The sequence below is a fragment of the Schistocerca americana genome, chromosome 5 (genome assembly GCF_021461395.2).
Source record: "Schistocerca americana isolate TAMUIC-IGC-003095 chromosome 5, iqSchAmer2.1, whole genome shotgun sequence".
Taxonomy (NCBI): domain Eukaryota; kingdom Metazoa; phylum Arthropoda; class Insecta; order Orthoptera; family Acrididae; genus Schistocerca; species Schistocerca americana.
In genome coordinates, this window is record NC_060123.1 from 671,258,643 (window position 1) to 671,547,000 (window position 288,358).

The 288,358-nt window shown below is 44.2% G+C and overlaps 2 protein-coding genes across 2 annotated transcripts; both read right to left on the reverse strand.

Moving 5' to 3' along the window:
* Nucleotides 1–2,858: 2,858 nt before the first annotated feature.
* LOC124616624 (growth arrest-specific protein 1-like) lies at nt 2,859–61,105 on the reverse strand. Its single transcript, XM_047144948.1, has 4 exons — nt 60,797–61,105; nt 25,556–25,795; nt 22,570–22,826; nt 2,859–3,985 (listed from the first exon to the last, which is right to left on the reverse strand). The coding sequence occupies exons 1-3, from the start codon at nt 61,103–61,105 to the stop codon at nt 22,575–22,577; spliced, it is 801 nt and encodes a 266-aa protein (XP_047000904.1). The 3' UTR covers nt 2,859–3,985; nt 22,570–22,574.
* Nucleotides 61,013–242,878, reverse strand: LOC124616625. The gene is made up of 3 exons (XM_047144950.1): nt 242,485–242,878; nt 114,609–114,742; nt 61,013–61,116 (listed from the first exon to the last, which is right to left on the reverse strand). The coding sequence occupies exons 1-3, from the start codon at nt 242,876–242,878 to the stop codon at nt 61,105–61,107; spliced, it is 540 nt and encodes a 179-aa protein (XP_047000906.1). The 3' UTR covers nt 61,013–61,104.
* Nucleotides 242,879–288,358: the final 45,480 nt, after the last annotated feature.

The following is a 288,358-nucleotide window of genomic DNA, read 5'->3' on the forward strand; positions in this document are numbered from 1 at the left end:
TGACGCTGCATCATAGACAGGAGCGCCTGTGATGGTGTACTCGACGACGAACCTGAGTGCACGAATGACAAAACATTTTTTCGGATGATGGTCGCATCCGTGTTTGGCGACATCGCGGTGAACGCACATTGGAAGCGTGTATTCGTCATCGCCATACTGGCGTATCACCAAGCGTGATGGTATGGGGTGCCATTGGTTACACGTCTCGGAACTTTGAACAATGGACGTTACATTTCAGATGTGTGACGACCCGTGGCTCTACCGTTCATTCGATCCCTGCAAAACCCTACATTTCAGCAGGATAAAGCACGACCGCATGTTGCAGGTCCTATATGGGCCTCTCTGGATACAGAAAATGTTCGATGCAGCCCTGGCCAGCACATTCTCCAGACCTCTCATCAATTGAAAACGTCTGGTCAATGGTGGCCGGGCAACTGGGTCGTCACAATACGCCAGTCACTACTCTTGATGAACTGTGGTATCGTGTTGAAGCTGCATGGGCAGCTGCACTTGTACACGCCATCCAAGCTCTATTTGATTGAATGCCCAGGCGTATCAAGGCCGTTATTACGGCCAGAGGTGGTTGTTCTGGGTACTGATTTCTCAGGATCTATGCACCCAAATTGCGTGAAATTGTAATCACATGTCAGTTCTAGTGTAATATTAGTGTAATATATTTGTCCAATGAATACCCGTTTATGATCTGCATTTCTACTTGGTGTTGCAATTTTAATGGCCAGTGGTGTATAAGATTATTTATGTATACAGAGAGCAAGAGTGATAACACGCTTCCCTGGGGCCCTCTGATGACCACTTGCCGGTCAAGACTTTGCATCTGATTCTATTACTTAAGAATTCTTCGAGCCACTCACACATCTGTAAATAATTCGTCTGAGTATTTGTAACTATGAATTATTAAACTACGTGTGAGTACCTGCCTCTCCTAGCGACAAACAAATAGCTACGTGGACAGCGTAATTGGCTAGAGGTAAAAATATTGAACGAACTCGCTTCAAGGCAGAGCATGCACAGCTGTGTGAGCAAATACATTAGTTTGAAGTGTCAAGTGGCATCGGATTTCTCAGGCTTCTTTATGAAGCCGCCCTTAACTCGTACATCTCGTCTAAGGCCTATACCCCACTTGCCACACTGTCCCAGCGACGGGTCGTCGTGTGACGGTCAGTTCCTGCCTATGGGGCCATCTACGCAACGCTGGAGAGAACGCTCGCGTCGTACATGAAACAGTGTATCTCTGACCAGTTTGAAGGTAAAATGTTACCTAGTTTTAAATGTAAATAAAAACCATGTTAAGAAAATTATTACAAGAAAGCTTACCTGCCTGTTTTCGGTATCTCTGCACGAAATCGGACGGCGTTTGAAGTACTGTGCGCTGCCTCCAGAGTTGCATATCTCGACAGAGTCGTTGTTCTTGGCTAGATGACCGAGTGTCTGTCTATCTACATTCAGTACGGAGGTGGGATTGTTTTATTGTGGAGTCGGCAACATTGAAATCGGGCGCTGAATGAGCAGAAGAATGTGTCCTTCTTCTTTTACTTTGCCGGTAAAATCACGCGAATACCTGAGGAAGAACCAGATGTGACACTCTCTGCTGGAAGGCATCAGACTGGATCGGCATACGCAGCACCACATCTTCGTTAGTGGTCACGGGATTATTATTAAGGCTCAGTAGTGTAGGCATGAGGTACTGTAACCACATATATGAATTTTTTTTAGTGGTTCAATTGGTACAGATATTTTCACAGACGATTATTCTCAGCCCCTTCAGTGAGCTGTGGTGAATGAATATTTCGATTGGAAAATTGTTTGCCATATGGAGAGGCCACCAAATACTGTAGACTATGGAGCATGTTTGGTCTACACGGGGGAGGAAATCTGCTGCCCATCAGTCATCAGCGAGTACTGCTACGCGCCTCTTTTTCAGGTACGAGCTGACTGCCAATGAAGATCTAGAACCGCCAAACAGACGCTTTTGCGTCATTGTGTAGCGGCTAGTGGCAATTATGTCTCCTGTTTTCTGTTTCGTTGCTGAAAACATTTTCGAGTTCGTTACGTGTTTTCATTGTATATCTTTCGTTTTTATAATTACAAATTTTGGTCATTTTATGTTAAATGCACTGCGATAAAGTTTCACGTTGTTCCGATATTCTGTTATGACGAAACACAGTGTAACGGGTAAGCTACTAAAAAATGTCGTGATACTGTGGATCGACTAGGTTACTAGAAGGTGTCGACGTTCTTATGATCAACGTAGGCGGTTCGTAGACAGTGGAAGTGTGATCTATACACGTGAACTGATATCCATACTGCAATTAGCTGTTGTTTAGTTATATGTATTCCATTAGAAGTGTGTAATGAATAAAAATTTCTAATTTAAATAAAGAAATCTCTGTAAAACGAGTTAGTCAGAAACATTAATGTTAACGTTATTTGTTAACGGGAAGGAATGGTATAAATCTGCTTTGTGTAGCCAAACCATTAAATTATAATTTTTTTTAATTAGTGTATTGAAATTTAAAATGTGAAAGAGTGATGTGAGCTATTACAGTTACGTAGTTAATCAAAACATGACAGTAAGAATGTACTTAAGAAGTTATTGTAAAATAAAGGAAAACAATAGCTCGAAAATTATTTTTTTGGAAAAATTATAGTGGAATTGTATTGAAAATAAGTTTCTAAATTCTTCGAATGTGTTATTTACATTTCCTTTACAGATAATTTTCGTAATGTATCGTATTTAATAGTGTTACTATGCGAATAATACTTTACCATAAAAGTTCTTGTTTGCTATAGGAAAAGGAATTACCAGTTTCAATGAACAGCACAAAAGACAGAGGAGCTGACGTTTTTAAAATTATCAAACATTTATTTATTTTTTCTAGGTGTATGGTCAAACGTTAATGTACAAGAGGCAATTCGATTCGAAGTGTCACATCGTTTAATCTATAATAAATACATACATACATATGTTACACTTCCGTGACGTGTCCAATCGTAGCCAAGTTTGTGGAGATCAGAGACAATGAATAACTCATTGAATATTTGTGAGACAGTTGGCACCCCTAATCTATTTTTATCACCATCGATGTCACATATAACGGCATTTAAATGTAGACAACAGTATTCCATAGGTATTACCTTTTACATAGCAGTACATTTTGTGGACGACATAGATGACACTATCATGATACAAAATGGTAGTTCCCGACGTGGAAATGTTGTAATACTGCAACACAACTACTGCATGTAAATTATAGTAAGTATCAGTCCAATTTCAATACTTTTGAACTGAGATTTATCCTTTGGTGTACGTACTGAAAATAAGACTACTTTATTTATGTAAACCGAGTACCGTAGAGCCTGCACCTTGTACTCAAAACATTGTTTGGTGATGGCAAGCTGCGAGATACTGAAATGAACCCAGGCCGGTTTGACAGTTTCTTTGGCGTCTGTGTACTATGAGTATTTCACAGATTTAGGAATACAATTTTTGCAAAGTTTCTTCTTACCATGTAATAGTTTAAGCCGTGCTGAGGCTTTCACAGAGATATCAACAGCTGGGAGTTCTGAAAACCACTCGGCAATCAGATTGTTATATAAAATTCATTTGTGGCACCCGTGCTTTGAACACGGGAAAGCTTAAAGCTTGTGTATATATCTGTATATAAAATATAATTTTGTACATTATTCTCTCACGATCTCATTTCAGCAGTTTTCCAAACCACGCCCGCCAGCAACCTCTTGTTTCTCACTTGTACTTGGTATACGCCTGCCGCTTCTTCAGGCCACAACAAAGCAAATGTCCCGCAGCACTTTGTCGCAGTGTTCCGCAACGGAACAAACCTGAGGAATCGAGGAAGGAAGAAGACGCTGGATGAATACTGCTCGGCGTTCATGAGGTAGGTGTGTGTCCAGGCCACCGGTGTCCGCAACGCCCGACCGGACTGTAGTCTGTTTCTTTTGTGACCTGTGAACATTAAAGTTACAGGTTGATGAGAGATTTCGTTGGAAAATATCAAACAGAAAACGATTTCCCGAAATTCCGCAAAAAAAAAAAAAATATTTATTTGATGGCTTTAGGCTTCTTAAGCCGCCAGGCGACAATGGAAGGTCGCAACCACAGATAAATGAAGTGCGACTTACAAAGATATTATTGATATACTTCCAGAGACATATAAAATGATGACACAGAGGTTTATAAAGGAAAGTATTGGTTCCAGAAATTACTGTAACCAGTCGCCTTTTGTAATGCTTCAGTTTATATCTACTATGAGCTGTTTCGAACAACCAAGCGACTCATCATCAGACGGTAAACACTTTTAATGACCGTTCGGAGCATTGTGGGGGTGTGTGTAGTTGCGGGAAAGTAGAAAAACGAAACAAGCAAGCACTGAATATAGCCGTAAGGTCGACTTAAAGGCATTACTTACAGTTATTAGCAACCATGAGTTTATTCCTGGTGCACACAATACTCTGGAGAACATAATTTACGTTATCCAGTTTCGTTAAATATGTAGCATTACACAAACTCCATGTCTTTCACAGGATTCATTACATGTTTGTACTACCTGATGATGAGTCCCTAGGTGATTCGAAATCGTCATGGTAAATAAAAGCTGAAGATCATAAAAGACGACTAGCTCCAACTGTTTCTGGAAACCGTTATTTCACAGTCGCAGCGTTCGACACCCATAATCGATTAAAGTCTTAAAGAAAGTATTACTCTTTTGTGCCATGCGAGAATCTTTACCATCTAACGAAATGGTAATTTTTTTACGTTATGTGGAAATCGTTATATTTAAAGAAAGACGATAAAGTTGAATATGCTATTGCAACCTGACATCTGCATAGCTAACACTTCATTTAACATGGGAAAAAAGTCCTCGTGCATTTCATTTTCGTAAGAGTACCGCACAAAAACATCAAGCTGGGGAAGATTCCCGATACCAATAGCGTCAAGTTGCAGGGCGAATTTTGGGCTTCCATGAAGACGGGGAAGCAACTTATTTTTCATGTCAGCGGTTACTGCATCACTACCACGAGCCACAGTATCGAGTGGTACCGACTTCATACTCTCGCCAAACCTTTCCCCATGCATGATTTCGCACATTTTGACGGAAGACGTAATTTCTCAGTAATAATGTCTGGTGGTTAGGATTTTGCAATTTAAGCAAGATACCTCTAGGGATGCTCTTAGGGCTGTCCTAGAAACTAACACCTGTTTTATTTATTTTTTTATTTTTCGAGCAATCTGACAATTCCTTTCTCGGTCTGGATGTTTTGTCTGCAGGTGTCTCTTTAGTCTTATAGACTCCAAGCTTTCGTTGGCAAAATCTCGAAACAAAGAACAAAGGGTGGTCATTCCTTATTATTCGAAGGAATGCAGGCAAGGTCTGATGTCATATAATCAACTCGATATTTACGCACTTCTGTTTTGCGTTTAGAGAAAGATGCGAAAGAGGCATGTACTTTGATTGATTAAGTTTTTCCCTTCTTAGAACTCCATACTGTCGAAGGAGAAGAGACACTCAGCAAATCACTTCCATGGGATCTGTTGCTATCACTGTTGATCAGTCAGTTACCCACCGGAATGGAGGAACTTGTACCATTTTATTTTAAATCCGGTTAACTACTTCCACTGAAAATGCGCTGGAATTCAACTTTTGACTAACTCACTACCTTCGATCTGGCTCTGGAAGCCTGGATGTAATCGAGTAGACAGTCAGGATGGATGTGATTAACAATATATTTTAGTAGTCAGCGTAACAAGGAAGTGGTGGTCGCACTGTCAAGCGGCTTATTGTCATTAGTGGTTGTTTAGTGTGCGGAAAGTAGACAACCCAGCCGGTGATCGGAGGCAGAAGCTATGTGGTAAAATGTTATTCGCGACTTCCTCAGCATACAGAATGGGAGGGGGTGGGGTTTGAGGACGGCTGGGATAGTGCAATAATTTTTTTTCTTTTTTTTACTTACTGCTGACCAATGTCTGTAGGCCAAAGTGCAGAAGTGGTGTAATTTTACCGATTTATCTTTTTCGTAGAATATTATCAGTCACGTCAGGGCTGTGACTATTATTGAAAATGATTTGTTTGATAGTTTGAAAGGCATCCTCGGAATAGATAACATATGCTACATATGATGATGTTATGGTGGAAACCGTTCTGATTTGTGCTTAAATTTTCGACAGGCTGGGGAATACTTAACACTGTGTCGTGAGCTGCCACTCTCTCTCCAGAGAATCACTGAGTGACGTGGCTCTGTGGTTAAGAGTTGTTGAGTTCAAATGCTTGTTCGGCCATTCTCACAACTTCGATGGTTTCAGTACATTATGGGGAATGTATTCTAAAAACAGATTCACGGCTGATTCCTTTCTTCATGTTTGTTCAAATGAATTAGTGAGCCGTTTCTGGTTAACATCATATTGAAGAGAAGTTTACCTACGAGATTGTAAACGACGAGTGGATAAAGAAAATTTGGGGTTTAACGCCCTGTAGCCGACGAGGTCATCAGAGATGTAGCACAAGCTCTGATTGGAAAAGAGTGGCGAAAGAAATCGGCTGTGTTCTTTTAGAACTTTTAACATTGCAGTGCATCAGCAGTCGTAGATAATTTAATGATTATAAGGAATCCGCCTCGATTGCAAATTGAAACCGGATGTTCTTTTAAAAGGAACCATCGCGGCATTTGCCTTAGGAGGCTTCGGGAAATAAGGGAAAACTACAAACTGGATAGCCGGACGAGGATTTGGACCATTGCCCTCCTGAATGCGGGTGTGTGTAAACTACTTCGTCATGTTAAAAGAATATAGGGCTCCTTGTGCAAGCGGGAACTCAACCATGAATGATATTCACGGTGGCGCACGAAAAACTGGCCCCGAGTACAGACTGCTCACCAATTACGCACGAACTGTTGCCCGCTTCGAGTAGATACAATAACAAACAAATAAACATGTAGTAATTGGATAATAAAGAAATGACAAAGAAACTGATGCAAAGATCTCTATTTACTGAATCTATTCTGTCAGATTAGGTACTGAAAATGACCTCCTTTTGCTTCAATACGCTCTTGCCTAACCTGCCGCATCGATTCTTAAAATTTTATTAAGAATATAGTACTTCAAGTCTTCTTACATTCTAGGCGCTACAGTCCGGAACCGCGCAACCGCTACGGTCGCGGGTTCGAATCCTGCCTCGGGCATGGATGTGTGTGATGTCCTTAGGTTAGTTAGGTTTGAGTCGTTCTAAGTTCTAGGGGACTGATGACCTCAGAAGTTAAGTCCCATAGTGCTCAGAGCCATTTGAACCATTTTTTTCTTCTTACGTTATTTCATTATGTGCGCACACTTTTCGCTTTAGATTGCCTCACAGATAAAAGTCATAAGTGATTAGGTCTGAAGAACTCGGCGGCCACAATTCTTTGCTGACAGTCCTTTCTTACTGTGAATACTTGATTAATTCGTGAAACGGACTCGCGAGAAGTGTGATAGGTCGCCCCGTCCTGTTGAAAGACAGCATGCGTACGCTCAGAGGGTGAACTGTCCGCAAAATCCCTCAAGATTCGTATACACGCACCAGGGTTTACAGCTTTTTTCAGAAAATATGAAATTGTCTGACGGTCCCACGTACAGTAATTCAGACGTTTTGCCTTATTATCCTGCATCATTTCTTGGATATATGTCTTTTTTTAGGACTTCATCTCTATATGTTGTAAAACATGTTCACAGGACCTACATAAAACGTTCACTTTTTGCTACAATTTACGGGTCGACTTCCTTGGGCTCTGGATCATTCGTGCTCGAATATCGGCGATCGCAGCAAGTATACGAACGGACAGGGCTCGATTTTTTATTACGTTTGCAACTAAATCTATAGTACGCCACTTCGGCACCAATTACTGCATACTGCTCTTTGCTGGTATGGAGACGCCAGGAAACTTCTTTGCAAAAATGTCGCACTTTTCCGTAAATGAACCGGTAGACACGTACGCCAACACTACTGTACTTGTATCATGAATAGGATACATCTCGCTGAGATATTTACTTCACATGTCTTAACAAAGTCGCAACGGCTTTCGTACTGAGACTATAAAACGTATTCGGAACAACAGATGACAACTGGCGGGCGACAGTGACTGTTGAACAGATCGCCTCCAGAGTTGGCATTTCTGTGGGTTCTGTGCACACAATCCTGCATGACGACCTGAAAATGCGAAAAGTGTCATCCAGGTGGGTGCCACGAATGCTGACGGACGACCACATGGCTGCCCGTGTGGCATGTTGCCAAGCAATGTTGACGCGCAACGACAGCATGAATGGGACTTTCTTTTCGTCGGTTGTGACAATGGATGAGACGTGGATGCCATTTTTCAATCCAGCAACAAAGCGCCAGTCAGCTCAATGGAAGCACAGAGATTCACCGCCACCAAAAAAATTTCGGGTAACCGCCAGTGCTGAAAAAATGGTGGTGTCCATGTTCTGGGACAGCGAGGGCGTAATCCTTACCCATTGCTTTCCAATGGGCACTACGGTAACAGGTGCATCCTACGAAAATGTTTTGAAGAACAAATTCCTTCCTGCACTGCAACAAAAACATCCGGGAAGGGCTGCGCGTGTGCTGTTTCATCGAGACAACACACCCGCACATCGAGCTAACGTTACGCAACAGTTTCTTCGTGATAACAACTTTGAAGTGATTCCTCATGCTCCCTACTCACCTGACCTGGCTCCTAGTGACTTTTGGCTTTTTCCAACAATGAAAGACACTCTCCGAGGCCGCACATTCACCAGCCGTGCTGCTATTGCCTCAGCGATTTTCCGGTGGTCAAAACAGACTCCTAAAGAAGCCTTCGCCGCTGCCATGGAATCATGGCGTCAGCTTTGTGAAAAATGTGTACGTCTGTAGGGCGATTACGTCGAGACGTAACGCCAGTTTCATCGATTTCGGGTGAGTAGTTAATTAGAAAAAAAATCGGAGGCCTTAGAACTTGAATGCACCTCGTACTGCCGTTTACGATATTAATTTTCTCTTAGCAACTGTTTTTGAGTCATTCTTCTTGGTAATTGTAGTGAATGGTTAAGTGACTGAGATGGTAATATCAATGCAGGAAGAATATAGCATGGCATGAATTCGACAATGCCTTGGCTGTGCACAGGTCACGCAGCTCTCCTAAATTACAGGCTTGTGTTTAGTGGGTGTAGAGCTGGCACCCGATAGCGTCCCAGATGTGTTCGGTCGGTTACGCATTAGACAAATTTGGTAGCCAAGGTATCAATATGAGTTCGCTATCATGCTTCTCAAAACATTCCGGCCTGTGAAACGGACACTTATCGCGCTGGAAGAGATATCGCCGTCGTGAAATACATCTAGAATGAAGGGGTGTAAAGAGTCAGCAATATATTGCGGTGACAAAAGTCATGTGTGTGTGTGGTGGTCTTCAGTCCTGAGACTGGTTTGATGCAGCTCTCCGTGCTACTCTATCCTGTGCAAGCTTCTTCATCTCCCAGTACCTACTGCAACCTACATCCTTCTGAATCTGCTTAGTGTACTGATCTCTTGGTCTCCCTCTACGATTTTTACCCTCCACACTGCCCTCCAATGCTAAATTTGTGATCCCTTGATGCCTCAAAACATGTCCTACCAACCGATCCCTTCTTCTAGTCAAGTTGTGCCACAAACTTCTCTTCTCCCCAATCCTATTCAATACCTCCTCATTAGTTACGTGATCTACCCACCTTATCTTCAGCATTCTTCTGTAGCACCACATTTCGAAAGCTTCTATTCTCTTCTTGTCCAAACTGGTTATCGTCCATGTTTCACTTCCATACATGGCTACACTCCATACAAATACTTTCAGAAACGACTTCCTGACACTTAAATCTATACTCGATGTTAACAAATTTCTCTTCTTCAGAAACGATTTCCTTGCCATTGCCAGTCTACATTTTATATCCTCTCTACTTCGACCATCATCAGTTATTTTACTCCCTAAATCGCAAAACTCCTTTACTACTTTAAGTGTCTCATTTCCTAATCTAATCCCCTCAGCATCACCCGATTTAATTTGACTACATTCCATTATCCTCGTTTTGCTTTTGTTGATGTTCATCTTATATCCTCCTTTCAAGACACTGTCCATTCCATTCAACTGCTCTTCCAAGTCCTTTGCTGTCTCTGACAGAATTACAATGTCATCGGCGAACCTCAAAGTTTTTATTTCTTCTCCATGGATTTTAATACCTACTCCGAATTTTTCTTTTGTTTCCTTTACTGCTTGCTCAATATACAGATTGAATAACATCGGGGAGAGGCTACAACCCTGTCTCACTCCTTTCCCAACCACTGCTTCCCTTTCATGCCCCTCGACTCTTATAACTGCCATCTGGTTTCTGTACAAATTGTAAATAGCCTTTCGCTCCCTGTATTTTACCCCTGCCATCTTCAGAATTTGAAAGAGAGTATTCCAGTTAACGTTGTCAAAAGCTTTCTCTAAGTCTACAAATGCTAGAAACGTAGGTTTGCCTTTTCTTAATCTTTCTTCTAAGATAAGTCGTAAGGTTAGTATTGCCTCACGTGTTCCAACATTACTACGGAATCCAAACTGATCTTCCCCGAGGTCCGCTTCTACCAGTTTTTCCATTCGTCTGTAAAGAGTTCGCGTTAGTATTTTGCAGCTGTGACTTATTAAACTGATACTTCGACAAAAGTTTATGCGGTAGCGATATGCAAGTTTACACAATGGCGGTCATATCGCGTACGCAACGTATAAAATGGCTGTACATCGGTGGAGCTGTCATTTGTTATCAGGTGATTCCTGCGAAGAGATTTCCAACGTAGTTTTGGGCACTCGACGGGAATTCACAGACTGTCAACCCAGAATGGCAGTTGGAGCTAGACGCATGGGACATTACATTTCGGAAATTGTTAGGGGATTCAATATTCCGAGATCCACAGTGTCAAGAATACCAAATTTCAGGCATTACCTCTCACCACGGACAACGCAGTGGCCGATGGCCTTCACTTAACGACCGAGAGCACGGGCGTTTGCATGGAGTTGTCAGTGCTAACACACAAGTAACACTGTGCGAAATAACAGCAGAACTCAATGGGGACCGTACGACGAACGTATACGTTGGCACAGTGCGGAGAAATTTGGCGTTAATGAGCTACGTCAGCAGGTGACCGACGGAAGTGGCTCTCCCAACAGCACAACATCGCCTCCAGTCCTGGGCTTGTGGACGTTTCGGTTGGACCAAAGACGACTGGAAATCCGTGGCCTGGTCAGATGAGCTGTGGTTGCAGTCGATAGGAGCTGATGGTAGGGTTCGAGTCTGGTGCAGATCCCACGAAGGCATGGGCCCAAGTTGTCAATAAGGCACTGTGCAAACTGGTGGTGGTTCCATAATGATGTGGACTGTGCTTACATGGAACGAACTGGGTCTCCTGGATGTTCGGCTACTCCGTCCGAACAGGCCTCGAAAGGCCCAGCGGTACTGACCGACCGCCGTGTCATCCTCAGCGGACAAGCGTCACTGGATACTGATATTGAGGGGCATGTGGTCAGCACACCGCTTTCGTGGTCGTTGTCATTTTTCGAGACCGGAGTCGCTACTTCTGAAACAAGTACCTCCCCACTTGGCTTCACGAAGGCCGAGTGCACCCTGCTTGCCAACAGCTCATTGGCTTCACAGGGGCTGCGTGGACCCAACTTGTCAAACCGGACGGGCACCCATCCAAATTCCAGCCAAGCCCGACAGCGCTCAACTTCGATGATCTGACGGTAAGTGGCGTTACCACTGCGGCAAGGCCGTCGGCTCAAAGCGATAAGTGTGTTGAAATTCATGATGGAAGCCTTCAGCCGTCTTTTACTTTGCACAGTGCTCTCCTAGGAGAGTGACCAGCATTTTGTCTGGTGAACGTCTTTCTGACTTGCACGGGGAGGAGTTCCGAGTGCGCGGTGAGCTCAGGCGAGGGCTGCGAAAGGCGGAAACTGGAGGAGTCGTTCCCGGCGTCCTTGAGGCTCGGGCCACGCCTCTCCAGAAGTCTGCCGGCGCCACGCAGCTCGTGAGTTACAGCCACTCCAGCCGTCCCACCGGGTCCACAAAAGAGCCGCCGCAGACCTCAGACACAATACAAGGCGCTGCGGGCGACGAAGAGACTGGCCGGCACCCCGCGTACCGCCATGTATCAGCTCTGCTGCCAGCAGCAACACTTGTCAAACTATGTAGTACAGTGCATTACACTTTGCTAAATGTTGATGTCGACTTTAAAGAACCTCCTCTGTTCGGTTGGTAATATTTCCTGCTAGGTAGAAAGTTTTAATTGAACTGACGGTTCAGTGCAATAACTTAATACCCAACTATACAACTAGTAATACTATTATCGGTATTACCTACAATTATCTTTTCTAAATTCTTTGTTTTTAGCTAACTCTTTTTCTATTTTTTTTCAGGGAGCAGAAACAAGTAGGGTCACATACAACCACGTGAAAACTGTAAAACAGGAAGACAAGGGGAGGAGTTGAAAACGATTACACGTCAATTCCAATCGACGGAAGAGAAGACAGCTAAAAACAGGGACGTGGAGATAGGTCTATAAAATACGCCCTAGAGAAACTGAGGTCCAGAACTAAAATTTAAATGGCCTTCGCCATACTGCTACGACGGATCAGAAATAAAACGACGGTCTAAGGCGCTACAGTCATGTACTGTGCGGATGATACCGGCGGAGGTTCGAGTCCTCCTTCGGGCATGGGTGTGTGTGTTTGTCCTTATGATATAATTTAGGTTAAGTAGTGTGTAAGCTTAGGGACTGATGACCTTAGCAGTTAAGTCCCACAAGATTTCACACACATCTGAACATTTTGAAGTAGAACGCTGTCGGCAGCTCGCGCGTCGTTCGCTAAAACGGCCGATAACTCAGGCGGCAAACAGAATCGGGAACGTAAACCGGTTGAGAAAGGGCATTCCGTCAGGAAATGGCGGGCAGTTAAAAGTTGGGCACAATGTGGTGGGGGAGCACCACTTAACAAATGGCGGGGGCTAAAAATACAAGGCCCAATACGCAACCTCGTTAAAATGATCTCCTCGCGACGAGAGGGTCCAGAGGAAGTTGTCCAAGCCGCTGGGAGAAGCTTCATTTTCGATATTTGTGGTACGGTCTTATCGGACGAAACTGCTGAGGTCATCGGTCCCTAAGCCTACACACTACTTTAATCTAACTTACTCTATGGACAACATATCCAAGCCCGAGGGAGGGACTCGAACCTCCGACGGGGGTAGCCGCACGGACCGTGATAATGCGCTTCAGATCACGCGGCCACCACGCCCGGCAGAAGTTTAATAACCCGAAGCTTGTTCCCACGAAGGGAGGACCAGTGGTGATGCCGAAGTGACACCACCTGCCGACAGACGGCAACACGGAGATCGTCCGAGGGAGTGTGAGAAGTAGCGGGCTGAGGTACGAGGACTGCAGCCTTGGCAGCAGCGTCGGCAGCCTCGTTTCCTGTCAGACCATCGTGACCAGGAACCCACATAAACATCACAGTGACTCCCTCACTAACGAGCAAGTGGGACATTTCTTGGACCCGTTGCACTAAGGGATGGACGGTGTACAGCACACAGAGGCTTTAAAGGGCACTGACAGAGTCTGAGCAGATGACGCAATTGAAAAGCCTGTGTCACCGGATGTATTGCGTGGCCTGATACAGGACGAAGAGCTCTGCTGTAAATACCGAGCGGTGTTCCGGAAGCCGATACCGAAAAACTTCGGCGCTAATGACGAAGGCGCACCCCACATCACTGTCGGTCCGACAGCCATCAGTTTACAGAAAGGTACTATCGCGAAATTTCATGCGAAGGCCGTGAAACGGAAGGTGGTAGAGCGAGACTGGTGTCCTCAGGAAGCCAATGAAGGCCAAGGTGAACGCGAAGCTCTTTGATCTAACATCTGTGTTAACGTTTTGCTCGAACAATAGAAAATCCAGGAGGGAATGTAACAATATTAGAGAAGGGAAGTTGCTACTCATCACGTAGCGGAGATGCTAAGTCGCGATAGGCACAACGAAAAGATTCACACAGCTATAGCTTTCGGCCATGAAGGCCTTTGTCAACAATAGACACACATACACACACCCACACACACTCACGCAGACGCAACTTACACACACTTCTGCAGTCTCAGACAACTGAAAGCACACTGAAACCACGTCTGAGACTGCAGACGTGTGTGCAAGTTGCGTCTGCGTGAGTGTGTGTGTGCGTGTGTGTGTCTATTGCTGACAAAGGCCTTCATGGCCGAAAATTATAATTGTGTGAATCTTTTTGTTGTGCCTATCGTGACTCAGCATCTCTGCTGTATGGTGAGTAGCAACTTTCCTTCTCTAATATTGTTAAAGTATTATTCATTATTTATGACCATTTATGCAATTGTAATTAATCTATGGCTATAACTTCAAAACTAATATGCCGTAAAAAATGGAATTGTTAAAATTTCACTTGTAGTACTGGTTCATGCGTACGGTATGTAGATTTGTAAATGGGTAATACTTGGAGGGAATCCCCTCTGCAGTGAAACTGGCTTGGTGGGAATAAGAAAGGTGGAGTTGGCGGTCGAACTGCAAGACTCCTTTGTGGCAAGTCCGTTAGTGACTAGCAGTCAACGTGTTCACATCTTGTGAACTGATCGAGGCAAGAAGCCTTAGTTGTGGAAGTAGTTGTGGAAGTATTATTGATGGCATACTTTGGTTAGCTCTGCACTATGAAAATCCGACGCTAAGAAGAAAATTTCTAGAGCTAGTTACATAGCAAGAGCCATGGATACAAATACCAATCAGTATAAATGATGCAATTACTTTAATACTATTTCAGTGCTAGTAATTTCCATTAATTACATTGGTAAAAGGACTACTTGTCCAGGTTAATAGCACTCCACCATTAGTAATCATTTATCTATAATGATTATTAGCTTAGTACTGTAATTTACGGATAGTGTTATGGAGAGCCAGTTGTTGCAAAAAAGGTTTGTATTCTTTCTGTGTTGTTCATGCCAAACTACTGTTAGCTTGCTTGACGAATTGCACTAGTGCTTAGTATCTTATCTGCAAAACATAATTTCTGTATCATGTAAAGTCAATTCCAATAGGTAACTTCCTTTAATGAACCATGCTAGTACTTGTTACAACTTTGCCTAATTAGGCTGGCTACCGTTTCCTTTAATGTAATTACAGTAACTTGATTACTAATAGAACCTTAGTTCGATTCCCATTTGTTCTGCTACCGCTTCCTTTCAATATAGATCTTTAGACAAACAAAAACAGTCATACATTTCCATTGCGCACGGACACGGTCAAATTAATATCCTTTCACAGGAGTAATATTATCGGTGTATTGCTAATTTAGTAGTAGCCGGTAGGGTGATATACACAGAGTGAAACTTAGGCTGAGAATTGAGACGACCTATGAGAATGCAATAGATACTATAGTATTGTTTAGTGTAATACTAAACATTTTTAAATAAAGGCGGGAAAAAGGTATTGTACTGGGCAGGGACGTGGAATCTACGCTGGAAGTTTGCCGTGTAGCGTACTCCTTTCTGTAATATTTTCTTATTCATCTTCATATTTTCCGAAAGAGTCTAGAGATTCTTTATTAATGTAATAGAAGTAAATATTCGATATTACGTATAAATAAGAGAGCTCAAGTGCTTGATTGAGTGTTACCTTGCTTGATGAATGGCGCCAGTGCTTGCTATCTTATTTGCCAATCATATTTCCTGCATAGAGTAAAGCAAATCCCAAAGTGAAGCCAATTCAGAGGCGGGTTACCAGATTTGTTACCAGCAGGTTCGAACACCACGTAAGTTTTACAGAGATGATTTGTGAACTCGAATGGGAACCATTGGGGGGAGGACGACGTTCTTCGTAAGGAACACTATTGAGAAAATTTAAAGAAGGAAGCTGACTGTCAAATGATTCTACTACTGCCAACATACATTGGGTGTAAGGACCACGAAGATAAGGCACGCGAAATCAGGGCTCATACGGAGGTGTACAGTTGTGTTCCCCTCGTTCTGTTTCCGGCTGGAACAGGAAAGGAGATGGCTAGTAGTGATACAAGGTACCCTCCGCCACGCATGTTGCAGTGGCTTACGGAGTGTCTGTGTAGATGTAGAGGTAGACCTTGTAAATGTGCCAATGAACGTGGACCAATGAACTGTAATATTTCTATTTACGTCACTGCCTGATTCTCTCGCATTTTAAGCGCGTCGATTTTGCTAAATTGCATGATTAGCGCGCCAGATATAGCCGACATTTGCCGGTGGAGAGGGCTGCGATCGTAAACCACATTGAGGAATACGTTTCGTGTGATGTACCAGTTCGCTTCTAAACGTCCACCAGTCACGTTCGACGTGCCGCACTTTGAGAAACACGTTCCGTGTGAAGACGGAATAAAATCACCTTCATACGGAACGTGGCACTCAACGTTTAACGCGATGACGTGGTACCCACCATGGTGCTGAACACTGAAAAACGTTCCGGCTTGTCCATATGGTACGTACGGGGAAAGTAACATATACGACCACGGCACGGTGCAACGGGAATTGGCGGTCGCAGGCGCCGCGTGCTAACTGTACATTACACACGAGTTGTCGAAAAGCATAAGCGTAAACTAGCTTCCACACGAGACTGGTCCCCCGTGCTACAACGATTACGATAATAACCTGTACTGTTGACGCTAGTCGAAACACGTAACTGTTCTCTGTGTCGAGGCAACCGTGATGCTGTGTCCGTAATGAAACGAGAAGCGACCTGCACGTGACGTAGGTGGCGTTTTCACCATTTCATTGGTTTACTTCGGAAAGTGCGTTCATAGTACACTATCATCCGTACACCTGCTGGTGGGCTGTAATACTGAGTATATTCACCCTTCGCCTTTATGACGCCTTGAACTTTCGAAGACGCTTCTGAATGTCTGTGGAGGAATGGCACCCCATTCTTCCTCAAGAGCCGGAATCGGAGAAGGTACATCTACACCTACATACATACTCCGCAAATCCACCATACGGTGCGTCGCGGAGGGTACCTCGTACCACAACTAGCATCTTCTCTCCCTGTTCCACTCGCAAACAGAACGAGTGAAAAATGACTGCCTATATGCCTCTGTACGAGCCCTAATCTCTCTTATCTTATCTTTGTGGTCTTTCCGCGAAATGTAAGTTGGCGGCAGTAAAATTGTACTGCAGTCAGCCTCAAATGCTGGTTATCCAAATTTCCTCAGTAGCGATTCACGAAAAGAACGCCTCCTTTCCTCCAGGGACTCCCACCCGAGGTCGTGAAGCATTTCCGTAACACTCGCGTGATGATCAAACCTACTAGTAACAAATCTAGCAGCCCGCCTCTGAATTGCTTCTATGTCCTCCCTCAATCTGTCCTGATAGGGATCCCAAACGCTAGAGCAGTACTCAAGAATAGGTCGTATTAGCATTTTATATGCGGTCTCCTTTACAGATGAACCACATCTTCCCAAAATTCTACCAATGAACCGAAAACGACTATCCGCCTTCCCCACAACTGCCATTACATGCTTGTCCCACTTCATGTTGCTGTGCAATGTTACGCACATATATTTAATCGTCGTGACTGTGTCAAGCGCTACACTACTAATGGAGTATTCAAACATTACGGGATTCCTTTACCTATTCATCTGCATTAATTTACATTTATCTATATTTAGAGTTAGCTGCCATTCATTACACCAATCACAAATACTGTCCAAATCATCTTGTATCTTCCTACAGTCACTCAACGACGATACCTTCCCGTACACCGCAGCATCATCAGCAAACAGCCGCACATTGCTATCCACCCTATCCAAAAGATCATTTATGTAGATAGAAAACCACAGCTGACCTATCACACTTCCCTGGGGCACTCCAGATGATACCCTCACCTCCGATGAACACTCACCATCGAGGACAACCTACTGGGTCCTATTACTTAAGAAGTCTTCGAGCCACTCACATATTGGGGAACCAATCCCATATGCTGTACCTTAGTTAGGAGTCTGCAGTGGGGCACAGAGTCAAACGCTTTCCGGAAGTCAAGGAATATGGCATCCGTCTGATACCCTTCATCCATGGTTCGCAAGATATCATGTGAAAAAGGGCGAGTTGCCTTTCGCAGGAGCGATGCTTTCTAAAGACGTGCTGATGCGTGGACAGCAACTTCTCTGTCTCAAGGAAATTCATTATATTCGAAGTGAGAATATGTTCGAGAATCCTGCAACAAACCGATGTTAAGGATATTGGTCTGTAATTTTGAGGATCCGTCCTTCTACCCTTCTTATATACAGGCGTCACCTGCGCTTTTTTCCAGTCACTCGGGACTTTACGTTGGGTAGGGATGCTTGACGCTGGGGTCTGGGACGAGGTCATCTTAATGGTGTTCCACGGGGTTCAGGCGAGTACTTTTCAAGAATGTTATTGTCCACAAATAATTTTTTTACAACCAGTCTCCGGAATACTCGATGATCGCTGTCCGTCAGTACGTAAGGTCCGGCTGGTCTTGGTTTATCTCCGGTTGTTCCTTCGCGTTTCAACTCGACACTCACATCATCAACAGTCGGCTCCTCAGGTTCAGAAGAGTTGAAATGTCCCTAATGAATTTGTTAGTCAGGTAACATTGAAAGACTAGTCACTTGGGCCCTCGAGAAAGACCTGTTCTGCTGTTACTGCATCCCTACTGACAGAGACTGCTTTCATAGTGGCGAGAGCGCCTCTGGTGACATCTATCGGTCAATTCCGCATTACATGGAGATGTCCAGATACACTTCATCAGATACGGTATCTGACATACATGAGATTCCTCTGCTGGTTAGGAAATACCCCACAAGGTGCATTTCACAAGCTCTGACGTCAGAAGCTCTCCACGTAGCCACAGAGCATAGAAGTAAGTAGAGGGGCTTTACTGAGGCGTAGGACCGTAGGGCGTACGCTCCGACCCCCAGCCTTTGGGGTGCGCAGCGCAGCACCAGTCTCGCGGTTTTTTTTTTTTTGTCTGTGTCTACCTGTTTACTCACTGCCTCACCTCACCTTTTTGTCAGGTCTGCTTTAAATTTCTTAGTTTTCATTTTAGTTAGTTTTCAAGTTAGTTGGATAAATGATCGAATAAATTCAACAATAAACATAACGTTATGAACAAAATAATGCAGGTAACATTCCTTCCTGAGACCAGGTAGCACAGACTGAAGAAAATCTGGATTAATGCTAGTAAGATTCGCGCGTTGAAGGTTCAGCAGAAACATAATTATGTGTACAGATAATTCACCCATCTGGGCATTCGAGAACTTCAACGATTTTTGCCTGTTACCCACATCGATACTGGAAAGATATCAAAATATGTGACGTAAATGGCTGTGTCGTTTGCCTGCGTCGACGTAGAAGCTTACATTTTTTTCGGACGTGAGGTGACCGTAGACTCCGGTACGTGACACACTTTCAACTTGATACGTCTGCCCTTTTCTGAGAAAAAGGAGTGTTAATATTTAGAGAGATAGACTGATGGCCGACAAAATGATCGTATTACGTTTCTATTTTTTACCGACTGAGGTACGGAATGCTAAAACCATACAGTCAGCGTCATGAGCTGATTATTGCCAGTGTCTTTTCATTTCATTTCGTTTTTGTTTCTTTTCAGCTTCGATTTCTATCGGCAGCATTCGAAGAAGAGAAATACGAGGCAGCTCCACACTGCACACAGCAGGCGGCAATAGCCGCACGTATGGCGCGTAAGTGGCAGACCCGTCACGGACAATCTGCAATACGCCTCACGTATTTCTCAGCAACTGAAAAGATATGGCTCTGCTTCCAAAGTTAAAAACAACTTCGGTACGTTTGCTATATTTCATACGCTGTAACATGCGGCATAAAACACACCAAACGTAAACTGTACAGCGACTACATTTCAAAATACTTGAACAATGATAACAAAACCTCCGGCTGTATTTGAATCTACCTCGTTTATTCTTCTTAACACATGCTACCATCTTCAGGGCCCAAGCGTAACCTGCCATCCACAACATTAGAATCGTATCAGCTGGACAAAATTACCTGGACTCCGTACCTTCTGTGGCAATAACAAGACCAGCGTGGAAGGAACGGAATGCAGTTAATATTGCCCCGCTGCATACGATTCTTTTAATTGCACATGAGAACGAATGTGGATGGCGACTTACGCCTGCGGCCTGAAGATGACACCATTTGGTATCGAACCTTATCGCATGTGTTAAAAAGAATAAATGATGCAGATTCAAATACAGCCGCTGGTTTCGTTATCGTTATTCAAATACTTCGTGTTCGGCTGCAGTCCCCACCTTCCTTGATGGATTACTAAACATATTTCAAAACATCATACTTTACATTGAAGTATCACAGTAGCTATGGGCAATGAAGAAAAGAAAACAAGTTCATTTTGAAGCTCCGATGTGTCGCTACAAGATGTGGAAAAATGATTTTTTTACCGTATAGTTTCCTCAGAATCGAATGAGAAAAGCTACATAGCGGAGAGCACGTGCAAAGTTTGTATATATATGTATTTTATACGCTGTATATATATATATATATATATATATATATATATATACTCCTGGAAATTGAAATAAGAACACCGTGAATTCATTGTCCCAGGAAGGGGAAACTTTATTGACACATTCCTGGGGTCAGACACATCACATGATCACACTGACAGAACCACAGGCACATAGACACAGGCAACAGAGCATGCACAATGTCGGCACTAGTACAGTGTATATCCACCTTTCGCAGCAATGCAGGCTGCTATTCTCCCATGGAGACGATCGTAGAGATGCTGGATGTAGTCCTGTGGAACGGCTTGCCATGCCATTTCCACCTGGCGCCTCAGTTGGACCAGCGTTCGTGCTGGACGTGCAGACCGCGTGAGACGACGCTTCATCCAGTCCCAAACATGCTCAATGGGGGACAGATCCGGAGATCTTGCTGGCCAGGGTAGTTGACTTACACCTTCTAGAGCACGTTGGGTGGCACGGGATACATGCGGACGTGCATTGTCCTGTTGGAACAGCAAGTTCCCTTGCCGGTCTAGGAATGGTAGAACGATGGGTTCGATGGCGGTTTGGATGTACCGTGCACTATTCAGTGTCCCCTCTACGATCACCAGTGGTGTATGGCCAGTGTAGGAAATCGCTCCCCACACCATGATGCCGGGTGTTGGCCCTGTGTGCCTCGGTCGTATGCAGTCCTGATTGTGGCGCTCACCTGCACGGCGCCAAACACGCATACGACCATCATTGGCACCAAGGCAGAAGCGACTCTCATCGCTGAAGACGACACGTCTCCATTCGTCCCTCCATTCACGCCTGTCGCGACACCACTGGAGGCGGGCTGCACGATGTTGGGGCGTGAGCGGAAGACGGCCTAACGGTGTGCGGGACCGTAGCCCAGCTTCATGGAGACGGTTGCGAATGGTCCTCGCCGATACCCCAGGAGCAACAGTGTCCCTAATTTGCTGGGAAGTGGCGGTGCGGTCCCCTACGGCACTGCGTAGGATCCTACGGTCTTGGCGTGCATCCGTGCGTCGCTGCGGTCCGGTCCCAGGTCGACGGGCACGTGCACCTTCCGCCGACCACTGGCGACAACATCGATGTACTGAGGAGACCTCACGCCCCACGTGTTGAGCAATTCGGCGGTACGTCCACCCGGCCTCCCGCATGCCCACTATACGCCCACGCTCAAAGTCCGTCAACTGCACATACGGTTCACGTCCACGCTGTCGCGGCATGCTACCAGTGTTAAAGACTGCGATGGAGCTCCGTATGCCACGGCAAACTGGCTGACACTGACGGCGGCGGTGCACAAATGCTGCGCAGCTAGCGCCATTCGACGGCCAACACCGCGGTTCCTGGTGTGTCCGCTGTGCCGTGCGTGTGATCATTGCTTGTACAGCCCTCTCGCAGTGTCCGGAGCAAGTATGGTGGGTCTGACACACCGGTGTCAATGTGCTCTTTTTTCCATTTCCAGGAGTATATATATATATATATATATATATATATATATATATATATATATATATATAGAGAGAGAGAGAGAGAGAGAGAGAGAGAGAGAGAGAGAGATAAATTCTTCCAATCCATATGTGGCATACAGGAAACGAATGCGTAACAGTATTGGTTAAAAACAGTCTTGGTTGCAATTTTGGTTTTTTTACTTTTCAACGACGCGTTTCGCCTTATTTAGGCATCTTCAGGTTATCTTTTCTAGATGGACGCGAGAGCAACCAAGTTCTGCATAACGCGTTCCCGTTGACAGGAGCGAGTAACAGTAAGATGGGGGCTCAGGTAGTAAGCATAAAGATAACCTGAAGATGCCTAAATAAGGCGAAGCGCGTCGTTGAAAAGTGGGGAGCTTGCACCTCTCGTGCGCCCGAAGGTCACTCTATTTAGTTCTATGCTCTGTGCACGTAGCACGTCGATGTTTGGGCTCGCGACCCAAGGAGAGCGGCAGTGTGTGTGGCAGTGGGTACCTGTGTCAGGTGGCGAGGGGCAGCAGCCTCCAGCACAGCAGGGCTGCGAGCCAGGCGGCAGCGGACAGCGGGGCGGCGCCGGGGGCGGCAGCGGCGGCGGCGGTGGGCGGGAGCAGCGGGGGCGGCTCGGCCGGCTCCCGCGGGGGCGGCTCCGCGCTGGCGGGGAAGCACAGGCGGTTCATGTTGACCCGCACGCGCTCGCAGTCGTAGCCCTCGCTACCGTCGCACCGGCAGTCCGACAGCTTGGCCGCCTTCTCCTGCAACGGCGCAAAAAAATTGGAAATTTGTGGTTAGTTCCTCTGGGACCAAACTGCTGAGGTCATCGCTCCCTAAGCTTACGCACTACGTAATCTAACTTAACCTAAGGACAACACACACACACCCAAGCCCGAGAGAGGACTCGAACCTCCGACGGGGGGAGCCGCGCGAACCGTGGCAAGGCGCCCCTAGACCTCGCGGCTACCCCACGCGGCAACAGCACAGCAGTGCTCGCCGTTCGCTCGTTCGGTCATACATCACGATCCCTAAATCCCAATATGTGGAACAGTGCGATCCCTGCAATTTGCTACATCTGAAGGATTTAATTATGAACGGGTTGCCTTAGTCCCGGATATGGTACACGTGATGAAACTTGTCGTCTCTCTTGTCCCCTGTACTGATGTCATTATCGAGTATACAGGCTGTGTTTTGCGGTATTACAGTGATTTCTCTTGGGAGGGGGGGGGGGGGCGGCGAAATATTAATTTTTTATGTTGTGTGCTCTAATTACAGGAACAGACAAAATTTAGGTTATGTGAAACAGATTATAGTGGATACTAGCAACACCTCAACCGCCTCGAGTCTTCAAAGATCCGATCTCTCATATATATAACAGATTCAGTAGACTAATTACTTTACAAATTAGCTGATGTGTTAAATACTTGACGTTGAGCATGTGAAACATTTACGGTTCACGTCGCGAAGTTGTAATTATGTTAGCTTTATTAGTTTCTGGAATATTGAACCACAGACTTACAAAAAAGTCAAAACTTTATTTCCCACATCTCAATGTTTATGACTTCATATGTCCTGAAGTATGTATCACAAAACGATATAACCCTGCAAGTACATACAGTGGTTTATGTACAGTCTGTAAAATGTTTTATGAATAGAGTCAGTAATAAGCATGCAATAATATAAAACGTCATGCCTGATGCTGAACTTTTAATATATGAAGAGCGATATTCTTTCCGTTTCATAATTTTGTGGTGGATGTCACGGGCAGAAACTTTTGAAAAGGTTTGACATTTTCTGTAAAGTTCGTTAGAAGTCGCTAAGTGCTCTCAGTCTGAAATAGTGGAAAAACGTAGTGTGGGTAATATGTGTACCGTGAGTTACACTGCCTGGAGATATACTGGGAATAATAGGTATGACTGCAGATATTTTTATTCGTGACCGTAGCGGCCGCGCGATTCCAGACTGTAGCGCCTAGAACCGCTCGGCCACCCCGGCCGACCATCAGGTAGTAAATTATATGATGTGTCTGTTGGAAGGCTACTTCACACAGAGAAAAAAAAACAACCAATACAATGATGTGCGTACATATCAAGGTACCACATATAAAAATATCTGCACTTATGGCCATTACAGCCCACATACACTGTTTATTGGTCAAATAACACATGAAATACTGAAAATATAATTTTTGTGGCCCCTGGAAGCTTCTAGACAGCCAATCCGCAGCTTGATCTTGTGATTGTTTTCGCCGTTTAGTAATATAGATAGAGACCGTTGGAGATGTAAAGGTGAGAGCAGGTGGACAGATAGAGGGTACTGGAGATGTAAGGATGGAAGCAGGTTGATAGATAGGGAGTACTTCACATGTAGAGGTGGAAGGAGTTGGATGGATAGAGGGTACTGGACATGTAGAGGTGGAAGCAGGTGTATAGGCAAGGGTTACTGGAGATGTAGATGGTATGTATATTGAAGATGGAGGTGGGTGGGAAGAAAAAGAAAGGGAAGAAACCATTAATGTCAGCTGTGTCAGGACTTTATGTGGGGTCAACAACAATGAGAGAAAATGTGTGACGAAACAGGTTTCGAAAGTGGAATCTCCTCCTCACTAGTCAATTGCGTTAGCCACTTCGCCACCTGGGCACAGTGTTTATCGCAATTGCGAAGACCACATTGCTGACGCACATTCCCACCTAGTGCTACTTATCCACAGTCCCCATCGATGTTCTCCTTACTCGCTACTTACAGATTCCCACAGAAGGGCGAACACAGTTGTGCATGTGCACTGAAGATGGTGCAGTCATTGCTCATACGGCAAGTCAATTATATGAAAGTGTAGAGCTGTTCTTTGGGATATGTGTCTGGCTACCTAGTACGCAGGAAATCCAAGGTTCGAATCCTGGTCTGGCACACATTTTCACTCGTCGCCGCTGATTCCCTATGAAGTCCCAAAGGAGCTGATTTCAGTGGTTCCTTCCCCTTGCTTTCCTTTCTCCCACCTGAACAACAGCTGTGGATTCTACATGGTGTGTGTTCTTATGGACATGTCTGAAAGAACAGACTCCCCACATTCGTATAGGTGTTGAGGTGGAAGTAGGTGTACAGAGAGGGGGCACTGAAGATGCAGAGGTGGAAGCACGTGGAAAGATAGGGAGTATTGGAGATGTAGATATGGAAGCAGGTGTATGCTTAGGAGGTATTAGAGACGGAAAGAGGTGGACAGCTAGGATGTATTGGAGATGTAGAGATGCAAGTAGGTGGATAGATAGGGGTACCAGAGATATGGAGATGGAAGCACGTGGATAGACAAGCAGCTGTAGAGACTGAGACAGAGTGATAGGTAGGCTATTCTGGAGGTGCAGAGCTGCAAGCAGTTGGATAGAGGTAGATGCTATCGAAGGTGTAGAGATGGAAGCAGGAAGATAGGGGGTATTTAAGAGATGGAAGCAGGTGGAAGAGGAGCATGGGGCAGGTACGAGCGGCGCTGTCTCACCTGCCGGCGCAGGATGGAGATGGAGTTGTTGCAGCGGTGCGAGCAGCGGCGGCCGGCGAACATGGCGCGGCAGTTGCGGTGGTAGAAGTCGAGCGCCGTGTAGCACAGCTGGTCGGCGTCGCAGACGGCCTGCGCGGCGCGGCAGCTGAGGCGCGAGGTGCGCGTCATGTTCTCCACCCACGGCCGGCACACCTCCACGCGCCGCTTCGTCTCCGAACACTCCTCGTCGCTGCACCGGCACTGCCCACACACACAACACAACACAACCGTTCACTCTGGCGTCCCAGAACGGACCACAGGGGTTAAGGCGTCGTCTGTCTAGGCTCAGGGACGGCAGCAGTACACCTGTATGCCGGAAACATCGGTTTGTGTACAATTAACATCTGGCTCTGTGCAGTTATCTTAAAAGGACTATTGTATAATTCAATAGTCTTCGAATGAAATAACAAGTTTACGGTTACCAGCTACCGTATACTCACTATCAAGACCAGTTTCGCAAGTTTAAACCTCCATCACTAGATCGATTGTCCGCACCCAGTAGCTGAGTGGTCAGCGCAGCAGAATGTCAATAACAAGGTCCCGGGTTCGATTCCCGGCTGGGTCGGAGACTTTCTCCGCTCAGGGACTGGGTGTGGTGTTGTCCTAAAAATCATCACCTCATCCCCATCGACGCGCAAGTCGCCGAACTAGCGACAGATCGAAAGACTTGCACCCGGCGGGAAGCCCAAGTCACACGGCAATATAATATTAGATGAATTAATGTGCATTAGAATGATGTATATGTGTCCTGTTACAACTTCGGTGTACCTGTGTCCCTCTCTAGTATAAGAGCAAGATACTACTTCTGCACATGTTTCAGAATATTGTGGAGGCCCAATAATCACAGGCTCTAAAATGTAAATGGGCTGGGCATATGTCACGAAGAAATGACGAAAGATCAACAGTGGCAGTATTGGAGTGGACTCTCAGAGAAAGTCGTAGACCACAAGAGAGGCCACCCAAATATTGGGATAAGGAACTAAAAGAAAGTCGCAGGTTTATACTAGCAGAGGACAGCAGGAGCCAGAGTGAAATGGAAAAAAGCGAATGAAATTCTGTTTTTTAGCTTAAGAATAAACAGGCTGTGCTTTGCATAGGTTGAATTAGCTGAAACATAAATAAATAAATAAAGACATTCAAAATCTGACAGGGAGAAGAAACTGTCGATGTGTGGGTCCATGCGCTGGGTTTTGTGAGGTAGGCAAGTCAATCGGTCATTCAGAAAATATCCTGCAAACATGAAAATAACTAACAGCTGCTTGGGCAGCTGTACCTGTACACGCCATCCAAGCTCTGTTTGACTCAATGCCCAGGCGTATCAAGGCCGTTATTAAGGCCAGAGGTGGTTCTTACGGGTACTGATTTCTCACGATCTATGCACCCAAATTGCGTGAAAATGTAATCACATGTCAGTTGTAGTATAATATATTTGTCCAATGAATACCCGTTTATCACCTGCATTTCTTCTTGGTGTAGCAATTTTAATGGCCAGTAGTGTAAATAAATTCGCCTGAAATAGTGACGGTTGTTGGCTCTCGTAAGACATGCAGTGTCACGTGCTGTCTTTCTCGTCGGCCTCGGGGGCTTGATTCATTACCCCATACTACTATCCATAGTAGTACCCCTTACTAAATTTTGCGGTGGAGTTCTTAGCAACTTGAGCAAGTTCAAACCAGCGCTGAAGAGCGCGATTCGATCTAACTGCCGTGCGAAGAGTGCGGCAACAGCGCCATCTCACAAGGGAACCTCCCCATCACACCCCCCTCAGACTTAGTTATAACTTGGCATAGTCGATAGTCCTTGAAAAACTGAACACAGATGAATCGAGAAAAGAGGAAGAAGTTGTGTGGAACTATGAAAAATAAGCAAAATATACAAACTGAGTAGTGCATGCGCAATATAGGCAACATCTAGGAGAGGACGTACTCAGGAGCTCCGTGGTCCCGTGGTTAGCGTGAGCGGCTGCGGGTCGAGAGGTCATTGGTTCAAGTATTCCCTCGAGTGAAAAGTTTACTTTCTTTATTTTCGCGAAGTTATGATCTGTCCGTTCTTTTATTGACGTCTCTGTTCACTGTAATGAGTTTAGTGTCTGTGTTTTGCGACCGCACCGCAAAACCGTGCGATTAGTAGACGAAAGGACGCGCCTCTCCAATGGGAACCGAAAACATTTGATCGCAAGGTCATGGGTCAACCGATTCCTCCACAGGAAAACACGTCTGATATATTCTATACGACACTGGTGACGGCATGTGCGTCACATGACAGGAATATGTTGTCGACCCACGTAACTTGTACACTTGGCGAATGGGTAAAAAGATTCTTCTACCTTGCCCGATTTAGGATTTCTTGTGGATGTGATAATCACTCCCAAAAACGTGATTAAAACATAAGGGTTTGTCACATAAACTGCAACAAGTGAATGCAACAGTTTCACAGTCGCACAGTTTTGCCTGTGCTCTGCCAAAACATATGTTTTTAACGTTTTCAAATTTTTCCGTGTGTAGACCGTCAAATCCTGCATATTTCCAAGCAAATCTCAACATGTCCTGGAATTTTGGAGAGCGAAGTTAATTATGTAAAAAATTAAACTTTTCACTCCAGGGAAGACTTGAACCAAGGATTTCTCGTTCCACAACTGCTCACGCTAACCACGGGACCATGGCTCCCATCAGCTCAGGCAGTCCTAGCTGTTGTATATCTTGCACATGGACTACTCAGTTTGTATATTTTGCTTCTTTCTTTTCATAGTTCCACACAACTTCTTCCTGTTTTCTCGATTGATCTGTGTTCAGTTTTTCAAGGCCTATCCACTGTGCCAACTTATAACTAAATCTGAGGGGGGTGCGATGGGGAGGTTCCCTTGTCAGTAAGTTTATAGCATACCTAAGTGCGTGGCGCTTCAGTCTGGAACCGCGTGGCCGCTACGGTCGCAGGTTCGAATCTTGCCTCGGGCATGGATGTGTGTGATGTCCTTAGGTTAGTTAGGTTTAAGTAGTTCTAAGTTCTAGGGGACTGATGACCACAGATGTTAAGTTCCATAGTGCTCAGAGCCATTTCAACCATTTGAATCTAGTGCGTGATTAAATTGTAAAGCTGGTTTTTGCATTCGTACAGAACAATCTAATAACCTTTGTAACGGATTCTGTGTAGCTACTGTTGGTTTCTACAGGAAATAGTAAGTTTTCAGGCAACTGGCAATTACCTCTTAATATTATGTACGAAGATATCAAGTAAGTAGCAAGATAGTCGTGTAATTTCTTAAAGTATTAGCTGTCCTACCTGGCTCGAAATTAGCAGATGACATCTCTTTCTACAAAGGAATATCTACATTTCGCTGCCGGTAGACACACCTGAAGTAATTAGCACGATTACATCGTCTCTGCATACGAGAGGAAACGACAGCCATTGCTAGCCCACAGTACCCATCCCTTTCCGTTAAACGCTGCTGAGCAGCTGGCTCTAATAATATTAACTCTCCTGCGACGACCGTGAGCGAAACGGTTTCCGGTTACCGACAGGCTTCCTCTTGTCCTCACGAGCCGATCCTCCGCTCGTAGAAACCAGTCCCGAGCGGTCTTCTCATAACCTCTGCTTAATTAGCTGTCATCATTTGCGCACAAAATAAACCGCCGCTGATGGGAGTTTAATTTAACAGCCGTGTTCTCATCGAATACTAACTTCGGCCTAACATTCGTTATAAAGATTACCTGTTGCGGCGGCTGCGAGATGCAGGCAGAGGTCAACACATCCTCCAGCGTACAAGACGCGCTAGCCGCCTCCACAGCCGTGCTGCGGGCGCGCGTGTCGCTGCCACACAGGGGACCGAACCTCGATCCCTGGTATCAGCGACGGTGTTGCAGGTACTGTGACGACTGGTATGGGGGGCACCCAGCCTCTTGCGAACAACTGGGGTCCTACATAGGGAGGCAGGAGCAGCTCCTGTGTCGCAAGACTGCGTTAACGACCGGAAAAGTTATGTGCTGAATGTAAACCTAAACAGTGCTGTGGCGCAACTATATCTAATGCAGAAGAGGAGGCGGTGCACGGCCAGCATGCCAAGGTCCTACGTGGACTGTATCGCCAACAGAATTGGCCTCGTGAGGCGAGTTGTTACAATGTGCATGCCACACACCGGCTGCTTAGCTGTTCAAAGAAACAGAAAACCATGAAACGCCCATGTACAAGCATACATAATGGAATAACGACAACGAAAATTTGTGCCGGACAAGGATTTCCCACTTATCGCAAGCGGTCGCCTTAACATTAGGCTAACTGAGCACAACTTAGGGCTAGACCTAAACTCCATACGTCATCAACCGAGTGTCTACAGCCTGGTTTCTACATCCATTATGTATTTTCCCGTACAGGGCGGACATGCATGCATGTCCGAAGGAACAGTGCTTCGTATTTCTGAACAACTCAGGCACTTCAGTATCGTATGTATCCGCTGACACCGAGCAAGCGTCCTTCAGTTAATATTTCCCTGTCCGACACAACTTGTCATTTTCGTCTTTCGATAATACAGCTGACGGCTGTCCGTGTTCACAACTGAGAATATATTTAATGTATTTCATAACGGCCGTAGCCACCGAATGCACTTCTAAACAACACAGGCACTGCAATACCGTAAACAGAAAAGTTTCTAGAAACGAGACACACTCAACCAGCACCTATGCGATCAATACTAAAGAATGATAAATAGACTTCATTTCTCATGTTGAGAAACCAGAAGGAGCGATCTGTTTTACTCGATAAAAACTTTCTAAAGCTAATATTGCAACACAATTTCTTTGTTGATAGACAGCTGGTATCGACGGACTTGGCTGTCATCTTAGTCTTATAAGGCACCTTATACGCCGTCTAAGATAGATCTCCTGATTACAAGTCCAGCTAAAGTAAACAGATGAACTACTGTGCATTTAACTGTGTACTGAGTTTTTGTGATGTAACAACCATCTGCTAAACGTTGTATACGAGGGTTGGAACTTAATTACTAGCAGCTTATTTATTCACAACCGATACAAAAGAGTTACATGTTTGCATCCCTTGCTGTCCTTCAAAGCTGTCACCAGCGTTGTGTAGAACTCGTTGCCAGCGGTGTGGAAGGCGTAGTATACCGTTAGCAGAGCCTGTTCTGTTTATGGTGCGAATGGAGCCGTCTTAAGTTATGGTGATTCTCCTGTACCACTGTGATGGTGTTATCCTAACGCATTACGTTCCTCCACGGCAGATCATCAATGCACAGTATTACTGTTCGTTTTTGGAGTATCACCTGCGACCAGCTTTGCGAAAGAAGCTGCGACACTTTCTGCGCAATCATTTTGCATTACAATGCGCGGGCGTATACAGCGCAAGCTGTGGCTGCTCTGTTCGCTCGATGGGACTGGGAAGTACTGTAGCATCCACCATACTCCCCGGACTCAAGTCCTTGTGAACTGACTTGATTCCGCCGGCCGTTGTGGCCGAACGGTTCTACGCGCTTCAGTCTGGAACCGCGACTGCTACGGTTGCAGGTTCGAATCCTGTCTCGGGCATGGATGTGTGTGGTGTCCTTAGGTTAGTTAGGTTTAAGTAGTTTTCAGTTCTAGGGGACTGATGATCTCAGATGTTAAGTCCCATAGTGCTCAGAGCCATCTGAACCATTTGATTTGATTCCGAAGTTGAAGGAACCACTTCGTGGCCATCGGTTCAGAACTGTTCCAGAGATTAGACAGGCAGTCCTTGGACCGTTATCGGAATAATAAGCGTAATGATTTCTTTTTGGTGCACTCTCATTTCTAAAAAAATTTGGTCAGTTTATTTCAAATGGTAAGAGAATAAGATAGGGAGCTCTATTCGAGAAACTACATGTTTACTAATCTCTTTTTTTTTATTTCAGGCAGTGGGTGAAAGTAGTACTTGCAGTTCTGTGGGCTATGTTTAGTGCCAAACGGAATGGCTGAGAAGCGTTCGTTAGTTGTAGCGCAACTGTTGAAGAATATAATTTCTTGCACTGATCAGTCTTTAAATCACCTCATACGTGATTCTAGGCATGTGCTTCACCAACTAATACTGCGACGTTTGTAAGCAAGAAGGGAAGAGATTGCAAAGATTAAAATATATTCATTAGTCGTCTACTTTCGTCGCAAATTATTCATGATGAGACTTCGCCGGTATCTCTTCCGTTGCGACTTGCTCGAGTCGCCTCCCTCATGAGCGCCAGTACCGGAGTTTCTATCCAGCGCACTTTCCGAGAAGGGGCCAAGTTCTCTAGGAACGAGCGATCCTGATGTACGTGCTGACCACCTCTACATACAGTCGTGGCTGTGAGGAGCAGATGCTCGGAACTGCGCTGCAAGCAGTAGCCGCCTCCGACGCTTTTACCAGAGCGGTGGTTTAAGACCCGTCCTCTGGCAGGGACAAGCCGCAGGCACCGTCCAGGCGCCGAGCGGTCGGGCGTATCACCGGGAGCAGGCGGTCGCCAGCCGACTGCCGCCTCACCGTAAATCAGGGCGTGCCGGCCACAGTGGCCGCTGTTCTTCACCACATACAGCGCTACACAGCCAGCCTCTGGCACAACACGCGTCTGCACGAGGACACACAACACACCGCGTATCGTTTTAGGTGGTCGGGCAGACGTACGCGGGTTGTTATTATTAAGCTGACGGTGCTGCGAGTGCTGTAGCGCGGGCCGTATACATCGCAGGGTGCTGAAACATCGTACGTATGTCCATTAATCGGTGTCCTAGCGGAGCGTGCAGAAAAAAATATAAACCCAGTTTCCGCCATCAGATAAAAATTTGGCGCTATTAGCTGTCGAAATGCGGTGTGAGGGGAGCGAACGGGGAAGAACTATGAAACACTTGATAGACCCTAACGGTGGTTTTGCCACGTTTATTACGATATGCTCACAATATAAAATATGTTCAATATGAAACTTCCTGGCAGATTAAAACTTTGTGCCGGACCGAGATTCGAATTCGAGACCTTTGTCTTTCGCGGGCAAGTGCTCTGCCAACTGAGCTACCCAAGCACGACTCACGACCACCCCCCACAGCTTTAAAAAAAATGGTTCAAATGGCTCTGAGCACTATGGGACTTAACATCTGAGGTCATCAGTCCCCTAGAACTTAGAACTGCTTAAACCTAACTAACCTAAGGACATCACACACATCCGTGCCCGAGGCAGGATTCGAACCTGCGACCGTAGCGATCGCGCGGTTCCACACTGCAGCGCCTAGAACCGCTCGGCCACTCCGCCCGGCCTCGCAGCTTTAATTCCATCAGTACCTCGTCTCCTACCTTTCGAACTTCATTCTGGAAACATCCCCCAGGCTGTGGGTAAGTCACGTCTCCGTAATATCCTTTCATCCACGAGTGCTAGTTCTGCAAGATCTGCAGTAGAGCTTCTGTAAAGTTTTGAGGGTAGGAGATGAGGTACTGGAGGAATTAAAGCTATGAGAATGGGTCGTGAGTCGTGCTTGGGTGGCTCAGTTGGTAGAGCACTTGTCCACGAAAGGCAAATGATCCGAATTCGAGTCTCGGTCTGTCACACGGTTTTAATCTGCCAGGAAGTTTCATATCAGCGCACACTCCGCTGCAGAGTGAAAATTTCATTCTGAATGTTCAATATGGTCTCCAGACTCAGTAATATGCTGCATCCGCATCACGGCACGGTCGACAGTTCCTCGCAGCTTATTTCTTTGTACAGTATCCTTCGGATCAGGAAGAGTCCAGACATATCTCCGGCAGAGATATCCCCACAGCCAGAAGTCACATGGATTGGGGTCGGGGTATCTTTAAGGCTGCGCACCTTGCAACAGCCCAGAGCTGAAAGCTTCTCGAAGCAAATATTGTAACTGGCAAGTGACATGTGGTGTCGCCCCATCTTGCACGAAAATAGTGGTGTGGAGACAGTTGTGTTGTTACAAAGCTGCAATCACGTGTTGGACAGGGAGGTCCTCACGACCTGCAACATGGCACTGTACACCACGCCCGTGAGATGCCGTCTCCTCGAAGAAAAACAGAACGAGAACGATAAAGCTTGACAAACCACATCGCACTGTCAAATAACCTGAGTGCAGTGGATGTTACTGCACAACGTGTGGCAGAGTAGAACCATATATGCGGCAGTTCTGTGTATTCACGGCATCGTGCAGAGTAAAATGTGCCTCGTCTGTCCAAAGAATATTCCCTGGCCATATGTCACCCGTTTCAATGCGTGCCAAAAAACAAAGGACAAAACCACGGCTTTGTAGCCTATCTTCATTTGGTGCACATGAATCTTCTAGGGATGCCAGAGTGAAACGCGGCGCAAAATTTTTTGAACTGTTGCCCAGGGGAGAGATAACTCCCGCGACACAGCTCCAGCACTGGGTGCGGAATTGGACGCACTTCATTCCCGACGTCCATGGCGAGGTCCATCTTTGCAATCACGACACCATGCAGCGCAGGACAGACGGGCCCAACAACATGCCGAATGGACCGCTCAGGATTCGCATCACGTTCTCTTCACCGATGCATATGCCTTCAAACAGACAGCTGTCGGAGACGTGTTTGGAGGCTACCCGGTCAGGCTGAGCGCCTTAGACACACTGTCCAGCGAGTGCAGCAAGATGGAGGGTCCCTGCTGTTTTGGAGTGGCATTATGTGGGGCCGACGTACGCCGCTGGTGGTCATGGAAGGTGTGATAATGGCTGTACGACACGTGAATGCCATCCTCCGACCGATAGTGCAACCATATCGGCAGCATGTTGGCGAGGCATTCTCCTTCATGGACGACAATTCGCGCCCTCATCATGCACATCTCGTGAATGACTTTCTTCAGGATAACGACATTTCTTGACTGGAGTGGCCAGCATGTTCTCCAAACATGAAACCTATCGAACATGCCTGGAATAGATTGAAAATGGCTGTTTATGGACGACGTGACCCACCAACCACTCTGAAGGCTCTACGCCGAATCGCCGTTGAGAAGTGGGATAATCTGAACCAACAGCGCCTTGATGAACTTTTGGATAGTATGCCACGACGAATACGGGCATGCATCAATGCAAGCGGACGTGCTACTGGATGTTAGAGGTACCGGTGTCTAAAGGAATCTGGACCACCACCTCCGAAGCTCTCGCTGTATGATGGTACAACATGCAATGCGTGGTTTTCATGAGCAATAGGAAGGGCGGAAATGGTCTTTATGTTGATCTCTATTCCAATTGTCTGTACAGGTTCCGGAACTATCAGAACCGAGGTGATGCAAAACTTTTTTTGATGTGTGTATGTCGTACTTCTTTTCTTGATGAAACAGATGGAACTAACTGGCATCAATTAAACCTCACCAAGTCCTTCACTTTAACTGAACACCACCTGCAGCTAGCTATTGGCTTCACGCATTGTTATCAGGCGAGTTTGCACACGCTGACCATAACTGCAACACTGCGCAGAATTTCTACCCCCATGCATGGCAGATTCTTTTAAAAACTTTCTTTATCCCAAGAACAACTTTTCTGATCATACGCACGTTTCGATACACTCAACACTCTTCAAATACGACCGCCGCCTCACGTATCCCACTACTTTCTTCCTGCACCTGGGAGGTCTTCCGACTCACAGCTGAGTTTAGTGAGGTCAAATTCGCACCACATAAGTGTTCCAACATTCAGGTCTCCAGAGAATTAGTTTAAGGAGCAGAAATGCAGCCATGTTCACGGGCTTCTTTCCTACTCACGCTAATAACAGTCCACTGCAAAACGCTGCTTCTTGCCAGAATTTTATGTCCAACTAAAGACCATAGAAACGCTTGCTGTAATGGATAAGTCTTATACCTTCAGCCAGCATGCAGTAGTAGGTCCCGACTACAACCCATCTAGAAACATTACGCAGAGGCCAATCGTCTCCAGGCTGGACAAAGCTCCCTTATCCCAGGGAAGGTGCGTCAACAATGGTGAAGAGGACGAGTTTACCGCTGGGGCCATGAACATTTTACAAACTATTCGAGTAATACCCAATAATTTTACTTAATCTTCCGGTTTCCTTAATAAGTCATGGTTGCAAGACATTGACACGAATTATGTACAGAAGAATGGAAAGCCTGGTAGGAGTCAATCTTGGGGAGAACAGATACCGGTGAAATGTAGGAATAGGCAAAGCCATAGTGATCCTATTGCTTATCTTACGCGATAGACTGAAGAAAAAGAACATTCGCAGAGTTGGGGAAACCTTTCGACTGTGTCGACTGCAATACTCTCTGAAATTCTATACGAACCACGTAGTACTGATAGAGGAGGTAGAGAAGATCCAAAGAAGAGCAACACGTTTCGTTACAGATTCATTTAGTAAGCGCGAAAACGTCGCGGTAATGTTGAAGGAACTCCAGTGGCAGAGCCTGCAAAATAGGCGTTCTGCATCATGGTATGATCTACTCTTAAATTGAAAAGAACGTACGTTCCTAGAAGAGGCAACTAATATATTGTTTCCGCCTTCGTATCGTGAAAAGACTATCAACATAAACTTAGAGAGATACGCGGTCACAGGGAGCTTAACAGCAGTCACTCTTCCCGCGAACCGTTAGCTACTGGAACAGGAAAATGGGGAACTGTAACTGGAATACAAAGTTCCCTCCACCACACAACGTAATGAGGTTTGCGTTTTATAGATGTAGGTGAATGCAGCTAGGGATAAAAAACAGGGTGCAAAAGTTACCTCACAATTTCTACAGAAACCAGACTGATTTTAAAAGAGTCGAAGGTCGCGAAAGGGAAGCAGTGGTTGAGAGGGGAGTTCTTATTCAATCTGCATATTGGGCAAGCGTTAAAGGAGCCAAGAAGAAATCTGGAAAGTTCACGGGCAATAAACAAAAACTTGAGAGATGGCAGAGTGCAATTGAACGTAATGGGTAGTATCTTAAAACGGGTTATAAGATGAGTGACAACAAAACAAGGGTAATGGAATGAAATCGAATAAAAGAAGGTGACGCTGAGAAAATCAGATTAGGAAATGAGACAGTAAAAATAATCTATCAGTTACGCAATTTGGGCAGCAAAATAACAGACGACGGCCAAAGTACAGCGAACATAAAATGGAGACTGGGAATTTAAAGAAAACCTTTTATGAAGAAGAGGAATTTATTAATGTGGAATACAAATTTCCGTGTTAGGAAGTATTTTCTGAAGATATTTGTCTGGGATGTAATCTTGTGTGGAAGTGGACGACTGGCAGTTCAGACAAGAAGAGAATAGAAGCATTCGAAACTTAGTGCTACAGATGAATGCTAAGGTAGATCACATAACTAATGAGGAGGTACTGAATCATAACGGGAAACAAGAAATTTGTCTAAGACGTTAAGTGTTGAATCCTGCCTAGTCGTCAACTATGGGGAGTCTAGGAAACCTGCTTTCTCGCACAGCTATACAACAATTCAAGCAAATAGTTCAAATGGCTCTAAGCACTATGGAACTTAACATCTCAGGTCATCAGTCCCCTAGACTTAGAACTACTTAAACCTAAATAACCTAAGACCATCACACTTATCCATACCCGAGGCAGGGTTCGAACCTGCGAGCGAAGCAGCATCGCAGTTCCGGACTGAAGCGCCTAGGTCCGGAACCGCGCGACTGCTACGGTCGCAGGTTCGAATCCTGCCTCGGGCATGGATGTGTATGATGTCCTTAGGTTAGTTAGGTTTAAGTAGTTCTAAGTTCTAGGGGACTGATGACCACAGTAGTTAAGTCCCATAGTGCTCAGAGCCATTGAAGCGCCTAGAACCGCTCGGTCACACCGGCCGGCTTTCAAGTAAATCGTATTAGTGAGTTTTATTACGCAAGGAAAATGACAATATGTAACTGACAATAATACGGAAGTGTCGCAAGGAAAGGTCGATCTATGAAATAAACAAGCTTCTTCAGTATAGACAAAGCTACACAGTACAATCGAAATAACTAGTGTCGAAGCTGCTGAAGTATCGGTTCGCGGCAAGTACGGCACGGCGCTTATGTCCTCTTCGCATAAAGCCCGCTGCTGTCGCGTTATCGTCCTGGAGAGGAGTCGGTCGGCGTGCGATTGGCTGACTTCTTCTTCACAGCCCACTCTGCTCTCCCATTCCTGACTGGCTTGCCGGCGCTTGACTTTAGCCCGTAACATTAGGGATCGGCAATTAGGTAATGGAAGAAAGTGTGGGAAAAATTACAGAGAGCGACCATGAGAACACAATATCCAGCTTGAAAGGAATATAGATAGCTGTTAATAAGCAGAGGTGAAGATGCTTGCACAAGACATATGAGAGCTGCATCAGACCAGTCTTTTTACTGAAAGGCACAAGAAACAACATTTCAAGTGAATTTAAGAGACACCCATCTGACGTGTTTCTCCAGCGAGCTTTGCGGGGGAACTTGACGCCTTCAACTGCGTATGCGTCTTTTGACGAGTACCGACAACCAGCGTCAGTCGCCCTTTGGCGTAATACTGCGTCCACATCGGTTAACAGGCTATCGGTCACTATATTTACAAAGTGTCTCTCCCGATAATGTCCATCGATGTTAAGGAAAGCGTGCTGGAATGAATACTTCTTGGTGTTTCCTTACGGCAGTTGCGTTCTTCCAGGAGAGACCGCGTTCAGCAGTGCTCGCTCTTCTTCAGTTTATACAGGGTGGTCCAGTGATCGTGACCGGGCCAAATACCTCACGAAATAAGCATCAAACGAAAAAACTACAAACAACGAAACTTGTCTAGCTTGAAGGGTGAAACCAGATGGCGCTATGGTTGGCCCGCTAGAGGGCGCTGCCATAGGTTCAAATGGTTCAAATGGCTCTGAGCACTATGGGACTTAACATCTGAGGTCATCAGTCCCCCTAGAACTTAGAATTACTTAAACCTAACTAACCTAAGGACATCACACACATCCATGCCTGAGGCAGGATTCGAACCTGCGACCGTAGCAGTCGCGCGGTTCCGAACTGAAGCGCTGCCATAGGTCAAACAGATACCAACTGCGTTTTTTTAAATAGGAACCCCCATTTTTTATCACATATTCGTGTGGTACGTAAAGAAATATGAATGTTTTAGTTGGACCACTTCTTTCGCTTTGTGATAGATGGCGCTGTAATAGTCACAAACATATGGCTCACAATTTTAGACGAACAGTTGGTAACAGGTAGGTTTTTTAAATTAAAATAACAGAACGTAGGTACGTTTGACATTATATTTCGGTTGTTCCAATGTGATACATGTACATTTGTGAACTTATCATTTCTGAGAACCCATGCTGTTACAGCGTGATTACCTGTAAATACCACATTAATCCAATAAATGCTCAAAATGATGTCCGTGAGCCTCAATGCATTTGGCAATACGTGTAACGACATTCCTCTCAACAGCGAGTAGTTCGCCTTCCGTTATGTTCGCACATGCATTCACAATGCGCTGACGTGTGTTGTCAGGCGTTGTCGGTGGATCACGATAGCAAATATCCTTCAACTTTCCCCACAGAAAGAAATCCGGGGATGTCAGATCCGGTGAACGTGCGGGTCATGGTATGGTGCTTCGACGACCAATCCACCTGTCATGAAATATGCTATTCAATACCGCTCCAGCCACACGCGAGCTATGTGCCGCACATCCATCATGTTGGAAGTACATCGCCATTCTGTCATGCAGTGAAACATCTTGTAGTAACATCGGTAGAACATTACGTAGAAAATTAGCATACATTGCAACATTTAGATTGCCATCGATAAAATGGGGACCAATTATCCTTCCTCCCATAATGCCGCACCATATATTAACCTGACAAGGTCGCTGATGTTCCACTTGTCGCAGGCATCGTGCATTTCCGTTGCCCAATAGTGCATATTATGCCGGTTTACGTTACCACTGTTGGTGAATTATGCTTCTTCGCTAAATAGAACGCCTGCAAAAAAATGTGTCATCGTCCCGTAATTTCTCTTGTGCCCAGTGGCAGAACTGTACACGACGTTCAAAGTCGTCGCCATGCAATTCCTGGTGCATAGAAATATGGTACGGGTGCAATCGATGTTGATGTAGCATTCTCAACACCGACGTTTTTGAGATTCCCGATGAAAAAACGTTCTGTATTCTGAAAGTCACAGATGAAAACAAAAGAATCCACACAATCTAACTAACAGAGCAGTTCAGAGTCTAATGCGCTGATGCAACTATAAATGTCCAAATTAAATGTTTAAATGAATGCTCGCCATAATTTGATGATTAGTTTCATCAAACGCCACGCTAAATATCTGGCGCAATTTGTCTGCTACTGATGTGCGGATTAGCCGCGACAGCAGCTAAAACACCTACTTGGGCATCATCATTTGTTGCAGGTCGTGGTTGACGTTTCACATGTGGCTGAAGACTTTCTGTTCGTTAAATAACGTAACTATCCGGCGAACGGTCCGGACACCTGGATGATGTCGTCCAGGATACCGAGCAGCATACATAGCCCACGCCCGTTGGGCATTTTGAGCACAATAGCCATATATCAACACGATATGGACCTTTTCCGCAACTGGTAAATGGTCCATTTTAACACGGGTAATGTATCACGAAGCAAATGCCGTGCGCACTGACGTGATACCACGTCACGTTTGTGACTATTACAGCTCCATCTAACACAAAGCGAAAAAAGTGGTCCAACTAAAACATTCATATTTATTTACGTACTACACGAATATGTAATAAAAAATGGGGGTTCCTATTTTAAAAAACGCAGTTGATATCCGTTTGACCTATGGCAGCGCCATCTAGTGGGCCAGCCATAGCGCCATCTGGTTTCCCCCTTCAAGTTAGACGAGTTTCGTTCTTTGTAGTTTTTTCCTTTGACGCTTATTTCATGAGATATTTGGCCCGGTCACTATCAATGGACCACCCTGTAGACACAGTGTGCAGCAAGACCATTTGTGAGTGGTACTCTTGACGAAGAGCGGATAGCGGCTGCGGTCGTAACGTCGTGTACGCAGCTTTATGCGGCTAAGGTAACGAGAATCGTTTATAGAGGAATACTGCAGACGGGGGGCGACAAAGTGCTGAAGGCCGCGGTGGGAAGCCACGCGGCCTTGGGGGTGCTCCGTGGTCCCGCTGCGCCACTCGTAGATCTGCCATTACGCGACCCACCCCCGGCCCCTCCTATTAATTCGATACAATTTAGCGTAGTTACAAAGTTGCGACTGTGTTGTCCTTGCTGCGGCCGTCATTATCCAATTTCACGTCGGCACGACCGTTCCCCGTCCGGAGAGAATGAGGGACGGCAGACGGAAGAGAAGGAAGGAAGTAGGCAGTAGGCGGACCGCACGCGGAGCCAGCTGCACAGCCCGCAGCAATACAGCTTTCTGGGCGTTTCTGTTCTGTTCACTGCGTTACCTTCCTGACTTTTGCAGCAGACGTTAGCTTAGACCAGGGGTCGTCTCCAAACCACGGCTCGCGGGCCGAAACCGTCCCGCCAAATATTTGAGGTGATGCCTATACTGCCAACAATTGACTTTCCAGGCCTATCGCGACCAACACACCGCGACATTGGCTCTGCTACTCGCTACAAGACTACATAGCAAAACTTATTGTTGCGCCGCTTGAAATAACAACGCGTTGACATACTCTACCTCTGTTACGTCTTGCAGTAATAGTGTTGCTAACAATGATTTTGAGATTTCGTTAACTTTGCAGGACGCTTTCGTGAAGAATGTGCAGTGACATACTTTTTTGTCGGTGAAATTCGCCAGAATAAAATACGCCAGAATTTCGGTCAGGTATGTCCACCAATCAAAATTATGTAATTAAATAAAAATCGTAGTTCGTTTCAATGCTAGCTATTCCCACAACCTTAGATTTTTGGGATTTCATCTTTCCTTTAGCCTTACATTACGTTGATCATGGAGTGCTAGGGTGCTTTAATCCCACTAGGTAGATCTTGGCCCTTATGACTTCGTGGAGGAGTCAATGTGGCCCAAACTAAAAAGTTTGGAGACCCCTGGCTTAGACTACCAATGATAACGCGCTCCTGTGCAATTTGTCCCCACTAAGCACCACTTCACTTTCAAACGATATACGTCAATTTAACGAGCATATTAATAGCTTGCGAATCAAAACAAATGCAACAGTACACACTGGAACTGTTGCAGAAAATAAGTCTTTTGTACAAAACAGAATACTATCTATATATACACTGAAGCGCCAAAGAAACTGGCATAGGCATTCGTATTCAAATACGGTGCTGCGGTCGGCCACGCCTATATATGACAACAAGTGTCTGGCGCTGTTCTTAGATCGGTTACTGGTGTTAAAATAGCAGGTTATCAAGATTTAAGTGAGTTTGAACGTGGTGTTATAGTCGGTGCATAAGCGGTGGGGCACAGTGTCTCCGAGGTAGCGATGAAGTGCGGATTTTCCGTACGACCATTTCACTTGTGCTCCGTGAATATCAAGAATCCGAACAAACATCAAATCTCCGACATCGCTTTGGCAGGGAAAAGATCCTGCAAGAACGGGACCAACAACGACTGAAGAGAATCGTTCAATGAAAGAAGTGCAATCCTTCCGCAAATTGCTGCAGATTTCAGAGCTGGGCCATGAACAAGTGCCAGCGTGCGAATCATTCAATGAAACATCATCGATATGGGCTTTCGGAGCCGTTGGTCCACTTGTGTTCCCTTGTTGACTGCACGACACAGAGCTTTACGCCTCTTCCAGGCCCGTCAACAATGACACTGGACTATTGATGACTGGAAACATGTTGCGTGGTAAGACGAGTCTCGTTTCAAATTGTATCAAGAGGATGGACGTGTGCGGATATCGAGACAACCTCATGAATCCACGGACCCTGCATGTCAGCAGGGGACTCTTCAAGATGGCGGAGGCTCTTTAACGGTGTGAGGCCTGGTCAGTTCAAGTCATAAGGGACTGCTGATGCGTCTAGCTACGACTCTGACAGGTGACACGTACGTAAGCATCCTGTCTGATCACCTGCATCCATTAACGTCCATTGTGCATTCCGTCCATTGTGCATTGGATAATTTCAGCAGGGCACGTCGAGAATTGCTACAGAGTGTCTCCAGCAACACTCTTCTGAGTTCAAACATTTCCGCCGGCTACCAGTCTCACCAGACATGAACAGCATTGAGCATATCTGGGATGCCATGGAACGTGTTGTTCAGAAGAGATCTCCACCCCCTTTTCATCTTACGGATTTGTGGACAGCTCTGCAGGATTCATGGTGTCAATTCCGTCCAGCCTACTTCAGCCATTAGTAGAGTCAATTCCAAGTCGTGTTGCGGCACTTCTGCGTGCTCGCGGGGGCGCTACAGGATGCTAGGCAGGTGTACCAGTTTCTTTGCCTCTTCAATGTATTATAAAAATGTACGTGTGTACGTTCCACATTTCCTCCTAAACCACTGGGCCGATTTCAACCAAACTGGGTGCACATTTCACTTACTGTCGGGAAATTGTCACTGTGGGGATAAGAACCGTCTAACTATCATAGAGGTTGGGGTGGGAGTGAAAAGAAATGTAGCCTACAACGCGCGAATTCCCAGACTTTATTCACCCAGTATTTGAGAACGAGAGCACTTAGTGACTTTCAACAAACTCTACACATAATCTCCAGTTGTAGAGATACAGTTATTTAAAGTCGAGCTAAATGTAGGACGTACAATTCTTTCTTGCATGAACTGGATGTGCGAAAATGTTTTAAGTTAATCAAATAAATAAAAAATGCATTATTACGATATTTTTTTGCCACCACTTCTGTGTTTCAGAGTTGTACGAATGGCTTCAAATGTTGTAATAAGGCAGACAAACGCATGTAGTTCATGGTTGTCCTTTTGTTTTGTTAAAGCTTTATCCGTTACCTCGATGTAAGCAACTTGGTTCGAAAGACAGTATAAGCACCTATACCGCATCAGACGTTGCCCGAGGAAACAAAAATCTACATCGATTCTCAAGCTAAGGCACTCTAATGTCAACATTATGGTACAGTAAAAGTTGGGAACCAGAATGAGAAATGCTCATATAGTACCACAAAAAAGACGAATATGTCCTGAGCAGAGTTGCGGATGTAAATTAATGGAGCTAGCTTTTCGACTTAGCTGCCAGCTTCAGCCATTTAAATCAAAATATCTTGACATATTCGTGCTATTTTACGTGTTAACCACTACTTCCCTAGCGCTGTGAGCTCACTTAGACCCACCCCCTGTTAAATGTATGGTGAGAGGTGTAAGAACAGAAAGACACAAATTTATGTGCTCCTAGAGAGTGGGATGCAGCTACGATAGGAAGTAGCCAACAGTGGAGGTGTATCTATTATAGGAAGTACTACAGAGGGGGGATGAATGCATCCTAAACTTTAATGACACGTTTTGGTACACTGCACGACATAGCAAATGCATTATTACGATATTTTTTTGCCGCCACTTCTGTGTTTCAGAGTTGTACGAATGGAGTTGGATGACATATCATTTTACTTCATTTGATACATTTTATTTATTATACTAGCTTAGCGGCCGTTGCTTCTTTCGCGTACACTTTGGTGTACGCAGATTTTTTTGTTTTATTTAATCGATTTTTTATATTGTTCACAAATTACTGCAGCTGAACTTTCCACGCTAGTTACAGCCGTAGAAGGATGGTCTTTGCCGAATGCACTTCTGATCAAAAAGGATTCTGGTAGCTGGAATTCAAGGTTTTTGTCGATCACGCTTTTTGAGTTCTTCGGGTGATATTTTCATAGAAACTTTCATCTCCTAACACACATTTCTTTTATCTAGACGAGAAGTGAAATTCCAATTTTCATAGATTTAAGTTATCTTTCTTAACTTCCTAAAAATTTACATCCCCTATTTCACCCCCTCAGGAGTGGAATTCGTGACGGGCCGCATCAAACCACTCAAAAGACTGATCAAGCAAAAAGAAAAGGGGCTAAATTGCCAGATACGTAGGAACACGTACTTTTTATTTCTAAGAGAGAAGCCAAATACAAATTTTCATAGATTTAGCTTTGAAAATGCTTTCATAATAAAACAGTTTCATAACATTTTTCATCCTCTGTTTCACTCCCTTAAGGTGTTGAATTTCCAAAAACATTGAGACACGTATTTTTTATTTGTAACCGAGGAGTCAAATAACAATTTTCATAACGTAGCTTTAAAAATACTTGAGCAGTTCTTATAATGATTTATTTAAAAACGGCCTTTCACCCAATATTTCACCCCCCCCCCCCCCCTCCCCCATAGGGTCTAAATTACCAAAAATTCTGAAACATGTATTACTTTATTTGTGCCCAAGTAACCAATACCGATTTTCGTAAAAATGGCTCTGAGCACTATGGGACTTAACTTCTGAGGTCATCTGTCCCCTAGAACTTAGAATTACTTAAACCTAACTAACCTAAGGACATCACACACACCCATGCCCGTGGCAGGATTCGAACCTGCGACAGTAGCAGTCGCGCGGTTCCAGACTGAAGCGCCTAGAACCGCTCGGCCACTCTGGCCGGCCGATTTTCGTAGGTCTAACTTCAAATATGTCTTAGTAGCGACTTATTTTTAAAAACCTCCCATCCCGTATTTCGCTCCCTTAGGGATCGAATATCGAAAAATCTCTTCTTAAACGATGCTTACACTACATCAACGCCCTTTGCAAATTCCAAGTTTTTATTCTTAACGGTTTGCGCTGGGCGATGCTGTCAGTGAGTTGGTCAGTCAGCCGAGACATTCCATTTTGTAAATAGAGACGATATGTGTGCTAATACTAACAAGAAGAAAAGAGCGAACAAGTCAAGATGTTTTGATTTAAATGTCTTCGAAGCCGCCTGATAAGTCAAAAGATAATTCCCTCCTTTTAGATCCGTAAGTCTGCCCAGGAGGTATTCGCCTTTTTTTGTGCTACGATAGGAGAATTTTTCATTCTGGTACAACAGTGTATTCTTGCCTCATACTGATTTAGGTGATCAACATAATTCCGAATGGAATGGGACGCTGCTTACTTCTCTGGAATAGCACCAAGGTGGAGGCCGGGCTCAATATCTCCATCGACAGACGGGCTATCATCAACAGTTCGATGGCTCTGAGCACTATGGGACTCAACTGCTGAGGTCATTAGTCCCCTAGAACTTAGAACTAGTTAAACCTAACTAACCTAAGGACATCACAAACATCCAAGCCCGAGGCAGGATTCGAACCTGCGACCGTAGCGGTCTTGCGGTTCCAGACTGCAGCGCCTTTAACCGCACGGCCACTTCGGCCGGCTATCACCAAGAGTGTTACATGCCCTATCTCCACTCACAGAGTCTGGTCACCAGGAACGTTACGATACCCCTTGCCGGCTGATGGTGAAATTTTGAACTGTTGTTGTTGTTGTGGTCTTCAGTCCAGAGACTGGTTTGATGCAACGCTCCGTGCTACTCTATCCTGTGCAAGCTTCATCATCTCCCAGTACCTACTGCAACCTATATCCATCTGAATCTGCTTAGTGTATTCATCTCTTGGTCTCCCTCTACGACTTTTACCCTCCACGCTGCCCTCCAATACTAAATTGGTGATCCCTTGATGCCTCAGAACATGTCCTACCAACCGATCCCTTCTTCTTGTCAAGTTGTGCCACAAACTCCACTTCTCCCCAATCCTGTTCAATACTTCCTCATTAGTTACGTGATCTACCCATCTAATCTTCAGCATTCTTCTGTAGCACCACATTTCGGAAGCTTCTATCCTCTTCTTGTCTAAACTATTTATCGTCCATGTTTCACTTCCATACATGGCTACACTCCATACCAATACTTTCAGAAACGACTTCCTGACACTTAAATCTATACTCGATGTTAACAAACTTCTCTTCTTCACAAACGCTTTTCCTGCCATTGCCAGTCTACATTTCGTATCCTCTCTACTTCGACCATCATCGGTTATTTTGCTCCCCAAATAGCAAAACTCCTTTACTACTTTAAGTGTCTCATTTCCTAATCTAATTCCCTCAGCATCACCCGACTTAATTTGACTACATTCCATTATCCTCGTTTTGCTTTTGTTGATGTTCATCTTATATCAAGACACTGTCCGTTCCGTTCAACCGCTCTTCCAAGTCCTTTGCTGTCTCTGACAGAATTACAATGTCATCGGCGAACCTTAAAGTTTTTGTTTCTTCTCCATGGATTTATTGCGAGAAATCGAACCACGCACCTCCTAGTCGAGAGCCACCGCACAGGCGAGCGCCAGAGACCCCGGCTGCGGAGGCGGCAGCCCGCGCTGCGCTCCGCAGACGTCGCTGATTAAGACGGCGCTGTGGGCGCCTAATTAAACTTGCAGATTGAGTCGGCAGGGTAGGGGGAGCTTCATTTAGATAGGCATCGGCAGGCGGCGGCCGCTTCCGCGCGGCGCTGCCCTGCCCACTGGAGACGCCTGGTAAGGACTCAATCGCGGTGGCGCTCGCTGGCGACAGCCGCGCAAAAACACGCGGCGCCAGCACCGGCCACGGCAGCTCGTAAGCCGAATTTATACCGGGCCGCGGCGGCGAGCGCCGAATGCGCCATAAATTAAGATATCGCTGACGGATGGCGGCCCGCCGGCAAAAAGCCGGCCGCCGAGCGCGACCGGTCGTGGCCGGGAGCGCCCAGCGCCCGCCTGCCGACCCCCGGGGTCCGTCCCGCAGCGCGCTGGTTCTGGCGAACCACGCCTGCTACCTGATTTGCTGGCTATAGTTGTAAAACTACCGTACACTACCACAAGTAAGCGTATATTACGGTAGTTCTCCTAGTAGTTTTTGTTGTGGACTGACAAGACAGCCAGTGCACAGTGACGGGTAACCGAAAGGCACGCGCTTAAACTCACGCAGGATGGCGTGAGGTCTAAAACAGGTTACGTAATGAATGCTATAAAGAAAAGTACGTAGCTGCTGGAATACTTAACTTTAATCCATCGTTTGTATACATCGTTCTTGATGAGACATGCTTCTTACGATAACTATCAATTGCTATGGCGCCTTGCTAGGTCGTAGCCATTGACTTAGCTGAAGGCTATTCTAACTATCTTCTCTGCAAATAAACGAGGCTTCGTCAGTATTGCATCGCTAGCTAAGTCGTCCGTACAACTGGGGCGAGTGCTAGTAGGTCTCTCGAGACCTGCCGTGTGGTGGCGCTCGGTCTGCGATCACTGACAGTGGCGATACGCGGGTCCGACATGTACTAATGGACCGCGGCCGATTTAAAGCTACCACCTAGCAAGTGTGGTGTCTGTCGGTGACACCACAGTTTTGGTCAGTTAATTTTAACTGCGTTACATGTATGTTAGGCGTGTTGTATACCTATCAGGCGTTACCTCATTTTGACAGCTTTTTTTGTGTAGTTAGTTGGTTGCGTGTTCCATTGATCAATCCCACGGTACGGTAGCCGTTATGATGTGAAACGTGTCAAGTGCACAAGAATTGCACATATGAAACAAAATTTTGTGTTACAAAAAGGTACGGCCAAACTTTCAGGAAACATTCCTCACACACAAATAAAGAAAAGACGTTATGTGGACATGTCTCCGGAAAAGCTTAATTTCCATGTTAGAGCTCATTTTAGTTTCGTCAGTATGTACTGTACTTCCTCGATTCTCCGCCAGTTGCCACAACTGAAGGAATGTAATGTTGACTACGGTGCTTTTGTTAACATGCGACTCATTGCTCTACAGTACTAGCATCAAGCACATCAGTACGTAGCATCAACAGGTTAGTGTTCATCACGAACGTGGTTTTGCAGTCAGTGCAGTGTTTAAAAATGCGGAGTTGGCAGATGCCCATTCGGTGTATGGATTAGCAGAAGGCAATAATCGTGGCGCGGTACGTTTGTATCGAGACAGATTTCCAGAACGAAGGTGTTCCGGCAGGAAGACGTTCGAAGCAATTGATCGGCGTCTTAGGGAGCGCGGAACATTCCAGCCTATGACTCGCGACTGGGGAAGACCTAGAACGACGAGGACACCTGCAATGAACGAGGCAATTCTTCGTGCAGTTGACGATAATCCTAGTGTCAGCGTCAGAGAAGTTGCTGCTGTACAAGGTAACGTTGACCACGTCGCTGTATGGACAGTGCTACGGGAGAACCAGTTGTTTCCGTACCATGTACAGCGTGTGCAGGCACTATCAGCAGCTGATTGCCCTCCACGGGTACACTTCTGCAAATGGTTCATCCAACAATGTGTCAATCCTCATTTCAGTGCAAATGTTCTCTTTATGGATGAGGCTTCATTCAAAAGTGATCAAATTGTAAATTTTCACAATCAACATGTGTGGGCTGACGAGAATCCGCACGCAATTGTGCAATCACGTCATCAACACAGATTTTCTGTGAACGTTTGGGCAGGCATTGTTGGTGATGTCTTGATTGGGCCCCATGTTCTTCCACCTACGCTCAATGGAGCACGGTATCATGATTTCGTACGGGATACTCTACCTGTGCTGCTAGAACATGTGCCTTTACAAGTACGACACAACATGTGGTTCATGCACGATGGAGCTCCTGCACATTTCAATCGAAGTGTTCGTACGCTTCTCAACAACAGATTCGGTGAACGATGGACTGGTAGAGGCGGACCAATTCCATAGCCTCCACGCTCTCCTGACCTCAACCCTCTTGACTTTTATTTATGGGGCCATTTGAAAGCTCTTGTCTACGCAACCCCGGTACCAAATGTAGAGACTCTTCGTGCTCGTATTGTGGACGGCTGTGATACAATACGCCATTCTCCAGGGCTGCATCAGCGCGTCAGGGATTCCATGCGACGGAGGGTGGATGCATGTATCCTCGCTAACGGAGGACATTTTGAACATTTCCTGTAGGAAAGTGTTTGAAGTCACGCTGGTACGTTCTGTTGCTGTGTGTTTCCATTCCATGATTAATGTGACTTGAAGAGAAGTAATAAAACGAGCTCTAACATAGAAAGTAAGCTTTTCCGGACACATGTCCACATAACATATTTTCTTTCTTTGTGTGTGAGGAATGTTTCCTGAAAGTTTGGCCGTACCTTTCTGTAACACCCGGTATATGTATATTACAATACAGACATAAGGATTAATATTTCTATTATTTGCCCATTCCCTTAAATGACACAAAACGCATATACTATATTTATAGATTTATTTATTCCTATTCATGAATTCATCTATGATATAGAGGGAGTTGTCAGGGAGATATGATTTCAATTTATTTTTTAATCTATTATTGCTGTCTGTCAGACACCTTATTTCATCTGGTAATTTGTCGAAAAATTTTATAGCAGCATATTTTACCCCTTTCTGTGCCAAAGATAGGTTGAGTAAAGGATAGTGTAAGTCATTCTCTTTTTCTGGTATCATAATCATGAATGTCACTGTTGTTTTTAAACTGGTCCATGTTGTTGAGAACAAATTTCATTGGTGAGTAGATGTATTGTGATGCTGTTGTAAGAATTCCCAATCTTTCACAAAGATGCCTACAATATGTGCGACTATGAACCCCACACATCACTCTAACCATTTTGTTTTGAGCAGTGAATACTTTTTGTCTAAATGTTGAGTTACCCCAAAATATTACTCCATATGACATGGGAGACTGAAAGTATGCAAAGTATGTTAGCTTACTAATTTCTACATCCTCAATATTAGCAATTATTCTGATCGCAAAAGTTGCTGAACCTAGTCGATTTAGGAGATCCAAAATATGAATTTTCCAATTAAGATTCTCACCTATATGTACACCCAAAAACTTAGTATGCTCTACCCTATTTATTGGCTTCTGTTGATGTGTTATATTTATTGAAGGAACTGTACTTTTCCCAGCAGAAATATGGATGTACTGTGTTTTTTCAAAGTTTAGAGCAAGCCCATTTGCACAAAACCAATTAATGATTTTTCCAAAGACCTTATTTGTATCATTTTCAATTGGACTTTCTTTTACTGGATTAATAATGATGCTTGTATCATCAGCAAACAGTGTCAATTCAGCTTCCTGTTTCAGATGGGAAGGGAGGTCGTTCACATATATCAAGAACAGAAGGGGACCCATGACTGAAACCTGTGGAACACCTACTGTAATTTCACCCCAGTTAGATGAAGTGTCAAACTTATTTAAATCACATGACCCATATAAGGAAACTTTTTGCTTCCTGTACTGCAGGTATGACTTAAACCACTCATATGCTATTCCATTTATACTACAGAATTGTAATTTCTGTAACATAATGTCATGGTTCACACAATCAAATGCTTTGAATAAGTGTATGAGACCGGTATCTATTTTCCCCTAGAAACCGGAATCAGTGAACTGTCTAGAAACTGAGTCAGAATATACAAAGGGCCCAGTAACGTATGGAACATATTCCTTCTACATAGTTATCCTCATCTTCGTTTCTTAAAAATAAACTGTTTGTACAGCATAACTGAAAATGTCAATATTTAATTCAGATTTTATTCGAAAACAGCTGATTTTCTAGCTTGAATTCGACAGATTTTATAACAAAAGTAAAAAAAAAAATTACATAAAATGCAATTATCTCAAAAAAGGGTGATTTGAGACAAATGAAAAACAGGAAAATATCAAACATCACTTCAGTACTTCATTGAGCTTCTAAAAACTATCCTCCTGTTATTCAACAACAGCTTTCGCCTTTGATCATGATGAAGAACGTTCCACTGAGTACAAAAAACAACAATGGTAACACAGACTTTTTATGATTTTGTGAAAAAACTGTCTTTGCATCAAAGTGAATAGCTTCAGTGGCCTAAAAGCACAGACATTATAAGATCTACTAACTTTTGGTCCTTTTAAAAAATAATTACGTGCAAAACTAACATAAAACAAAGTTAAGATGATGCCTCACAGTTTCTCTCTAACGCATTCATTTATGTTTCTTTCCCTATCAAAGCTATCAATACTACTTTGTAATCCTACCGTCACTTTTGTATTGTATCAAAACAACGGAAGGGTAGTTCTGGTACTTTAACTAATACTTTAAAAAATTCGCAGTTAAGAAACCTCGAACAGTTGCTCATGCAACAAACCATTTTTCATTACCAGTCTCAAACAACTGTTCATCATCAGGTAAGAAAATTAACTAGACTACTTCAGCATGAATCATCCTTTACCTACTCTAGCGTACAAAAAAGAAAAAACAATCCTAGGTTACTAAAACTATTCAGTTTTATAAAAGCATGCATTTTCAGCGACGGCGGTGTCATCTTTCAGCAGTACAACTGTCCGTGACTTGGAGCCAGAACCATGCTACAATGGTTTGAGGACCATTATAGTCAACTCATGTTGACGTCTCGGCGACAAAATTCGCCTGATGTAAATCTAATGGAATCCATCTGGGTCCGAATCGGATTCAATCACCACGTATGCAAATCTGTAACCCGTTATTTACGCGAATTACATGGCCTGTGCGTGGACACCTAATGCTACGTACCTCCAAAAACATACCAACGAGCTGTCGGATCCCTGATAGTCAGAATCAGCGATGTATCTCGTTCCAAAGATGGATAAACAAGATACTAAGAAGGTGCTCGCCAACTGACGCGAAGTCCACGCGGCATGCAGTGCGATCTCGAAAGGAAACAGTTCTGTATGACCAACTGTGGTGCGTCCATCTTGACAGAGTCTGGCGAGGATAATAAAATTTCCTTCCCTTCCTTTATTTTTACGAAAACTGTAAGGTTACACATTAAACGCGCCTTATATCGAGCGTTATGCGTACATTTTGCCACGTGATGGCTGTGTTTTGTAGCTGTAAAGCCTACAGCACGTTAAAATATGTGTTTCACCACTCAAAAATATCTTGAGAAAGCATATACGAGCTAGAGTAATATATTTGATTCTGAATAAAATACAGGGTGATTCAAAAAGAATACCACAACTTTAGGAATTTAAAACTCTGCAACGACAAAAGGCAGAGCTAAGCACTATCTGTCGGCGAATTAAGGGAGCTATAAAGTTTCATTTAGTTGTACATTTGTTCGCTTGAGGCGCTGTTGACTAGGCGTCAGCGTCAGTTGATGCTAAGATGGCGACCGCTCAACAGAAAGCTTTTTGTGTTATTGAGTACGGCAGAAGTGAATCGACGACAGTTGTTCAGCGTGCATTTCGAACGAAGTATGGTGTCAAACTTCCTGATAGGTGGTGTATTAAACGTTGGTATAAACAGTTTACAGAGAATGGGTGTTTGTGCAAAGGGAAAAGTTCTGGACGGCCTCCAAGAAGCCCTGATCTTACCCCCTGCGATTTTTTCTTATGGGGGTATGTTAAGGATATGGTGTTTCGGCCACCTCTCCCAGCCACCATTGATGATTTGAAACGAGAAATAACAGCAGCTATCCAAACCGTTACGCCTGATATGCTACAGAGAGTGTGGAACGAGTGGGAGTATCGGGTTGATATTGCTCGAGTGTCTGGAGGGGGCCATATTGAACATCTCTGAACCTGTTTTTGAGTGAAAAAAAACCTTTTTAAATACTCTTTGTAATGATGTATAACAGAAGGCTATATTATGTTTCTTTCATTAAATACACACTTTTAAAGTTGTGGTATTCTTTTTGAATCACCCTGTATATTACAAAACCATAAGAAACCAGTAGATAACTATCAAGACTTATGAGAGAAACTGGCTGGCGATCGAGCCCTTAAGCACCCAGGGGCTGAGGGCAAACGTTCGTAGCGGTGCAGTGCTGACTTTCCCCCTTAAGCGATATGAGCTGATCGGAGCACTCGCTTCCCTCGGAACTCGTCCAGAAACGCTATCGACTGGAACCCGTTCTCCTCGTGATTCATCCGCTGCATAAAATTTACAGCGTAACCTCGTCATTTGCTGCCACTAAGCTTTATGTTTTGACATAATAAACACACTGCGGAACGCTGTCTGGACGTAAAGATACCAGCTGCAGCATCTCAACATGACGTGTGGGGTAAGAAAACCAGACCGAAGCAAGAATGAGAGAATAAGACTTTTGGCTGAATTTACGGCACGAAATATTCATCGGATATTTATCACCACAACTGTAATTCGTAGAGCACCAGTGTTGTTTCTCTGCGACCATTTTTACACCTCCGATTTTTTCTGAGTACCAGTACACCATTGTTGTCACGGCAACAAGTACGAGGTGAATATAAGGTCTCACAGTTCTAGGACCAACATTTCGCGTTAAACAAAATGCGTTTCTATTGGCGTCTTATGCAGGAGTTTATTCCTCCTCAAAACGCTTGGGATATTCTTGACAACCGGAATAAATTAATAATTGATTCCTTTTACCAATCAACCGACTAGCTGATGCAGTTGCTCAACAATTCAAAGAAAACTTGACTATCATTTCTAACACGTACTCCACTCACAAAATTGTAGTTGGTGATGACTTCAATCTAACGTCGATATGTTGGCGAAAATACAGTTTTAAAGACGGTGTTAGGCATAAAACGTCGTCCGAAATCGTACTGAATGGTTTCTCAGAAAACTATTTTGAACAATTAGCCCAGCAGCCCACTTGCAGTGTAAACGGTTGCGAAAACATACTGGACCTCTTAGCAACGAATGATCATGAGCAAATAGGGTGCATCATGACGGATACAGGGATTTGTGACCACCATGTCGTTATAGCGAGACTGAATATCGTAACACGTAAACCCAACAAAAATAAACGCAAAAGTGCATCAGTTTAAAAAATCAGATAAAAGTTCGCTTGACCCCTTCCAATTTATGTAAGCGTAGACTAGATTTGGTGCAAATTCAAAGAAATAGTATCGATAACAACGGAGAGATGTATTGTATAATAAATAAATTAATAAGAAATGGTACTGATTCCTTATCGAACACAAAATGGGTCAGAACATTGTTGCAGAAGAAACGAAAAAAGCGTGCCACATTTAAAAGAACGCAAAATCCCGAAGATTGGCGAAATTTTACGGAAGCTCGAAATTTAGAGTCATCTTGCATGCAAGATGTTTTTAATGGTTTCCACAATAAACTCTGTCTGGAAAAATGACAAAAAACCCAAAGAGATTCTGGTCATAAGTAAAGAACACCAACGGACAGACACATGCTTGCACTGCAGGGTAACATTGGCTATGTTACAGATGACAGAGCCACTAAACCAGAGTTACTAAACGTGGTTTTCCGGAATTTCATTACCAAAGAAGATGAAGTAAATATTCCAGAATGCTAATCAAGAACAACTGCGGACATGAATAACTTAGTAGATATCCTCGGTTTAGCGAAGTAGCTTATACCACTTAATAAAGGCATAGCCTGCAGTTCATACTGTATACCAATTAGATTACTTTCAGAATACGCTGACACAATACCTCCATACTTACTAATGATATACAACCACTCGCTCGTAAAAAGATTCGTACCCAAAGACTGGAAAATTTCAGAAATCACACGAATACCCACAACAGGAATAGGAGTAATCCGCTGAATTACTGACCCATATCGCTAACGTCGATTTGCTGTAGGATTTTGGAGCATATGCTGTATCCGAACATAATGAGTTACCACGACGATTTATTGACAAACAGCCAACACGGATTCAGAAAAGATCGTTCTTGTGAAACATAACTCGCAAGAACACAACTCGCTCTTTATTTTCACGAAGTAATGAGTGCTATTGACAAAGTATGTCTTACGTGTCTATGGACTGCCGTCTCATCTATGCTACTAGATTCGTCATTTCCTGTCAGGAAGGTCACATTTTGTACTAATTGACGAGAAGTCATCGAGTGAAACAGAAGTACTATATGGAGATCACCAATATTATAGGCCACCTGCTGTTCCAGTTCTACACAAACGACTAAAGGGCCAATGCGAGCAGCTCTCTTAGCTTGTTTGCAGATGATGGTGTCGTTTACCGTCTTGTAAAGTTATCAGATGATCAACACTAATTGCAAAATGATTTAGACACGATATCTGTATGCTGAAAAAAGTGGTAATTGACTCTAAATAATTAAAAGTGAAGTCATCCGCATGATTAATAAAAGGAACCCGATAAATTTCGGGTACACGATAAATCACATATTTCTAAAGGCTATTAATGAAAAGCCGGCCGGAGAGGCTGAGCGGTTAAAGGCGCTACAGTCTGGAACCGCACGACCGCTACGGTCGCAGGTTCGAATCCTGCCTCGGGCATGGATGTGTGTGATGTCCTTAGGTTAGTTAGGTTTAAGTAGTTCTAAGTTCTAGGGGACTTATGACCACAGCAGTTGAGTCCCATAGTGCTCAGAGCCATTTGAACCATTTGAACCATTAATGAAAATAATACTCAGGGATTACAATTACGAATAACTTAAATTGGAACGATCACATAGATAATGTTGCGGGAAAGCAAGCCAAAGACTGCGATTTATTGGCAGAATACTTAGAAAAACAGCTCTACTAAAGAGACTCCTTGCATTACGCTTGTCCGCCATCTTCTGCAGTACTGCTGTGCGGAGTGGTATCCGCAACAGATAGGACTGACGGAGGACTTAGAAAAAGTTTAGAGAAGGGCAGTTCGTTTTGTGTTATCGCGAAATAGGGGATAGCGTGCCAGAGAAGTGATACGCGAATTGGCGTTGGCCGTCACTAAAAGAAAGGCGTTTATCGTGGCGGCAGCATCTTCGCAGGAAATTTCAGTACCCTGTCAGGATGTTTTTAATCAGAATTATAGGTTCTTTTGAAATGTAGTTAGACATTTTTTTGGGCAAGTTAGTTCTACATCTTCCACGGACGAAAGCCCATGTCACTGTTTCTCCCGAAATGATGACACATCATGGCGCAAATTTAACAGGACAAAAGTGACAGGAGAATCTTCAGTGTCTAAGCATAGTCTTCCAGCAGATGTACCTGGCGCTATAAATCGAACACTTAGAGTCGTGGCCAGGGCTGAGCTACCGAAGAAGTCGAACACAAATCCAAATGAATGTTTCAACAGCTTTACTTGGAATCGTCTGCCAACAGCTACGTTTATCGGTATCAATACATTAAAAATAGTCCATGACGCTGTTCTCACATACAACTGTGGAAATATTGCCAAGTGTTGGGCATTACAAGACTTAGGAATTATTTCTGAGGAGAATGACAAAAAAATGTTCAAATGTGTGTGAAATCTTATGGGACTTAACTGCTAAGGTCATCAGTCCCTAAGCTTACACACTACTTAACCTAAATTATCCTAAGGACCAACACACACACCCATGCCCGAGGGAGGACTCGAACCTCCGCCGCGAGAACGACAACATTACAATATAAGATGGTGAAAGATCTGCGATGGCAAAAAATGTAAGACAGTTTGCTACATGCAAAACAAAGTGGGAGGACATTCTAGAGATAGAAGAAGACAAAACATATGCATCAGACAGATTTTAATCATCTGTAAGTGTTACAGCTCAGCTAATTTTCTTTACAAGTGATTTCCCTGATATAATATTTTTTACTATAAGATTCTTTTTCGGAAGAATTATTCCAGGCAGTTCATTGAAATTTAGTGTGCAACTAGATAACAAGCATTTTCAACTATGGAACCTCATATAATGTGAAATTTTGTAATATTTTCTTCTAAATAAAATTATAAGTGAGGAAAAAATGTGTCAAACTTTTGGATCCTTTCGTATTTTAAAAGGTTTTGGAGAAAAGCAACTTAAAGGACATTTTTAGTTCAGTATATGCACAGTACGTACTTGATGTCTAGTATAAATTTCATTGTTGTACGTTCATTAGCCTTCCCACACGGGGGACAAATGTTTAGTGTAAAATTAACATGGACCAGATAGGCCAAGTATTGATCACCTTAAAAATGTATAGGCTGTGGGCAAAGGCGGTCCTCATACCTCCCCCCTCCCTGTATTGTTACAGCTGAACTGCCCGCTCGCTCGCGCTCTACGGCTTCGGAACTGGCTCCGATGCGACACGCTATTGACTGGAGCCCACTCTCCACGTGAGTCATCCGCCGTATAAAATTTACAGCGGGACCTCTCCATTTACCACCGCTAAGCTGCACTTTCTGACATTATAAACACGTTACGGAACGCTCTCTGGACGTAAAGATACCAGCTACAGCACCTCAACATGACGCGTGAGGAAACAAAACCAGTAAGAAGCAAAACCGAGAGAGAATTTATGGCGTGAAATGTTGATCGCTTATTTATGACCACATAACGCCAGCCACAGTAAAGTGAAGGCGAAGAGTGCGTGGCGCACTATTGTTGTTCGTCTGTCTCCATCTTTACAGCTCCGATTTTTCTAAGTACCAGTATACCGTTGTTCTCATTGTGCAGTCATACTGAGGGAGGGGGGAGGTTGGAAATATAAATTCCCCAAGTCTTACGAGTAAGTAATCGCATGAAATAAAATGCTTTTGTATTAGCATCTCGTGGAAGAATTTATTGTGTCTCAAATCGCTTACGATACATTTGACTGGTGTGACAGTCTCTTACGCAAACATACAAAATATAATCATTAACAGTTGTTAGTAAAGATCACTACCGCTTCAGCTGTCGATAGATGAGATTTGACTCACATTCGAGTTTTCAATTTTAGGGTGTTGATACGAGAAAAATTTATGAGTCCTTCCTTCAGCTTCGGTTTCAATTTCTATTTGTCTGCTATTTCTCCTTTCTCTCTAATTTTATGATGACTGATGAAACAGGGCACACTGTCATATAACTTGCTAGAAACAAGCTGTGGTAACTAGTAGCGAGCATAGAAAATATGGTCTATTGTAAGAAACATTTAATACTACTATCTGAAAACCGAACTAAAGCCAATAATTATAAAAGAAGATATCTCAAGGAAATACGTGCAAACATTATTATATCACTATCAACAAAAACAATTAACTTTTCTAAAGCTGACGTTACAATTCCCGCACGTACACTTAGGTGTACTAACGGATATTCGAAATCTGAAGTCGATACGAAGTTAACGGAAGTCAACAGTCGTTATTCAGGCAAGATCTTGGTAACACATCAGGTCGTGTTATGTAGAATACTAATTTGTAACACAAGGAGCAATGTTAAGTGCATGGACTTATACGACAGTGTCAGAGCAGGAAACGTCTTTGAACTTATTATGACTGTGGTATCGATAGCAACGATGCCACGGCATAGTTTCATAAGTTGACACTATGAGACACCGACGACAGCGCACTCTAGCTGGTGCTGTGGAGCTCTACGAGCTCCGCTACAGGTTCTCCCCATTTGATCAGGTGCAGACAAACAGGAAACATCGCTTCAGCTTAGTTTGCTATTGAGACTTTGCATCAGTTGGAGCCACAACGTTGCACCTACGTGTCTTCACCCAAAGTTATGTAATATGTTTGCATATTATTATACGCTAGTAAAGGTGCTTTAACTGTATTTGGAGTACCGACGTGTACTAAATTTTGCTGCTCCTACCCACGCGCCGCCTTCCAGGCGGGATACAAAAATGACACTGACCCCAGAAACCATACGTCGTAGTATACATAAGAGAAAAGCCACCACATGAGTTAAAGGTTAATAGACATAAATCTAACAGATGATTGAGGTTAGGTTTAACCCTCCGAAACGGTCACTGGAAATAAAAATAAATTGTGACTATTCAGAGTAATTTGAACAAGGCGTGCAAAACGAAGCTGCCCGGGAAAATATTTTATGCGCCTAAGATAGACAATCCATCATGCAACATCCTTCCCTAAACAGATAAGTTGGGTTGCCTGGCCTAATTTAAGGATCATGTAAGTTGGGTTGCCTACCTTAAGGCAAGGATGATGCACGTTGGGTTGCCTACCTTGAGGCAGAGAAAATACACTACTGGCCATTAAAATTGCTACACCACGAACATGACGTGCTACAGACGCGAAATTTAACCGACAGGAAGAAGATGCTGTGATATGCAAATGATTAGCTTCTGAGAGCATTCACACAAGGTCGGCGCCGGTGGCGACACCTACAACGTGCTGACATGAGGAAAGTTTCCAACAGATTTCTTATACACAAACAGCAGCTGACTGGCGTTGCCCGGTGAAACGTTGTTGTGATGCCTCGTGTAAGGAGGAGAAATGCGTACCATCACGTTTCCGACTTTGATAAAGGTCGCATTGTAGCCTATCGCGATTGCGGTTTATCGTATCGCGACATTGCTGCTCGCGATGGTCGAGATACAATGACTGTTAGCAGAATATGGAATCGGTGGATTCAGGAGGGTAATACGGAACGCCGTGCTGGATCCCAACGGCCTCGTATCACTAGCAGTCGAGATGACAGGCATCTTATCTGCATGGCTGTAACGGATCGTGCAGCCACGTCCAGATGGGGACGTTTGCAAGACAACAGCCATCTACACGAACAGTTCGATGACGTTTGCAGCAGCACGGACTATCAGCTCGGAGACCACGGCTGCGGTTACCCTTGACGCTGCATCAGAGTCAAGAGCGCCTGCGATGGCGTACTCGACGACGAACCTGGGTGCACGAATGGCAAAACGTCATTTTTTCGGACGAATCCAGGTTCAGTTTACAGCATCATGATGGTCGCATCCGTGTTTGGCGACATCGCGGTGAACGCGCATTGGAAGCTTGTATTCGTCATCGTCATACAGGCGTATCACCCAGCTTGATGGTGTGGGGTGCCATTGGTTACACGTCTCGGTCACCTCTTGTTCGCATTGACGGCACTTTGAACAGTAGACGTTAGATGTCAGATGTGTTACGACACGTGGCTCTACCCTTCATTCGATCCCTGCGAAACCCTACATTTCAGCAGGATAATGCACGACCGCATGTTGCAGGTCCTGTACGTGCCTTTCTGGATACAGAAAATGTCCGACTGCTGCCCTGGCCAGCACATTCTCCAGATCTCTCACCAACTGAAAACGTCTGGTCAATGGTGGTCGAGCAACTGCCTCGTCTCAATACGCCAGTCACTGCTCTTGATGAACTGTGGTATCGTGTTGAAGGTGCATGAGCAGCTGTACCTGTACACGCCATCCTAGCTCTGTTTGAGTCAATGCCCAGGCGTATCAAGGCTGTTTTTACGGCCAGAGGTAGTTGTTCTGGGTACTGATTTCTCAGGACCTAAGCACCCAAATTGCGTGAGAATGTAATCACATGTCAGTTCTAGTATAATATATTTGTCCAATGAATACCCGTTTATCACCTGCATTTCTTCTTGGTGTAGCAATTTTCACGACCAGTTTTGTTTTGCCCACCCTGTAGCTTCATTTGCTTGTACGTCTAGCCCCGCCCCCTGTGCGCGGGACGAAGTGGACGCCGGCTCACCGTCATGAGGTGGTGGCCCTCGGGCGTGGAGGTGAGGGCGACGAGCGCCAGCTGGCAGTCGTCGGGGCAGCGCGGCTGCGGCGCGTCCGGGTCCAGCGCGTTGGGCGGGCAGTGCATGAGGTAGAGCTGCAGCGCCGAGCGGCAGCCGCGCCGGTAGCCGCAGCGCAGGCGCGCCTCCTCGCACGCCATCGCGGGGGCGGCGCCGGGGCCGTGGCCGGGGGCGGCGCCGGAGGCGGAGGACGAGGCGGGCGCGACGGAGGCGGCGCCGGACGCGAGGGCGGCGGCCGCCAGCAGCAGCCGGCGCCACATCACTCTGCCGCCTGCCGGAAGAGCCACCAGCCACCGTCACACATAGCCAAACACTGACCGTCATGCTCAGCTAACATGACAAATACACTGAGGTGATAAAAGTCACTGGGTACCTCCTGATATCACGTCGGATCTCCTCTTGCCCACAGTCTTCTGTAGAAATATTGAGCCATACTGCATCTGTAACACCCGTCAGCCGTGGTAAAAATTGCTGTTTTGTATGTTTTGAAGTGCGCGCCGCAGCGCGTTGTGTGAAGCAGTGTCCCTCCGTTTGTGGCTGTGGCAATCGCAGCTTTGGTGTCTCCCTCTGGTGGGAAAGGGGAAAGGTTGCGTGTTGACGTGCATTTAAGGGGCACTATGAGCCCGCTAGGCTCTCCTTTCCTCCGTCCTTTCCCTGGGCTCCCTCATCCTCCCCCCCCCCTACCACCCTCTTTTCTCTCCACCAAACCTCTCCCTACCTCCCTTCTCCCCCTCCCCCCCCCCCCCCGGGTCCTTTTGTATTCCCCTCCTCTGCCTTCCCCACTCCCTGTAGCGTCTGCCCAGCACCCCAAACTCCTCTTATGGGTCCTCATCCTCCATCGCCTCCTTTCCCGCCTCCCCCCTTTCACTTTTCCTCTCCTTGCCCCCTTTTTCATTTTCCCATCATCTGTCCAGTTTCCCCCCACCTGCTCTCGGCTGCGGTATGTCACGTTTGCCAACTTTTTAGTGCACTGTTCCAGTGACTGTTCAGTGTTGTTCGTCTTTCTCGTGTTGCGAACAGAAACTATGCTGTCGCTAGGTGTGAATTTTATGTCTTTTGCGAACAGAAACTAGACTGGCGCCGTGTTTTTTAATTCTCTGTCTATTGTTTTACCTATCTGCTTCGTATGTCTTTTATTAGCATCATCATCCCTCTGTTTGATGTTTTAAGTTCCACGATTTTTTTTTTCGCCATGTTACTCTTTAAGTCTCCGATTTTATCGCCTGTTATATTATTTATTCTCTTGATCTTTTTAACAAACTCTGTAGGCTGAAGAGCGGCATACTAAGCTGCTGCCAGCCCGCCCCCTTCGGGGGGAATCGAAACTCAATAAAGAAAAAAAAAAGCGCTAGGCAGCGAGTCTGGTCAGTTGGTCAGCCGGGTCAGTGTGGGGCAGTCAGTGTCTGTCTGTCGGTCTGCCATACGTTAATAGCTGCCTCTGTCATGTTTGTCGGATTCGGTGTTAACGAATTTATTGCTTGAAGTGTAACGGCCGAATTCCTGAAATATGTTTTTATCTTGCCTATCATCTTGAGAGGCGGCATATGCGTAATGTAGAGCATGTTTGGCCAACCATGTATATTTTGTGTAAGTGCATTTCATGGGTTTTTATTTAAATGGTCACTTTAGTATATAAAGTTGCCACCCTTGCACTGTAAGACTTTTTTTTTTTTTTAAATCAAGTTGTACCTTCGGTGGCAAGTTAATCTTTTAATGTTAGTGTTTTGTAACCTTTCCATCCCTCCTACGGGGTGCATAGTTTATGAGCTAGTGTGAGTTGTTAAAATTTTTAGTTTAAATTAATCTGGTGTGTTGCAGATTTGCACTAGTGTAGTCTTTCAGAGGCTGTTGTCAGCGGTCGTGACTGCGGCAAGGTTCTCAGCCCGAAAGCTCATACTGTCAAAATTTGTTCTTTCTGCCTCTGAATAAGTTGTAACTTGGTATTTAGAGGGTGCTTTCTGATTATAATTTTTAAATCTGTTTTTTAAAAAAGAAAGGGTTTTTAGGAATAAAATTTCCATTTGTTGAAAGAAATTTGCTTTCTTCAGTTACCCACTGGCAACTACTTCCACGCTCACATAGTGTGATTAAATGTGTTTATGTTCCTCATGAACCGTTAGTAAATAAAGTGAATTTTAAGAAAAAATTTTGAAAGTAAATTCACGGTTCAGCCCGTAACTACGAAAACGTTGCCAGTGCAGGATTTTAAACAGAACTGACCTCCAGCCAAATTTCAAACTTCTGCGTCACAAAACGAAAAAGTGACGTGTTTAAAAAGAGTGACCCTTCCATTATTTTGCACAGTGAAGTTTGGGAGGTCGTAGTATAGGGTAATTCAAATAAAATATCCTACGTAACATTAACGAGGTGGAAAATAACATTTATCGACGACAGTCAGTAGCATACGAATTAACGAGACGAACTAACCAAAACAACACTCCATCTTCAGGACACAAGTGGCCCATCGGGACCATCCGACCGCTGTGTCAGGTTAGGTTAGGTTAGGTTAGGTTAGGGGCATGTGGTCAGCACAGCGCTCTCCCGGTCGTTATGATGGCTTTCTTTGACCGGAGCCTCTACTATTCGGTCGAGTAGCTCCTCAATTGTCATCACGAGGCCGAGTGCACCCCGAAAAATGGCAACAGTGCATGGCGGCTGGATGGTCACTCATCCAACTGCCGGCCACGCCCTACAGCGCTTAACTTCGGTGATCCACGGGAACCGGTGTATTCACTGCGGCAAGGCCGTTGCCCCAACTAACCAAAAAGGGGGAGATACATACAATAACGTTAGAACTATAGGAACAGCATTACAAAAAACTATCAGTTGTAGATTTAGCAGTGGAGTAATACTGTGAAAATTGCCCAGTCAACAGACACCGAAATGAATGGACTAGATTCAGCAAAGCAAAAAATGAAGAACAGAAAAGCGAGAGGCACAGGCGAAATAAATGCTGAATTCTTAAAACTGGTCTCTGACTCAATCAACGTATGCTACAAGTCATTAAACTACGTCGCATTGCGCTTAAGGTAACTGAGAAATGGAAGCTGGCTAAAATTTTCTCCGTGATCAAGAAACGCAACGGAAACGACCCAATTAACTTTAGAGGAATTAGCCTCGTTAACGAAGGCTAGATGATCTAAATAATAAACTGCATCCTATCTGTGATGCAATTTTATTAGAAGAACATATACGTTTTAGAAAAGGACTGTCCTGCATTGATGGTATATATAGTCAAAGAGGGAATTAAACTTAGAGACGCATGATAGATCTGTAGACTACGAAAATGCTTTTCACGAAGTCAGTAGAAGCCTATTACTGCAGATTAGGGAAAGAAAGGCTTCCCACAGCCTCTAATCAGCTCTACTAAAACTCATTACAAAGAGACAAAAGCTATAATCGAAGAAGAAGTTGTCTGAATTTTTAATGACACAGTGTCGCAGATGTGATGTCTCCAACTTCATTGAACATCTACATAGGCGACCTGTACAGGGTTCGGAAACAAAATACCAGCTGTGGCTAAAACGTCAATGGAGAAACATTTCATTATTCTGCTACGCGCAGATGATCAAATAGAAATTCAAGTAAATTAAGATAAAATTCAAAGACCCGATTATTACCTTAATTTGTTGGAGTCCAAATATAACATCTCCACTAATAAAACAAAGGTTATGGCATTTTAGGGGAAAATTTGCTATAGATCTGAAATTATAGTAAATAATATAATACTGAAACAGATAGCCCATTTTCTCGATTGTGACAAGGGGCAAAATTTCGACAATGAAACTGATAACAAGATACTAAATATTAACTTAATCTATGGGAAAATTAAAAATACGCTACAAAGTGTACCACGAAAGAGGAACAGACGAAGTTCTACGTGCTATGCTCTATGAATCTGAATCCTGGGTTCCCACACGAAATGAACAGGCTACAGAAATGAGATTTCTCCACAGTATTAAAGGATGCACCAGAGAAGATTGCCTCAGGCATGAAGACATTGTAAATGAATTACAATTTGATCCAGCGTACAAGAAAATAGATCTAACCGGACGCAGATGGAGGGAACAACTTCATAGAATGCATGACAATAGATGCTCAATACAAATTCTTGACTGCAATCCTAGAGAGAACGACAGAGTGATAGGCCACGGGAGAGGTGGATGTACCCTGTTCATAAGAAAGCGTATTCACCTAATCCATGGAGGGAAAAGAAGAAGAAAACTACAACATGTTAGAAAAATATACGAAGGCTATTCGGAAAATAAGGTCTGATCGGGTGCAAAATGGAAATCACACTGAAATTCCGATGAAGATTTGTGAACGTGTCTTGGGCAGTGTCACTAAAATGCCCGTCGGTCGCGCGTCACGTCGCTCTTTTCAGTTGTAAGCGAGCAGTGTGCACTTAGAGATGCCCAGAAAACTGTTTCTCCCGCCAAGTGTGAGGACCTGGTGAGAGATGTCGCCTTACGCCACGCAGCCCACGTAACATACCTGTCATGCGTTTCATTCTCCAAGACAATTCTCTGCCGCATTCTGCAAGGGCAATGAAGATGCTCCTGCAGCGTTTTCGATGGGAATTGTTTGGTCACCCACAACACAGCTCGTAATTGGCTCCACCTGAGTTTCAACTCTGCTCATGTAAACAGCTGGCTATGAAGATAACATTCTGGCGCATACAACGAGTTGTAGACCAGTGTAGAGAATTGGCAGAAAGCACAGTTGGCTGCCTTCTGTGACGAGTGTATGGAAGTTGTTGGTACAACGCTATCATAAATCTCTAAATTGGAACGCTGACTATGTAGAGAATAGCTAGAAGGTGTAGCTAACTGTTGCAAATAAAATACGTTTGATTTTCACAGTGGTTTCCATTTCGCGACCGATCGACCTTACTTTCCGAATAACACTAGTATCTTGTAAGACAACGAACCTAGCCAAAATGGTTATTCGTGAGAAGCCACTAACAGACAAAGAAATCCCAGTTTATGAATAAATAATACGTATCATTTCAGATTCCAGATCCCACTTTTAATAAGTGACTAACTGGTAAACTTACTATTAAGTTATCAGTCTTTTCCAAGGTTCCACGAAACAGTGAATGCAAAATTACCCCATTACTTACGAGATAAAACAGACGCTAATACACATATTCATGACATACTGAGGAACATTATTCCTTAATCTGGTTTCAGAGGCGGTCATTTTGAGTGAATTTAATTATTTGTTCGGGATGGCAGCAAATGCTAAATTTAAATAAAAATTCAAACGACTCACCTTTTCCTTTCTAGAGGAGGTACAGTGATACAAAGGCGACCATGTTCCGACGGTTAGAGTCTAAGACAGGATAATAACCTCTACAGACAGAGGACGTTATGGATTCTCTAAGTACCCTCGGCAGGGTACAGCAACCCTCGGCAACTGCCCCTCCCAGCAGTTGGTACCAGCACTGTCTATTTAAGTCGGAAGCTCACCACACTCGTAAAATCCCAGAGCGCAGCCGCTCCAGCCTAGTTTGCCAGCTACTCTTAAGAACAGCGGTATCAGAATAATCGCTCACTCCAGCATGTTAGGATTCCCACATGGATTGAATTCCCTCTGGCACGTTAATAATCATGGAGTCATCTGAGACCTTTTGTAATTACATATACTGATCCCTGCAGTTACGGATTTCTGTCTCTCTACTTAAGTAGCATGAAAGGCGGTGAAGGCTACTCTCAGATATACATACACTGTAGTAGAATATATCTCGTTTTTATTTAAACATTAACCTGTTTTATTAGTGCTGAATACCCGGCCGACTTTCTTGAGTCTCCTAATTAGTTGGAATACCCTGAAGTACAGATGAAATTAATTACCTTCCACGGTCGAGACTGAGTTAAATCTTAATTAAAGCATTCCAGGGTCATCTTTTGTTAGCAGATATCTCTCCCATAATCTGCGTACTCCATATCCTACTGCATTACATGGCATACTCCGGAAGCTTCGTTGTGCATACAGTTTCTTACGTAAAGTACTCAAACACCTACTGGTGTCCGATAATATATGGCGTGTCCACTATTTGCCATTATGATGGCTTGAACTCTGCTGGGGACGCTTTCAGTGAGGTGTCTCAACGTCTGTGATGGAATGGCAGCTCATTTTTCCTCACAACCCAAATCCAGAGAAGGTAGTGATGTTGCACGTTGCGGCCTGGAGCGAAGTCAGCGTTCTAACTCATCTCATAGGTGTTCCACTGGCTTCAGGACAGGATTCTGGGCCGGCCAGTTCATTTCAGGATCGTTAGTGTCCACAGACCACTGCCACACAGTTGCCACTTCATGACAAGTTGCATGGTCATGCTGGTACAGTCATCATCTTCAATCTATCTCTTTACTGTACGCAGGACCGCTACGGTCGCAGGTTCGAATCCTGCCTCAGCCATGAATGTGTGTGATGTCCTTAGGTTAGTTAGGTTTAAGTAGTTCTAAGTTCTAGGGGACTGATGACCTTAGAAGTTAAGTCCCATAGTGCTCAGAGCCATTTTTGAACCTTCTACATTTAGCGTTTTTCAAACGCAGTAATCGACAGCAATCTAACTACGAAAAACACCCCCATATTTTAATACCACCTCTTCGTCACCATTGGCAGTGAACATGTGGCGGGTTACTTTTTCCATGCACTTGCCCAAGCCCTAACCCTTCAATCGGATAGGCATAGGATATAATGTCAGTCGTCACTCCTCATCTACTGACCTATGGCGTCGCACATTACAGCACCCCAAACGTCGCTTAGAGTTCACTACAGAAATGTGTGTGGCTCGACCGTTGTACCCCATTCTTTTTAACTCCTACGCATATTAATTGTGCAAGGAGGACTGCTCGTAGCATTTTGGAATTGACTAGTGATTCCTTCAGCTGATTTCATATGATTTTTTACATCCAACTTCGCTCTGCTCGACGGTCCCTGTGCGTCGTTACATGAGGCCCGCTTTGTCTTGGTCTAGCTGTGATTGTTTCTCCCGTTTCTACCTCACAGACAAATTACTAACAGTCGACCTGGGGAGCTTTAGACGTATTGACATATCTATAATAGCTCTCCACTCAGGTAACATCCAATGACTAGTGCACATTCGAGGTTATTGAGCTCTCGTGACCAACCCATTCTACTGTTCTTGCTTCTCTGCTGACACCAGAATGCTTCCCGACTCCTATTATAATGGCGGGTCTACCTTTCGTGATATGTACTGAAATCCGTAAAATATAGCGGTATCCGGATATTTTTGATGGGATAGTGAAATTTTTGCTGACCTGCAGACTAATGGAAAAAGCTACAGTGATACAATGGTACTACAGACACTCGCCAGCGACATAATTGGCTTTTCGCGTCTTCAGGCCAGCGCATGTATACACACTGCGATGCCTACGCCAGGAAGTCTTCGCCTATGGCAGTGACTTGCATTGTATACATGCTAAGAGACCATGAAGAATTGAATCACATTTTTGCAGAGCTTATTTACACTCTGCAAGAACAAGCTGCGACCGAAAACAGGAAGATAGGAAGATTACGTATGAACGTCCTGTCGACGACGAGATCATTCGGGACGGGGAGGGGAAGGCAATCGGCCGTGTCGTTTTGAAAGTAATTATACCACAAATCTTAACATATTTAAGAAAATGACGGAAAACGTAAATACGGATATCAAGACGGAGATTTGAACTGCCATCCTCCCGAATGCGAGTCCAGTGCCACCTTACTTGGTCTGTAATTCGAGCTTACCGGTTCAAGATGATACTTAAGTTGTTAGATTTCTAATGTATCTTTCTTTTCCCTAGCGTTTGCCCTGTCTAGTTGGGAAACGTTTTTTCAAGATTTAGCTGATTTAATTTTTATTAGCTTAGCTTTGAGGTCCGTGCCTGTATACAAGATATAGGTTGATTCTTTCAGAGAATAAACCAGCAGTTAGCCTCTATCGATAATGCTATTTATTTACACAAATATCACTGTAACCGGTTTCTAATCGACATATTCATCTCCAGATGGCTGTTCACGTCAAGCTGCACGTCTGTTGAAACTTACCCAAGTTTTGGTTCTTTATTCTTCTTTGAGGTGAAAAAATCTTGGAATGGTGGTACACTACAGTAAAAAGCGATATTAGAAACCACCTATTTAAACTAAAAATCCGTTGTAACGACCCAAAAAATGTAAATAAATCTTTAAGACTGAGTAGTTGTTATATTTTACTTACGTCGAAAAACTGGCACCATTTTGTTGGAATGTTGTTGGCTTGTATTCACGAAATGCTGTGGAATATGGAGGACTTATGTGATTGGTACATAATCGTATTGCGCTACGCCCACTCAAAACCCAAACATTTTTTGCCACATGGGAAAATGTAGACAAAGATGGTGATATCACAAATAAATCAGTAGCAAAGTAATTCTCTCTCACAGATCTTACAATATTTACGTGTATTTGACAATAGAAAATTTATAGGCAATAAACGTTATACACTCCTGGAAATGGAAAAAAGAACACATTGACGCCGGTGTGTCAGACCCACCATACTTGCTCCGGACACTGCGAGAGGGCTGTACAAGCAATGATCACACGCACGGCACAGCGGACACACCAGGAACCGCGGTGTTGGCCGTCGAATGGCGCTAGCAGCGCAGCATTTGTGCACCGCCGCCGTCAGTGTCAGCCAGTTTGCCGTGGCATACGGAGCTCCATCGCAGTCTTTAACACTGGTAGCATGCCGCGACAGCGTGGACGTGAACCGTATGTGCAGTTGACGGACTTTGAGCGAGGGCGTATAGTGGGCATGCGGGAGGCCGGGTGGACGTACCGCCGAATTGCTCAACACGTGGGGCGTGAGGTCTCCACAGTACATCGATGTTGTCGCCAGTGGTCGGCGGAAGGTGCACGTGCCCGTCGACCTGGGACCGGACCGCAGCGACGCACGGATGCACGCCAAGACCGTAGGATCCTACGCAGTGCCGTAGGGGACCGCACCGCCACTTCCCAGCAAATTAGGGACACTGTTGCTCCTGGGGTATCGGCGAGGACCATTCGCAACCGTCTCCATGAAGCTGGGCTACGGTCCCGCACACCGTTAGGCCGTCTTCCGCTCACGCCCCAACATCGTGCAGCCCGCCTGCAGTGGTGTCGCGACAGGCGTGAATGGAGGGACGAATGGAGACGTGTCGTCTTCAGCGATGAGAGTCGCTTCTGCCTTGGTGCCAATGATGGTCGTATGCGTGTTTGGCGCCATGCAGGTGAGCGCCACAGTCAGGACTGCATACGACCGAGGCACACAGGGCCTACACCCGGCATCATGGTGTGGGGAGCGATCTCCTACACAGGCCGTACACCACTGGTGATCGTCGAGGGGACACTGAATAGTGCACGGTACATCCAAACCGTCATCGAACCCATCGTTCTACCATTCCTAGACCGGCAAGGGAACTTGCTGTTCCAACAGGACAATGCACGTCCGCATCTATCCCGTGCCACCCAACGTGCTCTAGAAGGTGTAAGTCAACTACCCTGGCCAGCAAGATCTCCGGATTTGTCCCCTATTGAGCATGTTTGGGACTGGATGAAGCGTCGTCTCACGCGGTCTGCACGTCCAGCACGAACGCTGGTCCAACTGAGGCGCCAGGTGGAAATGGCATGGCAAGCCGTTCCGCAGGACTACATCCAGCATCTCTACGATCGTCTCCATGGGAGAATAGCAGCCTGCATTGCTGCGAAAGGTGGATATACACTGTACTAGTGCCGACATTGTGCATGCTCTGTTGCCTGTGTCTATGTGCCTGTGGTTCTGTCAGTGTGATCATGTGATGTATCTGACCCCAGGAATGTGTCAATAAAGTTTCCCCTTCCTGGGACAATGAATTCACGGTGTTCTTATTTCAATTTCCAGGAGTGTATTTTATGAATTTAACATTAAGAGAGCATTAATGACAAATGAAGTCAACAAATCAAGCTACGAGCTGGTTAGGGAAACTTACTTAAATGGTAGTATTTAAATATACGCAGAGAATAAAATAAATCGTGAGAAATAAATAAATATTACAACAGTAGAAATTATATGAAAAATGAGCGACTGAGTAGGCTGCATATTTTAGTGTAGTGTTTATATTTGATTACTGATTGTATGTTCTAGTCAAAGGGACTAGATTCTTGTGTTCCTTTTACCTATGTAGCAAATACTTTTTGGTGTGTGTGTGTGTGTGTGGTGTTCCACACAATGTGGTTACGTACAAACCAAGTAAGTGCTGCACGTACTCTACCATACTTTCCAACATCTCTCTCTACTGTATGGCACCACCACTCCAAGAATATTTCACCACAAGTGAGAATAAAGAGCCAAAAAAGTATGTAAACTTGAGCAAATTTGCATCTTGACACGAACAGACATCTTAAAATGAACAGCAGTCTGAAGATGAACCTGTCGGTTGGAAACCGGTTACCACGCTATTTTTGTAGATAAATAGCATTGTCAGTTGTGGTTAGCTTGATGTCTTCTTTTTGAAAAAATCAACCTATATTATGTTTCAAGGAAGTTTACAATTTGCTGAGATTCGTATCTGTTTATGCGGAGAAATAACGAACTAAAAACCGGTAACGTGGCTACCATGTAGACTGAAATGGAAAACTGCTTTCTGATAAACCTGTAATCCGAGACAATCTAGGGACAGTGTTTTTGTTGGCCACATTATCTGGCAATTAGTATAAGCTGACCGTAAACGAGACCCGTGGAAACGTGATTTTCGTCACGTGTTAGCGGCTGCCGCTCACAAGAATTGCTTTGGCGCCGGCAGCAGCTCAGATGGCGCCTTGTAACACGAGAGTTTAGCTGCACAAATATTTGCAGAGAATTCCAGACTGTACTACACACGCCCGCCCACCACTCCGTCTTCACAAACACACACACATACACGACCCGGCGCGCGCGTACACACAGCGGCAAGTGCTAACACCACTGGCTATTCAGACGTAACAGATCCTTGACGTGCAATGTGTGTGGCTTGCTGGTTTGCTGAGTGGCCGCCGAAACTTCGTCGAAGGACGACGTGGGCAGGAAACAGTTTAAGGCAACAAAGGAATTTCGAAGCAGACATGGTTTTTCTGGCGTGGACACGCACTTACCCTCGTGAGCTCTTGCTCTGATAAAGGCCTGTGGGACACCGCGTATGTAGGTCAAGTCTCTTAAAAGCCCGACAAGGAGAACTTCGCAATAAAGAATAGCAGCTGTGAAGTACGCACAGGTACGTGAAACGAACGGCACCGCTGTTTGACTGCTAGGTTGCGACGTCTTGACAAAGATTTTGCTAGTCAAGCCGATAAAGTATCTTTCCAAGAGAGAAATGTCGGGCTGCCATCGGATTCTTGTCATAGGTGCAGTTGTGACTATTCGAACAACTTATGAAACAACTCATTACAAAAAAAAAAATATGTAAATACTCTTTGGCATTGAACAGGATGACCAAAATGTAACTGGTTTGGAAAACATTTGAAAGACTGACGCAGAATTAACTCCTCTTAATAAAAATAAGAACAGCCCATCACAGAAAACGCTGGGAAGCTGGATTTAGGTGCACCAGTCTGCTAGTGTCACGTGTCTGCTCATGCGCACCTCTCGCATGCTCTGTCCCGAGTGCTTCGCCCAGTAATTCGTTTCAGTGAGTGAGAGAGGAGCAGATTTAGCTTAGTGACCAGTTGAATGTAACACATGATGGTGATCACGACAAAACGACGCGTGTTCATTGTCGAGTGTTATGCGAAGCCTAATTCGTGGAAAGCGTGTGCACAACTACTTGCGCCAGAGTTTACGACAGGAAGTGATAGGGCGAGCCCTCTAGCAATGCTTCAATGAAAATTTCTGTGTCAAAATGGCGTGGATCGGGCTTTAAAGAGAATAAAATCTGTAACTGCCGAAATGAGCTCGAACACCAGTAAACAAAGTCCGATAAAATCTCCACGCCCTCTTTCTGTACAAGTGGAAATCAAAAATAATCCGCATCTGTATCCCTAAAAATTTGATGCTCTGCATGAGTTAAAGTGTCCAGTCGGACTTTCTTGTGTTGAGTTCTGCTAGTGGTTTGTGAGTGAAGTCGAATCGGGACTTTTCGTGCCTCAGTTTTTGATTCCTTCAGATGAGGCGTGTTTCAGACTCTTAGGTTATGTGAACTCATGGAACATGCGCCATTATGTATCTGAAAATTGTCATCAGTAGTTGAAGAGTAGTTGCATGATCTCAGTATTGGTGTTTGCTGTACCGTGCCTCGTGACTACACCGTAACACCATACTTTCACCAACTGATAATGCCAGCCGGCATATAGAGAAAGTAATCCCTATGTGGATCAACTCGAAGAATATGAACGACTGTAACGATATTTTTAGCAAGACAGAGCAACAGCGCACACCCCTAGAGCCCATGAGGTGTTCGGCGAGCAGACGACGATCTGCAGAGGCAGTGTAATCTGCCATGCACGTCGATCGCCTGGTCTCCTTCCCCCCCCCCCCCCCCCCCCCCATGATCTTTACATGTGGGGTAAACTGAAAGAATCAAATGTACCCAAATGACCCTCACACGCTATTGTTTCTGACCCTCAGGCAGAACTGCTACCTCTGTCACAGGTGATAAATCGAGCACAGCGCACCGTCGACGTCAACGTCAATGGAGGTCAAAAAAAAATGGTTCAAATGGCTCTGAGCACTATGCGACTTAACTTCTGAGGTCATCAGTCGCCTAGAACTTAGAACTAATTAAACCTAACTAACCTAAGGACATCACACACATCCATGCCCGAGGCAGGATTCGAACCTGCGACCGTAGCTCAATGGAGGTCATTTCCAGCATCTTCCGTAATGTTCAGTACCAAGGATCAGCCTCGAGTCAGTCTTATTGTAAATATTATTCAGGCCAGCTTTATTCTGCCCACCCTGTATGTATACAAACCACGCGACAATATCGGAGGTTCTAGATCAGACCGCATTTTGGATTCTAGGATTATTACTTTCTCTTTTGTCACTTCCCATACCTGCCAGCATGTAAGTAGTAAACACCAGCTTGTGTCTTGAATTAGATCCATGCTGATTACGTGTAAAGGAGAGTTGGCAATTGTGTGCAGTGGCCAATCGTGCACATTCGATATTTGAACGTGGCGATTAACATGACAACTTCCGACTACTAACGGCCTCTTCCGATTCCTGTAGGTATAAAACAGCAACGAGAGGTGCCATTTGATCTGTTGAACCCGCGACCGTGAGGCAAATAAAATAGGCCTTTTTTTTTTTTTTTTTTTTTTGCTATTTTCAGCGACAGAAATTAAGAGGATATGCTTACAGTTATTACCGATTTATTTTCATCTGAATACACATTTACGAGCCAATACATTATGACAACCTGATTAATACCTTCATTAAACGGTAAGATCGCAACCACGTTACCTGTACGTTAGGTATGTTGCATACCTACTGGGCGTTTGCAACCGCATTACCAGTACATCAGGTGTGTTGCATATCTATTAGGCGTTACCTCGTTTCGATCACTTTATTTGCGTATGCAGACAGTGTCTTAGCAGATTCTCCTAGAAACTGGAAGCCGTGAACCATCTAGAGCGAGGATACATAAAGGAGCATGAAACATTTTTGTCTTGCATAGTTATCCTCCTGCCTGTTACTTGAAAATAAACAGTATTTATAGCAAAATTGAAACTATGTTTACTTCAGGTTTAATTCGAAAATTGTTGATTTGTAATGTGAGACAGAGAGATGTAATAAAAAGTGTGTTTATCTTATAGATGAAAGGTAGAGTACGCTTGGGGAAATTGGAGTCAGAAGAATTTGTAATAAAGAACGGACTTAAGCAGGGAGATGCCCCATCTCTGCTACTTTTTAATTTGGTCCTAGAATATATTGTACGAATGGCAGCAGATAATTCAGAGGATGCGGAGTTAAATGGAAATATTAAGATATTAGGGTATGCAGACGATCTAAACATCATTAGCGATAGGAACGAATTTGTAACAGCAAATGCGAATGCGTTAATCAAGGCTAGTGAAGATGTAGATCTAAGGATAAGTGAAGACAAAACTAAATACCTGGTTACTACTAGAATGCCAACAGCAGTAAATCATAAAATGTTAAGAGTTGGAGACATGCAGTTTGAAAAAGCGAACACATTTAAGTATCTAGGCGTGGACATCACTTCGAGAAATGAGATTGAATCCGAACTGAAGAAGAGATTACGGGCAGGAAATGCGTGCTAGTTCTCATTGAACAGATTACTTTCACCACGGATATTGTCTAGGAATTTAAAGATTAAAATATAAAAAACTATTATTCTATCAGTTATGCTGTATGGGTGTGAAACTTGGTCTCTCACTGTGCAAAATGAAAAGGAGTTTCGAGTATTTGAAAACAAAATTTTGAGGAAAATTTTCGGAGCAAAAACGGATGACATTAGCGGAGAGTGGCGAAAACTGCATAACGAAGAGGTTCACGAACTCTATTCAAGCCCTGACATAATCAGTATTATTAAATCACGTAGGCTGTGATGGGCGGGTCACGTAGCTCGAATGGATGAGGGCAGGGTAGCGCGCAGAGCACTGGTAGGGCACCTAGAAGGAAAACGTCCTGTGGGGAACCCAAGGCGTAGATGGGAGGACAACGTGAAGGCTGATTTGAGGAGCCTAGGTATTGAAGGTGAATGGAAGGAAATAGCCCAAGACAGAGACAGATGGCGAAATTACGTTGCTGCGCTAATGGACTCTCGAGTCCGGTATGACCAGTGAGTAAGTGAGTAAGTATCTTATAGTGCTAGAAAACACAATTTCCTAAAAGAAGGTAAAAATAAAAAAGTAACTCAAAGCAAAAACATATCAAACGTCACTTCAATACTTCATCAAGCTTATATAAAACATATTTCTGTTATCAGTGAATAACTTTCGCACTTACCAGTAACAAAAGGAAATTCTTGCCTTTGATTATTGTGAAAAATGTTCTACTGAGTGGGGTTCTAATTATGTGGAAAACAAACAAATATACAAAAAACAAGAAGTCGTCGGCTCCCAGGTTCTCTCTCACACATTCATGTTTCTTTCCCTACCAATACTATCGGAAATCCTACATCTACACCTACATGATTACTCTGCAATTCACGTTTAAGTGCTTGGCAGAGGGTTCATCGAACCACAATCATGCTATCTCTCTACCATTCCACTCCCGAACAGCGCGCGGGAATAACAAACACCTAAACCTTTCTGTTCGAGCTCTGATTTCTCTTATTTTATTTTGATGATCATTCCTACCTATGTGGGTTGGGCTCAACAAAATATTTTCGCATTCAGAAGAGAAAGTTGGTGACTGAAATTTCGTAAATAGATCTCGCCGCGACGAAAAACGTCTTTGCTTTAATGACTTCCATCCCAACTCTCGTGTATCATATCTGCCACACTCTCTCCCCTATTACGTGATAATGCAAAACTAGCTGCCCTTTTATCCACCCTTTCGATGTCCTCCGTGAATCCCACCTGGTAAGGATCCCACACCACGCAGCAATATTCTAACGGAGGACAACGAGTGTAGTGTAAGCTCTCTCTTTAGTGGACTTGTTGCATCTTCTAAGTGTCCTGACAATGAAACGCAACCTTTGGCTCGCCTTTCCCACAATATTATCTATGTGGTCTTTCCAACTGAAGTTGTTCGTAATTTTAACACCCAGGTACTTAGTTCAATTGGCAGCCTTGAGAATTGTACTGTTTATCGAGTAATCGAATTCCAACGGATTTCTTTTGGAACTCATGTGGATCACCTCACACTTTTCGTCATTTGGCGTCAACTGCCACCTGCCACACCATACAGAAATCTTTTCTAAATCGCTTTGCAACTGATACTGGTCTTCGGATGACCTTACTAGACGGTAAATTACAGCATCATCTGCGAGCAGCAGAGGTCCAAGGACGCTTCCCTGGGGAACACCTGATATCACTTCAGTTTTACTCGATGATTTGCCGTCTATTACTACGAACTGCGACCTTCCTGACAGGAAATCACGAATCCAGTCGCACAACTGAGACGATACCCCATAGGCCCGCAGCTTGATTAGAAGTCGCCTGTGAGGTACGGTGACAAAAGCTTTCCGGAAATCTAGAAATACGGAACCAACTTGAGATCCCCTGACGATAGCGGCCACTACTTCGTGCGAATCCTACCACTTAATAGGTCATTCACGTACTGTAGCAAAACTACCGAACTGTAGTATTGGCAGAAAGCAACTCTACTGCCGCCTGTTGTTATAGGTGGTTAATGTTATGAAATACTGCGAGACTTACACAAGGAACTGGTTTGCTGTGCCTACCTGTTGCTCACGGGGCCGATCTCGAGAGCAGGACGGAGAACTACTGCAGTCGCCGGTCGCCTCCCGAGCTACTAGCCGGTCTGGCGCACGGGGCTGGGCTAAGAGCGGCCTTCTTGCGGTTGCTCTCCGGACTTATCTGCCGCCTCTCCGGGGATTTATGCCAACAGGCGCCGGGTAGGCTGCTGACGTCACGGCAGCGACCTCAGCCGCCATGTTCTCCGTTAAAGAACGGTACACAGGGCTCTCTGTCGTATGATGGACGCCCGTCAGGCCGTAAAACTGTTTTTAGTCAGTAGACGGAACCCTGTCGCTTACATACGCGACTGCGAACTACAATATTTCACGGAAGCGCGCTGCTGTACAACAAAACAGTACCCGGCTCTTCTCTAGTCTGTAAACTTCCGTGTTTATACTGCGTTCAGAGAGATGGATGCTACACCACTGCCTTCCTAGACAAGAAGAACAGGTCACGGGTTCGAGTTTCAAACGTGCCTCTACTGTACGCCTTCTTGTCACGTCCCAGCCGTCGATCGCATCGCCTGCAGTTGGCGGTGCCATTGGTCCTCGATAGATATCGAGAAAGTCATCGAGTTAACCCTTCTTCTTGCGTGAAGGCCTTCTAACGATCACGCTCCAAGTGTTAATCCTTTGTTATTCTTTGATTTCCTTCCTCTTTCCTTCAAAGTTTCTTTTTCCTGTCTTCAGACTGCTTTGTGACAGTTTTCTTTTCCCTCCTGCCTCGGAATCCTTTCAATTTTAAAACTGTTGTTGTGGTCTTCAGTCCAGAGACTGGTTTGATGTAGCTCTCCATGCTACTCTATCCTGTGCAAGCTTCTTCATCTCCCAGTACGTACTGCAACCTACATCCTTCTGAATCTGTTTATTGTATTCATCTCTTGGTCTCCCTCTACGATTTTTACCCTCCACGCTGCCCTCCAATACTAAATTGGTGATCCCTTGATGCCTCAGAATATATCCTACCAACCGATCCCTTCTTCTAGTCAAGTTGTGCCACAAATTTCTCTTCACTCCAATTCTATTCAATACCTCCTCATTAGTTATGTCATCTACCCATTCTTCTGTAGCACCACATTTCGAAAGCTTCTATTCTCTTCTTTGTAAACTATTTATCGTCCACGTTTCACTTCCATACATGGCTACATTCCATACAAATAGTTTCAGAAACGACTTCCTGACACTCAAATCTATACTCGATGTTAACAAATTTCTCTTGTTCAGAAACGGTTTCCTTGCCAAATTTAAGACTATTTCCGTAAAAATCTCTCTTTCCTAACCTCTTGAATCCAAGTCCTTGTTAATTACTTTTTCCTAAGATATTTGAAGATCTTAAATTGTTGTGGTGTACAGTAACCAGCCTCAAACGGTTCCAGGTTACTTTATTTAAAAAATACCATAACACGTTTCGAATTTTTACAATTCATCACCAGACGGTTTCTTGATGCTTTCATCAACGCAGATTATACACTGGTTTCCTGTGATTTGCCGTGAAATGTCCATCTGATACATTAGCATCAGCAGGTACCTGGCTGCTGTACACCATCAACAATTTACTCTATATAAAAGCCACGATCACCAACCATGTCTACATATGACAAAATTGCATTTGAAGATCTCCTTGGTGAGTATATTGTCGTCTGTCCCTTAAATATGGCCAAAAAAAATAGTAATGTCCTCTTCCTAATTGTTTCTGATATTTTCCTGTGTTCCAACAAATTTCATCGTTACTTCTTAATTTGCAACGTGCTGCATGTTTCTAACAATCTAATCTTTTACGTGAATTTTTTTTCAATATTTCTAATTTATCAAACCTGCAATTCAGTACTAGAGGTTCGCTAGCATACAGACTTTCTGGATTCGCTACTGTGGTGTTGTGCTTGAGTTTTCGTGCTTCTTGCCTCGGTTGTAAGACAAATGCCGGCCTATAAATCCCTTCTCAAAATATTCCCGATTGAGATTTCCTATCACTAGACAATGTGTCAGAACTCAAACTGTCTGCTCTACCTTTGAAGTGAAGGAAAGGAAATAATTTCAAAAAATACTTTCCCTACATTGATAACATTAAATGATGGAAACTGCTACATGTGTGTGCCGACTGTGTACAAACAAAAAAGAATTAACTTCGTGTTAAATAATTGATTTTTTCATTTTTGTAGAGATTTGCTCGCCTGTAGCTGAGACACAGTATGTAGGGTGATTCTAAAAAATGGCAAAAATCAGATGCTTCACTTTGCCAGATGTGACACTTTAAGACGATTTTTTCACGCACTGCCCGACAATAAAAGTGAAACACGTAGCAGACCTGGTCATATGCCTGTATAACTTCCTACACGTACGCACCATTGACAATTACGTAAATGATTAGGGTTGCAATCGTCTGTTACCCGTGCAAAAGCCATTAGTTTAGTGTTGTTACCAGGCCTAGTAGAGTATAGAAGGAGCGTAAATTGTGTCGAATGTTGACTCATCACTAATGAGGATACGGAAATGGAACGTACTCATTTGAGACAGCATTATCAGCACCTGACATAGTTTGACATAATTCCAACTATTACGTAAACGTTTGACTAAAGGTCCGAGCTAGTTATAGGTAAATATAGTTTTATATCACTGTGGGTCTTAATTTGGCCTCCTGGTCGAATCGTGCAAAGTCCAGATTTGTGGTGCGTTCGTATGTGACAGTGGCACATTATTGGACTACATGGGAATGTCAGGGCAGGCACATACTTTGTCAAGATTTCGGTTGACCGCGTTGGCCACCACGAGAGACGATCACCGTACTGTGCACCGAGCACATCGTAACCCCTTAATACCTGCTTCGGCCACCCGAAACTCAGAAATGGACTCCCTGCGACATCTGTGTGCCATCCTGCACCGTTGGTCGTAGACCAGCAGCAGCTGGACTGGGGAATTACCATCTCATGCGTAAGCTTGCCATTAACACAGCAAAACAAAAGGTAAATGACCGAACGTGTGTGTTGACTATCTGCCTACGAAAATGAACGAGCTTTATGGTAACGAACCCATAAAAAGAACCAGCTCAGGCTTTGAAAAAATTTCAGAGGTTTCTTTGTCTGTAGCTGAGTTTTCAACATAATCGAAAAAAAAGGAAGAGAAGTATGAGACAAGCGCGTCACTAGGATGGAAGATAGCAGAGCATTGCAAATACCAGTAAGAGCAGGGTGTCACAAGAGTATTGCAAGAGCTATAAATCAGTGAAGAGCCAAAGAATCTGGTGTACCTGCCTGATACAGTGTAGGTCCTCCGCGAGCAAGTAAAGGTGCCGCAACACGACTATAATGTCTGAAGCAGTGCTGGAGGGAGTTCACACGACGAATCCCGCAGGACAGCCCATAAATCCGTACGACGGGGCGGAGATCTCCTGTGAACACCACTTTGAAGGCGTCCCACATATGCTCAATAATGAAAACTAGAGCTCGCTGATATTCATAGGCGCTTGCAGAATATCTACGGGGAACTGGCAGCGATCAAAAGCACGATGAGTTGTTGGGCGAGGCGTCTGCCACTATCACAACTAGGTCGCGGAAACCCGTCCGATCTCCCGCGTGTCGGCCGACCGCACACAGCTGTGACACCTGCATTGTTGGGACGACTTCAGCGTGTCCGTCGCCACAAAAATGCAAACCAACTTCTCCTTGTCTTTCACAACGCAAGACCACTGGTCTGAGCATCTGGAAGAAACTCAGTAAACTTCCCTGGACTGTTCTTCCTCAGCCGCCCTACAGCCCGGATCTCGCACCTTCCGACCTGCATCTGTTTGGATCCTAAGAATACACTACGCGGGAACCAGTATGAGATGATGGGGAGGTTAATATACGGCAAGACGTTGGCTCGACGCCGACCGATGGAGTGGTATCATGTGGACATACAGATCCTCCTAGTAAGATGGCGCAAGACTGAACGGAGATTATGTAGAACAATAGGGTTTTGTATCCAAACGAGTGGAGAATAATATGGTGCATTGGAATCCTCAATAAAACCAACCTGCTTTCAGAAAAAAATGTGTTGCATTACATATTGAACGCCCCACGTGTATTACAAAACGCCAGAAACGGTCCATAATCCCAGCTACTGCCAGGGACAACAAACATTTCATTTTCAGTACGTCAAATAATTACTGACCGAATTTAAAACTTTAAATACTGTCACAATCTGCACATTGAGACGATTAATCTGACGTTGATGATTTAAAACAGTAAGTCAAGTATTATAGTTAGAAACAGTGTATCCGTATTGAGGCAGAGTAACTCATTGCCCGCAGATTACTCACACTTCATCCGTCCAGTATCTGAGGATGAGAACACTTAACGAGTTCTAACAAGCTTTACAGACAATATCAAGGCTTTTAGAAACCTTTCCACGTTGAAACTCCCCATAAAACAATGAAAGGAAAAAAGTTTGCCGCTCACTACATTTTCGTTTTTCAACCAGTGAATCTTCAGCGTCAGTCATGACGTTTTGATTTATTACTTCTTTACTACTAAATGTATTCGCAACACACTTCGCAGGGTGTATCCACACGCCCCACACACTGTAGCTATCATTCTACGCCACGCAGTTAAGGAGACAGGACGTCGTAAACAATGAGATGCGTGAGAAACTAGCTTGTCCTAAAACAGAGCATTAAAGTGTTACATGCTTTTCGCCAAGTATTTAACACAGTAACTCAATCGTAAAGGAGACGGGAGTAGGAGATTAGTGTTTAACGTGCCGTCGACAACGAGGTCATTAGAGACGGAGCACAAGCTCGGATCAGGGAAGGATGGGGAAAGAAATCGGCCGTGCCCTTTCACAGGATCCATTCCGGCATTTGTCTGAAGTGATTTAGAGAAATCGCGGTGAACCTGAATCAGGATAGCCTGACGCGGATGTGAACCGTCGTCCTCCCGAATGCGAGTCCAGTGTGCTAACCACTGCGCCACCTCGCTCGGTGACCTGTAAAGTAATCAGGCGTTTGTAACTCTCTTATACACGTCAGTTCCCATCTTTAAAGAACTGGGGTGGGATTACTGATGACAGATATCATGAAATAACGTATTTAGTGAAGAGTTTTCAACATAATCGTCAAGAAAAAGGAAGAGAAATACGAGACAAGCTCGTCACTAGGATGGAAGATAGCAGAGCATTGCACATACCAGTAACAGCAGGGTGTCACAAGAGTATTGAAAGAGCTATAATACAATGAAGAGCCAAAGAATCTGGCGTATCTGCCTGATATCGTGTAGGGCACCCGCGAGCAATCAAAGGCGCCGCTACACGACGTGGCATGGACTCGATCATGAAGTAGTGCTGGAGGGAACTGACACCATGAATCCTGCAGGGCTGCCCATAAATCCGCAAGAATACGACGGTGTGATGTTCTGAACAGCACGTTGTAAGGCATCCCAGATGTGCTCAATAATTTTCATGTCTGGGGTGTTTGGTGACCACCAGAAGTGTATAAACTCAGAAGGGTGTTCCTGGAGCCACTCTGTAGAAATTCTGGATGTGTGCCGTGTCGCATGGTCCTGCTGCAATTGCCCAAGTCCGTCGGAACGCGCAATAGACGTGGATGGACGCAGATGATCAGACAGGATGCTTACGTACGAGTCACCTGTCAGAGCTGTGTCTATATGTATCAGGGGTCCCGTATCACTCCAACTACACACGCCCCACACCGTTACAGAGCCTCCACCAGCTTGAACAGTCCCGTCCTGATATACGGGGTCTATAGGTTCATGGGGTTGTGTCTATACCCGTACACGTCCATGTGCTCGACACAATCTGAAACGAGACTCGTCCGACCAGGCAACATGATTCCAGTCATCACGAGTCCAATGTCGGTGCTGACGGGCCCAGGCGATGCGTAAAGCTTTTTGTAGTGCATTCATTAAGAGTACACGAGTCGACCTTCTGCTCCGAAAGCCCAGATCGATGATGTTTCGTTGACTGTTTCGCACCCGGCCGCAGTGGCCAAGCGGTTCTAGGCGCTACAGTCTGAAACCGCGCGACCACTACGCCTTGCCTTGGGAATGGATGTGTGTGATGTCCTTAGGTTAGTTAGGGGGACTGATGACCTCAGAAGTTAAGTCCCATAGTGCTCAGAGCCATTTGAACCATTTTTTGTACAGTATTTAACAATAAGTTTCTGAGCATTGTGTAGTGCATTCATTAAGTTTACACCAGTGGACCTTCGGCTCCGAAAGCCCAGATCGATGATTTCGTTGAATGTTTCGCAGGCTGACACTTGTTGATGGCCCAGCACTGAAATTTGCAGCAACATGCGGACTGGTTGCACTTCCGTCACGTTGAACGATTCTCTTCAGTCATCGTTGGTCCCGTTCTTGCAGCATCTTTTACCGGGAGCATGGATATTTTACCGGATATCTGATACCCACGGTACACTAGTGAAATGGTCGCACAGGAAAGTCCTCACTTCATCGCTACCTCGGAGATGATGTGTCCCATAGCTCGTGCGCCAACTATAACTCCACGGTCAAGCTCACTTAAATCTTGATTACCTGCCATTGTAGCACCAGTAACTGATCTAACAATTGCGCCAGACACTTGTTGTCTTATTCAGGCGTTGCTGACCGCAGCGTCGTATTCTTCCCGTTTACATATCCCTGTATTTGAATGCGCATAGCTATACCACTTTCTTCGGCGCTTCAGTGTAGAATGGATTCGAATTAAAGACAAGCTAGGTCCGAAAATTAGTTAGATGTTTCAGAGGTGCATCTCCTTGGTTTCCTCAGACCAGCTTAGACAAATTTTTGGGGTAGTTTCTCCAGCAGAATATGACCTCATTTTTCCACCACGTTTCTCCGTCTGGAATTATTTGGATGTTGACGAAAATTTGATCTTTGTTTCTTCTTCCGATAGAGGCGTATGTGATGGGAGCCGGAACGGGTCAGAGGGCTTGAAGTTCCTCAAAGGGAAGACGTCAAAGCAGCCTCATTTCTTGGCCAAAAGAACTCTTTTCCTGCGTTTGTCCGAGTAATGACGGTTCTGCGTTACGGTCGCCAGCCTGCTGGCCCCGGGGCAGATACAAAGTGTTTATCTCGGCGGCAGGCCGCTGCAAAAACACTACGGACGACCCGTGGCCCTCGCTGAGGGCCCAAATCGCCGCTAACGGCCAATTAGGATTCATTTGTCTGGCGCCGGTCCCGCGGACCCCAACCGTAGCGGTCGCCAGCCACTGACCGTCCTACACCGTGTCTATACTCTCCGCGGAATATCTCTAGAGTTACACAGACTACATACATTGCCGTTTGCATCACAGGCCCGGTACAGGTTGCAACACTGTCACAGCAAACAGGGGAATGAATGTTCGAAATATCGTCTGCCACAGTATGTACACGGGGACGCATGGTGACGCTACGTGTGATTTACAGATGAAATACAGTGCGTCTGCCCCCCACTTCTCGTAACTGCATTGTAGCCGCATTATTTACCTTACGTAGATATTGCCCCAACTGGTTTCCTTCATAACGCTTACGCAAAAAACAGTGCACAATGTGTCAAGTGGGCAGGTTTAAATGCTAATAACAATGGCAAAGTGGTAGGATGAGAATTTTATTTTATTTCACCATTCGCAAAATCAGTAAAATGATTTCTAGAGCCAGTCTGCCACTAATATTCATAACAAGATTCTCATCATTAATCATTAGATCTCTAGCACCGCAAAGGTCACAAAAATGCTCCACCAAATCTTAAAATCAACATGAGGTCGCACAAAAATGTTTTCCGAGGCAACTTTAGCAAGTAATTCCGTCTTTACGCGGATTTTCATCTAACACACTAGTTCACGTTTTGCCACCGCGAAAAACGATCACAGACTGCATTGGATTTCACACAACATCATCGAAGTACGTCACACGAGCCGCGCGGTGTAGCCGCGTGCTCTTGGGCGCCCTGCCGCGGTTCGCGCGGCTCCCCCCCCCCCCCCCCCCACCACCCGTCGGAGGTTCGAGTCCTCTCTCGCGCATGGGTGTGTGTGTTGTCCTTAGCGTACGTCAGTTTAAGGTACAGTAACTAGTGTGTAAGCCTAGCGACCGATAACCTCAGTAGTCCCATAAAAACTTACCGCCACCACCACGTCACCTGAGGCAATTTTTCAACTAACTGTTCCGTGTTTACATGAGATCAGATTTTATACGCGGATTCATGTATTACACTGCTGGCCATAAAAATTGGTACACCACGAAGATGACGTACTACAGACGCGAAATTTAACCGACAGGAAGAAGATGCTGTGATATGCAAATGATTAGCTTTTCAGAGCATTCACACAAGGTTGGCGCCGGTGGCGATACCTACAACGTGCTGACATGAGGAAAGTTTCCAACCGATTTCTCATACACAAACAGCAATTGACCGGCGTTGCCTGGTGAAATGTTGTTGTGATGCCTCGTGTAAGGAGGAGAAACGCGTACCATCACGTTTCCGACTTTGATAAAGGTCGGATTGTAGCCTATCGCGATTGCGGTTTATCGTGTCGTGACATTGCTGGTCGCGTTGGTCGAGATCCAATGACTGTTAGCAGAATATGGAATCGTTGGTTCAGGAGGGTAATACGGAACGCCGTGCTGGATCCCAACGGCCTCGTATCACTAGCAGTCGAGATGACAGGCATCTTATCCGCATGGCTGTAACGGATCGTGCAGCCACGTCTCGATCCCTGAGTCAACAGATGGGAACGTTTGCAAGACAACAACCATTTGCACGAACAGTGAGACGACGTTTGCAGCAGCATGGACAATCAGCTCGGAGGCCATGGCTGCTGTTACCCTTGACGCTCGTGTATTCGTCATCGCCATACTGGCGTATCACCCGGCATGATGGTATGAGGTGCCATTGGTTACACGTCTCGGTCACCTCTTGTTCGCATTGACGGCACTTTGAACAGTGGACGTTACATTTCAGATGTGTTACGACCCGTGGCTCTAACCTTCATTCGGTCCCTGCGAAACCCTACATTTCAGCAGGATAATGCACGACCGCATGTAGCAGGTCCTCTACGGGCCTTTCTGGATACAGAAAATGTTCGACTGCTGCCCTGGCCCACACGTTCTCCAGATCTCTCACCAATTGAAAACGTTTTGTCAATGGTGGTCGAGCAACTGGCTCGTCACAATACGCCAGTCACTACTCTTGATGAACTGTGGTATCGGGTTGAAGCTGCGTGGGCAGCTGTACCTGTACACGCCATCGAAGCTCTGTTTGACTGAAGGCACAGGCGTATCAAACCGTTATTACGGCCAGAGGTGGTTGTTCTGGGTACTGATTTCTCAGGATCTATGCACCCAAATTGCGTGAGAATGTAATCACATGTCAGTTCTAGTATAATATATTTGTCCAATGAAAACCTGTTTATCATCTGCATTTCTTCTTGGTGTAGCAATTTTAATGGCCAGTAGTGTACTTCTTCAGAAACAACTGGTAGCCTAGTAATGAGCTCTCTTAGTAGTTGGCGCCTACCTTCTCAGACAGCACTTGTGATTGGTCCATACTATCCATCGATAAGCACAGACAATAACTAAACTCTGAATTGAGTGACACTGTAATTATTATTAACAATTTCTCAGAGCAACATCATCGGCACGGCTCGATCTGTCAGTTAATATTTAAGCAGTAAATATAAATAATAAACGACTCGTTTCTTGGTGCCCAAGGTTGTAGGTGAATCCCTATTGTCTCTCCCCGCTCCAGTACTACACTGCTCTTGCCCATCCGGCTGTTCTCACGCTAATATGCGACATCTGGCGCGTCGTTTGATGAGTTGGCTCCGTGATTCTACCCACACACTAGCCTCCCGTAACAAAATCTTTCTGTATTGTGCATTAAACCGCAGAAATAAAAATGTGATAAACGTGGGCAGGGATGTGGCATAAACGCCATTAACGGTGCAATTACGTACCGGTACGTCTTTTTTTTATTCTCTGCTAAAACATTAATTTCAAGTTGAGGTAGTTTATACAGAGTGTATATAACTAAAGTCATTAGCCCATGCAGTTGAAAAAACACAATACTAGAAGCACCAAAGTCTCAGTAAACACAGGTCCACAACCGAACCATTTGCAAGATAAAGACGACTTTGTTGTTACCAGCCACTACTGACGTGATCCCGTGTAAATACCGTATGCCGATCCGTAGTGTGCTCCTTGATTACACTTTCGAGACGAGTTTGTGTAAGCAGAACGGATGCGAGCGTACAGTACACAGTCAGAGTGCCACTCATGTCATTTGTTTGCGCAGCGTCAGTTGTGCTATACGCGTCTTGGTGAAAACAGGGAGCATTACAGCAATGAGTAGTATGCGGATATGCGTTTCATGTATGGTAGGGCTAACGGGAATGCATGGGAGGCAGTACGTACGAAATAAGAACCATACCCTGCCGGCGCACACCCCGAGAATCGAACGCTTACAGGGGTGCGTCAACGCCCCCGAGAACCTGGGAGCTTTGCACATGTTGAGGGAATGGATGGGCCTGCACGAATTAAACCTGTGCCTGAAGATGTGGAGCTGGAAGCAGTCGCACACTCTCCACGAATCTCGACAGGAAACTTCTCTCACAAATCCCTGGAATGAGCCATACTAGCGTTAAGAGAATAATGCATGCACTGCAGTGTAACCGTATCACAATCAACGAATTCAGTTACTTAGTGAGGCGGACTTTGGTCCTGGACCAACGTTCTGTCAGTTAATGCAATAACATTTTATTCACAAGTACAGATTTCGCAAGGCTGAATCGTTATGCTGTGAAACTTCCTGGCAGATTAAAACTGTGTGCCTGACCGAGACTCGAACTCGGGACCTTTGCCTTTCGCGGTCAAGTGCTCTACCGGGCGTGAGTCGTGCTTGGATAGCTCAGTTGGTAGAGCACTTGACCGCGAAAGGCAAAGGTCCCGAGTTCGGACTGATAAGCAGAAATACTGACGTACTAACTTAAAAAAAAAAAAAAAAAAAAAAAAAAAAAAAAAAAAAAAAAAAGTTCAAATGGCTCTGAGCTCTATGGGACTTAACATCTGAGGTCATCAGTCCCCTAGAACTTAGAATTACTTAAACCTAACTAACCTAAGGACATCACACACATCCATGCCCGAGGCAGGATTCGAAACTGCGACCGTAGCGGTCGCGCGGTTCCAGACTGTAGTGCCTAGAACCGCTCGGCCACCAGTACTAACTACAACAAGTTAAAGAAGTTATTGCCGTTATAGTCTGAAAAGACTGCAATGCCTACAACAACGAAAGTACGTGCCAACTGCGGACCAGAATCAAACTGCTGATCCCCACTTTCCTCAGGCTCATTTTCCAGTTGAGAACTGAAGAATTCCTTCTGATCTGCAAAAATTCTGACCTACTTCGCTTTCTCTGATTATTATTCTGCATGCGCAATTATGTCAACCATCTTTCTCACATTCATTATTGTACGAATATTTCGATACATATTCTCGATAAAGTGTTTACAGAAGGCTTTGTTAAATAAAAATATGCACCTTCCTCTAAATGTCGCTGAATCCGCTCCCATTATTTTACTTCCAGTAATAATTTTATCAGGATTAATACACTGAGATGACAGTCATGGGGTAGCTATATGCGCATATACAGATGGCGACAGTATCGCGTCTACAAGGTAAAAGAGCAGTGTATTGGCCGAACTCTCATATGTACTCAGGTGATTGATGTGAAAAGGTTTCCGAAGTGATAACGGCTGCTTGACGGGAATTAACAGATTTCGAACGCTGATTGGTAGCTGGAGCTAGATACATGGAACATTCCATTTAGGAAATAGTTGGGGAATTCAGTATTCCGAGATGCGTAGTGTCAAGAGTGCACCAAGAATACCACATTTCAGGTGTTACGTCTCGCCAGGGGCAACGCAGTAGCCGACCGAGAATAGCAGCGTTAAGATAGAGTTGTCAGTGCTAACAGACAAGCGACAGTGCGTGAAACAACCGCAGAAATCAATGTTGGACGTACGAGGAACGTATCCGTTGGGATAGTATGGTAAAAATCTGGCGTTAATGGGCTATGGCAGCAGAAGAAAGACGCGAGTGCCTGCAGCGCCTTTCCTGGGACCGTAGACGACTGAAAAACTGTGTGGCACAGACCCCACGAAGACATGAAGCTGTCAACAGGACACTGTACAAGCCGATGGCGGCTCCATAATGGCGTGGGCTATGTTTCCATGGAGTAGAATGTGTCCTCTGGTCCAAATGAACCGACCATTGACTGAAATGGCTATGTTAGGCTGCTTGGAGACCATTTGCAGCCTTTCGTGGACTTTTATGTTCCCAAACAATGAAGGAATTTTTATGGGCGACAATGCGTCTTGTCACAATTGTTCGCGGGTAGTTTGAAGAACATTCTGGAGAATTCGAGTGAATGATTTGGTCATCCAGATCGCCCGACAGGAATCCCATCGAAAATTTATGTGACGTATTTGGAAGATCAGTTCATGCAGAAAATCATGCATTGGCAACACTTTCGCAATTATGGACGGCTATAGAGGCAGCATGGTTCAGTACGAGTATTTCTGCAGGGCCTTCCCACGACTTCTTGAGTCCATACCACGTCGCGTTTCTTCACCACGGCGGGAAAAAAGAGGCACGATACAGTTTTAGGAGGTATCCCATGATTTTTGTCATCTCAGTGTATGAAGTTGTCTCATTCACTTCCAGGATAACTGTTTTAGTCTAAGTCTTTGTTTCCAATTTTCAGCCGTATGGGGCTCAAGGCATTAATCCCGTCACCGCGTCCCAAAACGACTTCATTCTTTCGCTTCTTATCTTCTTCTATTTCTTTGTTAAAAATTTTTATGAAAGTGCTTCTAGGTAGTTTCTCCTTAATTCTCGTGAGGTTAACTCGGATTCTTAACTCCATTCCTTTATGCATAATCTCTGATTTCGCACCAACCTATCCTGTATCTTTTTGTTCATTCAGTCTAAACGTACATTTTCATCCTCCGTTTCCATAGTGTGTCCATTATGTTTACAAAATTTTTCGTGTGTCCCCATTTTTACTCTTCTTAAAAGTTTTACTCATAGTTTTCTGTAGTACTAAAATTTTTCTCATAGGCTTTTCCTTTCTTTTTTGTAGCTTCCTAAATTTGTTCTGCATTAGAGACTCTGACGCATGCACTCTTACTAGTGGCTCTGTATCATCATAATGTCTGAATCTATCCTTATAAGATCGTTTGTAATTTTTGTACCTGTTTTCGTTTTAAGTTTCATACTCACAATAAAAACGGATTTCATTAGCGCTGTTGTACTACCTGATTAGACACAACTCGTTGATGAGCGCTTGTGCTCCCGGCAAGGGCGCTAGTAACTCGCTGCATTTCATTGAGTTTAATTATGGCTTAACTGCGGCCTATTCCGTGGCTGCTGAGAAAATTAACGTGCCGTAATAACAAGATCTCATGCCACAACGACGACGTTCGCCTTTGAAAAAATGCAGCATCTCTGTAAAGCCTCGTACTTGCACACCTGTCGGGGAACTTACCCCGCAGCTGCCGTAAAGGTTCTAGGCTGTAATTGTTAAGTAGGCATATCGGTTTACATTTTCTTAGAAAGGAAGAAATATCGTGGATCCTTGACTTACCATTTTGTAATTAAAGATGTAGTTTCCTAAATACGACCAACTCAATATGCCCTCATGAGTTATTTCAAAGATACAGTTTGTCAGATGTTTGCAAGAAACGTTAACGATACAGAAATTAATGTGCAAAAAGATGTGAAAAATTAATGCAGGTTTCCGACAGTTCTGTGCAACATATTTACGGAATGTACCTTTTGTCGGCCGCTGTGACCGAGCGGCTCTAGGCGCTTCAGTGCGGAACCGCGCTGCTGCTACGGTCGCAGGTTCGAATCCTGCATCGAGCATGGCTGTGTGATGTCCTTAGGTTAGTTAGGTTTAAGCAGTTCTAAGTCTAGGTGACTGATGACCTTAGATGTTAAGTCCCATAGCGCTTAGAGCCATTTGAACCATTTGAAGCTACCTTTTTTCCTCTTTTTTGTGTATGTAGGTGAGTCCAGTTGCTTTGTTGAAAACAGCTTCATTTTATGGCGTCAACCACTCTAGTTTCTTCATTCCTGTTTCCCTTCGTCCTGTTTACTAATGTCTAAGTATTTAGATCACTTTTAAAATTTGCTTTGTAATATCTCGTTAGGTATGTATTATTGTTTCTGCAAAAAAGACTTTTTTAATTATTCTATTCGGTGGTTTTGTTCCATTTATACCAATTTTTTAGATGTTGTTTGTTGAACAACTTTATCGTTCCTGGGTATTTTAGGAATTTAATTCACTGCTGGAAAAAATGCACTACCCTCAAGGATTAGGTTACTTTATTGACAAGTGGAATGAGACGTAGTTCATCATTGTAGGAATATATGATAGCAGACCAAATGAAACACACAAGTCTTAGTAATGGTATCCAAACAGTCGCATCAAAACACAGTGTGATATCGCAGAGGTGTACTCTCGCATGTAAACTATCATAAGGGTGACGAATGACATTCTGCGACAGACTGTTCCAAGCATCTGGTGCCTTTTGCTGCGATTTGGCAAAGGTTCTCGCTGGCCTTGGACAACACACAAGGACCCATACGTGTTCAGCTGGTGACAACGCTGGTGCCCTTGCTTGCCTTGGTCACACATAGTACACCTCGAATACTAAGTTGCGTAGCAGCAGCCTATGTGGATGTGCAATGTGCTGCTGAAAAAGTACATCAGATGGCTCTGAGGACTACGGGACTTATCATCTTAGGTCATCAGTCCCCTAGAACTTAGAACTACTTAAACCTAACTAACCGAAGGACATCACACACATCCATGCCCGAGGCAGGATTCGAACCTGCGACCGTAGCAGTCCCGCGGTTCCGGACTGCAGCGCCTAGAACCGCACGGCCACCGCGGCCGGCGCACATCAGATGCTTACCTTAAGAGCTATGAGCAATTGTTCGCCTTCGATACCATGAAACACTCTCTTCTAGTGCAGACTGCTTGGTTATTATATTTTAAAGGTGATTGTTCGCCTTCGATACCATGAAACAGTCTCTTCTAGTGCAGACTGCTTGGTTATTACATTTTAAAGGCGGTAATACGGATGAAACAAGAAAAAAAGTACGATAAATAGGGGCTCTAAAATGCAGATCTTGAGAGCTATGATCACGTTTTCAATAGAAGAGTGGCGAACATGAATAAGTGCTCATTGCTCTTAAGGTATGCAATTTAGTGGCCATGTTTTTTCTTGTTTTGGTTCATACTGCCACGTCTGAAAGTTGCCTAGTCTACAATGGTAGCAAGAACGGTACCGGTACATGCATTCATCTGTATCAGAACGATTTTCGCGTATAACATCCGACTCTGTCGTTTTTAGACCAGGTTTCGTGACCCCAAATTGATAGTTTTAGCCTTCTCCATCGTCCCCGAAAGTTTGTGACATCATCACGGAACCTTCCTGTAAAATAAAGTGCTCAGGGCAGACTGCTTTTGAGCCGGATGACGGAAACTGCGCTCATTTAGATAAAGATCTGGGTGAGTCGACTCCCTGTAGTCAGAATGACGCAGTCGTCCATCGAAATTACTTCGACCATCAAGTCCAAAAACATGAGCGCTACTATGGAGGAAGCAGACTTGAGTCTCAGCAACAGCCATCACCTGACGAAGAAGACGTTGATATTCTTCGAAAACTCGAGTTTTAACTCCGATTTGACGCGACCTGAAAACCGAGAAGATTTTATGCATGGATGCCACCGCGAGAAACCCTCATTCAGTGGTCGCAAAGTTTCGGCTCCTTAGTGAAAGGAGGGTATAAGATGAACTTAAACAAAAGCAAAACGAGGATAATGCAATGTAGTCGAATTGAGTCGGGTGATGCTGAGGGAATTAGATTAGGAAATGAGACACTTAAAGTAGTAAAGGAGTTTTGCTATTTGAGGAGTAAAATAACTGATGATGGTCGAAGTAGAGAGGATATAAAATGTAGACTGGCAATGGCATGGAAAGCGTTTCTGAAGAAGAGAAATTTGTTAACATCGAGTATTGATTTAATTGTCAGAAAGTCGTTTCTGAAAGTATTTGTATGGAGTGTAGCCATGTATGGAAGTGAAGCGTGGACGATAAACAGTTTAGACAAGAAGAGAATAGAAGCTTTCGAAATGTGGTGCTACAGGAGAGTGCTGAAGATTAGATGGGTAGATCACATAACTAATGAGAAGGTATTGAATAGAATTGGGGAGAAGAGTTTATGGCACAACTTGACAAGAAGAAGGGACCAGTTGGTAGGACATGTTCTGAGGCATCAAGGGACCACCAGTTTAGCATTGGAGGGGAGCATGGAGGGTAAAAATCGTAGACGGAGACCAAGAGATGAATACACTAAGCAGATTCAGAAGGACGTAGGTAGCAGTTCGTAGAGGGAGACCAAGAGATGAATACACTAAACAGATTCAGAAGGATGTAGGTTGAAGTAGTTACTGGGAGATGAAGAAGCTTGCACAGGATAGAGTAGCATGGAGAGCTGCATCAACCCTTCTTGCAGCTGTGTACCGTAGGTCTCTAGAAGAGCGTAGCGTTCCAAAGGATTGGAAAAGGGCACAGATCATCTCCGTTTTCAAGAAGGGACGTCGAACAGATGTGCAGAACTATAGACCTATATCTCTAACGTCGATCAGTTGTAGAATTTTGGAACACGTATTATGTTCGAGTATAATGACTTTTCTGGAGACTAGAAATCTACTCTGTAGGAATCAGCATGGGTTTCGAAAAAGACGGTCGTGTGAAACCCAGCTCGCGCTATTCGTCCACGAGACTCAGAGGGCCATAGACACGGGTTCACAGGTAGATGCCGTGTTTCTTGACTTCCGCAAGGCGTTCGATACAGTTCCCCACAGTCGTTTAATGAACAAAGTAAGAGCATATGGACTATCAGACCAATTGTGTGATTGGATTGAAGAGTTCCTCGATAACAGAACGCAGCATGTCATTCTCAATGGAGAGAAGTCTTCCGAAGTAAGAGTGATTTCAGGTGTGCCGCAGGGGAGTGTCATAGGACCGTTGCTATTCACAATATACATAAATGACCTTGTGGATGACATCGTAAGTTCACTGAGGCTTTTTGCGGATGGTGCTGTGGTATATCGAGAGGTTGTAACAACAGAAAATTGTACTGAAATGCAGGAGGATCTGCAGCGAATTGACGCATGGTGCAGGGAATGGCAATTGAATCTCAATGTAGACAAGTGTAATGTGCTGCGAATATATAGAAAGATAGATCCCTTATCAATTAGCTACAAAATAGCAGGTCAGCAACTGGAAGCAGTTAACTTTATAAATTATCTGAGAGTACGCATTAGGAGTGATTTAAAATGGAATGATCATATAAAGTTGTTCGTCGGTAAAGCAGATGCCAGACTGAGATTCATTGGAAGAATCCTAAGGAAATGCAATCCGAAGACAAAGGAAGTAGGTTACAGTACGCTTGTTCGCCCACTGCTCGAATGCTGCTCAGCAGTGCGGGATCCGTACCAGATAGGGTTGATAGAAGAGATAGAGAAGATCCAACGGAGAGCAGCGCGCTTCGTTACAGGATCATTTAGAAATCGCGAAAGCGTTACGGAGATGACAGATAAACTCCAGTGGAAGACTCTGCAGGAGAGACGCTCAGTAGCTCGGTACGGGCTTTTGTTGAAGTTTCGAGAACATACCTTCACCGAGGAGTCAAGCAGTATATTGCTCCCTCCTACGTATACCTCGCGAAGAGACCATGAGGATGAAATAAAAGAGATTAGAGCCCACACAGAAGCATACGGACAATCCTTCTTTCCACGAACAATACGTGACTGGAATAGAAGGGAGAACCCATAGAGGTACTCGAGGTACCCTCCGCCACACACCGTCAGGTGGCTTGCGGAGTATGGATGTAGATGTAGATGTAGAAACCAGTTTCTGGACTGAAGACCACAACAACAACAACAGTGTATTTTAGCAAGGTCACTCCCCGTCGAGCGCCCCAAGCGAACACGCACACACGCCGAGTGTTCGCCGCCCGCCAGCACCAGCAGAGCGAGTCCCGGCCGGACAGCAGGACAGCAGGTACGCTGGCCACGTGGGCGCCAAGGCCGGACCCGCCCTCGCCGTGTCACGCCGTGGGACAGCCGCTGTTTACGGCCAGCGACACCTCGCGGATGCTGCTGGCGAGTCCGCGGCGCTCGTGCCTTCCACACGAGGTCGCGGATTCCGACGTGGCTGGTGCGCTCTCAGAAATGACCGCACGGGACGCGCTCAGCAGCGTAATCTGCGACTGCGCCGCATTCCTTGCATCAGTTCTCAGCGGCTGCGCAACAACCACACGTCCCAGACCGTGAAAGATTGTCAGTTGAGCTGACCTTAGACAAGACTCGCGTTGACTTATCGACCTGCCGCGAATCGGGATGGCCTTTTTGCCTTAAGCCTGGTTTACACGACGACATTGGGTTGCGCCACTCGTTGCGTGAAATGAGTCGCACGCGAGTGGTTTCATATATGACTGTAGACTACAGATGGGTAGTTCGCGAACGAACGAGTGCAAAGGAATGGTTCACCAAGATGAACGAAAGGACCGATGAACGAATTCCAAGGAACGATCGGATCATAGTTCACTTCCGTCACGGCGGTCTACTTATAGATCCCGGGAACGAGGAACGATCGGTTCATAGTTCACTAGTTCACTTCGGTCGCGGCGGTCACTTCGGCAGCTTTCGTTCCAGCCTCGGTCACGTGCTCGTCTCAGTCTCGGTCTCCCTCGGCCGCACTCGTCGTTCTTCGCATGACCACCTGTCTCCGTTCCACTGCCGACTGCTCCTAGTTAGTTCAGTATCCAGTTGTTCGTTTCGTTCACTGCGCTCGCCCATTTTACATGTGTTCCAAACTGTTCTTGCACTTGAGTCTGGCTCTTCAGCGTCCACAACCGGTAATCAAAAAGTATTTTATAGTTACGTAAATTACATAAAAATCACGTTGTATGTAATACGTATGTCTTTTCAGGTAACAAAACGGCATATCAGCTCACTTCATTACATCGATGAAGAGCAGAAGACATACTCATAACAGGGCAAGTTTTTTTTTTTTTTTGTTATTCATATATTTTTTGGTTTCATCGACTTGATTCAGCAACTAACTTTCAATTATTTGCTTAATTTTCAGTGTAAGAAAATTCATATAAAACGATTTTTGTGGTGTCACCGCCAGACACCACACTTGCTAGGTGGTAGTTTTAAATCGGCCGCGGTCCATTTAGTACATGTCGGACCCGCGTGTCGCCACTGTGTGATCGCAGACCGAGCGCCACCATAAGGCAGGTCTCGAGATACGGACTAGCACTCGCCCCAGTTGTACGACGACTTTGCTAGCGACTACACTTACGAAGCCTTTCTCTCATTTGCCGAGAGACAGTTAGAATAGCCTTCAGCTAAGTCCATGGCTACGACCTAGCAAGGCGCCATTAGCCTTACATAGTTTGATAGTTATAGTATGAAATGTCTCATCCGGAATGCTGTATTCACAACAAGGATAAATAAAAGTTAAGTATTCGAGGAGCTGCATACTTTTCTTATTAGCATTCAATACTTATCCTGTTCCAGAATTAACGCCCGTCTGCGTTAGATAGCTTCCATTTCGGCCTCCTCTATCTACAAGGTGTTGGCACATTTACCAACACATAAATTTTCGTCTATCTTTCATATACAAAACATAACATTTAGGAAGGCTCTAATTATTTTTAAGTTTGGTTGTTTCCAATTTGCATTACCTGCCAGTTTTGTTTCTTTGAAAAAATAAAAAAAGTGGGTTGTGGGTCATTTTGGCTCAGTAGCAAAAGCGGTGCCTCTCCATTTGAAAAGACATAGATTGCTATAAAATCGTATTTACTTATTATCTCAAAAACATTTGTTCAGAAAGAGCTTTCAAATCAAAAACTTTATTACTGCGAACTTATTATTATTATTGTATTAACTTTAATAATGCAACATAAAAATCTAGTTTTTACTAAGCGTGTGACGCAAGTATGATGAGAAAACCACATTTTATTTTATGCTTCCATAAAGTCTACTTCGCCTACGAACTCAGAGACAACGTGAAGTATATGTAGGGTGTAAACGATATGTAGTGGAAGTCCAAACGAAGAATTTTATACCAGATACTTGTGGTCTATTAAGCTGGGAAACAGCCACCAACAGGTTTACAAGACTACATGTGCTATAGCCCACGCGCGTCGCGTGAGATTTTCATGTTCCCTTCTCCAGCTCTCTACACATCGCCATCGATTGTTTCGCAATTGTTGCTTGCATTAGCTTGTTATTTCTTCACTGCCTAATTATTACATGTTTGTCTGTTTGTTGTATCTGCTCGTTACGGGCAACACATCGTACTTGGGGTCGGTTTTCCGTGCGCCACCCTATATTATTTCCCTGCGATCAGCCACACAACGCTACAGTTGGCTAAACGAGAGTTTCTGCAGAATCACAGAAATTACTTCTAAAAGTGTGTAAGAATTCTGTAATGAATAAAAACTCCATACTCCAGGGGGGAGGCAAGTGCCCCCTCTTGGTGCCCTCCATCCTTCAGTCACTTACACTACTAGTTTTCAGTTTTTCATAAGAACCATGTACCAAGCACAAATGAACGGTGAACGAGTAAAAATGAACGGTTTCCAAAAAAGAACGATCAGCAGTGAACTAGTTCCCAAGGATGAACGAGATTGCCCATCTCTACTGTAGACACGGCGACACCAGTACACACTTCAGTTTCATCGTTTTGTGGGTCCCTGAGTCGTGTCTGAAATGAAAGTTTTGGCAGCTGCACGTCGCACGGGTTGTGATGTAGTTAAAGCTTGTTGCGTGGAATCGCTACATAAGAGAGAAAAAAAGAAAAAAAAAGAAACGTGTGACTGGATGAAGAAAAGATGCCAGCTCGGTTGCTCAGCATCCTTCCTGAAATAATTCATAACGGGAAATCCAAGAAGTTCTTTTATCTTAGAATGCCACCAGAACTGTTCACGTTTCTTCTAAATAGAGTTAATTATGCGATAAGGAAAAAAGGTACTGTAATGCATGAAGCACTGTCGCCAGAACTGAAATCACATATCGGGTGATCAAAAAGTCAGTATAAATTTGAAAATTTAATAAACCACGGAATAATGTAGATAGAGAGGTAAAAATTGACACACATGCTTGGAATGACATGGGGTTTTTTCGAACCAAAAAAATTGCTAGACGCGTGAAAGATCTCTTGCGCGCGTCGTTTGGTGATGATCGTGTGCTCAGCCGGCACTTTCGTCGTGCTTGGCCTCCCAGGTCCCCAGTCTCAGTCCTTGCGATTATTGGCTTTGGGATTACCTGAAGTCGCAAGTGTATCGTGATCGACCGACATCTCTAGGGATGCTGAAAGACAACTTCCGACGCCAATGCCTCACTATAACTCCGGACAAGCTTTACAGTGCTGTTCACAACATTATTCCTCGACTACAGCTATTGTTGAGGAATGATGGTGGACATATTGAGCATTTCCTGTAAAGAACATCATCTTTGCTTTGTCTTACTTTGTTATGCTAATAAATGCTATTCTGATCAGATGAAGCGCCATCTGTCGGACATTTTGTGAAATTTTTTTTTTTTTTTAATTCTAATAAAAGCGCATGTCATTCCAAGCATGTGTGTCAATTTTTACGTCTCTATCTACATTATTCCGTGATTTATTCAGTTTTCAAATTTATACTGACTTTTTGATCACCCTGTATATTGCGTGCATTACAATCGAGAACACTCGGCATACTGTAAGATACGGTTTTAGTTGCTGATGACGCTGCTTCATGAACATCAATAATTATTGACATTAACTGTAATAATTATTAACATTAGCAACAATAATTATTCGAAGCAGGCCGCATTCAGAAGAGAATGGTTTGCAAACTACTCTCTTGAAGATAGATATGTACAGTGACAATATTACTAAATTTTAACACATGTGAATGGGGAGCACTGCAGTGACGTTTTAAATACATGACTATTGAATAAAGCATGCAGCTTCTTAAATTTGTATAGTCTTCTCTGCTGTCAACAATATTCATTAACAAAGAGTTGGTCAACCCGAGCGATGGGGTGTTAGTCTTGTAGACGACAGAATTCCAAAGCTAGAATTACACTTGCTTGTATTTTTCTTAATTCAGTTGTATATCTGCTCCTAACTCAATAAATTTTGCACTGCAGCTCAGATATTGTCAAACCATCTATGTTATGATCGCTCATGAAGGTCTCAGCGGCAGCAATATGTTGCTTATTTTTGTAATCGGCATCACTGAAATTCCACAAACACCTATGCAAAGCATAGATATCCAAAAAGCGAACATTATTCTCCGTTCCCCACTTTATATTTCAGTTTGTCTACACCCTACGAACAAACATAACCGCAAAACTCATGCAACTACTGGCGCCAAAGTTGGAACACGAGGAGAGTGTTTAGTTTCACCAACGATTTGCACAAACGCGCGGCGTGCATGCGGAGTGGCCGGCAGGGCAGTTGCCTGCAACCTAGTGTCGTCGTGTAAACTAGGCTTTTCGCAGGTAGCATTTCTATCAGGAGAGGCCGCATTCTGTGGAAACACGATGTAAAGTGTTTTTCGACCACCATCTAACATTAGGGAACCTTTAGGATCTGCAAAGGACGATATTGGTTTCGGTAAGTTGATGTCTAGATCTCATTTGTAGCATGTCATAAATTGATTGGTCAGTCCATGACGACCGTAGACAATCAGTGTATGGGGCATAAGCGTCACATACGCCTACAACAGCGAGCACATCTGCTATTACAAAACACTGCCTTGGTACATGTCACCCTATGTGTTACAGCAGAACAGAGATTCAGGCGTGCACTGCCTGCTACTGTGATAGTGTTATGAGTGGAGCAGTTGAGATGAAATTATCAAATATCTCACCCCGCTGGGAAAACTGTGCGTGTTAAAGCGCCTCTTCCGTGTTTTAGACGGTTTCCCACACCACACTATGTGGATACGGGCTGTTGTTACCAATGTCCTTCGTCTGTTACACGATTTGCAAATATTTACAAAATTTCTCTCACTTCCACATCAATAGTTGCGCTCGCAGACAGTTGAGGTTTAGATATTCCGTCCTGGACGGTGGGCTCGGGGGAGCGGGGGGAGGGGGGGGGGGGGGGGGGGGGGAGGGGCGGTGGATGATAACCAGGTGGCGAAAGGAAGGGTAGCCGACCACCCTTTAAATTAACCTTGCGAAATCCGTTAACAACCAAGTCGACCCTGCGGCAACGCCGGACAAAGACACAAGGAAAGAAAAAGAAGAAGAGACGGAGAATTCTGCTCATATTCTGCTGGGAATCCTGTCCGCCCCGCCCCCCGTGGTCAGACGCCAGAGGGACGGAGTCAATGCTACTTGTTCCCCCGTTGGTAATTAATATTCACAGTTGATAACTTCCGACGTTTGTCACCTTTGGGCCGGCCGGTGCGGCCGAGCGGTTCTAGGCGCTTCAGTCTGGAACCGCGCGACCGCTACGGTCGCAGGTTCGAATCTTGCCTCGGGCATGGATGTGTGTGATGTCCTTAGGTTAGTTAGGTTTAAGTAGTTCTAAGTTCTAGGCGACTGATGACTTCAGCTGTTAAGGCCCATAGTGCTCAGAGCCATTTGTCACCTTTGGTTGGTGATGGCGTTGGTTGTTTACAGTTTGTGTGTGTGTGTGTGTGTGTGTGTGTGTGTGTGTGTTATGAAATGACGAAACTATAACATAACTGTGAATTCTTTGACTGTTACAGGAGATGGTTGATCTGAACTACAATACACGGAATGTTAGTTCACTTTCTTACAAGAATGATAAAAAGATTGAATTAAAATTTATACAGTCCATTGCCACAGGAGTGTGCAGAATTTTTACCACTGTCTTTGAACATTAAAGCATGTATTCAAGCACACATTTACTCAACTCTTCTCTCGAAGTATGAAGTTCTCAATTTTCAAAAAATACAGTTCTGTCTAAGAGATGAGTAACACTAGTCAATGTTGTTGTCTGCTTGATCGGACGTCCACGCAATGACGATGAGTACTGGGAACGAGAGTGTCTCTCCACCAGAGCCTCCGGTTGCCCAGTCTGGGTTGCTGCGAGACATCTCTGACTGTTGTGGTATCGATGCGAGCTGTCGACTGTGGTGTGGCACCGCGGTCAGAACGTGTGTCTGTGTGTGTGTGTGTGTGTGTGTGTGTGTGTGTGTGTGTGTGTGTGTCTTGGTCAGCACTTCCTTCCGAAGCCTGAAGTTTTACTGCACAGCGCTCTATCACCGCATTTGCACCTTCAAAATATGGGGTGTTCACCTATCGAAATATCGGCGGTTGTCGAAGACGTCTCTCCGCTGCAACCGTTAAGCTGTTTGTGTGGTGTCACCGCCAGACACCACACTTGCTAGGTGGTAGCCTTTAAATCGGCCGCGGTCCGGTAGTATACGTCGGACCCGCGTGTCGCCACTATCAGTGATTGCAGACCGAGCGCCGCCACACGGCAGGTCTACAGAGACTTCCTAGCACTCGCCCCAGTTGTACAGCCGACTTTGCTAGCGATGGTTCACTGACAAATTACGCTCTCATTTGCCGAGACGATAGTTAGCATAGCCTTCAGCTACGTCATTTGCTACGACCTAGCAAGGCGCCATTATCATTTGCTATTTATCTTGTGATGCATGTACCGTCAGACCGATGTTCACCAATTATGGATTAAAGTTAAGTATTCCAGAAGCTACGTACTTTACTTGCTAGTAAAATTACTTTACCTGTTCCAGACCTCACGCCAGCCTGCGTGAGCTTAAACGCGTGCCTTTCGGCTTCCTCTCATAGTGAGTTGGCTGTCTTGCCAAGTCACAACGCTTTGTCCACAGATTTTCCTTCCAGAAAGGATGTGCGAGAAATGGCAAAGTTAACTGTTACTGATTTTCGAAGACTGGTACAAAAAATCCCGGATAACATTGAGGAGGCGTGATTGGATTCGAAGGGGTAAAACATCTGACACCCGCTTTCAAAGGTTCGTTTACGAAGGACAATCTAGGGTTACTTCTCGTTTTTAATTCTTGCAGTGCTACAAAAAAAAGATGATTGATACGGATGTTTGTGTTATTGCTGTCGAGAAACAGCCGAAAACTCTAAACCTAAACAAACTCAGAGTTCGATGGAATCACTATCAAATTGCATAAAGATTTTGCGGAAGTTTAATCTCTCTTTAAGCTCTCGAACAAAAACTGTGCCCGGCAGTCGGATAAAGCACGGGTCACACGTTCTGACGTCAAACGCAAAGCCGTATCTCGAGCGGTAACCGGCGTGGATTCCGGAAACAATGGCCATGTGAAACCCAAGTTGCACTTTTCTCACATAACATCCTGAGGGCCTGGGGTCAAGGTAGTCATATAGACGCACCATTTACAGCCTTTCGAAATGTACATATACTTCCTAGTTTATTTTTGTTCTCAGTGTCTTTCGACATTAAAGAGCGGCGCTGTAGGGATAGAAGATGTACGCTCGTCGTTATTTCCAGTTCAGAATTGTTACTTCGTTCTTGGGTACTAACGACTTTCTTTATCATATCCGTGAAAAAAAAAAGAAAGAAACTACCGCTATACTACAGTATAGAATTTAACAACGCTTTTAGGTTAATACACTTGGCTTAAGTAAGTAAATCAAGCGTACCACACTTATTTATGAAAGGAAACGAAAAGGAAAAGGGAAAGGGAAAGAGAATAGACGTTTGAGGCCGATGCAAACATCACGAGAAATAAAATATCGAGCGAAGTGGTCCATCCATTATAGCTCAAATAAAATAGCTTCGTGATTGACAGATTGTACAAAACAGGTAGCACTGGCGCTCGAGAAAGATCTACGGTTGGTTGTTGGTTGCCGCCTACCTCTGCATTCGCTGAAACGTCAATCTCGATGACAGTAAGTATTCTGCAGCATCTGTGGCCTCTACGCAGCAGCAGGCAGGCAGGCAGGCAGTACATACGGTGTAGCTGCCTGGGCAGCGTAGAGCCGCGCTGCATGCGGAACGAGGGACGGCCGGGATGAGAAATGGAGCGCCCGTCACCGGCTGGACACGTGTCAGCCCGCCCCAGGCGAGTTCAGGCAATCCTCCTCCCTGGCAGACCCCAGCCGCCTTCCCACGGGACGGGATTTCCACCGCGCCGCTCAGTGCTCAGCAACGATGCGGCTTGTTCACACCGAACGTTCACAGCGACGTGATGATGTTGTTGTTGTGGTATTCAGCCCGAAGGCTGGTGTCATGCCTCTTCATCTCTGAATAACTGCTACAGTTTAAATCCAACTGAACCTGCTTACCGCACTCATGCTTTAATTTCTCTCTACAATTTTTACGCCCCAACCATTACCAAACTGACAAATCCTTTATGCCATAGCATGCGTCCTATCAACTGATGCCTTCTTTTAGTAAAATTGTGCCTCAAACTTTCTTTTCCCCAACTCGACTCAGTATCATTAGTTATTCGATCTAACCCTTTAATCTTCAACATTCTTCTGTAACACCAAATTTCAAAATTTTCTTACACGTTTCACATCCATATGCGGCAAAAACCAGACAAATTCTTTCGGAAAAGACTTCCTAAGACTTCAGTTTATATTCGGTGTTTACACATTTCTCAGTTTGAGGAACTCTTTTCTTGGTACATCCTCTCTACTTCGCCCGTCATCAACAAGTCTGCTGCACAAATAGCAAAATTCGTGTGCTATTTTCACTGTCTCATTTGCTAATATAATTTCCTCAGCACTGCCTGATTTAATGCCACTACATTCCATTTCCGTCGTTTACGTCCCTTCATTCCATTCCATTCAATTGATATTCCACGACCTTTACCGCATCTGGTAGAATTACAATGCCCTCAGCGAACTTTAAGGTTTCTTTTATTTCTGCTCTCAGAATTCTAATTTGGTTTCCAAATTTCTCCTTGAATAACACTGGTGAGAGCTAAGAACCCTGTCTCACTCCCATCTCAATTACTGCTTCCCTATCATGTCTTTCGATTCTGAGAACTGCGCTCTGGTTTCGTTGCTACTTGTGCATAACTTTTCGCTCTCTGTATTTTATCCCTGCTACCTTGAGAATCTCAGAGACTGTATTCCAGTCAACACTGTCAAAAGCTATGTGTAAATCTACGCTGGTCGGTGTGGCCGAGCGGTTCTAAGCGCTTCAGTCTGGAACCGCTCGACCGCTACGGTCCTTAGGTTAGTTAGGTTTAAGTAGTTCTAGGTTCTAGGGGACTGATGACCTCTGACGTTAAGTCCCATAGTGTTCAGAGCCCTTTTTTTTAAAAAATCTACAAATTCTATAAACATAGGTTTGTTTGCCTCTCTTTAAGATACATTCTAAGATTAGGCATAGGGTCAGTATGCTTCCTGTGTTCCTGTGTTTCTCTACAACCCAAAATGATCTTCCCCGAGATCGGCTTCTATCACCTTTTTACATCCTTCCGTAAATAATTCATATCATAGTTTTGCAATCATGACTTACTAAACTAATGGCCCAAAACTCTGAAAAATGTCAGAACTTGCTCTCATGCGAAGAGGAGTTATTAAATTTTTCTTTAAGTCTGAGGCTTTATCACCTGTCTGACATATCTCACATACAATGTGAAATAGTTTTGTTAATGTTACTTATAATCCGTCCTGATTGCAAATTCTTTTTATTCATATGACCGGTTTCGGTTCATTCAGAACCATCTTCAGATCTGATATTTCAGTTACAGGAGTAACCCGTCCAAATCCAGCAACTTTTACATGCTGAAGGAACCGAAACCGGTCATGTGAATAAAAAAATTTGCAACCAAGACGGATTATAAGTAACATTATAAAATCACTGATTGCTGTTATCTCATCAGATATTATGTCTGTTTTTGCAAAGTGAAATAGTTTTATCATGGTTAGCTCTCCCAACGATCTCAATAATTCTGAGTGACTGTCGTCTAGTCATCCCAGCCAATAGTAGAAAGTAATCTGGATCGAATGAGAAACCTGTGAGATTCTACAGAGATTATTCGGAAGAACTTGTTTTCCCTGTTAGCAGCAGTTTATCGTAAGCCGTTGAAGCAACGTAGGGTTCCTAGCGATTGCAAAAAGAAAGGCACAAGTCACTACAGATTTCGAGAAGCATCGTTGGATAGGTGGACATAATGACAGTACAATCGAACATTTTCTGTTCTATCACACGATGACGTTTCTGCAGAGCGAAAATCTTGAGTATAAAAATCGGTTTTGATTCACAGAAAGAAGAGTTTGTGAATCCTTGCTAAATTAAATCGAAAGTTACCACAGTGATGCCGTATTCCACGGCATCCTTACAGCACAACAGTACATCGATGATATTCTACGTCCCGTTTCGTTGTCCTTCGTGGCAAGCCATCCATTTCAGCAAGATAATGCCTGGCCACACACGGGAAATTTCTGCTACTTGTCTTCGTTCCCGTCAAACACTACCTTGGCCAGCAAGGTCGCCAGATCTCTCCGCACATGAGAACGTTTGGAGTATTAGGGGCAGGTCCCTTCATCCATTTGACGATCTAACGCGACAACTGGACATAATTTTGCACGATATCTCTGAGGAGCCCATCCAACAATTCTATCAATCAAAGCCAAGCCGAATATCTTGCATTAGGGGCAGATGTGGACCAAAGCATTTTTGATCTGTTCAATTTGTGAAGTTCTTTCTCTTCTTTTTTTAGATTTCAGACGTGTCCCAAGGACGTGTGACAGGTCTATTAATGTATACACTGTATGTAAACGGTCTAGTGGATAACGTCGGAATATTCTTGGCGCTGTTCGCAGATTATGCATTTGCCTGAAGGGGATGTTGCCAACACTGTTTCGAACTGCCGGAAGACATGTAGACCTTCGGCGATGTGTGGAGCTGGCAGGTGACCCTAAACATAATGTAGCGTTTTGCGCATATAAATAAGCGAAGATTTCCACTACTTTCCTATTTAACTATCGGGTACAAATGACTGTAACCAACAACTATCGTAAAATACTTAGGAGTAACTTAAACCGGAAGGATCATATAAAACTAATAGAGGGAAAAACAGTTTCCAGGATGAGATTCACTACAACAGTCTTTAAAAAATGTAATTCATCCATGACAGATATGGTTTACAAAACACCGCTTGTACCGTTTCTTGAGTACTGCTCGTCAGTTTCAAATCCTTACCAGGTTGACTACTCAAAAGAGATAGAGACGATCCAATGAGAAGCGGTGTGCTTTGTCATGCAATAATTTAGTCGGTTCAGTGACAGACGCTACAAGAGAGGCAGTGACTACCAAAATTCCGTGAAAGTACGTTCCTGGTAGAATCGGGAGATATATATTACTTCCTTCGATATCGGTCTCGCGAAATGACCGCAACAAGAAGAAAGCAGAGAAATTAGAGCTGATACGGAGATTTGCTGACCATCGTTCTGCCCACACGCCATGCCGCAGCAGTTAATATACCGCAGTTGTGCCAAACAATGTAAACAAAGTACCGCTGAGCCGGCCAGAGTGGCCGAGGGGTTCGAATCCTGCCTCGGGCATGGATGTGTGTGATGTCCTTAGGTTTAAGTAGTTCTAAGTTCTAGGGGACTGATGACCTCAGATGTTAAGTCCCGTAGTGCTCCCAAACTACCGCTGAGTACAAGTGTTATTATTGCACCTGGGAGTGATGCCAGTCAGCTTACCGTGAGGCTTCTTCGTGATGTTTCACGAGGACATGCTGCAGCACTTGATGGTACATGCACAACTGTCTTGAAACCATTCACAATGCGATGTGCTTTCCTTAGTCGCCACTGTGCTTGTTTACTATAACGTCACCGTGTGTTTCCAATAATGCAATAATATCGTGGTCAGGTAGTTTGTGCAGCGAGCACTTTGCAGTTAGCTTCCGGCGTATTTTGTTGATAGGAAAAGTTCTACCCTTTGGTGACACCAGTTTAGTAACGGTTTAATAGTAGATGTGGCACATGATCTGTGTTGTATCAGCACCTATGGTGGTGTGAATGAACAATAAACGTGAATAAAGAATTACGACTGCGCCTGGTGCTTCCGCAGTTGGATAATGAACGGTATACAAATTCAGTGTCCATCCTCTGAGTTTGTCCACTGTCGGGACGACGGGCAGCTCACGACAAGTACATGGAGGACACGGCTGTGAACGTGAGAAGGCGCACGGCGCGCGCGTGTTCCTAGACATGACAAACGCGGGCGCTGGCGCACGTGTTCAGGGGTGGGCGTGGCGCGCTCCACACGATGCGATCACAGGCGATGCGCTGCGGCCTGCGTGCCTGCCCCCCCCCCCCCCCCCCCCCCTTCCAGACCCGTTTTCCTGTCGGGCACGGCTGTCAGCGGCCGCGGCGCCAGCAGTAAATAGCCGGCGGTAAGAGCCGGCAGGCTGGCACCAGGTGTGGGCAACAGCGATGCACGTGGCCTGCCTTCACCAGCCGCCAGCGGCAACCTACTGGCGCAGCTCACTACGTCGGGTGTACAGTGCACAGTCAGAAGATCCTACCTACATAGATGACTGTCTTAGACAATAATGTCACTGAAACTTGCTGGCAGATTAAAACTGTGTGCCGGACCGAGACTTGAACTCGGGACCTTCGCCTTTCGCGGGCAAGTGCTCGGTCCCGAGTTCGAGTCTCGGTCCGGCACACAGTTTTAATCTGCCAGCAAGTTTCATATCAGCGCACACTCCGCTGCAGAGTCAAAATCTCATTCTGGAATAATGTGACTATCTTCCACAATCAAAGCCTGCAGTCGTATACGGGGTGATTTCGCTAAATGGTGATAAACTGCAGGAGACGATCCCTGAGACGAGTAAAACAAAAGTCATTCGACCGGAAATGCCCTCCAAAGAGAGCAACACTCACTTTTAAGGTGCACATAAAAGATAGCTGACAGCGTAAATTTCAGTGACTGAAAGAACACACAAGATCAGGCCAAGCAAGTATGAATGTACTGCCTGAACTAGTGGTTTTGCTGATCACTCGAGAGACGAGTAATGTTCTACAGCACGGCAAAGTGCTCACACATTGGCACTAGGGCATTCGCTTCATCGCTATTGCCGACTCACTCTGACGTAGACGTGTACTTCTCGTGAGCTTCCCGTCGTCCCGACAGCGGAGAAACTCAAGAGGATAAACTGAATTTTCACACCGTTCATCATGTAACTCCGTCAGCACCAGGCATGCTCGTCATTTTTTATTCACATTTATTGTTCACACACACCATCTCAGGTGTTGATACAACACAGATCATGTGCCACATCTACTATAAAACTACACTCCTGGAAATGGAAAAAAGAACACATTGACACCGGTGTGTCAGACCCACCATACTTGCTCCGGACACTGCGAGAGGGCTGTGCAAGCAATGATCGCACGCACGGCACAGCGGACACACCAGGAACCGCGGTGTTGGCCGTCGAATGGCGCTAGCCGCGCAGCATTTGTGCACCGCCGCCGTCAGTGTCAGCCAGTTTGCCGTGGCATACGGAGCTCCATCGCAGTCTTTAACACAGGTAGCATGCCGCGACAGCGTGGACGTGAACCGTATGTGCAGTTGACGGACTTTGAGCGAGGGCGTATAGTGGGCATGCGGGAGGCCGGGTGGACGTACCGCCGAATTGCTCAACACGTGGGGCGTGAGGTCTCCACAGTACATCGATGTTGTCGCCAGTGGTCGGCGGAAGGTGAACGTGCCCGTCGACCTGGGACCGGACCCGCAGCGACGCACGGATGCACGCCAAGACCGTAGGATCCTACGCTGTGCCGTAGGGGACCGCACCGCCACTTCCCAGCAAATTAGGGACACTGTTGCTCCTGGGGTATCGGCGAGGACCATTCGCAACCGTCTCCATGAAGCTGGGCTACGGTCCCGCACGCCGTTAGGCCGTCTTCCGCTCACGCCCCAACATCGTGCAGCCCGCCTCCAGTGGTGTCGCGACAGGCGTGAATGGAGGGACGAATGGAGACGTGTCGTCTTCGGCGATGAGAGTCGCTTCTGCCTTGGTGCCAATGATGGTCGTATGCGTGTTTGACGCCGTGCAGGTGAGCGCCACAATCAGGACTGCATACGACCGAGCACACAGGGCCAACACCCGGCATCATGGTGTGGGGAGCGATCTCCTACACTGGCCGTACACCACTGGTGATCGTCGAGGGGACACTGAATAGTGCACGGTACATCCACACCGTCATCGAACCCATCGTTCTACCATTCCTAGACCGGCAAGGGAACTTGCTGTTCCAACAGGACAATGCACGTCCGCATGTATCCCGTGCCACCCAACGTGCTCTAGAAGGTGTAAGTCAACTACCCTGTCCATCAAGATCTCCGGATCTGTCCCCCATTGAGCATGTTTGGGACTGGATGAAGCGTCGTCTCACGCGGTCTGCACGTCCAGCACGAACGCTGGTCCAACTGAGGCGCCAGGTGGAAATGGCATGGCAAGCCGTTCCACAGGACTACATCCAGCATCTCTACGATCGTCTCCATGGGATAATAGCAGCCTGCATTGCTGCGAAAGGTGGATATACACTGTACTAGTGCCGACATTGTGCATGCTCTGTTGCCTGTGTCTATGTGCCTGTGGTTCTGTCAGTGTGATCATGTGATGTATCTGACCCCAGGAATGTGTCAATAAAGTTTCCCCTTCCTGGGACAATGAATTCACGGTGTTCTTATTTCAATTTCCAGGAGTGTATTACTGAACTGGTGGCAGCACAGGGCTTGGAGGAAAAGGTGTCGAATAACTCAGAACAAAATTCCATTATCAGCAGCTGACAGGTGGCTCGCCAGCATGGAATAAGCCAGACGACCGTGTGAAGCATTCCCCACGAGAAATGCTACTTTCCGTATCACTTACAAGGCGTGCAGGCCTTATTATCTACGGACTTGTCTCCGTGGCAGTGGTTTTGGCCCTTGTTCGTTGCACAACCCAAAACGATTCAGGGATCTGTCCGTGCTATTCAGAGATGAGACTACCTGTACGAGGGACACACCCACTGCACAGAATCACCCTGATTGGAAGCAGCGAACCGCCAGCAGCGGTCAGCCTCAATGTGTGGGTGGGGATTATTGGCGACCGCCTCATGGGACCAGTCACACTTCCACAACGCCTCAAAGGCGAGGCATGTCTCCTCCACTTCTGCGGGTCACCCTGCCACCCCTACTGACAGACGTGCCTTTGGTGATATGAAGACTAACGTAGCTATCACATGGTGGTGCTCCAGCTAACTTCCGCATTTCCGCGAGGAAGCGTCTCCACTAGTACCCCGACAGATGGAGCGGACGAGGTGGTGCAGTGGCTTGTCCCGGCCGGCTGCCTGTTCCGTTTGATTTCCACCTCTGGGAGCACCTCGAAGAAGTCGTGTATGCGGAGCCCATCCCAGTCATGCAGATACAGTACATTCGTGCTGCCTGTGATGCTATTTCATTGCGTGTCTCATTTGGTAGTGCACCGTCGTCACGCATGCTTCACTTCGAACACCTTGTCTAACGGTGCTATCATCACAGCATGTTGTGCACTGCATTGTACTATACAGGCATTGTGCATTAACAAATACCTATTTTTGTAGACACCATGCATTTCCGGTCATCTGTTAACAAAATTGTTCAAATGTGTGTCAAATCTTATGGGACTTAACTGCTAAGGTCATCAGTCCCTAAGCTTACACACTACTTAACCTAAATTGTCCTAAGGACAAACACACACACTCATGCCCGAGGGAGGACTCGAGCCTCTGACGGGACCAGCCGCACAGTCCATGACTGCAGCTCCTCAGACCGCTCGGCTAATCCCGCGCGGCCCGGTCAGCTGTCCATATGACCTTGTTTGTTTCTTATTGTCTCAGAAATCGTTCTCTGCAGTTGGTCCCCACTTAGCAAAATCATCCTGTAACCGAGGTACTACCCCAAAATTATGAACAAATCTTTGGCGTGGCGATGGGTTGTGAGTTATCGGCTGTCGTGACGAAACCATACAGGGAACACTTAGAAGCAAAGCCGCTACCTTCCGCCATGTTGAGAGCAACGTATTTCTATCGATACGCGAATAAGACTTTTGTGGTATGGCCGCGTGGAGCGGCAAAACTTCGAAGCTTCCTGGAACATTTAAACTGCGTCCATCGTATCATAAAATAATAGAAAAAGAGAGCCAACTACCTTTCCTAGACTTACCGGTTAAGAGAACGGACTGATCCCTGTGAGACAGGTCATATAAAAACCTAGGCACACTAACTCATCTCTGTCTCCAGGCCTCAAGCCACCACTAATCCTCAAGAAGAAATTCGGTCCTACAGAAACTGGTCGATAGAGCTCTAAGATTTTAAGACGACGAGAGCTTCGTCGAAGAATTACGACACCTACGAATAGTGTTAAGGAAGGAACTGGTACTCAGATCGTCAAATTGAATGAACGTTGCGGCTAAAATTGCCAGAGTAGGTGGTTGAGACTGTTACCTAGGAAGAAAAGCAAAAAATCACTTATTCTACCTTATGCTGGCCCAACATCGGTAAAGATCGTTAGATACCTAAGGAAACAAGGCATACAGTGCATTTCGCTCCCTTCAACTAAGATAAAGTCTTTTTTGTAATGTTACAGACGATCTAGGTCTCCGCAAGTTGTGTGTGTATGTACCCCATCCCATATAAATGCGGCATGTCCTACCTGGGTCAGACTGTCAGAACAGTAGAGGAGAGATGCACGACTCGCCCAACCGAAACAACGAAACAAATCATATGCTGTCGAACTGTGCCTCGAACACGATCATCCAATGTAGTACGTCGAGACCAGCATCGTACTGCAAACACCAAGTCTCTTGGACAGCATAACTAATGAGCCTATCGACGTAAACATGCCACCAAACCTAATAAACGGGAACACAGGTTTCGATTTAAACATCGCTTGGGATCCGGCACTCAGTTTACTAACTCGCTGGGCAACACAGCTGGAAAACGCTGAAAGAATTTGCGTTTCACGGGCTCTAAAAAACAAAAGAACACCAACGTGAAATGCGGGACGAGTATCGAACTCATCTCAAATAGCGGCGCGAGACCAACAATTGTTCGCAAGCTGGTTCGAGTCCAGGCCGCGAGTACACATAACAGCAAAATCGCAGCGCCTGAAGAAGTCCGCTAGGTCGGTCGTCGAGCTATTAAAAACTGTATAGAATGGAAACATCAACTTGGCAGAACACACGGAAGCACATCCTCAAACAATCACGCCGATAAAACCTAAGAGATTACATCCCCTTGATTTTCTTAAGTGCCTGTAAGACAGTTTCAGTTCCATATCTGATTCAGATACATTCAGCTTTACATGATGGTGCTCCTCAGGAGTTCAGAACATAAATTAAGCTCCACACCTTTTATGTCTCTAGAGTCTTTCGACGCTCCTTCGCATGCTGGTCGCATGGCGATGTGTGTAAGAAGAATCCTTACTAGCGGAAATTTGCGCTCGTAGCCCAGGTTCCAGTAAACAGTTTGCTGGCAGTCCCAACAGACACTGTGGTTGCAACATTGGTCTTTTGGCGCAGAAGCCTTGCGAACAACAAAGGCTGTTCTCGGTATGAGAAGCTCCAGGCTTGAGCCCGCCGTTGGGAACCAGGATTGGAATGTGCTCCTCCCTTGAACTATCGGGACCAAATTAATACTCGACAGACAGTTTGCGCAGTTCTTCCGTACCACCTTCTAGCTTCCAAATGGCCCAGAATACGACCTCTTGAAACTAAGTAAACTCGACTTATGCCTACAACGTTTGATAACCCCATATAATACTCTGACCAACAGACTACTCTTGCAGCAAATTATGTAGAGTTACTAGGAACTCTTGGCTATCACGCTGAGTAAATGGCTCCTACTACGTTCAGGGCAAGTCGCCTCACTGTGTATTGATTCTGTGGAGGAGACACATAGACATAATGAGTGATGGCCTTGACAGCTTTTGTTTCCCATCTTCCGACAACTGCAAGCTCACTACATTGTCGTGTCATATCATAATCCTGAATGATGGCCTTTCATAGTAGTGTGTAAACCGGTGTCCCAATCGTAAAGTGCCAGGCTATAGATCCACTGGTCTCGGGTTCGATCCCCGCTCACTTCTAGGATTTATATCTGTCACTTATCATTCCTTTCCCCTCTGACAATGTTTGTTGATGTAAAAAACGCTGAGTTCCGCCGTCGTTCGAAATCCACGTTAAAACGTAGATGTCCTGTAACAGGCTGGATGAGTCAGTTCATAGTTCGGAGGAAGACAAGGCCATAGCACCTCCACGGCTAGTAAAGAACAGTCGTGTTCAAAACAGTCTTCGGATTAATGAATACTTTGCTTCAGTTGCGAGAGTAGTCGGAACTAAGACAAGTTCATGCTGATGGTTCTGCACAGGTGGTCGAAGCAATGCTTCAAACCCTGAAATGTGCGTGGAAGGGGCGTTATGCAGGAAACACGGTCGCGGTCGAAATGACCGCAAAATCCGAGGAATATTGTGGCAAGAAAGAACTTACAAAAGTCCTGTCTGAATTAATGTACACTTCTAGTCATTTTGTAACGAGCATACTCTTCTGGCAAATTCCAAGACAGACAATTACGTAGCATGAATGTGTTATGCGAGGGTCGTTCGTCACTAATGTGCCACCAGTGTCTTAAAATTGGACAAATGGTGTCGCAGGAGGCAACTTTGCCATAGACTTCTGTTCATCCAGTAATTATGTAAAAGTGCTTGTCCCTAAATGGCCATCCGACAAGGTTGTCTTCCAATCTTTCCAAGGTAAAAGATGGTCACTGGTGGAGGCAACTTGTTATGAAACAGTAACAGTCTAGTTTGTTTCTACAGAGCTGAGCAATCTGCGCAAACATTCGATCTCAGTTTCAGCATCCTAAACAACACAGTAAGCGAAAAATATGACAAATAATAATCCTACACTTAAACGAAATGCACAATGAACTTATTTCTACATTAACATACAGCAAGATTTTTGTACATTAGTTCTTGACGGCAAGTTGGCAGCTCATTTTAAGGACAGAACACTAACCGAGAACAGAAAAGTGAAGACTTGTGCACGGGAACCACAAAGCTATTAGCATCACACTTAACGATTGGTTATCGAAGTAAAACAAAAAGCAGTCGTTACAGCCTATTTTAATTAGGGATAAACTTCAAAAATAGTACAGTTGCCATCTTCGTTGCATTTTACTAGCAGCCACAAGGACGGTATAATACAGAATATGCAAACAAATACTAGCTTTTGCGTGAAATGTTTTTTAAAATATTCCATCTCTCCTTCAAGCAATAGGTAACTGTGTTCAGAAGGTTACTGACCTCAGCAGGACGTTGCTCGCTAACTTGGGTACAGCGCCCTGACAGACATGGTAGCAGAACGTCCATAGGCGCTAGGTCCCCAGCACAGCTCGATCCCGGCGAACGAAAACCGCGCCACGGAGTATCTTGCGTGCCTGTAATAAACAAGAAAGAGCTTGGTTAGTTGTGGAACTACGCCACGTCAGCGACAGAAGAGACCGTAAAATAATAATAATAACAGAATAACAAACAGCTGTGGTAACGTCGTATACACTGAAGTGCCAAAGAAACTGGTATAGGCATGCGTATTCAAAAAAATGGTTCAAATGGCTCTGAGCACTATGGGACTCAACTGCTGTGGTCATAAGTCCCCTAGAACTTAGAACTACTTAAACCTAACTAACCTAAGGACATCACACACATCCATTCCCGAGGCAGGATTCGAACCTGCGACCGTAGCGGTCGTGCGATTCCAGGCTGTAGCGCCTTTAACCGCTCGGCCACTCCGGCCGGCGCATGCGTATTCAAATACAGAGATATATAAAAAGGCAGAATACGGCCCTGCGGTCCTCATCGCCTATATAAGACAACAAGTGTCTGACGCAGTTATTAGATCGGGTGCTGCTGCTACAATGGCAGACTGGCAAGATTTAAGTAAGTTTGAACGTGGTGTTATAGTCCGCGCACGAGCGATAGGACACAGCATCTCCGAGGCAGCGATGAAGTGGGGATTTGCCCGTACGACGATTTATTTATTTACACGTCAAGTTCCGTAGGACCAAATTGAGGAGTAAATCTCCAAGGCCATGGAACGTGTCAGTACATGAAATTACAACATGAAAGTACACTACTGGCCATTAAAATTGCTACACCAACAAGAAATACAGATGATAAACTGCAAAAAGGTGGGAATTTAAGGAGATGGGACCTGGATAAACTAAAAGAACCAGAGGTTGTACAGAGATTCAGGGAGAGCATAAGGTAGCAATTGACAGGAACGGGGGAAATAAATACAGTAGAAGAAGAATGGGTAGCTTTGAGGGATGAAGTAGTGAAGGCAGCAGAGGATCAAGTAGGTAAAAAGACGAGGGCTAGTAGAAATCCTTGGGTAACAGAAGAAATATTGAATTTAATTGATGAAAGGAGAAAATATAAAAATGCAGTAAGTGAAACAGGCAAAAAGGAATACAAACGTCTCAAAAATGAGATCGACAGGAAGTGCAAAATGGCTAAGCAGGGATGGCTAGAGGACAAATGTAAGGATGTAGAGGCCTATCTCACTAGGGGTAAGACAGAAACCGCCTACAGGAAAATTAAAGAGACCTTTGGAGATAAGAGAACGACTTGTATGAATATCAAGAGCTCAGATGGAAACCCAGTTCTAAGCAAAGAAGGGAAAGCAGAAAGGTGGAAGGAGTATATAGAGTAGAAGCCAACCTCGGAGAGGATCAGTTTGGATTCCGTAGAAACACTGGAACACGTGAGGCAATACTGACCTTACGACTTATCTTAGAAGAAAGATTAAGGAAAGGCAAACCTACGTTTCTAGCATTTGTAGACTTAGAGAAAGCTTTTGACAATGTTGACTGGAATACTCTCTTTCAAATTCTAAAGGTGGCAGGGGTAAAATACAGGGAGCGAAAGGCTATTTACAATTTTTACAGAAACTAGATGGCAGTTATAAGAGTCGAGGGACATGAAAGGGAAGCAGTGGTTGGGAAGGGAGTAAGACAGGGTTGTAGCCTCTCCCCGATGTTGTTCAATCTGTATATTGAGCAAGCAGTAAAGGAAACAAAAGAAAAATTCGGGGTGGGTATTAAAATTCATGGAGAAGAAATAAAAACTTTGAGGTTCGCCGATGACATTGTAATTCTGTCAGAGACAGCAAAGGACTTGGAAGAGCAGTTGAATGGAATGGACAGTGTCTTGAAAGGAGGATATAAGATGAACATCAACAAAAGCAAAACAAGGATAATGGAATGTAGTCTAATTAAGTCCGGTGATGCTGAGGGAATTAGATTAGGAAATGAGGCACTTAAAGTAGTAAAGGAGTTTTGCTATTTGGGGAGCAAAATAACTGATGATGGTCGAAGTAGAGAGGATATAAAACGTAGGCTGGCAATGGCAAGGAAAGCGTTTCTGAAGAAAAGAAATTTGTTAACATCCAGTATTGATTTAAGTGTCAGGAAGTCATTTCTGAAAGTATTCGTATGGAGTGTAGCCATGTATGGAAGTGAAACATGGACGATAAATAGTTTGGACAAGAAGAGAATAGAAGCTTTCGAAATGTGGTGCTACAGAGGTATGCTAAAGATTAGATGGGTAGATCACATAACTAAAGAGGAGGTATTGAATAGAATTGGGGAGAAGAGGAGTTTGTGGCACAACTTGACTAGAAGAAGGGATCGGTTGGGTTGGTAGGACATGTTCTGAGACATCAAGGGATCACCAATCGAGTATTGGAGGGCAGCGTGGAGGGTAAAAATCGTAGAGGGAGACCAAGAGATGAATACACTAAGCAGATTCAGAAGGATGTAGGTTGCAGTAGGTACTGGGAGATGAAAAAGCTTGCACAGGATAGAGTAGCATGGAGAGCTGCATCAAACCAGTCTCAGGACTGAAGACCACAACAACAACAAACGGTTATTCATTCGACAAATAAATTATACTAGAACTGACATGTGATTACATTATCACGCAATTTGGGTGCATAGATCCTGAGAAATCAGTACCCAGAACAACCACCTCTAGCCGTAATAATGGCCTTGATACGCCTGGGCATTGAGTCAAACAGAGCTTGGATGGCTTGTACAGGTACAGCTGACCATGCAACTTCAACACGATACCACAGTTCACCAAGAGTAGTGACCGGCGTATTGTTACGAGCCAGTTGCTCGGCCACCATTGACCAGACGTTTTCAGTTGGTGAGAGATCTAGAGAACGTGCTCGCCAGGGCAGCAGACGAACATTTTCTGTATCCAGGAAGGCCCGTACAGAACCTGCAACATGCAGTCGTGCATTATCCTGCTGAAATGTAGGGTTTCACAGGGATCGAATGAAGGGTAGAGCCACGGTTCGTAGCATATCTGAAGTGTAACGTCCACTGTTCAAAGTGACGTCAATGCGAACAAGAGATGACCAAGACGAGTAACCAATGGCACCCCATACCATCACGCAGGGTGATACGCCAGTGTGGCGATGACGAATACACGCTTCCAATGTGCGTTCACCGCGATGTCGCCAAACACGGATGCGTCCATTATGACGCTGTAAACAGAATCTGGATTCATCTGAAAAAATAGACGTTTTGCCATTCGTGCACCCAGGTTCGTCGTTGACTACACCATCGCAGGCGCTCCTGTCTGTGATGCAGCGTCAAGGGTAACCGCAGCCACGGTCTCCGAGCTGATAGTCCATGCTGCTGCAAACGTCGTTGAACTGTTTGTGCAGATGGTTGTTATCTTGCAAACGTCCCCATCTGTTGACTCGGGGATCGAGACGTGGCTGCACGATCCGTTACAGCCATGCGGATAAAATGCCTGTCATATCGACTGCTAGTGATACGAGGCCGTTGGGATCCGGCACGGCGTTCCGTATTACCCTCCCTAAACCCACCGATTCCATATTGTGCTAACAGTCATTAGATCTCGACCAACGCGAGCAGCAATGTCGCGATACGATAAACCGCAATAGCGATAGGCTACAATCCGACCTTTATCAAAGTCGGAAACGTGATGGTACGCATTTCTCCTCCTTACACGAGGCATCACAACAACGTTTCATCAGGCAACGAGGGTCAACTGCTGTTTGTGTATGAGAAATCGGTTGGAAACTTTCCTCCTGTCAGTACGTTGTAGGTGTCGCCACCAGCGCCAACCTTGTGTGAATGCTCTGAAAAGCTAATCATTTGCGTGTCGCAGCATCTTCTTCCTGTCGGTTAAATTTCGCGTCTGTAGCACGTTATCTTCGTGGTATAGCAATTTTAATGGCCAGTAATGTAATAACAGATAAAAATAAATTGTTTATGAACCCGAAAAAAGTCAATCAAGAGGTTGAAGTAAACGCAGCCAACAATACAACAAGAATAAGCTTACATTTTCAAGGAATTCCTCGACAGAATAGAAGAAGTGACGCACAAGGAAACTCTTCAGTTTCGATTTGAAAGCGCGTGAATTATTGCTAAGATTTTTGAATTTGAGTGGCAGCTTATCTCCCTGTCCCAGCCAGTTTAGGTGGTGGAAGGCCACGGAAACGAAGTAATCGCATACATTCAATAAGAGAATTAAGTTGTCTGCAGGCTGGTACCCTTTCAATTTATATTAGCATTAACTTGGCCGCCATGGAGCTGTTATTCGACTGTCTGTCTGTCCGTCTGTCTGTTAAGATCCCTTTCCCTCAGGAACGGGTAGACATATCAAGTCAAATTTTATACTAAGGTCTATAGTCCCTTGGTGTTGTAATATAAGTATACTTCTAAATCCAGGTAATAAAAAAATACGGCCATTTATGTCACTACAATTCAAGTGCACCAGTGGAATTTTCTGCCTTGTGGCCGTTAGTGTTCCGGTTACCTGCCCTGGCCACTGACGTAATTTCAGGCAGCGTCCTTTAATCACCTGTTGTCGCTGTATATTTTAAAATTTTGAAATTTGATTGTGGCCTTCAGCAGTTTGTAGTGCACCTTGTATATGTTTGTTCTATCCACTTTTGCCTTGAGGCTTTCCGCCTAGCTGAGATATATATTATAATATCTGCAAGTTTAACTTCATGTCTTCAGTCACTTGAAATTTATCTTGTTGATTTTTAAGATTTCTTGTTTGGAGGCCTCCAGTCGTGAAAGAATTGGATTTTGAAACTCGTAGTTGTAAAGGTTTGGCTATGTGCCGTCTTGGTTTAAAGGTGCTATTAAATTGCAATAAAATACAATTTTGAATCAAACTAATCGAAACATTATTTGGCCCTTCCCACAATCCTAATCACCTGTTGTGTCCAGCGGGTTTAGCGCGCGTATCAACCTAGAATCATTAAATTTGGCAAAAAGCGAAGTTTCACAGTACAAATAAAGCAAAAAATACGAAAATTGTTAATTTGTAATTATATCACACGAAAAAAATATTTATCATGTTGTCCGAGAGTCTGTTAACTCCTTTTCCTCAGGAAGGGGTATATGTAACAGCTTGAAATTTATGCTACATACTAAATTCCATGGTTCCTTGGCGGTGTAAAAAATGTAAGCTTCTAAGTCAATGCGTCCATTTATATCACTTATTTTGATATGTTGCCAATACTGATATCGATAACAGGCAAAAATCATCGGAATTTTAGATTCCCGGGATGGATGAACTATCTATATAAATAATTAAGTTTGTACGAAGCCCATATTGCGCGAGTTCTAATCGCGCCTACACTGATTGTTTCCTTATCACACTTTAATTCTCTGTACTAACGAGATCTGAAGCAATTCTTTCACTGTCACATTACCATGTGCTACTCTAGCGCCTCTGGGGACGCACTTCCTGCTGCATTATTCCCTTATGCTCTTTAAATGTATTCGTTCTTCGCACCTAGATACCACATTTTTACCTTTATTGCTTTGCCAATGTCTGCTCCTAAACATATTGGCCCATTTTTTTTAACTTAGTGACAAAATTTTATTTTTACTGTTATTCATTTAATAATTCATTATATGATTTCGTAGAGTTAGGTCTAATTCATTCATCGGAATTCTTTAAAAATATGCTTATGCCGTCTTGCATACTCCAAAGCATAACTGAAGCTCGCTACGAGTGTTGACCGAATTCCTCTATGGAAAACTGAGCCTGTAACATGCCTTTTGATATTCAGTAGCTGACGCAATGGAAATTCGGTAATGCGTATGGCGTCGCGATGAAGGCGATACGCCGGATTGTGTGTGACTGGTGTAGCGTGAGTTGGCCACTCGCCCTTCACGTTAGCTCTGCTCAGAGCTGACGTCAATCTGTCCGATACAAGACGGGAGAGAATGACTAGTGGGGTCAAATCGATCTGTGCAGATGTCTTTCTGTTTCACACGATGACGTCAGGCCGTAGATCGTCGCACTTGTCGCTTCAGTGATGGAAAGAGCGATGTTCAAGCGGTGAAGCGGAGAAGACACGAACGTATCTTCTCTTCGAGCACAACGCCGCGTTCATATGAACGACGCTACAGATGACCAGTCTCATTACACTCTTTGCACTCCGCTTCGTGGCAGTTGAACACCTACGTACGTCCTTTTTTTTAACTTAAGATGGGCATAAGATGCCCATATTATGTCTTTGCCAACACTTCTCTTCTCTCTCTCTCTCTCTCTCTCTCTCGAAAGAGTACACCAGTACACTCTCCTCACTCTGACATTTCCTCTTATACGTTGCGATCCCACTTTCACTTTTCATAATCTCCTTTCTACATATCATGGCTCCTTCCTCTCATACTGAGTGAGGTGACGCAGTGGCTAGCACATTCTGGAGGACGACGGATCAAACACGCGTCCGGTCGTCCCGATTCAAGTTTTTCGTGATTTCCCTAAATCACTTTGGGCAAATGCTAGTATGGTTCCTTTGAAAGGGCACGGTCGTATTCCTTCCCCATCCTTCCATAATTCTATGGGACCTGTTTAATCCCCTCTCCCAGATCAACCAACTACCCAAACCCAACCAACTACGAGGACTCTCAACTCACATTCTCATTCCATAATTGTATTCTAATGTCGCGAAAATCCGTTCTTTCGCTCCTCATTCTCTCCCTCCACTAGAATCTCGTTCACTTGAGGTATGTCCACACGATGCGTCTTTCCTCGTTCGCAATCGCTGATGCATGGGAACAAAAGCGCACGCACAAAAATTAATAGAAAGAACGCACGTATGCATGCGTGTTCTCGCATCCACACGTTGCCTCATTGTTCGAGCCGTCTCCCATCTGTCCATTTCTTTGCTCGTTAGTATGTGCTACCTTTCATGGGCTGAAAGGTAACAGAAACAGAAAACACAAGAGACTCTGGGTAAAACAGAAGTACGAGAAATACACACTGATGGTGACATTGTGTTTCCAAATTTCAGAATTACGACGCAGCGAGATTTCAGATTTTCTGCTTGGGAAACTGCCACGATAAAGCTGGCAATAACATTTCGTCAGCTGGCAGCTGGGGACTTAGATACCACTTTGAGATATTTATTTCGCATTTCGAAACAAATCATTTCACTCATGAATACTGAAACTGAGAAATGCTTAAGGGAGGTTCTTAGTTGTTCTGTGAAGGTTAATTGACTCATATGTATTTTATTTTATAAAAAGTCTTTTACATAACTTCAGCCGAAGGAGATTACGTGTAGGTTAACATCCTCGTGCTCCATACACTGGTAAAGCCACAGACCCCATGAACCACTAGACAGAAGGTTCTGTTGTCAAATTTTGTATTTTTTGCATCATCAGTGTCCTTTATATCAATCTCTAGTAGTTTGATGAGGAACTCCACCTATCCCATCTCTCCTTTGGTTCAGATATTAGTCTCTTCAAATGTTATGCTATTCAGTCACCCTAACGTGAATATTCGTACACAGTTTTCATATGCACCTTTCATAAATTTGTAGTCGTCTTCTTCTCTGTTTTCCTACTTCGTGACTTAACTTATTCTTTGCAGTGATTTGATGAGAGTCTTTTTACCCAATACTTGACGCTCAGAGCATTACGTCTCAAATTATTCAAATAATCTTTAAAAGTGTCATGTCCTGTTGGGGAAGAATCACCCACCCATCAAATGATTTGAAGTGAAAAAGCAGTGTAGTTCACGACTCGAGAAAACTCATACTTTAGTCATCCAGTATGTGAGAATGAGAGCACACAGAGACTTGCAACAAACTTTATACACAATTCTAAACCATTACGAAAGATTTTTTAGCTGACGACTCCCATAAAATAATTAAAGAAGAAAAGTATGTTACTTCTATATTTTCGCTGTTCGTGCAGTAAAATTGTCGTATGAAGCATGACGTTTTAATATATTACTTCTCTACTGCTGACTATATATGTGGCACATTTTGCTCACAGTATTCACATATACCACTGAATGAAAAAGAAAAATTACATCATTTTACGCCTCTCAGTTCAGGAGATATGACGTCACGAACACTGAATGCGTGAAAACAACCGCAAAATGCGAGACGTTTAAATTTATTACTTCGTTGCTACTAACTCTATTAGCAACAACTTTCGCAGACAGTATCCACATTTGGCGATGAATATATGTACATAAATATATAACAGTACGACACATAGATCACGAGATAAACATTAAGCTGTCCGAAAATGAAACTGCTAGACGAAATTCGGTAGACGTGCTGGTGAAATGTGTGTACTAATAAGCGTGAAATATGTTAAATACGTGTGAAATATATTTTACATGCGCAAAGCCATGGGTAAAAAGTTCATCTTAAACCCCTGTAACAATTTCAACCAAATATGGCACACATGTTAGTTACTATCTGGAAATAAATACTGCAAAGGTAAGAAACATCAGCCTCCTATTGAGGCGAGTGTGACAACGTGGAGAGAGAAGGGAGGACGAGGAGATGGACAAACATCGAAGGAGAAGGAGAAGACAGACAGCGAAGGGAAAGGAGGAGATAAGCACAAATAGGAGGAGGAAGACATGGGCAGAGACAGGGGTGGGGGGGGGGGAATGGACAGAGAGAGGGGGTGAGGAGGAGATTCAGAAAGGAAAGAGGAAGATATGGACAGAGAGAGAGGATAAGGAGGCAGGTAGAGAGATGGGGAAGGAAGAGAAAATGGAGAGAGAGGGGGAATGGAGGAGATGGACGGAGAGAGGAAAGAGGATATGGACAGAGAGAGATAAGGGGAGGACAGAGAGAAGGGACACGAGGAGATGGGCATAGAAAAGAAAGGGGGAGGAATGAACAGGAAGAGACGGTTGGGTTGTTTGGGGGAAGAGGCCAAACTGCGAGGTCATCGGTCTCATCGGATTAGGGAAGGACGGGGAAAGAAGTCGGCCGTGCTCTTTCAAAAGAACCGTCCCAGCATTTGCCTGTAGCGATTTAGGGAAATCACGGACGCGGGACTGAACTGTCGTCCTCCTGAATGCGAGTCCAGTGCGCTAGAGAGAGAGGGAGGAAGAGGTGGAAAGAGAGGTGAGAGCAGGAGATGGACAGAGAGACTGAGGAGGACACACACAGAGAGAGGGGAAGAAGGGGATTAACAAAGACGAGGGTGGAGCTGTAATTAGTGGGGGGAGGAGGACATGGATAGAGGGGGGGGGGGGGCAGGAAGAGATGGACAGAGTTGGGAGAGAGGAGGAGACTGGAATAAATAAATACCTGGGCAACTCCAGCTTTCTCAGCGAGAACGTATTGCAAAAGTGGATGTATGCAAGCATGTGTGGTCCGCATTTCCCATAAACGACTAGATCGATTTGAACCAAACTTGGTATACAAATCACTTAGTGTCTGGAAAGAACGACTGTGATGGTAAGAACCTACTACCTCTCTAACGGGTGGGGAAGAGAAGGAAATGTAGGTCATGAAGTGCAAAGAGCCAGACTATTGATCCTTTACTTCAGAATGAGGAAACTTGCAACAAACTTTGCACATAATTTCAAATCTTTTCGAAACTTTTCCTCCCTGACATCTTGCACAAAATGAAGAAACGAAAAAAAATCGCTATTCATGGAGTAAAAATGGCGGATCGAGCACACGTTCCATTTTATTACTTCTTTACTACTATCTGATTCAAAAATTATTTTGAAGACAGCATTCACACATACCACTGAATGTACTTTCAAAAATATATTGTTGTGACTTGGCGAGACAGCCAAGCCACTATGAGGTAGCCGAAAGGCACGCGTTTAAGCTCACGCAGGCTGGCGTGAGGTCTGGAACAGTTAGAGTTGAGTCTAGTAAAAAAAGTACGTAGCTTCTGGAATACTTAACTTTAATCCATAATTGGTGAACATCGGTCTGAAGGTACATGCATCACAAGATAAATAGCAATTGATAATGGCGCCTTGCTAGGTCGTAGCAAATGTCGTAGCTGAAGGCTATGCTAACTATCGTCTCGGCAAATGAGAGCGTAATTTGTCAGTGAACCATCGCTAGCAAAGTCGGCTGTACAACTGGGGCGAGTCCTAGGAAGTCTCTCTAGACCTGCCGTGTGGCGGCGCTCGGTCTGCAATCACTGATAGTGGCGACACGCGGGTCCGACGTATACTACCGGACCGCGGCCGATTTAAAGGCTACCACCTAGCAAGTGTGGTGTCTGGCGGTGACACCACATATATCATTGTACGATAGATAGTTCAGAAGACATAACGTCATAAACAATGAGATGCGTGAGAAACTGCCGAATCATAAATGCCATTTCAATTTATTACTTCCTTACAACTAACTGTAGTCACAACACGTTTCGCAGACATTATTGACATATACACTGAAGAGCCAAAAAAACTGGTACACCTGCCTAATATCGTGTAGGCCCCTGCTAGCACGCAGTAGTGCCGCACCACGACGTGGTGTGGACTCGACTAATGTCTCAAGTAGTGCTGGAGGGAACTGACACCATGATTCCTGCAGGGCTTTCCATAAATATGTAAGAGCACGATAGGGTGGAGATCTCTTCTGAATAACACGTTCCAAGGCATCCCAGATATGTTCATATCCGGGGAGTTTGGTGGCCAGCGAAAGTGTTCAAACTCAGGAGAGTGTGACCGGAGCCACTCTGTAGAAATTCTGGACGTGTGGGGTGTCGCATTGTCCTGCTGGAATTGCCCAAGTCCGTCGGAATGCACAACGCACAATAGACATGAATGGATGCAGGTGATCAGACAGGATGCTTACGTACATATTAGGGGTCCCATATCACTCCAGCTGGATACCCCCCACACAGTTACAGTCTCCACCTGCTTGAACAGTCCCCTGCTAACATGCAGGGTCCATGGATTCATGAGGTTGTCTCCATACCTGTACACGTCCATCCGCTCGATACAATTTGAAACGAGACTCGTCGGACCAGGCAACGTGTTTCCAGTCATCAACAGTCCAATATCGGTGCTGACGGGCCCAGGCGAGGCGTAAAGCTTTGTGTCGTGCAGTCATGAAGGGTACACGAGTGGGCCTTCGACTCCGAAAGCCCATATAGACGAGTTTTCGTTGAATGATTCGCAGGTTGACACTTGTTGATGACCCAGCATTGAAATCTGCAGCAATTTGCGGAAGGGTTGTACTTCTGTCACGTTGAACGATCCTCTTCAGTCGTCGTTGGTCCCGTTCTTGCAGGATGTTTAACCGGCCGCCGCGATGCTGGAGATTTGATGTTTTACCGGATCCCTGATATTCTCGGTACACTCGTGAAGTGGTCGTACGGGAAAATCCCCACTTCATTGCTACCTCGGAGATGCAGTGTCTCACGGCTCGTGCCCCGACTATAACAACACGTTCAAACTCACTTAAACCTTGATAACCCATCATTGTAGAAGCAGCAGCCGATCTAACAACTGCGCCAGACACTTGCTGTCTTATACAGGCGTTGCCGACGCGGCGCCGTGTTCTGCCTGTTTACATGCCTCTGTAATTGAATACGCATACCTATACCAGTCTCTTTGGTGCTTCAGTGTACATGTACCACAATACCTGCATTACTGAATGACCCATAGTTCAGGAGATAAAGCGCCACCTTCAGAGGATGGCTCTGTTTCCCGAACTGCAAAGCTAGTGAACAAGAAGCAGTCAGGCCGGCCTCTGTGGTCGAGCGGTTCTAGGCGCTTCAGTCCGGAGCCGCGCTGCTGCTACGGTCGCAGGTCGAATCCTGCCTGGGGCATGGATGTGTGTGATGTCCTTAGGTTAGTTACGTTTCAGTAGTTCTAAGTGTAGGGGACTGATGACCTCAGAAGTTAAGTCCCATAGTGCTCAGAGCCATTTGAACCATCTTTTTGTTAAGTTCCATAGTGCTTAGAGCCATTTGAACAGTTTTGATTTTTGAAGCAGTCCGCGACAGCACCAGTCGGGACTACACACAGGGTCCGTGCACGGGTTCCTCTTGTTATCTGGAGCCTTGGTCTGAAGATGGACTTAAAATAGTAAATGGAAACCAGAATTAAAAACAAAACAAAAAGTTTTGCGATCTGCACCAGCATTTAATAAAAGATCAAATGGCTCTGAGCACTATGGGACTTAACATCTGAGGTCATCAGTCCCCTACAACTTAGAACTACTTAAACCTAACTAACCTAAGGACATCACACACATCCATGCCCGGGGCAGGATTCGAACCTACGACCGTAGCGGTCGCGCGGTTCCAGACGGAAGCGCCTAGAACCGTTCGGCCACATCGGCCGGCACTAAAAAAATCACCTTATTGATTTAGGAAGACGGCGGGAAACACAAATACTAACAGTCGGAGCGGAACATCAGTTCCGGTCGTCTTGAATGCGTCTCAGATGCCTTGCACTGCGCCACAGTGATGGATACTTGGGTGCAGCCTGGTGCCTTTCGCGTATGTTTCGCCGTGTTTGTTATTTCGCGGCTCCACTCGCTGCTCTGTGAGAGTGCTCAGCCGACCAGCGGCTGTGCCCGTCGTATCTGATGCGGCAGACTAATTTCTCACCAGACAGCAGGCCCCTGTGTTAGGCGGGGTGCGGTCGCGGCCGTTGGCTATCGAGTGGGGCGAATGATGGACGAGCTGCTTACATAATTGTCCCCCCTATCTGTGGGCCGCGCCGCCACGCTACTCCCGTGACAGACAGCCCGTCTCGAGGGCCCGCATTAAGCAGTCCAGTTAAATCGATGAGTCAACAAAGCAGGCGATACACTGGCGCCATCCAAAGGGCTGGGAACGTTGAGCATCCCGCTGCAGAACGGTGTGCAATGAAACTGTGGCTCTGGTACCGACCAAAAAACAAAAGATGTTTGGGAATATCAAGGGGGAAGCAGGCCAGTGCACTGGAAAAGGCCTGCAATGCTAACCATGAAGCATATGTGGTGGTGTTGATGCTGATGATGATGATGCTCATGATGCTGTACTTTTCGGTAAGATACGCGCTGATGGGTTCCGTGGCAAATTTTTGCAGGAGCCTAAACAGTATTGTCTATATACAGTCAAATTTTGCAGGTGTCAGATACTCCAACGTTTCGGCCTCAGCGACTTTTCACTTGGGCAGGAAGTCGTCTAAAAATTAAGTCTGGCAGGTGTCGCATTCTACACTCAGTGTGCCATCTCCATTTCACCGTGTCAAAACTGAGAGCCAAATAAAATGGTTCAAATGGCTCTGAGCACTACGGGACTTAACGTCTGAGATCATCAGTCCCCTAGAACTTAGAACTACTTAAATCTAACTAACCTAAGGACATCACACACATCCATGCCCGAGGCAGGATTGGAACCTGCGACCGTAGCGGTCGCGCGGTTCCAGACGGAAGCGCCTAGAACCGCTCGGCAAAACTGAGAGTAGTTCATCAACTTACAGTTGACGTAATGCACAGACAAGCTAGATCATTCAAACGGAAATGTGTAAACACCTTCGACGCGTACTTAGTGAGGTGCTCGCACTTGCTTTCACTAATTAATACATTCATTTTCATTTCAAAATACAGTCGCCAAAATGAACGTTGCATATTGCCGAAACTTGATTTTTTGGCATCAGACTACCGGTTTCGGTCTATAATGACCATCCTATGACCTGTAGCAAAATATAGGAAAAACACAAATACACTAGCAGATTGTCTACTGCTTAAAACAATAAAATAGACCATTATGAAAAGTATTACTGACATACATGTGCATTTGTGTGCTTTAAGTATGAAGAGGCATACCTAATATGCTGGAGCCATAGTGGAAGCGTCCATTATCAAACACAAAATCAGCGCCAGCATCTTCAAATATTTGTAAATAATACATTTCAGCTATCAGTCGTCCTTTGCAATTTTTGTTGGCAGATCTAGATTTCAGCTAGAAACTAGCCAGTATTCAATGAACTGTGCACAAAGCCAGACCAACAGGCATTGACCAAAAAAGGATAGTGCATTGAGAATGACTAGTTTCTAGCTGAAATCTAGATCTGCCAATAAAAATTCCAAAGGACGACTGATACTGAAATATATTACTTACAAATCAAAATAACGGGCGCTGCGTGCAACAGCCTCTGAATGGAGGGTAACCTCATCGTCAAATATATGTAAATAATAGTATATACAAGACTCATCTATTCAGCAGCACTACTGTTCAAAACAATCCAGAAATACATTATAATATCAATACATCTGTACATTTGAGGGGGCAGTACAAGCAGTCTGTGCCAGCCGTCTCATCGGCACACATCGCAGTACTTGTGCTGCACGCCATTACGAGTTGCATTGCTTCAGGATGGTTCAGACCACAACAATGTACAACCTTAGGCTCCGTATAGTACTGAGTGAGACAGGTGGGCGTCGTAGTGAATGTCGCTGTGAATCAAAGTGATGTCTCTAGAATCTGGAAAAAGCTTCTACTGGCAGGGTCGGCTGAGAAGTGGCCGCGAAAGGAAAACAACAGGTGTGGAGGGCGCATATCTGCATATAACAGCAAGCAGGAACCCTCAGCACGATGCTACACGACCAAGGCGGCAGATACAAGAAGCTACAGGAGTGCATGCGTCAACACAAACGATACGAAAAAGGCTCCATGAGCAGGGATTACATACCAGACTCCTCCTTTAAATCGGGTTCGGAAAGGGACTCGTGTCCAATGGGCACTAAACCACTCTTTGTGGACTTGGCAGCGGTGGAAGACAACGTTCTTTACTGGTAAGTCGCGTATCAGTCTCCACCGTAACAATACTGATGTTCGTGTGTGGAGGCAGCGAGGATAACGTTTACACCCTAACCATGTCGTAGTTCGCGACACTTATCGAGGTGGTTTAGTCATGTTTTGGGGCGGAATCACGTATGGGAGCACGACACGCCTTGTGCCAATGTATGGGAGGATGACAAGTGTGAGGAATCGGGAAGTCACGCTTGCGCACATTGTGGCTCCATTTGGTAAACACACTGCAGCGGGATTCAGCCCGATGGACGACGGGACGTGCCCCCATCGTCAGAATCTTGCGAGCATATTCTTAGTGGAGCGTAGGGTCAGTCCGATGGAAAAGCCTCCATATTCCTCAGATCTCAACTGCAGTGATAATTCACGATCCACGCTAAAGCGAGCTGTTTGCAATGGCCCTGTGCCACCAAAGACCTTGCAGGGCATCGTAAGCGCTGCTGTGGAAGAATTCGATAACACAAGGAGGACCAGCTGATTCATAAACAATGCGTTATGCAATATGACAGTCAGAAGAAACTCTACTATCTGCAGTGGAATCATTTGCAACGTTTTGTTTCTTCTTTTTTTTCTTTTTTTTGATAACACATTTCCATTTGATAATCTTCTACATTTTTGTTTTATGTGATTGCACCTGGCAGAGCAAAATCAGTTTTGTTTTCTATTATGTCCAGTATTGGCAATCAAACAGTATGCAACATTTATTTTGAACACTGTGTACCTGAAGGGCACTCTTCTTAGTAGACATGGCTAAACTGTAAGCGTTACATCTCTATCATTCTTCGATCTGAGAAACGTCTCACGAAGAGACCACATGCCAATCGGATTTTTGTAACTTTTTTTATATTTGAGGTACGTGAAGTTCAGACCTCGACTATCGATCGTTAGGTGCAACTCTCAAAAATTCTTGAGAAAATCTACTCTCAAGTTTTCCGAGTATCTTTAATACATTAGATCAGCCTAACTTCTTCGATGAGTCGCGCCGCGCTGCAGTAGAATGCTGGCCTGTCACTTGGGTGGCGTTAGTTCGATTCCTGGCTGAATAATATTTTCAAACAAAGGTGCGTCTCCCACAAGCGCTCTGCTAGAGTTGGATGAATAACTAAAGCATACGTAATGCCCATTATGTCTATACAGTTCTTTAAAATGGAGTTGCAGCTCCGAAATGCATTGGAAAGTAGTCAGGAAATAAAAATACTGTGACAGAAGACGAGATGTTATGAATAAAATACATCCCTAACTTATCAGCTGCTGCTACGGGTAGTCCACCACTTACTGTCTATAAATAACATTATCAATCAATACGATATTGATGCTAGCTACTTACATGAAAACCAGATGTGCGACACTCAGAAAGGTTCGTGTAAGAAGAAAGCCACGTACTTTGCATGATATAGGAACAACTAATAGACCAGTTTGACCTGTACTGTAGCAGCATCTTAGATAAACACGTTGATGCCACTTATATCATGAAGAAATTTTATTTATGGAAGTAGTTTGTTGACTGTATTTGCTTTATGTCGATTTACTGAGACATAATTTCCCACTGCGCTAGCTTATCAATCATTTGTGTAACAGAGCGATTGGTACATCATTAACTTCCATACATACATTTGTAAAGCTTACACACATGGAAGAATCCATTGCCTTTCAGTATTAAGAAAAGCGCTGTTGAGCAAAATACCGCACAGTAAGCGGAACAGCAGTAGCGGGGAGAGCGAGTTGTAGTTGAGTGTTGGACGAGATGTACCGGTGATCGGTTGGCTTGGCCGAGGAGCTCTGAGTCAGAATATCATTCCCTTTTGAAGATGAGAAATTTTAAAAAGTAGAGAATAGCTAAGAACTGAATATTACTGGAGGAACGTTTTTTGGAATTTGATTTTGACGCAGAAACGCCTTGGAAACCAAAATGTATTTGTCGCACTACATTCCGTGCATTTATTGATTATTGTAATAGGTTAATTTTCGTTGTTCAGTGATTTCGAGTGTTAGGCAAAGGAGATGATTTATCAGTCATACCGGCAAGGTGTTAGCAAGTGGTTCAAATGCCTGTGAGCACTATGGGACGTAACATCTGAGGTCATCAGTCCCCTGGACTACTTAAACCTAACTAACCTAAGGACGTCAAGCACATCCATGCCCGAAGCAGGATTAGAACCTGCGATCGTAGCGGCAGCGCGGTTCCGGACTGAAGCGCCTAGAACCGCTCGGCCACAAGGGCCAGCCTGTTAGCAAGTGCCATTCATTTATTTTAAATAAAATGTAATTCCGATTTAATAATTCAAAAGTATAACTGATAGCAATTTTATACTTAAATAGTACCTGGTGTCTGCGATAGGGTTAAAAAGAATGAGTCATTTTTGTTAAAAGGAGTTTAAATGCGAGATTAGCAATCCAGAGAAAATTAAGTTCTGATCTACTTCCAAATGATTTCCAGAATTAGACTCTGATAATGTTTTACCTGAAACGAATGCTCAGTGCTGCTCCGTATCACCGTTGTTGCCAATTACAGAGCTGTTGCGACTTAATGAGCTGAAGGAGTAAAGCGCTACACTTGCATGCTACAGTTTACAGCTTGTCAAGAAAGACAACACCCCATATACAGTGCTTTTAGTGTCATTGCATTCAAAAGAAGTGTCATTTAAGAAAAAGGAGAGAATGATTATAAACGAAAAGTAAAATTAAATCAGTACTTATATAATTTTACTTTTGGATTATAATCATCCTCTTCCTCTAAGTCGCAACAGCGTTGTAGTCGGCAGCAAAGGTGATACACAGCAGCACTGAGCGTTCATTGCAGGTAAAACATTATCAGGGCCATTAAAAGTGCAACACAAAGAAGAAATGCAGATTATAAACGGGTATTCATTGGACAAATATATTATACTAGAACTGGCATGTGATTACATTTTCCCCCAGTTTGGGTGCATAGGTCCTGAGAAATCAGTACCCAGAACAACCACCTCTAGCCGGCCGAAGTGGCCGAGCGATTCTAGGCGCTACAGTCTGGAACCGCGCGACCGCTACGGTCGCAGGTTCGAATCCTGCCTTGGGCATGGATGTGTGTGATGTCCTTAGGTTAGTTAGGTTTAAGTAGTTCTCAGTTCTAGGGGACTGATGACCTCAGAAGTTAACTCCCATAGTGCTCAGAGCCACAACCACCTCTGGTCGTAATAACGGCCTCGATACGCATGGGCATTGAATCAAACAGTGCTTGGATGGCGTGTACTGGTACAGCTGCCCATGCAACTTCAACACGATATCACAGTTCATCAAGAGTAGTGACTGGCGTATTGTGACGGGCCAGTTGCTCGGCCACCATTGACCAGACGTTTTCAATTGGTGAGAGATCTGGAGAATGTGTTGGCCACTGCAGCAGTCGAACATTTTCTGTATCCAGAAAGGCCCGTGCAGGACCTGCAACATGCGGTCGTGCATTATCCTGCCGAAATGTAGGGTTTCGCAGGGACCGAATGAAGGATAGAGCCACGGGTCGAAACACATCTGAAATATAACGTCCACTGTTCAAAGTGCCGGCAATGCGAACAACAGGTGACCGAGACGTGTAACCAATGGCACCCCATACCATCACGCCGGGTGATGGCAATGACGAATACACGCTTCCAATGTGCGTTCACCACGATGTCGCCAAACACGGATGTGACCATCATGATGCTGTAAACAGAACCTGGATTCATCCGAAAAAATGACGTTTTCCCATTCGTGGACCCAGGTTCGTCGTTGAGTACACCATCGCATGCGCTCCTGTCTGTGACGCAACGTCAAGGTTAATCGCAGCCATGGTCTCCAAGCTGATAGTCCATGCTGCTGCAAACGACGTGCAGATGGTTGTTGTCTTGCAAACGTTCCCATGTGTTGACTCAGGGATCGAGACGTAGCTGCACGATCCGTTACGGCCATGCGGATGAGATGCCTGTCATCTCAACTGCTAGTGATACGTGGCCGTTGGGATCCAGCACGGCGTTCCGTATTACCCTCCTGAACCCACCGCTTCCATATTCTGCTAACAGTCATTGGATATCGACCAACGCGAGCAGCAATGTCGCGGTACTATAAACCGCAATCGCGACAGCCTACAATCCAACCTTTATCAAAGTCGGAAACGTGATGGTATGCATTTCTCCTCCTAACACGAGGCATCACAACAACGTTTCACCAGGCAACGCCAGTCAACTGCTGTTTGTGTATGAGATATCGGTTGGAAACTTTGCTCATGTCAGCACATTGTAGGTGCCGTCACCGGCGCCAACCTTGTGTGAATGCTCCGAAAAGCTAATGATTTGCATATGACAGCATCTTGTTCCTATCGGTTAAATTTCGCGTCTGTAGCACGTCATCTTCGTGGTGTAGCAATTTTAATGGCCAGTAGTGTAGATATCATTTGGAAGTAGATTACCTTGTGACGCGCATTGAAATTAATTCGACGTGAACACATTCTCGACATGTAATGTATAGCCTCGGTGAGTGAGCATTTCCACGACAAGGTTAGTTTCTTTTAATACTGTCGATGTTCAAATTTCTTTTCATTAGGAACTACCGATTTGAATAATAGTCATTTTACGAGGTACTCTCCGCAATATTGTTCATTAGATGCTGTCAGCTCTTTTAGCTCTTGTCAGTCTCATCCTGATACGTCGTGTACCAACATGCGTCCATGCGAATGGCTGCGCCTCTGCCATACCTTGGCACTCAAGTACACTGAGGCAAAAACTCATCGGGGGCGTTATACCTGGCGAGTGCCAGTCCAGGAATAGAACGCACACAGGCGACAGAGAGTGAGGGGGATGGGGGACATTACGTCTGTTTGTCGGAGGCGTGTGTGATGCGTGGCAGGCAGTGAGACGGAACGCAGCAGCCGTGTCAGTCGGCAGTTCGTTAGCTCGGCGGCTGGCCACCTGGCGGGGCTCCAGAGAGACAGACAGACAGAAGGACCGCCCTGCCCTTTGCTGCCTCCAATTTGTGCCAATCCGGGGCCGCCGGCCGCTCGTTACATTCGCCACTGGTCCGCGCATGCGGCCCGCGTCCGCGCCGGCGGAGGGCCGCTGCTCATTCCGGGCAGTGACTTGCCGGCCGCTATTAGCGCGTCCTTGTGCAGCAGACCACCCCGCGAACAGCGTCGCGTGTGGGCTAGGCAGGCGCAGTATGGGAAAAACTAGAGGGGCTCACTTGTGAAAGCCAGGCAAAACCAAATGGAAACAGTTTCCTTCGTGCTGGGTCCGCTCATATTATCACACGAATCTTTTAGAGGACCGCAATAAAGTCATGAGATGTTCAATTGACTCTTTTATTAGAACATGTTACGCGTTTCGGTATTACACCCATCTTCAGAGATCACAAACTTCAATTCCTTCCTAACCAACCAGGCGTACAGCCTTGACAACTCATAGAAGGTGTCGAATAACATATGACTGCGACACAAGCAGTCTTCACGCGGAGGATTTTTTTCCAGAAGTACTGATACGTGAAACCACTAGCCTTTAGCAGCTGAAAGGTCTTTTGCCGTTACCCACCCAGATCTGGATTCACGAAACCGAATAGCTCATAACATATACTTGATAGGAATATGTTGCACTTCCTTTAATCACCTCCCACGTTATTTATCATGGTTCAAATAGCTCTGAGCACTATGGGACTTAACTTCTCAGGTCATCAGTCCCCTAGAACTTAGAACTATTTAAACGTAACTAACCGAAGGACATCACACACATCCATGCCCGAGGCAGGAGTCGAACCTGCGGCCGTAGCGCTCGCGCGGCTCCAGACTGTAGCGCCTAGAACCTCTCGGTCACTTCTTCCGGCTATTTATCCTGGTTCAAATGGTTCAAATGGCTCTGAGCACTATGGGACTTAACATCTGTGGTCATCAGTCCCCTAGAACTTAGAACTACTTAAACCTAACTAGCCTAAGGACATCACACACATCCATGCCCGAGGCAGGATTCGAACCTGCGACCGTACCGGTCACGCGGTTCCAAACTGAAGCGCCTATTTATCATGCAACTACACTCTAAGACAAACGCCGCGGCACGAAGAAATTATCCGAATGGGTCGGAAATCGTTAGGTGTGACGTACATGTGCAGATAAACAAGCGATTAAAGCTTCAATGCATTCATGGACTGTGCGGCTGGTCCCGACGGAGGTTCGAGCCCTCCCTCGGGTATGGGTGTGTGTGTTTGTCCTTAGGTTAATTTAGGTTAAGTAGTGTGTAAGCTTAGGGACTGATGACATTAGCAGTTAAGTCCCATAAGATTTCACACACATCTGAACATTTTTTGAACAGTTTCAAATACTGGATGACTTATTCAAGATAAAGGGTTTCACAGACGGAGCGAGTCAATAGCGCGTTGGTCCGGCCTCTGGCCTTTATGTAAGCAGTTGTTCGGTTTGGCGTTGATTGACAAAGTTGTTGGACGTCCTCCTGACAGGTATATAATTCCGTCCAAATTGCGCGTTAGATCGTCAAAATCGCGGGATGGTTGGAGGGCTTTGCCCATAATGCTCCGAACTTTCTCAATTAGCGAGAGATTCGGCGACCTAGCTGGCCACGGTAGAGTTTGGCAAGCACAAAGGCAAGGGAATAGAGACTGTCGCCCTATGCTGACGACCATTATCTTGCTGGAATCTAAGCCCAGGAAGCCTGGCCGTGAAGGGCAAGTCAGCGACGTGCACAATATCGTCAACGTACCGCGGTGTTAAGAGTGCCGCGGATGACAACCAAAGGAGTCCTAATATGAAAAGAAATGTCATCCCACTCCGTCTCTCCCGTCTGTCATGCCTCAGGGTAGATGCCAGTGAGGTTGGTATTCCACGGCTCTCCCGGGCGTCTGCAGACACGTCTTCGACCTGGAATGTCATTCACTGGAGTAGAATTGTCTTCAGTGCTGTGTCCCGCTTCGAACTGAGCCCCAATGACCAACCATGATGTGTCTGCAGACACCACAGGCGGCGGTGTGGTACCAACCTGACTCGCCTGCCATATAGCCCGACGACCAGCAGCAATGGAGTGTGGGGCCATTTTTTTTTCTTTTTCACAGCAGGACCTCTTTGGTTGTCACCCGCGGCGCCCTAACAGCACAGCGGTACGTCGACGACGGTCTACGCCCCATTGCCTTGCCCTTCATGGCAAGCCATCCTTGGCTTACATTTCAGCAGGATAATGCCGGCCCGCACACGGCGACAGTTTCCCCTGCCTTGTTTTCATGCTTGCCAGACCCTGCCTTGCCCAGCACGATTCCCTTGAACGTTTACAGCATTATGGATGGGGCCTTCCAATCAGCTTGGGATTTTGATAACCTAACGCGCCAGTTGGACCGAATTTGGCACGATATCACTCAGGAGGACATCCAGCGACTCTGTCAGTCAGTCAGTACCTGCTCAATTTTTGGAGCTGTTTATCTTGAATATATCATCCAATATTTCTGAAACTGTAATCATTTGTTTGTCTGAGCATATAAAGGGTGTTACAAAAAGGAACGGCCAAACTTCCAGGAAACATTCCTCACACACAAATAAAGAAAAGATGTTGTGTGGACATGTGTCCGGAAACGCTTAATTTCCATGTTAGAGCTCATTTTAGATTGGTCAGTATGTACTGTACTTCCTCGATTCACCGCCAGTTGGCCCAATTGAAGGAAGGTAATGTTGACTTCGGTGCTTGTGTTGACATGTGACTCATTGCTCTACAGTACTAGCATCAAGCACATCAGTGCGTAGTATCAACAGGTTAATGTTCATCACGAACGTGGTTTTGCAGTCAGTGCAATGTTTACAAATGCGGAGTTGGCAGATGCCCATTTGATGTATGGATTAGCACGGGGCAATAGCCGCGGCGCGGTACGTTTGTATCGAGACAGATTTCTGGAACGAAGGTGTCCCGACAAGAAGACGTTCGAAGCAATTGATCGGCGTCTTAGGGAGCACGGAACATTCCAGCCTATGACTCGCGACTGGGGAAGACCTAGAACGACGAGGACACCTGCAATGGACGAGGCAATTCTTCGTGCAGTTGACGATAACCCTAATGTCAGCGTCAGAGAAGTTGCTGCTGTACAAGGTAACGTTGGCCACGTCACTGTATGGACAGTGCTAAGAGAGAACCAGTTGTTTCTGTGGTGTCACCGCCAGACACCACACTTGCTAGGTGGTAGCCTTTAAATCGGCCGCGGTCCGTTAGTATACGTCGGACCCGCGTGTCGCCACTGTCAGTGATTGCAGACCGAGCGCCGCCACACGGCAGGTCTAGAGAGACTTCCTAGCACTCGCCCCAGTTGTGCAACCGACTTTGCTAGCGATGGCTCACTGATATTACTCTCTCATTTGCCGAGACAATTGTTAGCATAACCTTCAGCTACGTCATTTGCTACGACCTAGCAAGGCGCCATTATCATTTGCTATTCATCTTGTGATGCATGTACCGTCAAGAGCGATGTTCACCAATTATGTATTAAAGTTAAGTATTCCAGAAGCGACGTACCTCGTAGTGGCTTGGCTGTCTCGCCAAGTCACAACAGTTTCCGTACCATGTACAGCGTGTGCAGGCACTATCAGCAGCTGATTGGCCTCCACGGGTACACTTCTGCGAATGGTTCATCCAACAATGTGTCAATCCTCATTTCAATGCAAATGTTCTCTTTACGGATGAGGCTTCATTCCAACGTGATCAAATTGTAAATTTTCACAATCAACATGTGTGGGCTGACGGGAATCCGCACGCAATCACGTCATCAACACAGATTTTCTGTGAACGTTTGGGCAGGTATTGTTGGTGATGTCTTGAGTGGGCCCCATGTTCTTCCACCTACGCTCAATGGAGCACGTTGTTATGATTTCATATGGGATACTCTACCTGTGCTGCTAGAACATGTGCCTTTACAAGTACGACACAACATGTGGTTCATGCACGATGGGGCTCCTGCACATTTGAGTCGAAGTGTTCGTACGCTTCTCAACAACAGATTCGGTGACCGATGGATTGGTAGAGGCGGACAAATTCCATGGCCTCCACTCTCTCCTGACCTCAACCCTCTTGACTTTCATTTATGGGGGCATTTGAAAGCTCTTGTCTACGCAACCACGGTACCAAATGTAGAGAGTCTTCATGCTCGTATTGTGGACGGCTGTGATACAATACGCCATTCTCCAGGGCTGCATCAACGCATCAAGGATTCCATGCGACGGAGGGTGGATGCGTGTATCCTCGCTAACGGAGGACATTTTGAACATTTCCTGTAACAAAGTGTTTGAAGTCACGCTGGTACGTTCTGTTGCTGTGTGTTCCAATCCATGATTAATGTGATTTGAAGAGAAGTAATAAAATGAGCTCTAACATGGAAAGTAAGCGTTTCCGGACACATGTCCACATAACATATTTTCTTTCTTTGTGTGTGAGGAATGTTTCCTGTAAGTTTGGCCGTACCTTTTTGTAACACATCTATCGATTTCCGTCCCATTCAGATAATTCATTGGTGGTGCATCATTTGTTTTTTGTCTTAAGAGTGTAGATTCTTAGCTTCTCCGCTTGGGCTGGGGCAAATCTCCAACTACTTTGAAGGGATATAATTATTTGACCGTCTTTATCTAATGCGCATATTTTCGATGTGTGCTCTCCAAGCACGCAACCAGTGGGACATTCTCTTCTGCTTCCTGATTTCTTGACATTTCTTTGCTGGCCCTACAATCAGTTACTTCTATCATACATATTATAAATTAGTCTGCCGCCGCAAATTCTGTCTGTACGTTCAGGCTAACCTTAGGACTACTACAGTGATGTTGATATGGTTTCCGCCAAAATTTTTCAAGTGTTGATGCCGTCATTCTCCCCAAGCTTCAGCAACAGTATGAGTTACATTCTCCCATTTATTGATTTCACCGTTCCAAACAAGCTGCTGCCTTTCTGTGCCCTCTCTAAATTCGTGCAACGTATTTTCACCAATATCCCTCTTTAAGCACTTAGTGACCTTTTGGTCCTATAGTTGAACTTCAGATAGATGAGATGTCGCATTGCCGGGTATCAATAACGCACGTTTATTCTTTTATTTTTTATTTTTTAAAAGGTGCTTCGTAACGGCAGAGACAAGTTCGCCATAAAACCATTTCTTAAAGTGCCTGGATTCCATGTTAACTTTTCGTTACGACAATACGGAAGTAGTGTTGTCATATTAACTTTCTTGATCGTCCTTGATTATCTTGCCTCTACGACATGTTGCGACACCTGCGAGGAAATGAGAGAAGGAAACGGCCTAAAATGTGGCGAGACAGTTCATGGCTCTTCCATCAGGATAACGCAACCGGACATTCATCCCTTTTGGTGCGTGACTATTGCAAAAAAAAACGATATCACTGTGCTGCCACATTCTCCGTACTCTCCGGACCTGACCCCTGCGGACTCTTTTTATTCCAAAGTTGAAAACCCCGTTTCAAGGACGAAGATTTGCAACGACAGACGAGATAGAAGTAAATTCGCAGACGGCGCTTCGCGCAATCCAGGAAAAGGCGTACGTAAGACTGCTTCCGGAAGTGCAAACGGCGTTGGGAGCGATGTATCAGTTGTGATGGAGAGTATTTCGAAGAGACCATGCACAATAAGTGAAAGGTAAGTGTAGAAATATTTTGTGGACAAAGTTCCAGGATATTTTAAACAGACCTCGCATGCATGCCGACTTGGGTTCGTAGTCATCAGCCACTGGCTCGTATCCCGTTCAGTGTCAACCGTGGGCTTGTGTTGAGTCTCTAATGAGCACGATAGTGACATGAAAAAAAGCCCTACAAAAACAGGGAAAGCACACACACAGTCACAGTTCCCTAGTCTATCTCCTGTGGAGGGAATTTATTTCTCCTCTCTCGTTCGTAACAGCCTGTCAGCCTAGGAAGACCACTTCACATTTATGTCGTGTGCCGGGCATCGTAAACAGCGAGATAGGGGCACACGAGAGGTGTGCTTGCCGCGAGGAACAAGCAGCTGCCTCAGAGAGAGAGAGAGAGAGAGAGGGAGAGAGGCGGTCGCCGTCACCATGCCTCAGTCGCGCGGGGCGTGGGCGTGAGCCGGCACGAGGGCGGATTCGTGTCGACAGCGCGGACGCAGCAGAGGCGTCGCCAGCTGTATAGGTGTGTCCGCCGCGATGTGAGCAGTCGGCCCCAAAGTGATGAGTCTGCCACCTATGTTCTCACTGTTGTCCCCGACGTAGCAGATCGTACAGAGCATCGGAGAGTTGCTACACCCAGAATCTGTTTTTATTCGGCAGTTTTTCATTTTTGAGAAATACTTCGCTGATTTTTATGGAAACAATAGGTACTCAGTATATTAAGAATTACCCCGTAAGTCCAAAGAGTCTCGAGACTCGATTAAGAAACGATAGAGAAACGTCAAGACAGTGTATGAAATGCGTATTTAACAGTCAAATATCGAGAGGTTTCAGTCACAGACCATATTCATGGATTAAGGTTCAAACAGTTTAGGCTACAACATCGCATCTGCCTTTACTTAAATAATGGCCACGTCTCCTATGTAGAGCATGCCACGATTTCCAGTTGTGACGTCTCCTGGCAAGACATTCACAAAATCGTTGTTATATCTGTGAAAAAAAGAAACATTTATCTGTATTATTATTATTATTTCATTTCTGTATGAACGTTTGTCGATTATGAGGACTCTGTAAAAAAAGAAATAATCTTTTTTCATTTTTATGTTTGTGCAATAATTATATATCTATATTTTGTAAATAATATCTCTGGTCAGCGAGTATAGAAATCGAAGCAGACGTTGATAATTAAAAAAGACAACAAAGATGCATATAAATTGCCTATAAATAGTGGAGGTTAAACCATTACTCTCTCTGTCTTCTTGTAGCCGTTAAAGTTGTAATAGCCTGTCACGCTCGATTGAATGCTTGGTTAGCTTTCTTTTGTTCCTTGTTGGAGAAAGACGCCATTGGAGGCTGATCAATGAAAAAGTACTTTAAATTTATGTTGATTTTTGAATATAGAAATTGTTAAAAATACTTGTAATAATTTATTGCTCGCTTGCCCAGTATTTCATTCCACATTTTTTAGCCGTTTTCAGCATATTTAGAATTTTTCATGACGCAGAGCTGTGCAGCGATCGCGGGAGCCGCTGCCGCGGCAAATTCAGATTAAATTGAATGAAAGCAGTTTTGCCGATATTAAGCGGGCAGGTAACGGTACATTAAAATTATTTCTTTCAACTTCCCGGAGACCACAGAGGTGAATGGTGGATTTTATTATATCATTTTCAGGGGGACATGGGCAGGTGCTATTACAATATCACTGACGCAAATAAGAGTAATAAAATTTTTCTTGTGAGATATCAAAGACTGCTGTGATGAAACCTGTTCTGGCTAGTAATACAAAAGCCAAATTTCATTTTTAGTTTCATGCTCTCGTGTTAGTCGTGGCAATCAACAGTGTTCATACATTAAGAAATCCACTACAGCTTTTACGTTTTAGCGAACAAAGCATACTGTAACTTCTGTACGTGTAATCTTAGTAATTTTCAGTGCATTTCAGAATGAAAGTGGTGAAGGACATGTTTAAATTCCTAATTAGCTACAGTAATGATACCGTGTTCCATTTCTAACAAGCCAGATCAGGGTTATATAAAAATAGTTTGCAAATTAAAGCTCATACGTGCATAGCAGGAAATCTTGTAGTGTTGCGCGCATCCCCACGTAATAGATCAAGGTCCACAAAGTTAAAATATTTTCAGCTGCAGAAACTAATAGCGAGAATCGCGTTTTGTCTGTTGTGCTCGCTACAATAAACTATATACAGTTAATTAAAATATTATGCCATGCTAACAGCATATAAAGTCAAAAGCGCGGTGAGGATGACGCGACACGGTGTAACACACAGGACTTTTAAAGACAAACATACTAACAACATACGTAAACAGAGTCCTGCTCTGTGACTGAAACCGGTCGATATTTGGCTTTTAACCAAAAAGCGACTGACGGTCAAACATGCATTTTATGCATTACTTTTACGGCTGTTAGCAGTCACCTTCCAGATATATTAAGATAATGGTTTTAATGCTTTGGGAGTGCTTCGTAGAGGACACGCTCTCGCCCAAACCTCACCTCGCTTGAGTATGGCACACAGAACTTTCAACCCGCCACGTCAAAGTTTCTTCGGCACGATGTTCAACTCGCACGTCGCATTGGCTCGAATGTCGGTTATGTCGTCAGAGCGTCGACACAACATGCGAGTTTCTGTACTCCGTCGTTTTGTGGTAGGTTCGTACAGGTAACACCAAGTCTCGTAGTCAGTGCTGATGTTTTTCCAGAAAAGAAATTTCCGCATTTTGCACTTCATTGATGTAGTGGCAGGCTTCCACGGATCGCTATTTTTGGTCGGGACTCAAGATGTCCGGGACAAACTTTGCTCGCAATTTTCTCTTCTTGCAAACAATTTGCAAAACGTCTTGAACACTTAATGTAGAGATGTTGCTCCACTGTGATTTGAGACACAATGACGTGAGCACACTACGTTCGCTCGTCTCCTACTTAACACTGCCCGCTCACAACTGACTGGTCCAATGCACAGCTGTTGTTTACAGTTTTTAGTACAAGCTGCCGCCATAGCTACTGCGCTGACGAAAACAAATCAGTCTCGGAACTTTTTGGACAGGCGGTGTAGATGGGTGGTTGGTTGATTTCTGGGAGGGGATCAGACAGCGAGGTCATCGGGCCCATCAGCTTAGAGAAGGACGGGGAAAGAAGTCGGCCATGCCCTTTCAGAGGAACTATCCCGGCATTTGCCTGAGGCGGTTTAGGGAACTCACGGGAAACCTAAATGAGGATGGCCGGACGTCGTCCTCCCGAATGCGAGTCCATTATGCTAACCTCGTCACCTCGCTCGGTCGCTGTAGATGTGTTGCCAGGTATCTTCAAAACACCCAACACCCCTACTCGCTTAATGTTTACAGCAAGAGATGAGATAAATGCATAGAGACATAGCTCCTCTTTGTTCGTCCCGTTCCACAAGTTATACTTGAAAGAAGGTACGTGTGGAACCCTCAACTTCATGTTCTCATGTAACCAGTCATCGATTTCTGCAATTTTAGGTGTCTTTATTCCCAACGGAAATGCAGATTTCAAGTTTCTTAAAACTTGCTCGATAATTATTCAGGGCGAACACCAATAAAAGCGACAAACTGTAGGAACTGATTCCTGACTGCAAACAGAGGAAAAAAGCTCCTTTAAATGCGTCCCGAAATGCATCGTTGTCACAGTAAAGGGCGGTGACGAATGAAAGTTCCTCTGACCACGTGCTGTGTGTTCCTTGTGCGTTGCAGGCTGAGTGATTGACGCAGCGAACTGTAAGCGGCAGAATGGTCCGGTTTTCATATCGGGATCAAACCGAGATGGTGGTCGTGTACGGCCGAGCAGATGGGAACGGTCAAGAGACAGCACGGCTGTACCAAAACAAGTACCACCACCGACACCAACCACATCATGCCCTTTTTGGATATTTGTGTGAATATAGGACCTTTCAGACATACAAACGTGTAGGTAGGCAGCGGACTGTGCGTACACCAGTTTTGGAGGACCGGATTCTACAAGATATTGAGACCTGAATGGGAATTTAGACATAGAAGGGAAGCGCAGTAGGCAGGTTATGTGGTTATCCCCGCCGGCCGCGGTGGTCTCGCGGTTCTAGGCGCGCAGTCCGGAACCGTGCGACTGCTACGGTCGCAGGTTCGAATCCTGCCTCGGGCATGGATGTGTGTGATGTCCTTAGGTTAGTTAGGTTTAAGTAGTTCTAAGTTCTAGGGGACTGATGACCACAGCAGTTGGGTCCCATAGTGCTCAGAGCTATTTGAACCATTTGTGGTTATCCAAAGCCACTGCGTCAGGGTGGTGCAGTTAACACATCTGCCTTGTGAGCAGGGGACCCGGATCCGAATCCCACCCTTGTACAAATTTTTATTTGTCTCGTCTATATATAATAAAAATGACTACTTTACTTATGATGCTATTTGTTAAAAATTAACTGTGGGGAAAATTTCTGACAGTTCGAGCTTTTACAGCTGTAACAACGCATTTCCACTGAATAGCCAAAGAAACTAGTACACCTGCCTAATATCGTGTAGGGCCGCCTCGAGCACGCAGAAGTGCCGCAACACGACATGGCATGGATTCGACTAATGTCTCAAGTACTGCTGAAGGGGATTGACGCCATGAATCCAGCCGGGCCGTCCATAAATACGTAACAGGGGGGTGGAGATCTCTTCTAAACAGCACATTGCAGGGCATCCCACATATGCTCAATAATGTTCATGTCTGGAGAGTTTGGTGGCCATCGGAAGTGTTTAAACTAAGAACAGTGTTCCTGGAACCACTATGTAGGAATTCTGGACGTGTGGGGCGTCGCATTGTCCTACTGGAACTGTCCAAGTCCGCCGGAAAGCACAATAGACATGAATGGGTGCAAGTGATCAGACAGGATGCTTACGTACGTGTCACCTGTCAGAGTCGTATCTAGACGTATCAGAGGTCCCATATCACTCCAACTGTACATGCCCCATACCATTACAGAGCCTCCACCAGCTTGAACAGTCCCCTGCTGACATGCAGGGTACATGGGTTCATGAGGTTGTCTCCATACCCGTATACGTCCATCCGATCGATTCAATTTGAAACGAGACCCGTCCGGCCACGCAACATACTTCCAATCATGAACAGCCCAATGTCGGTGATGAAGGGCCCAGGGGAGCCATAAGACTTTGTGTCGCGGAGTCATCAAGGGAGTACACGAGTGGGCCTTCGGCTCCGAAACCCCAGATCGATGATGTTTCGTTGAATGGATCCTACGCTGACACTTGATGATGGCCCAGCATTGAAATCTGCAGCAATTTGCGGAAGGATTGCACGTGTGTCACGCTGAACGATTCTCTGCAGTCGTCGTTGGTCCCGTTCTTGCAGGATCTTTTTCCGGGCGCAGCAATGTCGGAGATTTGATATTTTATCGGATTCCCGATATTCACGGCACACTAGTGAAATGATCGCACTGGAAACTCCCCATTTCATCGCTACCTCAGTGTGTTCCATTGCTCGTGCGCCGACTATAAGACCACTTTCACTCTCACTTAAATCTTGATAACCTTCCGCTGTAGCAGTAGTAACCGATCTCACAACTGCACCGGACACTTGTCATACATAGGCGTTGCCGATCGCAGCGCCGTATTCTGGCTTTTGACTTATCTCTGTATTTGAATATGCATTCCTATACAAGCTTCTTTGGCGCTTCAGGGTATATATTTTTCCGTACCGTTAAGTATAGGCTACAATGTAAACAAGTGCTTCTGATGGTTAAACAGAGTGCGAGCTCTAGGGGCCAAATGATTTTTTTAAAAGAAAGTCCGTAACTGTTTAAAACTAGATTTCTTAAAAATGCTTGTGGACTACACGGTGCTAGAGCAGCGTTTGTTACGTGTAGGAACGTCTAAAATCGACTGAAACGTGAGTGAGGTTGATCATCTGTTGGGTGTACACTTCCCTTGTAAGACTCCGTATTGGTGCGTGTGTTGAATCTTCTACTGTAAGCGCAAAAATAACGTCTTTATTATTCCGTGAATTTCTTGATGTCACAGTGTCGGCGTCCAGTACCACTTTCCACGAAGCTAGGAATCTCCGCCTTTCGCTCTTTTGCGGTCTGCGCTTAACTGCCTCCGCGTGGCTCTAAATATTCACGACGGCGAGGAACGTTCTGTAGCTTCGTGAGCGGCGAGCGAACGCGGCGGGTCGTGCTGCAGACGGTATCACGTGCTGTGTTGAGCGGAGAGTGAAGTGGCTCTCGTTCCAGGAAGGCCGCACGTGCCGCGGCTGGGTATGCGGGTCGCGGGCGTATCCTGGGGCGGGATCTGGCAGGCGCCGCGTCCGCGCTGGCATCCCATCTGATGCGGCGCGGCCTTGCCGTAGCCGCCCAGGGAAGGACGAGCGGACGTCGCTACACGGGCTGTCAGCTTCCGCCTCTGGCCGATGACCGGCAAACACATACCGGGAGTCCGCAACAGCGACCAGGGGTCGTACAAAGATCGCATCTGCAGTCGACTGCAAGGGACACTCCGCGCGGCTAAAAATGTTCAAATGTGTGTGAACTCCTAAGGGACCAAACTGCTGAGGTCATCGGTTCCTGGACTTAAACACTACTTAAACTAACTTACGCTAAGGACAACACACACACCCATGTCCGAGGGAGGACTCAGATCTCCGGCAGGAGGAGCCGCGCAAACCGTGACATGGCGCACTAAACCTCGTGGCCACTCCTCGCGCCTGTACTCTATCAAAGGCTTTTTCCAAATAAATAAAAACAGCAAAACAGCATAAATTTCTCTTTGTTTCTCAATGTACACTACTGACCATGAAAATTGCTACACCAGAAAGATGACGTGCTACAGACGCGAAATTTAACCGAAAGAAAGGAGATGCTGTGATATGCAAATGATTAGCTTTTCAGAGCATTCACACAAGGTTGGCGCCGGTGGCGACACCTACAGCGTGCTGACATGAGGAAAGTTCCCAACCGATTTCTCATACACAAACAGCAGTTTGACCGGCGTTGCCTGGTGAAACGTTGTTGTGATGCCTCGTGTAAGGAGGAGAAATGCGTACCATCAAGTTACCGACTTTGATAAATGTCGGATAGTAGCCTATCGCAATTGCGGTTTATCGTATCGCGACATTGCTGCTCGCGTTGGTCGAGATCCAATGACTGTTAGCACAATATGGAATCGGTGGGTTCCGGAGGGTAATACGGAACGCCGTGCTGGATCCCAACGGCTTCCTATCACTAGCAGTCGAGATGACAGGCATCTTATCCGCGTGGCTGTAACGGATCGTGCAGCCACGTCTCGATCCCTGAGTCAACAGATGGGGACGTTTGCAAGACAACAACCATCTGCACGAACAGTTAGACGACGTTTGCAGCAGCATGGACTATCAGCTCGGAGACCAAGGCTGCGATTACCCTTGACGCTGCATCACAGACAGGAGAACCTGCGATGGTGTACTCAACGACGAACCTGGGTGCACGAATGGCAAAACGTAATTTTTTTCAGATGAATCCAGGTTCTGTTTACAGCATCATAATGGTCGCATCCGTGTTTGGCGACATCGCGGTGAACGCACATTGGAAGCGTGCATTCGTCATCGCCATACTGAGTATCACCTGGCGTTATGGTATGGGATGCCACTGGTTACACGTCTCGGTCAACTCTTATTCGCATTGACGGCACTTTGAACAGTGGACGCTGCATTTCAGATGTGTTACGACCCGTGGTTCTACCCTTCATTCGATCCCTGCGAAACCCTACATTTCAGCAGAATAAAGCACGACCGCATGTAGCAGGTCCTCTACGGGCCTTTCTGGATGCAGAAAATGTTCGGCTGCTGCCCTGGCCAGCACATTCTCCAGATCTCTCACCAGCTGAAAACGTCTGGTCAATGGTGGCCGAGCAACTGGCTCGTCACAATACGCCAGTCACTACTCTTGATGAACTGTGTTGAAGCCGCATGGGCAGCTGTACCTGTACACGCCATCCAAGCTCTGTTTGACTCAATGCCCAGGCGTATCAAGGCCGTTATTACGGCCAGAGGTGGTTGTTCTGGGTACTGATTTCTCAGGATGTATGCACCCAAATTGCGTGAAATTCTTATCACATGTTACTTCTAGTCTAATATATTTGTCCAATGAATACCCGTTTATCATCTGCATTTATTCTTGGTGTAGCAATTTTAATGGTCAGTACTGTATCTTTCCCCTATGTTTCTTAACAGGCTAATAGCATCTCTTGCTCCTTATCCTAAATCCGAACTCTTCATCCCGAATCCATCTGTCTACTCTCCTATACAGCCTTCTCACAACTCCGAGCAGTACTTAAGCTGCATGAGAAATCAGACTCATAGTCCTTTGTTCTCTCAGTTGGTATCATTACTGTTGCCAGATAGCCGTCAGACTATTCCCCTTTGTCGTATATCTCATTATAGCGGTAGAATGTTTATTTCCTTCTGTCCCCTGTTTCTCAAACCCTTCAACACTTCTGCTGGAAAGTTATCGATTCCACCTGCCTCCCGATTCTTCATCTCCTTGAGCGCCTTGTCTACTTCTTCTTCCAAGATGCTATAGGCCTTTCCATCTTCCGGCACACATTCCTCCCTTTCAAGCTTTATTTCACTTGGTGTTTGATCAATTTTATACAGACATTCTGTTTATTCTTTTCATCTGCTCAGCCACAGACCGACCACTCTTTCTATTTCCATGTTAGCCTTCTTTTCCTTTAAAGACTGTCTCCCTAGCCTATCTACACATCATTCCACACTTTCCCTCTCTGTGTTTTCTTGAATTTCTCTTTTATCCACATTTCTCTTGCTTCTTCACTTTCTCTTCGTAACTCATTCTTAGTAGCATTTACTCGAAATTTTCTCATTATTGGTGGAACATTGTAAGGCAAAATGTGTGGGCGCGTTTCTCACCACAAGAAGTTCGCGGCACGTGGTACAAGGCTATAAACAGCACCATACCGACCAATGGAAAACTGGAAGACATGCGCCTAACCGGGTCAGGCGCCCGTGACTCGTGCAGTGAACTATAGGCTTTGAGCCACAGGATTTTGTGCTGAAAAGTCGCAGACGCTTGGCAAACTATTGAAGAAATAATCAGCCTGATCGGCAGAACCGCCCCGTGGCATTTCAGTGCAACAACAATCACACTACCAGACTTTAAGCCGACCCCAACGTGCAAGAGATTAGCCAGCACGTGAATAGTTGCCACACAGCAAACGCTAAGTTTCAACTGCGATGTACCGGAAAATTACTGTTTGTGTGTTACCTTTAGGACTAACATTAAAAAACGAGGAAAACACCAAAATATAGATAAATCTTTCTCCCCTCTTAGTCCGTTTTGCGGCGTTTGTTCGTACTTGCCGATGACTCATTGTCCGCTATATGGGTCAGTAGGCAGTTGACCGATCGATATGTGCTGTAGTTCGAACAGTTTTAGAATGAAATAGTTGTTTTTACCTGTATCAGTATGTTTATTGTGCACGCATTTGTTTTATATGTTAGTGACAGTGTTGCTCTGACATATTAAAGTGTGTAAAACTAAATTATGGCCGGCCGTTGTGGCCGTGCGGTTCTAGGCGCTTCAGTCTGGAACAGCGTGACCGCTACGGTCGCAAGTTCGAATCCTGCCTCGGGCATGGATGTGTGTGATGTCCTTAGGTTAGTTAGTATGTTATTTTGTATGAAAAATAAGATGGAGACATGGAAAATAAAAAGTTTACGGCTAGTGAAGACTGGCGGCATCGCTGGAAGAAATCCACATGGCACTCGAAATGTAATTATTTCAGGCGAGAAGCTGTTCGGGCCGTGGAAGGACGATCAGAACGATGCTTGTCATAAATTGACATTTCACGCCGGCCGAAGTGGCCGCGCGGTTCTGGCGCTGCAGTCTGGAACCGCGAGACCGCTACGGTCGCAGGTTCGAATCCTGCCTCGGGCATGGGTGTGTGTGATGTCCTTAGGTTAGTTAGGTTTAACTAGTTCTAAGTTCTAGGGGACTAATGACCTCAGCAGTTGAGTCCCATAGTGCTCAGAGCCATTTGAACCATTTTTTTGACATTTCACCACTTTGAAACGGGAAAACGTCTCTTCTGTTTTCCCCAACAGGATCGTCCTCCTACGCCGTTTTCAACATTTCAAGAGTTTCTCTCCCACTTTTTCCGAGCAAGAAGCAGCCTCATGCTTTCACGAAAATCAGTCACCGGAAAAACGACAATCACACGAAACACTTGTCGCTACAAACTCTGTCTAAACTATTCCTGATATTCTTCAGCGACGGCATTCGGCTTACTGACTCTGGAATGTTCTCTCTTTGCGTTCTTAGCTGCAAAACGCGGTACTACGAAAGCTCTGTCCAGTAAAAAATTTATTCAGTTTCTATTGGGTACCCCTTGCTGGAAGAGTATTGCCAACAAATTCCTTGTAGACATCATCTGTTAAAGACAGTCGCCTACAATTCCAGCCCACACATTAGTCTTAACTTATTGCTGACGTCTACCAGGAAGTGCACCGTAAAGATTTTCATCCACTCTTAGATGTTGTGGGAAAACATCCGTTCGTAAAAGAAAGCGAAGTACAAAAAATGGTTCAAATGGCTCTGAGCACTGTGGGATTTCTGAGGTCATCAGTCCCCTAGAACTTAGAACGACTTAAACCTAACTAACCTAAGGACACCACACACATCCATGCCCGAGGCAGGATTCGAACCTGCGACCGTAGCGGTCGCGCGGTTCCAGACTGTAGCGTCTAGAACCGCTCGGCCACTCCGGCCGGCAAAGCGAAGGACATTTTAATCACATATTAGGAGAGAGAAATTTGTAAAAAAAAGTTTGTAAAGCTATTTCCGACGCATCCTGCGGAGAACAATAGTGATGCGTATCTGAGAGAAAGAGGAGCACCACGTTCTTCAGTAAATGTTTCCGTATCCGCTTTTAACAATAAAACCATGGTGTACGAGATAACTTTTTGTTGCGCCAGTTTTCTTCTCTTTTGCTCTCAATCTTTTTCCTTCCATAAAATAAGTCCATTATGTTGAAGAAACATATAAAACAGTGTTACAACTTTTTAATATGATCCAGGATGATTTTGTTAAATGGAGACAAACTGAAGGAAACGATTCCGGTTACCTGGGCTCATGGCTGAAAATTCCTTCCAAAGGACGCACACCCACTTGAAGTTGGAGATAAAAGATCGTTGACAGTGACCCCGGGGACAGCAACTACCAGCATGAGCTAGGCCAGACTCTGACCGTGTTGTTCTCCGCTATCCCTGTCACGTTACAAAGCCTGTAGGCCTCATTACCAACGGACGTGTCTGCTTGGCTAGTTCGCAGCACATTCCACCATGGTGCCGGGATTTCCTGTCAGCCACCCTATTCAATACGAGGCTGTGTTTACGAGGGTCGGTATCGTCAATCTTCACAACACCCACCTGTGGGCTACGGGGAAGCCCCATCTCAGGTAGCAGCGAACAGTCAGCACTGGTTCAGCCTCAGCGTGTGGGTGGGGATTATTGGCGACCGCCTCTTCATACCAGCCGCGTTATTCGAGAACTATGGAGAATAATATGTTCCGTAATACTACGGCGGGCGTTCAATAATAATGGAACGCATTTTTTTCTCGATCAATTTCGGTTGAAAAAATGCGGAATTTCTTGTGGGGCATCGTGGAATGTTCCCGAGTAGCCACGTACAGTTTTATAAAGCTTCAAGAGCTGGTGGCGCCATATGTAGCCTTCAAAATGGCGTTCCAAGCAGAGAGCTGTCACTGAGTAGGTATTCGTAGGCCCTTGCAGAATGTCTATGGAGGCCTGGCTGTGAACAAAAGCACGGTAGAACTTTGGGCGAGGCGTCTGTAATAATCGCAACAAGGCCGGGCGAACGTGCCGGCCGGCCGCACAGAGCAGTGACTCCAGCAATGTTGGAACGTGCGGACACTCTCATTCCAGGCGATCGACGAATCACAATCAGCCACATCGCTGCTCGACAGGATGTCTCTGTTGGTAGTGCTGACTCACTGGCCCACTAGTTGGGGTACTCAAAGGTGTGTGCCCGCCTAATAGAAGAACATAAAGAGCAACCAAGGACCATCTGTGCGGAATTGCTTGAGCGTTTCGAGGCCGATCGTGACAATTTTTTGTCGAGCTTCGCAACATGCGATGAAACACGTGTTCATCACTTCGAACCGGAAACAACATGGCGACCCGTGGAATGGTGCCACACCAATTATCCTCTGAAAAAAAATTCAAAGCCACATCCTCGGCTGATAAAGTCATGACGACGGTCTTCTGGGACTATGAAGAGGTTATTCTGTTTGATGTTCTCTCTCCTGGTGCAACTATCAACTGTGAAGTATACTTCGCTACCCTCAGGAAATTGAAGAAATGACTTCAGCGTGTTCGCCGCCTCAGAAATGCAAACGAATTTCTCCATCTCTACGACAACTCAAGGCCTCACACAGGTGTGGACAATTCTTCATCATCCATCCTACACCCCGGATCTCGCACCTTCCGACTTCCACCCGTTTGGCCCGATGAAGGATGCTCTCCACGGGAAGCAGTTCGTGGATCATGGGGAGATTACTGACGCAGAAAACCCAGTGGAGTGGTAACACTTGGGCATACATGTCCTAGCGACAAGGTGGGGTAAGGCCGTCGCACTGAACGGAGATAATGTTGAAAAATAGGGTTTTGTAGGAAAAAGCAGAGAATAATATAATGTATTGGAATCCTGAATAAAACAAACTTGCTTTCGGCAAAAAATATGTAACATTACTTATTAAAAACCCCTCGTAGTATGTGTGCATGAGGTCAAGAGCATCGTAGACAACGGCCCCCTGGTTATGCCATGCTCTTTCACTTCTGGGAGGCATTCGATACAGTTCTACGCTGTTGTCTAGTGAACAAAATACGAGCTTACCAAGAATCAGACCAATATTATGACTGGCTCAGGACTTCATAACGGATGCTCAACAATATGTTAATACGACGAATTCAACAGACGTAAAAGCAATTTCGGATGTACCCCAAGACAATGTTACACTGGTGCTGCAGTTTACAATGTGCATAAATGACCTGCTGGATAAACTCAAAGCTACGTGAGGTTGTTCGCAGACGATACTGTGGTCTATAAGAAGGTCGCAAAACTAGAACACTAGTGACATTCAGGAAGACGTGCAGAGAATCGACTACTGGTGCAGGAATTGGCATTTCACCCTCAATGTAAATAAATGTAACGCATTAAGGCACTGCGCATATACAGTAGAAGAGAGCCATTACTCTTCGATTAAGCTATTGGCGATAACACATCCGCAAACTTCAGCAACTTGAAATGTTACTTTTCAAGTACATTAAAATTTGTATAGTCCAAGAAAGAACCCATATTTTGATGTATCCCTCTTAAAGTTTTCGGACTGAGATTAATTTATTATACCTAACTTATGAAGTCTAAGTTGGTCTTTACTGTGTGCGACTCTTCTAAAGAAATTGTAATTACGTCATATCGCAGGAAAAATAAGAAGAATGTTTCTTCTCCTGTTCTGCCTGTTGCTAGCTTTTCACTCCCGTCAGTTGTTTCTTTACGCATCATGTAATTTCGCTCAGTGCACTAAATTAGTTGAATAATTGCTGTTAATGTTTGATACATTACCGCGTGAATTATTTCAATTCTATCACCTTACCGAATCCTTCTCATGCAAATATTACTCATTGTGTTTTTATAGTTTCATTTCACGCTTCAACTTAAAGAGGTTGGTGACGAAATGTTGGACGACGGACGACCGAACGCTAATCGCGTTCTCTTGTTGCATATTTCTTTAAATGAAGCTAACGCGTCCCTCAGATACTTTGTACTGGTGAGTCTTCATAGTTCACGCAATATTTTTTGCAAGGACTGTAGTAAATTGATCGGTTACTCGCCGTCGAACAAACACAATTTCCTCACTGGTCTGATAAACAACTATAAGAAGAGGAAGCCTTTTCATTTAATGTTATTTGCCACTCGTGCTGCACTGGAAAGTGTACTAAATAATATCTGGTCCCCATCTTCAGCGACGCTATCTTTCACGATACAAAAAAATTAAATAAGAAAAATAACACCTCTAACTCTAAGCTACATAGGAGTAACCATTCAGGAATGGCTCTGAGCACTATGGGACTTAACAGCTCAGGTCATCAGTCCCCTAGAACTTAGAACTACTTAAACCTACCTAACCTAAGGACATCACACACATCCATGCCCGAGGCAGGATTCGAACCTGCGACCGTAGCGGTCGCGCGTATCCAGAATGAAGCGCCTACAACCGCTCGGCCACTCCGGCCGGCGCAGTAACCGTCTGTTGCGACGTAACATGGAGTGATATCATGAAGCTAGAGGGAATCCTGTCGTCAAACATAGGACGGATCCTCAGTAAACACAAAGTGAAAGTGAGTTTTCGCCCTCCACCAAAGACAGCAGCAGTCCTGGGTTCCGTTAAAGATGACTTGGTGTTTCAGAAGCCTGGGGTTTACAAGATCCCTCGTGAGTGTGGCCTTTCATACATCGCAAAGACACGTACAGTCCAGGAGAGATACACAGAGCACCGCAGGTACACCCGGCTCTTACAACCTAATAAATGTACTGTGGCGGAGTACTGTATAGACACTGGGCACTTTATGGTGTGCGATAACATTGAAATTTTAGCCTCGACTTCATCTTTCTGGGACTCAGTAGTGAAAGAAGCAACTGAAATTTGGTTGGCGACGAATTTAATTAATAGAGATAGCGGCTTCAGCTTGGACAAATCATAGAATCCGGCAATTTCTGTAATAAAGTCACAAAGACGTTGCGACGGTGCAGCTCGCAGTGATACATCGATGTCACCTTGTTTATCGAATGCTCAGCCATAGATCTATTTCCATGCATATGTCGTACCTCTTTGCCGCCGATCAACGTCTCTGGTGCGTTATGTATCTGTGGCAGCATGCGCAGTGGTGCGGTCCGTGGATTTAAAAGGACGGAGCAAGTGCTGGAGCGTCAGTCACCTCGGCTCGCTCTGAAGATGGCTGGACGGTATACAGTCGAAATACTAGAGGGAGAAGTCGAATTTATGCAACTGCAGGCCCGAAATTTTATGGAACAATATTTGCGCCGCGAAAATATGAAGATGCACAACATGAAACTAGTTGTCAGAAAATCACGCTGGGGTCCTCTGGAAGAATCTAACACAATTGCAGTTCATCCACGGAAGAAGAGTCTTGCAAATCACTCGTTCTACCGATGTTTGAGTATTGCTCGTCAGTTTGACAGCCTTACACCGCTGAAGTAATTGAAGAAATACAGAATATCCAATGAAGAGCGGCAAGTTTCGTCACAGGATTGTTTAATTAGTTAGAGAGCGTTACATAGATGCTGCACAAACTCCAGTGACAGATGCTATGAAAGAGGCGTTCTGCATCACGGAGATGTTTATTGTTAAAGTTCAAAGAGCGTACGTTCCAATAACAGTCGGGCAGCATATTGTTTCCTCCCACTAAACGGCCACGGCGAGAAAATCAGGGAAATTTGAGCTCATGCGGAGACTTATTGACAGGAGTTCTTCCCTCGCACAATTCGTTAATGGAACAGGGATGGGAGGAAATGATGGTGGTTCCATAGATACCCACCGCCACGCACAGCAGGGTGGCTCGTAGAGTATGGATGCAAATGCAAATAAGACGTTTGTTAAGAGTAAGCATCTGTGTATATGTGTGGGACGTGAGTGGGTAACAGATTTAACGCGCTACTGTCTGGAGGCCAAATAAAGGGACTAAACAGTTACGCGGCGTATACGCAGAGGCGAACACCTCTCAGCGAAACTGTGGTCCAACTGTCAAGCTGCGAGCAAACACTTTGCCAGCAAACACGGCTCCTGTCTCGACGCACACCGCTGTTCACACACTGTCCACAATAGCCACTTGACCTCAGCGGTGCTTGTCGGCTAATAGCATGGAGACAGCGACGCGGCAGCCGAGTCTCTTCCTTTTTGCGTCGCCTTAAGTAGCGGGACTGAAACAAGAAATGTAAACTGTGAGACGCTTTCAAAGGAATAGTGGAACAAACCGAGCAATGCTACAGCCGAAGAGCAGTCTCAAGCTCTTTAATGAAGCTGTGTTGCTAACAACGTTCCGTGTATCATATCCTCTACATAAAAATAAAAAAAATTTCGAAGTACTTTCTTAAATAATTCTTAGGTGTGGACCAAGGTTATCTAACATTTGTCGAATTTTTCCTGTAGCACTCACACTACCGTAATCTGACTCGTGAACCTAACTACAACCAGCGTAACTCATTGGACGCAGAGTTAGTACGTGGAAATGGATTCGATCTATTGGTCGTTGGTGTTTCCATATGTTCGTCCAACCCCTTTAGGTAGTGAATGCACTAAGTACTGACCGTTTTCAAAACTTTTTTTCTGCGATCTGTTAGGGTATCCTCCCAGCAAACATCATCATTTCTGTAAACTGCACACCTTCTTCCAAAATTAGGTGAGGTGCAAACAATGTGCAACATTTAGCACAGGTTTGGCTATATTGGCTCTAAGCACTATGGGACTCAACAGTCCGCCAGACTTTACTTAAACCTAATTAACTTAAGGACGTCACACACATCCATGCCAGAGGCAGGATTCGAACCTGCTACCGTAGCAGCCGCGTGGTTCCGGACTGAGGCACCTAGAACAGCTCGGTCACAACGGCCGGATTAGCACAGGTTTACATCGGCTTCCTCTTGCTGGTACTGTGTTGCACAGTTTGTCGAAAAACCCGTCGCCGTACTATTTCTAAGGTCCACCTTAAACTACATGCTGTACTTAAAATTAAACATGACTGGCACTCACTTCTACAAAGCAGAAATCAGCTTTTAATTCACGCAGACAGTCCCCGTGCGGCAGGTGGTCGGCAGGTGGTCTGGGAGAACTCCAAGACGGCAATTACGGTGTATGTTGCTGGCTGCTCTCCCAGCATCAGAAAGAAGCACTTCACCCGATGCAACACTACGTGTACATTCGACTAGGTTCTTGCACTCCAGATTCTGATTTCTACACCATACCCGCAGAGTTGAAGCTCGTGCGAAAGAAATAGAAACGCACGTATCACAAATCAGTTGCCTCTTACAAATTTTGTTTGTGTGCTTTTTAGTGGTTCCGTGAGAAACTGGAATATGCAGGGACTTCAAATTTACGTTAGGCAAGCCGTCCCACGCTAAGACCATTGCGCAGTAAGTGGGGCGCATGGTCAGAAGAGAGCGGATGTTCCGGAATTCCTGCAGACACAGTTCTACTGCAGTACAAACAACAGGCACAGCACAGTGTGTCAGCAAAATGGAAACGGCCTCCAAAGCTGAATTAGGCGAGGTAGAACGGTCCGTGTTGCAAAGCGTCTAAACTGCACACAAATTCAAATCGAAATTCTAATTTTATATGGGCCAAAAGGAAATTCGCGTCAGCTGTAGAGAAATGGAGCCAACAATTTGACTTAGGCCACACAGACGTGAGTGATGCCGATAAGGGAGACAGGAAGGTCTTGCACAGCGTGATTTCCATCTTTTCGGCAAGCTGGAAGAGCACCTGTGGAGGGAAAGACATTTTCCAACGATGAGATCGCTCACAAAGCGGTTCTGGAATGACCCGGTGACAGAGGAGCGGACTTCTGACGCCGAAGAACCAAACGATGGGTAGAACGTTCCGACCCGACCACTGCTTACAGAGACAATGTTGAAAAATAGTGTTATGTTCAAAAATGGTTCAAATGGCTCTGAGCACTATGGGACTTAACATCTGAGGTCATCGGTCCCGTAGAACTTAGAACTACTTAAACCTAACTAACCTAAGGACATCACACACATCCATGCCCGAAGCAGGATTCGAACCTGCGACCGTAGCGGTCGCGCGGTTCCAGACTTAAGCGCCTGGAACCGCTCGGCAATCACTTTGAAGTACAGTGCAACATTCAATAAAAGTTACTTGGCCTGCCATGTTAATGTGAAACTTAACTTTTGAAGCCCGCTCTTATTATCTTGTACAGAAAAAACGAGGCTGCTCTTATTAACATGTTAATAAAATCTTCTCGGTTTACGAGCCAAGTCACTTCGAATAACATACTCGAGCTTTCAGTTGCCGTCTCCGCCATTATCATCAGGAGTTAAAGCACTGCCTGTCGGTGCTGGCACGGTGCTCTGCTCACGTAAGTGCGATAGCAGCGTCTCGAACCTTTCTAAGAGGACCATGCCAGCCCTAGCACTCAGTGATGTTAAGTTCTGATCACGATGATGATAGCTTGAGTATTTTATTCGAAGTAACGCAGCTTGTAAAACGAGAAGATTTTATAGCAGCATGTCATCGCGAAATACTTAGAGGACACGTAACCTTTATTGTGGCGTATTAGTGCGAACTTTTGTTTTTTTTTCGACCATGAAGAGTCTCCCTATGCCGAGCGGTTCTAGGCTCATCAGTCCGAAACCACGCTGCTGCTACGGTCGCAGGTTCGAATCCTGCCTCTGGCATGGCTGTGTGTGATGTCCTTAGGTTAGTTACGTTTAAGTCGTTCTAAGTCTAGGAGACTGATGACCTCAGATGTTAAGTCCCATAGTGCTTGGAGCCATTTGAATTTGAAGTGAGGATTTAAGACCTCGTCAACGACGACGCCATTAGAGTTAAGAGTGGGCTGGGTAAGGGTGCAGGTGAACATGTGAATTCCGTCTTCTTAGATTTACGAAAAGCGTTCGGCACTGTATCACATCGTCGGTTACTAATCAAGAGTCCGCAGCCCGTGGTCGTGCGGTAGCGTTCTCGCTTCCCGCGCCCGGGTTCCCGGGTTCGATTCCCGGCGGGGTCAGGGATTTTCTCTGCCTCGTGATGACTGGGTGTTGTGTGATGTCCTTAGGTTAGTTAGGTTTAAGTAGTTCTAAGTTCTAGGGGACTGATAATCAAAGATGTTCATTCCCATAGTGCTCAGAGCCATTTGAACCATTTGAACTAATCAAGATAGTGTAATTACAGTGAGCAGTGTACCACTAAGTCGATACGTCACCCTGGATGGTGTACGTTCTGCAGATACGAAAGCAACATCAGGTGTACTAGAGAAAAGCGTAATACGACGTCTAACGTTCTCAGTAAACTGTACGTAAAAGATTTATCACATAGCATCGGTAGCACGATTGGGAGAACGCTACGACCTGTGTTTACAGAATGATGTGTCTTCCGAAACTTAAGGCACACAACCACACATAGTCGTGCACCCAACTGCCTACTACTCAGGTGCTGTCAGTCACCCGAGAGGGCACCACTGGACAAGACGTGCTCTGTGCTTTCGCCATGTATCACTCAAACAGTCCTCAACCGGACATCAATCCTGCGATGAGGTGGATACACCTCTTCGCACGACGGTATCACCGAAAAGCATCAACAATACCTCAAGATAGCGGCAGGACCGTGTGTATAGTCCCCTCCAGGAAGAATCGAACTGGTCATTTTACAAGTGGTCGTAGTTATCTTTCACCGAATCCAGAAAAGGTTTTAAAGGTAGATCAGTGCAAGTGAACCTTGAACTACTGCCACGCACTGTCGCTATACTGAATAAGTAACGTTTCCATTAAAAAAATTATTGTAAAGTGTTCCTGCTCTGTTTCTGCTCATTTTGCGTTATATGTTGCGTAACCCTGTTTGGCCCTCTGACGAAACTGTTTGGCTGCTCCGTACGAGCAAGCCACCTCACAACAGCAGCTACGTTCCGTGGTATCGGGTTCTCTTCCTGCCAACTATTTGCGTTTAACACCAAGTGTATTTGGTCAATAGAACACAGAGACTTGGTGCATATTTTGAAAATAGTGCCATGTACCTGTGTCACATTGAAATGAAGTGCAGCATTCAATAGAAGCTACTTGACCTACCACAATAATGTGTAACTTGCACAATCTACAAGGCGACCTCAAGAATTTGAGCAAACCACACATGTTCAAATGAGAATTACGGGGAAATAAAAGAAAATTGCAGCTACTTCTCAGTTTCTTACAGACTGTGCTTACATCCTAGCTATTTTTTTCCCTCCAGTACTCTGGGACTGTTCTAACTACAGCTCCATTGTTTGGGGTACTTGTAAAGTAGGTCTGACAACAGACTTAAAGGGAATCCACCAGACACATGGAACCGTAAAATGTCTGTAGAACCCATACGATGCGAGCTTGTTAGTGTGAGATATTACTGGGTGCATTTAGAAACCAGTGTTGGAGGAATGCGTCGCCACTGTGTTACAGAGAAGGTTAGGTACTTCCCTTTTCCGTCTCCACAACTTTCACTGTCTGCTTGCTCGATCTATGTCTCTCTTGCCGGCCGGGGTGGCCGAGCGGTTCTAGGCGCTACAGTCCGCAACCGCGCTGCTGTTACGGTCGCAGGTTCGAATCCTGCCTCGGGCATAGATGTGTGTGATGTCCTTAGGTTAGTTAGGTTTAAGTAGCTCTAGGAGACTGATGACCTCAGAAGTTAAGTCCCATAGTGCTCAGAGCCATTTGAACCATTTATGTCTCTCTTCCCATCCAGGTTATAGTTCAGGATTTTCTTGGGTGGTCTTTCCACCAATCTATGATTCAGCCTTTTTCAATTCATTAACAGCGTTTTCATATTCAATTATTTAATTAAGTCCTTAATATTTAATTACGTCCCTAAGGTTCCTAGTTCGAGTCTCGGTCCGGCACACAGTTTTAATCTGCCAGGAAGTTTCATATCAGCGCACACTCCGCTGCAGAGTGAAAATGTCATTCTAGAAACATCTCTGTTCATTCTTTTCGACAATCTCCTGTCTGCTGCTTGTATGTTTTTCTTCCCAAACTCTGGCTTCCATACCTCAATAATGAATCGTCATAGTATTATAAAATTTTATTTTTGGATATCTTAGCGTTTTGTAGTCAAGTGCTCTGTTTATTGTTCCTTGTACCGTTGGATATGTGTGCAGCAAAAAAAAAATGTTCAAATGTGTGTGAAATCTTATGGGACTTAACTGCCAAGGTCACCAGTCCCTAAGCTTACACACTACTTAACCTAAGTTATCCTAAGGACAAACACACACACCCATGCCCGAGGGAGGACTCGAACCTCCGCCGGGACCAGCCGCACAGTCCATGACTGCAGCTCCTGAGACCACTCGGCTAATCCCGCGCGGCTATTTGTGCAGCTTTTCAGCTACATCGTTAATATAATCATGTGACAAACCGGATATTTAAAATGTTATTTCGTTGTTAATTGCCATTTCGGTCTATTTCAGTGAAAAGCCATACCTCTCACCCGATGAAGTCTTCGGAAATCAACTAAATAAGTTTCTGCGCGTAAGGAACATCGGAAGACGTCTTTCGCTATTGAGGACGAGTTATTACGCTTTATTGTAGGTTGGCACCAAGCTAGAAGTTTGTTTTGTGTTCTAAGGCATAACTTCAAAGCTAATATTTGCTGCTGATATCTATTTCAATTTATTTTGTTTGAGAAATGTTGACAGTGCACAATTGCATTAGAAGCCTGATAGCTGCGAAGCACCTCCTGTTCTGTAGCTGGTAAAAATTAAGAACCGCCTTCTACAGCATGGTCTTGCCGTTCCGCCATCAATTTTGTAACGTAGATTCTGTCGTCTACGAAAGAACTTCATCACTATAGGAGAGAAGATGCAGCGGTTGCAACCCTGCTGCGCCCATTTTCGGTCCAACATCCGAACGAGTGGGAAGACTGGCCGCTAGGTCGACCTGAGAGAATAATAAAAAACGAAACACTACAGGACACGTCGGTGACATTCTGAGGACTCTGCCTTTCCGCCTCAGAGCGTGTTGTGAAACGCGCGCCAGATTGGTTGTGGGAAACTCAATTTGGCCTTCGTAAACACGGTCTCCAAGCAGTACCAGCCCACACGGCGACGTGACAGTCGTAAACGATTCGTTCAGCGCTCTCTCTCACTCTCTCTCTCTCTCTCTCTCTCTCTCGCTCTCTGACACACACACACACACACACACACAGAGCGAGAGAGAGAGAGAGAGAGAGAGAGAGAGAGAGGATGGCCTCACCGCATACATTCATCATTATCTCACACCTGGAGGCGGCGAGCAGCTTTATGTATTTATTTACTCATTGTAGACTAATTTCTTGATCACAAGAATGTGCCGTTACAGATAAAACATTATTTATGTGAGTCGTTAACCTGTTTGTTGCCTAGGAGCAAACAGCAGACTAGGTTCTATTTGGATTTTTCCTCTTCCAACCAAGCGGAGAAGACTACAAAGAATCTGTTTCTGTTTGCCAGAATGAAGGCCGGATTTTTAACTGGGATTCACAGGAAATGCATTCCACAGGTTGTATCGTAATTAATGGCAAAACCCCTGCAGTTTAAAGTAGACTATCCTAGAAGCAAGAAAGTCTCAGCATACATGGGCGCTAAAACGCATACCTTAACAGCTATAATCATTTCTTCGTCTTCGCTACTGTGAAACATCTCTCCTGCTGATTAAGCGCTCGTAGCCCTTAAGCCTTAAGGTATGCAGTTGAGAGCCCATGTTTACTGGATATCTTTTTCTTGTTCTGATCCATCCCACCTCCCCCCAAAATAAGGAAAGCAAAGAGCTTGCAGTAGAAGAGATTTGTTTCACAGTGTCGAAGATGAAGGCGTGCTTATAGCTCTTAAGGTATGCGTTCTGAAGCCCATATTTACTGAGACCTTTTTCCTTCTAGTATCGTCTAGTTTCAACTGCATGCGTTTACGCTGTTAATTGTGATACCAGCTGTACCAACACGAGCCAGTTGCCAAATTACACGTCATCACCCTCGTGTGCAGTTTAATGTAATTCATTGAATCGGATATACGAAAGACTGTCCAGGCGTAGGGTATTATAAATGTCGCTAAAGGGTCTCTTTGATCTGATGACATATATGTCATCCATGTAAGTGGAGCTGTAACTTGTGTACAAAAGCAGTGTCCTGTATAAATGTCGCTAAAGGGTGTTTTTGTTCTGATGGTATACACGAGAGACCTGTGTAAGTGGAACTGTTACTTGTGTACAAAAACTATATCCTTAATAGAGTTTAAAAAGTAGTTCAACAAACTTAACTTTTGTGTTTGAAAATCTAAACAAAGCCTTTCTTTATAAACAAAACAATGTTCTGTCAAGAAATGACAGTGGGAAGTCAAACTATTTTCATTCTTTGTTTGTACGAATGGACCAATCTCTCTGGTAACATGAAACATTTAATTACAACATTTGCAATTACTACAGTTAGCTTCGAATTAACAGGTAAGAGAGAACAGTGACCAGGTTAGCCAAATTATTCAATAATAAAGATTGGTTGTAACATCACGATCAGAAAAATCTATGATCTTAAAATCAAAATTCTAATTATAAAAATTAATATTATATTAAGTCACTCATCTGTTTCTATTTCCTTTGTTTCAGAGGCAACATTGACAGGTCTGTACCGTATAGTACAAGGAAACTTCAAAGAAGGAAGAGCAGAATTTGGAGCACAAGCTCGGTTTCAGAGAGGATGGAAGAGGTGTCCTTTCAAAGGAATTATCCCGGAATTTGATTGGAGCTACTTCGGGAGAACAATCTGGAAATCGAGGGAATTTTAGAAAATAGGTTGCACATTATCGTGGCAGGTCAAGTAACTTTAATTGGATGCTGCAATACATTTCGAAGTGACACCGATACAAGACACTATTTTTCAGCGTATTCACTAAGTCTCTATAAATAACGGTCTGAACGTTCTACCAACTACTCACTTCCTCGACGACAGAAATCCGCTCCTTGGCCACCTAGCCATTTGAGGATCGCTTTGCGAACGTCCTCGTCGCCGAAAAATCTCTTTGCTGCCAGATGTAATTTCAGCTTTGCCGAAAAGATGGAAATCACATGGTGCAAGATGTGCATTTAACGATCGGCATCAGGCAGGTGTGCAACCTTTGTCGCCATTGTTGGCACCATTGCACTACGGCTCTACGGGACATTGCATTTGGTTCATACACCTCCAGAATTTCACGGTGAATCCGCAGCAATCTAGACGTCTTTTTTTTCCAACTACTGCATCATTTCAGTCACACGCTGTAATGCGCTTGTGTAACGCAGTGTAACTGTGTCTACAAGAAAAATGTATTTTGTTCTGACAATGAGCAGCTCTTGTTGCAAAATGGACTTCGCGTGGGACGACATATGTGACTCACTGTATTAAGTCACTACGTAGTACATACAATAAGTCTCTTCTAGACCTCAGAGCGAGCAGTTCCAAGGGCGGATGCTTCGTACAAATAGCGGATGACTATAAAAATTGTTTAAACTGAAAATACGAAATCTTTGAAATGCAAGATGATGTAATGAATTTTGTATAAACAGTGGGCGACAAAGAGGAAAATAGAGTAAATAGAAAATGTATGCATTGGAACTTTCATGTTCAATAGTACACTGAAAGCCCAGTTCTTGGAGATTTTAACATAAACTACTCGGCTGGAGCCAAATCATTTAAGTACACCGTTTTCAAAATAGTTTTCTTGTCCCAGTTTTCGATTTAAAAAAGTTAAGCTGCAAAATATGTGTTTAACATGTGCAAGTCTAGGTGGAAAGTATTGGCAAGTAACAGCAGGTATTCTCACTGCAATTAGCTACAGTCGTGATGGTAACTAGCTAACAAAGAGAAAGAGTGACTCTGTAGCGAGCCATTACATACCAAGAGTTCCTCGCGTATCACAGTACTCAGGAAACAGCCTGGCTCGACATCAGACACTTTCTCGGGAAGTCCGCTCTCACCCAGTGTGACACAATGAAGTCTCGTTAGGCTGCAGTGCGTTCTGGCACATCTCTCGCAAGCCTCCGTGCTGCCCGCTGGAATCCCGGGACGAACGCTCCAAGAAGTCCCATTAGAGCTCGTAAACTCCAGCACAAAGGCTTCTGCCCTAATGAACCCGTGGGCGAGACGCTCCAAATTGTATGGGCGCAGGACTCACGCGCTCGTTCCTGAATGCCCCGAGTGTCGCCTCGATCTGTCGTTCTCACAGCCTTACGGGACAGGTGGCGAAACGAGCTCAGAAAACGGCACCATACTGCCGTCTCAACTGTGCTTAGCGCCAGCTTCAAAGTATTCTCGTTACAGAGCCTTACACAGTACACGTCACCCTCAATCCTTTCGTGGGCAAAATTATTGAGCAGTTTCTTTTTAATGAATGGAGAGCAGATAGTAGTTAACAGATAGGTATATTTATCATACAGAATATCAAATTTGCTCCAACTGTGAAAGTGAGGTCACACAAAAAGGTGGGAAGTATTCTTCCCACTGCCCTTCCTTGGAGTTAAATGACAAAAACAACGTTTTCAATGTGTCATATTTATTTGATACACTTACTTCTATTGTTACAATGATTGTTCACAATAACTTGCCATGAAATTTTCTGAAACATGTGTCTATGCAAAGTGGTAGTTGACAATATGTATAAACAAAGCGAGTGCTCTTTTCCGCAGCTTTGGTACTACAATGACGGCACTTCCAGTAGGTTTCTCCTAAAATGGGTTGCTGCTCCCCTACAGCCACATGACGAAAATCTTCAGGTACTTTACCCCTTTTTGCCAGAAAGACATGTTTTTGTCCACTCCTTTTTTGGGATGAGAAGCCAGCGGTCAATTGTCTGGCTAGATCGATCCTGTATGTGAGCTGATCATGCTGCCCATTTTCTTTTTTACTTACTCTCCACAGGATAAAACTGTTCACTGCAGCAACGTCCACCAGGAAATAAAATATTCTGTGCCACCATTTTACAGAACGTCTGCCAATAGCATACCTTTCTCGTAATCGATCAATCTTATCGACACCACCCATTATTTTGTTGTATTCTGCCACAACTTCAGGACAAGAAATCTCTGTACTAGTACCATCCTTGTTTTTCCTTTTCATTGGAAAGTGACTGGACGGTTATCCATCCATTTTACTGCAGAAATAGCTCCTTTTGTTTCAAACTGGAATTCTCCTCGTTCAAATTTTAAGTTTTTCTTCATAAATTTGTGTAAATCAAAAGTATTTACCTTATACCATAGCTTTGAGGAAAAAATCACAAAATGTCACGCAAACAGCAATGAAAGGCTCCTCTACAGAGCAACACTCAGCTATACAATGCCTCTGCACTAGACTTGGCCACTGTTTCTATGTTTCGATACAGTGTATCGATACGTAGAACTGTTTCAGTGTTTCGGAACGGCTGTGGTTCACTGTTTCGAAACAGTGGTGTTTCATTCCCCCCCCCTGGCTCGGATATCCGGACCAGATTCGATCTCGAGGCAGACACAGAAACTGTATCGTTGTTTCAAAATAAAGCTGTTTCAGTCCACCTGTGCTTGGAACGGACTGATTGTATCGAAACAGTGATGTTTCATTCCGCTCTGTGTCGGACGAGATTCGGGCTCGGTACAGGTACTGAAACACAACATACCACTTCGTGAAACACTTTGAAGAGTGTCTAAATCATTTTGACAAGCAATAGCATGAAGCTTAAGATATCCGAAAATAAAGCTTCGTTTCTAGATGACTGTCCTATTCCGAAATGGCGTAATATTTGCTTTATAAACATTAACCACACAATAAAACAACGCATGCTATTCACATTCAAAATAATAAATATGTGAAAATCATTCAGTTACATTACACTTTTTTTTTTTTGTAACATACATTTCACTGTTCAAGTACAGTAATCACATTAAGAAACGCAAGTAAGCTTAGAACATTTTGAATAAAAAAAAGCCGTAGAGTGACAGTTATTATATATATATATATATATATATATATATATATATATACATAAATTTAATGTAGGTATAATTGCAAGCAATCTGTTTGACATATCACTGATAGTGTAATGGTGAACGGGAAGGGCTGGGAAGCATGGTGAATTTATAGTTACGGTTCGAAACACCTTGAAAGACAAAATTTTTCTGTTATATTGTTATTTATTCGAATTATTTGGCATTATTTGTGAGTCTATAGTCAGTGTGCCTATTATCCACAATGATTCCCTTTGTGTCCATGGGAATTAGCAGGATGGGTATATTCCCATACTAGCGGAATGTGGGAATCCCAGTACCATATCCGTTGTTCCTGCAGTTCGCTCCCACCTCCAGTTCCGTTCGTGATGGTTCTTCTGTCTTCAGCTATGGCTGTCCTCAGCCAATTGAAAAGTATGAAAGTCACCCGACACGAAAGCAGCGCATTTGCTGCATGAAATACGAAACTGCCAAGACGCCTAAGTGATAGTTTCATACTTTCTGCGATATGATTAGCGCTCTCGCACCTCACTTGTGTTTATATGGACATACCTATACAGTAGACATTCAAGATGATAAAATGTCTAGGTTTATTAGATTACAAAACGCAAACTGTTTCACTGTTTTGAAACAGGGAATCGAAACATTACATTGTACTGTTTCATTTGTTTCTAAACAGTTACGTGTTTCAGTTTGCCCATCTCTACTCTGCACGAAGGTGCAGCAAAAACGGCGGGAACTTCCGATTGGAAGTAGTACCCTATACTGTTCCCTAGGTGGTAGCACCGTACAGAGGTGGGAACTGTGAATCCCACGGGACTAGGAGCGAGTTCATTGTTGTGGGAAGCATGTTTCCCACGGCTCACTAAAGGGTTAACAAACACATTTCCTACACTGTCAAGCAATTCCGATGCTGCTAACTCTTAACATCATTATCATCATTAACAGCAGAAAAACAATGTTAAGCTCCACACGCATTACTGAGTCAGCTACACTAAAGATAGAAGTGAAACACAACTTGACAAAATGGTACTAACCAAAAAATATTCTACCAGTCCTTGAGCTACACGAATGAATAAATGACTTATTCTCCATCATGCAGATTAGTCAACAATACATCTATCATGACTAAAATTTTCAGGAGAAACTCTTCATTCACTTGATTATTTTTATGCGATCATTGCACATTAATTGTATGGGGTGTTTCCTTACTGCTTGATTTCCCTAAAAAAAAAAAAAAAAAAACTAGGATCCACCATGGCGATCAAGATCGTCACATAAAACTTAATGTGCGCAAATCTGATGGCACGCTCCAATTCATTGGAAGAATGTTACGGAAACGTAATTCGTCCATGAAAGAACTGCTTTACAAAAGACATATTCAGTTGATTCTTGAGTCCCGTTAATCAGTATCGGACTATCGGCAGATTTGGCTAATACAAGAGTGAGAAAAGATCCTATGGCCTGCAGGGGTGGCCGAGCGGTTGTAGGGGCTACAGTCCGGAACCGCGCTGCTGTTACGGTCATCACTCACATCCTGCCTCGGGCATGGATGTGTGTGACGTCCTTAGGTTAGTTAGGTTTAAATAGTTCTAAGTTCTAGGGGACTGATGACCTCAGATGTTAAGTCCCATAGTGCTCAGAGCCATTTGAACCATTTGAACCACAAGGCGACATAGTTCCCTGGCCCGGATACTTCACCACACTGTGGGTGAGTGACTCGTGAGGCAGTTTTCTTGTGGGTATTGATGTCATTGAGACTTAGACAGCGAGTCACCTGGCAGTGTCATGATCAGAGATTAACGCTTGCATCTTCATTATCATAGCTGCCGAGTCACTGCTACACTTTCTGTAGATGCCATCACTCAACAAATGAACCACGTCTTTCGTGGGCAGTGCTATAAGGGCAGGTCTGTACAGCTCGGTAGTTCAGCCTGTTCGATTAGGGGACTGGTCACATTCTCTAACAAAAAAACGAAAGAAAGATTAAAGTGTTCATCGATGGAAGTTGAAACATGTCCACTCAGGACAGCTAAAGAAAAATTAAGAAGAACAAAAGTAAGTTGGAACGAGCTTTGCCAGCGGAAAATAAGGTTCTGGGTTCGAATACTGGTCCGACAGACAGATTTAATCTGACACGAAGTTTCAAAATACAATACACTCCGCTGCAGAAATAATAATTCTTTCTTAAATCAGTCGTTCTCGGTTCACATTGTTTAGTGTCTATTACGACGGTGCCTTTACCTTTCTCCGCCTGGAGCGTCAAAACGTCCACACTACTTTGTCCTACGGAAGCTCTGCTTTTCGTGTGTTATTCTGGCTGCGTCGTTCCGCTCTTTGTAGAATTCTGATTTTTTCCTGTATTATCTTTCCGCCTTAGACTTGTGAGACCTGTCAGAGCGCCTCTTCAACAGACTGAATAATTTCTTCCACAGAAGTCCTAGATTTCACTGTAGAGCTTAGCCTTTTGTGCACCATCTTTACAGAGATTGATCACATACTTCAGATTATGATGAACAGGGGCGCCACAGTACCCCTCCAGAAGCCTCAGTACGTCCAGCAGAGAGCACTGGAATATACGGGGGACTTAAATATACTGGTGGCTTCTGACAGACTCGCGACCAGCCGTGCTGCTAATATGGAATCGTGTCACTAATAGCAATCATTACTAGGTGTAGCAGAGTATAGTCATTATTCGCATATACCACTGAATAAAATTTTATCATTCTACGACATGTACTTCAGGAGATATGACGTAATAAACATTAAAGTGCGTGAAAACTAGGTTTTATTAAAACGGAGCGGAAATGACACACTCTCTACTCGTCCAGTGTTTGATAATGACAGTATTTAGTGGCTTTCAACAAACTTCAGACAAAAGTACAAACGTTTTCAAATTTTTTCTCGCTTACATTTTTAACGTCAACTACCGAAAACACTAACTCGTCTACAAGTGTTTAGAAGTTTGCTGTTTTATAGAGGGAAGTTCGATTCTTTAAAGACTCTAGGACTCACTGGTTACTTCTTATCTGAAAAGAAGCACTATCCGGCTGAGAACCACTTACATCTCATAGGGGTGGAAATGAAAAGGGGTGACACTGAAGCATAACTCAGGAGCAACTAGAAGAATTTCAACCTAATTTGTTAGGCACCCGTGTCATTATTCGTATAAAAAAAATACTGTGGGAATAAGATTCCCTGTTATTGTCAGGGATAAGGGGGTGAATGAGAAGGGGCGGCGTAAAAATGTTTCAAAACGACTTGTTGATATTTATTTCCTGTATTTAGTTGACTTGGAATACTTTCAAAAGTATGACGTGATATTTTTGTCTTATTTGTGCTGGCCAGGTTGTGAACCATGTAGGGAGAATGAGCAGTGCGGGTACTAGGGGTTTAAAATAATACCATATGAGCCGTATAGTGCGAAACAGCAGAGAAACAGACGTATGTGTGTGACATTTACGTCGAATACGCATATTGTCAACATCTATTTCTAAGTCACTGGATCGGTTCTTACAAAACTTTGTAAAGATACATACATCCAAAAAAGTTTTCCATCACTTCGGTTCCGAGAGTTCCGGAACCTATACAGAAAATTGGAATAGAGATCAACATAAACATCATTTGTGCCGATTGTACTGCTCATGAAAACCACACATTGCATGTTGTACCACCATACAGCGAGACCTTCAGAGGTGGTGGTCCAGATTGCTGTACACACTGGTACCTCTAATACCCAGTAGCAGGTCATCTTGCATTGATGCGACCCTGTATTCGTCATGGCATACTATCCACAAGTTCATCAAGGCACTGTTAGTAGCAGGTCATCTTGCATTGATGCGACCCTGTATTCGTCATGGCATACTATCCACAAGTTCATCAAGGCACTGTTGGTACAGATTGTCCTTCTCCTCAACGGAGATTCGGCTTAGATCCCTCAGAGTAGTTGGTGGGTCACGTCGTCCATAACAGCCCTTTTTTAATCTATCCCAGGCATGTTGCGTAGGGTTCATGTCTGGAGAACATGCTGGGCACTCTGGTTGAGCGATATCGTTGTCCTGAAGGAACTCATTCACAAGATGTGCACGTTGGGGGCGCGAATTTTCGTCCATGAAGACGAATGCCTCGCCAATATGCTACCGATATGGTTGCACTATCTGTCGGAGGATGGCATTCACGTATCGTACAGCCGTTATGGCGCCTTCCATGACCACCAGCGGCGTACGTCGGCCCCACATAATGCCACCCCAAAACAGCAGAGAACCTCCACCTTGCTGCACTCGCAGGACAGTGTGTCTAAGGCGTTCAGCCTGACCGGGTTGCCTCCAAACATGTCTCAGACGATTGTCTGGTTGAAGGCATATACGACACTCATCGGTAAAGAGAAGTGATGCCAATCTTGAGCGGTCTCATTTGTACCGCGCTGCATGGTGTCGTGGTTGCGAAGATGGACCTCGCCACAGACGTCGGGAGTGAAGTTGCGTATCAAGCAACCTATTGCTCACAGTTTGAGTCGTAAAGCGACGTCCTGTGGCTGCACGAAAAGCATTATTCAACATGGTAGCATTGGTGTCAGGGTTCCTCCGAACAATAATCCGTAGGTAGCGGTCATCCACTGCAGTGGTAGCCCTTGGGCGGCCTGAGCGAGTCATGTCATCAACAGTTCCTGATTCTCTGTATCTCCTCCATGTCCGAACAACATGGCTTTGGTTCACTCCGAGACGCCTGGACACTTCCCTTGTTGAGAGTCCTTCCTGGCACAAAGTAACAATGCGGACGCGATCGAGCCTCGGTATTGACCGTCTAGGCATGGTTGAACTAGAGACAACACAAGCCGTGTACCCCCTTCCTGGTGGAATGACTGGAACTGAACGGCTGTCGGACACCCTCCGTCTAATAGGCGCTGCCCATGCATGGTTTTTTACATCTTTGGGCGGGTTTAGTGACATCTCTGAACAGTCGAAGGGACAGTGTCTGGGATACAATATCCACATTCACGTCTGTCTTCAGGAGTTCTGGGAACTGGGGTGATGCAAACCCTTTTTTGATGTGTGTATTACTTACTACATGGAAAAAAATAATGTGGATATGAAAACCTCCAGTTTCCCATTGGGAGTGAGAAGGGGTGATGGACAGAGTACGGGGGGATGGGGGTAAGTGGATGGAGAGAGTGCAAAGAGGAGATGGATGGTAAGGGGGAGGAGAAGGTCGCCAGTGAGAGGGGGAGGTGGAGGTGCAGAGTGGGGGTGAGGAAGGTGGAGATTGTCAGAGAGAGGCGAGGAGAAGAGAGATAGAGAGAGTGGGAGGACTGGATGAATAGAGAGGGGAGATGGACAGAGACAGGGGAAGGGGGTGGGTAGGAGACGGGCAGAGAGAAAGGAAGGGTGGACAGAGAGGGGGAAGAGTAAGTGGATGGACAGGCGGGATCAGATGGGCATAGAGATGGACTAAGAGAATATTGGAATAAATAAATACCCGGACAAATCCGGATTTCTCAGCTAGAAAGTAAATGTGAAACGAAGTTTAGCCCTTTCGACACTGGTTCCAACTACGAGTTTGTGGGTGATGGCTCTCGAGACAAACGTGTGCGGTGCAGTGGCAGACAGTGGACGGAGCAGAGCCGGACTCCCACTTGAGTCCGCCGCGGCCTCATGTCCAGCCTCAGAGCGGCGCCTGTTGACAAGAGTGGCCGCCTGAGCTCCGGCAAGAAGCGGCCGAACCCGGAATGGCCTGCGGCGACAGTTTAGCGTGGCGGCCGCCGCTCCGCACGGCTACCACAGAGCACCGCAGCGCACACACGCGAGGCGTGCTTTTTGCGACGGCCGGGCATTCACTGCGCTGCTGCCGCCAGCGAGGAGTGCCTGGAGCTGCCCGCCTCTCGCCTCTGCGGCACATGTACAGAGGACAGGCAAAATAATGCGAACAGTGGTAGTAATGGGATGGTTGTGTTTCATGGTCAAAAACGCAGATAAGACACGCGTCGCGCTGGAGTGTTTAGTGCGGACTAGGCACCAGTGCAGGATGTTTACGAGTAGTGCATACTTCGTATTGAGTTCGACGTGCAATGAAAGGCGTAACGGAATTGGTTAAAACCAGTCTTGGTTGCAATTTTATTTTTTTTATTTTTCAACGACGCGTTTCGCCTTATTTAGGAATCTTCAGGGTATCTTAATGTGGTATTTCTTAGAAGAAGCCACTAGTCAGTGTAGCCAAAGGGCATCGTCGAATATATCAGATCAACATCGCCTTCGTTAAACTCAGTAAAAGCTTTTCTAGCTCGCGTTATGCAGATCTTGGTGTCACTCGCGTCCATCTAGAAAAGTTTTTACTGGGTTTAACGAAGGCGATGTTGGCCTGATATATTCGACGATGCCCTTTGGTTACACTGACTAATGGATTGTTCTAAGAAATAGCAAATTAAGATAAGCTGAAGATGCCTACATAAGGCGAAACGCGTCGTTGAAAAACAAAAAACTAAAATTGCATCAAGACTGTTTTTAACCAATACTGTTAAGCACTGGTTTGCTGTATGCCACATATGGATTGGAAGAAGACCTAACAGAGTTCCAAAGAGGACAGATTGTAGGGGCCCGATTAGTTGGAGCATCAGTAAGATGGATCAGTAAGACAGCCAACTTATTGAACGTTTTAAAAGCAACTGTTTCAACAGTCATGACAGCCTGCACAAAACATGCAAAGACATCGTCGGGTAAACGTAGTAGTGGGCGCAAATCGAAACTAAATCACAGAGATTGCCGTATGCCAACACGAATTGTGTCAAAACAGCGCAAAACTACGGCGACTAAAGTAGACTCCAGAGCTCAATAGCCATCTTCGAGACCCCGTATCTACCGACACTGTCCGCTGAGAACTCCATATAGCGAATATTCATGGAAAGGCCACTATACCGAAACCATTAGTGACGACACACAACGCAAAGAAGTGTAAAACATGGAGTCAGGAGCATAAATCATGGACGGCTGATCAGTGGAAACAGGTCATATGGTCTGAAGAGTCAACGTTTTCGTTGTTTCCGACATCGATCCGGGTTTACATCTGGATAACGCCAAAAGAAGCCTACAAATTTGATTGGTTGATTCCAACGGTTAAGCACGGAGGTGGAAATGTGATGGTGTGGGCAGCCATATAATGGTATTCTGCTGGTCCCATCATTACTCTCAAAGGCCGTGTTACAGCCAACGATTATGTGAACATTTTAGGTGGTCAGGTGCACCCCATGATTCAAATGTTGTTCCCCAACAATGATAGCATATTTCGGGACGATAATGCACCCATTCACACAGCCAGGAACGTACAGTTGTGGTACGAGGAGCATGCTGCTGAACTGCAGCTTCTTCCCTGGCGAGCACAGCCCCCGGACTTGTAACAGTATCGAAGATTTGAGGGCAGCATTGGAGCGCAGACTCCGGAGCAGATGTCCGCCTGCCTCGTCACTACAGCAGTTATATGAGGTTCCGGTCGGAGAGTGGCATAACATTCCACTGGAGACTGTACAATCATTATATGCCAGTATTCCAGGAAGAATCGCAGCTGTGTTACAGGCAAATGGGGGTCGAGCTCGTTATTAATAAACCATTCCCAAGTAGAGGTGTTCACATTGTTTTGTCTATCTCCCGTAGGTCGTCCACAGTAGTGGCTAGCTACTGACGTCTAACCAGAGCATACGCGCGAAACCTCGACTACCGAACGTATCTGTGACGGCCAAGCAATGATGTCTTTATCTACATCTCTGCATCCTCATCACGGTTCTCTCGTCCATCGTAACGGAAATATTCAACAATGTATTTCGTAGGTAAATGTCGGACAACTTGAAAGAGTGAGCACTAATATGTGATACAATGGCAAGTGCTTTGGCAGAATATGACACTAACAGGGGGAGGCCGCCAATTGTGAAATTCAGATTCGATTCATACTGCGCATAATAAAAGCTCATGGTCAGAGATGTAATGTGGCAAGGCACCAAGATGCACTTCTGAGCCGTTGTCGAGAAAAGCGACAGTTAAAAGAAACCGTTGCGGTGAAATACTCTCTACGATTAATAGTCTTCTACGGCGTCGTGGCGCGGCGGTAAGCGGTCGGGTTTGTAATCCGAAGGTCGCCGGATCGAATCTCGCGCCATGCAAACTTTTTATTATTAGTTTTTTGTAATTCAAATATATATATATATATATATATATATATATATATATATAATTAATGAATTGCTTACGCATGTTGGTAAAGGCGGATCGCTCTCCATTGTACCGCCTCCATTTTTCCGTTTTTTTAACAGGGTGTACCAAAGCTCTCCCGACCGCACTGATTTTCGACGATGTTATAAGTTCTTTCGAAGTTAGCAGGCAACTACGCTGTTATGCGGCGGCTCGTTTCGGCCCAATCAACATCTGTGCTTCAAGTGTAACGACCGAGTAACGGAGTTTATATTTCATACCTGCCACAGCGGATTTGTGTTCGTCGGGTCTCTATTCTAATTCGAAAGTTTGACTTACGCTATACGTATTCGTTTCGGAATATCGTTTCTACGTCTTCCGTTAACTATACGTGGTTAACATTATGAAGACAATTAATAACATTTGTGAAATACAACTTTGTTTGCGGAAAACATAATGATGTTCGAAGTCGCCAGTTTTTCCACGACAAACGACTTTCAACAACTTACTGTATGCATAATTGTTGCAACTGATTGCCGGGAATTATATATATATATATATATATATATATATATATATATATGTTTGAATTACAAAAAACAAATACTAAAAAAAAAAGTTGCATGGTGCGAGATTCGATCCGGCGACCTTCGGATTACGAACCCGAGCGCTTACCGCTGCGCTACGACGCTGTAGAAAAATCATTAATCGTAGAGAATATTTCACCGCAACGGTTTCTTTTAACTGTCGATTTTCTCGACAACGGCTGAGAAGTGGACCTTGGTGCTTTGCCACATTACACCTCTGGCCATGAGCTTTTATTATGCGCAGTATGAATCGAATCTGAATTTCACAATTGTAAGGTGAGAAAAGTCAGAGGATACCTCATCGGGTCGCATCTCCTTTAGCCCGACTCAACAAGCCGTTGGAAGGCCCCTGCTGAAATATTGACCCATACTGCCTCTTTAGTCGCCCATAATTGCGAAAGTGTGGCCGGTGCAGGATTTTGTGCACGAACTGATCCCTCGATTGCGTCCCATAAATATTCGATGGGACTCAAGTCGGGTGACCTGGATGGCCATATCATTCGCTCGAATTGTCCAGAATGTTCTTCAAACCAATCGCGAACAACTGTGGCCTGGTGGCATGGCGCACCGCCATCAATAAAAATTCCATCGTTGATGAGGAACATGAAGTTCTTGAATTGCTGCAAATGGTCTCCCAGTAACCGAACATAACCATTTGCAGCCCACCAATGACCATGCAAGCCATCGGAATAAATAACTATTTGCAGTCAATTATCGTTCATTTGGATTAGGGGACCCAGATCATTCCATCTAAAAGCAGCCCACACCATTTTGGAGCCACCGACAGCTTGCACAGTCACTTGGGTCCACTGTCTCTTGTGATCTGCACCACACTCGAACTCTGCCACTAGCTATTATCACCTGAAATCGGGACTCACCTGACCGAGCCACGATTTTCCAGTAGTCTTGAGTGCAACCGATACGGTCACGAGCGCAGGCTCGCTGCAGCCGATGTCGTCGTGTTCGCAAAGGCGCTCGCGTCAATCATCTGCTGCCACATCGGATTAACGCCAGATTTCACCGCATCGTCCTAAAGAATACGTTTATCGTACTTCCCGCATTGGTGTCTACCATTTCTACGGTTAGTGCTAACAACTCTAAGCAAAGGCCGTAGCTCTCGGTCGTTAAGCGGAGGCTGTCGGCCACTGCTTTGTTCGCGGTGAGACGCAATCCTTGAAATGCGGTACTCTCATCACGTTCTTGACACCGTGCACGTCGCGATATTGAATTCCCCAACGGTTTCCGAAATGGAATGTCCCGTGCGTCTGTCTCCAACTACCATTCTGCGTTCAAAGTCAGTTAATTCCCCCGTGTGGCCATAACCACGTCGGAAACCATTTCTGTCCTTTTACTTGTATATCTTGTGTACACGATACTACCGCCATGTGTATATATGCAGGCCGGCCGCGGTGGTCTCGCGGTTCTAGGCGCGCAGTCCGGAACCGTGCGACTGCTACGGTCGCAGGTTCGAATCCTGCCTCGGGCATGGATGTGTGTGATGTCCTTAGGTTAGTTAGGTTTAAGTAGTTCTAAGTTCTAGGGGACTGATGACCACAGATGTTAAGTCCCATAGTGCTCAGAGCCATTTTTTGTATATATGCAATCGGTATCCCATGACTTCTGTCAGCTCAGTGTCCTACTCTCTGACTATTGTATTAAAGAGATCGATGATTAAATTACATATTAACTCCAAGTACTTCTCATGATTTTATCCCGAAGTTTTCACGAAAAATCTGGACTGAAGCGCCTAGAACTGCTCCGCCACAGCGGCCGGCCCACAGACTGGCGACACGTGGCCTTTTCAGGTGGATTCCTATTTATGCTCCATCGGGCAGATGCCTGTTGGCCAGTGCAGCGAGAAACGACTTGAAGCAAATACCCTACAACAATTTTCGGAAAGGTCCAGGACGGAGAACGGAACGTCATGGTCTCGGGAACGTGTGCGTGGAATTCCCTGGGTTACCACGTCATTCTGGAAGGCCCAATGGATCAACATAAGTATGCATCTCTCGTCGGGGACCATGTCCACCCCCACATGCAGTTTGTTTTTCCTCGGTGCGATGGCAGCAGGAAAGTGCAACGTGTCACAGAGTTCGCAGCGTACGTGCGTGGTTCAAAGAGAACAATGATCGGTTTACTGTATTTCCCGGCCACCTAACTGCCCGAATTCTCGCCCAACTGAAAATCTGTGGGATCACTTAAACCGACCTGATCGCCCCATCGATCCTCAACCGAGAAACCTTGCGCAGCTGGCCATGGCACTGGAGTCGGTATGACTCCACATCCCCGTCGGTACTTCCAGAATATCATCAACTCACTTTCTGCATGTCTCGCAACGGTTCGCGCTGGAGAATGTGGTTATTCAGTGTTTGACAGGTGTCACATTAATGAGATTGGCCAGTGTATACACAGGGTGGGGCAAATAAAAGTGGTCCGGACGAGTGGATACGATTGGGCGTGAATATATGCATGTAACCACACCCATTGGCAGGCACACAACGTGATCCACACCGGTTCAGAGTGTAGTCATTGCTGCATCAGTGTGGGTGGACCAGTGCAAAGCGGACGGTGGTATTTACAGTGGAGCAGCAGGTGTTCCTTGTGGATAGCTAAGTGACGAAAGAATCGTGGAAACGGGTCGTCAGTTGTTTGCTGAGAATTTTGATGGTGTCAAAGTGCCGCCAAAGAATGCCATGCAACGCTTAGTCCGAAAATGGCGTCAGGCAGGAACTGTTTTGAACAAGTCAAAAAACATTCCGAAACGTACCGGCACACCAGAAAATAAGGCTGGAGGTCGCCAGAAAATGCTTCAGAGTCCTACCAAATCAAATATGTCGTTTGTCGCAAGAGACCAGCATATCACGTCGATCACGCTGAAGAATGTTCCTCCCGGACCTGAACATGCATACCTGCCGACTCTCTGTCGTTCATGCATTAAAGTCAACAGATACTCCTCACCGCCTCCACTTTATGAGTGACTGTTCACTGAGATAACAATGAATAGCCTGGAGCTGGAACCCTTCTTTATGTCTGATGAAGCCTGGTTTCATCCGAGTGGTTATGTCAGTTCACAGGATCACATGTCCTGGGCAGCGAAGACTCTGCATAACTTCCACGACACACCACTGCGTGATCAGAAGATTGGGGTTTGCAGTGCAGTGTCCGCACTCCGCATTATTCGTGTCATGTTCTTTCACCAGACGCTGACTTCGGCACGTTACATGGGAAACATTTTGAAACCATTTGTGGCAACGTTGGCGGGGGAGGAATAGACCTACAGTTACTTCCAAATGGGATCAGCTGATTTGTGTGTGTGCGATTACTTTGTATGGTTCAAATGGCTCTGAGCACTATGGGACTCAACTGCTGAGGTCATTAGTCCCCTAGAACTTAGAACTAGTTAAACCTAACTAACCTAAGGACATCACAAACATCCATGCCCGAGGCAGGATTCGAACCTGCGACCGTAGCGGTCTTGCGGCTCCAGACTGCAGCGCCTTTAACCGCACGGCCACTTCGGCCGGCTACTTTGTATGGGAAGCCCTCGAGTCTAAGGTGTATCGCAACAACCCTCATAGTCTTCAAGAACATTCCGGATGAGATTGCAACAACTCCAACTCCAACTCGATCCGGCTTCCGCGACTTGATGACCAGGGCCCAAAAGTGCCAAGAGATGAATGGTGATCACTTTCAACATCTGCTACAATCAAGTTAGTACTGTATTTCCTATCCTCTGCTGTGTGTCCTTGTGCCACAGGACTCCATTCTCCGGGCCACTTTTATTGGCCCCACTCTGTATTTGGCATTTCCGCTGTTGGAAGGAGCTTCAGCTCAGGGGATAGGACGGATCCTTAAGCCGTCGGCACACGGACCGTGCAGTCGAACGTCAACGTTTAGCGCGCTATGTTCAACGTGCTGCTGAACGCTCAGGAACGATGCGATTTGCGCATACGGTACGTGGGCCCCAACGTGGTACACACGATGACAACGCACTCCAGCGGCAGTTGCGGGATCTTTTTAGTTCGTAAATCACACTGTTTACTAAACGGGCGCCCATGAAGTTCCCACGTTAGCTCTATTAAAACGCACATTTTCTCCATCACCCACGAAAAGGAAAGTAACATGTCCAATCAATAAAGATACACGTTTATAAAAGTTCCATTACAAATAGTGCGATACAAATTTGCAGTGCTTCTCCACGTAAGATAAACATTATTTCATCATTATCACATTTTAATAAGACCGCAAGGTCAGTCTTACTTGATCACCGTTCGTATCCAGTGGCAGAATCTTTGTAGCATATGAATTACGAAGCGTAAAAGAAAAAGGAGCAAAATGTCTTTAACAAGTAGCACAAGCTGTCCTGTAGATTAAGCTCATCGAACAAACTCACCCCTCGAAAAAAGGTGAACTTATATTTACATAACATCAAATTTTATAGTATATACTTAAACTAATAAGAAAGTATCAGAACCTAATAAAAACTCAAATGTTAGGAAAAAAAATTCGAAAGTTTCGGTACGCGCACCACAGCCCTAGGATACATTTTGTTCGTTGTTGATCGTTGTTTGGTCGTTGCGGACGTCACACGACATCCGTTGAAGTTCGTTTTGTTGATCCTTCCACTCACTCAGTTTTTTTGAATTACAGACGCCAACCGGCTCTCTGACTGAACACGCTGAACTACCGTGCCGGCATGTAACAAAACATAGCATCTTACCGCATGCTAAAAACTTTAATCGTAGATATGTTACTGGTTGACATTTAATTATAACAAATTATACCAAGAAACAATGGGTTTTGGGTGGATATTTAGTGTGTCGCTGCCATCAAATAGCATACTCTCATAACACGCAAGTTACTACAATTCTTTTGCCACGAATATGATGTTTCTCGTTATTTTATTGGAACGAATCACACAGTTAAAAACGGGTTTTCCGGTGATTATCAATTTGCTGGTTCTCAGAAACGGCATATATAGGTATAGGCTTGAAAGGAATGCCAATATGGCGCCTCACAACTCTGTACTGAAGGGAGATGGCGTGCATGTGACGTAGGTGGCGTTGTGCCATCTCATTGGTCAACGCTCAGACGCACGCTCAGAATATCTGACATGCTAGTTACTGCTCTGCACGTTCGGAAAGACTCCCGAGCGTGCTATTCCACGCTATGACGTCATAAACTCGTTACGCTCAACGCTCAACGTTCTAAGGACAGTGCTGTCGAACGTTAACGTTGAGCGTGCCAAGTTCAACGTGCTGCTGAACGCCCAAGAACGATGCGAGTTGTGCATACGGTATGTGGGACCAACGTGGTATACGCGATCGCAGCGCACTCCAGCGGCAGTTGAGGGATGTTTCTAGTTCGTAAATCACACTATTTACTCAATGGGGGCGCGTTAAATTCCCGCGTTACCTCTATTAAAACGCACATTTTCTCTATCGTCCACGAAAAGGAAAGTACCATGTCCAATCAACAAGGACACAGACTTATAAAAGTTCCATTACAAACAGTGCGGTACACATTTGGAATACTTCTCCGCATAAGATAAACATTATTTCATCATTTCCACATTTCAGTAAAACCCCAAGGTCAGTCTTACTTGATCACTGTTCCTACCCAGTAGCAGAATCTTTGCAACATGTGAATTACGAAGCGTAAAAGAAAAAGGAGCAAAATATCTTTATACAAGCAGCGCAAGCTGTCCTGTAGATTAAGCCAATCGAATAGTCATCCCTCAGAAAGAGGTGAACTCATATTTACATAACGTCAACTACTACAGTATATACTTATATTAAACTAATAGTAAAGTACCAGAACCTAATAAAAACGCGAATGTCAGGCAAAAAAAATTTGGGAGTATCAAGAACCGACCCACCGCCCTAATTAACAACTTCATAGAAAACGGAGATGCTACTCATTACGCTTTTTTTTATCGTTGTGTTTGGTCGTTGCGGACGTCGCAAGACATCCTGTTTAAGTTCGGTGGTTGATCTTTCCACTCAGTTTTTTTATTACAGCGGCCAACCGCCTCTCTGACCTACACGCTTTTTTTTTATTATTTAAATTTTCATTTTGTTCGCTTTAGTTCGTTGCATCTGCTCGGGGCGGACGTCGTAAGACATTCATTTAAGTTCGTCGTTGATCTGTTAACTCAGTTTTTTTATTACAGAGGGCACATTACCCTCTGACCGAACACGCTGAGCTACCGTGCCGGCTATGCTAAACCAACACCTCATCTCTTGCACCTAATCATAGCTTCTTAGACCTTTCTGAAAGCCTTACTCGTAGATATGTTACGAATGGAAATTTAATTACAACAAATTGTACCAAGAACAATGCGTTTTGGGTGGATCTTCAGTGTGTCGCTGACTTCAAATAGCCTACTCTCATAATATGCAAGTTACAATAATTTTTTTGCCACGAATATGATGTTTCTCATTATTTCATTGGAACGAATCACACAGTGAACAACGGGTTTTCCAGTGATTCTCAATTTGCTGGTGCTCAGAAACGGCATATATACATATAGACTTGAAATGAATGGCAGTATGGCGCCTCACAACCCTGTTCTGAAGGGAGACGGCGTGCTTGCGACGTAGGCGGCGTTGTGCCATCTAATTGGTCAACGCTCAGACGCACGCTCAGAATATCTGACATGCTAGATATTACTCTGCACGTTCGGAAAGACTTCCTTGATGGGCCAGGCGAGTGGAGTGCGGTTGACAGTGATATATTAAGGGTAACGGAAGAGAAAGAGGACTTCATTGATGAAAGTTAAGAGGTCAGGAGTTTAAATAGTAGACCGGAATGCTTTCGAAAACAAAGATGGCGAGTGGCATTTGCCCCGACACTCGGGAGTGTTACAAAGTTGTTGTTCCAGATGTCGAGTGGCGCGTCCAGACAAAGGCGACAGTGCTGGAGAGCCCGCCGGCTGGAGCGACGCGGCGCTGCGCGGTAAGGCGAGTGTATATATAGCTGGAGCAGCCCTCAGTCCTGCGACGGCGATAAAAACGTCTGAGCGGAGCGCTGGAGCACTCCCCGGAATAGAAGGCGGTGGGCCGGCGCCGGCGGGCACATCACACGCCGGCCACGTGCGCCCACTCCACACTCCGCCGCCCGCGCCCCTGTGTGCCAACCTTACAACAACAAACCCCGGCGGCGATGACAGACGGCGCGCGCCGGCGCGACACGGCACCGTACCCGGCACCCCAGCCGCCGTCCAGGCGAGCCAAATAAACATTCATTACGTTACGTAAAGGCGGGGTACTACCCGACAGAGCTGAGTGCATTAAGGGCAGCTGCAACAAGAGCCCATCAAGCCAGCGGAGGGCGCTCCTAGACTTGCCGCATTTAGTGACTTTCCGATTAGGTGCAACCAATGCCTGTTCTGAAGACGTGCAGGTTTAGATCAGGGGTCTCCAAACTACGGCCCGCGGGCCGAAACCGGCCCGCGAGGGCTGGCAAACCGGCCCGCGTTAGCTGGCCGGACATCCCCGGTATCCGGCCCGCCAAATATTTGAGGTGGTACCTGTACTGGCAACAATTGAGTTTCGAGGCCTATCGCGACCAACACACCGCGACATTGGCTCTGCTACTCGCTACAAGACTACATAACTAAACTTGTTGTTGCGCCGCTTGAAATAACAATGCGTCGACATACTCTACCTCTGTTACGTCTTGCAGTATTAGTGTTGCTAACAATGATTTTGAGATTTCGTTAACTTTGCGAGACGCTTTCGTGAAGAATGTGCAGTGACATACTTTTTTTGTCGGTGAAATTCGCCAGAATAAAATACGCCAGAATTTCGGTCAGGTACGCCCACCAATCAAAATTATGTAATTAAATAAAAATCGTTGTTCGTTTCAGTGCTAGCTATTCCCACAACCTTAGATTTTTGCGATTTCATCTTTCCTTTAGCCTTACATTACGGTGACCATAGAGTGCTGCTGTTGTTGTTGTTGTTGTCTTCAGTCCTGAGACTGGTTTGATGCAGCTCTTCATGCTGCTCTATCCTGTGCAAGCTTCCTCATCTCCCAGTACTTACTGCAACCTACATCCTTCTGAATTTGCTTAGTGTATTCATCTCTTGGTCTCCCTCTACGATTTTTACCCTCCACGCTGCCCTCCGATACTAAATTTGTGATCCCTTGATGCCTCAGAACACGTCCTACCAACCGGTCCCTTCTTCTTGTCAAGTTGTGCCACAAACTCCTCTTCTCCCCAATTCTATTCAATACCTCTTCATTAGTTATGTGCTAGGGTGCTTTAATCTCACTAGGTAGATCTTGGCCCTTATGACTTCGTGGAGGAGTCAATGTGGCCCGCGGAAAGTTTGGAGACCCCTGGTTTAGATGGCTCTGTGAGCAACGAACGCCGGCCGGAGTGGCCGTGCGGTTCTAGGCTCCACAGTCTGGAGCCGCGTGACCGCTACGGTCGCAGCTTCGAATCCTGCTTCGGGCATGGATGTGTGTGATGTCCTTAGGTTAGTTAGGTTTAAGTAGTTCTGATGACCATAGCAGTTAAGTCCCATAGTGCTCAGAGCCATTTGAACCATTTGAGCAACGAACGGCCTTTTGCGAGGCACCCTTCTCCGAATGTGCACTGCATGTAGTCAGCTTCTCATTGTTGGCTCAGGAACCTATTGAAATGAACGAGCGTTCACAAAGCACCAGCAATGCTTGCCGGCTTTATACAGATCGTCACTGACGAGGCATGACTCTCGTTTCTGGCCGCCGTCGGTTAATATTTTGTCGTTACCACTGTTCTTATGCCGTGTTGCACCGTTACGAAAGGTACACAGTTCCTTGTAGAAACGTTGGGAAGTCCGTGTTGATACACCAACAAATCGAGCAATTGGATTCAGGGTGTGGTCTCGAGGACGCACAAACACGATAGATCCATTCCGTCTTTCTCTCAGACCTCCCAAGTCGACCCATCTTACTACGTTGAATCCACGCCATACTACAGTATTCATGCAATCTGTTACCAAAAGAATGCCATTTATGCAATTACTACCAGAATACTACAAGCCATAAATAATAAAATATCACAATTTGGTATTTCTTGTGATGTTTTCTAGGTATTTGACTGTGTAAATCATATTACTCTGTTATAAAACTTAAGCTTTATGGGATTTATGGCTTTACAAACAACATACTTAAACTGTGGAGACTAGGAGAAAATCACGAAGGGAGTTCCACTGGGTTCAGTTTAGGTTCCACACTAATTCCTTACATTTGTGTATCATGTTCCTCTTGACATTCATCTAGCAGAATTAGTACCTTTTGCGGACGATACTAGTGGTCAAAATTCCATTAGAGGGAAAGCAACACAAGAAATTGTTAATGAACTTTTTCTACCAACCATTAAAAGGTTTTTTGGTAACTGACTCCCCATTAATTTTGAGAAAACACACTACATTCACTCAACAAATTGTGTCATAACAAGGGTCGATGTAGCACACGAACACACGTCAGTAATCGGAGTAGAACGTTATAATTTTTTGGGTGTATATACTGATGAAAACACGCACTGGAAAAAACATATTTCTGAGCTGCTCAGGCAATTAAGTTCGAGTACTTTTGCTCTTAAAATAACCGCTGGTCTCGGAAACAAATGGTTCAACCTCTTAACATATATTGCGTATTTCTGCCCAATAATGTCTTATGGAATAATTTTGTTCGGTAACTCGTCACTTAGAAGGAAAGTATTGAGTGCACAAAAGGGAGAAATAACAATAATATCTCATATGGATTAACGGTGTCTGTCCTTTCAGACATGTCCAAAAGGACAGACACCACACGTTCATATAACTGATTCACCTCGATGGGCAATCAATCCACCACCTTCAGTGTGCGTGCACGACCAGGTTGGACATCTTGCGGGAATCTTAATACAGCGAGCATGGAGGACATGGACGAGTACTGTGCATAGGTAGCGCTGTGTGCGAATGTGACTCGTCCGGGAGGCGCGCTATGACAGTCCACGCAGTTACAATAAACAGCGTGTCCGGATGGCGTAGTGCTTAACGCAACTGCCCAGTAAGTACAGGAGATTCCGGTTTTGAATCCTTGTCCGTCAGACATTTTCACTCATCGCAGTCGTCATTAACAGTTCCTTCCCTCTCCTTTCCTTTCTCCCCCCTCCGCCTTCAATTTACATAACAATAATATGTGGTATTGACCTGCAGTCATCTTGTAGGTATGACTTCAAGGAATCAGGTATTTTAATAACACCTTCATAATATCTATACCACTATGTATGCTCGCTAATGAGATTCGTCATCAATAAATCAGCGCAATTTGAGAAAAATTGCGGAGTCATTACAGAATTACAACAAAAATTACCTTTACTAAAGCTGTCAGTGGCTAAAAAAGGAGTTGAATATGCATCAACAAAAAATTTTGATCATTTGCCGAATAACATAAAATGTCTTATAGGTAGCGAAGCAAGTATTCAATCTGACCTAAAATCATTTCTTCTGGACAAGTCCTTCTATTCCACAGACCAATTTTTATTAAAAGCTGGCAGCTGTAGTTACGTGAGTAGGATAGGGTGACCAAACGTCCCGGAAAACCGGGATTGTCCCGGTTTTCATCCCTGTGTTCCGGTGTCCCGAAAATTTGTTTCGGGACGCTCAAAAGTCCCGGAATTTAGTTTTTAAATATATTTCGTGAAACTTTCTCAAATTTTTGGGATTTCGCTATATTAAAGGAAATAAAACACAAGGAATTAATATATTTTAGCTTATTTGTCCAAAACCTCCATTGTCCCATACTAGTAATCACAGTATCAGTATTGATACACTCAGGCAATGATTTACTTTGAGCGGTACTTTGGCCAACAAGTAGTAAGTTGTATTATTGTAACAGAGCTATGAAACCGTCCGGCCACTTACTCACACACTCATTGTCAGAACAGTGCAGTAATTGATGTTTTGTCAGACAAACTGCAATAGTTTTTTCTCATATTTACCCTAATCGCCGGTGTTTGATTGGATGTTACTGAAGAGAGTGCCAAAATGGGAAAGTGTTGAAGAGACTGTTTCTTATTTGAAGAGTAAAGAGATTGAAATCGATGATTCCATTCTCTTTCATCAGTTCGGCATACTGACAAATTTTGTTGAAGAAAGTCTTCACAAGTGGAATGATGAAAAAAAAAACACCATTGGAATGTCATGAGAAGTGGATGAGTTTTTTTTAAAAGCTGTGACTGTCTTCAGCATTACTCTGAGTTGGTAATAATTGCAAGGTATTTATTTGCAATCCCAGCCCATAACGCCAATGTGGAAAGAGTATTTTCGTTCATGAATATCCAGTGGACTGATGGAAGAATGGAGGTGGACTCTCTTGAAGCAATCCTGCAGATCCTGTACAACTACAAAATGGATTGTGCCGAGTTTTATCACTGTGTCTCAAAGAACAAAGACATGATCAAGAAGGCTGGAGGCAGTGAAAAATACGCTTTTCTTCAAGGACAGTCAATTCCATCTACAAGTGCTCAGTAATATTAAAGCTCATGTTAATATTAATTGATTAAAAGTTGAATGGCTGTAAAAATTTGTAAAATCGTAATACATTTCTTTATTACTGTATACGTTTATTAAATGTCATTAATTATACAGATAATCTACATTATATCTATCTTTTGTATCCTCTTATTAGTTATAATAATCGGGTTAACAAAATGTATCAACAAAACATTAATATTTAAAATTAAGAAACCTGGGTACATGTGAAATGAGGTGTCCATTGGCACCCGGGTGAATGTGTCCCGGTTTTTACCGAAAATAATTTGGTAACCCTAGAGTAGGACTTAAAAATAATATGATCATAAATGTTAAAACTAATAATGTATAGATATCGTGTAAAGTGACTTGTTCCACGTAATTTCGATAAGAATATGTAACTAATTAACCAACAAACGAACCAACCAATCATAGAACCTAGTGGCACATACACACTTCACTGCCATGAATTTCGGCAGCAGCGGAGGGTCAGATGACTGGCACCAGTTCTACACAGTCTGGTGTGCTGCAGAGCGACCTGTTTCCTAATTTAGTGGGGTGACCGATATTTGTAATCTGAGCATATGTAGTTTTGGATACAACAATAAAGTGTGTTGCACATAAAGCAGTATGTTCGGCGTTGCGCTGCGGGCCGTTGTTCAGACTTTACCGTGTGGCGTAACCGTTTTAGCCGAAATAGGCCTTATAAAATAGTCCGAGAAATTCGTTGCGCCATTTAGCACTTCAGACAGATGAGTCAGAAGCATCCGGCCACATAATGGTGCACAACCCAATACTGAACCAATCTGTGACAAAGATTTTGGAAACGATGCGGCATGACCCACATTGCTCTTGTGAATGTGTATACTGCTCCCTTCCGATGAGCTTTAATTACGTCAGTGAAACGCCACATCTGCATTTCGATGCCGAATAAAGAAAGCACGTACGACTACACAACAACTTCTATTTTGGGAACAATGACTCTGCAGTACTGCATGTATTAACATACGCTGATGAGCCAAAACATTATACCGCTGTCCACCAGGAGACTGAATGCAGCCACGTGCCACTGTAGGCATCTGATGCGTCAAAGAAAGTAAGCAGTATAAGAGAGCAGACAGAAATGGGAATCATTCTATGCAACGATAGGCGCGGCAAATGAGGAAACCCACAGACATAAGCGACGTTGGAAAATGGCAGCTAGTTATAGTCCGGTGCTTGGAACGATCATCTCGGAAACGGTGAAGCTGTTTAGATGTCCTCGTGCTACCGTCGTGAGCATCTACGGAAAGTGGAAGGCGAAATCACTAATACGCGACAAGATATTGCACGCATTAGCCCGATCACAGGACTTGGAAGTTAGAAGCTCTGTAAAACAGGATAGGTGGCGATTTGTGGCAGGTCTGAGGACTGAGTGCAATGCTGGTGCAGGTACAGATATTTTGGAGCACACATTTCAGCAAGCATTTTTGAACACTGGGCTCCGTAGCAAACAGGACCTACATCATTTGTTACGATCGCAGCGGGCACGGTATCAACGTGGACTGTGGATCAACAGAAATATCTCGCTTGGTTGGTTGAGTCACGTTTTTCGTTACACTGGGTCTACAGTCGTGTCCGGCGACGACGTCATTCAGTTGCTTGAAAATGCACGGAGCCCCGGGTGCAGGCCAGTAGCGCCGGGAGGCGTGAACCATGGACCCTCTGACAGCAAGCGAAGACATCGTGACAGCTGTGGACTGCGTGAAGATCACTGTCGACCACCTGAATCTCTCCGTGCTTCATGTCTTCTCCGACGGCACTGGCATCTTCCAGCATGATAAGTGTCCTTGTCCGAAAGCCTCAACTATGCTGTAGCGATCTGAGGAGCATGACAGCATTGTCTCATTAAAATTAAAAGAAAGGTCAGCGTTGGCCGTAATATTGATGTTTTACTGATGGCAGAATCGATTTTCGATCACATAATGATCATCTTCAGTGCTGATATGTACAAATTAAACTCAGACACTGGTATCAAGTTATCAATAACTCAGACGCTGGTATCAAGTTATCAATAACTCAGACACTGGTATCAAGTTATCAGTAACTCAGACACTGGTATCAAGTTATCAATAACTCAGACACTGGTATCAAGTTATCAATAACTTGATACCAGTGTTTTATTGATAGCAGAATCGATTTTCGATCACATACAGATCATCTTCAGTGCTGATATGTACAAATTAAACTCAGACACTGGTATCAAGTTATCAATAACTCAGACACTGGTATCAAGTTATCAATAACTCAGACACTGGTATCAAGTTATCAATAACTCAGACACTGGTATCAAGTTATCAATAACTCAGACACTGGTATCAAGTTATCAATAACTTGATACCAGTGTTTTATTGATAGCAGAATCGATTTTCGATCACATACAGATCATCTTCAGTGCTGATATGTACAAATTAAACTCAGACACTGGTATCAAGTTATCAATAACTCAGACACTGGTATCAAGTTATCAATAACTCAGACACTGGTATCAAGTTATCAATAACTCAGACACTGGTATCAAGTTATCAATAACTTGATACCAGTGTTTTATTGATAGCAGAATCGATTTTCGATCACATACAGATCATCTTCAGTGCTGATATGTACAAATTAAACTCAGACACTGGTATCAAGTTAACAATAACTCAGACACTGGTATCAAGTTATCAATAACTCAGACACTGGTATCAAGTTATCAATAACTCAGACACTGGTATCAAGTTATCAATAACTTGATACCAGTGTTTTATTGATAGCAGAATCGATTTTCGATCACATAGTGATCATCTTCAGTGCTGATATGTACAAATTAAACTCAGACACTGGTATCAAGTTATCAATAACTCAGACACTCGTATCAAGTTATCAGTAACTCAGACACTCGTATCAAGTTATCAATAACTTGATACCAGTGTCTGAGTTTAATTTGTACATATCAGCACTGAAGATGAGCAGTATGTGATCGAAAATAGATTCTGCCATCAATAAAACATCAATATATCGGCCAACGCTGACTTTTGTTTTAATTTAACATATATGGTCGTTGTGCACACAGAATTCCATGGAGTCGCCAGTCAACAGCATTGTCTCATGCAAATAAATAGCTTCTTGCGAAATAATACCTCATTTACGACTCTTGTGAATTTGCTTGTCATAACTGCCTGTTATACAATACTATTTTCAGCTACGTGTGCTTTGTAGCTTTTAGATTAGTTAACTTTTAATCGTAAGTTGTAAATAAATGCAGCGCTCTACAGATAAATGACCTTGATGGGCGACAAGACACACACATCTCTGTACTTTAAAAAAAATTGTTTAAGCCATTCCAGTAGGGGTACTAACTTTGCTGGATCAATTTTTCGGAAAACATCATACTATACAATGGCGCATAAAATCATCTGTAATACTCCGTATTTAAATGCACTTTCCAAGATTTCATTTAAGTGCAGCCCCGAAGGCTGCACTGCTTGTATTCTAATCCACTAGGATTGCTCACAGAATTTTCCCATTTGCATCCTTGCACCCACTGCACCAAAGATATGACTCCAGAGTAACGCTCCACTAAACCTAACGGAAGGACGACTTCTACGGGATGATCATTCAGCATTACCTTCAGGTTGGTCTCATCCCCGCCTCACTCTCGTTCCTAGTCCGCCATTGCTCGTTCCATTCTCGGTGTCGTACCGTCGGTCTAGTTGCTCGTTCCAGTTCGGCCGTTCCTCTTTCCCACACCTGTGTCGTTCTGTCCGTTTCATTCCTTGTTCCAGTTCTGCCGTTCCTCGCTGCTGCCTCGGACTCATTCCTTTTGTCTCGTTCTTCTTCCCAGTTCCACCATTCCTCATTCCCACCTCAATTTTTTTCGGTTTGTCTCGTTCCTCGTCCCAGTTCAGCCATTCCTCTTTGGCACGTCTTTGTCGTTAAAACTGTTTCATTTCTCGTTCCATTTCTGCCATTCCTCATTCCCGTCTCGCTGTTACTCAGCCAGTCTAGTTCCTCGTTCCAGTTCGGTCATTCCTCCACCCCGCATCTGTGTCCTTCAGCACATTTCATTCCTCGTTCCCGTTCTTCATTCCCACCTCGCTGTCATTCTTTTGTTCTCATTCCTCTTTCCAGTTCCGCCATTCCTCGTTCCCGCCTCGGTGTCATTCGGTCAGTTTCGTTCCTTGTTTCACTTCCGCCGTTTCTCATTCCTGCCTTGATGTCACTCGAATAATGTCGTTCTTTCTCGGATGACCAGTCGTTCCTCGTTCCAGCTGCACCGTTCTTCGTTCAGCTGTAGTTCCTTTCGTTCATTGCTATCGCCTGTTCTTCTTCAATTTCAAACTGTTGTCAAAATACTGACTTTCAGTTGTTTGTGTACACTGTTCATCAGCACCCACAACTGATCATTTGTTAATTTTAATAACTATACACTAAAATTAACAAAAGATGTTCCATTCAGTGGAACTCGTTTTTTGATATGCTGGTTTCGGAATATAGTGTTGTTAACTACAAAAAAAAAAAAAAAAAAAAAAAATGGTTCAAATGGCTCTGAGCACTGTGCGACTTAACTTCTGAGGTCATTAGTCGCCTAGAACTTAAAACTAATTAAACCTAACTAACCTAAGGACATCACACACATCCATGCCCGAGGCAGGATTCGAACCTGCGGCCGTAGCGGTCGCTCGATTCCAGAATGTAGCGCCTAGAACCGCACGGCCACTCCGGCTGGCCCTAACTACAGATTTACGATTTACGTGCAATGTTTATCAACTGCAATATTTAAGTTTATATGTGGACATCTCCTAGTAATTGTTGAAAAAATAAAAATTTAAAATGAATTTAAACTAATTCGTCAAGTTAGCTCCCTGTACCATTTCACTGTTAAGCCTCTCTGGAACAACAGGATAATCCTTTGAAGGGATTAAAGGCCAGTGTGACCACTCGTACTAGGTATCAGTTCAAATACGTTTCGCTCATATAACTTATACCTCTAATTTCGAAACTTCTATAATTCCACTTTAGTTCAACGTATGTGCAATATTTACCTAACATGAGGACCTTACGTACTGGTCCTCTTCAACTTTATTTGCATTTATAGGGTTTGAAAGTCGTTGCATGAACATCAATTTCCTAAAGCAATTCTCAAAAGTCTCCATTATTCGGCTTTGAATCCTGCAAGATTCCTGAGCTCTGTTAAGTAAAAACAATTCGTGAACGTCACCCTAGGCACCAGAAGCTGTGTGCCGGCATAGTAGCTCCATGTGTTCAGTCAGGGGAATGGCCCCCTTGTGTGATAAAAGAAACGGAGTGAAATGTTCATCGATGGAATCTGAGAGATATCACGCGACACACCTGCAGAATTGCTGGAGAAAAAAAAATTGTTCAAATGGCTCTGAGCACTATGGGACTTAACTTCTGAGGTCATCAGTCCCCTAGAACTTAGAACTACTTAAATATAACTAACCTAAGGACGTTACACACATCCATGCCCGAGGCAGGATTCGAACCTGCGACCGTAGCGGTTGCGCGGTTCCAGACTGTAGCGCTGGAGAAACGCAACCAAAATTCAGATGGAAAAAAGTTTCGTAATAGTAAAATCTCTGGTTCTAGTCCCACTTGTAGCAACTGTTTTTTAACTTTATTTAAATTACATATATGTATAAACTAATTGAAATGTTAATCAATAGATATATAATTACAATTTTTAATAAAAATAATGGTTTTATTTTTAATTACTGGTCACATGGTTCTGACATAGAGCACTATATCATTAGATTAAGACATGGAGCTGTAAACGAAAAGGACCAGTGAACCGGTTCCCTAAGATGAACGAGTCTGCCTATCTCTAGCTAGAACATACTTCTCAAGGTCAGATCCTGAAATGGTAACCACGAGAAGGGAACAAAAGAGTACCGATGAAAACAGCGTTTACTCAGAACCAAGGTCGTACAAGCGAATCAAAATTAACAGCCAAAGAAGAAAATGTAAGACGAAGCCCACGTTGGGGGTGTAAATTTCACGGCTCACGAGCACACCTGGCGCGGAAATAAAGAACGATGCATTCCAGCGTAATAAATGAGAGGTTAGCAGCAGCCAGGAAAGCTGTTTACGATCGGCAAGGCAATTAAAAACGGCAGTTACCGGAACACTCAACAGCCGGCATTTAGCTTCCATTACCCACATTAATTTAATTGGGCTAACTACCAATTTTGTAACCGTGTTCCAGGAAATATAAATACTCGTCAGTTTTGTCGGCGGCGCTTCACTGTAATGGCCACAAGTCTTTATTGCGTCCGGCAAGAAACGTCGAGGGCGGCGAGGGTGTTTACTTGACGCTATCGCCTCGCGGACAATAAAAGGCGCTACACGCGAGCAACCCTCACTTCTCCTTTTATTTTTAAACAGGAAGGACTTTACGACGCCGCCAGGATTGCGTCCGACAGGAGATGAGAGGTTCGACATACGGACAGGTGTGTGCGTCCGCGGGCGCGCCACCGCACTGTACTCCGATCGTCACAAACTTCAGCCTAATGTAAGCAAACGCCTGCTCAGCGCGCTCGGCGACTGGCTGTCGCGTGTAGTGAGCACAAGTTGCGACGCCACTGAAAATAGGACCCACTTACGTACCAGTTACGCTGTTGTTACTCTAGCGTTAATGACGTAATGAAGCACGTTAAATCATTGCAAGTTTTCGCTGTACTTTGCCAGCCACCCTGTTAAATGTTCTGTCCTACCAATGGTATTGATATGGTCTGGCGGTTAGTATGCTCTTGTCTCTTTTCACCGATGTCGTAATACAATCACACGCTGGCTACACGAGCGATTCGCTTCTGTGTATACTGTGGATGAAGTTTTTATTCCTGTGTCAGTGCAGTGGACTACTGTTTTCGGGTTCGCCACATGGTTCGTACTCACATGTTGTGAAGCAGCACGGGTCTGCTTACAGTGCCACACGTAATTTTGTTCATACTGTCAGCGTGTCACAGTTTAACATTTTAGAGTGGGCTTTAACAGCCTTCTATGCTTGTGTCCCGTCCCAGGGCAGGTGCTATAATCAACTTCGAACGAAGATATGGCCTGCATGACGCAGTCAGGACGTAGACAATGTGGGATGAGATCTGCTAAGTTACCTTCATTGGAGTCAGAGGGAGAAAATGTCCTTAGGATGCCGGCCGGAGTGGCCGTGCGGTTCTAGGCGCTACAGTCAGGAACAGAGCGACCGCTACGGTCGCAGGTTCGAATCCTGCCTCGGGCATGGATGTGTATGATGTCGTTAGGTTAGTTAGGTTTAATTAGTTCTAAGTTCTAGGCGATTGATGACCTCAGAAGTTAAGTCGCGTAGTACTCAGAGCCATTTGAACCATGTTTTGTCCTTAGGATGCTTAGTACAGATAATTTTGGAATGCACAGGAGAAGTTTCTCGCCTCGTAGGAAGTGAATAAGCGCCGGCCGTTGTGACCGACTGGTTCTAGGCGCTTCAGTCCGGAACCACGCGACTGCTACGGTCGCAGGTTCGAATCCTGTCTCGGGCATGGACGTGTGTGATGTTCTTAGGTGGAAGGCGAAATCACGAATACGCGGCAAGATGTTGCACGTCTACGCCCAATCACAAAACGTGGAAGTTAGATGCTGTGTAAAATAGGATGGGTGGCGATTTGTGGCAGGTCTTACGACTGAGCGCAATGCTGGGGCAGGTACAGGTAGTTTGGAGCACACATTTCAGCAAGCATTTTTGAAGACTGGGATCCGTAGCAAAACAGGGGGAGATATTACGAGTATGTCACCAACCCTGTTCAATTTGGCCCTCAACATAAACCTGAGGGGAGTAACATGTGAAAGTGCAGGAGTCAGCATAGAAATGTCCTGGCTTTAGTGGATGATATTGTGCTGATAGGGCAGAACGTGGAAGACCTGGAGAAAATGGGGAGTGTCCTAATGGAAGACGCTAAGAAAATAGGTCTTTATTTAAACAAAGTCCATGACAGTAGGAAGAAGAGCGAGGCATCCCAGATATGCTCAATAATGTTCGCGTTTGGGGTGTTTGGTGGCCAGAGGAAGAGTTTAACCTCGGAAGACTGATCCTGGAGACACTCTGTAGGAATGCTGGACGTGTGGGGTGTCGCTGGAACTGCCCAAGTCCGTCGGAATGCATAATGGACATGAATGGATCCAGGTGAAAAATCCCCATTTCATCGCTACCTTGTGCGCCGACTATAACACCACGTTCAAACTCACTTAAATATTTATAAATGGCTCTAAGCACTATGGGACTTAACATCTGAGGTCGTCGGTCCCCTAGACTTAGATTTAAATCTAACTAACCTAAGGACATCACACACACACATGCCCGAGGGAGGATTCGAACCTGCGACCGTAGCGGTCTCGCGGTTCCAGACTGCAGCGGTTAGAACCGCTCGGCCACTTCGTCCGGCTTAATATTTATAACATGGCATTGTAGCAGCAGTAACCGATCTAACAACTGCGCCACACACTTGTCTTATATAGGTGTTGCCGACCGCAGCACCGTACTCTGCCTGTTTTCATATCTCTGCATTTGAATATGCATCATGTCTGTACCAGTTTCTTTGGCGGTTCGGTATATCGTGAAAAGGGGATGAAAACCAAACACTATCCTTGTGGTGTCACCGCCAGACACCACACTTGCTAGGTGGTAGCCTTTACATCGGCCGCGGTCCGTTAGTATACGTCGGACCCGCGTGTCGCCACTATCAGTGATTGCAGACCGAGCGCCGCCACACGGCAGGTCTAGTCTAGAGAGACTCGCTAGCACTCGCCCCAGTTGTACAGCCGACTTTGCTAGCGATGGGTCACTGTCAGCTACGTCATTTGCTACGACCTAGCAAGGGGCCATATTTAGTTAGTATGTCTTCTGAACAGATAAAATTGTGACTAATGTACCGTCAAGAGCGACGTTCATCATTAATGGATTAAAGTTAAGTATCAAACTAAGTACGTCCGCTTTCTGAATTCTAATTCCTTGGCGTGTTCCAGACCTCACGTCAGTACAGTCCTTCCCTCCTCACGCCAGCCTGCGTGAGCTAAAACGCGTGCATTTCGGCCTCCTCTAGTAACACGGTGTTGGCTCTTCTGCCAGTACAACGATCCTTATAACGAGTGTGACTGTCTGCTTTCTCGCCGCTTGGAGCGCTAATGTCGCTGCGTCTGACAGACGGTAACAACTTTGGCAGCAGAGAGTGACACGGCTTTAAGTACTAGATTGTGACAGGGCAGGAGAGCACGGGAGAGGAGAGGAGAGGAGAGGAGAAGGCGGGGGCGGGAGCAGCAGGAAGCAGCGGCGCTGGCGATGATTTGCGGTCGCGACGCCGCCGCCCGCTTCCGGCCGTGCGCGGAATGCGTCAGCGCCGCTGCTCCTACCCCACCCGCCTGCCCTGTCGGCGCAAGGACGGCCCGCGGCCATCCATACGCGTCAGCCGGCGGATTGCAGCCGCCGGGCACGTTGGCCGCTCGCGCTTCCGGCTGCCACGTCGCCGCCAGCCAGCCTCGTCAGCCTATTGGCAGTCACTGACAGACACCTGGGTAGTAAACGGGCGAGGCGGCTGACGCCGCTGCCGGAACTGGCAGCCTCAATCCCACGTCATCCTTCATCTCCTCCCACTTTGTCTCGCGCAAGGCGTCCGTGAGGCTTCGGGGTTGCAACAGGATGACGTCGACGTCATTCGACGATATTTCGTGTGGCAACCAGGCAAGGTGCGCGCCCGCTGAGCCACAACTCCAACAGCTCTGTACTTCGAGCGTCCTCTGCTGCCGCTGTATACGAGACCAGCGGCAGCGACCCACAGGGTGTCTACGTGGACAAGAAAAAAAAAATTCCCGAATTTTTCCCGGATTTCCCGGTTAAAAACACGATTTCTCCCGGATGAAATTACGTATAAAGCAGGTGAAAATACATCCGTGTTAAGCAACAGTATAATTTCCCAGGGAGCTGTAAAACCTATCAGTCCTTTGAATCGTAAAGGTCTTATACCGGCGGAGGACGTCCCAGCACTTAAGAAAACGAAATCCAGGAGAAACAATAACGTTTGGAAAGATGTTTGATGCAAGACAATATGCACAGAGTTTATTTTCGTATTGCGAAAGTATACACACAAATTCCACAAATTACAGCACGGTAGCTTCGGAAACTCTAAAATAGAGATTGCGTTGAGCGATGCACTCTTGTCAGCCAGTCATAGCTCATGTCACGTGATCTCGCTAGCGAATGACGGCAGTTAATCAGAGCACGAGGCCTACGAGAAAGACAGGCCGCGGCGCGTACGTTACGAAGGTGGGAAAGTGCGTTTCTACAGCGGTTAACTCGTAAGTAGATGTGTATGTACGAACGAGAATTGCATCGTCTATTGGCATCCACTGTTATTAGTCCTACAATGATAGGAAGTCCGTAGGCCTACTAACAATTAAAATCGTGCCAAAATGATCATCAGTTGCGTAGAAAAGTCGAGGTGTTCTGGCATGAAAAGACTTGTGACATTACTTAGTAACACATTATGCACATTTTTTTTGGAGGTCAATTACACTTTTTGCCATCGATCGCATAATTTTTTATCTATGTAAGAACAACATTAAATATGAAAACTAACTTGAAGCTCGGTCTTTTTTTAGCGTGTGTTACACGCTAAGTCATATCAAATACAAATGTGCCGGTAAAATTTTAAATAGTGGCATAAATGACTTATCTTCTGGGCCCGACATTTTTCAAATGGCTGATCCTCAAAGTGTTACGTTTTGAATGAGAGTTATAACGCCCCGTGATTTAAGAAATTCACTGCACATTCTCACACGTAACATAAATCATCTTGCGTGGAAATTTCCTTTGAAAGTAACGCATCTCAAGCCACTATTCGTAATATTTACTGGTGATCTGTTAGAAATGTAAACAATTGTGACGTCACGCATATTGAATGCACGTTAGTTGTTACGGACGTACTGCAAAATCTTCGGCCTAAAGCCTTTGACACTTTACGGTGTCGGCAAACTGGTCTGTGCATTGTGTAAATTACCCATTTTCTATGCAACTAAACTTTTATTTTGGTGTTATTCCCTGATCTATGTTTCATTGCTGCAGTATTATTCAGCAGTAGTGGACTAAAGTTCTTTGTCAGAGTATCAGATCTTACACGTCAAACCTACAAAACTTTAACTGAAATCTAAAACAATGAAAAATCCCGGAATTCTAAGAAATTCCCGGGTTTTCCCCGGATTTGTCCCGGATGAAAAAATTCCCGGGTTTTTCCCGGATGTCCCGGGCCGTATACACCCTGGACCCAGTCCACTCCCGCTTGGAGCTACCTCACTAAAGTGTTGCTACACGGACGCCGCATAGTCGACAGCATAGTTGTACTCAGGACAGCGAGTCTCATCCTAGTTGCTATTGTACAGCCTGGACTCTATTTCTTGTTGCATCATTTGTAATGAGTCTTCATACGTCTGGAGAAATAAGAGTAAATCTATTCTTTCTTGTGTTAACACGTTTGCTACTCATTTCTGCTTCTGTAGCCCACCACTCCTACTGTTTTGTGCAAAGTCGTACACAAAAAAAAAAATTCTGATTTCTTTTCTTTGAGGTTATCTTCAATCATTAATGAATGTCAATAAACCCTGAAAAATCCACGAATTAAAGGAGGAAATTGGACCTGTTAGTGGCGTAATGCAAGTGGATTAGTCATAGTTGATTTCTCTGACGGTGTTCTTGAATGCCAGCGAAGTTGAGAAGGTCATATCAGCACTCCGTCTTCAGGCCACGAGTGGCCTACCGGGAACATCCGACCGCCGTGTCATCCTCAGGGGAGGACGCGGGTAGGAGCGGCGTGGGGTCAGCACACCGCTCTCCCAGTCGTTATGATGGTACACTTGACCGAAGCCGCTACTATTCGGTCGAGTAGCTCCTCAATTGGCATCACGAGGCTGAGTACACCCCGAAAAACGGCAACAGCGCATGGCGGCTGGATGGTCACCCATCCAAGTGCCGGCCACGCCCGACGGCGCTTATCTTCGGTGATCTCACGGGAAGCGGTGTATCCACTGCGGCAAGGCCGTTGCGGGGCAAGTCATATGCCAGACATAACTTTTTAAGGAGAAAGGTGTGAAGGTGTTTCATGCATTTGTTAATGTGTTTTGAAAAATAAACATTCAGAATGTGATACATCGAAACCGGCGCACTTTTTGCCAGTAAGCGAACGATGTCATTCGCTTCCGCACAACGCTACAGCGAGTGCGCCCACACTTTACGCCTGGGATGTCTTGCAGCTTCAGGAGCCGCAAGTCACCGCCGGCTGTCGGGATAATGACCGGACTAGCTAACCAGCCATCCAGCCATCGAGGCCCAGAGTGTATACGGCTGCGGCCACCCAGGAACTGGGCCGGCCGGCTGTTTGGGCAGCTGGGTGGCGGTTTACGCCCGCCAGCGAGCGCCGTGTTATGACAAGCGCTGTCCGCGCGCACTCGCCGCGTCCCGAGTGGAAACGAGGCCGCCTATCCGACGCAACGAGATGTTCCGTCCCCACTCCGGACACCGGCACAGCTACACAAACGTCTAACGATGTAGCGCCTTCTGTGTGCTACTTGTAGCAATGCGGTATTTTGATTCCTTATCCTACAGCTGCAAGTGTTCTAATGCGCTAATTTTTTTAAAAAAAATCTTATGGGATTTGACTGCTAAAGACATCAGTTCGTAAGCTTACACACTACTTAATCTAAATTATCCTAAGGACAAACACAAACACCCATGCCAGAGGGAGGACTCGAACTTCCGCCGGCACCAGCCGCACAGGCCACATGACTGCAGTGCCCCTGACCGCTCGGCTAATCCCGCGCGGCTCAAATGCGCTATGTATTTATACATTTTAACTACGACTGCTACGGTTAGATACTGTATTTCTCACTCATTATTTCTATAAGATGGCAGTCCTTTAGTACCTGAGATTCCAACTATCATTCTGGCAAATAGAGACCTATCAACTAGCAGGTCCAAACCTGTTTGAAGTAGTTTTGATTTTCACAACTACCGTTGTTCGTACGCCACGGAGTCGAGTATAGTGTTACTGTATTTCTTTCCACAAGAGCTGGTCCCACAGATTCTCGATTGGGTTTAAATCTGGGGATTCTGGTGGCCAGGGCAGTACGGTTAACTCAACCTTGCGCTTCTCGAAACACGCACTGCGAGCCGCGTACATGTTGCGTTGTCCTGCTGGTAGTAGCCATCACGGCGAGAACAAACAAACTGCATGTGCGAGTGGACATGACCCCCAACGATAGATGCATACTTGTGTTCATCCATTGGACCTTCCAGAATGACGAGAACCCCCGAGAATGCCACGAACACATTTCCCACGCCATAACGCTCCTTCCTCTGATCTGTACCCTCCAAAAAACTGTTGCAGGTTGTTTGCTTTCAGACGTTTCCCGCCGTACAAGACATCGGCCATGTGTCCGATGTAGCATAAAACGCAATTCGTCTGAAAGGCGACTCAATGGACATGCAGTTGCGGTACTGGCGTACAGATTCCAGCCTTCGTCACCGACGAACAGCATTAAACATAAATGCATGTTCCAGGCGCCTGTTGAGAAGGCCCAGCGTTCGCTAAACGGTCGAAGAGCCCGCATCTCGTGGTCGTGCGGTAGCGTTCTCGCTTCCCACGCCCCGGTTCCCGGGTTCGATTCCCGGCGGGGTCAGTGATTTTCTCTGCCTCGTGATGGCTGGGTGTTGTGTGATGTCCTTAGGTTAGTTAGGTTTAAGTAGTTCTAAGTTCTAGGGGACTGATGACCATAGAAGTTAAGTCCCATAGTGCTCAGAGCCATTTGAACCATTTTTTGAAACGGTCGAAGACGTACCGTTGGTAGGCGCTATGTTCATCTAGGCACTCAGCTGCTCATGTGCTCAACTTCTATTCGCCCGTAAACATCTACGCAGCTGTCATCCACCCTTGCCATGTACGGCCCATTGTGCACCACAGTTTCCCCAGCGACAATTTTGGATAGCGCCATTTTGCCTTGCACAGACTTTAACCACAAAGGCACGCGACTTAACCGTTTCGTAAATGCTTCGACCTTTGGCCCGAAAGCCAATGATGACGCCCTTTTACACGTCAGAAAAATCGCTCCGTTTGCGCTTTACAACAACGACTGCACTGATTTCCGTGTCCCCTCTCCCGACATCTGAGAGCTTTCTTCTGTCCCTTTTGAGTAGTCCAGTTGTTGCCAGAATGAGATTTTCACTCTGCAGCGGAGTGTGCGCTGATATGAAACTTCCTGGCAGATTAAAACTGTGTGCCGAACCGAGACTCGAACTCGGGACCTTTGCCTTTCGCGGGCAAGTGCTCTACCGGCTGAGCTACCCAAGCACGACTCACGCCCCGTCCCCACAGCTTTACTTCTGCCAGTACCTCGCCTCCTACCTTCCAAACTTTACAGAAGCTCTCCTGCGAACCTTGCAGAACTAGCACTCCTGAAAGAAAGGATATTGCGGAGACATGGCTTAGCCACAGTCTGGGGGATGTTTCCAGAATGAGATTTTCACTCTGCAGCGGAGTGTGCGCTGATATGAAACTTCCTGGCAGATTCAAACTGTGTGCCGGACCGAGACTCGAACTCAGGACCTTTGTCTTTCGCTACTCTCTGCCATACATCCTTATCGTATAAAACTGGTCACTTCTGACTGTTTAAAAAATAGTTTATTGTGACCGAATATCTTCAAAACTACATAGTCACGCAGGAGAGCTTCTGTAAAGTTTGGAAGGTAGGAGTCGAGGTACTGGCAGAAGTAAAGCTGTGGGGACGGGGCCTGAGTCGTGCTTGGTAGAGCACTTGCCCGCGAAAGGCAAAGGTCCCGAGTTCGGGTCTCGGTCCGGCACACAGTTTTAATCTGCCAGGAAGTTTCAGTCCAGTTGTTGATGACTGCCCAAGATCCTCACCACCCACGCCAGCCCTTTCTACCCTGTGCGAACGAGGCAATGTAGTTTGCTTTTTGACTGGGCAGTGTAACCATTTGTTGTGTGTATCGTCGATAGAATGTTTCCCTATTCGTCTTCGCTCCGCTTACATAGTTTACTTATTGCGTCGCCTGTCCGATACTCCACCAGGAGGCATTCACTCTCGCACCGGGCAGGGTCACAGTTTTTTGGCTCAGTAGTGTAATTAATATCAGGCGGAGAACGACGCAGGAGGGGCGTTGGTACTGCCACAAGCTACATGTCACAATGACTAAAGAGGAAGGTCCTCCTGCAAATATTGTAAGCTCAACTTTCAAAAAAAGAAACCACTTTCCTCTGTGGTGTCAAAAATACCAATTTTGCTATAGCTTGTTGTCCAGCTACTACTATGAATGCCACATTCTTCACTATCTATTATTACGCTTATTATTATCGATACTCACTGCCATACATCCTTATCGTTCAAAACTGGTCACTTCTGAGTGTTTAAAAAATAGTTTCTTGTAATCAAATATCTTCAAAACAACTCACTCACACCAGTGTAGATGGATTTCCATAGAATATTAATCCATTACTCACACTAAAAAACTCCTAGTGTACAGTCTAGCAGGCCCCTCCCGCCGGAGGTTCGAGTCCTCCCTCGGGCATGGGTGTATGTGTTGTTCTTAGCATAAGTTAGTTTCAGTTAGTTTAAACAGTGTGTAAGTCTAGGGACCGATGACCTCAGCACGAATCCTGTCTCGGATGTGTGTGATGTCCTTAGGTTAGTTAGTTTTAAGTAGTTCTAAGTTCTAGGGGACTGATGACCTCAGAAGTTAAGTCCCATAGTGCTCAGAGCCATTTAAACCATTGAACCATAGGTGTACCGCGTCTCAATGTTTTGTCTGTACTACGACATTCAACAAGCCATCCACAAAAACCCCTTGGCTTGCACAATCGACATTTGTTACAAGGGACTGCAATATACGTCTATATGTACTAACCCATTTCCTATTATTTAGCCTTAGAATCCGACGGCACCGGAACATCGTACACATTCGGAGACGAAGAGTACAAATCGGACTCCGCTTAACAAAAGTGAATATTTTATATGGTAATCTGCATGCAATTAGTGGCTTGCCGCCGTTTTCGTACTCTTTAATCACAAATGTAACCAAATCTCAATGAGTAACTGCTATATCAGGTTTGTTCGTTATGTTAATTGTAACTAAACATCCACGAACAATATGTTTCAACATAACGAATAAGGACGCCCATTTGCCTTTCAAATTTCTCATACAGTGTAACATGATGCGTACCTAGCTCACATTTGCCACATTGGAACTCTGAAAATTACGGAATATATACCGTCTGTTCCCGAGATAACAATTTCTCAGTCAATGTTGATTTACCGATATTCGTATCACCACATAAGTTTAATATTGCCGGCGCTGAGGTCATCCAGGAAACTGCTTCTGACGTAATCTTTCTTTTTGTATAAGGCTTGCTTTTAAACAAGTGTAAAAAATGTCTTGCAACATGACAGACTTTCTCCAGTGAGCACATAGTCCAAAATTATCTGGTGGTATAAGAGATTCATGGCGACATTACGACAGAGTCTTCAATGAGAAGCGTGCGGTGTTACCACATACGTGAGTTACGAATGAATGTTTACCAGGGTGACATGAGGCAAATTGCAGTCTCAGCAGGGGCAACCAGCACATCTGTGTTACTAAATGGCTGTAACGGTCACCGAGCCACGTTGCAAGTTGCGTGTCTAACGACTTCCAGGGGAAATAGAAATTTCGTTTCCACTATTTCATATAATTATTTAACTTGTTGGAAACGCTGACATAAACAGTTGATTAAAGAAGCATTAATGTTTGATACTGTGTATATGTCTTGAGGCAGCACACGTCACAGCACGCAACTTATCCAGACTTCACTCATCCAGTATTTCTAAATGACAGCACTAAGCGACGTCCAACATAGTTTACACATAATTTCAAAATTTTTAGAATTTTTTTCTCGCTAACACTTCTCACATAATAATGAGGGGAGAAAAGTTGATCGCCTACTACATTTTCGCTGTTCGTGCAGTAAAACTTCAGCATCAGAAATGAAGTTTTAATTTATTACATTTTTACTCTTAACTCCTCTCGCAGCACATTTTGCAAACACTATTCAGATATACCACTGTATGTAGCTACAAATTTCATCAGAATGTGACATTTAGTTCATATTAAGTCACTTCCAAAGGAATCACGCGTGTGAAGCTGCTTTACACATGAGAGTTCCACCTTTTAATAAATTGAGATGCGGAAAATGAGGGGGTACTGGCAAATACTCTTGTAAGCCAGACATAATGACTGCCTGCGTACCGCGGTAGTGAATGCGTTGCGGACGCTAAGGAGAATATACAGAGTGGTCATAAAATGTCGGAAATGATTCTAGGGATGTTCCAGGGTAGGTTGTACTGAGACATAAATGTTCGATTTGCGAGTTATTTAGCAGTCAAATTAGCCGATCGGGGCGTCGAGCGCTCGCATTCAAACGGCCTGCGAGGGGCGGTGTTGCCCAACAAATGGTTTGTTTGATTAACTGAAACTGAATTTGCGCTCGCGACGGCCTGATTGGCTAACTTCATTGCTACATGACTAGAAAACGGCGCAACATGTCGAATTTTTTAACATTTATGTCTCAGCACAATTTGCCTGCAATCCTTACAAGTGTTTCAGAAATTTTCTGCCCCCACTGTATAAGTGAAGAACAGACGAATGTAGTACCATTCTTGTGACGATTCCGACCGCAAATGTGAGAACCCACTGAGATAAGTGACTCTGATGAAGGGCAGATTGTTATGCCTCGGTGCATGGGAAAGGCCATCTCGGAAACAGCGAAGAAGTTCGCGTGCTAATGCCGTGAGCATCTACAGAAAGTGGCCGAAGGACTGGATAGGAGCCTTACCCGCGCTGTAATGGCAATCTGTGGCGCTGAACATGGGCTCTCCGCAGAAGACATCCCCAATGTGTTCCCGCGTTGTCCCAACAATACGATCAGTCATCGAGAGTGGATCAATGGAAATGTTCTGATCCACCTCAGTTGTGGTCGGATGACTCACGTTTCCTGTTACACCGGGTCAATCGTCGTATCCGGATATGTCGTCATCCAGAAGGACGGTTGCTGGAAACATGCACTGCGCAACAGACATACGCCGATGGGGCCGGTACGGAGGACATTCACCTGAGCTTTCACGGGAGCAGTGGTAGTAACTGAAGACAGCATGGCACCTGTGGCAATGCTAAAATTGTTGCGGGGCATACACATCTCTTCATCGCACCTTGCAGCAGGATACCTGTCCGTGTGACAAGGCCAGAATCGTGATACGGCGGTTTGAGGAGCATGATAGTGATGTCATGTTCATGCCTCGGCCACCAAATCCACGTGATCTGAAACCGACACAACTCATTTGGGACGTTATCGATCGCCAGCTCCGCGCCAGCGCTTAGTTCACGAGAATTGCGTGACCCGTGCGTAGACCTCTGGTTTCGTGTATCTCTAGAACCCCACCGAGGAATTGCGGAATCCATGCCAAGTAGAATCTCTGCTGTCTAAGTTGGACAAAACGTTATTAATCATGTGGTCATAACGTTCTGGCTCATCGTCGTGTATCTCTGGCGAACAATATATGAGATGCGAGTTGTACGAAGTAAGAGGACTACAGGAGAAAGAAGTATAGCGAGTTCTTCTCATAGTGATAGCCAATGTTACTCTGCAGATCTCTCCAAAAATTGAATTATGTATCTTGGTAAATGCAGTGGAGGGGATCCACTTCTCCCAAGTAGGTTACGAAGAATCGAGGGCAACATCACTCATGTGAAGCAAGTTTCTAATGTAATGTTTCAGAATTAGTCATATGTGTGGACTGCATCCATACATATGTAGTAATTCTCACAGAAAAATAGCCAGACGCACGTGTATGCAGTTGTGAAATCAGCCTCTTGTCGAAGATGCTGTGGAAGACAGAGCTTAAGCAAAGGCAGGACTATTATGACGCGCAAATGTGTGAGATAATTCGTTTCATGTGTGGCAACCTGGAACATTTGTGCCAAGTAAATTAAGACCGTCAAGAGGCGCTATTACTGTGAAGAAAAATAGCAGTTAAAAAAGAGAGTCGAGGACGCTTACGTTTGAATACAGGCCCTCTGAAGATCGTTCGAACAAAAAATTGCAAGCCGAAAATAGCACGCAACTGGTGCGTGCGGCACCTGGCAAAGGACGAGAGGAACAGACTGCTCTGCACCGGCACGCGGCATTAAGGGCGAAAAAATGAACCGTAGCGCCCATCGCTAAAAAAAAGGCCGCTTAGAATTACTGGAGACACAGGGACGTTTTGGAATATTCGTAGTAAAACGGGCAGCGCGATGCATTGCGTAGCTGATGCGTGCCACGGCTAAAATCACAGAAGCCCTCTCTTTTAGACTTGTAGGGAGTAAACATCAGCGTGTATCAACGTTTCGAAATAGGCTCTACCACTTCCATTTATCGTGGAAAACATCGTGGATGGGAAGGGTTCGTTCAAGATGGTTCATTATTCATAAGATAATTTTTCTGCTTCGGTCACGTTTCACTGACACGTATTTGCAAGACGCATTTCACAGCACGCTGGCCGGGAATGGAAGCGTCGAACTCGAGTTTTCTAACGCAAAACTGCATTAGCTGGCAGCACAGCAACACAACACTGAATGAAGACTTTGTTATAATAGACCTCTTTACAGTGTTATCATATTCTCTTGCTTTGAAGTCAATTTCCTATCGAAAACATACAAGGAACGAAATTTTGGTACAGACATTTTCATTATGTAAGAATACAAGGAATAGCAATGTGGTGTCCGAGTGCGAGAATTTTGTTGCACCACGTATACACTGATCAACCAGAAAATTATGGACACCGACCTACTCTCGACATAAAGCCGTCGACTGGGTGTTGTGTGATGTCCTTAGGTTAGTTAGGTTTAAGTAGTTCTAAGTTCTAGGGGACTGATGACCATAGATGTTAAGTCCCATAGTGCTCAGAGCCATAAAGCCGTCCAGGCGATAACAGCGTCACCTGCTGAGGACTGACTGCTAGTCAGGCACACGCACGGTGTATATAAGTACCAGTGAGCGTGCTGTCCGTGTGTAGAATGGGGAAGGCATGCGAACTATCTGAGTTTAACCGAGGCCAGATTGTGATGGCCCGAAGCTCGGCACTAGCATTTCGATTGTTCGAGGAGTGCGGTGGTGAGTATCTTCAACACGTGAAACCACATCGAGACGTGGTGAGGTAGGGCGCCACCATCCATTACTGACGTTGGACGTCGTAGGCTACGCAAGTTGGTAAAGCAGGACAGGCAGCCGAATGTGGAGGAACTAACATCAGAGCTGAATGCTCGACAGAGCACAAGTGCATCTGAACATACAGTGAACGGAACACTCCTAACGATGGGCCTCCGCAAACGATAACCCATGCATGTGCCCATGTTAACACCACGTCGTCGGCAACTACGACGGAAATGGGCACGTGACCATCGGCACTGGATGTTGGCCCGGTCGCAGAGCGTTGCATGCCAAATGAATCCCGATACATTCTTCATCATGCCGATGGAACGGTGCGAATCCGTCGTCTTCCAGGGGAACGCACCTGTACTGCGGTACTGAGACAAGCTGTTGGCGGCTCCATTATGCTCTGGGGAACATTCACGTGGGCATCCATGGGTCCAGTGGAGCCCGTGCAAGGCACCATGGTGGGCAAGGAGTATCGTACACTGGTTGCAAACCACGTACAGCCCTTCATGACGGTCATGTTTCCCGACAGCAGTGGCATTTTTCGGAAAGATAATGCGCTATTTCAGAAGGCCAGGAGTGAGATGGAGTGGTTCAAGGAACACAGTGGCGAATTCCAATTGATGTGCTGGCCCCCCAACTCAGCAGATCTGAACCCGATAGGAAACATCTGGGATGTGATTGAATGTGGCGTCAGAGCTCATCGCCCTCCTCGCAATTTACGGGAATTACGTGGACTGAGTGAGCAGATGTGGCGCGAGCTCCCTCCAGCGACCTACCAAGGCCTCAAAGCTTCCATCCCACGACGCGTCGCCCCTGTTATCTTTGCCAAAGGTGTTACGTAGGTAGTCATAAAGTTCTGGCTGACCGTTGTACAATGTGATGTTTTAAGAAAGTGTCACGTGTTCCTACAGAAGGTAGTATTGGTAAAAAGTAAAGGAATTTCATGTAATTATATATCTGGAAACTAATACCCATTGAAATACGTCCCAATCTGTCCAGTCACTAAAATATGATACGTTCAAATGTATGCTATAAGTAAATCTGCATCCCTTCTTTTCAGTGAAGCGCGCACTCTTTCAAATACACCTGGCTTCATTCGGTTTTCAACACAAGCATTGATCACGCACTCCTGTAACTTCTGCACTTTGCCGATGGGTTTGGCATACACCTGTCTTTAAATATCCCCATAGCTATAAATCCAACGGATTTAGATCCGAAGAATGGTGAGTGCACGCCACCAAGCTTCCTCGACGAATCCATCGCTCATGAAATGTTGGGGTGAGGTATTGTCGCAGGATGTATAAAAAATGGGTTGGTGCCCCTTTGTGCATAAACCACAATCAAAGGTGACGTTCTCCAACAGCACTCGTAATTTATCACGTGTATTCGGTGATACACAACACCTGTTAATCCATTTAATGAAGCGTATGACCCTGTGAGTCGGTCAGCAACATTTACTGCCATAAATTGATATCGAAGCACCTCGATGATTGCCAAAGAATCTCGTATCTGATTAACTTCTCATGGTTGGGATTCACAGTCATATAACGTTTCTTAAAAGACATCATAGTCGCCGTTGACTGTATAAAATATTTACTGTTACTATCGCAATTTCGGCCTTATGGCCATTTTCAAGTAAACTGCAAAAGTTGCATTCTGACACAATGTAACTTTTGCTATAGTAACAATCAATATTTTATACAGTCAACGGCGACTATGATGCCTCTTAAGAAAAGTCTCGTGTCTGATCTCACCTGCGTAATGTGGTAATTAATTATGCCATCTCTTGTGAATTCCGCCTCAGCTGCAAATAAAATACAGTCTGTGAACTGCAGATCTTCAACGACTCACACTTCAGCAGGTATTGGTTTCCGGACGCATAGGTGTTACAGAAATGAGAGCATTACTGCATCTAAATCGGAGCGACATATTTGAAGTATTCTGAGCTACACGCTGTTCCAGTACAGACCGCCCGTTGACAAGATAACCCTCTGGACGCATAGAAAACGTCATTACTGGCCAAATCAAAATAAAGGTAGTGCGATACTCAGGAAATGATGGTAGGGGAGTAAATGCAGGAATCCTGCTCAGTGGTTCTAGGCCAGGTCCGAGTAGATGTGGTTTGCCGATGCCTCCCTCCCTCCTGTTATGGCCAAGTGAGTATCTGTGTCGTGTGAAAGGCTGTGGACGACTGCTTGTAGAGTGTAAGGTCGTGTTTGTGTTATTATAGATCAAGGAAACGCAGAGGGCTGGCGCACAGCCCGTTCCTCTCGAATGACACGAAAGCGCCCACCGAGCTGAAGTCCCCTATCCGGTGAACGGATCACCATCAACACTGTCACATTCCCATACATAGTTTTGGAATTAATTCATGCCACTGGCGCAATCAGGAACTATATACCACCATCCCCCCTCCCCTTCCAGGCCAAATACAGGCAATGAAAATTTTTCATCACCAGGATTCGAAGCCACAGTACAGGCAGGAGTTTGCGAAATCGGCTAATAAGGCAGTTACTGGGCAAATATCGAAATAGAATTTGAGAAAAGGGTTAATAATCGCAGTATATCTGTGCTCTAACGCAAATCACTCGGAGGTGACAAAAATCATGTGATACCTCCTAATTCTGTGTCGGATCTCCTTTCACCCGCTGCAGTGCAGCAATTCGAGGTGGCATAGACTCAACAAGTCGTTAGAAGTCCCCTGCAGAAATATTGAGCGATGCAGTCTCTATGTTGTTGTTGTTGTTGTTGTGGTCTTCAGTCCTGAGACTGGTTTGATGCAGCTCTCCATGCCACTCTATTCTGTGCAAGCTTCTTCATCTCCCAGTACTTACTGCAACCTACATCCTTCAGAATCTGCTTAGTGTATTCATCTCTTGGGCTCCCTCTACGATTTTTACCCTCCACGCTGCCCTCCAATGCTAAATTTGTGATCCCCTGATGCCTCAGAACATGTCCTACCAACCGGCCCCTTCTTCTTGTCAAGTTGTGCCACATGCTCCTCCCTCCCCAATTCAATTCAATACCTCCTCATTAGTTATGTGATCTACTCATCTAATCTTCAGTATTCTTCTGTAGCACCACATTTCGAAAGCTTCTATTCTCTTCTCTTCCAAACTGTTTATCGTCCATGTTTCACTTCTATACATGGCTACACTCCGTACAAATACTTTCAGAAACGACTTCCTGACACTTAAATCTATACTCGATGTTAACAAATTTCTCTTCTTCAGAAACGCTTTCCTTGCCACTCCCAGACTAGATTTTATATCCTCTCTACTTCAACCATCATCAGTTATTTTGCTCCCCAAATAGCAATATACGTTTACCACTTTAAGTGTCTCATTTCCTAATCTAATTCCCTCAGCAGCCTCAATAGCTGTCCATAATTCCGAAAGTGTTCCACAGTGCAGGATTTTGTGCACGGACTGACCGCCGGCCGAAGTGGCCGTGCGGTTAAAGGCGCTGCAGTCTGGAACCGCGAGACCGCTACGGTCGCAGGTTCGAATCCTGCCTCGGACATGGATGTTTGTGATGTCCTTAGGTTAGTTAGGTTTAAGTAGTTCTAAGTTCTAGGGGACTAATGACCTCAGCAGTTGAGTCCCATAGTGCTCAGAGCCATTTGAACCACGAACTGACCTGTCGATTAAACCTCGTAAAAGTACAGTGGGTAACCATATCATTTGCTCGAGTTGTCCGGTGACATAGCGCATACTCATCCACAAAAATTCCCCCTTTGTTTGGGAACACGAAGTCCTCGAATGGCTAAAGTGGTCTCCAAGTAGCCGAGTATAACAATATGCAGTGAATGATCTGCTCACTTGGACCAGAAGACCAAGTTTGCTCCACGCAAACACAGCCCATACCATTAGGGAGCCACCACCAGCTTGCTGACTGCTTTGTTGACAACCTGGGGCTCCGTGGGGTCTGTATCCCACTCGAACCCTGCCATCGGCTTTTACCGACCGGAATCGGGACTCACGTGACCAGGCCACGGTTTTCCAGTCGTCTACGGTGCGATATGGTCACGAGTCCAGGAGTGGAGCAACAGGCGACGTCGTTATGTTGGCAAAGAGAGTCGCGTCGGTCGTCTGTTGCCACAGCCTAATAACGCCAAATTCCGCCACAATGTCCTGACGGAAACGTTCGTCGTACATCCCACGTTGATTTCTATGACGCAGTGTTGCTTGTCAACACTAACAACTCCACGCAAACGCCGCTCCTTTTGGTCATTAAGTCAGAACCGTCGGCCACTGTGTTGTCCGTGTTGAGAAGTAATGCCAGGACTTTGATATTCTCGGCACGGTCTTGACACTGTGGATTTTGGAGTGTTGAATTACCTACCGATTTCCGAAATGGCGTGCCCCATTCCGCGATCAAAGTCTGTTACATTCCCATCGTGTGGCCATAATCAAAAGGCTCGCTCTGAGCACTATGGGACTTAACTTCTAAGGTCATCAGTCCCCTACAACTTAGAACTACTTAAACCTAACTAACCTAAGGACATCTCACACATCCATGCCCGAGGCAGGATTCGAACCTGCTATCGTAGCGGTCTCGCGGTTCTAGACTGTAGCGCCTAGAACCACTCGGCCACCCCGGCCGGCTATGGGACTTAACATCTGACGTCATTAGTCCTCTAGAACGTAGAACTACTTAAACCTACCTAACCTAAGGACATCACACACATCCATGCCCGAAGCAGGATTCGAACCTGGGACCGTAGCGGTCGCGCGGTTCCGGACTGAACCGCCTAGAACCACTCGGCCACACTGGCCGGCGCCATAATCACACCGGAAACATGAATCATCTGACACCTCCGCCAATGGACGGTCTTTTTATACCTCGTGTACGCGATACTGCCACTATCCCATGACCTTTGTCACGTCAGTGTAAAATACCGCAGCATAAAATCTTGCGGCGTACTACAGCATACATGTCGGCCGCCACGTTCACGTGTACTGAATAGCCGCCACGTCGCCTTCTTTTATGGTAGCCCACTCCACCTGCCAACCGCTTTGCCGCGATGTTGGGACACTGGCGCGCGTCGCAGATAGAGCGGTATCACGTAGCGGGTAACGAGGGGACAACCGCACGAGTAGCAGCGACACACAGCTACGCGCCCACGCGGGATCCTGGCGGCAGTCCCGAGGCGGGGGCGTCGCCGGGGCAGAGCTGGAGGTGGGGGGGAGGGGCGGCCTTCAGGGGTGGGGTGGGGGTGGGGAGCCTAATGGATCGCCGCCGTAAAAGTGTCGGCCATATTTACGGGTAGGTCCGCGCCGGCCTGCTGAATACACAGCCTACCTGCCGGATGGGGCCGCGCGCGCCAGATTGGCGCTTCATGACGCAGCCGCGGAAGACCGCGCGCTTTTTGTCGCGCGCGCCAACTCTTACAGACCGGAAACGAAGAGAGCGGCGAAAGAAAGAGAGGCGAACGCACTGACATCTGCTCCGACAGGAAAACCGTCCGTACCGCTCACCTCGTATTCCGGGGGAAGCCCAGAGCGTCTAAGCCACGGAACGACAAACGAGCGAGCAGAAAGAGGATACGGACGTTAGAACGAGACTATACTGTCGAAGTTCTTTTATCTTCACTGTGTATTTTAATGCTGAACATGTACTCTAGTGAAATTATTGTTCAAAGTTTTCAGAAACAAACATGGACCTTCTGTAACAATTAGCCATTTTCATCCATAACTGTAAATCACCCCACATCATCCAAAATGAGCAAATTGGTTTAGCAAAGGAACTTTTTCTTCAGAATTCTAAAGAACTTTTAACCCTGCAAAATTAAGCACTCACTCTGACACTACATACCCCAAGATACGCCCTCCCTCCCCCCCCCCCCCCCCACACACACACAACTGTCCCAGTCACACAACATTTCTCTCTGTCTCTCTCTCTCTCTCTTTCTCGCCTACATACGAAGACACACACAAACACACACAAACAAAAAGATGGTTCAAATGGCTCTGAGCACTATGGGACAACATCTGAGGTCAGCAGTCCCCTAGAACTAAGAACTACTTAAACCTAACTAACCTAAGGACATCACACACATCCATGCCCAAGGCAGGATTCGAACCTGCGACCGTAGCGGTCGCGCGGTTCCAGACTGAAGCGCCTAGAACCGCTCGGCCACACCGGCCGGCACACACACAAACACGTGTTTGTGTGTGTCTTCGCATATATATATATATATATATATATATATATATATATATATATATATATATATGTGTGTGTGTGTGTGTGTGTGTGTGTGGGTGGGTGGGTGTGTGGGTGTGTGTGAGAGAGAGAAACAGAACCCACCCACACCAAGCACTCACATTACTAAGCGAAGCGAGTACCATGATACAGCTCTGCTGTCTAGTTCGTAATCAATATGTAATAACCAAGGAAAAAACCGACTAAATGTAATTTCATTACCGAGAAATTTAGATCAAATGGCATTTTGAATCCTACAATTTGCAATTTGTACACTTTGTAACATATGTAAAAGAAAGAAAGGAAAATACTCATAAAATTTTGTGACTGCAAAACAAATTACAATTGGACGAAACTGAGAACTGAAGATCTATTCAGAAACACAGAAACAATCAAAGACACTATAAGGAAGAAAAAATTAAAGTTTTACAGAAATATTTACACCGTAAATGACAACAGACTAACGAAGAAAATTTTTAATTCCATTTCCAAATTAAAAAACTCCATGGAATGGTTGAAGGAGACAAGAAGGGCTTTGAGAAAACTTAATGTCGCAGAAGACACCACACAAGACAAGAAAAATTTCAGACTTCCTATAACTACTGCAAAGTTTCCTATCCAACGACAAAAACCACAACCTAGGAGTGTGATGTCAAATGAACAGAGGTAGGCCTTCAGTCAACGCATGTAGATATTTTGGGAAACTAAGAAGAAGGAAAAATTGTACCATAGTCTTAGGTTCTATGCGGTCTGTAACTGACCAAATTTTGTAACGTATATAAATGTTATTTTTTTCCAGCGACGCCCAGTCCCGAAGTTATACAAAATCTTTTATTATTAGCCTGTGTCACACACAAGTTAATTTACATCTTGCACAGAATATGGAATTTTTTATCTGTGCCAAAGTTTGTGTAATGCTGTATAATCAACAGAACTGGAGAACATAACCAATGTTTTCCGTAGTGAACTATTAACCTCATGGATTCAAGTACCTGTAACGCCATTAACTCAACCTTATAATGTGAGTAATTTCAGACGCCTCGCCAATCCAGTGCTTATTTTTTTCGATTTTTCTGTCTTGCTATAACTACGCAGTGACCTCCACGATGCTATGAACAGTAACTAAGAACTGTGTACCATCTGATGATCAGTCGCCAGCCGCCTTGAAATGGCGATGGCGAAATAAATATTTTGTCATCACAAAAACTTACACGTTGTAGTTATTTCTGGAAACATTTAGTTATCAAAGTCACGGGGTTCCACAACCATATTGAGTTATTGTTGTATTTATGTATTCAGGGCAAATCCGAATTCCACCAAGAAAACTGCTGAGGCTGTTCAGGAATAAATTCTGAGTATTTTTGTGTAAGGTGATCTCCGGTAGGTCGTTACACAATAATTGCATTTCGTTTGATATCTCACCCATATTTATATTTGTACCTATAATGCACTTAAAATGAATGGACAACAGTGCAGATATAGACCGTAGGAACTGTGCGTCTTGTCTGTAAACAGATGTACTCAGTGTTGACAATAGTACCACTGAGGTGACAAAATTCATGAGAGACCTCCTAATTTCGTGTCGGGCCACCCTTTGCCCGGCGTAATGAGGCAGCTCGAAGTGGCATGGAATCAACAGGTCGTTGGAAGTCCCCTGTAGAAATGAAATACTTCATCTCAGAGTAGCACTTGCAACCTACGTCCTCAATTATTTGCTGGATGTATTCCAATCTCTGTCTTCCTCTACAGTTTTTGCCCTCTACAGTTTCCTCTAGTACCATGGAAGTCATTCCCTCATGTCGTAACTGATGTCCTACCATTCTGTCCCTTCTCCTTATCAGTGTTTTCCACATGTTCCTTTCCTCTTCGATTCTGCGCAGAATCTCCTTATTCCTTGCATTATCAGTCCACCTAATTTTCAACAATCATCTGTAGCACCACATCTCAAATGCTTCGATTCTCTTCTGTTCCGGTTTTCCCACAGTCCATGTTTCACTACCATGCAATGCTGTACTTCAGACGTATATTCTCAGAAATTTCTTCCGCAAATTAAGGCCGATATTCGATATCAGTAGACTTCTCTTGTCCAGGAATGCCTTTTTTGCCAAATCTAGTCTGCTTTTGATGTCCTCCTTGCTCCGTCCGTCATTGGTTATTTTACTGCGCAGGTAGCAGAATTCCTTATCTTCGTCTACTTCGTGACCATCAATCCTGATATTAAGTTACTCGCTGTTCTCATTCCTACACTACTGGCCATTAAAATTGCTACACCAAGAAGAAATGCAGATGATAAACGGATATTCATTGTACAAATATATTATACTAGAACGGACATGTGATTACATTTTCACGCAATTTGGGTGCATAGATCCTGAGGAGTCAGTACTCACAACAGCCACCTCTGACCATAATAACGGCCTTGATGCGCCTGGGCATTGAGTGAGACAGAACTCCGATGGCACAAGTCGTTAATGGCGGGCCGAGAGATCACCGTCTAACCTGGCAGTGGATGGCCATCAACCGCACGAGTCGACGAAAATGTGAAGCGTGTGCGCGATTGTTTCAACTCTGACAGACGGGTGAGCCATCAATTGATAGCAGAAACTCTAAACATGTCAAAAACAACCGTTTTCCGAAGATTTAAACGTGAGAAAGGTCTGTGCCAAACTCGTCCCTAAAGTGTGACCGACGAACACAAGCACAATGCGAGTGCTTCGATGCCGAGAAATGTTGAAAGTGTGTGAAAATGATCCTCATTTTTTAAACTCAGTTATCACTGGTGATGAGTCGTGGATTTTTGAGTAGGACCCTGAGACAAAAAGGCAGAGTTCAGAGTGGCACACCCCGTCGTCGCCCCGTCCCAAGAAGGCACGCCTGAGCAATTCCAGGATCAAAACCATGCTCTCTGTCTTCTTTCACGTCAGAGGCATGGGCCAGCTCTGCAGCAGACGACCCCAGCGTGTTTCTATGTTTAGCCAACGGTACACCGTCAGTTACGGTTGCAGTAGGCGCGGGACCACCGAGACTGATCAATGCCTGGTGAGTGGATCAGTTATTACTTGTTACACCAGGTCAATGGTTGTGTCCAGATGCGTCATCATCTAGGACGCGAACAGCTGTTCGAAAAATGCACTGTGCCATGGACGCTTGCTGTGGTGTCACCGCCAGACACCACACTTGCTAGGTGGTAGTTTTAAATCGGCCGCGGTCCATTAGTACATGTCGGACCCGCGTGTCGCCACTGTGTGATCGCAGACCGAGCGCCACCACAAGGCAGGTCTCGAGATACGGACTAGCACTCGCCCCAGTTGTACGGACGACGTAGCTAGCGACTACACTGACGAAGCCTCGCTCATTTGCAGAGCAGATAGAGTAGCCTTCAGCTAAGTCAATGGCTACGACCTAGTAAGGCGCCATTAGTAACATTGCATGTATCTAAAGAGTCTCACTTGTATCGCCACAATCTCCAGATGTACCAAAAGGATGGATTAAAGTTAAGTATTCCAGAAGCTACGTACTTTTCTTTATAGCATTCATTACGTATCCTGTTTCAGACCTCACGCCATCCTGCTTTAACTTAGCGCGTGCCTTTCGGCTTCCTCTCATTGTGTCTAGGCTGTCTTGTCTAGACACAACACTTGCAGGTGGAGGTAGTGTTCTGCTTTGGTCGATATTCACTGTAGTAGGTGAGGACCACGTGAACATTTCTATGGACCACCTGTATCACTTCATGCTTAATATCTACCCTGACGACAATGGCATGTTGCAGGAGGATAACTGGCCATGTCATGAAGCTAGAGACGTGCTACAGTGGCCTGAGGAGCAGGATAGTGAACTCATGATGATGCCTTGGCCAGCAAATTTGCCAGACCTGAACCTGTCTGAACATATCTGGAATTCGTGTCTCGCAAAAGCGCTGCTATACTGCATTCCAAAGGTGGACCAACACACTACGAAGGGGGCGATCATACTGATTTGGCTCATCCATGTATGTACACCGATATGCAGTGTGAAACCGAATTGTTCTGACAAAATTTCGGAAACTGCGCAGTTCTGAGTTTTTTTGTATAAAAGCCCCGTGCTCTGAAAACGGCTCTGAGCACTATGGGACTTAACTTCTGAGGTCATCAGTCCCCTACAACTTAGAACTACTTAAACCTAACTAACCTTAGGACATCACACACGTCCATGCCCGAGGCAGGATTCGAACCTGCGACCGTAGCGGTCTCGCGGTTCCAGACTGTAGCGCCTAGAGCCGCTCGGCCACTCCGGTTGGCCCGTGCTCTCCAGTGGCTCGTTACGGAGTAATATTTACTCGGAATATTATGTCAATACCTTTATTTTTTGTGAGAATATACCTCTACAACAATGAAAAAGCTTGTAATGTATAGCGTCTATTCGTCATTATTGTCGTTGTACGTAGTTCTTTTGAACCTACTACAACGCCGCTCTTCATTTTAGGATTTACTTCCATTTAAAACCATCATCACCGTTTTCTGGGGCCTTTGTCCCACTTCAATGAGGGATCGGCCATGTTACTAAGGATTTGGCAATGTTTACTCTCTTTCAAATTCTGAAGGTGGCAGAGATAAAATACAGGGAGCGAAAGGGTATTTACAATTTGTACAGATACCAGATGGCAGTTATAAGAGTTGAGGGGCATGAAAGGGAAGCAGTGGTTGGGAAGGGAGTGAGACAGGGTTGTAGCTTCTCCCTGATGTTATTCAATCTGTATATTGAGCATGCAGTGAAGGAAACAAAAGAAAAATTCGGAGTAGGTATTAAAATCCATGTAGAAGAAATAAAAACCTTGAGGTTCACCGATGACATTGTGATTCTGTCAGAGATAGCAAAGGACTTGGAAGAGCAGTTGAACGGAATGGATAGCGTCTTGAAAGGAGGATACAAGATTAACATCAACAAAAGCAAAACGAGGATAATGGAATGTAGTCGAATTAAGTCGAGTGATCCTGAGGGAATTAGGTTAGGAAATGAGACACTTAAAGTAGTAAAGGAGTTCTGCTATTTGGGGAGCAAAATAACTGATGATGGTCGAGGTAAACAGGATATAAAATGTAGACTGGCAATGGCAAGGAATGCATTTCTGAAGAATAGAAATTTGTTAACATCGAGTATAGATTTAAGCATCAGGGAGTCGTTTCTGAAAGTATTTGTATGGAGTGTAGCCATGTATGGAAGTGAAACATGGACGATAAATAGTTTGCACAAGAAGACAATAGAAGCTTTTGAAATGTGGTGCTACAGAAGAATGCTGAAGATTAGATGGGTAAATGACATAACTAATGAGGAGGTACTAAATAGAATTGGGGAGAAGAGGAGTTTGTGGCACAACTTGACAAGAAAAAGGGATCGGTTGGTAGGACATGTTCTGAGGCATCAAGCGATCACCAATCGAGTATTGGAGGGCAGCGTGGAGGGTAAAAATCGTGGAGGGAGACCAAGAGATGAATACACTAAGCAGATTCAGAAGGCTGTAGGTTGCAGTAGGTACTGGGAGATGAAGAAGCTTGCACAGTACAGAGTAGCGTGGAGAGCTGCATCAAACCAGTCTATGGACTGAAGACCACAACAACAACAGCGTCAGAGGGTGGCCAGATGCCCATCCTGTCGCAACCCAGTATCCCCCAGAACGGAAATAGTGTACCTCAGCTGCCTGCGTCTAGTGTAAGCCATGAAATGGTGCGAACGTTTTCAAATGTCTGCGAGTCGGGTAACTGAGGCGGGACATGGGGACCAGCCCGGTATTCACCTAGCGGGATGTGGAAAACGGCCTAGAAATCACATCCAGGCTGGCCGACAGAGCGGCCCTCGTCGTTAATCCGCCGGGCGGATTCGATCCGGGACCGGCGCGCCTACCCGAGTCCGGAAAGCGGCTCATTAGAGCTCTCGGCTAACCCGGCAGGTCATTTACTTCCATTTAAAGTATTTTCAGAATAAACGATGCAAAGCACTGACAATACCACGGAGTGGGTGAAATGTCAGGAAAAAAAGGAAGGTTACAGTGTAAAATGTCGATGTCCAGGTCATTGGTGACAGGAGCCCTACTTTAGTTTTACTTCATTTTTCAGCTACAGTGTGTGTTAGATTTTTTTTCAGATCATGTTGATAGCAGCATTCCGAAATGATAGTCCAGTGTCATAACAACCCACCCACACATGTATACCTAACTGAACAAGACACTGGGTTCTGAGCAATTGATGTAACGAGAGGCCTTCCGGCCCCTTCTTTCCCCGATTGAAAACGATACTCAGAAGACGTTAGCAGCGCACTGACTCGTTTTCGACACGAGAAGTGGGCACGTCAGGCGATTCCTAGAAGACGACGCCAGTGTGTACCGACGTACACTTATGCGCCGGCACGGACGGTAATTTCGCAGTTGCTTTCTGAGAACGTGGCAAGGCCCGCGTCGCTGCCACTACCATGGTAAATGAGAACGTGCCGTGACGACGAATTGTCAGTTACAGAATCGACAATGCTTGTAGATATGTCAACAGAAAACTGTGCAATGTGATTTGTGCGTGAGTTTCTTCCGTCGCCTGTTATTCCACCACAGACAAAAATTAGAAGTTTTCGGATAAATACCTCGAGTGTGTCAACTGCACTGGAGCAAAGCTGGCCGCTGGAACGAACAACACAGTTTTACTTCTCTCGCGGAGCAAAAGTTCTGGTAGGGGAGGATGGAGAAAGAAACGTATGTTTACATGTGACAAATAATTTTAACAAGGAGAAAGAAATCGTTCGCATCTTTTTCACGAGGACCATAACGGAATTCGTCTTAATCGATCTAGGGAAATCTCTAAATACCCAAATCTGACAGCCGAACAGACAGAAAGAACACCGACAACAGTGTCACTCGCCCTAAGTCCATGGAAGATGGTGGAGAGATTTCAAATCTTGGGCATTTGCGAAGTCTGGTGAGCAGAAACTTCGAGCCTCTTCCCGTTGCCTGCCGAATATACATGGTGAAAAGTTCTTACACGGCTAGGATACGAACTGGGTGCCTCCGACTCGAGTGTCACCTCAAAACCGTGCGTTAGTGATCCCGGCTACGTAGGCGAGTGTGTGTGAAGTAATACAATCTTGAAATTAATTACGTATTGTCGCAGCAGACAAACATAACGAAAATTATAGTCGTTAGACACATACTCGAACAATCGTCTGTTTAACTATTCATCCGTAGAGACTGCAGCGTCAATAGGTCTAAAGTCAGTTTCCTTGCCGCGTTATAATTCCATTGTATTTTTGGTAATTCGTCTTTTTTGGTAATTATAAGCGTTATTAAAACACTAAATGCGTAATCTCCTTACTATAGCGCCTGAAAAAGCATATGAGCGGATGGTTATTGTCTAGTAACTCTCACTCAAATACCATTTTTATTACAAAATTAATTAATGTGGCATATGTCGAAGTACTTTTTTGGTTTCATCTATCACGTTTTGTGGGCCTGTGCGGGCCAAAGCATTCATAATGCCGATTGGCATATTTATAAACAAAAAACTTAAAAAATTAATCATACACGAAATACTTGTGACAGATTATGCTAATAAACGAAACAATACAGAGAAAAGGATTCGACGTTTTAAGTCAGATTTGAAGACCTGGTGTTTGTTGTATTCAGTTCCGTTGGAAGCCTATTAAAAATGAAACCCGCTGAATAATGCAAACTTTTCTGTATAATGCATAAGCAAATATTATCCAAGTGCATATCGTATTCTGTTTGCTTTTCAGTGAACAAATGTTGCAGTTTCTTCTAAATGATTCAGTGTTGTCAATAGCAAATCTCGTGATGGAACGCGCATCGCATAGTTGAAATTCCGACATGCCTCAACAATTGCCTATGCGAAGTCCACGAACTGACACCGCAGTTCATGCTGACCACCCTCTTCTGGGCTGAGGACATTCTGGGCGAGGGCATAATTTTGCCCAAAGTTTAACACCATACGAGATAACAGAGTGAGAGCAAGCAGCGCGAACAAGCCTTCGCGTTTCAGTGTCGCACACAGTGGAGACCAGTCTTACAGTGAAGCTAACTCCCAGCAATCAGTTTCTGCACAATATCTTGAACGTAATACGTTTATGAAAGGCTCCCATTTACCCTCAGTCCTATCAATTTAATATGGCCGACTTCACTGACTGTCTGGCTATTTTCAGACAGTAAAGTTTCGCTTTTCCGAGAGTTCCGTGCCACAAACGGCAAGCATTGCGTTTTGTTGCAGTTAATCGTTAATCTGATCTCTGTGAGCCACGCCTTATGTTAATGACTACCTTATTAGCTACAACACTTACATTACGTTCCATATCTTTCGCAATAATACTGCAAAGAGAAAAGTTTTTGACTCATCTACATCTACATCTGTGTGGTTTCTCTGCTATTCATAATAAAGTGCTTGGCAGAGAGTTCAACGTACCACCTTCAAGCTGTTTCTCTACCGTTCCACTCTCGAACGGCACGCGGGGAAAACCAGTACTTAAATTTTTCTGTGCGAACCCTGATTCCTCTTATTTTGTCGTGACGATTATTTCTCCCCATGTAGATTGGTGCCAACACAATGTTTTCGGAACCGAAGGAGACAACTGGTGATTGAAATTTCATGAGAAGATCCCGTCGCAACTAAAAACGCCTTTTTCTGTAATGACTCATCAGTCATGTTCAGTGGCACATCATTGAGGTATGCAAAAAAAGCAACGGGTCCAGAACAGGACCCTGCCGTATCCCCCCACCCCCTCTCTCCCCATCCCCACACGCAGACATACTCTTTGCATGATCCGTCATAATCTCTTCCCTGTCTTCTTTGTCGAGACTGGAAGAAACTTTCTGTTTCCTGCTTTACAGGTATAAAGGAAAGCAAAGATGAGCTTTCGCCAATGCCAAACTATTCTATGGTCCACACAATCAAATCATTTTTTTTAAACTAAAGAAAATACCTACTGTCCTTAGTCTGTTGTTTCGCTCTGATGGTTCCAAACACTACCTGCAGACTACTTGAAATGTAATCACAACAAAATACACGTTATTTATCCTTGCTTTTCGCAGGCCACTATACTACACCAGCGGACGGGGTCACTCGCCTTCGCCCTATCAAAATTTAAGATTTACTTGGTTTCCACGAGTCGATTAAGGGGGGAGTCCTCTTCGAAAATTTCAAAAAATCTTTTTCCATAATCGTTTTTGGCTTATGTTCTCAGCGATGTCTGCTTTATTGCAGCGTTCTCCTCAAGCTCGCCAGAAACTCCGTTACCGACTTACATGGCAATTTTTGAAAAAAAGTGTCTCCGAAAACCATTAACGGCGGGAATAAAATAGTAGACACGAAATTTCAACGACGCCGTAACAGGCATTGTGGAAATTATGAACGTGCCCTAGCTTGATACGGGGGCAATCCGTTTCAACTTCTACACAAAAGCGTACGAAAAGCGTAAAAGCGTATCGAATGAGCAGAGCAACAGATGGTAGGTGCTGCCAGAGAGGTCCGGAAGGGCATCACGGCCACAAAGAAGTTGAGGGGGGGGGGGGGGGGGGGGGACGACCTCGTTTTAGATCTGGAAGAATTCCTGTACTGTCCAAGAATCGCTGACTGGAGGTATGTTTTGCGACAACTCAAAAGCCGATTTTCGGTGCACGCTTTTGTCTCGATTTTGTGGGCGAAGAAAAGGACATGTGTTTCAACACATCACCATTTTGTTACAAATTAATATTTTTCAAATATCTTATCCTTCTGATGATGATGATTGGTTTGTGGGGCGTTCAACTGCGCGGTCATCAGCGCCCGGTCTCAACACACTGATAGAAAATATGTTGAAAATCACTTGTACACAATTATTTTGTCCAAGGGGCCCTTGCAGCTGACGCAGCGGTTACAGGGAGCCTCAGATGTGGACACAAAAATGACCTCTTAAAGACAAAAGTATAAGGAATGAAAGTATGTCATCAGAGTTAACCGTAGTTTTTATTTTACTTGAAAAAAATTCCTAAAATCAATTATTTTTCATGCGTTCAGAGAAGGCTACCCCTTTAAGAAGAGTGTGAGGAATATTCCCTTCGTTCTGTTTCGTGATTTGATGTAACTTTTCGTCTTTATTTCCTCATCAGGTATCGATTAGGCGTCCGCTTCAGTGATTTTATCTTTGCTGCTATCTCATTTGCATTTGCTTCAAAATAAATGAAGAATGCAGATAAAGATGTAATTCCTAATTCGTCTCCTCCTTGTGGAAGCTGTAAAGGGTGTAAACAGAGACGCGCCCACGCTTCCCAACACATTGTGTAAACAACGGTAAGCTCCAGAATAACTCAGTGTGGACCACGTTAGTTAAAAACTTATTCAAATCCAACGTTGTTACAATAAAAAGGTAGAAAAAGTGTTATTGTGAAAGGAAAAGAAGGAACTGTCTGTTATATTAGTCGTTTCGCTTCAAATCGCACCCTACGGATAACTCTTGATGCTTGACAGTTGTGAGCATTTGGAGTAATGGCAGGAAGATCCTGAAATCAAACAATATCGCATATTTTATTCTACACTTACTGCCGTCACTTGTCGAACAGATACATGGAATTCTATACATTCATTATTACGTCTGGCAGTGACGTACTTGCCAAGTATTAGTCACTGTTCCTCTTACGGGAGTGAACCCAGCAATTCGAGCTCATTTTATAGGAACGATAATAGTCGCATTACCCGCCTGCGCCATTCTCAACTGCAATAAAAAAGAAATTAAAATGAAGTTTAGTTGGCATCACAGCTGACAAGGGCGTAAGTCGGGAGGGAGTAGGTAATGACACACGCCGGCGCTGCTGTTTTCGCTTCCTCACACTTGAAGAGTGGAAATAAATTGGGACGTCGAGAAGACGCAGCAGCGTCAGCTTCTAAAGTGCCGCGATAAAGCCGGCGTAATTTAGTGGCGTGTTTACAGAGGTCTGTTGCTCCAGCACGGAGGGTACGCGTAAGGAATGATCAAATGCGACACGCGCATTACAACGCAGAGCCTGTATCTACACACGAGGAAGCTATACGTCTCGATGGGTCGTAAAACAAATGTTTGAACTAGTCGCTAAAACATACTTCACTATTTGTGTTCTCTGAAGTGTCTTCTTTTGCTATAAGGGGCATCCGGCGCTAATTAGCAACCATACCTATTCTTTTTTACGTGTTTCTTTGTGTAAAAAATTAACTTTTCTTCTTTTAAGCACTTTCAAGTGCAAGCGTTTCTCGGCTTAGCGCGTCTGCTCTTTAATACTTTCATTTTCCAGAGTACGCTTTGTCTTGACATACTATAAAAAGTTTCATAAGGAAACGCACGTATTTTTTGTTCTTTCTTTTCTCTAGTGAAGTTCATTGCGAATAGGAACGAGTTTCGAAAGGATGTCTTTGAAAAAATAAAAAAATGGTTCAAATGGCTCTGAGCACTTTGGGACTTAACATCTGAGGTTATCAGACCCCTAGACTTGGAACTACTTAAACCTAACCAACCTAAGGACATCACACACATCCATGCCCGAGGCAGGGTTCGAACCTGCGACCGTAGCAGCAGCGCGATTCCCGACTGAAGCGCCTAGAACCGCTCGGCCACAACGGCCGGCGATGTCTTTGAACATTATATGAAAGATGGTACAGTGGAAATGAAATGAAGTTAGCTTAGATAAGAGATGGTATGATAATTTAATTAAAATTCTCTTTTCTCTTTATTTGGATGCAACTACGTTTTGGTGCGGAGTTCCTAAAGAAGCATTTGACGGCCAATAAAAGCTTCATATCATGATACGAGCGAAAGTATGGTTAGCACTAACGGGGTGCAGCACCGAAGACAGCATAAATTATGACTTGTAAACGAAAATTACAAACTGTTCACTGAGCAACCTACTACTCACGGAAGGTATACTGAAAAGATTCAAAATTGAATGTATTGTAATATTGTGTCTGAATATATTGTAATATTGTTTCTTGACTATTGTTTCGTCTTCGCCCTCGACTGACATTTTAAAAAATAACGGAAGTGAACAGAAAAATGAACTGGTAATGTTAGAATGTTCAAAAAGTCTTTGTGTAAAAGTAACGGATATTTAATCTGAAACAAATTTAGTGTCTTAATTTTTTTCTTTACTTAAATAAAAATATTGTTCTGTCTTTCTAATTATTAATTCAGGTTAAAGACGTGTTAATCTTTGGTTTAATACAGTGGTAGAACAACGTGAAATGTTACGCTTTTATGTTACATCTGGAAGTATTGATGTGCCTCAATTACCAACATAGTCGAAGTCCGACGCAGTCTCTTAAGCATCAACTTGAAAAATTTACAAAGAATTCAAGATTTTTTTTCAGGGAAGCGTTCAAGAGCGGCTAGTTAATGTCAGTTTTTCGTGCTGTTGTTTTCTCTCAATCACTAGTTGGAAAAAATGTGATCGCTGGTAGCAGCTGTTAATAGTAAATGAATTCTAGGCAGCAGACATGCTGTTAACGGTATTCTGTCACTACTTGTTAAAATATACCATTAACCTGAATATATGAACGCAAACGCTCAAATATTGGAATGAGTGTCATTTCAATGTAATGTCTTCTAACTGTCATACAATAAGCAAAACAAATTTGTCGTTTGAGCTGGTATCTTTAGGCAAAAAGATTTTTGTCATAAAAAATGTTAAATGCGAACTTCAGGGAAATGTTTAAACCGCCCGTCTAAAAAGTTTCGAGGCGGATTTTATTCTTACCATATGAGCTGCGTCAGAGCGGGAACTACGACGGTAGCTTCAACTAACAGCTGCAAACAACAAATCTGCATTCTACCATTCAGTTATGAGCAGATAGAGTTGGGAGGTAGCCAACGTACGAACATAGTGTGTCAACGTTATTGCGTCACAAATCGCTGTGAAGCAACATCTCTGAATCAAGCATTCAAGACGTTCTCCAGAATGTTTCGAAGAAGAGAAAGGCGTGTGCAAAGGTTGTCCCGCATACCTTGACTTTCAATCTAAAACTACGAGAAGTGGACATGTGCTGCGACTTCACAGAAACTCAAAATGCGTGCCGGTCTACTCTGGAAGAGACTTTTCACGTGTGACGAGGCTTGGTGTTATTTATATGAACTTACCGCTCACGTGCAGAAACTCACGTGAAGGGATAACGCTCTGACGATATAACAGACACTGAAGCCACTGTGACAAGCGAATTGAACAACTTCCCAAAGAAGGAATTTTCTCACAGTTTCATATGGTAGTGTGAACATTCTGTAGATTGTACTCGAGTGAGATTAGACTATGTAGGACACGTGAAGTATTAAAACACCTTTTAACGTTCTTCTGATTTTTATTCATCCAGTCTCGAAAGTCTTTTGACTGACGGTATGTCTTCTATCGTTCCTGCTGTTAGTTAGTAACCGAGCATCGTCACTTGGGCTAATCAAAAGGAACGCTCTTTGTCAGTTTTCCATATGCGTTTCGCTTCTTTCCTTGCCGGAGCATCATCAGTGACGCTCATGAGAGCTCCCTTCTTCACATCTGTACCGCGCCACAACTGTATTTTGTTGTTGTAACATTACAGTGTGAAATACGAGAGTAAAACGTGGATAATAAACGTTACAAACAAGGAGAGAACCGACTCTTTTGGAATGCAGAAAATTAGATGGATATATCTGATAACTAATATGGGAGATATTAAGATAAGGGATGAGATCATAGAACAAATTCCGAGAGATCCAAGGTATAGTCAAGTTCGTAATAAAAGTTAGTGTGTGTGGGGGGGGGGGGGGGGTTAAAGAGGTAGACCAACGTTGGACTATGGAAGCAGATTCAAATGGATGTGTAAGTTGCAATAATTATGCAGAAATGAAGAAGTTTGGACACGATACACTATCCTTCAAGGAATCCTGTGAAGCCGAAAAAAGCGAACGCAGTTTACGTCATTCGACACGCCACGTACTGCCTACCGCGCAACCGTAATATTGGCTGCTAATGGCAACAGGGGACGGGACTGGACTGGAGGCATCCAGCTGTGAGCATAGAATGACTGTGGAGCGTAGCTGAACTCTTTATTCGACGAATAACTCACAACGATGCTGCTGTGCTAGTGGTGTTGATAGAAAGCAGAGCAATAGCAACGATAAACAAAGCAAACACTACAATATATTCACAGCAACAGTTGGCGAAATTGACGTTTCCACCCGAGGAATTTCGCTGACTGGGGAAGAAATAGCAGATGAAATTTAGCGTGATCTACTACGTTACGCATATGAAATTGACTGCAGTGATTTCAAGGGAAACAGTGGGTAGTTGCATAACTACAAACAGTGCTAAAGAATTGGAAGACGTAAGATAGCAAAATTTCGAACAAATCGTCAACTTGACTATGCACAGAAAACTGGGCAATCGGCCCCAAAATTTGTAGGTGAGATAAACAAACGTCTGCTGTCGTTCAGCAAGGAATTTGTTTTCAGCTCCGACCAGTCGGGATTTGAAAAGAATATGCATATGAAAGGAATCCTGGAAATTACAGGTTCCAAGAAAGTTGTATCAAGATCAACGAACATCATTGCCTTGAGGCATTCGTATGGAATTATGACAGCTGTTAATGTGGATGGTAAATTGGCTGGTGAGTTTTTATTGTACTGCGAGAAGTTGGAGGTGCTCTGCCCCCCTGCGATTCTTTCTCGTGTGCCTCATCTTGCAAGGGCAGTATGGAATATTTACGTTACAGCAAGCAAGAGTGGGAAAATGAGTGTAAGAGAATTACTATGTTATGAGCACTGCTTTTGGTCAATAGCTGGTCAAAATAACTTCTCTACTTGATTCCCAGTCTGCGTACAAAAATATTACTCCTTTACAGCAAACTATTCCTCCCGAAAAGTGTGTGACATTGTAGTTCACACCATCTGCAACCACTGGACGAATTCGGCCTCTGAATGTTCGTTTTTCCAGCGCCTGCAAAACATTACGGCACATTCTGCAGCTACGCCTTAAAAAGACAGCCAGTTTCAGCATAAGCTCCACGACAGACTTTCGCATTCGGTTGCATGCCATCACATTTAATCAGTTCTCCTCGTCCCGTTACATCAATATGATTCTATATGCATTCTTTAAGAGTGGATATTTACCTGAACGTTCCGCGCAGTTTGTAACTCCCAAGCAGGTCGCCTTCGATCTTGACAGTGCGAACCTTTCGGAATACTGTGTGGTCATGGGGCAAGTTAATGGTTTGTTTTCAACATTTCTTGTATGCAGGCGATGTCCATTTTATGAAATGTAATACATACATCCCACAGAAAATTGATTTCTGCTCTTACCGAGCACTCATTTTCTGTCGTCCTCCTGATGTCGATGATGAGTCATTAGCAACCAATATTTTTTCTTTCTTAAGCGTTAACACATCTCTTTCATATGAGCCTTACTAAAGACTGAACTCGCGACCTCGCACTCGAGGGGTTCTTTGTTTGAGAGCTGCATGGAGCCAGATTTCGGACAATAGACTGCAGTAACAACAATGTCCCACTGTGAAAATATGTGTGCACATTTGTGTGCACATTTGAAACTTCTAATTTACTCGGCCAAAAATTCTTTCGCGGCATAGAATATAAAAAAGGGACCGCACGTAATCACTTCTGATGAAGGTTCATAAATAAAAAGAGCGAAACGTCTACGACAGACAAGCTGTAATGGGACATCCTCCTCTAGCATTACTTCTCCTCAACAGTATTTGCTGATACCAGTATTATTTTTCGAATTTTGGACAAGTCACTATTATCTCAGTTGCTTTTCTGAAAACTTTCATATAATTTTATACACAGTATATCTCAAGCTAAAATTTATGAAAATGAATTACTTTATAAAATGTTTCAGTCTCGTAGTTATAATCGATAAGTACCAGTGCTGAATGTACAGTTAAAATTATCTTTCTGGAAACATTTTAAATTACGAACTATTGGCTCACTTAAAATTTCTATTATTAATTGCGCAATACTGTACTGGTTACTATGTTTATTTCTGGATTCATTTGCGAAATATTAATCGAAAGTAATAATTTAACAGAAACCAGTTGAAATTCATTTGTTGAGAAAAATTGTGAACCATTTGGAGTGTGGTTATTTCCGCAGAGTGTGAGAGTCGTAAGCATGCTGCTTATGTGATCGGACGTATTTTTGTATTTTGTGCGAACAATGTAATTTCAGCTTTGTTAAAGTAAAAATCAAAAGACAGTATAGTATATTAAAATAGATATAAAATAGATTTACGTAAAAACAAAAATTGCGCAACAACAATCTTCAAATTTACTGAGGACCTACAATGTGGCATTTTCAGCTTCAAGATCAGACCCCTAGACAAGAAGAACTGGAGCTAACTCTACATGACTAGCTAAGTAAACTAGAAAGTTTATTGTAATCTTCGAGCCTCTCAAATCTTCATAAAAGACTAATATGGACAATAGATGGAATAAGGAAGGAAGAGGGGGGGGGGGGGGAGATTACAAAGCAAAAAGCTTTTTATTTTGACGAAGAGACAGGCCTCAGTGCTATGAAGATAGTCGTAATAAAATTTGTCAGTAATTGCAGGTTATCAGACCATATAGACTGAGGCACTTGAACAATCCTGAATAATTAAACTACAACCGTGGTGCTGGATATTTGACTTTTAAAGCATTTACGGACGAGATAGTTATTTTGAAACAGAGTGACGAAATAAGATGCACATCTAACAACTTTCCTCAACCTTTATTTATGACAACGATTGAATACGAACTCTTTGGTAAGGCCTCAGACAACTTCAGTGTGTGTTTACTCCAAGTTATTAGCACTTTACGCTTCAGACGTAAATTGTAAATGAAGAAACAAGAAGATCGTAAAGAACAAAGCTGTGTAAATAGCAGTAACATTTATTTCTCAGAGGACAATGAGACTAAAACTTGCCAGCTTGTCAGCTTCTTAGGAGCCGCGCACTTAGGATGTATGCGCACGTCGTTGGGGTATTTAGGCTCTGCAGAGACTTGGCGCATAACCAGGCTCTCTGCATCTGCAGTCGCCATTCTTAACACGAGAATGCTCGCCACTTCGCGAACTTTAAAAATTAAATCATTTGCGTCTTCACCGTCTTCTACTAAAATCCTTTCCAGCACTTATTTTAGTGTTCTATGGATGCTGGATTCTCACGCAAAAAAATCCTAAGCTTTTACGCGTCGTTCTCCGTAAATAAAATCACATCGTCCGATGGTACAAAATGTGGAAACATTAGAAAGTAAATAATGAGAGAAAAATGTATCGGAAATTACGGGTACACTGGAGCTGACAGATGAATAAATTGCTACACAGCTAAGTGAGTGGTTAATACTAGAACTTGTCATCGGCAAAAGTTGCTCCGGTTTTTCTGGTTCTGAACGCAGAGAGCGTGTAATTTAATGCCTCTCTCTCCTGCCGCGCGCGCGCGCGCGCGTGCGTGCGTGTGTGTGTGTGTGTGTCTCACTTTTATGACGATGTAACATCACATTTACTGAAGCAGCTTCAATTTACTCTGCAGTTTCCGAGGGAAATTGTGCAGCAGTCTGAGGGTAATGAACTTCGTCCTTCGGAAACAAGTTGGTGCCCGCCCACAAAAACGGCGCTAAAGAAGTTTTACGATACAGGCCACTTTATTTCAGTTTTTCGAAATAAGCTCCACTCCACCAAGACATCACTTCTCGCTTCGGAAACAAACATCAAAATTCTTTCTTTTGCCTATGAAAGAGCACCCATACGTAGGTTCTTCCAACAGGGTTTTCACTTGGGCCTAGCCCAGTTTTGCCAGACGTCCCTATTGTCGTACGATGTCTCGATTTTTAAGGGTTTCGTGACCCATCCCGAGTAAGCCTTACTCGAGACTCCAAAAGTTCCGAACTTTGGGCACTGACGACAATTTGAAATTCGCCTTTAAAATGGTCTTGTATATTAAAGTTCCGATGTGAGCTTCTGAACGCGTCGATGGTGGTAACCAAAAAAATTAGAATACGCTGAACTAAGAGGTCACAATCCGTTGATGAACTAAGGGTATGCCTCTGCTGTACGTTCCGAAAACACCCAGCCGCGAGACTTCCATGTTGTATTAGTACCGTCACACCGGTGTTTCAACTTCTGCCCCCTCTCGCCTCTGTGACAAATCAAAACACGGGAGGCAGGTGAATTTAGGTGTGTGCACAGCTCCTGTCGACGTTCTCAACTCATTTAGCAAGAGGAAATACGACTGGCAAGTAATTTATAGGAATACGTAGAGTTATATTTCGAAAACAGTGAACAGAAACAATTTGGATGAAGCTGTATGCTAATAGGGTACATTAAGCAATTGCACTGACAAGTCTAAACTATCGTCCTGGCTTAGTTTACTTAAGAAAGCAAAGCAAACCATTCTATTTAATTAGATCCATATTCTGCAGCTGAGAAACATTACTGCATTCAGTGCACAGGAAGTACGAATAAAAACGCCGTCAGTCACGATTTTTAGTGTTTCATTTAATCACACGATGCATTTCGAATCATGTGGGCCCATCATCAGGAGCGAATCGTCTTAATAAATAATTTAGTTCTGCTCTTGAGTGATGTGAAATGTATGTTCCTTACATGAAAAGGTTAGATGTTAAGGTTCGTATTTCGCGAATCAACTGCTAAAAATATGGTGAGAATCAGTGGAAACAAAATTGTGGGACACTTACCGAACAATTAAGAAAAGATATTTTTTACCTTTCCACACCAGCAGAGTTGGTATACCTGTCTCTCATGACACACCACGTCACTAAGGCGCACATTTGTTTATAGTTTTTAAAAATACTTCGCAGATGTATTTTAACGTGATATAACCAGAGATGGACTTCATCTCGTAGTGTCACAGATCTGAGTATTAATTAAATTAACTTATTCAAGGAACAAATTTAAAATAAATCTTTAAAATTACTAAAACAACTGTGGCTAGAGAAATCTGTATGTTGATTTAACATCGATTCAGGGTTTCTGATTTTATGGCCGTATATTTCAAGTTGCTCCAATAGATTTAGGGTCTTACCATTGGCTTCACTGTGTGGTACGGCCAAATTCCGTTCTCTCTTATTCATAATGCGTTTGATTCCCAGCATATGCTCCGTAACAAGCGATTTGCCAAAGCAGCTGAGTCTGAAATCATTTGTGTGTTGCTGAAAGCGGGTTTTGATATTTTGTCTGTTTTCCCTACATAGTGGACGGGATAACAGGAGCTAGATACTTTATACACTCACTAGCGATGATTATTTTATCAGTTTTAAAGATTTATTTTAAATTTATTCCTCGCATAGGTCAATTTATTAATACTCAGATCTCTGACACGACGTGGTAAACTTCATCTTTGACTATATCATGTTAAACTGCATCTGTGAAGCGTTTTCAAAACCTATAAACAAATATGCCCCTGGAGCGACGTGACGTGCGATGACAAAGAATAAACCAACGTCTGTTGGTGTGGAAACCTTTAAAAAAGTTCTTCCTTGACTGTTTGATAAGTTTTATACTATTTTCCCACTGTATTTCATCATATATTCTGCGGCTGATTCACGAAATATGAAATCTAAAGTCCTACGTTCTCGTAAAAGCATCATGGATGTCACCTCGAGAGCAGAACTAAATTATACACTCCTGGAAATTGAAATAAGAACACCGTGAATTCATTGTCCCAGGAAGGGGAAACTTTATTGACACATTCCTGGGGTCAGATACATCACATGATCACACTGACAGAACCACAGGCACATAGACACAGGCAACAGAGCATGCACAATGTCGGCACTAGTACAGTGTATATCCACCTTTCGCAGCAATGCAGGCTGCTATTCTCCCATGGAGACGATCGTAGAGATGCTGGATGTAGTCCTGTGGAACGGCTTGCCATGCCATTTCCACCTGGCGCCTCAGTTGGACCAGCGTTCGTGCTGGACGTGCAGACCGCGTGAGACGACGCTTCATCCAGTCCCAAACATGCTCAATGGGGGACAGATCCGAAGATCTTGCTGGCCAGGGTAGTTGACTTACACCTTCTAGAGCACGTTGGGTGGCACGGGATACATGCGGACGTGCATTGTCCTGTTGGAACAGCAAGTTCCCTTGCCGGTCTAGGAATGGTAGAACGATGGGTTCGATGACGGTTTGGATGTACCGTGCACTATTCAGTGTCCCCTCGACGATCACCAGTGGTGTACGGCCAGTGTAGGAGATCGCTCCCCACACCATGATGCCGGGTGTTGGCCCTGTGTGCCTCGGTCGTATGCAGTCCTGATTGTGGCGCTCACCTGCACGGCGCCAAACACGCATACGACCATCATTGGCACCAAGGCAGAAGCGACTCTTATCGTTGAAGACGACACGTCTCCATTCGTCCCTCCATTCACGCCTGTCGCGACACCACTGGAGGCGGGCTGCACGATGTTGGGGCGTGAGCGGAAGACGGCCTAACGGTGTGCGGGACCGTAGCCCAGCTTCATGGAGACGGTTGCGAATGGTCCTCGCCGATACCCCAGGAGCAACAGTGTCCCTAATTTGCTGGGAAGTGGCGGTGCGGTCCCCTACGGCACTGCGTAGGATCCTACGGTCTTGGCGTGCATCCGTGCGTCGCTGCGGTCCGGTCCCAGGTCGACGGGCACGTGCACCTTCCGCCGACCACTGGCGACAACATCGATATACTGTGGAGACCTCACGCCCCACGTGTTGAGCAATTCGGCGGTACGTCCACCCGGCCTCCCGCATGCCCACTATACGCCCTCGCTCAAAGTCCGTCAACTGCACATACGGTTCACGTCCACGCTGTCGCGGCATGCTACCAGTGTTAAAGACTGCGATGGAGCTCCGTATGCCACGGCAAACTGGCTGACACTGACGGCGGCGGTGCACAAATGCTGCGCAGCTAGCGCCATTCGACGGCCAACACCGCGGTTCCTGGTGTGTCCGCTGTGCCGTGCGTGTGATCATTGCTTGTACAGCCCTCTCGCAGTGTCCGGAGCAAGTATGGTGGGTCTGACACACCGGTGTCAATGTGTTCTTTTTTCCATTTCCAGGAGTGTATATTAAGACGGTTTGCACCTGATGATGGGCACACAGGGTCCAAATGCATAGTGTAATTAAATAAAATACGCTTGTAATGCTCGCCTTTCCTTGTTAACGATTTTTCTGTTGACAAGCTGATGTCACAAATGTCAGGAGGATCACGAAAAATTCAGTTTTTGTTTGCAAAATATTTTTGTATGACGAACCAAAATTTTGTACTTTTGATAGACAGAACAGTTCTTTTGATTACAGCTGTACAAATGTACGAGTTTTGATAGTGATATATTATGTAACGATTGAAAATTTAGGACCTTTTTCGGTGTCCCGACTTATAACTCTTTGTCTGGACGATTTTTAAACCACCCATCTCTAAGTTCTGGAAATTGGATCCAACGAAAGAAGCCAAGGTACATGAGACAGATGTAGAGCACTTCAAGGACTGAAGCTGACTTCATCCAGTCAACACAGACTTCCGCAAAACAGTGACATACTGAGTGGGGTTGTTGGTTAAGTTATTTTATTGTTTATATATCTTTTACGACACAATCGCATGCGCATCTCGTAATCTTCAGACTGCCAATGGATAAAAAGAGCACAAAAAGAATCATAATCGGATCTATAAAATTAGATCTGATTTCATACCCCTTTATCGTTACACAGATTGGCAGCTTCTATAATGATTTTTTGTCTCCTCATTTTATATATTGACAATCTAAAGATAGCCACTAGTTTGTCAAATCTGCTGAAAGCTTTGTCAAATGCTCGTGTGATTGTGTCGTAAAAATTAAGAAACAGAACAATACAGACTTCTTGACAATGCGGTTTTTTGTATGATGAAAAATCGATTTTCTGGTCTTGATCTTGAATAGTTTGCCGCTCACCAACGACTTGAGGCAGACGTTGTTTAACTATCACTTTTTAGTGACTGTTTCTTTTTAGAGCCAGAATTACATGTTTCGTCATTCTACGCACAGTGCAGGAAACAGCCATCATTCTTTTCTGGACAGACTGGCATTTTCTACTTGCAGCAGTTAACTTTGTCCTACTACTTCTTACTCTACGATTTGACAGTATTGAGCATGGTGACACTGTGATTATGACACTGGCATCCCAATCAGGAGAAGTGACGTTTTTATACCCAGTCAGGGCGATCCGCACAAATATCTTTCCTTACCAATTTCAACCTCATACCGCGATGGTGTCATTGACAGGCCGCAGTTGATTTCCTGACGCATGATAGTCCAGACCGCCGCCTCATAACTGTTCGTTAGCAGAATCTTACACCTTTATCTACCCTCCTTACTTGATTCGAATATCACATTAACAAAAGCCAATTTACGTTAACTGTAACAGCAATATTCACACAAGGAGATTCGGCAATTTTGAATTTTTTACACGTTTTTGTGCAACAAAGGGATCCTAGGCGCTATCCACCATTTTCTCACAATGCACAGAGTTTCCAATCTTTAAAGTGATATTTCAAAACTTTGATCTACAGGTTCTCGTGGTCGCTGTCAATCCGAGTAAAAGCTACCAGCTTCTTGAGCTCCTCAGATGGCTGAAGTGTTTTGAAAGGAGTATATGTCAGAGGTCTTCCGCTTTTTAAATTTTTCTTTTCCTGAAAAATGAGAATTAAGGACTAGTGGACCGTTGTACATGTTCATCTTCAAGCAATTGCCAGTGCGGCGAGGAAAATGTTTCTACAGAATACATCACATCATTATGATGTGAATTGCAGGTGCGGGAAGGGTAAAGGACTAATGTCTGGCGATGTCGCACTGACCAGATATCCTCCACGAGTTTCTAGTCAGCAATAACATTTCCTTCCGCCGCAGAAAAAAAGATCGAAGTGAATGGGTCACTGAAGTTACTCTTCTGAATACTCTTTCAGTATTTTCAAACGGCAGAGCGTTGTGTAGTGTCTCCTACAAACACAGTGGACGTATCTCTAAACCACCGTTTCACGATAAGCCTCATCGAAAACTTGTACCGCTCAACAGCATGCCGTTTTTCTGTCCTGCACCGCGATATGTGTATGTGCAAATTGATGGCAGCAACAGTAAAACTAATATAGCAAACCTGAGGTTCTCATTAGCGTCAACACTTCGGACCTTGGTGTCAAGAGTGTGACATGAAACCGAGAGGTCATGGGATCGAATCCTGGCCGGACCACGGAAATTTCTTGTGTGCCTTTGAAAGAACCTTCAGCTCTCAAAGACGTAAAAAGTCACCAGGAACCACACTTGGTTCGGACTCCACGTTTAACTGTACGTCCCCTTTCCCCGGTGGGATAGCTGGGGTTTATTAGTGAATACGCAAGCCGCCGAAGTGGAGTCCAATTGAAATGACTTGCATTCGACCACTGAGCCACATGCGGTAATAATGATAATAATGGTAATAATAATAGTAAAAATGTCACTATTGAAGAACGAGATTCATTGCTGCAGCACATTGTAAAAGAACGGGAGTACACTTTACGTGGTCCTTTACTCCCTTCCGTCATTACTAGTTTTGTTGTCTTTTTTTCCACAATATACAAAATGAGATACTACTTTCCTAATAGATGTTTTTATTTGTCTGTGCCATAATAGCTTCATGACCGGTTTCGGCGGAGTACAACCATGTTCATATTATCATTTACAGCGTATGTGTAACCCGTTAGTACCTGCGCTAACACCAACACACGCTTAGTCGATATAGATGCAAACGAGTTACGTATTTACACTACGTAATTGTAGTTTCGACATCCATATTTACAGCATGGTGACACTGCGACCTAGACACATAATATAGCTACAGGAAAAGCATAATAAGACAAAACGTTAGCTTGTACAAAGGAACATCACAATCCAGAAACGATGCAAAATTTCACATCAGCAAAATTCCTACTTCTGTGGCGTTTCACTCATAGTACGAACGCACATGACAGTATCAATAATGTAATAAATCGTATAAAACTATGAAACGCGTACTGAAATCTGTCGATTAAAGTATTAGTTTCTAAACAAGCAATGGTTCCATATATACGAAACTATGTGACGCAATACAGCTAATAGCAGTTTTAATTTCCGTTAAGCAGTAATTGTATTTTTAAAAATCACGCACTTGTTATGTCTGATTTTTAAAAAAAGGAAGAATTCTGTTGAGTTTTACGCTTTCATAAAAATTGTATTCATCTGACTCTTCAAATTCCTACCATATTCCCGGCAACTGCACCCCAATATTCAGAGTTACGACAAATGATCTGTCATGATCCATTAAGTCAGGAAAGTCTCATTGTACAACAATAATTTGAAGCTTGCACCGATCTTCTTGTTCAGTTGTTGGTAAAAAAAAAAAAAAAAAAAAAATAAACATGTTATCACCTGAAATGAACATCACAGTGCCTTTCTACGCATGGTACTATTGGATGCGGTTTGTCATTGCCTTCCTCCGAACTCTGAACATTTATGTAGCCAGTGATAAGCCAAGTTAAAGAGAAAAGAACGATTGTAACAACTACATCTAGTTTCTCCAGCACTACGGGAGAGATAGCAGGAAAGGTTTATCGGGTAAATAGGGGGCGATTTATTTTGCAAGTATCTCAGATCACAATACTGAAGGAACGATGACAATGGTATTTTGTCGCCGATTACGAGGTTAATTATTAGACACGGAGCAGAAACCCGTGAAGAGCAAGGATAGCTAAGGAAACCTTCCGTGTACCTTTCAAAGCAACAATTGAAGCATTTCATTTGGTTTAAGGCAGGTGGGGTAGCAACGGAAAATATAAAAGGCGAGATGGGTTATTGAACCACTTATTGCAAGTTCAGTGCCTTAATTATAATGGCTCTTCCCTCATTATCTCGATAATGTTGCTTCTGTATGTACACTACCAGTACACTACAAGTGTTTCATCCACAAATCGACGGTGTCAAATTACGTTCCCGCTGAACTACCGAATTTTCAAAAAACGCGATTATACAACACCATAACTAGAATTAATAACGATTCTGTGACTAAAAATAATTCTTGCTCTTGGATGTACTCCTCTAAATAGTTTTCGGCAGTGCCACGGCTTTGGCGGCAAACTACAGAGGAATCACAAAGTAAATGCTCTTGCAAATGTCACCATTTGGAGAGCCTGCAGGAGTTTATAAGCTGCCAAACGGAAGAATAAATGTATCAAGATGATTGATAATGCCTCGCTTTTGTGTGTGCCTAAGCCATCCTTTACTTTCAACAAAACCACAGCGTTAAACAATGTCTAAAACTTACTGAATATTTGTTCCTAAAAATTCCGATGTATTCGGTTAGTTTTGAGTTGTAATCCCATAAGAACTGCAGCTGACAAAGATCACACATCTGGATCTACAACATCTGTTCATCAGGAACAGATGGCTAGTAAGCAGGTGATGAATTACTTCGAACTAAATATTTTGAAATAGGAAATTGGCGGGAAAACATTCCGTGCTTTACAATAGGGAGCAATTTTCGTAGTTGTTACCTAACTGCATTGTGCTGCACAATTGCAGAATGGAAATGGGAAGCGTTATTGTTATCCTTTCGAATAAGAGACTGCGCCACCTCATTAGGTGTATTTCCAACCAGTTTCGTGGCGCAACTTCTGTGGACGTATGTCGGATGTACAGTGCTTCTCATAAGCTTAGCACAAAAAAGTATAGGGAACTCAATTATAAAGTGTTTAAATTCAAAACCGGCAATAGTGTAGGACAATCAAAATATTTACGTGTTATGTTAGTGTCGTGCTAGGTAGTTGTTTTACAAATTCCGATTCCTAATCAGCAGTTTCTGGTGAGAAAAATCCTCCCTCCAGCGCTGCCAGCGCTTCTATTGATAGGAACACCCTCTGCCATGCACTCCATAGTGGTTTGCGGAGTATAAACGTACATGTGGAAAAGTTGGAACGTATTTCTATCAAACGAAATTTGTGACTGGACTGAGGATTTATTTGAAGGGAGGGCGGAAAATGTTACCTAGACATGGAGAGTCACTTAAAGATGTAAAATTAACTTCAAACGTATCCCTTGCAGTTTGGATTGTATGCTAATGATTTGGTGGACAATATTAATAGTTACCTCAGCCTTTTACAGATGATGCAGTTGTCCATAACGAATTACTGTCTAAAGAAGTTGCACAAATATTTAGTCACATCTTGATAAGATTCTAAGTTGTGTTAAGGCTTGACACCCTCTTTAAACGTTTAGAAACCTCAAATCGTGCGTTCACAAAACACAGAACTGCAGTATGCTATAACAGTATTAGTCAATCACAATTAGACCGATACAAATATCTTGTGTAACAATTTGTGTGGAAATCAACTGCAATGAACACACATGGGAGAGCAGTTCACTTGTAAGGCACTAAAAAGATGATTGCTAACGAAACAGCTGTGCGACCTGTCCCAGAATACTGGTCACGTATGTGGGACCCATACCAAACAGGACTAATAGGGGATGTTGAATGTATATGAAGAAGGGGAGTGCGAATCGTCAGAAGTTTGTCTGGTTCACTAGAGACCGTAACGGAAATACTGAAAGACCTGAGTCTTGAAGATACACCCCAAATATTACACGAAAGCCTACTTACGAAGTAGCCGGCCGCGGTGGTCGAGCGGTTCTAGGCGCTTCAGTCCGGAACCACGCGGCTGCTACGGTCGCAGGTTCGAATCCTGCCTCGGGCATGGATGTGTGCGATGTTCTTAGGTTAGTTACGTTTAAGTAGTTCTAAGTTTAGGGGATTGATGACCTCAGATGTTAAGTCCCATAGTACTTAGAGCCATTTGAACCACTTACGGAGTGGCCCAGGCTCGATTCCCAGCTGGGTCGGAGATTTTCTCCGCTCAGGGACTGGGTGTTGTCCTAATCATCATAATTTCCTCCCCATCGACGCGCAGGTCCCCGTAGTGGCGTCAAATCCAAAGACTTGCACACGACGAACGGTCTACCCAACGGGAGGCCCTAGACACACGACCTCAACAGTTTATCAATTTAGTATTGGAGGGAAGTGTGCGGGGTAAAAGTTGCGGAGGGAGACGACGAGTACAGTAAGCACGTTAATATGTGTGTGGGTTGCAGTAGTCATTCGGAGATGAAGAGGCTTGCACAGGATATAGTAGTTTCGAGAGCTGCATGAAATATTCTTCCGAATGAAGACGACAACGACAAGAAAAACAAGAACAACAACAACAGATTAAAATATAGTACTGACAATCAGCCAACACGGATTGAGAAAACGTCGTTCTTGTGAAACACAACTAGCTCTTTATCCTCACGAAGTAGTGAGTGGAATCGACTGGAGATGTCAAATTGTTTCCATATTTTTAGATTTCCAGAAGGCTTGTGACACCGCTCCTCACAAGTGACTTCTGACCAAATTGCTAGCCTATTGAGTATCGTCTCAGCTGTGCGACTGGATCCTTGATATCAGGTGACGAAAGTCACAGGTCATAGTACGTAACTGGCGGAAACTCATAGAGTGAAACAGAAGTAACATCTGACGTTCCCAAAGAAAATGTTAGAACCCCTCTGCAGTTCCTAATCTAGATACGCGTTTTAGGAGAGAATCTGAGCAAATGGTTCAAATGGTTCTGAGCACTACGGGACTTAACTTCTGAGGTCATCAGTCCCCTAGAACTTAGAACTACTTAGACGTAACTAACCTAAGGACATCACACACATCCATGCCCGAGGCAGGATTCGAACCTGCGACCGTAGCGGTCGCGCGGTTCCAGACTGTAGCACCTAGAACCGCTCGGCCACCCCGGCCGACGAATCTGAACAGCCCTCTTGGATTGTTTGCAGATGATGCTATCATTTCCTGTGATATAAAGTAATCAGATGATCAAAACAAACTGTAAAACGATTCGGACGAGATATCTGCATGGCGCAAAAAGCGTCTATTGACTCTAAGTATTGAAAAGCGTGAAGTCGGCAACACGAATACTAAAGGGAATCCGTTAAGTTTCGGTTACAGGATAAAGCACACAAATCTAAATGCTGTAAATTCAACCAAATACTTAGCGATTATAATTACAGATAACGTAAACTGCAACGGTCACTTAGGTAATGCTACGGGAATAGCAAACGAAAGATAGCGATTTACTGGCAGAACACTTAGAAGATGCAACAGGTTTACTACGCAGACTGATTATACTGCACTTGTGCGCCCTCTCCTTGAGTACTGCCGGCCGCTGTGGCCGAGCGGTTCTAGGCGCTTCAGTCCGGAACCGTGCTGCTGCTACTGTCGCAGGTTCAAATCCTGCCTCGGGCATGGATGTGTGTGATGTGCTTAGGTTAGTTAGGTTTAAGTAGTTCTAAGTTCTAGGGGACTGATGACGTCAGGTGTTACGTGCCATAGTGCTTAGAGCCATTTGAACCTTGAGTACTGCTGTGCGATGTGGGATCCGCGTAAGGTAGGATTGACGGAAAAAGTTCAAAGAAGGGCACGTCATTTTTTTTTTTTTTTTTTTTTTTTTTAGTATCGCAAAATAGGGGAAGGATTGCCACGGGTATGATACGCAAATTGGGGTGGTAGTCATTAAAGCAAAGGAGAGTTTCGTTCCTGCCGGACCTTGTGAAATTTGTCCTCGGAGTGTGAAAATATTTTGCTGGCGCCCGCCTACATAGGGAGGAACTATCATCGTAATGAAATAAGAGAAATCAGAGGTGTCACGGAAAGATTTAAGTGTTTAGCTTTCACGCACACTGTTCGATTATGGGACAGTAGAGAAGAAGCTTGAAGGTGTTTCGATGACAGAAGGTCAGGCACTTAGTCGTTGCAGATGTAGTGGCTGACGGCTGTTTTACAAATTCCTGTTTCTAATACACTACCGCTGAGGCGGGATTTCCTGAGGCGCGCGGACGAACGTGCGCCGGAGAGCGTCTGAGCAGAGGTAAACATAGCGTGCTACTGACCTGCGAGGTGGAGTGAAGTCGGCTGTGGTCGCGTCGGCCGGAGGCGGCGTCCCACTGGCACTCGGGCGGACACTGGCTCGCACACTCGCGCTACGCGACACGACGCTCCGCGCACTCGCTCGCACAGACGGACGGAGAGACGCGTGTTGCCGGGCCGGCGTCGGCGCCGCGATTGAGTTGTGCTGCGGGCGTGACAGCGCGCTCCGCCTCCCGCGGCCGGCCGCCCGGCGCGCCGTTGCCACGTCTCGGGGGCAGCGCGGGGCTCCGCCGCAGCCTCCCGCACCGCAATTATGTAACGCCGCCGCCGCCGCCGCCGCAGCAGCAGCCCCTCGGCGCAGCGCAACACCTGCCCAGCGCTCACCCCCCACCACCACCACCGCCCCCACCCCCTCATCCAGCGGCTACTGCCGCGCGCGCCGGAACACCCCGTCCGTCCTCCCGGTGCACTGCCGGACCACAACCTTAACAGCCGTCACCTGTCCCACCTCGGACCCAGAGTTCAGTAGTGTGGGGATCACACAGTAGTGACACAGCCATAAGACGTGAAGAACGGAGTGCGCGTGCAGCGTTTGTGTTTACGTATCTAAAAAACCAGCCGGCCAGAGTGGCCGAGCGGTTATAGGCGCTACATTCTGGAACCGCGCGACCGCTACGGCCGCAGGTTCGAATCCTGCCTCGGGCATGGATGTGTGTGATGCCCTTAGGTTAGTTAGGTTTAAGTAGTTCTAAGTTCTAGGGGACTGATGACCTCAGAAGTTAAGTCCCATAGTGCTCAGAGCCATTTGAACCATTTTCGAACCTAAAAAACCATATTTTTTTGTAAAGATTTGGGTAAACAATTGCATCAAATAGTCAATGTTCATATTAGTGTTATCTGCGTAATAACAGAGGGTGCAGCTTCCAAAGTTCTTTCAGCAGCTGGGAGGAGCCTGGCTGTTCGCACTTGTGTTTCTGCTTTCAGTTTTTGACTTCTAATCTTCGTAGACTCTAGTTGCAGTTATTTCACAATATACTAACCTATTTTTTCAATGATTTCGTAATGCCTTCAGCTGCCATTCTCTTTATTTCATGTACGATCCTACGATATCAGTCTTAACAGTTTTGAAGTATCTAAAATGGAAGCATTATACACTGGATATTAGTGACACTTGTGATTTTGACATGGGAACAATTCATATCTGTATTTCCACTAGGCGCATTGTAACTTACTTTATGGATGATTCTTTAGTATTATACTATGCCATGTATGCCCTTGCTCCTCTGACAGTATTTAATGGTCATAAAATAAATTAGAAACGTTTCTCGCTGATTTAGAAGCACAGTACTTTCCAACAATTGTTGCAAATCTCTTATACTCTGAAGAGCCAAAGAGACACAGCTGCCTAACATCGTGTAGGGCCCCGACGAGCACGCAGAAGTGCCGCAGCACGACGTGACATGGACTTGATTAATGTCTGAATTTCTGCTGGACAAAACTGACACCATCAATCCTGCAGGGCTGTCCATAAAGCCGTAAGAGTACGAGGGGGTGGAGACCAGCACAATGCAAGGTATCCAAGAAAATGCTCAATAATGTTCATGTCTGGGAACTCTGGAGCCCAGAGGGAGTGTTTAGACAAAGAGGAGTGCTCCTGGAGCCACTCTGTAGCAATTCTGACGTGTGGGGCGTCGCATTGTCGTGCTGGAACTGCCCAAATCCGTCGGAATGCACAATGGTTATGAATGGATGCAGGTGATCAAACAGGATGCTTACGTATGTGTCACCTGTCAGAGTCGTATCTAGACGTATCAAAGGTCCCACATCACTCCAACTGCACGCCCCTCACACCATTACAGAGGCTCCACCAGCTTGAACACTCCCCTGCTGACATGCAGGGCACCTGGTTTCATGGGGTTGTCTCCATACCCGTACACGTCCATCCGCTCGATACAATTTGAAACGAGACTCGTCCGACCAGGCAACATGCTTCCAGTCATCAACAGTCCAATGTCGGTGCTGACGGGCCCAGGCGAGGCCTAAAGCTTTGTGTCGTGTTCAATGGTACACGAGTGGGTCTTCGGCTCCGAAAGCCCATACCGATGATGTTTCGTTGAACGGTTCGCACGCTGACACTTGTTGATGGCTCAGCATTGAAATCTACAACAATTTGCCGAACCATTGCACTTCCGTCACGTTGAACGATTCTCTTCAGTCGTCGTTAGTCCTGGTTTTGCAGGATCTTTTGCTGGCCGCAGCGATGTTGGAGATTTGATGTTTTACCGGATCCCTGATATTCACTGTACACTCATGAAATGGTCGTACGGGAAAATCCCAACTTCATCGTTACCTCGGAGGTGCTCTGTCCCGTTGCTCGTGCCCCGACTATGTCACTACGTTAAGACTCACTTAAATCTTGATAACCTGACATTGTAACGGCAGTAACCGATCTAACAACTGCGCCAGACACTCGTCTGATTCTGCGTTGCCGACCGCAGCGCCGTATTCTGCTTGTTTACATATCTGTGTATTTGAACACGCATGCCTATACGAGTTTCTTTAGTGTTTCAGTGTATATACGGTTGGTATTTTAATGTACTTAGCACGAGGAAGATTAAAATTATTTTACATAATTTTTTTAAATAATCTACATGTACCTTTGTTCTCAATTACATTTCATTATCGTTCATCACTGTGTAAAAATATGACTGTATCTAATTTCTTTACAGTAACTTGTAAATACTTGTTCTGTTATCGTGGAAGCATATCATCTTTTGTATTGTTGTTACAAATATCTTATACATAAAATCGATCACAGTACTCTAATGAAACAGTACGAAAAAGTATGAAAAGCGAGTAAAAATGACTTTATGGTAGAGTGATCTTTGGCATTACAGTTATTTTTGTTATCGACATTATATGATTCTTTAATATTTCGTTGTAGAAGTAGTAAAAAGTTGTCTAGGATATTTACAAGTTACTTTTAAGTAATTACATACAGTCATATTTACACCAGTGATGAACGATAGTTAATTATAACTGAGAACAAAGGCCTATTTACGCCAATTAACAAATTTCTGTAAAGTAATTATAATCTTCCTTGTGTAAAGCATGTTACAGTATCGACCTTATATATAACAGATTTGCAACAACTGCTCGAAAGTTACGTGCTCCTAAAATAGCAAAAAACCTTTCTTTTTTATTTTGTGACCATTACATGCAGTCATAGGAGTGACGAAGTACAAGGCATAATATACTACTAAAGAACCATCCATGAAGTTACTTATAATGAGCCTAGTACAAGTACCGATATCACTAGGTCCTATGTCTAATCACAAGTGTCAGTAATATACCCAATGTATAATGATACGATACCTAAAAACTGCCTAGGGCTGAAATTGTGCAATCACACATAAAATAAAGAGACGGCAGGTGAAGGCATCACGAAATCGTTCAAAAGATTCATCGCAGCCGCCGACCCTATCGCACTGAAAATTATACTATCCTATTTTGAGTTACTTAAGTGCTGTTGTATATCCCCTAATCCACATGTATGTTTAAATATTCCTAGAACAGGGAATAGGCAACATTTCATGTCGCACTGATCCACCACTGGCGTTATATCAATAATTTGCAACGTATATTCTTACCTTTTGTATGTGCGGAACCTGCAGTCATCCAGGAAAGAAGGCCAAGTTTTTTGGAATCAGTCACTCAGTAATCAATCAAATCGCGATATGCAAGTAACATTTCCCAAAATTCTATCGGTCCACATCCTCTGTTAAGCCACTCCCAAGACCAGTCTGAGATCACGTTCTTCAGTCTCTGCCCGGGGACTGGGTGTTTGTGTCGTCCTCATCATTTCATCATCATCATCATTCGTGACAGTGGCTACATTGGACAGTGTAAAGAAATAGGACTGTGTGAAAAATTGTGACTCTGTATGGGAGCTGATGACCGCGCAGTTGAGTGTCCAACAGAACCAAACAATCTTCATTCTGCTTACGAAACTCTAAAACATTTGAATTGCCGGAGGTGGAAGCCAACTTGCAGGTTAAAATGTAGAGGTCGAGACATTATACCACTAATGCTCCCTATGTCCATTTACAAGTCACTGTTACGAAATTACACGATAAGTAACTGCATTCTTTCAGCTAGTCGTAGAGCTGTGTAAATGCGTAGTTATAAAGTATGACGAACAGCAACGTTAAAAAACGGTTCTAAATTGTATGATGTGTTGAGCAAAAATTATAGTGCTCACCTTACTTCGTGAATTTAGTTGTGACTCTAAACTTCCTCTTGTCCATAGGTTTATGTAAAGGTCCTGGGCCGTCTATCATTGGTGAAAACTCTTATTCACACGTTCATCACATTTTCTTTTATTTCCCATTCAGGAATGACAAAACACTGAAATTTATGCATCAGTTTTCTGCACTTCGCTAAAGAGAGTCTGCTTTTGAGCATACAGAAATGTCATAATGATCACTGTGCTCAGTCAACAAGTTCGTAAAGTATTCCGATTGCATTTTCACAACAAATTACACTTCCCAATATACGTAACGCATGCCTGGTGCACGTCCAGTCCGTATCATAAAGACATTTACAACTCCACATCCAAACGAAGACTGTGCCACTCGAGCCCGTGATAAAAACTAACTGTTATGTATGAGGCGGAACTATGGTCCTCATGGAGAAAGGGTGACCTGGCTGAGTCACGTAATTTGACTCTTAGTCTGATCACGAGGTGTGGCCATTAACTGCACGCGTTGATCACGTAAGCTGACGTCAGGATCAGTGAACTATACTTGACGGGATGTATCTGGAACATCTTAAGTGATTAGAAAGTTAGTAGACAGGAATACAGTTAAATACTGAGCTTTAATTCACCACCAGCGGTGAACGTCGATCTTGACTTTGTACAATAATATTTACAAGTGCAGTTATAGACTGAACTGGCGAATACTTCTTTACAATTCTGATTGCTTCACACATATAGATCAATTGTCAATGCAGAAACTGTATGTGGCACCTGGCTTTGTCGTAGCTACTGACTTAGCTGAAGGCTATGCTAACTAGCGTCTCTGCAAAAGAGATCTCTGAAGCTATAACAACTGAACCATTCCTATAAAAGTCGGCTGTAGAACTGGCCAGTGCGCTAGCTCGTCTCGTAAGACCAGCCGAGTCGCGGCTCTCGGTCTGCTAGCGTCGACAGTGGCGACTCGCTGGTCCGATGTGTACTGACGGACCGCGGCCGATATGAAGCCTACAACCTTGCAAGTGTGGTGCCTTGCAGTGACACTACATTAACCATTTTTGGCGCGTGTGACAAACAACACGGTATACTACAGCATCCCTAGAACAGGCAGTTGGGCGAATTAACTTCTGTACATAGTTTTCTGCATGTGTAGCGAACAGTTACAAAGAAAAGACCCCTCCTGAGGTTAATAAAATTCATAAAAATAGGCGTTTGGTCATAGGTGTAATAAAATAAGCTTAGGCTTCCGTAAACATAATGCCATAAAAATATTAGTCGACTTGTGATTGCATCATAAGGTTATTCTAGATTAAGTACGTCAACTTGCGTACCCATTTCTCGCCATTTGCGGGGAGTTTTAATTTTCTGCTTTAACATGAAGAAATCTGCGGCTGTGGCTCTTAAAACGCTGTGTAAGACCAGTGGTGAGGGAACTACGAGGCAGAGAATGTTTTCAGCGCCTTAAGAACGGTGATTTTGATGTCAAAGACAGGCATGGCGGTGGAAGACAGAACGTTTTCGTAGCTACTGAAATACCTAGACGAAGACAGTCACAGGACATCATTATCGAAAGCAATTGATGCGTTCGAGCCCAGCAATAAAAGACAAACGGCCACAATACAGTGATAGACACATAAGGGTAATTTTGCAACAGGTCAGTGCTCGACCCCATGTCGCTAAACTCGTCAAAATATACATGGAAACGTTGAAATGAGAATTACTATCCCTCCCGCTGTATTTTCCATACATTGCTCTCTCTGACTACCACGTTTTTCGATCAGTGGCATACAGTCTGGTTGACCAGCACTTCCTATCATATGAACAAGTGCAAAATTGAATTGATTCATGTATCCCCAGAAAAGACGCCCAATTCTTTCGCCACGGGATTCGTATGCTATCCGAAAGATGAGAGAATATAGTGGCCAACGATGGGCAATACTATGAATCATAATTATTTTGTAAGTTTTTCACAATAAAGCCCCGAACTTCGAGAAAAAACGGCGGAAGCAAAGTTGTAGACTCATTATTTTATATAATTTTGGAACAGAGTTTTCTAAAAATTGCGACATTATGCAACATTACTAAAATAATAAACATCTGATATTTTCTTTCATATGATAGTTTTTTTTAATAAAAATCGAGTTTGATTTCGAAGAAAATGGCTCTGAGCACTATGTGACTTAACTTCTGAGGTCATCAGTCGCCTATAACTTAGAAATAATTAAAACTAACTAACCTAAGGACATCACACACATCCATGCCCGAGGCAGGATTCGAATCTGCGACCGTCGCTCGGCTCCAGACTGTAGCGCCTAGAACCGCACGGCCACTCTGGCCGGCGATTTCGAAGAATTATAATAGTTCTTGCTTTCAAGGATAACTACATTTTATCAGAAATTTCGTAGCCAAAATATTGCCAAGTGCGAAAATTATGCCGATTATGACCAAATAAAACAAATGAAATTTGTGGGATGATTAATTTCGTTTAAAATCAGAACTAAAAATATTTATCCAAAGCATTACAGAAAAATTTTGAAAAGTGTGTAATTTAAATAAATATTTCCATACAATGCACAGATCCCATTGCCTCGTCTCTAACCCTGTTCGAAACCATCCTCAACGTATTATAGACATTCAGTATCTGACTACAGCGTGATTTTCCAGATCGAAATCCAGTTCGCTGAGGAACGAAATTTCCTTTAGTTATGTTGTTAATTCGGTTAAGAATAAGACGTTCGAAGATCTTGGTGCAGTGTCACAACAATGATATTGGACGAAAGCTTTTATAGTCGTTTGGCAACAGACTTGAACAGTGTGACCACTCGACCTTTCCTCCAGAGCCTCCGAGTCTAAAGCTTAGCTACGCACTCATTCATTAACTGGAGGAGCTATGGCGGGGCAGTCTGGTCTGTTGTTATTACAATAAAGTTATATAATTTATATAATCTACAGCTACTCCTCTATGCACCTGTTCTCCTGAATTAAACCAGTCTATGGGAACAACAGCGCGACAAAAAGCGATTCAGTCGTTTATAGTTTCACATATCGGTTGGACCATTATTAGTTCATTTGTTCCGAGTGAAACCGGTCAGAAGGAGCAACCGAATGAAGCAGTGGAAACAGTTCGTCTTAGCTTTGTATACTGAGTGAATTATTCAGTCTTTCTTTTCAAGTGAAAACAATAAATAATAATAATTTTAACCCCCCTTACCTCCCACACACATTGAAAAAGTGTACTTTAAACATACCACATATTCCTACGATTTTTAACTGCAATGAAATATTTGAATATTATACTAATTAACTGTTTACATTAGTGCTTAGTACATCACTTTAACGTAACATCCGAGAAATTGCAGTTCAGAAACACGTGCATCATATAATTAATTCAAAAACTGTATGTAAAAACTTCGACAATATAAAATTGAAGGTCGCAGTCACAATTAGCAGTAGTTCACTTAGCACTACGACCGTGAACATGGGCCTGCAGACTGTGTCGATGCTAGCTTGTAAATGCAGTTTCTTTCTCTCATTTCTGTCTATATTCAGCAAGTCAGGCTTTCTATTGCTTTTTTTTTCTCTTAGCGAGCGGAGGTCTTTCCCTTTCTGCCTTGACTTCCTCAGCCTTTGGTATCCTGGTTCTACAGTATCTGAGGACTTACGAACTGTGTCGAATTTTTTGTTGACTATAGGTACAGTTAGTCTGGTAATGTGCGACTACATGTGGCTGGAATGTTAGCTGTCAGGCAGTAAACCCATCCACTTGGGCACAACTGGAAAGTGTCTTGTGTTGAATCATTCTACGAAAATGTATTTTTTGGAAGTGGAGGACTAGTGGAGCAATGACTCTTATGACACTTCCCCCTTTGACCTACACCTGACCCATCATTGCCCATCTTCCCTTCACTCTGAATCTCTCTGTAAATCAATGCCTGCTTATGATCGAAGAAAATCAAAACAGTTATCAATGTTACTTCTTTTATTAATAACCACGATACGTTACAGTTGTCTTTGTAAATGACGTCGCTGTCTTTTTATGATTCGCTGTACACATCTGCAGGACAAATCAATCAACCATAGACTCAAGCAGTGAAGTTGGGATTCCAGATTATAACACAAATGGTTCCCTAAAAATATTCAAATGAAGTATTACGCCTTACAGCAGGGTTAACCCTCCATCCACAATGAAGTTTTTGTGTCAGTTAATATGGAACACTTTTTGGGAACACATGGCACTGTCTGTTTCCAGATAAAGAAAAACAAAACACTACATTAATGCATGGCTCAAGATTATATGGCTTTTTTTATTGTAAAGTGAACAGTAATGCAGATAACAAAAAAATAAAACATTTAAATGGACAATCCTATCACGATTATATCATAAACTTTGTATACACCTAACTAAGCGAATGCAGTATATTAGCAGCTAAGGTTTGCCAAGTATGTGTAATATAATGTTATATATAAGTTTCCCACTGTCAATAAAAACATGTAACATTACACACACAAACATTATATATATATATATATATATATATATATATATACTCAGACTGCTCCTAACCCCTGACCCTGAATCAATTTAATACAAATTCAGTACACAAGCAACAAACTTCATTAGCATCAACATTACACAGTTTACAGCCACCTAGCTCCTGTAGGAGTGGAGATGCAGGCAAGAGCCTGTTTTTCCAGCCCCTGGTGTGTAGACTGATCTGCATGATAGGGATGTTGTGTGGGAATAGTATAGGCCCACCTTATCGACCTGCTTTGCAGGATAGCTCACACAACAGGTGCAAAAAATAGTTTCCCTACCCCCTGCATTTAGGCTGCCATGCATGACAGACGTGTTGCATTGGGGAAGTATTAGGATATCTTATCGAACTGCTTTCTGGGGCAGCCTATATACTGAGGCAAGCACAGTTTTCACAGAGCTGATAACGTATGCTGTCCAAAATGTGTCCTATGGCAGTAATACCAGCCTGCTCTGTTTTGCATATGCAGATGAGCACAGCTGAAGAAGGCTTCAGATGTGTAGAGCAGAGGATGGGCAGAGAAAGAGAGAAGGAGAGGATGGAATGTGCAGAGACAGGAGGACAGGAGGGAACATGTTCGAATCCTGCCTCGGGCATGGATGTGTGTGATGTCCTTAGGTTGGTTAGGTTTAAGTAGTTCTAAGTTCTAGGGGACTGATGACCTCAGCAGTTAAGTCCCATAGTGCTCAGAGCCATTTGCACCCATTTTTGAATTTAATTGATGGAAGGAGAAAATATAAAAATGCAATAAACGAAGCAGGCGAAAAGGAATAAAATGGGAATGGCTAGAGAACAAATGTAAGAATCAAGAAGCATATATCACTGTCAAGAGCTCAGATAGTAAACCAGTCCTAAGCAAAAAAGGAAAAGCCGAAAGGTGAAGGGGAGTATACAGAGGGTCTACACAAGGGCGATGTACTTGGGTACAATATGGAAGAAGACGTACATGAAGATGAGATGGGAGACATGATACTGCATGAAGGATTTGACAGAGTACTGAAAGCCCTAAGTAGAAACAAGTCCCCAGGAGTAGACGACATTCCGTTAGAACTACTGATAGCCTTGGGAGAGCCACCCACGATCGGACTCTTCCATCTAGTGGCAAAGATGTATGAAAGAGGCGCAATAACCTCAGACCGCAAGAGGTATATAATAATTCATATTCCCAAGAAAGCAGGTGCTGACAGATTTAATAAGTCACAGTTGCAAAATACTAATACGAATCCTTTACATACGAATGGAAGAACTGGTAGAAGTCGATCTCAGGGAAGATCAGTTTGGATTCCATACAAACGTAGGAACACGCGGGACAATACTGACTTTGCAACTTAGAACATAGGTTAAGCAAAGGCAAACCTACATTTATAGTATCTGTAGAGTTACAGAAAGCTTTTGACAATGTTTACTGCAATACTCTTTTTCAAATTCTGAAGTTAACAGGGGTAAAATACAGGTAGTGAAATGCTATGTACAATTTGTACAGAAACCAGACAGTAGTTATACGAGTCGAGGGGCATGAATGTGAAGCAATGGTTGAGAATGGAGAGAGACAAGGTTGTAGCCTATCCCCGATGTTATTCATCCGTACAGTGAACAAGCAGTAAAGGAATCCAAAGAAAAATTTGTTGTAGGAACTAAAGCCTTGAGGTTTGCCGATGACATTGTAATTCTGTCAGAGACAGCAAAGGACTTGGAAGAACAGTTGAACAGAATGGACAGCGTCTTGAAAGGAGGATATAAGATGAACATCAACAAAAGCAAAACGATGATAATGGAATGTAGTCGAATTAAATCAAGTGATGCTGAGGGAATTAGATTAGGAAATGAGACGCTTAAACTAGTTTTGCTATTTGGGTAGCAAAATAACTGATTATGGTCGAAGTAGAGAGGATATAAAATGTAGACTGGCGATGGCAAGGACAGCGTTTCTGAAGAAGAGAAATTTGTTAATATCAAGTATAGATTTAAGTGTCAGGAGGTTTTTTCTGAAAGTATTTGTATGGAGTGTAGCCACACGTGGGTGTGAAACATGAATAACAAACAGTTTTGACAAGAACAGAATAGAAGCTTTTGAAATGTGGTGCTACGAAATAATGCTGAAGATTGAATGGGTGGATCACGTTACTAATTGAGGAGGTACAGAATAGAATTGGGTAGAAGAGGAATTTGTGGCACACTTTGACTAGAAGAAGGGATCGGTTGGTAGGACACATTCTGAGGCATCAAGGAATCACCAATTTAGTACTTGAGGGAAGCGTGGAGGGTAAAAATCATAGAGAGAGACCAATAGATGAATACACTAAACAGATTCAGAAGGATGTAGGTTGCAGTAGTTACTCGGAGATGAAGAGGCTTGCACAAGATAGAGTAACACGGAGAGCTGCATCAAATCAATCTTTGGACCAAAGATTACAACAACAGATGGACAGAGGATGTGGAGGATGAGGTGGATAGAGAGAAGGGTGAGGGGGCATTGTAAACAGAGAGAGAAGAGGAGTTGATGTGTACAGAACATGAGGTGAACACCTATGAAGGCGAAGCCATGGGGTAAAGGCTAGCAATAAGATAAAATTGGTAGTGTGTGAATTTGTGTGTGTGTGTGTGTGTGTGTGTAAGAGGGAAGGGGGTAGAGAGATGTGGCAGAATTAAATTATGAGAGAGCTGTGGATTGTTAAGCTTATGATCCAAAAGTCGTATGTACACAACATACATGACATTAAATTATTTTAATCCAGCTGATGATGGAGCTTTAACCTCTGAAGTGCATTTGTTGTTGTTGTTGTCTTCAGTCCTGAGACTGGTTTGATGCAGCTCTCCATGCTACTCTATCCTGTGCAAGCTTCTTCATCTCCCAGTACCTACTGCAACCTACATCCTTCTGAATCTGCTTAGTGTATTGATCTCTTGGTCTCCCTCTACGATTTTTACCCTCCACACTGCCCTCCAATGCTAAATTGGTGATCCCTTGATGCCTCAAAACATGTCCTACCAACCGATCCCTTCTTCTAGTCAAGTTGTGCATAACGGCAATAAAATAAATAAATAATACACTTAATCTAAAACTTCGCATTTTAAACAAATAATGCAGTCGCACATTGGAAAAAAATCTAAGTTTGTCATAATAATGTCAGTCCACACTATGTCCTCTATGTTACACCATAGCATTTTTTTTATACAAGTCACACAGAGACACATACATTACTTAATTCTATTGTGTAGTAGACCCTTTTAATTTTAGCATGTCGCAATGGACTAACAACATACATGGTAGCAAAAATGAGAAGGTTCATTCACATCTTTCACACAACATTTTGCTTCATGTATGACAGTTATTAATGTATATGTAATTGTCGTATTGCATTGTTGGCTGGGCTATCCCATGGGTTACGTTCACCCAACTTTTGGAAAGAGTATTCTTCCACACATTGATATCTTTCCACATGGATATGTGAGAGTGTGTCGTTTGTGTATTTGTAGAGTGTAGGTCATGTTTGTGTTTTATGATAATGATGGTGATGTGAGGAGGCTGAGCTTAAAACCTGGTGCTGCATGTAGCTTACTCCTCTTGAGTAGCACAAGGGGACCATGATCTTAACGTCTCCATCCGACAGATGGATTGGCATCAAGAGTATCGCATGCCACCACTTCATGGTACACTGTGGGGAGGTCTGTAATTTAATCCAGGACATTGGCGCTATTATTGGTGATCAAGAATTATGCATCAGAACCTCTCCTCCCCTTGCGAGCTGAGTAACGCCAGTGAAAGCTTCATCCACTACCTGGTTTCGAACCAGCTTACCTCCAAGTTGAGCGGCACACTGAGGCGCGCCTTAGCAACGTCAGCTAAGCAGCAGGGTACGTTATTAACACCCTGACCGCCAGTGCAGTCAACTGATGGGATGCAAAAATTTCGGTAGGCTGTGAACCCCGTCATCTGAAAGTGTAAGATTTCTACCGCTTCTAAATGCGAAGTCATGTATATTGACAGGCGGGATTAGTCCTCATGGTGGGCTATTCGTCTTAATAAATATCGAAAACCTATAAAAATGTCAGACATCCAAAGAAAAGGCGACGTTTACACGGCCAGGAGTCAAAGTGTTAATATTACTTGTTATGTTATTGTAGTGCGATATGGCTTACTTCTCATGATTCCACCAAACAAAATAAAGTACGGAAATTTATCTGTTCACAGATTTAGTAAATTAATTAATGTAGTGCAATATAATTAATTAATTAATCTACTGATGGAAAGTATTTCTTCAAAAATGAATTACATGTTATTAGCAGGAGTCAGGAGAGCTATTACAAAATTTCAGTAACGTACTGTAATATGGCTTATACAAACTGCTTCATAATCCTATATCATTTCAGTTATATTTATTTCATAAACCACAGTGGCCAGTAGAAACAGTTAGGTGGTGACTGCAAGGTTCTCATGTAAGCAAGTGAAGTACAAGCGTTTACTGTTGAACTGAGGCAGACAAAGCTTTACTCAAGTCTTGGGAGGAAGTCTGGGAAGGTTCCCAAATCCTGCTCACCGTACTCTGAAGTAGAGGTTCCCAGGCGTTACTCCCTTATATACGGCTGCAAGTGCACCTTAAGCCACCCATTTGCAGCCTGTCTGGTGTGCTGACTGGCTCACTGACCATTTTACTGTGTGTCAGCTATGGCCACTGTTATGCAGTCCCTATCTGTCTGCATGGACAAAGTATGGGCTGGCAGATAGCGGGTAGGATTAGCAGGTGGCGGTTCACTGTCAAACTGACACACCCAGGCCACAGACCTGACTGCTGTAAAATCATCCAACAAGGGAGTGGTGTCAGGGCAGCCTGACTCACCAGAGGGGGGGGGGGGGGGGAGGGGGTTGGCTGACTGGTCATTCTGCGTACAGGAACGATTAGTCACCAACCCACTTGAGATATGGCAAGTATCTATTCAATATGTATGTCAACAAGAATCTCACCTTTTTCATTTCCCATAAACGTGGGAAATTTTATATTATCTCAAAATAATTTGTGTCCAGCCAGTACTGTATACTGACTCCCCTACTAACCACTGTGTGTGTTATATCAACCAGCAGTAAAAGACCGTTCAAACTTGTCACCAAACCAATAAATTGTTTATGCATATTTGTTTGTTCTATCAGTGAAACTTTTCCAGTTCTTCCCTCTATTTTGACTTTCACCTTCGACTTTCACATTCATCACTTTGCTATAACATGGTGTCACTCCTTCAGCAGAGTTTAGATTGAGAACAGAGAACTTATAATTCGAAGGATTCGCTTTCTGACTTTCGTTCTATGCTGACTGTGCAGTTTGAATACGTATGTATCGCTTTTGGCAATAACATGCGGTGTTAGTTTCATATTTCAGAGTCCATATTCTGAACAGTTTACCTTTAACTGGTTCTTTGTACACGTTGTGTGGGGAGTTCCTTGGGTTACTTTCTCTTGTTGGTCTGAAAATGCAAGTTGTTTAGATAAGAAACTATAATTTTATTCTACTTTCAATCTCCCTAATGATGTCAATCAAACTCCCAAACATTTTTCAAGCACTTCGGTTTTTCATGTTAGTTTTCTGCATTTTTCTTTTTCAAGCGTAGCATTGCAGGAAGAGTCCGTATTGATTTTAAATTAGAACAGATATGTGATAACTTCCATAGATTTTAAAAAAGCAAGTGACACAATTCATACAATTGCACTGATCAACTTTTTAAACGAATTCAGACTCGACAATAAAACAATAATTACAGGACGTTTAACAAACACAGCATCAAAAACAAAATTTATGGGGAACTGTCAAAATTTTTGGAAATAAAATTAGGAGTAAGACAGGGAGATGGTTTATCACTCCTACATTTTACTGCATATTAGAGAAAGTAATAATAAAATGGAGAAAATCTTTCATCACTGTGTTGCACTAGGAAGAAACCCAAATAAAATCAGCATAGATCGACTACCATTTGCAGATGATATGGCATTACTTTGACTCACTGGATAGTGCGAAGAACAAATCACAGAACTACAGAACAAGCAGACGCAATAGGTCTAAGAATATCTATTGAAAAATCACATTTATGACAAATATCAGTGATGCCCTTCCAAATGTTAGAATTCATAACAGCACAATATCTAAAACAAGCTATTTCAAATACCTATAAGAATAAATGACAAGCAACACAAAAGAAAAGATAGCCATAGAAAATAGACTAAATAAAATGGAAACAGCTTTCCAAATGACAAAAAAAAAACCAAATATAACAACTTTGTACCAAAACACAAAACTAAGACGCTATCAAACAGTGTTAAGGCCTGAAACACTGTATACAGCAGAAAGAACTTAAGCAAGTTGTAGGGATCCTGGAGAACTGGAAAAAGTTGAAGGTAGAATTATAAGGAAAATACTGGTACCTAGAAGTATTACTAGTGTTGAATACAAGTTAAGATTAAATACAGAGCTCTGTTTGAAAAAGGAAAAGCTACCTGATGTATGAGGAAAAGAAGACTACAGTTTTGTGGCCACATATACCGAATGAATAATAACAAACTAACCAAGCAGATCTTCATTTTACTAGATATCGACAAATCCAGACCAACATGGTTCATTGTAATTGACGAAGATATGAAAAAAAAAAGAATTAGAATGGACGTAATATGTAATAGAGTACTTTTTAGAGAAGCAATACAAAAGACAAATTTTCGGGAAGGAAAGAGGTCTCCTAAAGGAAGAAAGTGGACCCGGGAAGAAAAGCAGCGACACACTCAAAGTATAGAGAAAGAATAGGAACAATGAAAAATTAAATACAAATAAGTAAAAACAAGGTCGACTAACATACCCTTCAAAAGGGTTATTCAAATAAATAAATATAAAAACTTCGTAAACGTAAAATTGTCTTCCATTTATGAACCCTGCTTTCTACAATTTCTCCCATGATCAGGCAACGCTTATTTAACAAATATAATCAGGAAAACAGTAACGTGTTGTTTCCATGGTGTGCAGTGGCCAAATTAGTGAAATGCTGCATAATATTCATAGCTGGTATGTGTGGTAATGAATGGGTGGTGCTCACCTCTTTTTATTCAGAAGCACAACTCAGTTACTAATACAGATTAATTTCATGGTGACCCTTTTCCAGCATACTTTCCTCTGGTTCCTCTGTGTCTTGTAGTTAGAAAATCACATTGTGGTGGATCGTAGGGTACAGATGTTGTAGCAAACAATTATTTTTACTCAGTTTGTTTGCTAATTCACTGCAGCTTTAGTGCAGTCACTGCAGGTGTTGAGTATATTGTGTTTTATTTTTCTCATTATATTTTCTGTGTTTATGTACCAGGTGATCAAAAAGTCAGCATAAATTTGAAAACTGAATAAATCACGGGATAATGTAGATAGAGAGGTACAAATTGACACAAATGCTTGGAATGACATGGGGTTTTATTAGAACCAAAAAAATACAAACGTTCAAAAAATGTCCGACAGATGGTGCTTCATCTGATCAGAAAAGCAATAATTATCATTACAAAGTAAGACAAAGCAAAGATGACATTCTTTGCAGGAAATGCTCAATATGTCCACCATCATTCCTCAACAATAGCTGTAGTCGAGGAATAATGTTGTGAACAGCACTGTAAAGCTTGTCCGGAGTTATGGTGAGGCATTGGCGTCGGAAGTTGTCTTTTAGCATCCCTAGAGATGTCGGTCGATCACGATACACTTGCGACTTCAGGTAACCCCGAAGCCAATAATCGCACGGACTGAGGTCTGGGGACCTGGGAGGCCAAGCATGACGAAAGTGGCGGCTGAGCACACGATCATCACCAAACGACGAGCGCAAGAGATCTTTCATGCGTCTAGCAATACTTTGTTTTTTTTTTTGTTCTAATAAAACCCCATGTCATTCCAAGCATGTGTGTAAATTTTTACCTCTCTATCTACATTATTCCGTGGTTTATTAAGTTTTCAAATTTATACTGACTTTTTGATCACCCGGTATTTGGGTGGTGTATTTATTGTGTTTATTGATTGGCGACTCCATGGAGTGCTGTGTGCACAACGACCATATACGTGAAATTAGGATGGTCAGCGTTGGCCGTAATATTGATGGTTTATTGATAGCAAAGTCGATTTTCAATCACATAGTGGTCCCGTTTCAGTGCCGTGGTGTACAAATTAAACTCTAGGCACTGGTATCATGTTATTATCAGCAACCAAAGCTAAGAAATGATAATAAGTTATTGTGATCGTTTTTTAGCTTTGGTTACTGATAATAACTTGACACCAGTGCCTATGAGTTTAATTTGTACATCACAGCACTGAGGATGATCACTATATGATTGATAATCGATTTTGCTATCAATAAACCATCAATATTACGACCAATGCTGACCGTCCTTCTAATTATTGTTTTTTGTGTTGTGCATCAATTTTTTGTGTGAATTTTTTTATCCTGGTTTAGGATTTGTCTGTGTTGATTATAAATTTTTTAGTGTACCGACACTTCATAGTATTTGTTATCAAATTTTTTTAGTTGTTTTATGCGTAGCGTTAATAGCACCAGTTTGAGGGAAGCGAGAAAGATTACTAATAAGGAAAATCTGTGGAATTATGGGAGGTTAGGTCGGATTTTTGTGAGGGAGAAGCATCAGTGCCCTTTACATTGCCTGATACCCAGCAAACAGCTGTAATTTCACAGTAGATTGAGAGTAACTCAGGTTGCGAGATTGAAACTACTGTGGCACAGTACAGCCCAAATTGTGAAACCATGGGTGACATCCTTTGTTGGGTAATACACATGTTGAAGAAACTAGAAGAACAGGAGAAAAGACAGAGGCTGACAGACAGACAGTAGAGGGTGATACATGGGAAGCACAGGAGAAAGATATGTAAACAATTGCTGACAAAAAGAAAGCAGAAGAAAGAGACAGAAAAGCAGACATAAGAGGTAGAAAAGCAGACACTGAAGGGAAAGCATGTCATATGGAAGCACAGCGCAAAAGCTTCGACCTCATGTTAGATTTACTCAATGAAAAATTGGAGAACATAAACGAAATTGTTGAGAGCAATGTGTCTATGTCTGAGCATGCTGAATCTAACTAACAGAAGGGAATGCAGAGGAAATAAAGCCCCCTTTCATTGAAGGTGCAGCTACCGGAGTAGCATACTGTGGCAGAGATAACTCAAACATTTCACTTCTCCGAATCCAAGGAGCTTTTCACACTTAGAAGAGACGTTGATGAACAAAAAATGGACAGCCAGATACCGCAAATCATGGTGAGATACTGTCAGCTATAGAAGAAATACTGCAGCCGTGCAGTGAGATGGCAAGAGTTTCGTCAGTACAAAAAGGAGCTATTGTGACTATTTTGTAATCTATTCTAAGTCGACTGTGGGGAAAATATTTCGATATTTCCATGACAAAACCTTTTCTATTTACACAAGTTTGTCATCTACTCAGTGGGTGGAGATACACACATAAAGATGTGGATCGGTCTGTTAAGAGATAGTGTGCCGAACTGGCCGATTCAGCATAAACTGGAATTCATGGGCAGTCGCAGGATTGGCGAAGTGATTGCATGAGCTCTGCCAGAAATCAGATATTGCAAGACGTTAGCTGGTTTCAGAGTGGAGCTCATGGATGTACAGGCGGACTGTGGAACAAAACAGAGTGTGAATAGATATTATCTTATCCCCATCTTTTTGAGAAACTAATTTTGTAAGTAGGCTACTTGTTTTCTTATTGGCAACGTTACGTAGCGCTCTGCATGAAAATCACTGGCTGTGCTGTGTGCAGTCTGTGGCTAGTTTGCATTGTTGTCTGCCATTGTAGTGTTGGGCAGCGGCAGCTGGATGTGAACAGCGCGTAGCGTTGCGCAGTTGGAGGTGAGCCGCCAGCAGTGGTGGATGTGGGGAGAGAGATGGCGGAGTTTTGAAATTTGTAAGACTGGATGTCATGAACTGATATATATTATGACTATTAAGGTAAATACATTGTTTGTTCTCTATTAAAATCTTTCATTTGCTAACTGTGCCTATCAGTAGTTAGTGCCTTCCGTAGTTTGAATCTTTTATTTAGCTGGCAGTAGTGGCGCTCGCTCTATTGCAGTAGTTCGAGTAACGAAGATTTTTGTGAGGTAAGTGATTTGTGAAACGTATAGGTTAATGTTAGTCAGGGCCATTCTTTTGTAGGGATTTTTGAAAGTCAGATTGCGTTGCGCTAAAAATACTGTGTGTCAGTTTAAGCACAGTCTTGTATAATTGTTTAAAGGGGATTGTTTAAAGGGGATGTTTCATATGTCGACCCTTAGCCGTGGATACCTCACTGGAATCTTCTGAATTTTTTCTTGTAGTTTGTGTAATTAGTGTAGCTTTTGTTCATTGCTAGCGCGTAATCATAGAGAGAATTTCCTTTGTAGTTGCAGTTTTTCATTTTTGTACAGTAAAACAGCTGTGGCATGCATGTAGATGTGCACCAAGTATTTCGCAGCTGCGCTTGCAATTAAGTAGATATTATTTTCAGTGCTATGTTAATGTGTTCTCTTATTTTTGCTCTTCAAATTGTGCTTTTCTGTGTTATCATGTGAAGTATTGTGACAATAATGGCGTGTGAAAAACGTAACACTAGGCTCCAAAGTAAACTGAGAAATAATAGTGACGACGAGCATAGCTTATCGGCACCACTGTGTTATGAATTAACAGACATTCAAAGTAGTAATTTGGTAATTGTGCATAGGGAAATAGAGCGGGCGGCAAATAATGGCGAAGACAGTGAAACAATTAGTGAACAGGGAAGCATTATCGATCGATCGGTCGGCAACAGCTCGCCTCAGGAAGCCGAAATGACAGGACACAATCTCGCAAATACTGTAGATTCAGGTTTTGGGTCCTCACCGTTTTCTCAAATAAGTCAAGACACATTTTCTGCTTGTCAAAATGTGAATGTTGCCGGTGCAAATTCACTGCCGAAAAGCACTGAGGAACATGTTTCAGACACGAGTGCATTGTTATTGCAATTAATACAACAAATGGGACAAACACAGCAAAAGTTACAAAAGTTAGACACAATGGAACAAAATCTTCAAAAGTTAGACACAATGGAACAAAATCTTCGGAAGTTAGACACCACGCTTGAACAAACACGTGAAGATTGAACTACTGAGTTACATAACTGCAAAATGTCTGTAATGACGTAAAAACACAAATTTGTGAGCATTTTCAACCTATTTTTTCGCGGCATGAAAATGCATTACAGAATCACGAAGCAGCCATAAAAGAAATGCAAACTATTGTTCATGAAAATCATGAGACCTTGCAAGCTAAAATTGACTCAGTTGCATCTACCGATTTGGTTATGCAACTTGCAAAAACTCAGGAAAACTTAAAGGACACAGTAGATACTCTGAAAATTGGTTCAGAAAGACACATGGAGGAAATTAGTTCATTATCAGAGAAAGTAGTTGAACTTTCGGATCAGCTAAATAATTTATCTACGAAGGTAGATGATAATCTGAATGACACAAAACCGGTGATCTTTAATGACACAGAAGAGTGCGAACAAATTAAGAAATTCAAACAAAATCAAAATCAAATTAATACGCAACACCAAAGAGAAATCTGGGAAGTACAAGATCAGCTGACACAGGTAATACAAGAATTACGTATTTCAGAGGACACTCGCGCCCCAATACGGGAAGAGGGACATAGAAATACGGAACAGCCACAAAATAATAACACAGCGCATTTCGGAAATTATGAAAGAAATTGGCAAGGTGCACCGAATTTTGAAATGGAACCGCCGAAACGACGTAAAAATAACCGATATGCGACTCGTCGACACGATGATTTTGACTATAAGCTGTTCATTACTACACGTAAATTCAAAACATTTAAGAATTCTGGCAACGACATTCATCCACAAGCGTGGCTTCATCAATTCTCTCATTGTTTTCCGCCCAACTGGTCATTAGAACACAGATTAGAATTTATGTGTGGCTACTTAGAGAATGAACCAGCTGTAAGAATGTGATCGGTCATTCACGATTGCCGCAGTGAAGGAGAATTTTACCATGCCTTCCTCTCAGCATATTGGTCTCAAGCCACACAAGACCGAGTAAAACATGGCATCATAATGACGAAACATTTCGAACAATCTGAATTTTCCAGTATTGTGAAATATTTTGAAGACATGTTGCACAAGAATCAGTACCTGTCAAACCCATACAACCCCTCAGAACTCATCCGCATTTGCTTAATCAAATTACCTGAGCATTTACGGCATATTATTTTGGCAGGACGTTGCAAAGACGACATTCAAGCTTTTCAGGGACTCTTACAAGAATTAGAAATTGACACTGACAATCACGGAACGCGAAAACAGGAACACAACAATTACAGGTCACATCCGTCGCAATTTCGCGATGAAAGAAATAATAACTGGACACGACAAGGCTATTCTCACAACACAAATTGAGACCAAAACAGACACCACCCGTATGACAACCGTTGGCAGAGTAGTAATAATTACAGGGAAAGATCACCTCTCCGCAGTAATGACTATCACAGAGACAATCAGAGGAACAGACAATATGGGAACCAAAATAAATATTATCAAGGGAGACAGAATAACTTTAGATGCAATGGTCCAGCGCGCAGTTACGATTGAGGGAGATATTCTCCACCACATGACCGACAAGAAAGAAACTATGGAATCTACCGACATGACGACACACGATATGATCGTAACGACAGACCTGAATTGCATCAGAACTGGCGGGATTCAAACAGAGCAGGGCCCTCTCGACAAGGTGAATTTGTAGAAGTTAGGTCTCCAAATCCCAATAACGACACGCGCCAACAAAGAGACTATAGGCAATGACTCATACCGCTGGCAGCCACGAAACGTACGTATGAAACTGACGACGCAGCTGCCGTAGCTAGTAATTACGTAAAAATGGAAGACATTAGGGACATCTTACTCCAGGAACACGACGTAAAACATAACAACATTGCATATCCTGTGATTCACATTGCAGTAAATGATGTAAAATTTACGGCAGTACTTGACTCTGGCAGTCCCATTTCAGTAATTAGTGAAACAGCTTTTAGCAAATGCAACAAATTGAAGGATTGCCCCACACTTCCGTTACGTAAGATTAAATTACAAGGTGCAATCTTTAGAAAAAGTGTAGATGTACGCCAACAAACCAACTCAGAATTCTTTTGTCAAAGCCAAAGCTTCTATATGAACTTTCTTATTGTTCCATTATTGTCGACGGAAATTATACTGGGAGTAGACTTTTTGAATGAATACAAAGCAATCTTAAACTTTCACGATGCTGAAATAAGTTTCGAGAAAGAAGGTAAGTCAATAGCTTTGAAATTTGAGGATTGGCTCTCAGACCATGACGAGGAAATTAATCGGCTTTACCTTCTGTTAGACAACAGTTCGGAATTTTCTACGGAACTAGACACTAACAATCACTCTGCAAGTACTGACAGGGATGATATCGACGGCATATTTGAAACTAATGAGTTAATTCAGAATAAAATTCAAACAATTGACAATTGTAATGACAGTGATAGGCAGAACCTTTTTGAGATTTTACAAGCACATACCACAGTTTTACTCACAAAACAGGAACAATCAAGGGATTTCAATACCAATTTCGTGTTCGTGAGCATACTAAATTTTGTGTTACACCATACGTAATTCCAGCACATTATAGGAACCGTGTTAGAACAGAAATACAATCTATGTTTGACGAGGGCATTATTGAGCCTGCAGTAAGCTCATACAACAATCCATTACATGTTGTTGAGAAGAAAAATGGATCGATCAGGCTTGTCTTAGATTCGAGACAAATCAATACTATTATTATTACTGAAACAGACAGGCCGCAAACGTTGGAAGAACTTCTTCAAAATTCTAATGGTGTAAAAGCGTTGTCTTCCATTGATCTCAGATCCAGCTTTTATCAGATCGAACTTCATCCAGAATGTAGAAAATACACAGCTTTGCTTTGTTTCGGCGTTTGTTATCAGTTTCGGAAACTTCCTTTTGGTTTGAACATTTCTTCGGCAGCATTCATTCGCTGGCTAAATTCCATATTACCTGAGTTCTTAAAACGTCACATCACCTTATATGTTGACGATATTCTGATAGCAGAAGCCTCATGGAAACAACATAATCGCATCCTCAACAGTTTGTTACGTATTTTTGCAGAATCTGGAATTACAGTTAACTTGGAAAAGTCTAAATTCGGTAGGACAAAGGTGAAGTTTTTGGGACATATTATTTCTTCTGAAGGCATTCAGCCGGATCCTGAAAAGTTAGAAGCAATCAGAGCCATTCCAGTTCCATCCACAAAAAATAAGTCCGCAGTTTTCTAGTCTCGTAAATTTTTACCGTCGTTTTCTGAATATGCAAATTCTTGTTAAACCAAAACTTCGTTCTCTCACTGGAAAAAATACTATTTGGAACTGGGACGAACAGGCACAGTTGGAATTCAATTCTTTGAAAGAAGCGTTACTTAACGCGCCAATACTAGCTCATCCAGATTTGTCACAAGATTTCTGCCTTAGCACGGATTTTTCTAAAGTCGGTCTTGGTGCCCATTTATTTCAAGAAGCCGCAGAAAATGACACTAATGTTCAGAAAACCATTGCTTTTGCTAGCCGAGTGCTAACAAAATCCGAAAAAAATAATTCCGTTACTGAATTAGAAGCTTTAGCTATCGTTTGGGCATTTAACAAATTCCGTTTCTTTCTTTCTGGTAAGCACGTAAAAGTATACAGTGATCATCGTGCATTACAATTTCTTATGTCTTCAAAATTAAATCATGACAGGTTAAAACGTTGGGCATTGTTTCTGCAAGAATTCCACTTCACAGTAGTCTACATTCCCGGCAAGGCGAACATTGTTGAGGACGCACTGTCACGCGCACCGGCTGGGCTTGAGAAAAGTAACACAGAAGGCAACCTCGAGAAAAATTTCAGTATTCTTTACACTCAGAAAGTCGCCTTTGAAAACTTTCTCTCCACATCTTTAAAGGACATTGCTCACGAAAAAGATAAAGATCCGATTTGGAAAGACATCAAAAGCAAATGGCATGAAAAGACAACCACACAGATTCGGCATTATTATCTGGTTAGAAACAACTTACTGTTCAAACGCTGCACTGTTGATGACAAGCTGTGGGTACTTTGCATTCCTGACGATTTTGTTAATAAGATCATTTGGTACATTCATTTCAGCTATGCACATTTTGGCCCACGAAAATGTTATGATATTCTTCAGACGACTTGTTATTTTAACAATATGGAAAAGAGAATTCGAAGAGTCTTGTCTACTTGTAAACTTTGTCAAAAGGCGAATCCATCTACTATCTCACATCGTGCTCCGTTGTTTCCTATCATTCCTTCTAAATTAAAAGAATTTGCTGCTGTTGATCTCTTGGGACCCCTTGTCAGAACATCGAATGGATTTTCGTACGTTCTAGTCGCTGTTGAACTTACTTCAAAATCTGTTTCTTTCACTCTGTTACGTAAAGCCACTGGACGGTCTGTATCCAACGCCTTTGTTAAAAATTTCTTACGTGAAGTTGGCCACGTTGCTAAAGTCATTTCAGATAATGGACCGCAATTCAGATCTGCTGTTTGGTCACGCATGCTTCGGAACCATAAAATCAAACCTGTTTTTATTTCATTGCACTCACCACATTGTAACCCGTCTGAACGGATTATGAAAGAAATCAGTAAGCTTTGCAGACTTTATTGTCACATAAAGCATCAGCATTGGGACAGATATTTACACTTATTTCAAAATGTGCTGAATGAAATGCCTCATGACTCCACTGCTTTACCACCTACTCTTGTACTAAAGAATGAAGAACCACCGAACAGAATCAGAGAGCTTGTACATTTCCCGAATACACGTAAACTTCGACACAAAGACATAATTGATTTGGCTATCAAAAATATAAAATCTGCAGCAGACAAAAGGAGAAAACTATACGGTAAAGCATATGCAAAGAAATTATATATTGGTCAGAAAGTTCTCATTAAAGCTCATTCACTGTCACATAAGAAGAAACACTTGAGTCACAAATTCTTTCTAGTTTACAATGGACCTTACAGAATCCGACGTATACCACATGATAATTGCATTGAAGTTGAAACTCTGCAAACTAGGAAGAGTAAAGGTTTACACCACATTTCACAAGTAAAACCGTTTATTGAAAGATAATCTGCTTTTTAACTTTGTCTTTGCCATAAAACTTTTCACTTCACATTTCTAGTATGCTTTGTCAGACTTAAGAAACTGTTACCATGCAACAATGTTTGAAGTTAAATATCCAGTCAAGAACCTGGGCAACTTATTTAGACAGTAATTACGAATGCATTGTTATAGTGAACAGACGACACAGTGTTGTACATTCTTGCAACAAGTTGCACGATTACGTAACGACTATCAGGCTTACATACTTAGAACATATACTGTTAATGAGATTTTAATGCAACATTTTGGTTTACTTGAAAATACATTCTGGATTTAAAGTGCTTTTTGGAAGATACCAGATGACACAGTGGTTAGTTTATGTGACAGCTGCACGATTTTATCACGACGCTACTAATGAGTGACAATTTACAATGTTGCTTTTGCAGTGTTTCTGTTTTACATCTGCACAGTTTTTCTGAATTATTCTGGAAAGTAACGCATGTTTTAGTAGTAACTTTTGTGGTATAGCTACAATGAGACTGCCTTTTCCGTAGCACAACAATACGTTACAGCACAGTACTTTCTTCATCACGGCAATAAGCGTAATAACTAAGATATCTATACGCAAAGCATTTCACTTTTGTTTATCATGAGGTACGTACCTTCACCTCTGCAGAACTTAGCTTTCAGAGGACGATAACTACGAGACTTCCACAGAGATTATCCTACAACATGACGCACAGTTTAGCGCTACAGTACACGTATTTGAGTGATTAATTTTGTACTTAAAACATTTATTTTCAAAGATTTTTGAATTACAATGATACAAAGGTTTCTGTGATACATTTCATTCCATTGCAATAATCTGTAACACCTGAGGGTATAATTACATTAATCCTCAGGGGGGTACACGCTTACTTTGTGTACCATGTCTTTGGCAAGCACAAGGAGCCCTAGGTAATATGGTATGTGCTTATACAACTTTACACATCGGTACCCTATTTCTCTAACACACAAATTACAAAGCTATCTGATCATTTAACTGAGAGAGACAAACATTTATTTTACTACATCAGTGACAGATGTTTATGTAACTACTTATGAAATTGTATTTTGTCTGTACTTTGTGAACTGTTCATATTTTTTCGGAACCATTGTGATACTATGAGAGCTTTGAATGATATATTTGGTAAGGGAGCATGATTTTAAAGTAAGTTTGACGTAGATGACACTATTGAAGCGAGCAGAGAATTTTCTTTAGGTTTTGAAATTATTGGAGGAAGCTATGCCATTTTTGAGAATTGACTGAGATGTTATGATATTACTACGACGACGATGTGTATTATGCTGTTGAGATATGTTTATGGTCAATAAGCTGATGCTATATGAGGAATTTGATTATGCTATGTATCTGTTATGATGAAATATTGAAGAAGTGTCGACGAATATTTATATGTGTAACAAGGTAAGGAGTAATGAATAGTGGTTAGGGACTCTGACTTGTGGAAAAGAATGTTGGAAACCAAGAATCGTACTTTAAGAGTTATGAAATGTGTGTAAATGCGTAAATGTATCACAATGCCGGCGAAAATTTTTTGGACACTGTTATATTCATAAGATTTTGTATCTACACATTTGCAACGCAAATTCTCGACCAGTGAAATTTTGTATATGAGACTGCCACTGTAGTGCAAACTGGTGTTGTAAATATTTTGGCAAGAAAGTTAAGTGACCACCTGCACAAAATGCGTCGTGGGCACCCAGCTGGGTGACAGTCACCTGGAAAAAAGCCATTAGTGTGTGCCTTTCAGAGGCACAGGTGGAGAAAAAAAAAGGGAGGCCATTATCCTCGCTATTGACATTCCTTTGTAGAAAGCATTGCAAATAAGACACGCTCAAACTTGAAAACATATGATTATACTGTAGAGCTCTTAATTTATGATATTTACTAAAATGCCTAATGAAACGATGAGAAACATTCACGGCTATTGTCTTGCCTGTTGAGAGAAATGCCATATGGCTTACTTTATGTATTTATTAACTCATTTTGTTTAATATCTAGTTTCTAGCTGCACTTCAGCGTTGGTTAAAATAAAATTTTATAGATGTACTAATATAAATATTTTCTGTCTACAGATCGAGTAAATAATAATTTTTTTTCAAAAAAAATTAGGGAGCACAAAAAGACATTTACCTTCACAGGAACTGCATTCATAATTTTCTTTTCAAGTACTTGGTAATTTATTTTGTAGAATAAGTTGTGGTGCACCACTTTAATTACATAGACATTAAGATGTGAATATACATTTCCTTTATCTACATTGTTGTCTTTAGTGTACTTTTTTTTTTGCTTGAGCTATGTCATGTTTAGATATAAGTTATTGCATTTGCTGCTGCTGTTTGCTAGGCATAGTGCTTCTAAATTTCACTTTATATTACTCTGTTAAGCCAGTTTTACTACGAATTTATTTTTCTTGTTTGCTGCGCATTGCCTTATATTAGTTGTAATATTGCATTTGCTTTGCTAATTTATGCTGCTTGCTTTGCCTTTTGTATTTTTTATCATTGTTGTTTGTTTTAATTGTTTTGTGATGCTGCATTGCCTCGTTCCTTAGTATATATATCTGTGCTTAGTAGATTTAAGTTAGCTTAAAATGGGGTAGGCTATATAAGAGAACGAGTTGTGATGAATTGGAAGAAATGCATTGAGAAGCTATAAGAATATGGTTTGGCCAAAAAAAAAGTATTTTGAAAGAGGATATGAACAAAAAAAGTAGGGTTTAGAGACAACAAGTTTAGGTAGGATTTTCTTGGAAATAAATGATGTAAGATAATGGAAAATAAATAATGGGGTAAGAAATATGTGAACATATAAATACAGAAAGCAGGCTTGGATAGGATGTTTCGGTGAAAACAAATGTTGAAATAAGACGAAAGATCTATGGAATGAAGTTTTGGGTTGTACTGCAGTACCAAATGTTACACTGGAAACGAACCCTGTCCTTTCCATTGTGTTTGTGTACTCTTGTATATTTGCGTTTTTCCTGTCTTTATGTGTTTAGCTAATAAGAGTTATGTTGTAGAATTTTTCTAATAATATGTTATTTACTTTCTAAAGATATTTAGACATTATTTATTCTTTTTTTGTTTTAATGTTCATGTGAGAATTTGATGTTTCAAAAGTTATTCTGATATTTTTTCATAATTCCTGTAACACTGATGTATATGTTTATTTCTATTCTTTTGTAAAGTTTGTGTTACTACAAATGTTATCTGTATTGTTATGTTCTTTAATGATGTATTTTGTACCTTTGCAATTGTATTCTTATGTTATAAAATTGTAATTGACACCAGTTCATCAAATTAAGTAACTTGTAAGTTCCATTTCACTGCACACGTTTCTGTTGGTCATAGTATTTGGACAATATGTGAGAAGTAGGGACTGTTAGTGTTTGCACGTGTGTTAATAATTCAGCAAGGGACTGGATAACAGCATTGCTGGTTCTGAGGACAATTCCAAAAACTTTGTGAGTGCACAAGTGGTGGTTATGGACTTGCTACATTATCCGCAAGACTCTTCAATGGTGACTGTGCACAGTCACAACAGATGGCTGCTGGCCATCTCTACAAGGACTACAGTGGGTCTGCATCTTTGATGACCCACTAATACCATTATTTCTACAAGGACTGCAGTGGGTCTGCACCTCTGGTGGCCCACCAATACCGTAGTCTCTACCAGGACTACAGTGGGTCTGCTCTGTGATGACCTACCTACCAATATTCTTCAAAACGTCGAATGACTCTGCTGTGGGTTTGCTCTGTTGTGGCCCATTACCTGTCAGCATGTCAAGAGTCAGCACTGTCTTTCCGTTGGAAGGACAACACTACTTCTTCAAGACTGCATGGAAATCCACTACTTCCGAGTGCATTGTCTTTTACTGCTCAGACTTTGAGAAAAGAAACGACAGTTTTACTGTGATGAATGATCAGGACTATATTTATGGACTGTGAGAAAATTTTAGCTTTTGACCAACATTGTATTAATAAGTGTGTGCATTTGATATCTTTCTTACTGTAATTATGAAAAAAATTTTCAAATCTGTATTGGCCAGTGCCCAAAACAATTTGTAAAATTTTTTGTGGGGAGCATGGGGGCTATGTAAGTAGGCTGCTTGTTTTCTTATTGGCAACGTTACATAGCGCTCTGTATGAAAATCGCTGGCTGTGCTGTGTGCAGTCTGTGGCTAGTTTGCATTGTTGTCTGCCATTGTAGTGTTGGGCAGCGGCAGCTGGATGTGAACAGCGCGTAGCGTTGCGCAGTTGGAGGTGAGCCGCCAGCAGTGGTGGATGTGGGGAGAGAGATGGCAGAGTTTTGAAATTTGTAAGACTGGATGTCATGAACTGATATATATTATGACTATTAAGGTAAATACATTGTTTGTTCTCTATTAAAATCTTTCATTTGCTAACCGTGCCTATCAGTAGTTAGTGCCTTCCGTAGTTTGAATCTTTTATTTAGCTGGCAGTAGTGGCGCTCGCTGTATTGCAGTAGTTCGAGTAACGAAGATTTTTGTGAGGTAAGTGATTTGTGAAACGTATAGGTTAGTGTCAGTCAGGGCCATTCTTTTGTAGGGATTTTTGAAAGTCAGAGTGCGTTGCGCTAAAAATACTGTGTGTCAGTTTAAACACAGTCATGTATAAATTGTTCAAAGGGGACGATTCAATTTCACAGTGTATTTGGTATTTTTCGATGAGCTTTTAAGCGTAATCAGCACCTATACATTACAAAATACCATACATAGGCCTACCCAGTAGCTTGAGTAATGTGTGAAGTAGGAAGAGCTATTGCATTTTCTGTAACAAACGGTGTAACCTCTGAGATGTGTTTGCTAAGGATTTAAAACTGGTACTGAATCAACTGCCACATTAATCAATAAAGATGACACCAATCAATGCCTTAACAAATAAGCAGCCTTGTGACAGAAATTATAAATTTGATCCAGAAAGAAACCAGCACGAAAACTGAAGTGGAGTGAGTGAACATATGGAGCTTTTGTAGAGAGAAAAGGCAGAAACAGATTCCAAAACCGCAGGAGCAACTGTCCCCTTTAGAGGCAAAGAAAGGATGGCAACAGTTTCCATCTGCCAGATTTTGTGTAAGAATAACGAAGAGAGAAGGAGAACGAAGGGGCGGAAAAGTTTGAGATTCGGAATTCAGCCCCATGCAGGAATCGGCAGGCATACGCATGAGCAAGAAATAGGTGTAAACAAGAGCCAGGTTTACACCTTAAATAATGTTGACGTATGAAGGGATCAAGGATGACTTTTCTAGCCAAGTTGTGCAATGTCAAAGTTGTGGCATGTCCTACCATAATGATAAAAATATCTTATAAGCATTTAGGTTCATATTCCATGTACAGGGCTATTACAAATGATTGAAGCGATTTCATAAATTCACTGTAGCTCCATTCATTGACATATGGTCACGACACACTACAGATACATAGAAAAACTCATAAAGTTTTGTTCGGCTGAAGCCGCACTTCATGTTTCTGCCATCAGAGCGCTCGAGAGCGCAGTGAGACAAAATGGCGACAGGAGCCGAGAAAGCGTATGTCGTGCTTGAAATGTACTCACATCAGTCAGTCATAACAGTGCAATGACACTTCAGGACGAAGTTCAACAAAGATCCACCAACTGCTAACTCCATTCGGCGATGGTATGCGCAGTTTAAAGCTTCTGGATGCCTCTGTAAGGGGAAATCAACGGGTCGGCCTGCAGTGAGCGAAGAAATGATTGAACGCGTGCGGGCAAGTTTCACGCGTAGCCCGCGGAAAATTGGCTCATGCCACAACTGGAGACCGACAGCGCCGACTTCATCTTTCAACAGGATGGTGCTCCACCGCACTTCCATCATGATGTTCGGCATTTCTTAAACAGGAGATTGGAAAACCGATGGATCGGTCGTGGTGGAGATCATGATCAGCAATTCATGTCATGGCCTCCACGCTCTCCCAACTTAACCCCATGCGATTTATTTCTGTGGGGTTATGTGAAAGATTCAGTATTTAAACCTCCTCTACCAAGAAACGTGCCAGAACTGCGAGCTCGCATCAACGATGCTTTCGAACTCATTGATGGGGACATGCTGCGCCGAGTGTGGGAGGAACTTGATTATCGGCTTGATGTCTGCCGAATCACTAAAGGGGCACATATCGAACATTTGTGAATGCCTAAAAAAACGTTTTGAGTTTTTGTATGTGTGTGCAAAGCATTTTGAAAATATCTCAAATAATAAAGTTATTGTAGAGCTGTGAAATCGCTTCAATCATTTGTAATAACCCTGTATAATACACTCCTGGAAATTGAAATAAGAACACCGTGAATTCATTGTCCCAGGAAGGGGAAACTTTATTGACACATTCCTGGGGTCAGATACATCACATGATCACACTGACAGAACCACAGGCACATAGACACAGGCAACAGAGCATGCACAATGTCGGCACTAGTACAGTGTATATCCACCTTTCGCAGCAATGCAGGCTGCTATTCTCCCATGGAGACGATCGTAGAGATGCTGGATGTAGTCCTGTGGAACGGCTTGCCATGCCATTTCCACCTGGCGCCTCAGTTGGACCAGCGTTCGTGCTGGACGTGCAGACCGCGTGAGACGACGCTTCATCCAGTCCCAAACATGCTCAATGGGGGACAGATCCGGAGATCTTGCTGGCCAGGGTAGTTGACTTACACCTTCTAGAGCACGTTGGGTGGCACGGGATACATGCGGACGTGCATTGTGCTGTTGGAACAGCAAGTTCCCTTGCCGGTCTAGGAATGGTAGAACGATGGGTTCGATGACGGTTTGGATGTACCGTGCACTATTCAGTGTCCCCTCGACGATCACCAGTACGGCCAGTGTAGGAGATCGCTCCCCACACCATGATGCCGGGTGTTGGCCCTGTGTGCCTCGGTCGTATGCAGTCCTGATTGTGGCGCTCACCTGCACGGCGCCAAACCACCATACGACCATCATTGGCACCAAGGCAGAAGCGACTCTCATCGCTGAAGACGACACGTCTCCATTCGTCCCTCCATTCACGCCTGTCGCGACACCACTGGAGGTGGGCTGCACGATGTTGGGGCGTGAGCGGAAGACGGCCTAACGGTGTGCGGGACCGTAGCCCAGCTTCATGGAGACGGTTGCGAATGGTCCACGCCGATACCCCAGGAGCAACAGTGTCCCTAATTTGCTGGGAAGTGGCGGTGCGGTCCCCTACGGCACTGCGTAGGATCCTACGGTCTTGGCGTGCATCCGTGCGTCTCTGCGGTCCGGTCCCAGGTCGACGGGCACGTGCACCTTCCGCCGACCACTGGCGACAACATCGATGTACTGTGGAGACCTCACGCCCCACGTGTTGAGCAATTCGGCGGTACGTCCACCCGGCCTCCCGCATGCCCACTATACGCCCTCGCTCAAAGTCCGTCAACTGCACATACGGTTCACGTCCACGCTGTCGCGGCATGCTACCAGTGTTAAAGAATGCGATGGAGCTCCGTATGCCACGGCAAACTGGCTGACACTGACGGTGGCGGTGCACAAATGCTGCGCAGCTAGCGCCATTCGACGGCCAACACCACGGTTCCTGGTGTGTCCGCTGTGCCGTGCGTGTGATCATTGCTTGTACAGCCCTCATGCAGTGTCCGGAGCAAGTATGGTGGGTCTGACACACCGGTGTCAATGTGTTCTTTTTTCCATTTCCAGGAGTGTAGATTGTAAAAGTGTAGGATGCTGCAAATAGGCACACCTGCTCCAGTATCTTTGTCAGTTATAAGGTTTCATTTGGCGATGTGTAATTATTACTACTAAGCTGTTTGTGTTGAAAAAAATGTATACTTTGATGTGCTTACACAACAAGATTAAATTTTGTGCTGCTGAAGAAACATGTTGATAGGGACTCTTGAAGTCATAGATCATGTAGATAAACATTGTCTTAATTTTATATTTGAATCTTGTGTAGGACGTTGGAATCAGAAGCCTCACAATTTATAAAGTAAGAGATAAGATCAGAAAAAACACATTTTCTCTCAGAACAAGTGTCATTGTTGTGTCTGTCATTTGTTTCTTCTGTTATAATCATCCAGTTGTCCGCATGGCTTGATAATCTCGTAATGAAAACACGTACATGTCTGTTTTCTCAAATGTTATAGGTTAAGTGCAATGGCAATGTTCAATGAGAAATGTCAGTGAGACCCATCTACACTCCTGGAAATTGAAATAAGAACACCGTGAATTCATTGTCCCAGGAAGGGGAAACTTTATTGACACATTCCTGGGGTCAGATACATCACATGATCACACTGACAGAACCACAGGCGCATAGACACAGGCAACAGAGCATTCACAATGTCGGTACTAGTACAGTGTATATCCACCTTTCGCAGCAATGCAGGCTGCTATTCTCCCATGGAGACGATCGTAGAGATGCTGGATGTAGTCCTGTGGAACGGCTTGCCATGCCATTTCCACCTGGCGCCTCAGTTGGACCAGCGTTCGTGCTGGACGTGCAGACCGCGTGAGACGACGCTTCATCCAGTCCCAAACATTCTCAATGGGGGACAGATCCGGAGATCTTGCTGGCCAGGGTAGCTGATTTACACCTTCTAGAGCACGTTGGGTGGCACGGGATACATGCGGACGTGCATTGTCCTGTTGGAACAGCAAGTTCCCTTGCCGGTCTGGGAATGGTAGAACGATGGGTTCGATGACGGTTTGGATGTACCGTGCACTATTCAGTGTCCCCTCGACGATCACCAGTGGTGTACGGCCAGTGTAGGAGATCGCTCCCCACACCATGATGTCAGGTGTTGGCCCTGTGTGCCTCGGTCGTATGCAGTCCTGATTGTGGCGCTCACCTGCACGGCGCCAAACCACCATACGACCATCATTGGCACCAAGGCAGAAGCGACTCTCATCGCTGAAGACGACACGTCTCCATTCGTCCCTCCATTCACGCCTGTCGCGACACCACTGGAGGCGGGCTGCACGATGTTGGGGCGTGAGCGGAAGACGGCCTAACGGTGTGCGGGACCGTAGCCCAGATTCATGGAGACGGTTGCGAATGGTCCTCGCCGATACCCCAGGAGCAACAGTGTCCCTAATTTGCTGGGAAGTGGCGGTGCGGTCCCCTACGGCACTGCGTAGGATTCTACGGTCTTGGCGTGCATCCGTGCGTCGCTGCGGTCCGGTCCCAGGTCGACGGGCACGTGCACCTTCCGCCGACCACTGGCGACAACATCGATGTACTGTGGAGACCTCACGCCCCACGTGTTGAGCAATTCGGCGGTACGTCCACCCGGCCTCCCGCATGCCCACTATACGCCCTCGCTCAAAGTCCGTCAACTGCGCATACGGTTCACGTCCACGCTGTCGCGGCATGCTACCAGTGTTAAAGACTGCGATGGAGCTCCGTATGCCACGGCAAACTGGCTGACACTGACGGCGGCGGTGCACAAATGCTGCGCAGCTAGCGCCATTCGACGGCCAACACCGCGGTTCCTGGTGTGTCCGCTGTGCCGTGCGTGTGATCATTGCTTGTACAGCCCTCTCGCAGTGTCCGGAGCAAGTATGGTGGGTCTGACACACCAGTGTCAATGTGTTCTTTTTTCCATTTCCAGGAGTGTATATATACTTTTTCTTTCCATCCACACCAGTGTGTGTCAGAAAAGCTAACAAAAATTTATGTATCGTTCTATTTAATTTTGAAATTGTAGAAATGTCATTTGTGCAAAGCTGTGTTATATTAAGAAAAGTTAAATTTTTCTGGAGACCATAGTTTCTTCTTTTTGTACAAAGTTTTGAAGGGTAGGGCTGAATTCATTGATAAATGAGGTGTTTTGCTGGGATATATTGTATGTGGAACACTTGCAGATTTTTTTCTGAGATGATTTGAGTCACAAGGATGTGCTGCAGGCTATTATTTATGAATATGCCATACTGCCAGTAGCGAATGAACGTGCTGGGGTATTGGCTAGAAGTTTCTTACAGATGTTGTGAGAGTTTTTATCTGATGCCAGTGTGCCAGGGAAGCACTGGGCAATCTTGATATTATTTGTAGGAGAGTTTTTATCAGATGTCCGTTTGCCAAGTGAGCACTAGATGATCTTCGGTTTTGTTCATATGAGGGACTATGTTTTTCTGCAGTCTCGTTTGAAGTGTTATTTTTTGCAATAATTACGCCACCCAATACAAACTTTCTGTGCAAAGTGCATGTCTCAGCAACGTGACTACAAGGACAACAAATGAAAGACCAATAAGCATAAAAAATATTATTTAATATATGTTACCTTTTGGGGGTAGCACTTCAAATAATGTGAAGTTTTAAGACAGGATTGAAGCCTTTCCACGCAGTAAAATGTAACTGCGAAAACCTTGTTCATATCGTTTTGCAATTTTCATTGAATAATTTAACTGTGAGTTTAAGTATTATAGTGGGCCAGGTCAACGGTCTCTACCTCATTTGCCATGTGAAATGTGCTGGTGAGGACCTGTCAGACACCTGGAAGCGTTAGAGTAACATCACTGTCGGTTTACACCGTTATTAAGCACAAGTACTGTTCGATACTCCTCAGACCGCGAGCAGACAGGTGAACCAACAGAGCAATCATCAGCCTGGTATTTTCTGTCACGGGTGTGCCCCACAGAGTATGGTAGCTGCTGAGCGGCTGACGTGTCACGAGCGGCCGTCGACCTGTAGTGACGCAAACACAGCTGGCACCACCCAGTGGCCCGTAGCTCTGCCAACCAATTTCCAACGTATTCTCATGCTCAGAGAAAGGCACTCAGCAGCTCTTCATAAAGTATCTTTAGCCCTGAAGAATTACGTCACAGGCACTCTGCAAGACAACGATCTGTACACTGGAGTCTGCTAGTAGCTGGAGATTAGAAAGGGGTGGGGGCAGGGGACAGCAATTACTGCACTACCTGATCTCCAGGACGATGGTGGTACATTAGGTCGCCAGGGACCAACACTGAGACCTGCAGGGGCCTGATGTTGGAAGCAAACCAAAATCTTTCCATCAGCGAAGGCGACGATGAGGCAACAGAGTCCATCATATCTATTTGGCGGTAGGACCATAGGTCTTAGTCGTCTTGTAACGTGGCTATAATTTCGCACCTTACAAGCACTCATCTACATACTTTGCGTGATTTACAACTGGAATTAGGTATCATTTGATAGGTTGTACATCGTATGTATGAATATTCAAAGAAGACTGGCATTACAATGAAATGAATACCCCTAGCTGCATGTAGGTGTTGATATAAGTCAACGGGGACAGTTGAAAATGTGTGCCCCGACCGGGACCCGAACCCATGATCTCCCGCTTACATGGCAGACGCTCTATCCTTCTGAGGACACAGAGGGTAGTGCGACTGCATGGACTTATCTTTGACACACCTCCCGTGAGACCCATATTCCCAGCTTATTGTCTTGCACTATATTCATAAGGCTCAACGGCCATTTGACCATCTTTGTCTGTGCGGCTGCACAAACAGTGCCCGAACTCTTACGGGAATCGGCAAAACGCCGCGAGTAATGAGTATAATGGGCAGGGGCACTATGAATATAGTGCGGGACAACAAGTTGGGAATACGAGTCTCAAGGGAGGGGTGCTAGAGATAAGTCCCTGCAGTCGCACTATCCTCTGTGTCCTCAGTGCCTCAGAAGGATAGACCGTCTGCCATGTGAGCAGGAGATCCAGGGTTCGAGTCCCGGTCGGGGCACACATTTTCAACTATCCGCGTTGACTTATATCAACACCTCTATGCAGCTAGGGGTATTCATTTCATTGTAATTTCGTTCTAACGTGCTCCATGGTCACTGATGGTGATGATATGTCCGAAAGAACAGATACCATCTTCCTATATATATAAGACTGACATTGTCACGTACACCTTGTAAATAGTTGTTAGGGCTTATTGCATGAAAGGTGAGGGACTGTCTTTCTTATCAAAACGGCGTAATGAATGATTGCCTATACTAGCAGAGGTTGGAACGCCACTGGAAATGGAAAGACAGGTGTAACACAGGCCCTGGGTGGAAAATCCCGCACAGGTGTGTTGGTCCTGCTAAAAACAGGAAGTAGCCCAAAATGGACAGTCGGGGAACTGATCGCTGAAGCACAACACAGCGGCGGCCGAACGGTATTGTAGCTAGGCCAGATGGACAACCAGAAAATCTTGGACGCAGCAGAGAGGAACAAGGAAGCGTTGCGTTATTTCCGAAGATTTTTACTCTGGGAAGCATACTGTAAAGCAGGGCTTCCCAACCTCTTTAGCTGGCGGACCCCTTCTTCAGTCGAAAATCCATGGCGGACCCCTAGTCAGTCAGGAGCACAGTAACTTTAAATTTCAGAGCGAAACCCCTTGGGAACTGAAAGCTTCTTAATGACCTTCCCCTCCCCCCCCCCCCCCCACTCTGAAGTATGAATGGTCTTTGGTTTAGAGATGAATGAAAAAACAACTTGAAATTAACGATCCAATTTGAATTCCCACTGTATCCAGCCACTTACTAGTGGATTTTCTCCCTTTGTTCAACGCACTATAGCTTGATTAAAATTACTTTGTAATTGACATTTCACACGTTCGAGCTGCCTTCCTCCAAGAGCAATCAACGTCACGTCCAAACTGTTCGCTGTTGACAAGCTGCCACTTGTGGTCTGTTCACTTCCACTGTTTGGCTACTGTTGTGTAAGGATCATGCATATTTCGTAACAGTCGTGTGGTTGTGTGGTCTTAACTGCTGGGGTCATCAGTCCCTAGTCTTACACACTATTAACCTAAGTTTAACTTCCGCTAAGGACAACCCACACCCACACACACACACACACACACACACACACACACACACACACACACACACACAGACACACACATGCCGGGGGGAGGACTCGAACCTCCGGCGGGAGCGGCCGCGCAATCCACGACGACATGGCGCCTGAGACTGCGCGGTCATTCCGAGCGGCTGTGAAGAAAAGAGGCAGACCCATGATTTGGGATACAAACACATCACGAAAGAAAAGAGGCCAAGGAATTGCCTTTAAAGGTCTATTGTGACATCTTTTGTGCAATGTGTGGGAATACATTCACCCAGTTTACATGCGTTTCCAAGCCTGGATTTCGTAAGCCGATGTCCCAATTCCGCTTTTGGTTGGTCAGGTAAACACTTCAAAATCGATTCTGGAAATCTGCTTTTATAAAACCGTTTTCCATTTCCACAATCGATTTTCTTTCCCATGTAAACAGCTCGGAAAGTCTAGTTATTTTTCCGCCTTTGCCTATCTACTGAACGGCAGCTGTCAGTCCATAGCCGGCAGCTAGCAGGCGGCGTTGCAACAGTGTACTGTCAGTTGGTAGCTGGCAACTGGCAGGCGGCGTGGCAACTGTTTAGCCACAGCTGACAACTTCAACTACTACTTGGACACTATATCGTGGCAGTCAGCCTCGACTGTAAACAAATTAAGAAAACAAACAAACAGACTCTCTTACTTCTACATAAGAAGACAAATAACTTCACAGAACGTAAGAATTTTTTTCTCAAAGGAAACAATTCTGGCAGAGGAGGTTTACCTTTTACAAGGTTGCACGTGAAAAGTCCTCATTTGTTTACGCTCGCAGCCATTTGCCACAATATAGTGTCAGAGTAATAGCAAGTAATTGTACTTGAAGTACAGGCAGGCCATATTTTTAACTGAGAGGACGGAATATATTATAAATGAAAGAAATTAGCTTTAGAGATCATTTTAATTTTCGTAACAAAAATATCAATGCCAACAGAATTCAATTAATAATTATTTTGAAAATGATAGAAGATAGAAACAAAATACCTGCACAGTTCAGGTACTTTCACTGAGCGTCTACGAAGAAAAATGCTTTCTTCTTTACTATAGATGAGTCTGTAGGAATAATAATGGAATCCTAATGTGATGGTTGAGGGTGCTTCTGCTGACACAGTTTTTAAAAGTTGGGTTCAGTTCTTGACAAATGGAGGCGGATGTCTGATTCCGCATCTGGACAGCTTCGGTACTTAGTTTTGTGGGCAGCATAGATCGAGAATTCAGATTCATACATGTATGTTGTGGCAAACGGAAGAAGTACACGTTTTGCCTCTTCAACAAGGGGGTAATATTTCTTGCTAGCCAAACGGATCCAAATGTGTGAGTATCCGTCAATGTCAAAACTTGATTTCAGGGTAGGGTCTGTGGCAATTTCTATCAACAACTCATATTCATTTGATGACAGAATGTTCGGCTTTTTGATACATTGAATGGGTTGACCATCCATTCGTATTTCTGCAGCTTCTCATCTTCAGCTGTTGGGAAATAATGCTCCAACAATGACATCAACCTTCGGAGATGTTCCAGGATTTGATGAAACAAATTCTTCCCAAGCGCCAACGTTTTGTTTTTCAAAAACTCCTTGAGAAGAGGAAAACACTCGACCTCTCCCTCCTCGACACTCTCTGCCCAAAAATTGATTTTCCTCTTGAATGCTCGAACTTTGTCGATAGCAGTGACCTTTGTTTCACTTTGCCCTTGCAGTGAAATATTCATTTCGTTCATTTTGGAGAAAAATCTGACAAATAGGCAAGTATACACTGCCAATTTTCGTCAATAAGGTCTGCTAATTTGGCGTTATGCTCCAAAAGGAAAGCTAAGACTTCCAATCTTAATTTGTACAACCGAGAGAGTGCATTCCCACGTGAGAACCACCTCACTTCTGTGTGGAGAAGCAGGGAACGATGAAGCCTTCCCATATCTTCACACAATACTGTGAAAAGTCTTCACTTCAACCGCCTTGATTTTAGGTAGTTAATGATTTGAATGGATTCGTCTAAAACTTTCTTGAACGAAATAGGTATTTGTTTCGCAGCTAAAGCGTATCTGTGGAGAGCACAATGACTATTACTGCAATTCTTGGCGTTTTCTTTTATTTTCGTTATTGCTCCGACTGTAGGAGCCGTCATAGCTTTTGGACCATCTGTGCACACATCTATGCAATTAAAACATGAAACTTCGTCAGTCCTTAAAAAATCATCCAATAGACGGAATATTCCAGCACCAGTTGTGTTAGTAGGTAGTGGTCTGCATAATAAGAGGTCCTCCTCAAAACATCCAGAATATTCATAACGGACAAAAGCCAATAAAATCTCTAATCCAGCAACATCAGTGGATTCTTCTATCTGCAGAGAAAATGAACTGTGTTGGATGCGAGAAACAAGAGTGTCTTTCCCATCATTTGAAATGTCAACAATGCGTCTCTTGACAGTATTGTTTGATAATGGCACCGAAGATACAAGCTTTACTGCCGTTTCGTCTTGCATGCAAGAAACAATATCATTAACACACGGCTTTATGAGATTTTCTGCAATGGTATGAGCTTTGCCTGTTTTTGCCACTCGATAACTAACCAAGAAAGAAGCTTTTAATGAATTTTCATTAATTGTTTTTGCCCGAGAAGCAGCTACTTCAGCACTCTTCCTTTTGAAAAAATCGATGTCTTTAGCCTGAAAATCCGGATGAGTACCTTCAAAATGACGGCGCAATGTAACTGGAACCATTGAACTGTTCGGAAGGACATAAAGCCCATTTCTAAATAGCTTTCGTTGTACTTAACGCTTATTGGTTATTCCACTTCCACAGGATGTTGCAACCAATGGAGTACTTGCAGATTTTTCACATAATAAATCCGGCTGTGGAGCTTCTTGTGATTGTTCTTCCTTTGGTCGTCCTCCCTCCTTGTGGTGTCACCGCCAGACACCACACTTGCTAGGTGGTAGCCTTTAAATCGGCCGCGGTCCGTTAGTATACGTCGGACCCGCGTGTCGCCACTATCAGTGATTGCAGACTGAGCGCCACCACACGGCAGGTCTAGAGAGACTTCCTAGCACTCGCCCCAGTTGTACAGCCGACTTTGCTAGCGATGGTTCACTGACAAATTACGCTCTCAATTGCCGAGACGATAGTTAGCATAGCCTTCAGCTAAGTCATTTGCTACGACCTAGCAAGGCGCCATTATCATTTGCTATTTATCTTGTGATGCATGTACCGTCAGACCGATGTTCACCAATTATGGATTAAAGTTAAGTATTCCAGAAGCTACGTACTTTTTTTTTACTAGACTCAACTCCTTTAACTGTTCCAGACCTCACGCCAGCCTGCGTGAGCTTAAACGCGTGCCTTTCGGCTACCTCATAGTGGCTTGGCTGTCTTGCCAAGTCACAACACTCCTCATTCATTTCAACTGGAAACTTCCCTTGTGAAGGCGATGGAGAAACCGCACCCTTCTTCAATGAACCTGACTTCAACCACCGATCTATGTTAGAAGTAATAAACTGGTCAAAAATCGACTTATGAAACAGGTAGTGAACTGACAAGGCAAGTTTAACATTTAATGATGCCTGGGGCCGCATACGTGCCAGCGAGCGCTGTGATTGGTCGACAAAGCTCGCTCCGCGCATGCGTAAAAGGTTTCAGTGCATCTAGCGCCGTGAACCAGCGGACAAACGACCCCCGTATTGTTGCTAAACAGTCGATCAGAGAAGCCGCATTCTCCGGCACTAAACTGTGTATGCGTTCTCACTTAGGAACCGCAAAGGCTGCTTGAAATACGACCTGAAGTAAAAGTACACATGTTTTCCACACAAAAAATAGTGATGAATTTGATCTTCACATTTTTATTCAATAATTTTACTCATTATTTTACACGATTTGGTGAAAGGTGGCCACGGACCCCCTAGAAAGAGCCGGCGGACCCCTAAGGGGTCCGCGGACCACACGCTGGGAAGCCCTGCTGTAAGGGGTTCATTACTATTCGCTGCCCACGTAGCAGCCATAAATAGGCTAAAGGACTGAAAGGAAGAGCTGCAAAATCAGAGTGTGATGTAGAGCGGTGATATGCTCAGAAAACTGGAGCACATTTGGTCATCCCAACTGAAGGATAACGTCATCACGATAGCCAACAAATAAAAATACCCCAACTTTTACAGCTCGATTCTCATTGTTGCAGCTAACCAGTGATGAGCTGGAACCTGCGACACTAAATCCACACTCTACTGAGATTCCAAGATGCTACTCCGGGCGGGTGTAAAATTAATGTGCGCAACGGAAAATACTGAACGCGAAAATGGAGATTTCGCCCTGTCTGACTGCCCCCTGAAGCATATAGAATTTCTTAATGGTGATATTATCTCCTCCTTCTTGCTCTTTAACGTATAAATTACGACATAAACATAAATGAATGATTAAAGTAACTACTAACTACAAAATGGTAAATGCTGTGTCTGCTTATATATTTATCATAGATTAAAACTCCTCTATATATTACAAATGTTTATATATCAATGTCCAATGCACATAAAGAGATACAAATGAATTTCCTAACTAGTCTTACTGATCAATTGCCCAAATCTGCCCCTTTTTATGGTTACGTGATCTAATATAAATAATGTGAGATGATTGATATCATCTACGTACCAGACACTAGGAGACACTACTTTCAAAGATGATCTACAGTGGTGTGCAACCTCAGTGGAAATAAAACTTATGTGATCACAGCTGTTTAGCTTTATAGCCCTAATAAGTCAAAGTAATTAGCAATATCGCTGTATGTACTGTGTCCGGTGCGTTGGAGTGATGGTTCTTGTAGACATCTGCGACGATGGAAGAACTCCAGCAACAAAATAAAAATTCATTCAAACTCTAGGACGGCAGAAGGCGGTCCTCTGACTAGTAAAATGTAATACTGTCTTCTCCTCTCTGTGTTCTACAGACAAGAAACGCGAACTCACAGGCACAAGGACAGAATTCAGATAACGTCTCAACGTGAGTATAGACAGAAGTGCTCTCAGTCACTGAACGCTGCGTACTCAACGACGACTCCCTTTCCGGAGGCGAAGTCTAGAATCGTATAAGTTCGCAACAGTACAGTGCCTAACAGTTCTAACTATAAAACCTCCTGAGAGCAAAGGCAGCAAGTCTATATGTACCAACAAGAGCTGATACTGAGCGACCGTCTAACACAGCTGGCTTCGCAGCAAAGCTCGGCTCCCCTCACTCGTAATTACAGAAGGCGAATCATATTCTCGAAACCACGGAATATTCTCCCTCTCTACAGGTTCTTCCGAACACCGACCATCCATATTTTAGTCTTTTGTCGTCCAGCGCGGAAAGTTTGCGAAGAAATACCTATCCCCGTTAATTAGGAATCGTACAATGGTATTGTAAGGGGTTCATTAGGGGTTCATTGCTATTCGCTAGCGCACTTGAGCAGATGTAATTGAGCAGATGGCCAGCAATGCACTGGGCTGTGCCAGAAATTTCTTTTTGCTCGCGTATCATGTCATTTCTGGAAACCCAGAATCTACTATGTAGGAATCAACATGGATTCCGGAAACAGCGATCGTGTGAGACCCAACTCGCCTTATTTGTTCATGAGACCCAGAAAATATTAGATACAGGCTCCCAGGTAGATGCTATTTTTCTTGACTTCCGGAAGGCGTTCGATACAGTTCCGCACTGTCGCCTGATAAGCAAAGTAAGAGCCTACGGAATATCAGACCAGCTGTGTGGCTGGATTGAGGAGTTTTTGGCAAACAGAACACAGCATGTTGTTATCAATGGAGAGACGTCTACAGACGTTAAAGTAACCTCTGGCGTGCCACAGGGGAGTGTTATGGGACCATTGCTTTTCACAATATATATAAATGACTTAGTAGATAGTGTCGGAAGTTCCATGCGGCTTTTCGCGGATGATGCTGTAGTATACAGAGAAGTTGCTGCATTAGAAAATTGTAGCGAAATACAGGAAGATCTGCAGCGGATAGGCACTTGGTGCAGGGAGTGGCAACTGACCCTTAACATAGACAAATGTAATGTATTGCGAATACATAGAAAGAAGGATCCTTTATTGTATGATTATATGATAGCGGAACAAACACTGGTAGCAGTTACTTCAGTAAAATATCTGGGAGTATGCGTACGGAACGATTTGAAGTGGAATGATCATATAAAACTAATTGTTGGTAAGGCGGGTACCAGGTTGAGATTCATTGGGAGAGTGCTTAGAAAATGTAGTCCATCAACAAAGGAGGTGGCTTACAAAACACTCGTTCGACCTATACTTGAGTATTGCTCATCAGTGTGGGATCCGTACCAGGTCGGGTTGACGGAGGAGATAGAGAAGATCCAAAGAAGAGCGGCGCGTTTCGTCACTGGGTTATTTGGTAACCGTGATAGCGTTACGGAGATGTTTAATAAACTCAAGTGGCAGACTCTGCAAGAGAGGCGCTCTGCATCGCGGTGTAGCTTGCTCGCCAGGTTTCGAGAGGATGCGTTTCTGGATGAGGTATCGAATATATTGCTTCCCCCTACTTATACTTCCCGAGGAGATCACGAATGTAAAATTAGAGAGATTAGAGCGCGCACGGAGGCTTTCAGACAGTCGTTCTTCCCGCGAACCATACGCGACTGGAACAGGAAAGGGAGGTAATGACAGTGGCACGTAAGGTGCCCTCCGCCACACACCGTTGGGTGGCTTGCGGAGTATCAATGTAGATGTAGATGTAGATGTAGATATATAGACAGCGTTATTCGGCGACATCTTTGTGAGGTAAGAAATTTTCAGTTTATTCAGGATGATTTCACAGGGCCATGAAGCAGCGCTGCTGACATCAAAACTTATTAATCTCGGTATGGAGCCAGTCTTTAATGGAAAGTCACATTAAAACTTGAAATTTTATTATTGGAAAGAAATTTTTCTATTGCGAACTTAAACGAGATTTCTCTGTTGGCAGCTTACACTAAATATGAATATTATAATTATTTTTCTGTTGGGAGATTACACTTGTCGACATCCTGCCAGGATTGTATTCTAAGAATTTTCATAGAAGTAGTCAGCTATGTATATTTGCTCTTATTTATCAAGTGTTAAATGTAATTTGCATTTGACGCAACGCATTTACTAATTTGTCTTTCCTTTTTCACAGATCATCGGCAAATATTGCTCTTTGTTGTCATTGTATTTATTCCACTTTGTATCTGCTTTGTCTTGTTTTGATTTTGTGTCCACCTTTAATTTATTGAAAATTTCACGAAAAACTACGAACAGTACATCGCGAAGTGTAATGAATGAAAACGCCGACCTGAACAGTATGACTGACAATATTAGAGATACTCAGTCTCATAATTCTAATCTTGCAACTTTAGACAATCAGTGTGTGCCAACCACCAGTAACAATTCAAACTTAAATGATAAGCAAACAAATTTAATTATGTCCACTGTAAATTTAACAACAATTGATGACGCTGCCCAATTTGACACATCAGATGTGTAAAATTTACACAGTGAGCAGATAAATGTTAATAATGAAGATGAACAATTTACTAAAAGTATGTCAGATTTATTTAATTCCAATGTAGTGACCAACAGTGCACAACCCATCAGCAAACTTTTTCAAGAATCAGACAATGACCAAATGGTTACAGAACACGTATCAAATACAGATACACTATCACACAGCACAGAGAACAGAGGCGCTAAATTTGGCGTTGATCAGATTATGGTAATATTGCTACAACTTAGTGACTCGAACAAACAACTTAATGAAAATTTCAAACAGTCGAATGAAAAACACGACCGCTAGATCAAAGACTCTAATGAAAACTTCAGATTAATGAGCAGATTACAGCCATTGCTGTGCAATGTAATGAAACTAAGTGTAACCATGTATGGAAGTGAAACGTGGACGATAAATAGTCTAGACAAGAAGACAATAGAAGCTTTCAAAATGTGGTACTGCAGAAGAAGGCTGAAGATTAGATGGGTAGATCACATAA

Bases quoted from the DNA above. Each gene is read 5' to 3' on its own strand.
- LOC124616624 (XM_047144948.1), bottom strand. From the start codon at position 61,105: ATGTGGCGCCGGCTGCTGCTGGCGGCCGCCGCCCTCGCGTCCGGCGCC. The intron at 25,796-60,796 runs GTGAGCCGGCGT...GTGTGTGGGCAG, and splicing joins AGGGCCACCACCTCATGACG to TGCCGGTGCAGCGACGAGGA. The intron at 22,827-25,555 runs GTGAGACAGCGC...GCGCCGTTGCAG, and splicing joins TCTCCATCCTGCGCCGGCAG to GAGAAGGCGGCCAAGCTGTC.
- LOC124616625 (XM_047144950.1), bottom strand. From the start codon at position 242,878: ATGAGGGGGTGGGGGCGGTGGTGGTGGTGGGGGGTGAGCGCTGGGCAG. The intron at 114,743-242,484 runs GTCAGTAGCACG...TGTTTATTACAG, and splicing joins GACTTCACTCCACCTCGCAG to GCACGCAAGATACTCCGTGG.